The sequence below is a fragment of the Brienomyrus brachyistius genome, chromosome 11, assembly GCF_023856365.1.
Source record: "Brienomyrus brachyistius isolate T26 chromosome 11, BBRACH_0.4, whole genome shotgun sequence".
NCBI lineage: Eukaryota > Metazoa > Chordata > Actinopteri > Osteoglossiformes > Mormyridae > Brienomyrus > Brienomyrus brachyistius.
Window position 1 is genome coordinate 26,831,284 of NC_064543.1, and position 214,541 is coordinate 27,045,824.

General features: G+C 45.1%; 3 protein-coding genes across 9 annotated transcripts; 1 reads left to right on the forward strand and 2 right to left on the reverse strand.

The window, feature by feature from the left end:
* The first annotated feature begins 2,983 nt into the window (after positions 1-2,983).
* Positions 2,984-40,673, forward strand: LOC125751690 (ethanolamine kinase 1-like). 2 transcript variants are annotated; one of them, XM_049030848.1, is made up of 8 exons: positions 2,984-3,226; positions 8,932-9,191; positions 10,906-11,040; positions 21,222-21,364; positions 21,686-21,769; positions 24,017-24,177; positions 33,271-33,344; positions 38,743-40,673. In XM_049030848.1, exons 1-8 carry the CDS (start codon positions 3,086-3,088, stop codon positions 38,810-38,812), a joined length of 1,068 nt encoding a protein of 355 aa, XP_048886805.1. In that variant the 5' UTR covers positions 2,984-3,085; the 3' UTR covers positions 38,813-40,673. The 2 variants fall into 2 exon arrangements, with proteins under 2 accessions (XP_048886805.1, XP_048886806.1); XM_049030849.1 differs by having other exon boundaries at positions 9,049-9,191.
* Positions 40,674-45,681: 5,008 nt separating this feature from the next.
* On the reverse strand, positions 45,682-47,381 carry LOC125704135 (uncharacterized). Its single transcript, XM_048969473.1, has 3 exons — positions 47,316-47,381; positions 46,231-46,947; positions 45,682-46,110 (listed from the first exon to the last, which is right to left on the reverse strand). The coding sequence occupies exons 1-3, from the start codon at positions 47,379-47,381 to the stop codon at positions 45,682-45,684; spliced, it is 1,212 nt and encodes a 403-aa protein (XP_048825430.1).
* Positions 47,382-52,704: 5,323 nt separating this feature from the next.
* LOC125751683 (transcription factor SOX-6-like) lies at positions 52,705-198,833 on the reverse strand. Of its 6 annotated transcripts, XM_049030833.1 has the most exons (19): positions 197,542-198,121; positions 196,584-196,740; positions 194,780-194,956; positions 176,892-176,962; positions 156,698-156,821; positions 145,311-145,539; positions 142,228-142,438; positions 123,880-123,969; positions 112,458-112,630; positions 109,577-109,645; positions 95,091-95,211; positions 90,775-90,851; positions 81,277-81,426; positions 78,335-78,515; positions 77,375-77,556; positions 68,433-68,538; positions 60,683-60,856; positions 58,811-59,027; positions 52,705-57,530 (listed from the first exon to the last, which is right to left on the reverse strand). In XM_049030833.1, exons 5-19 carry the CDS (start codon positions 156,727-156,729, stop codon positions 57,227-57,229), a joined length of 2,316 nt encoding a protein of 771 aa, XP_048886790.1. In that variant the 5' UTR covers positions 156,730-156,821; positions 176,892-176,962; positions 194,780-194,956; positions 196,584-196,740; positions 197,542-198,121; the 3' UTR covers positions 52,705-57,226. The 6 variants fall into 6 exon arrangements, with proteins under 6 accessions (XP_048886790.1, XP_048886791.1, XP_048886794.1 ...); XM_049030834.1 differs by lacking the exons at positions 156,698-156,821; positions 197,542-198,121 and having other exon boundaries at positions 196,584-197,179; XM_049030837.1 differs by lacking the exons at positions 156,698-156,821; positions 194,780-194,956; positions 196,584-196,740; positions 197,542-198,121 and adding an exon at positions 198,496-198,833.
* Positions 198,834-214,541: the final 15,708 nt, after the last annotated feature.

The window sequence follows — 214,541 nt, forward strand, 5'->3', positions numbered from 1 at the left end:
AGGCTGAGCTAATTATATCTTCAGCAGTAAAACAGGGCTGACCCCACAAGCCCCATGCAATCACACATTGATTTTCTATACAGATGGGGAGTTTAATAAATCTCACTACAGTAACGGGACCAGGTGGTCAATCATTGTTCTGTTTTCAAAACCCTTGATGAGAACCACATAGTGTGAGGAGAAGAGATAGAGTATTGTTATGTTTAATTACAGCATGTCACAGAAAAGAACGTATTAGCATTTTAAACAAGCACTTCATCCGATCGAGGGACAATTGTTATAAATTTCATTAAATATGTACCGTGTGTGTGGCAGTGTTGCCAAAACCATTTTAAACTGAAGGAGACGGCAGAGCTCTCACTTAAAAAAAATCTAAACTATTACTTTCATGTTTTCCTTCGAGAGTTTCAAAAAGTCTTAAATTGTTGGACTTTTAATCAATGATTAATCTCATTTGTCTCTCAAGACCTGCTTCTCTTCTCTTTTTCATTCCTTATGAGGTACAGAAGGTGGACTGATAAAAATGAAGTGAAGGGAAAGAAAAAAAACGAATATGATATTTAAATCAAACGTGCACCCTAACATTTACGAGAGCCTTGTTTCCCGGTACTGGTTTAAGGCAGGCTCCGGTGCTTCCTGCATCGCTAAAAGACTCCTCTGTGTCTCCTTGTCTGCACTCTCGTTTATTTACCGATTGCTGACAGAGCGATTGTGCGCAAGTTCACTGCCGATGCGCAAGGCAGCGTTCCGTGTTTAATGACAATGTTCAGCTCTTCTTCGAAAGACAACAAATTTTGGTCCGCAGAGACCTTTTTATGACATATCAACAAAATCAATCTACAGCTGCTCTAAAACAAATACTCTTTTGAAAGTAAGAGCTGATATATGTAGTAAGTGCCTGACAGCACACCCTAGGAATAACCTAACACTCAAATATTTTTAAATGTTAAATACAAAAGGGTAGTAGCTATTATTAATTATTATTATAAAAACAGAATAATTTCATTGAATTGATCTTTTGTTGTTTTCTTGCTATGTTTGTATTGAATTTTGGAGCTCTTGCTCTGAGGCTAACTAACTAACTAACTCACTCCTAGCTAGCTTCTTGATCTGCCTTATTTGCATGTAGCATCTATAAATGTAAATATATGAAGCAGAACAACTATAAACATTCATTTTCTTTAAAAAATAGTCATTAAATACAATGGAAGATTGGGAAACATTGTTTGTAGTACATCATTTCTTTGAGTCAAATTGTTTGAATCATATACAATCAGACGTATTTATGACTTGAGGGAGAGCGGGAATGCCGGCTTGCTGAAAGGCCTCGCGTGTCACCATGGTCACCAAGCCGACTCAACACCCCAGAGACAGCGGGAATGAGGGAGAGCGGGAATGCCGGCTTGCGGGAATGCCGGCTTGCTGAAAGGCCTCGCATGTCACCATGGTCACCAAGCCGACTCAACATCCCAGGACAGCGGGAATGAGGGAGAGCGGGAATGCCGGCTTGCTGAAAGGCCCCGGGCGTCATGAAGGTCACCAAGCCGACTCAACACCCCAGAAACATCGGGAATGAGGGAAAGCAGGAATGTCGGCTTGCTTAGAGGCCCCGCGTGTCACCAAAGTCACCAAGCTAACCTGACAACCTGGAAACAGAGGGAATGAGGGAGTGCGGAAATGCTGGCTTGCTGAAAGGCCCCACGTGTCACCAAGGTCACGAAGCCGACTCAACACCCCAGAAACAGCGGGAATGAGGGAGAGCGGGAATTCCGGCTTCCTGAAAGGCCCCGTGCGTCATGAAGGTTATCAAGCCGACTCAACACCCCAGAGACAGCGGGAATAAGGGAGAGCAGGAATGCCGGCTCGCCAAGAGGCCCCGCGTGTCACCATGATGACCAAGCCGACTCTACACCCCAGAGACAGCGGGAATGAGGGAGAGCGGGAATGTTGGCTTGCTGAAAGGCTCCGGGCGTCATGAAGGTCACCAAGCCGACTCAACACCCCAGAGACAGCGGGAATGAGGGAGAGTGGGAATGTCAGCTTGCTGAAAAGCCCCGCGTGTCACCCAGGTCACCAAGCCGACTCAACACACCGGAAACAGAAGGAATGAGGGAGTGCAGGAATGTCGGCTCGCCTAGAAGCCCCGTGTGTCACCAAAGTCACCAAGCTATCCTGAAAACCCGGAAACAGAGGGAATGAGGGAGAGCGGGAATGTCGGCTCGTCTAAAGGGCCCACGTGTCACCAAAGTTACCAAGCTAACCTGACAGCCCGGAAGCAGACAGGCATTTTATTGCCACTCCTTGCCTCTCAAAGTGAATGCGGCTAAATGAATGCTGGGGCACAAATATGCTGATGAAATTGGCCACCACTGTTCCCCTTCAGACAGCAGCCAGCGCATAACACACCTGCGCTCTGCTTCTTCGCAGCGGGGTGGCTGCATGCCAGAGCGTCTTCCTGGAGATATGAGCTAAATAACACAGTCATTGATTTGTGATGTACCATAATAGGCCATTAGCGTTATTATGACCGAAGATACTTTGCGGGAGTGAAAATAAATCATTAAAAACACAAGGATTTACATATTCTCAGAAGTGTGTCCCATTAATGGTCTTAACACCTTGGAAATGCCTCATGGATATATTGTACTATAATATTTTATTACTCTGTATGTGTTACAATATAGGCCCTTCCAATCATGATTATGGTCTACAGAATGAATATGTGTGTTTATTGTCATGTGACAGAATTCCCTTTTTTCATTGAAACTGCTTGAGTGAGTTGGGTGTATAATTTTTTTCACACTTAGAACATTCAGTTAAAACCTGTCCTGTTTGTGCAATTCCAGCAGCTCTGGTCCAATATAAGGCCTATTTTAAGTCTACTTTACACTGCAGATTATTCCTTTTTTGGAGAGGCTAGTTAATATACAATCCCTCAACATAAAGTAAAGGGTGCCCAGGGGAACATTGCACTTTGGTAACACCGTGGGCAAACTCAGTTACTGGATAAAAAGTAAAGATGAGCCCTGGGTATGATCAGTAGCACTGTGACTACCTGGGACTGAGTGCAGGCTGGACACCGGCAATGGAAGGTGGAGCAGAAACCCCACGGAAGCCCCTTCCTCACCTTTGCATAGCTGTGGATGAGAATGACCCCAGGAGCGATGTCCTGGTGCTGCTGAAGGAGCTGCGGCCTGAATGGAAGCCAGAAGAGATTAAACTGAAGGCAAGTGTGGGAGCCTGCTAAGCAGCGCTAGCAGCATCGGTGAATACTGAGGCTTGCAGTCTGTATAGGCAGCATAGAGACCCCCGATGAGATCGTCTCACTTACTTAGTTCCAGGGACGTCGGCAGGACCTGAAGATATCCAGGGTTTAGATATTTATATATTCCACGTACTAAATGCATAGACACCTACTACGTCTAACGTTGGTATGGAAGTCAGCAGACTAGCTAGACAGAATTATTGAGCTGTAATCAAAGGTGGAAGTTAAGAATTTCTGATATTAGCCGGCCTGGGACCCTTTTCCGCTCTTTGATGTAGCTGTAGGTAATGCATTAAATTTAGTTAGTTTTCGTTAAATCTAGTTATCCTTAACTTTAGTTCGTTTTTTCTGTTTCTTTTTAACTACTAGCCAGCTAGTAGCAAGCTAACTAGTTCAGTAAAACGTACTAGCTCAGATATTTTTTTTATTATTTAACAGCATAAAGGGCAACCAAGGGCCATGACATCTCACAATAATAAATTATAATGTAAAAATGTTTATTAATGTCCATAAACTATTTACTCATTCAGAGCATCTGTACAGAGCCAATACCTACCAGTCCTCCAGCTATCCAAAAATTTGTGATTGTGATTAATGTTTTTTTCAGTTTCTTTTTAATCTAGCTTTCTGACATCTCTACTAATTCTTCCCTCTAGAGAATGGAGAATTAGGGCTGTCAATTAGATTCTTAAATTGCGATCAATTACACATTTTGAGGGTTAATTGCTTGATTATTCACATATATAATCATATTGCAATACTATCCAAAAAAGATTTTAGAGTCTGTATATTCAGCGCAGAAATGTATTTATTCTAAACACAAAGACAAAATGCATATATTAGCTTGCCCCATGAGACTCCGTTAGCTGAATTTTTTGATTTTAGCAATGAATACCAGAATTCTGTGCAGCATCACAACTGAACTGTCAGTTTGTTTGCAGCCAGGAAGCTCATACTATTCTCCCATTTGGGCATCAAAATTCTGCATGCATTAGTGCCAATCAAAGACGCAATAATGGTAACACTATGAAGGTAATGGGCTGTTGTGATGTATGGAATTCTCAAACTGAGAGGACAGTTGTTAAAACATATGAGCTAAACAAATCATTCGACGCTCAATCAGATTCAGTTGGTGCTGAGATACCCAAGCTTAGCAACATTCCCATTTAGTGCTTTTCAAATAAAGATCGAGATACCAACGAAAACGCAGACATTAATAATAAGAACTTGTATTGTGCTTTTGCAATATTAAAGTCTTCCATTTGGTGTAGTGTGGCCTGGAGTGAGAACATGGGAGACACGTGCCACACTGGGGGCATCCTCAAGGCCTTTACTTGCATTAACGGCTTTGACCCCGAGGAAGGGAACACGCATGGCTGTTTGCTTTGGGGGCAGCTCGCCATGCGCTGGGCTCCATCGCTACTGGGTGGTGCAAAGGTTAACTAGCTCACTTCTGCAAATTAAAATCTGCTTTCTTAAAAAAAAATAAGAAAACCTTTCGTCTGGGAAATATCAGAAACATTTTGAAATGTAACACACCTGAGTTTAGTCTGATTAAGACAAAGGGCCATTGACTATTTCATAGCAGGGGAAGGAAACTGATACTGAATCAGACCCAGATACGGGACTTTATGTCTATGTACTGTAGCCAGATATCAGTGACAGCTATCTTTTTTTTTGGGGGGGGTGACTATCTAAAATGACACAATGCTATGAAGCGAGTAAACACAAATCAACGTCCGAGCCCTTTCCCTGCCTATTCATTGCTACCCTGAAACATCCGCCGCCACATCTTTTAGCTTTTGTCCCTGGGGGGGGGCTTCGATTCTGAGGCCGGCAGCGGTGAGGGGGGACGCGGCGGTCCTCTGTGAATTTGCAGCTCTGAAGAGGAGACAGCTTTATTCATGTCAGCAAACAGTGTAGCAATCTCCCGGAGTAATAGGCGCTGTGCTCCCGGTGGTCCCAGCCCCAGATCCTACCATCTGAAACCCGGCCGTGGAACAGAAGGCACGGCAAAACAAGCACAGGCAATTCCCAGCATACCTGCCCCACAGCCACCTCCCACTTCAGACACTGTTTTCTTTGGGCAGAGAGAGGCCAGGCAATGAACTCGTGGTGGTGCTGGGGAAAAAAGGGAGAAATAAAAGGCAGAACTATGAAAAGTTAAAGTGATGCTCTGTGTATGCAGAAAAAAAGGAGCCCCTGTTCACTGAGGCTGCATGAAAGTCTTACTTCAGGAACAAAAAATTAGCATTAGCCTCAGACTGCCTGCGCATTGACTAATCCACGGTTCTCCAGGGGGGGTGTGGTAATGTTTCTGAACGGGGTCACAGCTGGCACGCGTTTAGCACATTCCATCACAGGGCCCCAGTGCCTGTGTGCGCTAACGCTGTTTCAGTCATGATCACATCAGCGCCTGATGACTGTATCTACACTCCCCTGGTTTCGCATTTTTACACTTAAATCCCACGGCCCACTTCGGATATCACTGTAAATCACAACGATGGTGTCTCTGAAATACCCACAGTCTTGCAGTTGCAGATCCGCATGGGTACATTGTCAGGTGGATATATATCTATTTGCGACTGAGCACAACACAGCACAGTTCGCTCTTCATGTGAGTCCCTCCAATTCCCTCTTGTCTATAAGTACAGTGCTGTAGATGATGAGCGCCAAAAAGGGCGGAAACATGTAATAAAAAAAAAAAAAGTTTGCAGAACACAGTGTTCAGGGCAACAAACCAGCCTGCACTGTAAACTGATAAGAATTATGCAGTAGACATGTATAATAGTGATACAGGGATCAAAGTGATGTAGTAAGTGAATAGGAGAGCAGGTGACTGAAGCCGTCCGTCTCCTGCTTTAGAGAGGACGCTGTTAGACGTTTGACTCTCCCGAGATGCGCGAGGAGCACGTGCTCCGTGAAGCCGCACTGGCTATGAGCTTCCTATTCAGCGTGGAAGCCTTGTGCGGCACTGAGGCGTTTCAGGAGCCCTCCGCCTGTCTGTGATAGCAGATCTGAGTGGCCTGCGTGCAAATAGCATACAAATGTGACTCGACGCCTTGAAAGCGACACGTTTCCAACTGCAGATACAGAGATTTAAGCACTGACACTGGTGCTGATCGCCAAGGGCCACTCGAGAGGAGCTTTCCTTTCAGACTGACACTAGCCCATTGAAGGTAATTAAATAAAACATTTTCATTTAGGAAAGGACTTTATAGTTCTTATTCATTGGCTTGAGGTTCTCCTAAGTCTGATCTTTCCTGTATTGCCTGTGAAACTATTTTCATGTTTTCATTTTGCTGCCCTGTGCTGAGAATGATGTGTTATTTAGTGCCCTCTGTGAGTCACATGGGAATGAACCATGCAGTAGACATAGAATTCATCCACCGGCTGCAGTTAATGGGTTACAGGCTTCTAACCTTCTCAGACTCTCAGATACCAATAATGTTCTGGAAATACAACTGAAATTCACATAATTTCTGTAACCGATCATCTGCTTGAATGGCTGGGTAATCATATCACCATTATACCCTTGAGCAAGGCCCTTAACCCCAACTGCTTCGGAGATGTTGGCTCACCATGCACTCTGACCTCAAACCTGTATATAGACATTTTTCTGTTGTGTAGGGCATAATAGATTGATATAATTTATTGAAATAGCCCCATTTTTGTCGTAAATTTACTACATGTACAGATTCAAAAATAATAAATGCGCAAAAATCATAACGTTTAAAATATCAGGCATTTTACCCGTATCAGTATGAGTCTGTTTTTTGCTTTAGGGGCTTTGAAGTCCCTTGAATGCTTAAAAAAGTCAGCTTCCCATTTGTATAAGAAAAATAACAATTTATTATAAGACGGTAAATCAGTTATGCCAGGATGCTGCAAACAAGCACCACTCTTCGTTCCTATAGCTGTTCTAAAGACACACAACATAGAAAAAGCATATTCGCCTGGAATTACTTAGCTAAACAGGCAAACTTCATTAAAGGCCACTTGTTCTCCCGCGTCAAAATGCCTGCTGTCCATATATAATTTCCCTGTTGAATTTATGTGAGCTAATTTTCAGTTGAATGGAGCAGTTGGCGTTCCAGTGTAATCTCGCCCGTCTGTGAAGTGCACTCGAGAAGCTGGTGACATTGAAACGTGGCATCCTGCATTACTTTAGCTTTCAGCTACACACTCAGCTAATGCCAAGATTCACTACAAAAAGGGCTGAAGTCTCCTCTTGCTTTGAATGACTCGTGTTATAGAAAAAAAAGTCAGCAGCTGATTGGTTGCCATAGCCTTGTGACCGGCCCAATAGAGCGGCCCCTGGGCCTCCCTGCATGCGTGCCTCAGATGTCCGGATGTGCAAATAATCTGTCACTCAGGCAGCACTGGTCTAAGGTTGCTAGTTGTGTGGAAATCCTGCTAGCTGGACCTTTAGCCTGCCCCATTCCATTGCCAGTGGACCTCTTATAATCGATCCATTCCTGTACCTGTGACCTGTACCTTTCTAACAGTCCCTATGACTGGCTAAACACCCTGCCAATCACACACATCCCTCCCAATCTCTATGCTCACTCCCTCTGAGTCACAGGCTCACAACATCTCCTGTCCCCCACTTCGCCCACAATAATCTCTTCATCTGTTTCACTGCCCTTTTACCCTCCTGGGTGCACAAGTAGCAGCGAGGGTGTCAGTCTATTCGGTACACAGCTGAGGGCCGTTTTTACCATACAATCTGATATTTACGTGCCAGTTCTCATATCTGCACTGTCTTTTCTTCTCCCACTTCTCGTATGTACAATCAATACCCGACACATCACGTGCTGCTAGGAAAAGGCCAAAAGATGTGTAAACTTTTGTTTTACACTCAGCATCTTTGGAAGAGACTTCAAATGGAAAAAGACTTCAAACACAGGCAGCCAGACTTCTTTGATCTTGGTCTGAATGCAATAGAGTTATGCCACACTGAAATATAAAAAAGAAAGAAAGAAAACTAGACTCAGGCCCTGGAAACGATGTGAGGAACATGCTGGTAGGTGTGCAGGTCTCTCTCTTTGACTACGTGAGGCAAGCTTTACTCCTTTAAAGTGGGACTTCAGAAGCCGAGTACAATCGGCAGAATTATTAAGCAGATCAGGTCACCTGCTCAAATAAACATGTGGAGGCACATGAAAAGATGGGGAAGTGAAGTGCTGCTGAAAGCATTTCGGCACTGGAGCTGAAAGTTGGTTATAAATGACTTTCTTCCCTTAAGATGTTAAGCACACGCAGCCGTTGGGAGCGGCGTTCCAGTTTAGCACGTGTGACTTTGCCATTATAGCTATCGATAGCTAACAGAACAAGAGAAATTCATTTGGAAAACAGGCAGCGTGAGCTTTGGTAGATAATGTTCAGAGAAAGATTCACTTGTAAATAGTACTGTGACTTTCAGTGCGTTAATAGCATGACCCACTGTGTGATAGCCATGCAAAGGTCAAGGTAATCTGCCAGAGGAGTCAAGGTAAACTGCCAGAACAGTCAAGGTAAACTGCCAGAACAGTCATGGTAAACTGCCAGAACAGTCAAGGTAAACTGCCAGAACAGTCAAGGTAAACTGCAAGAACAGTCATGGTAAACTGCCAGAACAGCTGTGACTGGTCCACATGAAATGTCCCCTTTTCACTCATGAGCAGTACTTCACCGAAGGCATCACCAACCAGCTGATAGGCTGCTACGTAGACTCTTTGCTGGGAGACGTGGTGCTGGTCCGTATCTACGGTAACAAGACCGAGCTCTTTGTGGACCGCCAGAGGGAGATGGAGAATTTCCGGGTCCTTCATCAACATGACTGCGCCCCGGAGCTCTACTGCAGCTTCCAGAACGGCATCTGCTATGAGTTTGTGCAGGGAGAGGTGATGGACGATAATCTGCTGAGACAGCCCGTCATATACAGGTAACCGCTGCCCTCAGACATGGACTCGCACGAACAGGCTGGCTCTCGGAGAGGCAGGAGGTCGGCAGAATGCTAACCATGCAGACAATGCCCTCGGGCTGGATCTCACACCAAGCCTTTGAGGTGCCTCCCTCTTCCCTGTATATCGACATGTTAAAGAAGCAGCATTGAAAGCCACAGCACCTCCCCCAACTCCTCTATCAATCTGATTCACCCCCAAAAGAGGCCTTCTCATGAATCAGATTTTAGCTCATCATGTAGTATGTTGTGCCCAGGCAGTTCTGTAACTCTGCCTCCTCATTTCTCCAGACTAGAGTGTCACCCAAAAGCTGACTGAGCTGTTATTCTCCAAATCTTCTCTCCCTCTATCCAACCTGCCATCCAGGACAGAAAATGAATATCTGAAAGACAATTCTGCAGTAACAATGTATTTCCAGGGCATCTGTGCCTTCATGCAGGTTGATTCAGATTCATATCAGCATCATAGTCATATAAGACTCCCTTTTGCCACTTATAAATGGTAGTAATTAGCTCATTAATCCCGCGACCGAGTAGGATAAGCTGTTTGGAACATGGATGGATGAATGGATAGCTCATTAATAATATGAAACAGTGTTGTAACTTGTTTCTAATTGTCTAATAACAATTTCCAAAGTGTTACAACCCAATTAATAACCTGATTATAAAGGATTTGTAAACCCTTCATAAGAGTGTGAAGTGGTACCCATATAGGCATCCAGTCAGCCACGGGGACATGTCCACCTGTTAATAAATGCTGGGATGGCACAAGTTCTCCTCCACTCGTCCTTTTTACAATAAATAAGCTCCATTACATCATAAGCCTCTTCTTTGACCAAGGCAAGATAGTAAAGAAGGGGGACCTAGAGCTGGTTTTCAGAATCATTCATGACGTTCCTGACCTGCTGATGAATTCAACAGTACAAACAATACAAAACAATACAAACAAAAATGGCTTGAATCAGTCACAGTTCCACAGGGCAATCAGATAGACTGAGATCTCATTATGAAGGTGCCTATGGGGTCTGTTTCAGGGCTTTGCCAATCTCTGGACCCATTGGCTTTGGATGGAGAGGCGGGATGTATATCGTAACATTGCAATGGCCACATCGTGAAAGGATGTGACTTGAGAAAGATTTAAAAATAATTTTAAAAGATAAAGATTTCATCATTAAAATGTAAGACTAACACTGCTTAGGGTGCAGTTTCACTACTAAACAAAGCCGCCTGTCCCCCCTATTGCCGAGACCTCTGTCTGGAGCTGATTTACACACAAGCACCGCAAACTCAGCATCCCCAGCATCCGCAGCATCATGGAAGGGATTCATCTGGTGGCTGAGCCAAGAGTTTCACTGAGGAATTTGAATTTTATTTAAGAGGTTATTTTAGAATGATGTTGGTTTAGGAATAGCTCTGTGTCAGGGGAAACTAAAAGTGAATACATTTCTAAATGAAATATGATTTAACAATATTTCACTGGGCAACTTCTTAAGCCAGAAATCTTACAAGTAACATTCATCAATCCATCTGAAAAAAAATGATTGCTTTACAATATTGTGCTTTCAGTCAGATTGAGTGATCATGCATCTTAAATAATGTGACATGAAAACAGTCCTGTCGGATTTTCAGTAGTCGTAAGGAAATATGAAAAAAAAAGGAATGAAAGAAAAGTGATTGTTCCTGTTTTTTTCTCGAGGCTGATCGCGAAGGAGATGGCGAGGATCCATTCGATCAAACCCAGAAAGGACTGCTCCTCCAGACCCATCCTGTGGAAGAAGCTCTCAGAGCTCCTGTGCCTGGTTAAGGCCGCTCACAGTGGGTCCCCCGGGTGGTGAGTCTGGACCGGCGCATTAACACCCTCTGCATGCGGGGAGCCACTGCCTTCTCACACCGCTCCCAGCTTCTACACCTCGGCCGGTAGCCGGCCCATGTCATAATTCAGGGGCTCCTGTGTCATCAGCCTCCACTTCACATGGACGGGGCCCCTGACGCGTTACGCTCACAAGTGACCCCGCCCCCCAAGCGCAGGGAAGGCCACCATCTGTCATGCAGTGCGGCAGTGATCAGCTGTAAGAAATCAAGCCCCTGCTTTAGATTCCCTCTCAACTGATTAAGATAAACTGTCTCTCAGCCACAGTCACCCCCCCAGCCCAATCAATTAAAACAATCAATTACAGCCTGCCAGCTGAGTCTTTAGTAAAGAAATGGTGAATAGCATGAGCCAGACACAGGGATGCTAACGGCCGCTTGGAAAAACACGCTTCAGAATCTGATTTCCAGCCATCAGAGGCAGAGCCCTAAAAATTAATAAAGAGATTCTTATCTTTTCTCTGCAGTTAGTGATGACTGCCTTGTGTTTTTTGTACAGTAGTGAACATGCCAGTTAAATATTAAGTCTGTGCCTCTGCCAGACTGCTCCTCCTGCTCACAGCCGTTATTAGAATTCGTTTGTATTATTAAATCTTCCCCTTAGCTAATGGCTATTCCAGTGTAAACATTTAGCCAAGGAACCTCTTCGTTCTGCTATAACTCAGAGGACCGCTGACCTTTAGAATAAATTATTATTTTGCTCTTAAAAATGATTATTGCTTGTTAAGAGGGGAATCATGGCATCGATTCCATGTAAAATACGTGCATGATTTATTTATATAACTTGACTTTCATCTTGTAATTACATTCGCCAGATTTTACAGTAGCAGGTAGCCTGAAGCGCATTTCTGTTAAAGGCACTCATCTGCTGTCCTTCAAGTGACCACAGCAAAGAGAGAAGCATTTTTTTTAGTCTTTTCAATAATTTATTTTAAAAAATAGGTTGAAAAACCACCAGCCATCATTAAGGCATAGTTTTAACATGAAGGACCAATTCATAGTTAAAAATATTTTCAGATGTCGAATATAACTAGTCTTGGTAAAACAATAAAAGAATACTCTCTTCCAACTGCAGTAGTTTTTTATTTTTTTATTGGAGTCTTTTCGGCATTTACAGCGAGGCTGTAACTGCTGCACTGCTGATATAGAGTGTGGTGACTCTGCACCATTTGGTTTGAGTTACTTTGCTTTTTGTTGTGTTTTTTGTGTTTTACGGGCAGAGGGTGTAAAAACATTAAAGAGAGGTCTTCTTCGTTACTGTCACACTTACAAAGGGCCTGCGAGGAGACTCCCTGATCATCAAGGAAACTGGGCAGACATTAAAGAAAGGAGCCGCAATAATGGGTTCTCGTTTAAACGATCATGACCCCTCGACAGGAGGTGAGGCCCTTTACATCCCTGAGCACAGCTTATCTTGTCCATTAAGATGCCGCTGTGGGCAGATCACGCGCACTGGGTGGACTGGGACCTGCAAAAAGCACTGAGCTTCGCCAATATGCTCACAACTGGTATTTTCTGAGCCCAAACATGACAGATTTTTATAACACTATACCAGCTGGGTAGCCTGAATGGAATATCGTACTGATTTTGTGCATACTTAAAATGAAACATACACATTTTTAAAAAGCGCGTCATTTCAGTGTCAGTTCAGTAATCTTGAAAAGATTAAACACATAATATTGCACTCAAAAAACAAATTTGAGGCCATTTCAGTGTTAGATAAGAGATGACCACTTCAGCAAGAGACTCTGCGCTAGCCCTTACATCAACAGGATGCTAGTAATGCATGGATGTTACTCAGGTCAGAGGTTAAAGGGGGGCAGACATGGCAAAGCATGAGGCTTCCCAGGTCTCCTCTGAAGGTCCGCTAGCTGCTCGCATGTAATGTGCGATTTCAGCGTTTTCAGATGCCCTGTGCCGAACAGGAAGAATAGGCAGACTGGTGTCGAATTTGCTGTATTTCACTAAACTCATTTCAGGAACACTTCCTTGTTTTCTTTTGTTTGGGGGCAAAGTAGTAATTACATTAACAACAGGCCATCTATTAAACGGGAAAAATGAGAGAGAAACATACAGATCACCCCTTACACCAGGGAGGCCGCGGCTTTTAATAACTGACAGCCAGCTATCGGCTCGTTCTCTTGTTCATTGTCAGCCTTACTGTTCATGAATTTAATTAAAAACCAGTCCTAGTTAAACCCCATGAGGTCAACGTTCACCATGTTCATGCACTTTTCTTTGACTTCTGCAAGCCAGAAAAATCCAGAATGATTGTGGACAAATTTTGTGTTTGGTCCTCAAAGAAAATTGAAATTGTTATAGTGCACAATATCAAACTGCAACAATAGAAATGTATGTCATTATTAAAGAATGGAAATATACTTTAAAAGTATAAATACAATGAAATGCATCAGGCAAACTACAGCCATCGGAAAACCCACAGAATTGTTTCACCTGGCATGGCAGAATCTTTCAGTACAGAGCTAACATCTTGCTTCATGCATCTCTTTCAAACCATGTTTGAATGGATTTAAATAATTCATTTACAAACTCGAATGATTTATAATAACAAACTAGGCAGAGTGCAGTAGATGTCCGGTCAAGGAAAAAGATCATTCAATATACAGAGGTTCTGATGCTTTTTTTCCTGTACACTAATCAAGGCCAAAGCATCAGTATGAACATACTGTGAACTAGACTGTATTCCATGAAGGCTTTATGCACTCCTGCATTCTCATTAATATGATTGTGAATACAGTAGCCTTCGGGCAGTGAGAATGCAGATTAACCCCCCCGCCCCCTGCCATGATGAGGCGGAGATGGAGGGTCCTGAAGTTTGTCGTCTTCTGTCGGTAGATCGTTTGACTTGTGCACCTTTGTGATTAAAATCCAGAACCAAACACCGATTGTATTATGTACAAGTTTCATTACAGAAAAGGCGTATTTCCATTATATACCAAGTAGCCTAAAAAGTAAAAAAAAAAAAAAAAAAAAAACGTTTTCCAGGTGTTAAAAAACTATTGTATTTGATGCTACCTTTTATTCAAAAGGCTACAAACCGCTTTCGACGTTTGATAACAGCTTTGCGGGTTTGCAACAAAAAACAAGAGAAAGAAGATCATGAAATGTATTAATTACGTCAAAACTACTATTCCACCACCGCTGGTTCCCAGGGTTGCCATCTCTCGCGCATCTGGTGTGACACTCGCGCTTTCAGATTCTCACGCTCGCGCAAGAAATCTCACGACAAATCTAGATTATTCCAATATAAACCTAAAATTAGCTACATCAAAAGCGTTGGGGCTCTTTGCAAACCCTACAGACTATTTACATGGTAAAAGAACTGTTACGTACATGTAAATGCGTGTGCAGACCTGTCTCAAATTGGAAATCTCAAGCCAGCCAGCCGACCAAAGGTGGCAACCCTAGTTCCTCCTCTTGTCGTTTTTGAATTCATCGGATGCGCTGTCGCTCCCTAAGACAAAACCAGGGCGCACTTTACTTTTTTCCTTCCATCCTCGTTCGTCCCCAAGACTATGGCGGCTTTTTCCCACTATATATGAAGATGTGCTTGAAATGCGCGCAATTAGCACATTGAAAACTGCAATGATAAGATTAAGGAACAGATCAGATTAAGGGAAGTTTAAACCCCGAAAAACAACTTATCAGTATTATAAGAAATTTAAAATATGTATTAACCCATAATAGCATACTTAAGTCGTAGTAAATAAAACCCAGGTAGAAAAAAAATTGCTATCAAATATATACAGGGTTTCCGAGTTTGCTCAGCTGGCTGGAGTGAGATTTTCAATTCGACACAAGTCTGCACATGTATTTACATGTATGTAACAGTTTTATTACCTTGTAAATAGTATCAAGGTTTTACAAACTACCCGAACGCTTTTGATGTAGCTAATTTTAGGTTTATAATGGAATAAAATATGTTTGCCGTGAGATTTCTTGAGTCTGAAAGCGGGAGTATCGTGGTAGATGGGTGAGATCTGGCAAACCAGAATATGTAAGGCACTTGTTTGAATATCGGTGCATTATATGAAGTGCTGTAGTTAGTCTGTACTATCAATAGGTGGCAGTAGATTGCGAGGCTTTCCGAAAATTGGAGCGAGGCGTGTGTTTTTTTTATATTACTGTGCCACCACGTTGAGTTTAGTAAACATTATATATAACGACTAAACATTACAAATTTAAAAATTATGTTTCATTATAATTTCAATCTGTCTATTATTACCTATTTATTTGGTCTGCATAAAACTGTGGTTATAATGTGCTTTACAAGATCGTTACAATCTTAAAAGTGTGTAGGTAGTATGAAATGTACTTTGACTCCCTTTAAACAGTATTTCCCTGTATATGGAGGACAGACTGGTGTGTATGGGTGACAGATCTGTGTATATGGGAGACAGATCAGTGTATATGGGTGACAGATCAGTGTGTATGGGTGACAGATCAGTGTATCGGTGTGTATGGTGGTATATCAGTGTATCAATGTGTATGGATGACAGATTAGTGTGTATGGGTGGCAGATCAGTGTATCTGTCTGTACGGGTGACAGATCAGTGTATGGGTGACAGATCAGTGTATCGGTGTGTATGGGTGGCAGATCAGTGTGTATGGGTGACAGATCAGTGTATCGGTGTGTATGGGTGACAGATCAGTGTATGGGTGACAGATCAGTCTCTCTGGGTGACAGATCAGTATATCGGTGTGTATGGGTGACAGATCAGTGTATATGGGTGACAGATCAGTGTGTATGGGTGACAGATCAGTGTATCGGTGTGTATGGTGGTATATCAGTGTATCACTGTGTATGGATGACAGATTAGTGTGTATGGATGGCAGATCAGTGTATCTGTCTGTACGGGTGACACATGTACAATTGCATGCTTTGGGTGAAAGGCAGGCCACACACCGAGCATCAGAGGCACCTGACACAGTCCCCTCCCCACTTCATAAGTTCAGGAGAGGTAGCACAACACCAGTGTAGGAAAGTTTGGGGGGGGGCTGGGGGGGGGGGGACGCAGTACAGCTGCATGGGTGGGACAGAGGCAGGCGCTGTTGCCCAGATCATGGCAGCGCCCTGTCATCAGACAACATCAATAACATCAGAAAATATCTAGTTAACATGGAATGCTGCATAATTACTAAGAAATTCTTGACTTACACATCCACTAAGAATTACACTTACTTAAAAGGGAAACTGAGACTGAGAAAGTTCAGTTTCTGCTGATCGAAAGAAACAGTCTTCTGCTTTGATCAAAAGGGACAAACAGGCGCTAGAGCCTGTTTGCAGAACACTAGTGTGGGGATTTTTCCAGTGCCCTGGACCGTGTCAAGGATAAGTGGTTGGAGGATGGACACATGGATGTAAGCTGGAAGGCTTGATTAGTCTGCTTGTTTGGCGTAAGAAGCACACATGGGCTTTGCCCAGCTGCCCGGGGCTGTTCCTTCAGACGCTCAGCTCGCTGGCTACCTGCATGCCGCGATGGAAAACGCAGATTACTGCTATTCGGACGTGGCAGTGACAATGCGGTCCCACGCTTTGTTTGCCAGCATTCAGAGGGTGCCCGCTATTTGATAATGTGCATGGAAACATTTAGGCGCACACAAGATGGGGGGAGGGCATGCGGAATAATGCTCCTCCCTCTCCCCGGGGCGGCCCGGCTGGGTGTGGGAACACGGCACGTGCACGCTGGTGCTCTGAGATAGCATTCACGGCCCCGTGAGGGCAGCCGGCTCCCATTCACTCCCCCGGGGGGGGGGGGGGGGGGGGGCTCCTATGGCACACAGCACATGCATGCACAATGTATGCTGTGTTTGGTGTCACCACAAAGGAGCACAGGTAGCTGTGGCTGTGAGGACCCGGAGGGAAGCATGTCTGCCTGGCCCCCTCCACCTCTGTGAGTGTGTGTCTTTGTGTGTCCGCATAAAGTAGCATTATTGTGGCCAATGGTTTGTGTACATTTTACCATGGCCGTGTTAATGGAATACAGCAGGGTTACCGCAAGCATTTCTTTTCCGTGCAAATGGCCTGCATGGCCAAATTCACTTTTGCCATCGCTTTTGAGTTTGGCCTGTGACACATGCAGCCTGCTCACTGGTACCTTGAATGAAGCAGATGAGTCTGAGACAAAGAGATTAGGAATCCTGAAAATCAGAAACAATGCCAGTGAGGAAACGCTAACATTGAACATCTATAAGGCAATCAGTTCATTACATTATGAAATCATCCACAACAAAATAATGTTGGTCTTGATTTTCCTCTTTGCTCCAAAAAATTGTGGGTGAATTTGATCAATAATATAAGCTACACATTTCTAGTTGATCTAGTTTGAATTTAAATATCTACATTTATTTTTGTTGATGAAAAAATTGTTTCATTCACAGCTATCAGAACCCAGAAACAAGCAAGTAGATATATGTTATATACGTAACCAATAAGCTGCAGGGTCACTCTTTTAATGCTGGTTACAAAACCGTGTCAGTCATCATGTCCAAATATGATGAGCCGATGTGTGTCTGTTGCCTTAGATGAAGCCATTATTCTATAGTGCAGGACAGTAAATGGTGATCCGCTGCTAACAGATTGGATTAAAAAGAAACAAGGTAATTCACAACCACTTTTCTCCATAATGTCATAATCACAATATACTGCTGGCAAAGTCCTCTTTGCATGACACTTTCTTTTACTGTGTACAGATTTGTCTGGGTACCTTTAAATAATACAGAGACAAATGCTATCTGTGCATCCATAGATGTAGGCGTACAAAGTTACGGAAGGAGGTTGCAATTACTTTTATCATTCACAGTAAAAGTTATATTGGATTACAGGGTCCCAGCTCCCAAAGTGGTTCCAAAAACAGCTTCAGATGAGTACTTCATATGAAAGACAAGCATACGTTAGTCCAGTGAAGTTGCAGTGTTTGTGTTTAGTGTGAGACATCTGATCACATCCATCCTCATCACTCACAAGCCGATGCTCTTGAATCTCCCCCCCCCCCCCCCCCCCACTCTGGAGGGCTCTCCTGGGCTGGAGATTTGCCAGGTTATTCCGGTTCCTCTAGCCCTCACCCCCACTGCCTGTTCACTGCAGCTCATGGGCCCCACAGAGGATGAACTTTGAAGAGCAGGAGACTAATTCAAAATTGATCATTAAGGGTTTTGTTTTTGAATTAGTCTCTTTCATTAATCATAATATGTTTTTATACAGTGCCGGAGTATCACTAATTGAATTTAACAAAAAATACAAAATGGGAAAGAATGTTTTCATATTTATGAGGGTGTGAGGAAATTAATCATGATATTGAGAGACAGAATGAGAGCTAGACATAGGCCTTTACAGCTGAAGGGTTCCTGGGTAAGTGTGACGCTATGCTATGTGTACAGCTGAGGGAAGTAATTAATTCATGGCTCTTTTTCTTAAAATCTTAGTAAATGCTTACTTGTATGAACCCAGACATAACTGGGAAAAACGAAAGACATTCATTGATGCAAAGCTGTGTTAAAGTTACTTTAAAGAGAAAAGGAGAATGAGTTCTGTGATGTAATAATGCTGCATGAAAACAAGTGTGATGATTGGTTGGAACACATCTGTTGCTCCCGTAAACAGGAAAGCCTGTCTCCTTAGTTTTATGGCCGACACACTACTCAATTATGTGGACAGCTGTGTGCAAAAACGTTCCGTTTGTCCCAGAGCATAAATAGGTATAACACTGTTTACAGGACAGTCCTGCGTAGACGCAGGAACAATGGTCTGCACAAGGTGCCTCCGCAGGGACCCTCCCTCGCTTGATTTATAATGACATTTCCGATGAGGAAAACAAACCAGGTACAGTGGAGCGGCTGAACCGCTTAGGACACGTGCCACGTAACACACGGCACTTGCTGTGTCTAACAGGGAGGAAATACTGAAGCATGGTTCACATAGGCTCCATGTAGACCTTCTGGAAAAAACATGTTGTCCTAAAGTAAAGCACAAACCTTAAGTCTGTCCTTGCCGCCATTGAGTTACAAAAAGGACATTCTTCACAAATGTCAGGGGAAACATCCTACCAGGCACTCGCTCTGAAAACAGATGAATGAATACCACGGTAAATATTTTTGCACATGTGCTTATAAGTCAGAGATGCTTAAACATATTTTTATTACTAAATACGACAATAAATTCCACAAAAACTTGTTGTGCGCTCAATTAACACAGATGCGTCTGAAATCCGAGGGAGCGCATCGATACAGCAACAGAGAAACGTGGCTGTTTCGGAACATCGTAAAAATTTCAGCCCAGAGCTGTCACATGACATCCCAGACTTTCAATTTATTTTGTGTTGACTGCATTAATTGATATGTCGGTGGGCAAGTTTTCCACAAACGGGCACCATCGCCACCACCCACAGCGACGCCACAGTGCATTGGCTAAATTAGTATTATGATTTTAACGGGTGCCGGCACATTCCACCTAATTAATCCCACAGATCACAGGAGAATGTGGCACCATGGGCCAGATATATCAAGGGTTAGACATCAAAGATACCAGCACTCTGATTTCTCCAAAGGGAAACGACATTCATTTTATTTTTTTATTTTTATGTAAGTTTTTTTTTTTAATGCGCCGATGGTCAATTTAGGAATTTAGCATTGGGGTTACTCCATTTCGTGTTCGGCTGTGAAGGACAGTTAACTTTAACGGCACCCCATGAAAACTATTTTGAGAAAAACCAGCCCTGTTTTTTCCTGTGGTATCTTGCCATTAATTAAATTTCTTTTTGTTTGTGTTTTGTGCATAAAAAGTATAAAATTCCCATAAAAATGACTACTATTTTGTCTGCATATTTTTATTGAGTTATACATCTCAATATATCGCAACATACCATTCAATATAACTGTATAGCTGTATAACTAACCCATACGTCCAGAAGAACGTTTTCAGTTCTGAGAGTTGAGGAAGGCCTGTACAGGATGTGGTTTCCCAGTAACAGGCAGCCATGGCAAGCAACACCATAAAAGCCTCCCCCGCCTCCTTCACCACCCCTCCGCTACCGCCCACTAAGTCCAAAGCTGTCGGGGGTCCCCCCCATCAAGGCAGGCCTGCACTGGAGCCCATGGTAGACGAGAGCTTACTCAGTACAAGGCCATGCTGATATTCTAGGGTGTGCAGGGAAGGGCACTAAGGGCGATTTTAAACAGTGATTCTCAGCCTGGTCCTCGGGGCCCCCTGACAGTCCACGTCTTCCACCCACCTTCTCTTCTGGGAGCAAAAATTGTCTGGGGGTCCCCTAGGATCAGATTGAGAATCACTGATTTTAAGACACTAGTTCACCAAATAGCATGGTCTTGAACAACAAGAGAAAACCCCAAGAACGTAGGGAGACATCCGAGTTCCCCATTCGTAGCTGGGAGTGACCCTCAAGCCCCAAATGCAGGAGGTGCGGGCATGTTGATCTCACTGGGCCCCTGTTACTGACCATCACCAGCATCAGATAGCAAGAGGCTAAGCTATTCCTGAGAATATTTGCCATTTATACTCCTTACATTGTATAGCACTGTACAGGCATAGCCATTTCTAATGTAAAATAGCATGTAATCATACAATGATAACATTGAGATAATTTGATATCGTTTTAATTTATGCTTTAAATTAGCAGAGTTAATATGGCACTTTCTAATCTCACACAACAGATTAGTTGAGAGTGTAAAACGAAAAAGAAAAAAAAATCCCAAAAATAAATGACACAAAATGCCAAGTTTTATTCTCCGTCACAGAAGGGATCGTCTGAGTGCTTCTGCCAAAGGTTAGAGCAGAAGCAGCGTGACCTTGTGTCCGCGCTTAGTGCAGCGAAAAATAAAGACCAGCGTTCCTTTGTTTTACCGAATTGGCTGCACGCTCCCCAGTAATGCCGCTGCTCCCCAAGTATACCGCATATTTACTGTTTACTGCGAGCTGCTGCACATGTGGTTTTCACATACGCTCCCTCCTCCCGCCCAGAGCGACCGGGGGCCCCTGGCTTTCTGCGGTTCTGCTGCTGAGAACTCAGTTATTTAATAAAAACAGGTCATGTGACACGGAGGGGCCCGTTTTGCCACTCATACGTCGCTGTGTGACCCATCTGCACGTCTGTCGCCCACTTCCAGGCCTGGCTCAGAGGTGCCCCGCTTTGAGGTGCTGGTGAGCGAGATCGAGGCTCTGAAGCAGCACCTATCCACTGTGGACTCATGCACCGTCCTGTGCCACAATGACCTCCTGATCAAGAACATCATCTACAACAAGGCTGAAGGCAAGCAGGTTTACAAAGAAACTTTGGAAGGGGGCTTCTGCCTCTCATGTGAATCTCATTAGCATTCAGTCTTCGCACATTGATATTTCAAACAAACAAAGAAGTTGCTCCTCTGTCTATGCAGAGAATATTTCCAGCTCCCTCTCTGGGCCCTTAAACTAGTTCTGTCTCAGCATTTCTCAGCAGGATTAACATATATTCCAAGAAATAAACCCTACAGACACTGTATATTACCTTTTAGCACATCCATAAATTGCAGTACTTTGATTAATCTACACGGAGCCCTGAAACATTAAGTTTAACTCTGTTTTTTCCTTTCAGGTTTTGTGCGATTCATTGACTTTGAGTATACTGACTTCAACTATCAGGCATATGACATCGGCAACCACTTCAATGAATTTGCAGGTGGGTTCGTTGCCCTAACCTTTGACTTGAAGGTGTCTGCAGCCGCCCCTTGCTGCAGTGGTGGTCCCAAACCCCGTGATCATAAGGTCACTTACTTGGATCCTGTGGCCGGCAAAGTGATCATGTAATCGTTCAGGCCCTTGACCAAGACCCTCAAATCAGAAAACTGCTCCAGGGGAGCTAGATGAACGGCTGACCCTGTGCTCCCACCCCAAGCTTCACTCTCACTTCTCTCACTTATATATGAGTGTGTCTCATAGAGGGGCATGATGGGATATGTGAAGAATTCCTATGTAGCTGTACTCGTGCTTTTACAATGGAGAATGAAGACCCTGCGAACAGGAGCAGACAGGGGCGAGACTGTGCTTTGGGGGGTAATTGCAGGGGATGCGAGGGGCCGGCTGGAATGTGTAAATGTTCCCCGGCTGAGGATAACGTCTGCGACTCGGACTTGGAGCAGAGCGGAGAGGAAAAGATTTCTGACATCGCCTGGGACTGCAGATAATTTATTTGCTTAACGGATGCTTAGATTCAGAGCACAGTTACAGTTTTACAGCTTTACCCCTTAAGGCTGCTGAATATTTACTGAGGCTCTTCTTCAGGCCAAGAGAACCGATCTCTAAGGTGCAACCACAGTCCTTTTCCTTGGATTTGAGCTACAACCTTTTCGATTACCTGGAACAGCTACTTCACCTGTCATGTAGTATCAGCTCCCTCATGCTGGACGGATACATTAATGTGCCCCACGGTGGAAGCACAAAAGGAGCCAGCGGGTCTCCAACCTGGAGGGTGAAGGACAGAATCTGGGGGATTCGGTCCTGAAAACCAGGTTGGGGGGGGCTGGGGAGGGTCAGAGACAGGAGGTTAATGAGGAGCAGACACGGCATCGGATGCATGGGCGCATGTTTCTGAGGGCTGATCCGTCATTTAGGAGCGACCGAGCCTCCTCATGTAACTGTAACCCGCAGGAAAACAGTGCAATTAACCTGCCAACCAAAGACAGATAATGCAGAAATCAAGAGCTGTTTACCTTAATCTGATTTCAACTGCAGTCAGCAGCAAAATTCCGCAACACAAAAGCATGTCTTGTTCACTTTGATTATTGGTATGAATGTTAAAGGAACTACTGAAGAAAACACTAGATGCAGAGGTAATACAATATGTGTGACTCAGAGGGGTATGGAAAACAAAATCGCAATTAACCAATTACAGCCTTAACCCAAAGAACTGAAAAATATACGCAAAGGTAAACATGACTGCAGAGATTTCTGGCTAAATTAAATCAATAAGAGAATGATTCCCTGAGGTTAAGATCAGTAGTACTATTGTTATGTGCTGTGATATTTCAGGGGGTGTCAGTCTGCCTTACCATGCCACTGGCTCACAGCTCGTGTCTTCGATTGCCTTCCAAAGCTCCATCCCCGGCTGAGTAGCCCATTTACTGCCTGACGCTTCCCTGAGGTTTCAAGTCAGGCTTCGAGATTTAGGGACAGCCTGGAATGAGGGCAGATGGCAGATGGGCATATGGGGGCGATTATGCAAGAAGGGCAGGATATCTCCTCATGCTCAATCAGTGAGCAGCGTGCAGCAAGTCCTGGCACATTTCCGCTGTGTCAGAATGGCCATGCAGATTTGATTTCCTCATATCCACCCTGGAGATGCTTGCTGTTATCCTGTGTGGGTGTGTGCACTTCACGTTTTAGACTGTGATTTAAAACATAATTAGAAAATCCTGGAAGTGTATTTGACATTTTGTCACTATTTCTCATTTTTCTAATTTATTCATCCATACTAATGCCAGAATGCCTTAAATTAACACTGGAAAAACACTACTATCTGACTTCAAAAATGTTGCCTACTTTCAATTTTGGTTCAGTTAATGGTCAAGCAGTTTTTAAACTAGACCAGTGGTTCTCAAAGTCGGTCCTCAGGCCCCACTGCCCTGCTTGTTTTCCAGTTATTCCTGCCCCACACACTGCTGATTACCTGGATCAGGTGTGTTCAGTCAGTCAGAAGCTGAAAGACGTCTGGGACTTGTGTGTGGGGCAGGGATAGCAGGAAAACAAGCAGGGCAGTGGGGCCCGAGGACCGGCTTTGAGAACCACAGAACTGGACAAAGCACAATAACTCTGATTGTAAGGTACATTTACAAAAGCTGCAGTGACACAATTGTAGTGATTGGCCACAGTTAGAAAGGCCTATTCAGCATACAGTATGCTTCATGTAAAGTCTCTTTTTGGCCCATAGGTGTGAATGATGTTGATTATAGCCTTTACCCCAGCCAAGAGCTGCAGAGGGACTGGCTCACCACATACCTAGAGAGCTACAAAGAGTACCAGGGCCAGAAGCCCACCGTCTCGGAACTGGAGGTGCAGAAGCTGTACGTTCAAGTCTGCAAATTCTCTCTGGTGAGTCAAAGGCAGCGTGAAGACGTATCAGAACCCTAAGGACGACACACTCAAGGCGGGGGGCAGAATGGGCCGAAAAGAGCTCAGGAAAAAAGAAAAAGGAAAGAAATCGTTAGAAAGAGATAAGTTGCTACTGTTCTGCTCAAGAAGTACTTGGGATCAGGGACAGATTACGGACCGGGCCAGCGGGGCCGCTGCCCAGGGGCCCTTGGGGTGCAGGGGGCCCGTGGGGCCCCTAGCCCAAAACAATTTGCGACGCTTATCAACAATGTATTTTCGTTTGTTTATTTTAGAGGGCCTACATTCTTTGATCCTCTGCCTACAAGGGCCCCTGACCCTATAGGGAGGGCGTTTGGCTGCCAAGGGCCCTTGAATTGTGGTGGTTGTGGTGGTGGTGGTGGTGGTGGTGGTGGGGGGGGGGGCCCTCGCGAACGTTTTGCCCAGGGGCCCACACAACCCATAATCCTTCCCTGCTTGGGATGCCTGTTTTACATTTACATTTATTTAGCAGATAGGTTTTTCCACACATGTGAGGCAAATGGCAGGCATACAGCTGTCAAGTGAGCTAAGCATAAGCGTGGCTAGACTGAGCTTCCAGTGAACACCCAGGTACGAGTGTAAGCAGTGCTGGAGCAAGAGGCTACACAACATGTTCTAAACAAAGCAAGAACCAAACAAGTGTATTCTACAATTTCTATCAACAGACAAAGTGCAAGTACGGACTTTCAGAGGAGATGCTGTAACGTGGTGTAGGACAACAGAGGTGTTCCCTGAGCAGAGGGGTCTTTTGAATTAATGTTCAAAATTCAGTTTTGCGAACATATTCTGTTTGGGTTTTTCCATAAATAAATGAGAATAAGTAAAGTTGGTTTAAAAATGATGGAGTCAGTGGGTAGCAGCTGTGAACGCCTGTCTAGGTAACCTTTGATACAGAGAGCCTGCGATGTGGTTCCTGCCCATTAACTGACACTTCATCCTTGTTTGCTGTCAGTAGTTCATCTTGTAAGCAGATTCACCAGAATTCAGATTAAAAACCCCTGCAGGAATCATGTCAGATTTTGATGCCTATAGACATCTCTAGTCCAGAAAAAGCTGATATTAAAAATGATGAAAGTATTACATATTAATGAGTGGAGTGAAGATGGTTCTGTATCCAACCCAGGGTGCCATTCCCCCCACCAAATAGAACCTTTAGAAACACAGCTTTCCTTCCTGCTGCCTACCCCTTGGGTAATCAGATATCAGGAGAAAATCAAGTAGAAATGAAGGGAAGGATATTTGACAGGGTGCAGATGTTCGGTGCAGCAGTGTGACGATCCGGTGGCGGTAGGTGACATAATGAATTTGGCACGTTATGACGACAGCAGGTAAAGTGACAGAAAGTTATATGGCCCCATTGGTGGGGGCTGTCCCTGGGCAGTTTGGGTAATTTACTCTAACTCCAAGGCAGGCCTCACTACAGGCCTGGGTCTCGGATGGCTTTCACCATCAGCAGCTCCATCTCAGGCGGCAGGACAGGCGTGTCCAAGTTTGAACATGCACCTATGACACCAGGGTTTGACTGGGATATGTTGGTCCTTCACTACAACGCGCCAATTTGAGACAGCAAAATCCTATTTACACGCCTGGGCTTCAGCAGACTACAGTTAATTGTGATTGAAAGGAGTCGATGGGTTACAAAGTTTGGCACTTATTCGAGAAGTCAGGAGGGAGCCACCACTAAACGTAAAGACAGAACTGCATCCAAATGGCACGTTTGCAAGCACAACTGATGTCCTGTGGTAGACCTTGCATCATGTAGCTAATTTTTAATAATCCAGACAAATTGAATAAGAAGTGTTTGCACTGTATTGCTGAAGTTTATTGAAGTATTGTTGTCCCCCCCCCCCCCCGTCCATCCAGATTGCATTGCTGTATACTGTTATACATTGTCATCTACCAAGGAGTATGGAGGTATAGGGTTATATTCATTTAGTTCCCCAAATGAGCCGTTATTTTGCAACTTTGCTGGGTGAGGTGTATATTTCTGTGAGGGTGTCAGCGGGGGCTCCGGTGCGCCGTTATTAAAGGTGAGGCGTAAATGACAGCTCGCTCCGGCGCGACAGCAGTTAGCCGCCGTCACGACATCGCCGGGGGGATCTCTTCTGACAGGATGCGATCACACCTCATCTTAAGAGCCGTTCTGCGCGTTATTTCCAACTAAATGACATTATTATGACTTCACTGTTGAATCCCAATTCACCTAATTATAACCCAGAGGTCTGTGATTTCTTTTTTTTTAATATATTTTTCATGCCTGCTGTTGGCCCTCTTCAGCTCTCATCGCGAGTCACATGATCTCATATATCTCATTAACATCAGTTCTTCCTCCCAACACGAAAAGCTAAGTGACTCACATATTAATGGCAAAAAATACTTAGGTGTACAGTATGACTTCCCTGTTAATTACTGTCTGATATTCTCAGCCTGAGTTGAGCATGAACCATGCTTCAGTATTGACATGTTGTCCCAGATCCCTGAAACAGGGCGGCCGCCTTTCCTGTAGGACACCATTAGGGCGTCTGGGCTTAGTGCTGCACCTCTGAGTAAAGGGGACAGACCCCCAGTACTCTACATGAAACACGAATACATGTTGATTCAATTATTTACATGTCACTCACAGTCAATTCTTTATTATTGCTCCAAAAAACACATTTAGCAGAGAAAATGAACTGCCTTTGACCGCAATGTTTTTCTTTGTTTAAATGTAATCTGTATCCATGCCTGAACACATAAACAGCAGGCTAAATTCTCCAGTGTGATTTCATTGCTTTACGTATCTATAATTGATTTTGTTATTGTAAGTCTTACTTAGAGCTTGGCTTGCCTCCCTGACGAAAGGGGCCTTCTTTTCCCAGACAGCATTTATTCTTAGGATAAATACCCCTTGTTCACCCGTCTCGCACCAGGATTTGGAAAGCATACAGTCTTAATAAAGAACAGGTGTTTAATAAATGACACATTTTCAATATATTTTATTACCTTCTCTGCAAATATATAAGTTCTGCGAGGGCGATGTTAAACTTCAACGTTAAACAGATTCTGTGTTTTTTTTTTTGTTTTTGTCATTATTTCTCAGCGGGGGGGGGGGGGGGGGGGGGGGGGGGGATGGTGGCCAGCATTTCAGTTCCACCCTGCACAGCTCTGTCTTGTAGACGGCCCTTGTGAGCAAGCAAGTCGACAGTAGGCAGTTTACAAAGATAGATGGGGATACTTTCCATTGCTTGAGTACAGAATGTGAGACACTGAAAATCACAAGGTGGTTTCAATTAAAAACAACAAAAAGTGTATTTAAGTAATAATCTGTGACAGCTGCAGTTAAAAAGCTCCTAGTAATTTCAGTTCTGTATTTTAAAAAGAGAGCACAGGAGACAACAGAGGCTCCCATCCTGAGTACATGATGAGTTATGACTCAGATGGCGCTTTAAGCTTCTGATCTGTCATCGGTGGGCTGTAGGGGGATCTGTGACTCCATACAGCCGCCATTGTTTCTTGGAGGATATCGCGGCACCTGTGGCTCCATCGGTGCCTCTGAAGCTGAATTCTCGAAGCAGGCGGCCCTCAGCTCGTGGGTCACGCTCACCAGATAGAGGGGGGAAAGGGGCCTTCCTCACACCTCTCCCTGTCAGTCACTAACAACACACCAAGGTATATGAGTACCAAGTGCGATAAGATGAGTTTGTAAAAAAGTGTGTCATGTTGCAGGACATTGTGAGATTTGGCAGCCCGTGAAAATCGACCCATCTCCCCCACATCCCCATCCATCCATCCATCCATCCATCCATCCATCCTTGCCAATCACTTTTTCCATCTGTCCCTCCATCCATCCATCCATCCCCCATCCATCCCTCTAAATCACTTTATCCATCCATCCCTCCATCCCCATCCATCCGTTCATCCATGCATCCCTGCCCCCCTCCCTCAGTCCCTCCCATCACTTTATCCATCCATCATCATGCCATCCATCCATTCATCCATCCACCCACCCATCCATCCATCCATCCATCCATCCATCCCTAAGCCCCATCCATCTTTCCCTAAGCTGAGAATCTTCTTGATCAGTCATCATCCATGGAGTGAAACTTGAAAGTAAAAGGTCCTCAGCCTCAGGACCCCAACAAGGCCTCTTTCAAACAAAACAAGGTCAAACATTTTCTAGCCAGGTGCTAGAAAGGTGCCGCCGGCAGGAATGCCTGTCCCGGTAGGGAACTTGGAGAGCAGCTGGGCCCCTGGGAACAGACCGGTGGCGCGGCACTGAACCTCGATGTGCCCTGAGCTTCAGTTATTTTTGCTAGAGCGGTTTGGCAGCAGTCAAGGAAATAAGCAATGGCTGCATGCAGTAAAACGGGAGGTGAAGGGAATCCGGCCGCACTATGGTAACGCATGTAAATTCAATCAGCCATCACAGCTGCTTTCCAGAGCAATGTAGAGCACAGTCTATCTGCATAGAAAGAATGGCAATGGGTAGGTGCCATGTGGTCACCTAGGCTCTGTTAATCCAATCGTCCATCTTCCAGAACAATTGTCCAATGGAGAGCTGGGGAAAGCCTGGATCCCATCCCAGGCAACATAGGGTACATGGCAGAGGGCACTGTCGACGGGACGAGGAATGCATTCCACACACCAAGGGGAGGCGCCAACACACTCACACAAACACAGCGAAAACATGCAGACTCATGCACAGAGTTACAGATATACTCCCAGTAAAGAAACTTCCGGAACAGCGGAGTTCCTCACCCTGCCAAAAATGGCCAGACGGAAAAAAAACACTTTACTGGCCTTATAAAGGAGCATTACATCACAAAGCTGTCGCCAGATTCGGCCTGTTCATCACAAAATGATGCTCTTAGTATCCTAAGGAAATTATATTACATGGACCATTAGCAGCAAACGTGGTGCTTTCCGATTGGCATTGAACATGTATGTAGCTGTGCAAATCCCAGTTTTCACATCAGCAACGTTAAAGGTTCATCCAGTCTGTTAAAAAAAATTCCATTTTCCTTGTTTTTTTTATTATTAATTGTTACTTCCCCTTAATTTGTGGCACACTAAAAATAAGAGTCTAAATGATGGCAAATGAGTCACTGGAAATGAGTCAACAAGTAAAGAGAGACTAATATTTGTTTTTACATGCTTACAAAACCAAAAAGCTTGCTACACTAATAACATACAAACACTCAGTCACACAGTGTTAGAGAACCCCCCCCCCCCCCCCCCCCCAAATTCCTTTTATTTTTTTCTCTGTACCCATGAAGAGTGTAACTCTGCAAATAGATGCTGGATAAATATGATGGAGTTCCGCTCCTCATGCAATGTTTGGGCTCTTCTCTGCGAAAGTTCCATCCCCTCAGCCAGACAGACGCATTACTTAATAACAAAAACCGGAGAAGCACTTAGCCATTTTGCTGCAGGTCATAACGAAATTTTTAAACTTCCAAATCTGAACAACTTTTCCAAAGCAAATGATAATAGAGAGGATTTAAATCTGTCAGAGTCTCCAGCTTGATCGAAGCTCCTGTGTCTCACAGTCAGATGTAGCGTTATCGAGACATGGGTATCTTTACAATCCTCATTGAAAGTCACAAGACATTTTGCTTTAGAATTAGACTGGAGGAAGGTAAATATTAATTCCACATACAATTTCAAGTAACACAAATAATTAAAATTACATTTTAATGCCATACTCGATCAGAAAAAAAAGTTGCTGTAAAAAAGTAAAGTTGCCTATTTATCATTTATCAAGTGCCGATTTATTAGCATGAAAATGTATGGAAAATGTAGCATTGGTCAACGTTAGATTACTAGTATGAACAAAATATATGGCAGTGGTAAAAACTCTTATATAAAACTCTCCACTCTGTCATGGAGCCCGTCTGGGCTGGGATTTGCAGCAGGAAGCTCGCGGCCTCTCCACCACAATGGCTGTTTTGTGTCCCCCTCCCTGCCCCCCACAAATGTCAGTCCTCTTCGCTAAATGCAGGTGCTGTTCTTCATTAGACAGATTTCGGCTGTTGTAATTAAAACAAATGACAGACGAATGTCGTCGTCATACATATAGCAGATGAAACCCATGGGCCGAAAAACAGCAGCAAAATTATTTATGTAAAATAATTGAATTTGGCCCTGACTGACAGCCCACAGGCTCGCTACATCAGCGGCCGTGCTTTTGGAGGGAAACTCTCAACTTGCCGTTGAGCAGCTACAATAGCGGCTCACAGTGGGCCCTGTTATTCTTGGACACCGGTGCGGTCGAGTGCTTCGAGTTACAGCTTCTTCGCCTCCAGCCTCACTGTGCATGGCTACAAGCCTTAATGGCCGGCGTACCACACGCGTGTCTGCTGGCAGAGAGCCCCCGCATCCAGCCTTTGACGTGTGGAGGTTTGTGGTTTAACTCAGATGCTCAGACCACCCCCCCCACCTTTTTGGTTTATATTTCCAAGGCAATTTTTTTTTAGACCATTTTCGGCGCCAGTACCTACAGGTCCCACTGGAGCAGTACAGCCTTTCTGTAGTGTACGGAAAATGGTACACCAGAGAGTCTTCACTGCACTATGAGCAATACATAAAATACATAATAACAATAAAAATATTTTAACAGACAAAAAGATCAGTTAATTATTCATACTATGCGGGAAATTTTAATTAAATTATCTCCGAATAAAAATATGGCAACACTGAGAACTTAAATAATATCAATGCATAGCGAATTGGTTTACAAGCTACAGATATTTTTGTTGAGATCAATACTCTGTGTACCAGGCAATGAAACACTTCCATTTAACATTTCGATTACCTTGTGGCTTTTGCAAGATTTTAATTTGTTTTAAGGAAGGAATTTTTGATGATGTCAATTTCAACTGCACAGAATACACAGAATGAATTGTTTGATCTATTGGTGTGTGTTGAGAATATCTTATGATGTACTTCTTTCTTTGGAAAACCTTCAAATGTGATTATTGTGGTATGCTTGTGATTATCCTCTCGTCATCTGCTTCACATTATTCAATTCAGAAGTTAAGACCAAGATGTAAAGAGTTTCAAATGGATATGCAATCATTCACAAGAAAGGTCGTCATGTAAATGACTGCATTCGGTGTTCAGGGACGGCCAGATTATAACTGCTTGCTGACACAAGGACCAAAGAAAAGTATTTCTGAAAACCTATTGTAAATCACATCTGTGAGGAGAAGGAATTAAGCACCGAAACATTTAATTTCTCATATTTTGATATTGTCTGTATCAAGATATTATTACAAAAAATATCCTTCTTATCATTATCATTTTAATATATCTGAATAAAAACCATACATTTTATATTTGTGGATTTGGGGGGGGGGGTTGTGGGCCTGGGGGTCTTATTTCAGGCACAATGCAGAGGTACACTATGAATGCCGAACAGACAGAAAGGCACACACACACACACACACACACACACACACACATATACAGTCACAGCTACCATTCTGCTCGTTAAGTAAAGCTTGGGTGACTTGGGTGATTCTGTCAGTAACATGGTGGTTCAAGGGCTGGGGACTCTGTGTGTGTGAAGTTTGCATGTTTTCCCCATGTTAGCTCAGATCTCCTCTGGGCACTCCTAGGTAGAGTGTTCTGAATACTTGCAGTGTGCATTTGTCCTACGATGGCCTGGTAATGTGTGTGCTTGTGCCCTGCTATGGCCTGGTAATGTGTGTGTATGTGTCCTGCGATGGCCTGGTAATGTGTGTGCATGTGTCCTGCGATGGCCTGGTAATGTGTGTGCATGTGTCCTGCAATGGCCTGGTAATGTGTGTGCATGTGCCCTGCTATGGCCTGGTAATGTGTGTGCATGTGCCCTGCGATGGCCTGGTAATGTGTGTGCATGTGTCCTGCGATGGCCTGGTAATGTGTGTGCATGTGTCCTGCAATGGGCTGGTAATGTGTGTGCATGTGTCCTGCGATGGCCTGGTAATATGTGTGTATGTGTCCTGCGATGGCCTGGTAATGTGTGTGCATGTGTCCTGCGATGGCCTGGTAATGTGTGTGCATGTGTCCTGCAATGGGCTGGTAATGTGTGTGCATGTGTCCTGCGATGGCCTGGTAATATGTGTGTATGTGTCCTGCGATGGCCTGGTAATGTGTGTGCATGTGTCCTGCGATGGCCTGGTAATGTGTGTGCATGTGTCCTGCGATGGCCTGGTAATGTGTGTGCACGTGCCCTGCGATGGCCTGGTAATGTGTGTGCATGTGTCCTGAAATGGCCTAGTAATGTGTGTGCATGTGCCCTGCAATGGGCTGGTAATGTGTGTGCATGTGCCCTGCTATGGCCTGGTAATGTGTGTGCATGTGCCCTGCTATGGCCTGGTAATGTGTGTGCATGTGCCCTGCTATGGCCTGGTAATGTGTGTGCATGTGCCCTGCTATGGCCTGGTAATGTGTGTGCATGTGCCCTGCGATGGCCTGGTAATGTGTGTGCATGTGCCCTGCTATGGCCTGGTAATGTGTGTGCTTGTGCCCTGCGATGGCCTGGTAATGTGTGTGCACGTGCCCTGCAATGGCCTGGTAATATGTGTGTATGTGTCCTGCGATGGCCTGGTAATGTGTGTGCATGTGTCCTGCGATGGCCTGGTAATGTGTGTGCACGTGCCCTGCGATGGCCTGGTAATGTGTGTGCACGTGCCCTACGATGGCCTGGTAATGTGTGTGCCTGGCACCCCGTCCTGCATGACCCCTTGCCTTGTGCCCTACGTTTCTTAGCATTGGCTTCAGGGACCCCCGTAATCTTGTGCTGGATTAGTGCTTGGACATTAATGAACAAACAATAATATCACCAGTCTTTTATGGGGAAAACTGAATAATAAAGGGCTAGACTTGAGCACCACTGAGCATAGCAGACTGCATATTTTCAGCCGCATACACCTCCTTAAATCAGCATGCGGCTGTGAAGTGGAGTCTCAGGCTGCCACAGTAACCCCTGCAGCAGGACTAATATCCCAATACCCATGCGGTCCGGTGTTGTGCGTTCCTGTGTATTAACAGGTATCCTTAATGCCTCTTCCTTATTTTCTCCCCAACCAGGCTGCACACTTTTCCTGGGGCCTCTGGGCTCTTCTCCAGGCCAGATACTCTGCCATTGACTTTGATTTCCTACGGTAAGTGATCTGCTACACCAGGCACCGGATAAAACCCGGCCTCACCTTGGCTTCTCCATTCCTGGTATCTCAAACGTTAATGCATGGTGAAGCAGCACGTCTGCAAAAAATATAAAAGGAAAAAAAAGCCCCGTCGATTTCGTTTTCCTCCCGGGGGATTCCAGTAACCCCCCCAGAGGCGATACATTTCCATTCGGCGACGGACATTATGCATGACTGAAGAAGGCCTGGCTGCTTGGGAGAGCTGCGGGATGCAGTCGGGGCCAGAGCGCTGGTGCCAGCCAGGTGAATCTAACTTTTAAAACAGCGCTGTGGCCCTTTAGTGGAAGCAGCGTGCTGAGTCGGTGAGCCTGCCTGTGCCACAGCCCGGAATCAGCCTTCGCCTCCCTCTCCAGCGCTAACACGCTAATTCAACACCGCTGGGGCACCCGTGCAATCTCGGGTCCAGCATTTACATTAATTGTTAATGACAAAAGCAACCTTGACTCGGTGTGGTTTCCTGCCCGTGTTTGGATTATTGACAGAACCTCCTTCTGTCCCCTGAGGGGCGCTGCGGGCCTAACGTGCACAAACAGTGCACATATTGTCGTTTGATTGGCCCTCGCTGTCGCTCATGCCCGGCCGGCACGTGTGCTGCGGGGTGTCGCTTCCACAACAGGAAAGAATAAAGCCAGACTCAAGCCATAGGAAATCCATCAAATATGCAGCTCGAGCTGCGCCTTTCAAAGTTTGCTTCCTTGCCATATGATCTCTATAAACCAAAGGAGTGCTGGCTCCTTCGCCGGCCGGGAGGCGCCCGGGGCAGTGCATAATGAAAGACAAACGCCAGTGACAATGGAAGGATTGCTGAGAAGAATGGAACCCTCCCCAACACACACAGACACACACCGCACCACCATAGTAGATATCTGTATTTATTATACATATTTTTCTAAGTGTTTCATGGGTTTGGCAAGTCGGTAATTATTTAACAATTTCGGGCTTGTGTGACAAAACCCATTATTTTGGAATAATTACATGGAAATGCCATCAGATGTCAAGTGCCAATTCTGCATTTTTCAAAAACAAACACTGCAAATGTGCACAACAGCTTTTATGGTTAAATGATATAATTGCTCAGACTGCGTTGCCAAGGTTTTTTTTGCAGCAGTTAAAAAAATATTCCGGAACTTTCAGTTACCTCAAAGAATGATGGAAAATCCCCTACCTTTAAAACCGTACCTTTAAATCACTGGCAAACTCATTTTTCGTTTGTAGTGTATGTGCAAAAAATGATGGTCTTCACCTTTTACTTTACTGACAATACAATACAAAATACTACTGTCTTATTTCTGAGGGATTAAATTGTCCTGGCAGAAAATGATATGCCTTTCAACATTTTTCAAAATAGTACCTTATAATACATGGTTTTAAAAAGTTTTCTTTAATATGTTTTCAAATCTGTTAGTGTGTAATTGTAGCCACACATTTGTGTGCAAGGACATTAAAGCCTCAAAACCCAAAACTTTGAGTTGTAGGGCAGAAAATACAAGAATAAAATATAATATAATGTAATAAGTAAAATTAAAAATTGACTGATCCAATTTTAAAAATGGGCTGTTCAAGTTCTCAAAAACTATTCCAATGTGAAGAATGAGAAACGCAACTATGATAAAAAAAAAAAAACCCAAAAAACTACTACTGTCCTGTGCAAAGAAGCCATAAACTAACTCTTTGTCTATATAAATTAGTTTCATTTTTCTCTGGGTAGATAATTTTTAATAGCAAACTGCAATTTGTAAATCAACCTTGAAAATACAAAAATATTAGGCCAAGTTTCTTCACTAGAAGAATGAAAGGAAACCGTCGTTGCATCTGTAATAAATTATGTTGCTGTAGACATATGGCAGTCATTCAGCATGGATGCTTCTGTGGGCCCTGGGCGGTCTGACCCTGTTTGTACACACTGGAAAAGCGTGGGGCCTTAACTTGGACGCAGCCAAGGATGGCTGACAGCGGTAATGGCAGTGAACTGAGAGGGCTTTTTCAGACCCGCAGACAATCCCTTATTTGTGTTTATCCATCCATTTATATATATGTGTGTCTACAACAACGCAAACTCGTCACAAAAAATAAAGTTCATGCATTTCCTTGCCAAATGCCGGAGTCAGAGACGCTGCATAAATAAGCGCTCAGCCGAATCCTCGCGTCTTCGTCTCCCACCAGGTCTGTCCTAGTTTGCTTAGATAAAAGGGAGAACCCTGGACACTCGGTGCCACGAGGCTTGTTAAAAGGTTTTAATTACTGTATGATTTACTGTGTGCTCCTTCTGTAGCCCCAAGGGTTCCTCATCGTGTGAGGGGCCCTGTTGGTTTTATTTCATGTTCAGCGTTAAACACAGAATATTTATTGAAAAAAAGAAAGATAAACAGGTTTTTCTTTCTGATTAAGAAAAGGACACCTCCCGTTTTATGAAAGAATACACAAAAATGCACTCACTAAGGGCTCATCTACACTATCAGCAGATTATGAAAAAGGTACCAAATGTTAAAAATCATTTTTGAGAAATTAAATCCATGCCCATGCAGGAAAAATACCTGTCTTATTATTTTTTGTAATGTTCGTCTTGAACAGCCCGGTTAATTGTGGTTCTAACTAAATTATTTCCCATTATATTTTCTTCAGCAATATACTGCTTATGCTACATAACATATGATCATTTGCTTATTACATGATGCTGAGGGAATGGTGCTGTTATGCAGAGCAATTCCAGGATAGGAGCATTTGACTTGATATGCTCTTCAGTGCTTTAATGGCTGGAATGAATAGAAGGAGACACATTTCTGTTTTTTTGGTACATGATGAATTGTGGTTGTAGAATTCCAACAGCCCTGGGCAACCCCATAATGTAGCATTTCATAATAATAATATCTAAGTGTAAAGAGAAGGACTGAAATTAAGAAGGACTGAAATCTTTTCTTTAATCTTAAATGACACGTATTAAGAATCACCCACATGTTACATGACACTGTAGAGGCCTCTTATGTGTTGGGTGAGATAAGGATGCTATGTACTGATAACATAAGAACATAAGAACTATACAAACGAGAGGAGGCCATTCGGCCCATCAAGCTCGCTTGGGAAGAACTTAACTAATAGCTCAGAGTTGTTAAAATCTTATCTAGCTCTGATTTAAAGGAACCCAAGGATTCAGCTTGCACTACGTTATCAGGAAGACTATTCCATACTCTGACTACGCGCTGTGTAAAGAAGTGCTTCCTTAAATCCAGCTTGAAATGTTCTCCCGCTAATTTCCACCTATGGCCACGAGTTCGTGTATTTGAACTAATGCTGAAGTAACTATTTGGTTGAACAGCATCCAAACCTGTTAGAATCTTATATACCTGGATCATGTCCCCCCTCAGTCTCCTTTGCTTGAGACTGAACAGATTTAGCTCAAGTAACCGTTCCTCGTATGACATTCCTCTAAGACCAGGAATCATTTTTGTGGCCCTACGCTGCACCTTTTCTAAGGCCACAATGTCCTTTTTAAGATATGGTGACCAAACCTGCACACAATATTCTAGGTGAGGTCTCACCAAGGAATTGTATAGTCTTAGCATTACCTCCCTTGACTTATACTCCACACACCTGGAGATATACCCCAACATCCTATTGGCCTTTTTTATTGCTTCCCCACACTGGTGAGAGTGGGACATGTAAGCATCAACATACACACCAAGGTCTTTTTCATGATCAGCTACCTTTATTTCAGTGGGACCCATAAAATACCTGTACCTTATATTTCTGCTCCCTACATGGAGTACCTTACATTTGTCTACATTAAATTTCATCTGCCAGGTATCAGCCCAGTCACTAATTAAATCAAGATCCCGCTGTAGCTGCTGAGCCGCTAATTCAGTATCTGCTACACCACCCACCTTGGTGTCATCTGCAAATTTCACCAGTTTATTGTATATATTGGTATCTATGTTAAGGTTGATTGAATGGTTCAGGGTCGTAAATACTGTACAGGAAACAGGCAGCCACAATAATTACCTTCAGAGAAATGTCCCTCCATATTTTTACGTTTTTAATTAGGTACCTTACGTTACTCTCCATTTCCTTTCTCATATAGGGCAAAATAATCTCCCGGTTATAGAAACAGAGAAATAAATCATAGAGTATTCTTTTGGTCAGATTTACAGCTTACATGATAATAGACCTTTGATGCGTGGTTCCTTAATTTTCTCATATTTTCTATAAAAATAAATGCAGTTAGAATAACTAATTTATATTAAAGGATTTCAGCCTTGATGTCATGCAGAGATTTCATTGAGACCGGCTGTTTGGGCTTATTGCTGTTACCTGCCTTCTTATTTACATTTGTGATGCATTTTCATCTTTATCTGATGTCTGCAATGGAATTCTATAATCACACATAGGTTAGATCTCTTTTTCCCTGCAACCATCTGTTTCCTGTAGGCTCTTCCTGTTTCTTATTTAATCACTCACTGCTTCACTTTTATCTCTCCGTTCATTACTGACATTTTGCCAAATTCCACCTTAATCTCGCACCTAATTGTCTTTTCCCCCCACCCCCCTGTATTAAAGTGTTACCCCCACCCTCTACTCCGAAGCCGGTTCCCTTTAAAGGAAACCGGGTGAATTAAAAATTGTAACATAATCATCTCCTTTTTGTGTCTGAGCGGAACTGCTTTCACACGACACAACTTAAACCAGCCCTTAATAATGCGCATTAGATGAATAATGCTTTAACCCCCCACTGAAAGCGAGTGTCATGGCAACATCCCACATAAATGTTAATGAATAACTTTTCAAATCAAAGTCTTACGCTGAGTTCACAGGCAAAGAAAATATTTAAAGGCACTCCTTCCGGAGCTTAAAAGTCCCTCCCCACCTATTCAGCCCACACAGCCCTTACCTCACTTGACGTGACATGACAGGCTCTGGTTCATGGCTGATCAATGGCGTGCTGCTGAATTTCAAATAACTCAGGTGTTGCACTTTTGTTCATCTCTGTGCATGGAAAAAAAAAATAACGTGACAAATAGCAAATGCAGTCCCTGGTTTCCTGGTGAATTGCACCATTAAGTCCTCCCTCCGCTGCATCTCAGTAACCTTTAAAAGACGGGTATGTTCTCTTCTTCACACTTACCTTTGGATTTTAAAATGAACTCAACCAGGGATAATGATCAGCTAGTAATATAGACATAGCAGTAAACATGCATGGAACATCCAATATGCTAAAGTCTGGATTGTGAATGTAAAAGCATTTGGAGCTGGAGTAAGAGCTGGGTTAGATCACTGCCCCGCTAGACGCTGCACAGAACTCATGTGCTCCTATGGATCCTACACAGTCTCAGGTGCCTGCTAACGCTGTGTGCTGTCTTTCCAGGTATGCTGCGGCCAGATTCGATTACTACTTCCAAAAGAAGGGGGAGTACATGGCCATGAAACTGCCTTGAGATGCAGAGGAAGAACAAAAATACAAAAATATACTAATGGAAATATCAAAGTGTTGGGTTTGAATCTGTTAACAGCATTTATTTTGAATCATATGCTTGATAATTCATTTGTAACTCAGTTTTTTCCATGTAACAGAACACATAAAGAATATATACATACATATACATACCGATCACCCATGACATGAAAACCACTGAAGGGTGAATGGCACCCTTAGCAATGCTACGCACGTGAACAATCAGTTGTTGTAGTTGATGTGTTGGAAGCAGGAAAACTGGGCAAGTGTAAGGATCTGAATGACTTTGACAAGTCAAATTGTGATGGTTAAAAGACTGGGTCAGCAGTGGATAGTACCTACTGAAAGTGGTCCAAGGAAGGATAACCGATGAACCAGCGAAGGGGTCATGGGTGCGTAAGGTTTGCTGATCCCCGTGGGGAGCAAAGCTATACCATCTGCTCCGATCCCTCAGGAGAGCTACGGTAGCACAAATTGCTGAAAAAGGTTAATGCTGACTATAATAGAAAGGTGTCAGAACACACAGCACACTGCGGCCTGCTGCATATGGGGCTGAGTAGCCACAGATCAGTTAGATTGCCCATGCTGACTCCTGTGCATCACCAAAAGCACCTGCAATGGCTATGTGAGCATCAGAACTGGACCATAGAGCAATGGAAGAAGGTGGCCTGGTCTGATGAGTCATTTTTTTCTGTTACATCATGTGTGTGGGGAAAAGGACACCATGATGCACTATGGGAAGCAGGCAAGCCAGCAGAAGCAGGGTGATGCTCTGGGCAATGTACTGCTTGGAAACTTTGGGTTCTGGCGTTCATGTGGATGTTAGTTTGACGAGAACCACCTACCTAAACATTGTTGCAGACCAAGTCTACCCCTATATGGTAGTGGCCTCTATTCAGCAGGATAATGCACCCTGCCACACTGCAAAAATTATTAATAAATTGTTTGGTGTTGACATGGCCTACAAATTCCCCAATTTCCCCAAGTGTCAAACTGATCAAGCATCTGTGGGATGTACTGGACAAGTAAGTCAGGTCCATGGAGGCCCATTTTCTGTAACTGCTTATACTATTGAGGGTCATGGGGCATGCAGATTGTGTTTCAGAGTACCTGGAGGAAACCCCATGATGGGAAGAACATGCAAACTCCACACACAGGACCCTGCTGGACAGTCAAACCCCAGTCCGACAGGTGTGAGGCAGGAGTACTAACCACTGCACCACCATGCCACCCAGCTCACAACTTACAGGATTTGAAGGATCTGCTGCTAATGTCTTGGTGCCTGATACCACAGGAAGATTTCAGAGGTCTTGTGGAGTCCATGCCTCGACACATCAGAGCTGTTTTGACGATGTGAGGGAGACCTACACAATATTAGGCCGGTGGTTTTAATGTTATGGCAGATCAATGTGTATATGTGTATATGTACACAAAGACTAAAAATTAACATCAAGAAAACATTCTTCACTGTGGTTTAAAAACCTCAGGAAAACACATAATAAATTTTAGCTCCAGTATGATTTTTTAACATCTTGGCTGTTATTCAGATATGTTTTTAGCCACAATGAAAATCAAGATAAAGCTAATTTGGCAAAGTGACATTCCTAGCAGTCAAACATATTTTAATTATTTCCTTATTGAACTGGGCAGCGTAAAATCACAATAATAAAGCTAAAATAGAAAAAACTTCATCTAAATGGAAAAAGGGAACCATAATTTGCATTTTCATGAAAACTGCCATGCACTATTCATAGCAGTAGCTGTAGACATTATTTGTTCTTTAAGAGGGAAAAATGTTCCTTGGCAACTTTAATGCAGCATAAATAAACCTATATTAACAGAAATGTGTGCTGATATTTTATAGCAATAACAGGTTTTTAATTGTGTCTTCATTCCTATCACACAATTTCTTTAGATGTCACATTAAAAAGCTAGAACATACATCTTAATGACAAATACTGTGCAAAATCCCACTCTACTGTGAAAATGTCTTGAAATATACATGTTTAATTGCTTTGTTTAAGCAATTTTTGAACAGTATGTAGACTGTAGGAAATGTAAGTGTATTTGAACCTCCCAAAAGGCTTTGGAAGATTAATTTTACATTAGGCATTTACATGTAAGTAACAGTTTTATTACCTATTGTAGCAAATAGTCTGTAGGGTTTGCAAACTATCCCAAAGCTTTTGATGTAGCTAATTTTATGTTTATAATGTAATAATATAGTTTTGACGTAAGATTTTTGCGTGAGAATCAGAAAGTGTGTCATGCCAGATGCGTGAGAGATGGCAATCCTGCTGTTAGCAAAGAGCAGCATGTTATAGTGAAGATGATGTAGTGTTGTTAGCAGAGAGCAGTGTGTTGCAATGTTGGTGATGCAGTTCTATTAACAAAGAGCAGCGTGTCGCAGTGATGGTCATGCAGTCATGTTGGTAGAGAGCAGCGTGTCATAGTGATAGTGATGCCAGGCTGCCTCTGACAGTAAGTGTTAAGTCCCATGGTTCTCTCACCCAAATGGCTTCAAGGTCCAGCAGCTGTCGTGGTGAGATGGATAGTACTGCCTATGAGGAACAGACATCCATCCGTCCATTTTCCAAACCACTTATCCTATTGGGTCGCGGGGGGTCCGGAGCCTATCCTGGAAGCAAGAGGCACGAGGCAGGGAACAACCCAGGATGGGGGACCAGCCCATTGCAGGGCACTCTCACACACCATTCACTCACACATGAACACCTACGGGCAATTTAACCACAGTTTTTGGACTGTGGGGGTAAGACAGTGGCACTGTTTGGTCACTGATAAATAATTTTTATTCTGTATATTACATGTGCTGTGATGTTACCTGAGATAGCAGGTCTGGATTTTTGATTAAACAATAGAGCCTCTTGTGAGCAGGGAGCCCAACTGAGAATAAACAATTCAGAACCATCCCAGTGGAAGCCGTCATAATCTAAACCATACCATTGTGCCATACAGGAGGAGTGAGACTGAATTACTTCAAACTGAAAGCGATTTAGTAGAATACGTCAAAACATATACTAACATCGTAATCCGAAAAACAGCGCTGTGTTTTAGTAGTGGCACATCTTCCAGGGGTGAAAATGACTTACTGAGTTTCTCACACCTTTCTTATCCCGTTTTGGCAGGTATAGAAGAAAGAAGTTCATTTTTTTTGACAAAATGACATAAAATCAGCAGATGAGTAGACCTTTAGACTCCAATCATTTGTGATTTTGTTCTTCCATGAATAAAAAAGAAACACCAATGACATCATACTTACAGGGGCCTTCACATGTATTCTGTAAAAACGTATAATAGAAGTTCCTGCTGGGTTTTATAAATGGGAAAAACACTTAACTTAGAAACCATTGAACTGGCAGGAGATTACTTTCATTATAATCTAATTTTTTATATATTTCAAGTTTCCAGACTTTAATTACATAGTCATAGTTCAAGAGCAACTATAATCTTATATGTGTTGTACACAATCATTCCTACTGCCTTTTACTGACATCCGAGGTTTTCTTTTTTCGTTTTCATTACTGTTTCATTGTTCGCTTCACTGTTGCCTATAACAAGTAATATATGGACTCGTTTGATCTTTTTAGCATCCAGGGCCCAATATGACCGCAGCAGATGATTAAAGCTGAGCCCCGGTAACCGCGGTGCCATTTCAGCCCTCCCCGTTAGACCTTGGTTTGCGTGTTCCCTATCTCCACACACTTCCTTCAGCTCATAAACAGATTACTGAGTTACGGTTATAAACAAGCAAATGCTGCCTATTGAATCTTCACTCAACAACTCTTTGTCTCAGTGAAACGAACACCTTGGTAATACAAATGGAGAATTTAATCAGTCAACCATCCTTAAGTTCAATACTTGAATAACTAATCCTGTATTAGTTGTAACAAATCACATTAAGAAGTTGTATTGACCTTAACAATGGCTCTGACTTTACCGTTTTATTATGACCCAGCCAATTTTTTTCAAAATTAGCCAACAAACAGGAATAAATATCACATTATACACATTAAAGGATTTTCTACAGTAGCCTTAAGATTGAAAAGTAGTGGCATTCCGGAATATAAGCTGGTTTACAAAAGGTGATTAAAGTTTTCTTTTGAGTTTTTATCCAAAAAATACCTTTAAAATCAAGGTTACATTATAAGAACATAAGAAATTTACAAACGAGAGGAGGCCATTCGACCCATCAAGCTTGTTTGGGGAGAACTTATCCAATAGCTCAGAGTTGTTAAAATGTTATCTAGCTCTGATTTAAAGGAACCCAGGGTTTTAGCTTGTGCTACACTAGTATTATTATTATCCAGCAACACGTGACTTGAAAAACATTTTAAACACACCAAATACTACAGTTCTTAAATATACATTAAAAACACAATATAACCCATACTAACATATGGCACTATTTACACAATTATCATAAGTGAGATTCAGATTCCTCTCCTGGAGCTGATACCTTATCGTGGTGGAAGGGTTTGTGTGTTCCAATGATCCCAGGAGCTAAGTTGCCCAGGGCTTTATGCCTCTGGTAGGGTCACCCAAGGCAAACAGGTCCTGGGTGAGGAGCCAGACGAAGTGCAGCTCACCAGACCCCTTATGATGAGTAAAAACATAGATCCACGTTTCCCCTCACCCGGACATGGGTCACTGAGGCCCCCCCCTGGAGCCAGGCCTGGGGGTGGGGCTCGATGGCGAGCGCCTGGTGGCCAGACCTGCACCCATGGGGCCTGGTCGGGCACAGCCCAAAGAAGACACATGGTTCCCCTCTCCAATGGGCTTACCACCTGTAGGACGGGCCAAAGGGGTTGGTTGCAGTGTGAGTTGGGCGGTAGCTGAAGGCGGGGACCTTGGCGGTCAAATCCTCCGCTGCAGAAGCTGGCTCTAGGGACATGGATGGATGAAGTTTCAGATGGACAAGCTAATATATATTTGTATAAGAAATATTTGCCCAACATTTTTTTGAATTTCAAGTCAATTTTTAACATCATTAATATTAAAAGACTTGAGTCAAATTAATAGCAGCTTCTTATAATTTTGAAGTTAAATACACTTGAAGGTAAATGGTGGCATACTGTAGGAGAGGTACGTCTGACCTAATTCACATTAATTAGGAGAAGCGTAAGTGTGATGATAATTACAAAGGCTCTTTTTACAATGTACATAGAATGACTTATTTTATAATTCTGATAATGAGCCCTTTTATCCTGTTCAAAATTCAAATTTATGAGGCCACAGCTTTGTAAACTAAACTATCCCAGGCATCTATTCATTACAGAGAACATTCATCATATTCGTCATATATCAACCAAATATATATAGTATCTGAAATATTAATGCAATTTTATTCATATACATTTTTATTATTAATTGTGAAAGTTGTTGATCATTAACATGATACAACATATCAACATGATGTAATGAGAGACACATTAATATCGATTTTAACAAGCTGAAAATGCAATTTAGGCAGCAAGGACTTGTAACCTGCCACTACAGTAGACCTTGGGATATCATTTTATAATACTTTTACTTATCTAAGTTTAATTTAGAAAATCACTGCAAAAACAGTAAAAACAGGACTGCTGCCTATTTTGCATCAATATCAAACTTCCCCTCCCCGGCTATAACAGTGTATCCTGTACTGCACCTTCAGCCTTCTCATGTACCTTCAAGATGACAAAGTTTCCTTCAGATCTGCGGCCCTGACAGCATGATCTCTTTCACAGGGACTCCCTGACATTTCTTCTGATAATATTCTGACATTGCACCTCCCTCTGAAGGTAACAAAGGGACTTTGTTCTTGCTATTAAACAACATGATTGTAGTTTATACAGGTATGTTAACAATAAGAACTTATCGCCGTTGCCTTTGACGTCTGAAAAGGCACAGCCTGTCATACGTCAATACAATGATTTGTAGTTTGGTAGTTAAAGATTATTATATTTTATTATATATATTATATATATATTTTGATAGCAAATAAAAAATATTTTCTTTTGAGATAAAATAATAATAATAATTTGTGTAGGGTGGGGGTCGTGTTTGGGTTCAAAAGTGAATCACCCAGCAGTAGGAAATGATTTTATAAGACAACGACTCCATCATCCATACTGTACAGGGTACAGAGCGTGAGATTTCAAAGTATCTCTAATTAACATCAGTCTTTTTGACTAGAATATGACAGAGAGATGGATAGAATGACACAGGTAAAGAGATGGTGGACAGTGGAAGAGGAGATGAATGTACCAAGCTTTCATTCTGCCTTCCACTACCGCCCCGAGCAAACCTCGTGCTTTAAGCAGATGTAACATTTTGGGTTAATAATAAAAAGCACTACATAAGATCTTATTTATATCCATTTCCTCATTTCATATTCCTGTCAAGCACAAATAGATCATGCTGATAAACAGTAAATGAATAGAAAAAGTGACAAGCAGATAAACTAAATGTATGCATGCACAAATCTGTTTATCATCACCTTGATTTTTTTTTTATCCAAATTATTAAAGTACTTGGATTTTTAAAAGAGTCTTTTATTCATGGCGGAATATTTTATTGTTTAACTAGAAGCAGCCATCACTTCTGGTGCTGAGCCAGGAGGTGATATACGCTACATGTCATCAGTTGGTTTCGTTTCCAGTGAGTATGGCAGCATGAGGCAAACCTGGCTGGAAACCCAGAAGAGGAGACACTGAAAAACGTTCTCAGCATGTGTGGGGAGCCGCTTTGCCAGTAACATCCTAATCAGATAAGCATGTTCAAACCGCACAGTAGGCCACCTACAGGCTTGAGAAAACACAGCGCCTCTGACGTGGGCGGTGGGCGGGTGGCTCACGGGCGGCTGGTAGACGGCTGGGCAGCGGACTGGTGGCTGGGCAGCGGGTGAGTGGCTGGCAGGCGGCTGGTAGGCAGCTGGGCAGCGGATGGCTGGCTGGCAGACGGCTGGGCAGCGAACTGGCGGCTGGGCAGCGGACTGGCGGCTGGTAGGCGGCTGGGCAGCGGACTGGTGGCTGGGCAGCGGATGGCTGGCTGGCAGGCGGCTGGGCAGCGGACTGGCGGCTGGTAGTCGGCTGGGCAGTGGATTGGTGGCTGGGCAGCGGGTGGCCGGCTGGCAGACGGGAGGCAGCGAGCGCCTAGGCAGCAGACCGTGGATGGGCAGCTTGAGGGTGGGCAGGTGACTGGGCAGTGGGTGTTGGATGGGTAGCTGGGTGGCCGGTGGATGGATGGCGGGTGGTTGGGCAGCGGGCGATGGATAGGCAGCTGGCGGTAGGAGGGCAATTAGGGGACGGCAGCTGGCAGAGGATGGGCAGCTGGGCAGTGGAAAGGCGGTTGGAGGTTGGGCAAGTGGCTGGACAGTGGGTGGGTGGCTGGGCAACGGACTGGCGGCTGGGCAGCGGACTGGCGGCTGGGCAGCGGGTGGGTGGCTGGACAGCGGGTGGGTGGCTGGTAGGTGGCTGGGCAGCGGGTGGGTGGCTGGGCAACGGACTGGGGGCTGGTAGGCGGCTGGGCAGCGGACTGGCGGCTGGGCAGCGGACTGGCGGCTGGGCAGTGGGTGGGTGGCTGGGCAGCGGGTGGGTGGCTGGTAGGTGGCTGGGCAGTGGGTGGGTGGCTGGGCTGCGGGTGGGTGGCTGGTAGGCGGCTGGGCAGTGGGTGTTGGATGGGTAGCTGGGCGGCCGGTGGATGGATGGCGGGTGGTTGCTCAGCGGGCGATGGATAGGCGGCTGGCAGTAGGAGGGCAACTATGGGGTGGCAGCTGGCAGAGGATGGGCAGCTGGGCAGTGGAAAGGCGGCTGGAGGTTGGGCAAGTGGCTGGACAGTGGGCAGTAGGCGGCTAAGCAGCAGACTGTGGATAGGCGGCTTGCGGGTGGGCAGATGGCTGGGCAGTGGGCGGCGGATGGCTGGCTGGGCGGCCAGTGGATGGCTGGTGGGTGGCTGGGCAGCGGGTGATGGATAGGTGGCTGGCGGCGGGAGGGCAGCTAGAGGGTGGGCAGCTGGCAGCAGACGGGTGGCTGGGCAGAGGAAGGGCGACTGGTGGTTGGACAGGCAGCTGGGCAGCGGGCGGGCAGCTGGTGACCAGGCCAACAGGTGGGTAGGCAACTAGGGATGATGGCAATGTTTGATTCCTTATACCAAGCCTTCATCAAGGGTCACAGGAGACCCAGTGCAAATACGTACCAGTCAGGATCAATCAGGTCAGAAACGTTAAATTATCTTGCTTTAACGCCCTAAGTCCAACTTTTCCTCTACAAATCATTGTGGATGATATCAGCGACACACTTATAACATTCTGCCGTTCGTTTAGCGACATCAGGTTCCCCAGCGGCCCAGCGGGCTGGTGCCTGTCAGGGGCTCCATAGTGTCACCCGTCTTCTCTGTGTGTTTCGGCACTAACTGGGAGCACAATTTCAACTCCAGGCAACGTCTACTGAGCAGCATTGAAACAAAGAAGGGCCCTAACTATGTACCGCGTTTCTGCAGCTGCCTTTTTCTTGTACTGCCCAGTTCTTCAGTGTGCTGTGCAGCTTGCGCATGTGCAGCACAGCTGTTGTAATGCGTGTCTCTCCTCACCATCGTCCCAGACATGCAGGCAGCATGCGCGACTGGCCACACTGCTAACCTCAGAATACCTCTGACTTTCTACATCCTTTATTTTGTTTTGTTTCCTTTAACTCACCCCCATCCCTTGAAAATGTGTGGCTCCCTCAGCCCCCACCCCGACAGACTCTCCATGGAGTACATTTCTGTTTACAGTAAAGCAGCCATTTACATAAATATATTCCGAAGGAAGAAAAAAGCAAAAAACGCGTGTCGGTGTGCAGGAGGTAGCCTGAGCGCATGCTAATCCCCCGCAAGGCGGCCTCCCTTCGTGCGTGTCTGCACCTCTGCTTTCATGTTAAATTCATGGCCCTGGAACGCGCCCCAGCCAACACCTCCTATCCTCTGCGGTGGACGTCTCTTGCCGTGCCACTGCCCCTGAATCACTTATGATTTAATAAGGGGAAAATTAAAAATCCATACACTTCCCCCTCCCTGCACACCCCTGATTAGGACCAGATAAAGAGTTTCACAGACCCACGGTAGATTTTACACCAAAAAACATACACATCTCCTACCACTCAGCTCAGAAGTCAGAAGCTCAAAACACATCTTTGGATTCCTTTAACTAAAAGACCTGATCTCACAGAAACATCACAGAACACAGGAGCTAAATAAGGCTGGGAAAAAACTGAGTCTATGGTTTGCCGGGACATGAAGAAGGACATGAAAATGTGATGGCCAGATGCAGTACAGTAACATTAACCAGTGTGGCCATGGAAGCCATTGATCTCAGAGAAACGTGAGCAGTGAGGTTCTCTGCAGCTCGCTGGTCCAGTCCATCCGCATACAGGCCTCAAGCACAGATTCCAGAATTGGCAGCATCATCAACAAAAACACAGCAATCATGGCCTAAACATGCCAAGAGTCTGAGAAGGACACATTGAGGATAAACATGCACGTCTCCTTCTATTGACTGAATATTTTTCTTGGTTTTTTAAGTATTATTACTTCGCTATTCCATTTTTTGCTTGATTAAAGATCTTCTGACCACATTGGATATGTCTCACATTTGTGAAAAATGCATGAATTACTAATTAATGAGATTTTCTGGCAGCATTTACATATTCATGGGGGTGTGGCTGAGTAATTGGGACATGCTTGAGAGGTTTGAGGTTTGAGAGGATGACACATCCCTAAAAGCCACCTTTTATTTTGTTAGTTGTTAGTTTAGTTTGATTCTTCAAAACATCCAAATAGTCAGGGTGTCCTTAAATGTCCATTACATACTCACTCATCCCAAGTGGAACGCAGCCAAATTCTGCGACAAATAAGTACATGACAGAAATCCAATGAAGTGAGACAATATATAAAATTACATTTTTAAAAATAATATCCTAAGTGCATTAGTTAAATATTTATTTTGCAATCCTGCAAACTCATTACTACTCACTAGTTCATAGACTGCAGAATTCTGTACATAAATTGGGAGCAAGTTTGGCATAACTAACAGGGAGACACACATACATTAAAATGTAAAAGCTTGATTATGAAACTTTGCAGCAAAGTACCCCAAGTTTCAAAGCAGTAGATGTGCTTGATGTGTTAACCAAGTTGTGCCTCATCGTTCAAGCCACTGAATGAAGAAAAAAATAAAACAGCCACATTTAGCAGAACTGTTTATTAGTTTCATTGAGACATTATTTCTCACAATTGGAAAATAAATGAATTAAGTGACTCCAATAACAACCAAACACAGTGTTTTGGAGACCAGGTTTGGACCTATGCATACGATACTAATTTAAAAATTTAATATTTTGAATATGACCTAAGAATTTCATTTAAATATCTGCATATAGATATAATAATAAAAAGTGAAAACACTTCTAAGTATACACAATTGTAATTATAAACTTAAGCACAACAGTTTATACAACAATATGTTCACTCACCAAAATACTTTTTTTAACATAGTTGCAAAATAAGCATCAACACTTACCAGACCTTTCAGAGAAATGTTTATGTAGAAATCAGCCAACTTGGCCTGCACTGCACTGCACTGCACTGCATGGATGTTTTAAAGCAAAAAAAGGCTTCATGATTCTCTAAACTCATTGATCATTTATTGAAAATTTCAAGAATTAGAGGGTGGCCATAATATCGCAATGGTTCTTTTTTCTTTTTTTAAAACGGCAATTTATTTCAGGGGAGAAGACAAATTAAATTAACACAAACAATAAATTGCCACTGAATTCATTCGGTCATGGTAAACAAGATAAGTTTTATTACAAAGAAATGTACTTTTAAAAAGCTGTAGGCAATTCCATGCAATGGGACATTTACACGGGACCTGAAATTAAAATATCAGATGTGTAGCATTAGTAGCCAAGGTACAGAAAGGTATGCTGGAAAAGAAAATTCAGCCCAACAGAAAAGCGGCCAGCACTTGGAATGAAGTTTTAATTTAACCTTGCGAGACTTTTTTGAAGGTACTTCCTCATCCCGGCAAATAGAGTTGGCAGAGGACCGGTGAGCCTGGGGGGGCCCACACATCTAAGAGATCTGATACTCTGCGCTAATCTGTTTTAAACCATCTGTGAAAGTAGCACGATTCCTTAAACCCTTCACCTCCACGGATTAAAATATTGCCCTGGGCCGAAGCCAGCTTTAATCGCGGACGCAGTACATGTTCAATATGCAAAGCTGCCACCGGTACACGATTGCGAGACTCAGGTTTCAGGAGAAATTAGCTCGACTTTGACATGACACCCTTTGATGTTTTGAACGTTGGCACATGCATCTCTTCCCTTTGAGTAAAGAAACAAAATTTTCCCTTGTATCTTAAATAACTTTAAATTGTGCTAATAGAAGCGATAAGAATTGTTATTTTCTGCCCATAATCATATATTTCAGAACGTTGATTGGATGCTCTGGAACACATTTTTTATTTAACATTCTTGCACCTTTATGAAATATTTCACTGTCCTGTTTCGGATAAGCAGTTGAAATATGAATGGACATTACATTTTTTTGGTCATTGAAAGTTAATATTTTATTGTTTAATCAACAGGTTATGTGTGTGCAGGTATGCATTTGTTGACTACGGCTGCTGTCGTTTAATTTATAGGTCTAATACTAGCAGAAAAATACAAATATGAGTAACTGAGAAGCGTTTCATTTTTGCTATACTTCGGAAACACCGTTCGGTTCTGTACAGAATCACTTCTTGACTGCCTGCCATAAATATCGCACAATAACCTAAAGTGCAATGAGGAAATCAGCAAAACTAGCATTATTTGATTCTGGCAGAGCCGTCGGGTCCTTATTTAGTGGAATCATGTCGCAGGTCATATTACACAATGTAGGTTATACAGAATACATCGCACAACACGATATGCATTTTAACTGAGCTCCGGCTCAAATACCGCGACATCACCAGGGTAAAAAGAGAAAAACAGAGTTCAGTTTTGCTGAATGCACACGGTGACGACACACGTGTTATTCTTCGCTCACATGCGCACCTTCGTCCGGCTACCCGGGCCGCGTAAACAAGCAGTAAACTCGGTAAACTTATCCACGCCTGCTCTTGATGATGCTGGGCTTTGTGAATTACAATAAGATTTATTGTGCAGCGGTACACGTCTAATTTTCCATCCACCACAGGGATCTTGCAGCTGGATGGAGCTAACATAGGCGCCTGTTATATATACCGCAGTTAAAATGTGGGTTTTTTTACGCGCTCTGGGGGGAAAGGGGCTTACAGAAAATCTTGGCAAAAGACGACAAATGATTAATGAAAATAGCAAAAGACGCGTTTAAATGGCTTTCCAGAATGGTTCGGGAATCCCTTTCCAGAAGAGCGACCCTCCCGCGTGTGCTAAACAAGCGGGCCGAGAGGAAAAGTCTGCCTTGTTTTTTTAGGGCTATTTTACTGACTTCAGACAGTTCAGCTATTTCCAGGATTATAGAACCAGAAAGTAATTAGGATCATGTACCGTCCAACAGAATGGAAGCTGTTCAAATGAGCTCTGTTCCACATAATTAAGATAGCGCTTTTCTTTTTACCCATCATCATTATTATTATTATTATTATTATTATTATTATTATTATTATTATTACATTGAAAAGAAATATTGACGCCCTCCAAAATGTATTATATATACGATAAATATATGGTGACTATTCTTTCTTGCATGCGTGTATACTACCAATAAATACAAAGCAACAACTAACACCTCTGTAGGCAAATACTGAGCATATACACGAATAAAGTATATCAGGAATAAATGTCCAAGACACTTCAACCGCATTTAGCGCGTCTAGAGGACTTAGCGGCTGTAGAAAAGTCTAACAGCCCTATCCCTGAATCACGTAACCCATAATGAAAGGCATATTAGAAATGCTGCTTACAAACACCCAACCGTGAGTTAACTGAAGTTGCGAGCTGTGCCGGTACAGGCGCAGGCAGAGAAGGCAGAGAAGGCAGGGGCACCGAACAAACGGGGTGTTTTCCAGGTGAGGGTACCAGGTGGTTCGAAGCAAGGCAAAGGAAAACGTTAAAAATACAGCTGGTAACTAATCAGATAAGGGGGACTTTTTACAGAAGTGATAGAACTATAAAATAATGCTAATGAGAATTTCCTAATAATAATAATGATAATAATAATAATAATAATAATGAAGTTGTTCATTGTAGGCCTACTGTATACTTTATTTCTCAAAAAGCATCAATTAACGATTTTTTTTAATTAATTTACAGGGAGACAGGTGTAATTTTCCCAGCCTTGCTTCATTTAAATTAATTTAAATGTGTTGTTAAATGCGGTGCTCTCTCCACTGGGGAAACGCCGCAGCCAGAGCCTGGGCTCTCGGTGTCTGGGAAATAAGTCACGGTGCATTTTCTCTGAGGCCCAGAGCGATATTTTAAAAGCCACTCATCAAACCGAAACAAACTGCACCCAAAAGACCAAAACAGGCGGATATCTATTTTTCACCTGCCCCCTTTACCACCATTCTGCCCAGCATTAAATTCCTTTACACCATGAGAAATAGCACATTTACATAATTTATTTAGCTGTTTTATATACATTTAGTTTATCTGTGTTTCAGATTTTTTTTAGTGTACTGGTAGCTGATAACCACTATACTGGTTTGGTGTGTTTTCTTGTCTGGAAAAATGCTGGTGGAGTTACTCGTACTGGAATAAGGTTGCGGTTATATGATTGATTGGCAGAACCTAATGCTAATCAAATGGGGTTCTGTAGGTAGCATTTCATGGACAGTTAAGGGTTCAAAGGACAAGACCACAGACTCACAGATTTTAAAACAAAATGTCTCTTTAATTTGTGTCAACAGCAGTACAAAAGATGGAGTGATGGTGATGTAAGACTTTTTCGTTGTATGTTTGCGTGTGTGTTTGTTTTTAGGAAAGGAGGAAACCTTTGAGGTAAATGAGTTTAAACAGGCAGTCACACGCCCTCCTACGCGCGATACTCCACATCGCTTAATGTCACATAAACATTAGGTATATAAAGGCGCTGTTACATAACAATATGTAAAAAACACACCCTGTGGGAGGGAAGAAGACCTACGAATCTGTACACATAGCTAAGGTGCCTATTGATGCCAGCATCAGTCGTAAACTGGCTTGGCATCTGCTGATGAATTAATACTGCAGATAGAGGAGACAGCTCTCTGTAGGTACCGATGTAGAGTAATTTCACCTTGAGTTTACCTCACGTCACATGGAAACGAATGACTGGCTGCGTTACATTTTCAAGCCAAGCAAAACACATTTTAGTACCATTTTCTGTTTAAAACAATAATCCTTAGCTGTCTTTTGCGGTATAAAGGAGAACGTGAAGGCAAATGTGACGGCAACCTGTATGAGTTCAATTAAAAACTTTACACTGGACTGTACAAGATATTTCCATAAACTATTTACATTTTTGACTTAAAACATTTTTTTTTTCAAAGCAGCAACATAGACCATTTCATCTCTAGTATCTCCAACAAAATCTGCCATTGGCCGGGGTACCTGCTGAGAAGGGGATTTAATTTTTTTTTTTTATTTAATTTTTATTACATAGAGAACTTGCTTATCCTAGAGAAGATTTTAGAGCCATACAGCTCAGCAACAGAAGGGCCACAACATTGCTAAAGGACGGGAAATTATAGATATAAAAAGTTAAGCTAAATACCACTGACAAAAAATAAACAAATAAATATTTGCACGCCTCTAATCTAACCTCATCAGAAATAAAAATGAACAATAAACCATGCATGCGCATCTGCATTTAAAACTGTCACATTTTTTTGTGTGTTTTTCTGTATTTATCCCCCTTTACAAAATTTGGCACAATCATCCAACCTCTGGTGGATTAATTTTTTTTAACTGCTGCTTGAAGTCGACAAGTACATAATGGGAAAACCTCAGTTTGAAATGTGTAAACTTAAGTGCTCAATGCGGGTACCAGCCAATGCTAAGGGATTCTGAACACTGTCCTCATGAAAGATGTGAAACAGGCTTTGCGTTGCTTTACGTGGGATTGCACTGAATTGCTCTGACGGATGCCGGTTACTTGAAATATTTTAGCATTTGTACAATTCTTACGTACCAGAATCTCACTTATTTTTTCTTCAGCAGAAGATCAACACATATAACCAACAGGTTACTTGAAACGCACAGAAGTGAGGTACCTCACAAACCCATGTTCAGCTTGAATACTGCTATCTTTCACGATGGTTTTTAATTCAGCATCTACATGAGGTACAGTGGCTTGTCAGCTTTTTAATGACATCGACTGACATACACTGATGTGTAAAAAAAGGATTAAAAGTCAAATACATAACTTACACTTCACTAATTATTCATGAATAAAAATATAATTCTATTTTCCTATATTTACAATTTAAAAATCTATGATGAGCTGGAAAATTAAAAAAAAAAACAAAACTTTGTTTTGAGCTCCAGTTCAATTATGAATTTAATTGTATTTTTTTCTGATTGTCTTGTTATATCATACAAATTGACAGCCAACACAGGCCAATACATCCAATGAAATGTCTATGTAGTAGACAGCGTATTGTAGGTCAGCTTCCAATGAACGAACATCTCTCCCAGATTCTCATTCCCATTTAGGAAACACTGGAGCCAAAACAAAGTCCTTATTTGTAAGACACACATTTGCATAAATAAATGGAACAAATAAAGTGGAAAAAAATGACTCAAATCCAGCAACTGTGAGGCACACTCACATGAGTCAGAACTGCTTTTTGTTATTTTTTTGTTTTTCTTTCTGTACAACAGTTTCACATTAGTCAGAACGGATTTAAAAAATCATCTATATCCAGTGCATCCTTATAACACTTATGAAATATTATCTCTGCATGACTTTATGATTTTTTCCCCCTATATTGTGTAAGTGTAATCAAGTTTCAACCCTAAGAACAGTCCTATATTCATTGATACCCTTCAGGATTTAAGTTATGACTGCGAGAAATGCAGAGTTCAGGTACAAAATAACTAGCAAACAGAACACAACCTAAAAATCCCTACCTAGGTCTCTTGGGGGGGGAGGCGGGGGGGGGGGGGGGGGCAAATTGAATTTTGACTGAGAGAACAGAAAAATGTCATTTTACTACATTAAAGCACTAAGAAAGGGTTAAACTGAACAACTTTAAATACCTTTAACCTAAATGTATATGTTCCTTAAAAAGGAGGAAATAAACAACTCAAGACTGTAGTGGTGGAGAAACAGGAAAAACCACGCAGGCCCTCTGAAGAAGCCCTGAAAGAAGGAGAGTGAGCAAGAATCGCAGCCATCAGAGGTACAGAGACCGGAATGTTTCCGTGAAATCGACTGTTTACTAATGAAGTCGACCGATTCAAGGGCATACGGAAACGAGCAGGACCTGAGCATTAATAATGCTACGTTTGAGATGAAACTGAGTCGTCAGTCATTTTAATAATCCCCCACAGCTTGATGTACCGGTTCCATCTGCTCGCCCACCGTCTTGTGGCCCGGCCGGGAGCTCCCTCGCTAGAGCCCATTGATAAATCGCACAATAAACAGCACGATGGATTTCCCCTTTGTCCTCCCCTTGCTGACGTTCCCTACCTCGCGGGGCCAGATGGCACCCCCCTTTTAGGGCGCCCCCCCCATATGGGAGTGGAAGCGCGATGGGCACAGGGAGCAGGAGCTGTGTCCACCTACCCTGCAGCAGGTGGAGGCAGCCACTGGGCCAGATGCGGACCGCTGGCCCTCACTCAGCCCAACAAACTAGGGGGGCGTCGAACTGCAAAAGTGACCCCATGACCTTGAGGGACGCAGCGTGGTCTGCATGCGCATTTTTCTATGGCTGCTTTAAAGTGTCAAGTACATGCAACCCTCTGCCCATCACTACTGATTACACACACCTTTAATTACTCTGCAGATCAGACCTATCGTTTCAACATCCTACACAAGTTACAGCTTACACAGAATTCTTAAGATAAATTAACTAAAAAAAAACAAACAAACATGACAAAGGTTACCTTCCAGCCTGCCCTTGAGAACTGTTTTTCCAGCTAAGTAGTGCTACTCTGTGCCACTCCAGTTCCACTGGAGGGACCCAACTGCCAGCATTTCCTTTAAGATTCAGAGCTGATGTCCCCCCACCCCAGGAGAGCTTAAGACTTGCGTCCATTAAGACTAACACGTAGGGGGGGCTGCCTGGCACCGAGACCGGAGTCTGATTGGAAGGGAGTTGGCCCCAAAGCAGGATGATCAGGAAATTAAGACGGAACAGAAAGACAGAAGAGATGTCATCCAGGGTGCCATCCTGTATAGCATCAGGTCTCATCAGGTGTAAGTAATGGATTTGGTGGGAAGGGAGGGGTCGGTCACTGTTTGGCCTTCCTGTATGACTGTCACCCCCGCTGCCATGACAGCAGTAGCGCCAAGCGCTCGGTGGAAACCACATACATAAGAGCATTCTGTCGCCAAGTTCCTGAGAACATCACTATGGTGGTTAAAAAAGAAAAAAAGAAATCACCAGTAGGTAAAGGTGTTTTACACCACTTCATAAAGAGGGCTAAGGATTGTCTAAGACTTGCAGTGTCTCCCTTAAGACTTTGAAAATTGAAGATATAAGTGATAAGTAAAATATTTCGGGGAAGGTTTGGCACGCTTGGGTTTGGACCTCAACATGACCTGTGCTAACAGCCTGATGGCGATTACACTAGCGATGATCAGAGAGCTTGCTGTTTCCTCCTCTGTGCTCGATGACACACCTGTGGGCTGGTTCTGCACTTGTCTCGATATGAAATCTACACATCTTCCACCTTTCTCATTAAATAGTTCAGTTTAAAAACACATTCACAAGCTGTTGGCTGGCACAGCATACCTGAGTGAGATAGATAACCCCAATCACAAACAGTAACTCAAGCTACTAAACAGCATTCCAAAAAAAAAAAACCCCAAAATAATAACGTAAAAGATATTTCCATATGACGAAGTAACACTGTGAGCTATGGATTTATATTAAATGTTAATTTTCAAGTCCTGACATCCAATATTTCATACGCAAGAACCTAACTTTGTAAAAACATCCATGGATAAAAGAAAAAATTAGAAACCATGAATAAAATAAAACAAACAAACAAAAAACAAACAGCTTCTGCTTCACACAAACAAAGAAACACTTAAAACAGATAATCTGTCCGGTAAGCGGGAGCCACACATGCATGCCGGCTCCTGAAGGTGTCCAGAGGTGAGCTCCACTTCTCCTGCTAAGCTTTCCCGGATCTCCTCCCAGGTTCACGCATGGGGTTTCCTGCTGGCTTGGCCATGAGGCCCCTCAGTTTGCGCTCACTGCCTCCTGTGTCTCATTGTCGCTGCTGTAGTCCGATTTGGGCTCCTCCTCAAAGTCTTCGTACATGTCCATCTCATCCTCGCCATTGATGGTCTCCCCGCCAAGTGTGACACCGGGCTCTGACTTCATGACGTAGGTGCTCTGAATGACTGGGATGGCAGGCTCGGGGCTGGCTGATGCGCTGGAGCAGTCCGACGTCATCTGCGGGGAGGGCGTGGTGGCTGCCAGGCCCATAGCCCCGGGATAGACCAGCCCTCCACTGGTGCTAATGGGGATCTGGGACCCCTGCCTGGGTAGCCACATGACACAAGGGTAGCAGAGTTAATACCATGGCCAAACATCACGGCCCCCTCATTAGCATACACTCCTTATATGGGCACACTATCACAGGACTAGAATACACACCTCAAAACTCTGGCAGCATGAAAATGGACTAGCTTCTGCTCAGCTATCTTGGATTTTATGGTTAAAAAAACAAGCCAAGTAGAGTATCATCACGGGTATACTAAACTCAGTTTTACACTTTACTGCACAGTTTTTTTAAAAATATGCTTTTATATTTAAAAGGACGACAGAAAAGAAACACGTATTATTAGTTATTTCACTGACAACTGCTCTTGTTTGTGTGCCACAGTCTGTATGTAAACAATTCCTCGGCCGGCTAAGTAACATTCTTCTTCATTGTGTAGTATATTTTATTATACCAAAACGCATCTCCCACACACACTTGCAGTCCTTGTTGGTAAAATCTTGGATAATCCTTACTGATAAAAATACATTATGGTGAAAAAATTCAGTTGTTTCCCTCTAAGCCATTTACGGTATCCACACTTGTGTTTTATATGCCACAATAATGTCTGTGTTCAATTTCACAGCTTCCAGGCTGCCTTTGTCATGATTCAGTAAATTACAAGGCCATGAAAATTGAATTATATTTGGGTGGAGAATTCATTTTAATGCCACAGAAGTCTTTTTTTAATTAAACTATCACAACTGTTTTTATCAGTACTTTCAAAATGCAGCAGCTTATGAGAGACGGTGATCGGTTATTAGGTAGCAGACTGTCGATTATGGGCTTGCGAGTGGGCAGGCATCATACCAGACATGGCTTAATGAGCTGCCATATTAACGAAGGCGAGGTCGTGCCCTAGTACAGGAGATGCCTACTGAGGCATAAGCATAACCCATACTGCACCATACGTTTGGCTGAGCTACATCAAACACTGCTTTGACAGCATGATAAAATAACGCGAACAGAACCAAAGGAATGAAAACGGATAAAAAACAAAAAAAAGTGAAGTCATTTAATAATTCAGATGGAACCATTGTTTTATGGTGTTAAACCTTCTTCATCCTCTTAGGTTAAGCAAATAATTCCCTTGTCCTCCACAGAAAGAAGGGCTTCATCGATCAAACTCAAACTGAACCAGATCATAAATTTTTGTCTCGACAGCGACAACCATCAATTAAATTTCAACAAACAGAACACAAATTAATGGTCCCTCGCCCCCTCAGCATCATTAGTTGTGCCTGGGTTCCTATGACTGCGCATGCCCCCCCCCCACATACCCCACAGTGAAGAACTGCCTCATCTCCTGTCTCCGCGAACGCATCAGCTGCTTGTACTCGCCGATGCGCAGCTTCTTGCCGTCGATGATGCAGGTGCGCTTGGGCCGTGGTTTGTACTTGTAGTTGGGATACTTCTCCAGGTGGATCTTGCTGAGCCGCGCCTGCTCCTCGTAGTACGGCTGCTTCTCCTGGTTGGTCATGGACTTCCAGCGTGAGCCTGTGAGGAGAGCATGTAGACATGCAGATGACTGCCCTGATTTTTCACAAACATGGTAACAGTCTCAATCAATCAATGCGCTCGCTCCATTTTTGTTAAGGAATAAAAGGTAAATAAATAAAATGGCACAGAAGTCATGGAAAAAAGATACAACAATAATTATAATATTATTTATTTGTTTATTTTCAGCAAATGTATTATATTGCTGTAGTGAAATGGGAATGAATATCTTGGAAGGGGGGGGGATAAGCTTAACATTGTTAAATCTGTCTCATTTTAATCTGGGCTAGGATACTGTACATACATAAATACATACACAAATCCATCTTCCAAGCACTTACCCCCAACCAGAAAGAGTGGCTGGGAGATGGACAGATGCATTATTGTAGTTAAATTATAACTGGCCAAAAATGTTAAATGGTGCTATTTAAATAGCTGTTATTAAAATTCCAAAAGTCAACCTTCTGCTGTATTAACTCAATATATGGGCATATTAATTTAGAAGTACGAAACTCTACCATGTTCTTCACAGAATCTGCTGACTTTTTGAGGGAATCTGCTGACTGTTATGCCTAAAGCTGGATAGTAATCCTGAGAGTAATCTGTGTAATGCTGCATTATAAATAATACTCAGAGAATGGGCAGTAAATCCATCAGAGTGTGACTGAGTCTGCCTGACGTAATCCACTGTAATACACTGTAATACACTGTATTCCAAGCAAAGTCTTAGCACCCGTTTATACACACAGAATACACAAAAATCCAAATCAGATAAAATTAATCCGATTTAAAGTAATTCAGACAACAAAGTAATACATTTTCTTGAATGCAGATACGCAGTTGATATGATTAACATTTTGTGCATTAATGCGCTACATTCTCTGTTAGTTTTTATGCGCAAAATGTCATTTAATGACATTTTTCGTGAGATTTTTTTTAAATTATAAATTAGATTTAATTTTTCTTGCTGGTACTTTAGTCTCCACCTCTGGTTAAAACAAGAATGTCACTTTTACTTAGGTTCCATTATTTTCATTTTTTATTTGAGTAAAATATTACACTTTATAATTTAAATGTCAGTGTCAATGTATAAGTTATGCATAAAAATAATAACATGAGCTAATGTTTACAAAACATATAAATGATAGATTTTAATAAATTATTTATTTAAAAAAATATATATTTATTTATTTACTACATATTACTAGTTGCTAAGGTAAAGCTTTTTGTTGTAGGTTTTTAATGCTGTTGTTGCCAAACATTGATCATATTTACTATATTTTCAGACTTCAGAATGGCTGAAAGTGTTTCTGTAATGAGTGCCATGATTGTTACGGCTCTCCATAGCTACTGGAAAACCTGTGTGTGATCACCGTCACCATTGCATTTCATCACCATCTTGGCTCTACTAGCTTTTCTGTCTGTCCATGCTAGCCTTATACAAACCTCAACGGAAGACTGTGGCTCTCATCTCACCAACTAGCTAGACTTTTGTGCATGAAAGGGTCAGCTGTTCTACACACAATAAAAGGAGGCTAAGAGGTAACAGAGAGACGGGGCATCATTAGCATAATACCCAGACCACACAGCTGCTCTTAGGTCATTCTGAGGCCCTGTTACCATCCTGCTGATGGGCGTAGGGAAGGCCATCTTACCCAGGATTTTGCTGATGTTGGAGTTGTGCATGTCCGGAAAGGCCTGGAGGATCTTCCTCCTCTCGTCCTTCGCCCAGACCATGAAGGCGTTCATGGGCCGCTTGATGTGGGGCTCGTTGTTGTTCCTGCCCCGGGTCTCCCTGTAGACCCGTGCCTCCGCTGTGCTGCTGCCTCCTGCCAGTCACCAACAGTACTGATATTAATCCACATAGTCTTTTAATTCTCTGAAACCACAGAGAGGGACCAGGAAAAAAAGGACCACAGAAGCCAATGAAACTAAAATCCTCCCCTAACTTATATCTTGTATAACCTGATTTTAGAACTTAAAACTTTTTGGTGAAAATAAATCATAGGAGTGAATTGGTTAAACCAATTGCTGTAGTTAAAATCACAAGGTTAACATTTAGCCTGCAGGTTTCGTTCTTAGATTTGAGTACAGAACAAGGTTGTATTGAGTGAGATTCAATGAGTTGCCTGCCAAGAACCTGAATTAAAGGAACACCTTGAGTAAGATCACTGGCATGTATAAGCAGCCATTCATATAGATTCTTGACTTTATACCATAAGGCACACAACACCCTTGGCCAAAATGGGAGAAATTGTGCTAAGGGCATTCATGCGTTTTAGAGAAAAAATTTGAAGGAATGAGAGCTGGCCAAAATTCCTTACACAACATTCTCCCTTTTAAGGAGAAACTGAACAGAGTTAGTAACTGGGAGCTGTGTAGCCCAGTATTTGTGCCCTGTGTCAATCAAGCCATTCATGGTCCAGATGTTGGTGCTGCTCGGATCATGAGCTGCAGGGGAAAATATGATTCATTTTTTTCTCGAAGATTTGCTTCATTTCATGTGCACATTTCCTTTAAGATGGATATTAATTACATAAATCAGTAAATGTGTCACAATATGTTCAGATAGCTTTTCAAGCAAAACATTTACTTTAATATGTTTTAGTCTCTGCCTTTGTTTTCACAAATTATATTGTGGTTTATATTTTTAAAAGCATCAAAAGCGATAGAATTGATTAATGTGCATGAATGCTCTGATATGATTTTATATGAAATTAGCATTATTTATGATGGATGCATTAAAGCATGATTACTTTGCGATCAATAGACACCCATTCAGTGTGTCCCCTACTCAGCACTTGATGGGCTTGGATTCAGATCCACTGCAACCTTGTAATGGAAAATAGATGGATGGATGGATGGATGGATGGATGAAGATGATAAAAACAGAACTGTCAGATTTAAACGGGATGTACTTGGGAAGTATGACTCTCTCACTTTCTTGGGTCCCTGAATTGGCCCTGGGTGGCTTGCAGGAGGTGAAGCAATAAGCCAGCTTTCATTCACTTCCTGTTCCACCTCCCTGCCTATGTTTATGACCCGTAAAGGAGGAGAGCGGTGCACTCTGTTTAGCCGTGGCATAATAGCACATCTGGCTGGGCTTCAGGGCCTTCACAGGCATCCGGGCGAAGCGAATGCCCTTCCTTTTGCACCTGCTGGTGGATGGACGGGACCACGGATGGCCCAGTGCAGCCTGTACACCTGCCCCATACTTACTAAGCTGGTAGTGAGATTATCCTACATTAACCCACTGGGTATCTGCCAGGGCACGGAATACATCATCACTAGACATATTATATCCATCAATGCAAACCAAATATGGCAGCAGGATGTCAGGGCTCTTCCCAGTCATTGATTCCGGGCAGTCAGGTCCCTGCAAACAAAAGAGACCCACCGATTTCCGGGGATAATACCCACCCACGCACCCCAATAGCCTTTCATTTCCTTTAACCTGCAGAGACTGTATAGAAGTGACAGTCATGTTTACCGCATGTCGGAACGGCAGTACGGGCCGATCCATTTCATGGCACGATAAACAGCCCCTGCCTGCTGCTGAGCATGGTTCTGAGTTATGGCACCCCAGCCAAGCAGCATCACTGACTGGGCTGTTTATGTACTGGCATCTTCCAGCTGGAGGTTCCCCCACCTCAGGCTCACTGGATAGTTAATGTCTCACTTGAGCTTCCAGGACTCTATCAGCTATCTGCTTCATGCTCATCTTAAGACATATATTTTGTATTATACTCCTCTACAGAGACAAAACTTGGGAGGGGGGGAGAACAGAAATATATATCAATGCTTTTATAATTGTACCCTGTCTACATACTCATGCATCCTCTCTGTTGTGGCAACTAAATGGATCCAGGCTCTGCGTTCAGTCAAACACTCGGATGAGCCACAAAGCAGGGCAGAACTGCCGTCGCCACGGGGACATGAGCACGAGCCAAGTACATGTGGCCATTGGCCACTCCCAAGGGTGGGTGGTCAAGCACTTAGCGTCCTGGCCAATGGGAAGGCCCCCCTGTGCCGCAAGGGCCCGCCTTATTCGAAACCATCCAAAGGGCTGTGAATTCAGATGGCAAGCACAACACTGTCCTGATGTGCCAGCATAAATGTCTGCCTTAGCTCTGCTTTCCTGGGCAAGACATTCTGATCACTAGTCCCTACTGAGTCCCTAGACGTTTTATTGTTAGGCATTCGATTACATAAAAAAGTTCAGATATTGACCAGACTTGGGCAAAAATGCTCCTGGGTTACGTTTGGGGTGAATTTGGGCCGGAGGCTCTTATATGGTATATTCTGATTTATGAGACCAGGAGAACAATTTGGCAGTGTGAAAGGGTAATCTCTAATTTCTACAACTCTGTGTTTCAGCAGGAAAGCAAAAGGGGTCTGGGGGAGGTCCAGAGAGACACCAAAGGCACGTCCTCACACAGGCTAATATATGTGACCCTGAAATCTCCGATTCATTCCAATTCCCCACGCATCTCAAATCCCTCTGTGCATAAAGATTGAATACACTATGACAGAGTTGTTTCGTTCTTTGTTTCATGTCAAGTTTCTTGTTTCATTCTCCTTTTGTCAGTCTTATAGCTAAACTTCAGCCAACAACTTTAATTAGAAAGATCATATTTAATAGCTGCTTACATTACATTACAAACCCCTTTTCCCCCTTTACCTTAAAACATAAACAACATATTGCAGCTCAGTTCAGTTTTGTCTGAAAAATTGTATCCTTTTAAACCATCGAACAGCTGGGATCCCATCCAGGGTGTACCACAACCTGGTGGCTTGTGATAGCCTGCCATCCCATCCAGGGTGTAACAGAGCCTTGTGGCCTGTGTTGCAGGGATGGGCCTTAGACCTCCACGACTCTGATCAGGATAAGTAATTGGATGTTGGGTGAAGTATAGAATACAGAACACAGTAAAAATATCCATCCAGCATATGAAAAGACAACAATTCGTTCACACGGACAAAGAAATAATAAAAAAAAAAATCTCATTCACACATTCTCCTAATCTAGCAACAGCCAGAAGGAATGAATGAAAGTGATGAGCCAATCTATTCCATTGCCCTCCCGTACATACAGTCCATTTGAATGATGCAGCCTGATCTATACTGGCTCTTTAAACTCCTTTGATACTGTTGCGGGCCTCGCTTGGGTCCTCGGAGCTGCCTGAGGCACCCTGTGTGCAGGACCCTGTTGGACGCCGGCACTTTAAATGAGCGCGTCCCAAGCGACGGGCGAGTTAGAGGCGGCCATATGTGAATGTACAAAGGACCCATGTTAAATCTTTTTGTGGTATCCGCTAATGTTTTTTATCTGAGCCTAAAGACCTAATGACTCTACAGTGGGGTGATGCATGTGGTTCGTGGCTTCAAGAAATGAAGGAAATTCTATCCGCTTCCATACCCAGATTGTATTTTCCAGTGCCCCCCACCTCCGTCACAGCATTGGCAGCTTGTTAATTCGGTTGCTTGCAACCCTTGCAAATATTAGTCTAAGAAACTGAAACGGCTCTGATGACAGGGTGACGTCCTGCTATCGGTCTCCGCAATGCCTTATTTCTGTTTAACTCTCCCTGAATCTGCACTGAAAAGTCTTCATTCATTAGCCGGCTGACAAAACACAGTTAAAAGTCTGAGCCCTACGTAGGCGTTTTACACAAATTTCCATTTAAAGTCTTCAATCTTGCTTACTGCTCACCTTGTGATTAAAGTAATGTTTTTAAGCATTTAAGCCTGGACAAGATCACATGTACGCACATGGATATATTGACAGTTTCATTTGGTAGATTTTTGGTTTATGTTTAATACAATTATTGATGATTACTACTGAGTAGTTATTTTAATTTATACTTATAGTATGCTTCATGATATGATGTATACTTTTTATTTTAATGGGCTGTATTTTAATTGATCCTTATATAATGCTTCAAATAGTGTTCCAGTGCTGTGTTATTTTGGAAGCTGAAACAATCTGGCTACAGAATCACTTTTCCTTTGGTGGAATTCCCAGGGATTATAGCCCTCGTAATTAATTTTACTGATGCCATCGTTGAAACTGGCATACGCCTGGGTGATGAAATGGGGACTGTGTTAATCAGCTGTTCCTGTCGCCTTGGCGCCCAGCCATACTCTATTCCATCACCCCCCTACGCCCCTACATAGGCCCAGTGCTAAGCCACAGCATGCTGTGAAACCTGTCTGAGGTCTGTCTGGCTCAATGTTGTCTTCATTGTTTAAAAAATGGGATGGGTTGCTGTCTCTGTTCCTGGTCACGTCTTCACACCATCCCACAGAAAAGGTGACCTGCAGCACATCTGTCCAGAGCCTTTGGTTGGATGCGAGAACCTCTAGTGAAACCTCAGCTGTAAAGCAGGGCCTTTAGTGGGAAGGTACAGCCTCTAGTAAAAAGGCAGAGCCTTCAGTAGGAAGGGAGAGCCTTTATAAGGAAGAGTGTTTAACGGGAAAGCAGAGCCTTTAGTGGGACTAAGCAGATTAGTTGACAAGATTCCAGTTCCAAACCCGCCATAAGGTACAGATCTTCAGTAAGATCCTTCAGTTCTATGGTTTTACATATCAGGATATAAAAGAAAAATCACCAGGTTCTAAAATTGCTTAAATCCAACCGCAGGTGTACACACAACAGAATCCACTGTGTCATTAATTATTTAACAAAAATGAAGCCAAAATGGAGATGCCATGTGTGAAAAACTAAGTACACCCCCTGATTCAATAGCTTTAAGAGCCACCTTCAGCAGCAATAACTTGAAGTAATCGTTTTTATGACTTTATCAGTCTCTCACAAGGTTGTGGCAGAATTTTGGCCACTGATCTTTACGGCGTTGCTTCGGTTCACAGAGGTTTGTGGGCACTCAGTTACGCACAGCTCACTTATGGTCGCACCAGAGCATTACAATCGGGTTGCAGTCTGGACTTTATTTGGCCCATGTAACACCTTGATTCTTTTCTCTTTCAGCCATTCTATTGTAGATTTGCTGGTGTACGTGGGGTCATTGTCCGGTTGCGTTACCTAATTTTGGCCAACCTCTGGCTGTGGAAAAGATGGCCTCATATTTAACTCTACAATACTTTGGTATACTGAGGAGTTCATGGTTAACTCAATGAGTGCAAGATGCCTAGGTTCTGTGACTGCAAAACAAGCCCAAAAAAATCACCCCTCCACCACTGTGCTTGACAGCTGGTATTTGTGTTAATATGCTGTGTTTGGTTTTCACCAAACATGCAAAAATAGTTGTACATTAGACCAAAGGACATTGTTCCAGAAGTCTTGTGATTTGTTCAGATGCAACTTTGCAAACCTAAGCCATGCTGTCATGTTATTTTTAGAGAGAAGAGGCTTTCTCCTGACAAGACTTCCAAACAAGTCACACTTGTTCAGTCTTTTTCTAACTGTACTGTAATGAACTTTAACATGCTAAGTCAGGCCTGTAGAGTCTGAGATGTAACTCTTGGGTTTTTTGCAATTTCTCTGAGCACTGTACAGTCCGACCTTGGCGTGAATTTGCTGGGACGTCCACTCCTGGGAAATTTGGCAACTGTCTTGAATGTTTCCCACTTGTGAATAATCTTTGTCACTGTAGAATGATGGACTTCAAATTGTTTGGAAATGGCCTTATAACTCATTACTAGACTGATGGGCAGGAACAATTGCTTCTCTAAGATAACTACTTCTCTAAGATGATTGCTGATGTCATTGCTGATTATTGCTGATGTCATTGCTGATTATTGCTGATGTCATTGTCAGTCACACACCTGACTGCTCCAGACCAGCAAACTGCCAAAACTTCTGCTTTTATAGAGGTGCTCACTCTTATTGATGATCAATTAATCAAGTGCATTTGACTAGCAGCACCTGGTTCTCAATTCCTATGGAAGCAACAAGGGTGCACTTCATTTATCCACACACTGCTTCTGCATTTTGGCTTAATGTATTGTTCTTCATCTGAGGTTTCATTTACCTAATTTTAAGACCTGCTAAAGACCAGGGGCCGCTTGCACAAAATATCTTAAATTACTCCCTTAAATATGACACAAAAGGTTTAATTTCTCCTTAGCTGAGGGATTTATTTATGGGTGTTGCACAGAATCCCTTAAAAAGTTTCCTTAGTTCTTAAGGGATTTAATGCTTTGAAAGATATTTTACAGCAGTAAAATTGTATAGTTTCCATGGAGACCATTTGTTTGCTTTCCCTCAAGCCTGCTTGTGATGCCTGCTATCACCTCCAGTGTTAATTTCGTTGACGAGAATATAGCCTGGCAAAGGTTTTTTCGCAGGATGATAATTAAAAGAAAAATATGATTTAAATATGCTTCAAATTACAATGACAAAATGAAACATATTATTCGTCTGACAAATATAAACAAAAATTTTAAAGCCAGATTTCCCCACTGCATCCTTATCTATTGAATATGTGGACAGTTCTCCCTGCTGTACTGTGTTCACTATGAGTAGGTACTTTTTGCTTGGCTAACAACAACAGATTGGAACATATAATGATTAGCTGATGACAAGCACCAACATCTTTAAGGGTTAATTGGTTCCTTAAGTATAATACAAAGGTAAGGGGAAAAATTTAAATACTTAAGTTAACATTTTAAGGAAATCTTAAGGAGAAGACTTAAGGGTGTTTTGTGTAACCGACTTTACTTTAAGGAAACTTTAACTCGGACTTCAAGCAAAAGTTGTTTTATGCAACTGGCACCAGACCATTTTTTAAGTCCTGATGTGTAAAACTTTAGACTTGAAAGGGGACACACTTTCGTTTTTACATGATTGTATGCTCTAATAACGTGCAAATGTAGGTAGCTGACTTTATTTTAAGGAAGAATGTTTTCAGAGTGTTTCTTTTTTCCTTTTATTGATTTAATTAATTTAATTGTAATTAAAAAATGCATAAAGGTTTACAAGAGAGTCTTGTTTCTCTTTAGCTCTGTTGTTTTATGGGGCCAGAAACAAACATTTACTCAGGTAAATAACTGACTTCCAGAAGCACCTATTTCCTTTATCTATGTGCCAGGCCCACAGAGATGAGATTTTGCTATGTGAGAGCGACTGGGACGGCCCTGATCTGCTCCGGAACCCCGAGGAGCAGCTCACTGTCGCATCTATCTCTATAACCGAACTAACTTTGTCTTGTGTCGCTACTCCAGCAGCCCAAGATCGGCGGCATCAGAAGCCTTCAAATGGTATATAGTCTAATGTGCATCTGAAGTTATAGACACAACTACAGAAAGTACAACTACCACAGAAACTACAGGAATTGCATCACCTCTGAAGCCTCAGCTCAGGCTACAGCTTACACTAGACGAGTACGCGTTTTCCACAAAACAGAGTCAAAGGCAATATGCATTTTCAGACATCTGAGACCTTACCGTCCAGATCTTCCGGCCGGGTTAGGTCAATGACCCGGCGGCCCATCTTCGCCTCATCACTCAGCTTGCCCAGGTGGTGCCCGAGACTCTCGTAGTGCGCTCTCTCCTGATGGACACAGGATGGTAACCAGTCACTCCCCCGTGCAGAAACCCACCCCCATCGCTCTGTAAAGATGCTCTCCCAGCCTCACCACTTGAGAGGGTGGGCACTATCGGCCCAATGTTTACCTGTTGCCCATGCTTGGGGCCGCGGTCTGTTTTGGGCATCATTAATTCAGGGTGTGCAGCCCTCAGTGGACCCCCCACCCCTTTTGATGCCAAGCTTTGTGCTCAGCTCAAACGGTGCATGGAAACTACAATGAAACCCCATCATCTGAGATTCAATATCAACACTGAATGTCGCATGTGAGCAACATCTACATGTAAAGGGCAGCTTGTTGGGAGGGGGGGGGTACATGCAACACATTACATTTAATGCATTATGTAGTAGATAAGTGTTGACTGCGGTCCACTCCGATGTTAAATGAACCAGGTCGGTTGCAAACGCACCCGGACTACAGGGGCTGTGGGGGGGGGGGGGGGGGGGCTCCAACTCCTACCAATGCAAACAATCTCCCCCCTTTGGATGTCGGCTGAGAGACTCTGACAGCAGACATGATTTGCCGCATTCCGGGTAGGAGTGTTTGCCTGGGTCCTGGGGTGAGGATCCAATCTCTGACAAAAGGTTCACTGGCCTTTTCTCTCTCCCCTCCCAACCTCTACCTTTAAGTGGGTCCATCTCACAGTGTGAATAAAACCCTCAGGTGGGCCCTCTTCAAAACACTATTAGCACCCCACCCCCGGGCAAGCACATACCCTCCGGTCCACACCAACTTGGTCACTGAATCAATTGGCCCCCTCTGGAAGAAGCCATTGCCTGGTCTACAGGTTGTTCTTCCCACTGTGGAGGTTTGCTTTTGGATCTTACATGCTGAAGGTTATTATTCTTCACTGTTCCATTAACGAAGATGACAAATTATTTTTAAAATAAAAGCTTTCAGCATTTTTTGCATAACACTGACTTTAAACCTGATGGGAAGAATGACTGCAAAAAAAACAAAACAAAAGGAAACTTTCTTCTTAAAAGAATCTCTATAGAAATATGCAAAGCACCTTGTTATCTCTTTATTCCCAGTTTTAGTAAAAAAAATATTCCACTGAGATATTTCTTCCATTTACTTATAACACTTCTTTCTCTAAAAAAAGAAAGGAATACTTTTTCCCCTTGTCTTCCAAATAAATCTTGATGCCCACCACCTGTCCAAGGGCATTAAAGGTAGCTTTTAAGATCCCCCCCCCCCCCCCCCCCCCCATGGAGCACAGTGCTTCCTATGCGGCATTTTGAGCCGCTGTGTCCGTCTCCTGCGACAGAGTGTGGTTAATGAAGGAAGCGCCTGGTGACACACAGGGTGGGGGAGCGTGGAGTCGGGTGGGAAAGCCTGTCCACCCAGTGCGCTGGGGAAGCCCCCCACCTGGGGATATCGCTCACAAATTAGCCATGCTCCTTTCCCCCTGAGGTGTCCAGTCTGTCCTGATCAATCAGCCCCATTTACAAACTTGCGATAATTACCCACCATGTTAGACTGGGAGGAGAGAGAGGTAATTGGCTTCATCATAACCCACTTCTCCTCTTTCCCTGCCACACATTGGAATCATCCCTTCAGTCAGCTGAGATCAATAGAAACACATTTAATTTCAGTCTTTCCAGTCTCCTGTTTTGCCTAAACGTGATAAAATATTAGCATTAGTGTGACGAACTGTAGGGAACAATGTTGATTTACTTGACCATTATTTTATATGTATTTTAAACTGTAGTTCTATGAAGATCAAGTGTGATTGAAACTTATTTTGGTCACATTATATACGGTCAATTTATCAGCTTATTTACGATATGTGGAATCATACTATATACTGTATCTAAATGGTGGAATCATACTATACACTGTATCTCAATGGTGGAATCATACTATACACTGTATCTTAATGGTGGAATCATACTATACACTGTATCTCAATGGTGGAAGGCAAATGGGAACACACAACTATCCTAGCAAGTGGTTTGGAGGCAACAATGGGTCTGACCCAGTTCTGTTTGCTATCTGGGTGAACCTAGCAAAATGGCGGCCGATTCAATTTTTTGGCTTGGAAATATTACTTAGCAGGCCCTGCCTCTAGACCTGCTATAAATGAATGGCACTTTTACTATTTCATGGCACCATCAAACTTTGAGCGATGACTTGGTCCCAGAGTGGAAAACACACACCACCTGGTTTTCCCGCAAGCTACAGTACAGGTCCTTAAAAACCACATTTATAATACGCATCATGGTGTTAGGGGCTTCTCAGCGCACTACCGCCGGGAGGGGCATGGGAAAATCCTGTGGGGGGGGGGGGGAGGGGTGGCTAGCTAAAAAGAGAATATTTAAGATGCAGTATTACTCACTGGCCATTTCCCTCAAAGAAATCCAGCAGGCACACCAGTGACATGCTCCAAATGTGGTGGTGGGGGGGTTTACCACTCCCTGCTCCTCATTGCCATGCCCCCTCACCACCCCCCCACCACACACATAAAATGTGTGCTTCCTCCTAACTATGAGGTTCAAATCAATGACATTTACATACAAAGTGACTCAGTGCATTAATATTACCCACTGAGAACTAATACAACGCAGTGTATTTTTATTTAATCCTGTGTCATTAAGTGACCAAGACTCGGGAGTGAGTCAAGTAATATGTGAAGGGTGTCATGGATTTGTCCCAGTGCGGTCGCCATGGAGACCTGGGACCGAGGGCCCGGGGAGCTGCAGCTGTGCTACCGCAGAAGGACCACAGTACTGGAGGGGGGATCACATGTGGCCCGGGGGCCTGTGGCAGGCTTCTGGGAGTTCACTCCCTGCCAAATATAGGCAAGGCAGAAAGCGCACTCCGCTCTCCACCCCCCCACTGTTATTTATATATCACCATATGCCCAGCTGCTGCAGTTCTGAGGGTTTGGCCATAAGCACATCCCATTGCTCAGCTCCCTTTTAACATGCCCTGCAGCATCCCCCACCCCCCACTGTGCAGCCATGAACGCACCAACCACACAGTTCACCCCCATGTCCACTATATCTGGGCCGTTGCGACTCCACTCGAGTGAAAGGCCATGTGCTCCCGACAGCTTACTTCAATTACGCTCTTAGAGCGTGCAAACACACTAGGTGTGTCATTTCTGGGCACACTGCCAGTCTGGTAGCTAGGCTGCTCACAGTATTATACACCATATAATAGCATATAATACACAGTGTATATTGTATTAACCAGACTCAAACAGACCAAATATTAAGTTACAGATGTATTATTCATTTGGAAAAAATCTAAACCAAATGAACATCTCAAAACAAAACAAATCTTATCTGATCTGTTCTAAAAAAGGCATTTTTGTGGTTACCTCTGCAGTTTGAGCTTGACTGTGGGGGCGTGTTCCTTCTGTGACTATGCTCTTTATGGGGGCAAGTTGTAAATGACCCCGAGCTGTTCACTGCGCCCCGCCAGGAACAGTTAAACATGACTGCCGTCTCCTCTGTGCTGATAATGCGGGGAGACGGGGGGACACAAGGCGCCTGGCTTTGCCTCGGAGTCTTGGGATGCTTGACGGAAGCAGGAAAACTTTCCCGGCCACTTCTGGGGATTCTATCATGGAAATTAAATGCTGCGGTTCTATCTCTCTCTCTCTCTCTCTCTCTCTCTCTCTCTCTCTCTCTCTCTCGCTCTCAATCTTTCTCACCCACACACACCCGCAAACACTCTCTTTTACATGCACACATGCAGACACATGTGCACAAACACTCAGCAGACATGCACACACGTGTAAACCCTACTGGACCAGCTCAGACCCACTGTGACCCATTCTGACCCACTGCACTGCTTCGCTAATTTGTGATTTTACACGCTGACAGCGGATAAATCCACAGCTCGTTCGGCCCACTCAACAGACCCAAGGATTAAACCTCAAAGATCACTGGCATCAATTTAGGGCCCCGGTCCAGGACATGGAATGCACACACACACATGTGCACACACCATGTAATATAAACATTATCCGTGCGCGCCTGCACACACAAACACACACACACACACAAGCACACGCATGCAGGAACCTCCCCGTACGGCTGCAGCGGCTATTTTTACGCCTTTGGCAAACGCAGACAATTGGAGAGGGATGAATGTAAGCGAGCTGAACAATGCCACTGGCTGGCTGTGGTGCGCTGTCTGAGAGCACACCATAATCATATTTGGACAGGCGGAGCACAACGCATGCCAGGATTTACGCTGTGGCTAAAGAGCGTAGCTTGGCCATTTCAAGCACAGCGGTACTGAAAGAGCAGATAATTGCTTTCAGGGCTAAAGACCAGACTAGATTATACCCAGGTTTTCATGAGGGTCTGGCGCGTACAGAGGCCCCCGCTCATGCACCGCAGGGGGAGGTGAGTCACCACCACATCCACAGCCATGGAAACCTGGTTTCCGTTATTTATTTTTTTCCTTTCTACGACTTCCCTAGAACGCCTGCCCGGTCCAAGCGGCTGATCGCATGGATGGGCCGTTAATAAGGTCAACACAGGGTTAAAGGGGGACAGATCGATAGGTTAATATTTAAGGCCTTTACCCTTTGATTCTGACTGGACAGACACCATGGGAGTAACAGTCAATCCAAGCAAAGCCTCCACCAGAATGTTCTGTACAAGCCAAGAGTGATCGCCAGACCAGCTGCAATGGATCTTATATTCATCTAAAGTTTATAGCAGTGATTATACTGCTGAATCCCCAGGCCGGAAGATCAGGGCTCGTAAAGAGACAGGAACAATACATAGTAAGTGATGATTCACATTGCTGCTTAAATAATCTATGGGAAATTACATCCATCCATCCATCCATCCATCCATCCATCCATCCATCTTCCAATCATCTAGTCAGGGCCAGAGGAATCCTGAAACTCACCCCAAGACAGGGGACACCCTGGACTATGGGTATCCTTCAGAATTTAATGGTACTGCTACTCTTACGGTTACTAGTTATCGATCCGGTACTTTGATCATACTTTTATGTGTACTTTATATTTAAGAGAAAAGAAACAAATTCAAGGGGCGGCATGGTGGTGCAGTGGTTAGCACTGTCGCCTCACACCTCTGGGACCCGGGTTCGAGTCTCCGCCTGGATCACATGTGTGCGGAGTTTGCATGTTCTCCCCGTGTCGTCGTGGGGTTTCCTCCGGGTACTCCGGTTTCCCCCCACGGTCCAAAAACATGCTGAGCCTAATTGGAGTTGCTGAATTGCCCGTAGGTGTGCATGTGTGAGTGAATGGTGTGTGAGTGTGCCCTGCGATGGGCTGGCCCCCCATCCTGGGTTGTTCCCTGCCTCGTGCCCATTGATTCCGGGATAGGCTCCAGACCCCCCGTGACCCAATAGGATAAGCGGTTTGGAAAATGGATGGATGGATGGAAACAAATTCAGAACAGAATTAATATTGCTTTATTTTCTCATACATCAACATTTTTGAGTTGCAAACTGCAGCAACATCGTTTTGAACAAGTCACTATTATAAATTATGATGTGATTAACTTACTCCACAAAGAGCAAGTTGAGGGAGGCGTAAAGATCATTTCCCTACAGGGGATCAATAAAGTATCAATAAAGTATCAATTATTATATAAAAGCAAAATAAATTTTTATAGCAAAAGAAACAGCAATGTTTTGAATAATCTGCCATTATAGACTACATTTGTGATAATGTAAATGTAAAACAAATGTAATAAGCAATGTTCACTTTTAAGGGAATAACTGAATGCAGGACTTTTTCCTTGATGGTAATTTTATGGTGTGGTAACCTTAGTTTGTCCAAATCACTAAATCCGTGATCTGAAACTGAAACGGTGAATTTCAGAATGATATATCATTTCAGACTGAATTTATGAACACACCATTATAACAATTAATGGAGATCTCTCTCTTCTGGATTAAGAATAGCAAAAATGCAAACAGAAACGAAGCTGGTGAGATGAAGTGTGCAAGAAAACTGTTATGCAGCAATAATAAATCGCTATATAATAAATAGTTCTTAATTACCACATGCAAGCTTATTGATACTATGGTCTTTAATATTTCCGCCCCTGGGCCCTGTTTAATACTGGGGCTTTGCTTCCCATCCCATCCCATCCCTGGACAGGATGTCAGTCCATCATAGGGCACGATCAATCTATCACACACTCCAGGATAGTAGGAGACACAAGTTCATCTGACTACACATCTTAAGCTGCTGGGAAGTAACTAAAATACCCAGAGGAAACCCATAAAACTCAGAGAGCAGATGAGAACTACACTGGGATTCATCCTCCCAGTCCTGGAGTACTATCTTCAGGAGACCTCATATGTACTAATATGTGTAATATCTATGTATAAAGGGCAAAGAGGGCATAAAACAGGGGCCTGTATCACAAAGCTGAATGTCTTGCTTAGTCGGATAATTGATTGGATTTAAGGTAGTTTGGGCTAAATGTAAGTGAACAAAGATATAGTCCATTTAAACTGGGGTACCTTAAATCCAGCATGTTATCTGACTAAGCAAGTAATCCTGCTTTGTTATGCAGGCCACAGGTGAAATAAACATATGACAGAGAATGTCAATGTACCTGAACATGAAACACAGAGACAAAAGACCTCAAACCACATAGTAATTCCAAACACCAATCAGTACATCCTTAAGCAGCACTTCAGCCCCTCTCTCCAAGTCAAATCAGTATTTAATTCTCTCACCAGTGGTCCATGCCAAATTGGATTAACCCCATATATGCTGCCTTTCCGGAATGCTCCGTGACCATTCATCGTGTCCATACACAGGGGTAGTTCGTGGTTCTGAAAGTTAGGACTTTGTGCATCAGTTTAAATACTGTGGTTGGCAGTATAATATCACAAGATATACCCAGTAACTTCGGACAAAAACATTTGCTAAATAAAAAAAAAATGTAAATGACAAAGGCTCCAAAACCACAACATGGTGTCAGTCTGTGGAAAGAATCCAGCAGGTGACGAGATTCCTGAAACATCCATATTGTAAAACTTTCTAAAGGAAGAGCTCTTATGGGAATGTAGTTCCAGTACATAAAAGAAGATATTTATCTAAAGCCGGGTTTGTCAAATTATCAATATACAACTGTAAAAAAGTAATTTATGCAATTCAACTTCGATATGAGTATCTTAAAAATAAATATACCATGACATTATGTTAAATCTGGCTACCTTCCTTAGCCACTGTGAAGCCTACTGGTCTCCTCTGAAATGTCTTTCACTAAAGCTGTCGCAGGCAGGTTTTGGTCTTACATAATAGTTCATCTACATGCCACAGTAATTGTGTGATTTTAGATCGTTTTCGTGCTTCGAAACAAAAAGGAAAGAAAAGTCTCCTGCGACACGAATCGCTTGACATGCAGTGAAAGGCTGGTGCTGCCTGCTCCATGGTAATGCAAACAGACAACAGAAACATGCACAGGCCGCCAAAGCGGGTCTTTGTCTCGAGCTTCCTGACATACCCGACATGTCCTGTCAAGCCAAGCTGACCATAGGCTCACCCAGCACAGTAACTTTTGGGTTCCAAACCCAGCAATGGCAGCTGCGAGTATGGGACAGTACTCAGCCACCCACAAATGTTTTAATTCCACTTGCCAAAACCATCCAGGCGGACAATTTCATTAACCAATCAAAGTACTCCAAAAATTGTCTCATGTTTGTTAAGTGTTGAAGTGATACAAAACTCCCAGATCTGCAGAAGTGCCCAATACTTTTTGGCTGCAGAAATCACTCTGAAGAAGGTTTAGCACTCGAAAGGTATAGAGTGAGGCATTTCGGAAGAACACTGAAAGCCTGATAGCAAATTAAAAACCAATCCAAAATAGTTGCTCCTGCAAATATTTGTGTATACACACACACACACAGGTTTGTAATTATGTCTTTGTGGGGACTCTCCATTAATTTCTATGGAGAAAAATCTAATCCCAACATGACGAACTTAACCTCCACTAACCATAACTATAAATAACCAAACAAAATATGAGACTTTTGGCATTTTTAGTTTTTTGATTGCATTCACAGATCTTTGTGTGGACCTGAAAAATACTACCCACTATAGTCAAAATAACAGGTTTTTATCACATTGTGGGCAAAATTTGGTCCCCACAATATAATATAAACATAATCCACACACACACACACACACACACACACACACACACACACGCACACACACACACACACACACACAGTATATGACCCACTTGAGTAAGCTAGTTAAAAGCATCAGGTGCTGAAATATTAATGCTCTGTTCTCTCGGCTCATGCCTGCTCCTCACAGCCAACTGGCCGAGTGGCACCATTCGGAAGGGTGATGAAATATATTTATTTATTCCACGATTGACTGATCAATTGAAGATATTTTTAAATGAACCCCCCATGAGCTTAAGAGCTGTGGGTACAAAGCGGACACATCCCGCACAGGGACCCCCCTGAAAAAAAGTTGTTTAATTAGGCAGGGCCGTCGCGAATCGACTTGCCCCATGCCATGATTCCTGGCCATGTCCTCTTCTCCCCCCCCCAGGTATCAATCAGAGTCACTTCATGGGCACTCAAAACACCCTTCCGGTGCTGGAAGAAAACTCAGTGGAGCTCGGGGGGTGTTTAATAAGAGCCCCTCACAATCACCAAACACGGTCTCTGAGAGAAAACAGGGCTGTGACAACAGTGTGAGTGAGTGTAAATGCAAGAGGCTGAACACCCTAAGGAGGAAGAGACCTTCTTTTAAATGCAGCATGAATAAATCAGCACTTCCACTGTGTCCCTGGAGAAATAACTGAGAGCCTGGCACAGGCAACGCACCTTGTCCCCCCTGCCATTGTTGAGTCCCATGCCAAGGCCCGAAAGCTTGCCCTCCATGACCTGGGGGTGCTGCAATTGCTCCCTCTGGATCTGCTCCCGGATCTTGCGGGCCTCTTGGATGGCCTTCATCACAGCATCCTGGTCCGCAAACAGTGCCGTGGAGTTCAGGCTGGACAGGATATCTGCGGGTGAGCAGACGGACTCGTGTTTTGATTCAGCCACTCCATCCGTTCGCCCTTTTTGGGGGAGTTTTTTTTTTGCAATATGTTTTTTTTTTTTTTTTTTGCTTAGCTATATGGTGCAATTTTTTATTGTTTAAAAAAATGATAACATGAAGAAACACGTCTGACACGTATTATCAGATCAGACAGAGGTGCAGCCAGGTGACAGATTAAAACAGGGAGATAAAATGAAATCCAACATGTTTCTCTTTCTGAAAGGCATGAAGAAATGCAGGAATGTAGACTAACTCACTCACTCTTTTTCTAGGCTAAGATATTGTCCCATAAACAGACCCTAGGGGCTGCATAAAATGCCTAAACGCAGCAGTAAAACACAGGGTGTCTTTAACTGCCATTATATGAATAAAACGTACACATAAATCACAGATGATGAAATCAACACAAAAGGTTTAATGATATAATAGGGGGGGACATGCAGGCTCCACATCGCAAATCTGTCATTAGGGCGCTGCGTGAGAGAGTGACTCACTGGACACCGCTAAGTCCCAGTAGAGCTTAAAGGTTTTCAGCGAATCATGGATGAGGGATCAGAGGGTGCTGAGTATCCTGAATTAGTTAGTGAAAAGGGCTACAGCTCCCAATAACTTACACAGTGCACGTGGAGGTGTCTGTGTGCATAGGTGTAAACATTTTGTGTGGCATTAAGAGCGGATCTGATTAATACACCCTATGTGCATCAATGAGTCTGTGTGTTTCTATGTGTGAGGCAGACTCTTACCCAGGGAGGAACCCCGGCTCAGAGTCCCCCCAATGGGGCTGGGGATGCCGCTCTTAGCCGAGAGGCTGGTGGGGCTGCCTTTGCTGCCTGCAAACAGGTGGTGCGTTGGGGACATCGGTGACTTGATTGACTCGGCTGTCTTGGGCCTGGAGGAGAGGTTTAGGGGCTGCGTTCCCTCGTCCTGCAGGGATTGGAGGGCAGACATGAATGAAGGCAATTAACATGACAGCCTGCCTCCCGTTGCAGTGGTCCCACACCTTCCAGGCCACACAATGTGGCCTGCAGACAGCACTCAGCAGGCTAATTACACTCTCACAGCGCGGCTGCGTGCTCACCTACACCAGCATGCTGCGCGCAGCACAAAAATACAATCGTTTCTTTGTTTAAAACAGATGCCACTTTATTTATCTCCCCGATTATGTGACAATGTGTTTTTAACAAGTCAATGTAATACAATATAAACAAACCCATCTAATTACTTGTTCATCGCTAATTAAAAATATTAACCTATCACTTAAATTACTTTCTAGTCGGTAAACATAGTTAGTTTCGCAGCATTTTATAGGTTTAAAATATATGTATATTGCAGGATGGTGGATATTCTGCAGAAAAGAATAGAAAACAAAAGAAAAACATGGAATTGCAAGAATTCTGTTTCAACATAGATGTTATTATAAGTGATTTCAGTTGGAATGACACGTCTGGCATGAGGAGAGACCTTTTGGTCATTCAGCAGTGTGTGTATGAGGTGTGTTTACACTTGACCGGTTTGGTCTTCTCATCAGAACTGGGCAAGTGCAGTGCAGCAAGGCGTTATTAATCCTGATGGTATATGAAGTGTGTGTCCCTCAAGGCCCCACACTGGGAACTGTGAGGATGGGGAAGAGGGCGGGATTCTCTGTCTAGAGGAACTAAAAAGGAGGCAACTTATGAATTGCAATGAATTACACTGCTGACGGGATGCTGGAGTCGGCTTAACAAGAACTTCTTCCAATCGAGTGCCTCTGGTCTGGAGTGACCATGAGCGCAGCGGATAAAAAAAAAAAAAAGAGATACCCGTTTATCGTATATCAGGGGGGCGACCAGAGTACATAATTGAATAAAACCATGAAGAAGAAATTTATACAACGTAATGTACTCAAAAAAACATATCAACCGTAAGTGGTTTGTTGATATCTTCACGTATTTTGCGGTCTTTCTTTTCAGAAAGCGCGTGATTCTCCCTCGAGGTATGTAAGCCGGTTACATTACTGTACCTGCTTTACCGGGCAATCCTCAAATTTCAGTAAAATTCACATGCAATAATTAATACACACATTATGTCTCTTGCTGCATTTTATATTTTGTGTATACTTTGAAGTTTATTGTCATAATAGGCTTCTGAACAACTCTTTCATTCTTAATCGGTGTTCGTTACAGTGCCTTTAAACACACATAAATTTAAAACACACATAAGAGTACATAAGCATAATCGTAACTTATGCCTTTCTATTTCGATCTGTTTTCACAGAAGTAGCTGCTTGAAAATCGCGAATTGCTGGTCTAACTGAATCTGAGAGAGACTAACAGTTACACTGATATGGCTGATCAATGCCGTAAGCTCTCACATAATTTATACTCTTGTGGGCAGCTAATGGTACCCAATAGTCTACATGTAAAATGTAAAATGCTCCTCAGATTAGGGCTGGAAACCTCAATTGCTTTCAACTATTTAATATAATATACATAATTTTATAATTGTGTTTAGACCAAATATGAATCATTTTCAGAATAAAGCTTGTTATGGGATGAGGTGTGTGCCTCATCATTTATATATCAGCATGCCTCAGTATGTTTCAGGAAATTGGAGTTTATTGAGTTTTAATACCCCTTTGTCAGCTATTTTTAAAAAACATTTTCATGTTTGATTCGCTATCAAAAGGTCATATTAAAAGCACCCAGCCCACCGTGCATGTGGAAAACGCAAATGTGCTGTGCAAGCGTGAGACAGTGTGCCAACAACCAATCATTAAGCAATATTGTTTGGCCCATATGTGAAATTATTATACTTACAATTATTTTTAGTCATATTCAGTAGCTGGTTAAATGAAATTTTTTGCCCCCTGTACATAGCAGCATGGGGGCGGCATGGTGGTGCAGTGGTTAGCACTGTCGCCTCACACCTCTGGGACCCGGGTTCGAGTCTCCGCCTGGGTCACATGTGTGCGGAGTTTGCATGTTCTCCCCGTGTCGTCGTGGGGTTTCCTCCGGGTACTCCGGTTTCCCCCCACAGTCCAAAGACATGCTGAGGCTAATTGGAGTTGCTGAATTGCCCGTAGGTGTGCATGTGTGAGTGAATGGTGTGTGAGTGTGCCCTGCGATGGGCTGGCCCCCCATCCTGGGTTGTTCCCTGCCTCGTGCCCATTGATTCCGGGATAGGCTCCGGACCCCCCGTGACCCAATAGGATAAGCGGTTTGGAAAATGGATGGATGGATGGACATAGCAGCATTACAAACAATACTAAAGAGTGTCAGATTCACCCCCAGCCCCCTTAGCAAATTATGTGGCCCACCCAACATTTCAGTGCTGGTGCTGGGCATGTTTAAAATGTGGCCAGTATCATGCAGTATGAAGGGATTACTGTATATTACAGACAATGGGGCCCCATCACAGGGGCCACGGGGACATACCAGCAGTGAGAATAACTTCCCGCTACTGGTTATTGACCCTTTTTATTTTCCGTTATTTTACGTTCACATGACTATCTATAAACGCATATCACAGTATCAAGACCTAAAGAAACAATTAGCATTGTTAGGGAGACTAGTTCTATACCATGGTAAAGGTCTTGAATGGATTTAAAGGCTTTTACCTTAATAAAAAATTTACAGGGATAGAATAGTTAGAGCATAACTGCATGTGGAATGGAGTGAGCTTTCCTGATATGGTGTTATTAACATACCTTGACTTGTGTTATAGGAGTGGAGGACCTTTTCTCACTTTTCAGGCCAGTGGGCGAGACAGGCCCCGATGAGTTGGGAGGCTGTGGGAGCGATGGCATCTTGGCTCCTGGGGAGACCTGCATGTTGGCCAACTGGGCAGCGTACAACTGCTGTAAGTAAGAAAAACAATGAAGAGTTAGCATCAAGGCCTTGCTAGTTTGCTATGTCACTAAAAAGCACAAATAGGAGATCATCAATATGGACAACTGAAGACATAGTATTTAACATTTACATAAAAGCTGAAAGTGTATATTAAGTAATTTATCCTCAGAATTATTACTTTAGTTACAAGACAGTGTTGCTGTGAAAAGAGTCTAGACAGCAGTAATCAAGCTGCAGTGAAGGCAACACATAAAGACCTGGAACATAAACGAGGGGAAGCAGAATGTTCTGCTCATCTCAAGCGTTTAATTTACAAATTGCAAGGGGGTTAGCACTGTTGCCTCACACCTCTGGGACCCAGGTTCGAGTCTCCGCTTGGGTTACATGTGTGTGGAGTTTGCATGTTCTCCCCATGTCGTCGTGGGGTTTCCTCTGGGTACTCCGGTTTCCCCCCACAGTCCAAAAACATGCTGAGGCTAATTGGACTTGACCGTAGGAGTCCATGTGTACATGAATGGTGTGTGAGTGTGCCCTGCGATGGGCTGGCCCCCAATCCTGGGTTGTTCCCGGCCTCGTGCCCATTGCTTCCGGGATAGGCTCTGGACCCCCCGCGACCCAGTAGGATAAGCGGTATGGAAACTGGATGGATGGATGGATGGAAATGGCTAGGCATAAGCACACCTGAACAACAGAGTCAAGCAATATTCTTTTGTACAGGAGATAAAAAGCCTACAGTACTGTTACCCCCCCATAACTTACTTATCAGTACTAGTTGTTTTGATTGCTCTGCACAATGTTACCCGGGGTGGTGAATTTTCAAGGTGGCTTACAAAAAAGTACGATGATGTTTTGCTTTTTTCTGCCACCTCTGGGAGGGAGAAGGGTCCCATAGACTGGCTGTACTTCTTTAAGCTTTTGGTGGTTATTTATTGGTAAGCTAAAAAGTGGTTAAGAAGGATATTCCACCTACTTGAGAAGCAGCAGGCATTAGAATCTGCGAGCTGCCATTCATGTCATTTTCTGTGAGCAGGCTCCGAATGCTGCTTTTATAAAAAGTGATGTCTGCAGAATATGCCCGTTGTCTGCTTAGTGAGTGTTCTCTCTACTTAACTACTTGTAGTAGGTTAGTTAGTTGGACAGAGCAGTTATTTTTAGTAGGAATCTCAGATAATGTGGACAGCCAGGCAAATCCTGTAAACGAATTAGAGTTTTTTCAGTGAGGTTTTTATTATCTTTTCTGTCAGGGTAATGCGGGCTGCAATTGTATAAGATCTATATTTATCCTGACTTGTTATTTCTGCTTTTGGAATATATAACTCAATTCGATACATTTTTAATGCAACAACGCAAGATGTCATCCTTATCGTGGCAGAGGTAGGGAGGGAAGAATCAGCAGACCACACTTTGCTGTCCCCGAGATGGTGTTTTGTGAATAGCAGTCCCGTGATGTAAACATGCATTTCTGCACTGTGAAACTTTATCTCCCTCCCATTAGCACTGCACAAAAGCACCATTCTTGTGAGAGACCTGGAGCGACCTAAGGGCCATCAGCAGTGGAAACAACAGGCCGATTAGGTTCCCACAGCGATAACTGAGGGCCTCTGAGATCATACAGATGCCCATTTGTTATGGGACGAGCAGGCAAAAATAAGGCGGAATTACTTGTAGAGATCTGGAAGGTACAGAAATCGTTTGTGAATGTAGAAAAGGGAAATATTTGAGGGTTACTTGTGAGCATGCAAAAACATCCTTACGTTCCTCCAAGCTACTTGTGAGGGATAGTCTGTTGGACAGATGTTTGTTGAAGTCACTATGGATGGGTGAGAAGGCTGACCTCGTGTGGGGAGAACTTTATTGTTCCGGAAGAACTGAATAAATGAGCTTCGGTCCAAATTAGAGACTATGAGCCAGTCTGTTGTGAAGAATAGTTAATGGGTCACAGCTTAGGAAGAATCACTTAGCCTCAGTGGCTCATTACAGCCAGCCGCAAAAAAGGAAAGAGTGTTATTATGCACACAGAGTTCCTTACTGTTCTGCCACACAGTGTTCCTTACACTCCCATTATACGGTGTTCCTTACACTCCCATTATACGGTGTTCCTTACACTCCCATTGTACGGTGCTCCTTACACTCCCGTTATACGGTATTCCTTACACTCCCATTGTACGGTGTTCCTTACACTCCCGTTATACGGTGTTCCTTATACTCCCATTGTACGGTGTTCCTTACACTCCCATTATACGGTGTTCCTTATACTCCCATTGTACGGTGTTCCTTACACTCCCGTTATACGGTGTTCCTTATACTCCCATTGTACGGTGTTCCTTACACTCCCGTTATACGGTGTTCCTTATACTCCCGTTTTACGGTGTTCCTTACACTCCCGTTATACGGTGTTCCTTATACTCCCATTGTACGGTGTTCCTTACACTCCCGTTATACGGTGTTCCTTATACTCCCATTGTACGGTGTTCCTTACACTCCCATTATACGGTGTTCCTTACACTCCCGTTTTACGGTGTTCCTTACACTCCCGTTATACGGTGTTCCTTACACTCCCATTATACGGTGTTCCTTATACTCCCATTGTACGGTGTTCCTTACACTCCCATTATACGGTGTTCCTTATACTCCCATTGTACGGTGCTCCTTACACTCCCGTTATACGGTATTCCTTACACTCCCATTATACGGTGTTCCTTACACTCCCGTTTTACGGTGTTCCTTACACTCCCGTTTTACGGTGTTCCTTACACTCCCGTTATACGGTGTTCCTTACACTCCCATTGTACGGTGCTCCTTACACTCCCATTATACGGTGTTCCTTACACTCCCGTTATACGGTGTTCCTTATACTCCCATTGTACGGTGCTCCTTACACTCCCGTTATACGGTGTTCCTTACACTCCCATTGTACGGTGTTCCTTACTGTCCCATCATGCAGTTTTATCTCAGCATCCAACATTCCTTACTGTCCAGCCATGCGATGTTCCTTACTCTAGCGTCATCCAATGTTCATTACTGTCCCAAGCAGAGATGCAGCAATGCAAAGGCTGTTGCTATGGCACCGCAGCTACAATTCAGTTGTGCTGCCAGAGCTCAGCTGGGGGAGGTGACCACAGAGGAACTATACACTAATGGTCATAATGAATAAGTTTAAGTCTCTGAGCCTCGGAATACCTGTAGATCCTTACTGGATGATGTCTGCCAGCTTCACAGCAGCTGTACCCTGCCCCCCCACAGACCATCAACCCACCTCTGAAGGAACCCCACTCTGTGCTCCACCATTGTTTAAGGCCTCTGCAAATAGAGGTAACAAAGGTAATCACGGTAATGCTGAAGGTGAGCTAGCTAAATGAGAACAAGGACGAGCTGAGCTCCGTGTCTCCTGTCCAAAAGGCCTCTCCCTCTCTTCCGTGTCTGACAGCCTGAAATTCAACCAATTTGAAGAAGGACACGTTACAGGGGTTCTGCACGAAGCTCAAAGGAGTTCAAAGAAGAACAGAACTAAAATGAGACCTGAAACCTGAAAGGAGAGGCTTTCCCAGTGAATGCATATGTGTGTGTTTTCTAGTCTGAAGAACCACATAAACATCAGAATTGCACCCTTTTAACTACAGGCTATGATTTAACTAGCCATTTTTTTCTGAAATAAATCATCTGAGAAAGCAAAAAGTCACCTTCCATTTTGACCTGCTTCACTTGACTCAATGAAATCACAAAATGACCTACCCCCCCCCCCACCGGATCCCTGGGGACTGGGCTCTTTCAGCCGGATCACAGGGTCACCAACCGAAAGCTATCACAGGACAGACACAGTGATTCCGACACAGTTAAAGCTAAACCTCACTCAACACACACGGGCGCAGACACACATACAAACACCTAGACACAGACACACAAATCACACAAAGCACACGTAGCTACTCTACAACTCAGCCTCCTCCCTCACTACTCGTATGCATGCAGTGCTGGGGCCCTATAGACCCTCCCCAGAAGAATGGGTCACTTCTCTAATCCCTTTCTGTTTTAGGCACAAAAATCAGGTGCAGTGGTAACACCACTGTCTACTTGAGCACTAAGTGACTTGCTGTGACAGTGCTCAGCTAGGCAGAAAAAGAGAGGTGTTCTCTTGTCATATCTGCAGCAGACCCCCACCCTCAACACAAACACACACACACACACACACACATACACACACACGAGTTTGTATTTATGTCTCTCTATTTATTTCTATGGGGAAAACTCTAATCCCAACATGACGACCTTAACCCCTACCCAGCTCTAACCTTAACAATAAGTAAGCACTTTAGGCATTTTTTTGTTTTTTGATTGCATTCACAGATTTTTGTGGGGACCTGGAAAATGTTCCCCACAATGTCAAAATATTTTTTTTATTACATTGTGGGGGACATTTGGTCCCCACAACATAATATAAACATAATCCACACACAGAAACCAGTACCCATAAGGGAAAAAAACGGGTATTTATCACGTTATGGGGACATTGTGTCCTCATAAGGATAGGTATACTCACTCACTCACACACACACACACAAACACACACACACAGACCATTATCTATCACGGTGAACCCAGCCCCTCCATCCTGCTCCTAGCTATGTGATCACCGCAGGCTTCATAACAGCAGGGCTTGGTCTCAGGTCAGCCCGTTAGCCTCTGCTAATTAAAAGCAACCCCTCTGGAGGCAGCAAAGGTAAAACCAGAAAGTTCAGTATTCTGTCTCTGATGACGTTCTTCCGGAATTACGCCCTCCAGTCACAACATGCTCACGGGACACTTCGCTCAATGAGACAGGCAGCACACGACGCGCCGAAAACAGCAAATTTTCATGTGCAATTTTTCCAAACATATTGTTGCTGGGGTAAACACCATACAGTCAGTGCTGTAAAATAAATGCAGAAGCCCTCAGGAAGACGGCCTCTTGGGGAGTGTTTTTTTTCATCGCATTTTGTTCAAAGGGCGCCTCACTGTTATGTGGTCTCACAGATGTTTAGCTGGCAACTCAGGGGGAAGTCCATGTGCGTTGAAAGCGGGCTGTCTCCGGGAGCCCCTAACCATTCGTCACATGGCAGTGGAGATGGCTCTGCTCTCTGTGTCAGGCTGGCAGGAAAACCAAACATCAAATTCTCCAAGAAAAAGGAGTGATTCCAGCATCTTATTTGTTCATCGAAGGGTGAGAGGACAGATGTTGCAAAATACAACAACAGATTTGGTAGAGCATATGGACAGTCTTTCTGCTTCCAGCCATAACAGCACCCCCCCCCCCCCCCCCCCACCGCCATCCTCAATGGAAACTAGAGTCTCAACCTTATTGATTGTCCTGCTGGGTCCGGTTAGCACCAGACCCAAACAAGACAGGGTCTAACCTGGTGATGGAAGAGTTCAGAGCCCCCCCCCCCCCCCCCCCCCCGCCTCCAAGGTCACCACCACCTCAAAGATGCTGACATTAACTTTTCTTTTGTTTGGCTTGTTCAGTGGAGCCATCCTGCTCGTGCCACAGGCAGGCCCAGATGCCAGGAGAGGCATGCTTATACATCAAGCTCATTATCCTGGTACTGCCCAGCTCAGTCTCGTCTGCTTCATCTGCTGGCGCCTTCCCGTGCACCAAAACCCTTTTCCCCCGGACAGCGTGCTCTCCTGCCAGCCGCTCACTGCTCAGGACAGATGGATTCTGGGTCATCAGAGGGGGGATAGGTACCGCACCCCCTGAAAGACATCTGGGCTGAGCACTCCACCCGGGCCAGTCGTCCTGGCTCGACCCGGTGGCCGAGCCATACTTCACTGCCGTGCCAGACAGCACGCGTGTGGCGTGAGGCCTCCCCTTCCCGTGTACCTGGGCCTCCGTCCATCTGTCCCTCAGCTCGCTCCACGCACAGACCATCCGTACAGCTGCCTGCCTAAATACCCATCTGTCCGCTTCATTATTTGCTGTAAATGATCTGCCGGCGGAGCTGGGGGCGGCTCGTACCGCCGCCTGGCTGCAGAGAAGCCGAAACCTGCCGCTTCCTCTTGCGCTGCCCAGCATTGCAAACATCTGCTCTGCCGCTTTTCATCTCTTTATAGCTCAGAAGTCATGGTACTGAATTTGCCAGTAAAAGTGGAAACCCCAAACGCCCACGTATCCGGGGTTTAAAGAAAGAAAATAAAACAGAAATGGCAGACAATGACAACGTAAGGTCACCTTGGGTCCCTGTCTGAGGCAGAGGACTTCCTCTCACTGAAGCTCCTCTCTCCCTCCTCCTCTTCCTCCTCAATCATACAGAAGCATTTTTCGGAGAGTCCCTCCAGAGGGTCTGCCAGTGCCCACGTCACCTGTTTATCACGCTGAAGCTGGACGAGCTTAATCGCGACCTCTGAGAGTCGCCATTGGTAGAATGATGGGCAGTAATTGCGACCTGGCAATTCGGTCAAGCAATTTCGCCGAGAGTAAGCAGCCGGCGGGTCTCAATGTGCTTCTGCTTGGCATGTTACTGCTGGGGCGGCGGGGGGGCACAGATGTTCTGGTTTATTCAATGACTCTTACTTAAAAAAACGTCCGTCTGATTATTAAAAGCAGACATTTCTCAAAGTTTTGTTTACGTTTCGTATAGCGCTCGAGTGCCTAACGGGCCAGCCATCCACGAGGACCACAGTGATGCCGAAAGAAGATGGGTCACATGATCGAAGTACATACACCGCCTCGTAAAATACTTTTATTTAATTACTGTAAACGGACTGCGCCGTTGCTTTACTCTTATTAGATTAAATGATTCACAATGTGTCATTCCCAATCTGGGACATAATGCTTGGTGTCACTGGGTACAGCAGCCAGGCCAATTTTCCCGACAGTTTGGCCATGGCTGCGCAGTCCGATGGAGATGGAGTGGTTTCAGATGACGATATCGTCTCCCGCCCGGGTTGGCTTATCCCAGCCTGGCGTGAGAGCTAATGAAGAGAGGCATTCTGGTCTTTTTTTTTTTTTTTTTTTGCTCATGGCTCGGGGGCTGGGAACAATTTGTCAGGGAGACGCTGAGTGGAATTACTCTCAGCGCGGAACTGCCAGCAAAAGCCGGCAAGAACCACCAAGGACCCACAATGACGGGCAAATTACACTCAGCTCCAACACACTGCCTGTCCAGCGTCACTTCAAGCAGTCAGGTCAGAATCTTTTATCACTTTTTTTTCCAAGGTACAAGTGAAAATATTGTGCATCTATTCCAGATTATCATGGAAACAAGAAAAGCATTGTGGGTAATCAATCCATCTTCCAATCACTTATCCTAGGCACACCGTCATATAACACAGGCAGAGAGGCCATGCCTTCAGACTGTTGAAGGTAACCCATGTGACACAGGGATAACATACTAACTCCACAAACTAGGAGCACAAGTGGTTTTCAAAACCCAAATCTAGACAACGTGAGACACCCATACACAAAACAAGTGTAGCTATTATCCTATGAAGGCCTGCTATCAAAGGGCAGTATAACTGACTGACGCAGTTTCCTCTTGAACTAAACTGTAGAATCTTGCAGAATTATGACAGGAGAGGCCAAATTTCCTTTGAAACATTTGCAGGGAACTGCATGATGTAAAAGAATTCATATATAATATATATACACATATATATGTGGCTTCAGAGTGGAAAAGATATGTTTTTCTTTCTGGTAAGAGATGAAATGAAGGCACAGGCAGATGTGATATAAACCCTGGCACAGGACTCACAAAAGGGTGACGTCTGTCAGCAAACATCAGAATTTTCACACGTAGTCATCAATCACCGGTCTTCACTTTCACTTAAGCTCTTTTTCACCTTTTTCCCATATTTCTTTCTGACTTTTCTGACACACGTCAGGAAACAATGGCAGACATTATTATTTTATTATTGATGTTCCCAACAAGGTGAACATATCCATCACCCATCTCCATAACCCAGCTAAGGCTTGCACTGCACCTGCAGCCAAATCAAACAAGGACTCATCCTGCTTCTGAGGGCTGCGGAGCAAATACTGAGTGGGCTTTTAAACCCCCTCCTCCCACCTAGTCTCCACAGGGACAAAAACCAAACCCCTTAACCTACGTCAAGTTTTTCGGGAGCCTTCCTACTTCGTGACTCCGGCGGCAAGATTTCCATTCCTCCACGGACACGCAGGGACACGTCGCGTCCCTCCCATGCCTTCGCATGGCCGCACAGTAATGGAGACCCTCCTGGCATCAGCCATGGGCACTGCTTGGACTTGCCAAGACTCATTAATGCCGATGGCGATAAGCTCTGCAGGACAAATTGTGCAAATGTATTGGTGAGGAGAAAAACGCAGAAGTCTAGCATTCCGTTGCCAGCACTCAGCTTTGTTTAGCAACAATTGCAGCTATCAGAGAGTTTGCTATCGACGACTCGTCGCTGCTGTTGACAAAACAGGCCCCTCCACTGAAAGAGGGCCCGCCCAGATATTTTCCCCCTCACTCATCTTCTACCCTCTTTTGTTTCAAAAGGAGGGAGAGTCAAGGGTCCGATGGCTCGCATTTGGAATTCTTCTTCAAGTAGTTTCCAAGAAGCTTAAATATTTATGATTGGGCAGTTTCAAAAGACACTATCCATCTTCCGGCTATGCAGGACCCGCAGGCCACATTGATAATTTCCCAGGCAGGCGGGCGGGCAGGAGTAATAACATTAGTGTAATTGCACAGAGGCTTTAGCCTCCCGTTCCCGTTTTGCATATTTGTTATGTAAATACAACTTGATGACAGTAACTGGGGAATGCTTATCGCCTATTTCTGAACAAAGACCGGGCAAATGCTTGCAGAGAGCTTAATAACAGCCATAATTATGATGATAACAAGATGGGTGGGGGAAGAAATGTAGATAATCAGTTTTATTAGATATTTCCACTTGAAGTTCATGATGTACCCAGTACTGATTTCTGGCTGGCAAAGTTTTGTCTCTGAATAAGCGCTCAAACACATTTAAAATCTGCCTACATATATCTTCATGCTCCCTTCATATCCTGCTTATCACCATCAATATCCCAATGAGTGGAAAAATGATCTCAGGTGTCCAGATAACTTCCCTAAGCTTAAACCAAACAAAAACACCATAGATAAGGAAGCTGACAGGTGATTTAATCCCTATAACTTAATAAACAGCAGTGTTTAGAGGGGTTGCTAACATTACATTATAAATTGTTACAGTTGTCATTATTTTGAATTACTGTGTTGCAGGATAATTTAGTTGAATTCTAGAGGCATACTGTGTTTTACGGGCATTATGGCTATTAGAAAAGGTTTTAAAGGGGAAGTTAGCTTGGCGCGCAGTTATCAGCTGGAGGTTAACGGTGTCCTGGGTCCCGCTCATACCTGCAGCTGGAGTGGGTTCAGTCCAGATGCAGCGGCTGCCATCGATGACGGGATGAACTGCACAGGGTAGTTCTCACCTGTGGGGGTGGGAAGGGGGGGGGGGGTGCGAGAACAATGCACACAGGTTGAGACAATGAGCAGCCCAACAGGCATGCAGGCGAGTGCAAACATGGGACGCCAGTCTGCCCCCAAAATGCCTGCCCAGCTCAGCTTGCAGCTTGCACTTTTGCGCTTGTGGAGGGGTGCAGCCTGGATCTCCTTCACTGATCTGTTCCCCAGAATCTGGCATTCAATGCTCTCAACCACCGAGCCCCATCTTATCTTTCTGAACTGTTTCTCTCCTACTAGCCTCCCCGCAGTCTTAGATCCTGCCCTTCTGGGGCTCTGCTCATCCCCTCTTCCGATCTCCATAGCTATGGTGACCGCGCATTTTCCCACTTTGGAACTTCCTCCCCTGTGATATTTGTCTGTCAGTCTCTGTCTCAGATTTCAAACGGAAGTTAAAAACATTTTTGTTTACTCAAGCCTATGACATTCCCTATCCATAACATGCTCTGTTGTTTTGTTATCTGTTTACTTTCTTCCTTGCAATCACCTTTGAGATTCTGAAAAGTGCTATATAAATAAAATGTATTATTATTATTATTATTATTATTATTATTATTATTATTATTATTATTATTATTATTATTATTATGTACACAGACCAAGCAGGAGGTGTTGACTAACGTTAAACACCTCCTGACCAATTTACCAGTGTTGATGGACTATAGTATGAGAGCTTGTTATGGGGGGGGGGCAAGCTAGAGTCCACACTTTACAAGATGGATAATGTATATCCCGTGATACTGAGTGACATGTTCTCTCTGTGTTAAGTGGCATTTATATGGGAGTGTGCATCCCTGTCTGCCACTAAGAATACAGGTGGATATCTGGGGTGGAGTGCGTGAAAAGCTGCCTCCTCTGCCTGTTTAATAAAGGTAACCTCAACCAACTGGAAGGCTGCACTGCAGTGACAAGACATTTGTAATGTCACTGCTCCATGAGGTGGAATGACTGAATCCCAAGATCTGGTGATCCGGGAGGCCGGTCAGTGTTTACAGAGATCTTGTGGTGTATCTTAGCTGAATGAACCTAGACAATAAAGCCATGGCATCCACTTTGCAACCCCCTGCCTTATAATTTCAAGTGTTGCATGTCAAAACATGAATACTTTTCTTAGTTAAAGACTAAGCTCAACAAGAAAGAGTGTGGCTTTAAAAATCATCAAATACAGTTTCTCCTGCACCTTCATAAAAGCACAGAAAAAAGGCACAGAAAATAAAACCACAAGGGCTACCCTCCTGTTAAGGGCAGAAAACAAATGTCCCCTAACCAGGGTAGGTGTCTCTGTGAGCAGGGTGAGGAGCTTCTGTCACTGACAAGCCTCTTCATCTGTCCAGGACATCACAGCATCCCTAACTCAGGGTGGGAAACTGCTACAACTGAACCTCAAAAAAATCACTGCAGACAAAGAAGTTTTGTGCTAAATCATCCATTTAGCAATTATTTAATCAGTTTTTCAACTTATTTATCATTTACTGATTTAGTTGTTTTTTTATCAGATGATCCAACTCCAAACCCAGTTGACGTTGTAAAGTTCCCCAACAGAGATGCTACAATCATGGCTAAGTATGAAAATGCTGCAGTGTAGCTTTCAGCCTAGTAGGAGGTCTATGACAATCTGGTCATCGGGGGGGCATGACAATGGGGCAAAGGGTCGTTTTATAGCCGTTGGGACCATGGCAGCCCCATCGAGCCATCATCTCCGGGCATGTGTTTGTTTGCACTACAGCAGGCAGACCATTGGGCACAGCATGGGCAGGGGCGAACAGCCTCGTCTCAGCACTATGGGGGTGCGTGGCCTGATGGCGCAGGAGCAGATGCCTGGCCGCTCTTCAGCACGTGTCACCAGGAGGCGCCATTTCATACATAGGCTAGCTGAAGTGGGGGGGGCACACAAAATAAGGAGTGTGAAAGTGCCGCAGTGAAGGCCATGAATTGCTTAAGGCAGGGCTCCCCCTCTCTGACTTCCCTCTCCCCGCGAGCTCATGAATAATGCATGCTCTCCTCGCTGGGGGGTTCATAAAAGCCCTCTTATTTGTATTAGGCATATGACTTACAGAAGGATCGCCGTGTTCCGGGCCCTCACTCCAACGCACTCATCCAAACGGCCGCGTCCTCCCTCGCATTCATTCGTTAGCTTAGCTGCCACTCAGTTCCACCCTATGTGGCCATGGCTCCTGGCCCCACCCCTTTTTGACTTCTCCCATGCCTTCCTTCTAGCTTCCTGTGAGCTTCTCAAAGCACTAAGACTAAAGACTTGGTACATGCCTGGTATTTCCTCTAATTTAGACATCATCACATCCCTGTTCTTTAACAAGGTATCACCTGTGTGGGCATTGTTTTGGTGAACAAACTCCAGAATGGGAGGGGGGAATACTTTATTCCGCTTTTTCTGATGAGCGCTCTGGGGCGGGAATCTGCTATGATTTTTAATTACAGAAAGCTAAGCGGGACACCTCTCTAATTCCTCTCAAGAATAAGGGATCTTGATCAAGGCTTTGGGCTGTGGGCCTGGCAGGGAGTCAATAAGCATGTTATAGCAATTATTTATTTTTTTTTCTCTCAGATTTGTTCGCTTGCGTGAGGAGCCTGTCTGCTCATACCGGCACGGAGGCCAGCAGCGTGCTGTGACAGGCGCAGTGAGGTGGGTGGGCAGCGAGGGGGCAGGCGGCCCACGTAGCCAGGCTGCCACACGCCGCATACGACACCCATACCCGTGCATCCGTAGCCGTGGATCATGGCACCAAACAGAAACAATTTGGACCGATTCTGAAAACATTACCATATATTTCCATACTCAAATATCCCTTTGGACTGAAAATATCTGTCTGACTCGGAAATCATAGAGCATGATTCCTTTCTCGCGGAGATCTCTAGGGGGCGGGAATTGTTGTGTTCAAATGGCTTGTCAGAGCAGCTGGTTTAATATATAATATACACTGCCTGACCAAAAAAAAAGTCGCACAGTTTCATATTTTGTTGGGCCGCCATTAACTCTGATCTTTTCGTTGATGCATCGTTTCCATGTGCTTATCCAGCATCTCAATATTCATATTTGCATTAATTTCTCTTCAAGATCTTGTTATTGACGACAGGTGAGTTGAGCTGCTCCGTAAAGGCTTCTCCAGCACATCTCAAAGACTTTCAATGGGGTGAAGGTCACCACTCTGTGCCGCCCAATTTACGTGCGAAAACAATTCCTCACGCTCCCTAAACTACTCTTTGACTGTATGAGCCCAAGGAATCTTGGCATTATCATCCCGGAATATGCCCATGTTTTTGGGTAAAAAAAATCCATTGATGGGATAACCTGGCATTCAGTAGATTCAGGTATTCAGCTGACTTCACCTTATTGCTGCATAACGTTGCTAAGCTTTAATAAAGATGCTATCATTGGCTTTTAAGTACCAGCTGTATGTAACATATGTAATATATGTAACAGCACGAAAAAAATAAAAAAACAGGAGCACACAGACCAAGTGGACACCATTCTGGGAAAAACGCAAGCCATCAGAAGACAGGGAAGCCTGTAATCCTGTGTGCCTTGTGCTCTTGCTCTGTGTTGCGTACACGGTGACATGATGGCACAACCAGCCCAGGATTTCTCAGCTTTAATTGCTGAATTCATAGGAAAGAAAAGAAACTCCGCCAGTGAGTGAATCAGCTCCTCTGATGGGGGGGAGGTGCAAAGGAGGCCGAGGAGAGCGCAACACGAAAAGTTAAAGGTTCCCAGTGCGGGAACCTATCCATGTCACACCCCCTGCCCTCTACCACTATTCCTCAGATCCACAGAAATGGGAAGCTTAGAGAAACACATTTAACCCTGTTACACCTGCATGCTGTCACCAGTAGCCATATTAATGCATCAGGTCTCCTGAGATTAGCTGAGACCGGCCTGAAGTTTAGTGTAGCTTAGTCAGCCTGGCTGGAGCTGCCCTCCGGCTCAAACCCAGACAGGGATTCTGAAAGCTCCCCTGACACCACGACATGGAGATCTGCTGAAGGAAGGGATGCTGGGGCAGGGAGAGAATCAAAACGCTGCAAGTTCAGGCTCTATACTTTAGGCAAAAGTGCTTAATATACGTCCAGCGTCATGAGACAACAGGGTGTAAAGAGACAGTGTGGCAGCTATTCAGCATGAAACCAAACCCTGAAGCATGATGTAATGATAAGGTGACAGAGATAAAGAAGAGAGGAAAGTTAGAGGCTACCTGGCTTATAGGTGATTCCAGGAGGGAAAAGGAATCCTTGCTGGGCTGCTGCCGCCGCAGCCAGGGTGCGCTGATCGTGCGGGAAAAAGGGGATCATGAGTGGAGGCATGTGACCCTGGACCTGCCAATGACAAGAGAGTAGATATTAAAGACGGGCCAAATGCATGCATCCCAGCCCGCTCCATCCCAAACTCCCCGATGATCCTGTATCATCACATCAAAGAGGGCGTCCATCGTTGCTTATCCACTGCGCCTGAAGGCAGCAGCAGTCACACCCTGAGCAAAAGATCTGGTGACATCAGTGGACCTTAAAAGTCTGAGGAACGGCCCAGGTCTCTGAAGGCCAGCAGAGCAAACAACATTTTCTGAAGTAAATGGAGCTCTCGTCCTCTCTGATGTTCTTTGCGAGAAGGTAGCAACCCGGAGATGACGATGACACTAAACTGGTCTAAAAGCGCGGACATGGTGGACCGTGAGCGGCAGTTAAACCAAAAAATTCTCCAGATGCTTGTGCTCTCAGGAACCTGAAGGAGGGTGTTGCTGTTAATCAAAATGAATAATCACTGGCATACAAACACATTGTTGTACCACCCACCTAGAAAACAAATTCAGCCAATGGGGCCGCACTGTTCCGATTCTCTGTCCTGAAACCGAGAATAAATTCACACAGCTTCCTATGACAATACGGGGGCCGAACCTGGGTGACATACGGACTGAGTGATGACGTGGCGCGGGAGGGGGGGGTCCGGATGGAGTAGGGAGTTTAGAAGGACGTCTGTAATGCCGACTGACAGATATAGGCCGGTTTAGAATTCAGATCTCTGTTTAATATTTTTCGAAGATCATTTATGAAGATAATAAAAAGGCAGGCCAGCCAGTGATTTACAGCACCTGTTTCCAGCAGAGCGAAAACTGGAAGGAACCCAGAGGACCTCGTCCATTTCAGATATTTCATTTTAACATCCTCTGCCATACCACACAGACGGCGCCCCATATATTAGCCCTAAAACTGTCTCTGCGTTACCCGGCTGGCATGCTTAACCTTCAGCTTAAAGCTGCTTCTGCTGTTCTAGTGCAGTGTTACGAGAACCTTCAGCATTAAGACCAGCTCACCAGACGGAAAAGACATCTCACTATATTTTTGTGTGACATACGTGCCAGTTAGGCGGTGGGGGGGGGGGGGGGGGGGGGGGACTCGAAAAGGGTACCAACTGAATCTGAGCCCTGGCTTACTCACGAGTTAAAGCAGGTCCCAGCTCAGTTAAAACATTGTTTGACAGGGTCCAGAAATGCTGCCATGTAATCTGTTCACCAGCTGGGGGGCAGGGGGGGGGGGGGGTTCTGCTCAGAAAAAGGGTTAATAAAGGTCATTTTCAAAAATAAACACTTTACAGTACGTACCTTCATTCATTCCTTGGTGACACAGAGCCTATGCAATTATTACTGCGGCATCGGGGCATGAAATCAAGTCCGTCTCACTCCCCATTATAGCTGAGGTAAGCCAGCTCATAATATCTGTCTTCTGCCCCCCCACTTCACACAGGCAGAACAGCTCGACCGGTCTAATCCCCCTCTGCATACAAACCCCAAAGACCACTCTATTGACTAGTCCAGAGGTGAACTCCAGGGAAACACCTACTTCTCCTCTCGATTTTTCACCCTCCAAGCTTTTAAAGACACAGACAGCTATTTTGTAACCGAAGCCTGGTAGCTTCCGTGACGTTTCTGCTAAGATCTGAGCGGATGGCGGGAAGCGTTTGGGACTCGGTAGCACTGTGCTGTGATCTGTCCTGGGCAATCGATCACAGAATATTATAAAAATTATGAAAGAAATAAAACTAGCCCAGGAGCGCATTTTTAGATAATTTGAAAATTGTCTTCTAAATAAATTCATTAAATCTGAGCAAGAACTGAAAAGGTGCCAGCAATGACAGTCACTCTATTGAATGTGCAAGGAGAAGAAATAAATAAATATATTTTTTGACTAAGAAGCGCTGCAGTGTGCGTTGTGAGGAAATGAACAGCATTCACGCCGCACGCCTGAGATTTGCAGTAATGAACCCTCCACATTAAACTTTAATCGACGCCACTAATGTCAGTGAAAGGGAAATCAAATGCACAGATGCTTCAAAGCACTAGCTAACAGTCAGAGTTAGGATCCTGGGCTCTCCTTCCAGCAGCCAATGAAATGTGAGTGAGCCTGTGGCCTCCGGGGAAGCAGCAGAAAGTCAGACGACGACTCGGGATAAAGAGGCGTTCTGTCAGCACCCATGCATGTGAAAGGAGGATCTCATTCTGGACAAAAAGCGACCCGAGCAACCTCACCCCACCCCCCTCGCTGCCACCCCCCCCTCCTCAGCCCGTCTCTCGGTGCCCAGCCCGTGTGCCAACCAGCTGGGTGCCCGGAATATTTTAACAGGCAGGATGATCTTCAGGAGTCAGTGGAGGGAGCTGAGAGTAGCAGATGTGAGCACGACCCCCATGCCTCCCCCCCCCGACTCCGGTGTAACTGTGGCCGCATTGTTGCGCAGCCCCACCTCCCCTTTGTCTTAGCACCACTCCTCACCATCTGCCCCCGTGCTTCATTAAAAATACATGAAGAGGCTAACTGGCCTGCTAACTTACGAGAAACAGGTGCCATCGCTCATCCCATAAGACCTGCGTCCAGGATCCGGCTCCCCACACTCGAGATGGAGCATCTGCAGCAATCAGTCAAAGTGAAACCCTGCATGGCGGGGTGGGGCAGGGGGGTGACGAAGCAGGCCCTTCATGTACCGCTCACCCCCCACTCTGAAATATATCAGCCATGCATCCGACCTGGGTGTCCTCTGCCTTCCCCTGCATATACGCGGAACATGTTGTGGATAGTTTTTTTTTGGTTATAACACCAGGAAACATACTTTCAGTTGTCATGATAGAGGGTTTTCTCAAAAAAAGAAGGAAAAAAAGGGGATTTTTTTTTTTTTTTAAATATAGTACTTAATGTCTTATGAGTTCACATTAGCAGTAATGGCCTGTAATATGAGCAGTAAAGGGATAAACATGGCAGGTGGTAACATTGAGGACTGGATTCTGGCAGAAGAGAGAGAGGCTGCCATGACGATTCCACTGCATCACTGTACCTGGGCCCTGTCAGCACCCATGCAGCCCAGGGTGCACCCCCCCCCCCCCCCCCATTTAACATTTATCTGCAAATTAAGTTTGGTCTGCCTTGTCACACTATTTTTCTTTCCATAAGCATTGGGAATTGTTTAAACATGTCCGATTAACACACAGCCTCATCCGAACTGAACATCTGTTGATTCAGGACCAATATGCATGATTGGCTGGTGTGCGGTGCGGGAAGATGGTTTCAGAAGAATAAAACAGCCAGTCGGCCAGCGATGCACGTGTGCAATCAGAAGACAGAACTTTCTTAAGATAGTGGTCTGTCTGTACACCTTGCTTTGCCCACATTTCTGAGAATAGAAGCTGGGTGGATCTAATTTTACACAGGGGATTGGCAGCGACAGCTCGACTGCAGAGAAGCACTCTGGGAGATCGATACTCGGCATACGCACTCTGCAACAGCTGGCACAGTCGATCCATAAGGACGGAAAATAAGCTTAAAATCAGACGGGTGCGCCAATTAAACAACCGCTGCTGTGTTGCATGCATGGAACATTCCAGAAAAAAGCACTGAATGAGATGGTCCTCTGAGCCCTGCAGTCTTTGCACTGCATGGATGATTCATAAAACAGCCTGTCCCACAGGACATGTTAATTGTGTATTGCGAGTCATTTGCAGGTTAACCGCACTCCTCCGTGTTGAAACCGCGAGGAAGCGGTTATCCTACCCAGCAGGCTGCTGTGGTGCTGCCATCAAAGCCCGGAATATTCCACCTGCCTCAGTGTGGCCTCAGGCTGCGATCAATACATCCCTTACAGTACATGACCTGTACCTGAATTCCATCCTCTCTACCCCTCAGTTACCATTGTTCTTGCAAAAGGACAGCAGGGAATAGCCAGCGGTGGGGGTCGATCATCCTTAGTACACCAGGTGCCCAACAAAGGCTCTTTGTCTAGTCGTAGCTTTGACAAAACCAGCATTTTGCCAGTCCCATCCAGGCCATCCCTCCTCCCCCACCGACACGCTACCTCCTGGGTTTATTGGTTTCAGGAAATAGCTGTTTTAACTGACAGGTGAGAGATTAACATCTGCGGCCCTAGGAACACAATCTCCATTATGTCAGATAGGTGTTTGTGCAGCGAGTCCTGGCACTCACATCACTTGTAAACGCTGCATCTAAGACCTTTGACTAAAGGGACTATCTGAAATAGACATGTGGCACAAACCTATTTAATGTGCGTGGGCCAGGAAATCAGACCTACCTGAGAATCTAAGCTCCTCGAAAAGAAATAGCTAACAGACGGCTTCTTCTTTTGCTAATTTATCACATGGTAAAGCCAGTTGTTTTGCAGGACAGCCATTGCAATGTGTTTATATTAGATGTCTAAAGATCTGAAGACTGCCTCCTGTCCCTCAACTGAGAAGGAGCTACTGAATGTGCATACAGCACATTATACCCCCAAATGTCACTCAGGGAACTTCCAACACCATTGCACCTTGTAGGTTGTGCTGTGAAACCTATTACAGGAGCAAGTATGAGACGGCAGGGCTACAGGGATGACTTCTGTATCATCAAAGACCAATGAGTGGACAAGAAGTGAACAAATGCTGCTGGTTTGCAGAAAATTATTAAATCTATAGTAAAAATGGAAGGATGACAACCATCTCCCACTGAACAGAAATCAGCTATATCGGTGAAGAAGTTAGGGATGACTGTGGTTCAGTCACAAACACACAAAGTGTTATTTAAGTTAGCAAATATCTGAAGCGATTAGGTTTCTGGAAACTCTGAAATATCAAAGTTAAGCCTCAGGCTCTTCTCTCTTTGAGCATTTTATTTACATGATCCATATCTTTTCCTTTAGGTCCTACTACAATCAATCCTGCACTTTCTCTGATTACTGTTCTTTCCTTTTGAGCTTGACCAATGCTGCTTTGATTATTATCAGAATTTTGAGTGTTATATTTGCTGGAATTATAGCAAAGGGTTAGCACAGGAGTTGCTGTTTGGGAGAATTTCTTAAAAATCACAGGCAGGCAAAGCCTGGTCATAAAATTAAAATGGTTTGCAGTAAACTGGTGAAATCTACTGGGACTATCTCAAACAGCATTGGTAATGAGGGGGGGGGGAGAAGAGACATAAACAAACCCAGAAGAGAGTTGGGGACCAGCATCGTTAATGCGAGATATATGCCCCTGCTGGATGGAGGTGCAATGAGCCTCCAGTCCACAGGACAGGGAAGGGGTGATGGACACATGGTGAGGGGGGAAGGGCCTCTACTATAAAGTGCTGCCCATGTCTTATGGTTTAAATTGACCTCGTGGAACTGCTTTAGTGTGTGTGTGTGTGTGTGTGTGTGTGTGTGTGTGTGTGTGTGTGTGTGTGTGTGTGTGTGTGTGTTCTAATTGACCTAGAATATTCATGAATGTTAGCTAAAATAATGTATCCATCTATCCATTTTTGAAATGTTTAACCTGCTCAGAATCAGCCTACATCAATATGAGCTGTTTCTGTTTATTTTATTGATTTAATCTGGCTTGAAAGTACTGCACTGTAAGAAAAGAATTAGAGCTGACCGGAAGCTTAACCGGTTTGAGCCCAGGCCTTGGCAGAATAGTCACATGTCCGTGAGCTCTTGAGCGAGGCCCTTAACCCCCCTGCACCAGGGGTGGCTGAACCTGCGCTGTGACCCCAAGCTTCCTCTCATGCAGAGCAAGGTGGGGTAGGTATAAGGAGAATGAGAATGAATGAAACCTGGGAAAGCAGCTGTTGTATGTACACAAAAAGACTGTTTGTAAAAGTCCCCAAAATGTTTATGGGGACCTTGTGCGTCAGCAATGTAATGGGATGATGGGATGATGGCATGTTCTGCCCAGCGCGCTTGAGGATCCAGGCCAGTCGGCTGTGATTGCCTCCCGGCTGCAGGGCCCTGACAGAACAACACAGCCCACTCTGTTTGTCCAGCAGAGTGGGGTGGGGTGTTTACTGCGGGCACATGAGTGCATTGGGACTCCAAAACGCACTCAGATGTCATGTGCACACCCGGTGACGAGCAAGAATAATTATGGAAGGAAAGAGTAAAAAGAAAAACAGAAAATGCTGTCTTTGAAAAAAGGCGCAGGACAAAACGGCCCTTTCTTTGTGTTCCACGGGGAATGCCCAGGTTTCCCTTCGGCCGCTCGAACAAAAAGCTCCTTTTATTCTTTTCCGGTGGCGATCGGGGGCCCTGCGTCATGGGTTGAATGCTTTACTTTGCCACCCGAGCCCTAAGAAAACACAGGCCCCCTCCGTGAGCGGCTGGCCAGTGGCCTTCGAGTCGGCACTGCAGTGTCACCCCCGTATGGAGGCCAGGGAAGAGGCCAGGGAGGAGGCGGGGAAAACAAGGAGCTGCCCCACTGCAGGGGGGGCTGCCCATTCCTATTCGCTGACCCCTCTGACATGACAGGATCTGAGCTGGGCCTCCTTGCTTTGATCTGAGCCCCCCCCAAGGCCTTGTATAATGTGCTGGGTCGGGACCTAAGGGTGAGCTCTTAATTAAGATCTCTCACCATAACTATATTACATTCTTCTATCGCATTGTGACCATCCCCGCAACATGGATGGACTGTCAGTCAGACGTATCAAGCTTCACGTGCAGATATCTCCACCTTGTACGTGCGCGTGCAGCTGCTCCGGAGTGCCTCTAGGGGGGCGTGCCCTGAAGCAGTGTACCCCAGTTGTCTTACACGAGGCTGCCACCTCCAACACTGCAGAGGTCTCACTGTTGGCTGAACTGTGAAAGTGTTTGCTTTGATTAAAATTGCAAGCAAATGAACAATTCGTTCGATGAAGTAAAACACTCCCGTTCCCCGTAAACTCAGAACACTGCATCATTTGTACATCCAAAGGGGTCCACTGAAAATATCGCTAGCAGCACTCCCTACAGTCTGAGACAGGCTACGGCACAAATCCACACTCATGGCCCCGCTGTTTGCCTTTGTAATTCAAGAATTAGTTTCAATCAAGCCGGCTGCACCGACAGCTTCCCATTCATCCACTTAGTTTAATTTCAAAACCATCACTCCCATCTCCGAGGTTGTACCTATTAAGCCTTTTTTTTTTTTTTTGCATCATTAACTTTTAGATGGGGGGTAGCTTTACTGTTCACACCGACTTTACTTAATGTCAGCAGTTCTTCTGGCTCCTGACAAGAACTCGCATTTCATAACTAATTAAATTGACTAACCCCCCCTCCACAAAAAAACTACTAACCAGAATGACTTGCACCCTGAGTGTCGATATATTAAATCAAAGGGGGGAAGATTCCCTGTGTTCTTTCCAACTTGGGTCTCTCCTGGCTGGGCGTCTGGGCTGGTTCTGGTTCTGGTTCTGCCAGTGCTGCCTGGTAAAGGTCACCCTCGGTGCCATGGGTGAACACACGAGTCCCTCTCACTTCCCTCATTCCCATCGCTATTTAAACACAAGTGATAATTGGCTGCCTGCATCTCGTCATTAACAGGCTCTATTTTCGGCCTTACTGTGGTATATTAAAATCTTGCATTTAAAGACAATTTGCAGGTATAAAAGCCATGGGAGCCTCCGGCAAAACACAAAAGAAGCGCAACCATTCTTTAGTCAGCCACCACAATTCACGTGCATCACGCTAATTATTTAATCATTCACCATAAGGCTGCTGTTGTGTGCGCATACACCCATCCTGTGCCGTACAGCAACAAACAAAGCAGAGGATTTAATTACAGCCGAGGTGATTAAAACGGCACGGGCAGCCGGCGGCGGAGCCGGGGCCAGGCCTGAGCCGCCAGCCGTGCCCTCGCTTTTCCGCCTCATAATTGCGTAATAAATTGTTGTAAGTAATGAGGAAATCAATTAGGGTGGGAGACTGGAGGATGGGGGGGGGGAGGGGGGGTCTTCGAATGCCCACCGGGACGGGGGCCGTGAAGGTCAGGCGGGGACACAGTATGACAGCAAACAAGCCCCCCCCTTTCAGGGATGTGTCAGATGATAGAAAGTGGAACCAAGATTCTGTGTCAGTCATGGTAGACGCCTTTGAGATCTGCCGCTAGTTTAATATATTAACACAAGTAGGAAGGGCTGTTACTCTCCTATAAAAGTAAATATGTCTGTAAAAAAAGCATCTGTACTTAATTTGCGTGGGGGTAAAGGCACACAAAGTTCTGTTTGTCATAACGTGTCAATTCCATCGCTGTTTGGCAATACGGATGCAGACAAACAGATCTGAAAGGCCTAGTGCCAATAACATGGTCACTACTGACTGTTAAAACTCAGCAAGACTCGTAAACGGATCTGTGTTAAGGTGCTGATATTTTTACAAGGCTGCACCAAATACAGCAGCTGACATGTCATCATATGCCACATATATATATTTCCACCATGAAACTGAATGACACATCTTTTAATATTCATTATTCATGGTAGTAGCTACTTATTTAACTTATTCCATTAATTTTGTTCAGTTATCCACATTTTGAATCCACTGCAGTGTAATGCATAGTACTCAAAAATGCTGACTATTACAGATTTGATCTGCATTTTTTTTAAATAACCTGCCAAGCTCTCCTGTGTCACCTATGTCAGGCTTCTGTGGGAATACTTAAGGACACAGACCCTGAGATGAGGTGGTTAAGCATTCCTTTTAGCATAGTGGCAGTCCAGGTACATCCAGCACTGGGACTGTGGAACCAGCAGTCTGTATGGGGCTTGGAAAGAATAATGAGATTCCTGCGGAGCACAGCCAGTGGAGGCTTCTTCTCCAGGCACGACTGTGTCCCAGAGACAGCCAGGCTTCATTAACAGGAGTCACATGTGCTAATTTGTTTACAGGTCTCAATACCTGCGATGCTGCATTAACCCTAAATTAATTAACTCCTTAAGTACTTTGTTAAGAAGGAAATGTTCCTTTTCATTCCAGCCTTCGCCCCATCCTTCAGCCACTGAAAGCACGCGATGTAGCATCTGCATGTGCTGTGTGATACTCAGTCCCTGTATAAATCATGCCTTTAATCTGACAATTGTCAGCAGGAATCACATAAGAGCGAGACGCCCCCTTTACTGTCCCTGGGAGCCATTACTAACCACAGCAATCTCACTGTGCACTGTGCACTGACAGTATTTCCATCTTGTTTAAATTAAGTTGCACCACATATAAATAGCGGTTATATAATATAGCAGTGAGTGTGTATATATGGTATAATATAGGTTTATATACACACGCATGCACGCACATATGTCTGGTATTACATTTCTGTACGTGTCTGTGTATCCATGTGATGCTGATTAAGTGCAGGCTTCCCTCCTTAAACGCAGAACAATTCTAGCCCCTCGCAGTCACTCACTTAACCCTGCAGAAGAAATTTACTTCCGAAAGTCCAGGTTAATCATTGCTCCCGGCTGACCTTGCATAGGAAAAACAGAACAACAGAACCCTCTGTGGTTCCCCTCCCACCAGTTCAGTGCTGCCTAGGACAGAGACTACAGATCTTCCCCCCTGAGGGGCCAAATGTGATGAGTGGCGGCTGAGCCTATGCCCCCATGTTTCTGCCGGAGATATGGGGCAGGCTGCAGAGGCACGCAGGGCCCTGTCTGGCACACAAGGCAGAAGAAAAGCAGATCTGGGCTTGATAAGTAGAACCAGACCTGTCCAGTGGGTATTTTACGCCACTCAGTTAAAATAAAACACAAACAGCCAACCAGCCAGTGGCTCCACGTCCATCAACAGTCAATCAAAAGGCAGCTTTTACCATTTGGAAGAGTTTATCACTAATATAAATCTTTCTGCCCTGATCATTTTAACTTGGTAAAAGGGTGCATAAGCTGTGTCTTAAATCAGTACATTCCAGCAATCCCAGAATCTGTAAACCTCAAACTATAGGATATCTATGGAGAAAAGATATTTAACCTGACAAAGAATACAGGGAAGGTGACTATCAGTACTGAGGACTCCAGTCTTGACACGGTAACGTAAGACGTAGAGCAGCAGCAAGAGGCCTCGATCCCACAGAAAGCGCATTCTTGCGATGCGAGCCGCTATCTCCTTTCTCCGGTGTCATCAGGCATGCATCCCGGGAATGATGGGATGTCTCTGGATTCACTTGACTTTCCAGCTGCTGCGGAGGTCTCAGAGGCCTGTAGGGGGCACTATGCCTTCTGAATGAGAGCACCGCCTTGGTTCCCCTCAGCTCAAGATGACGCTTCAATATATGCATGCCGTTGGCCTGCCGTAAACTGATCCTGAATTACAAACAGCATCGACAAACCACTCTATAAAGATCTGACACGCAAGATACATCTTTACTCCCGTGAAATGTAAATTCCTTGATGGCTTGAAGCCGCACTGCAGTGATGGAAGCAGCAGGCAGGCAGTGAGTTCACTGCACCAGTAACCTGTGAACCGGGGACCAGCTTCGTTAGGCTAATTTCCATTTATCTCTCTCACAGTCGCTGCTGCCAAAGTACAACGGTGTTGAAATATCACTCTCCGAAACACATGGGCTAACATTTGGCTAACAGCACAGGATCGTTTTATTAACTTACAGTTCATTTCATAGACTGCTGCTCATGTTGCTAACATATGCTGTCCTACCATTTACTCCTCTATAATTAGAAGAGCCATATGAAAGGGTCAGCTTCCAGGCAAATGCTAAAATAATCCTGATTTGCAGGGTCGGGGGAGAGACTAGGGGGGAAACAAGGGGCGCCGTCATTCAGGGTAAGGATATGACTTAAAGGGGCAGAGGGGAGTGATTAGTTGTCATTGTTGACACACCATGTCACAACAACAAAATGAGTCCTCTGCATTTAACCTGTACAGGACAGGCTAATTCAGAACAGGGGGCAGCTAATTCAACACCTGGGCTGGCAGTACCTTACTTAGTGTACCTCAGTGGTACTTTGCTAGTCAGGGATTCAAACCAGCAATCTTTCAATTACAATTAGCTGAGCTGAATCTCTTCAGCCTCGAGCAAAGGAGATTAAGGGGGGACATGATCCAGGTGTATAAGATTCTAACAGGTCTGGATGCTGTTCAGCCAAATGGTTATTTCAATATTAGTTTAAATACTGGAACTCGAGGCTATGACTGGTAATTAGCGGGAGAACATTTTAAAACAAATTTGAGGAATCGCCTCTTTACACAGCGTGTAGTTAGAGTATGGAATAGTCTTCCTGCTAGTGTAGCACAAGCTAAAACCCTGGGTTCCTTTAAATCAGAGCTAGATAAGATTTTAACAACTCTGAGCTATAAGTTAAGTTCTCCCCAAACAAGCTTGATGGGCCGAATGGCCACCTCTCGTTTGAAAATTTGTTATGTTCTTAAATGCATATCCCTAACCATTATGCCACCACTGCCAGTGTCCCTAACCCTTACGCCACCACTGCCACTGTCCCTAACCATTACCCCACCACTAACACTGTACCTAACCATTACGCCACCACTGCCACTGTCCCTAACCATTACACAACCATTGCCACTGTCCCTAACCATTATGCCACCACTGCCACTGTACCTAACCATTACACCACCATTGCCACTGTCCCTAACCATTACACCGCCACTGCAACTGTCCCTAACCATTACACCACCATTGCCACTGTCCCTAACCATTACGCCACCACTGCCAGTGTCCCTAGCCATTATGCCACCACTGCCACTGTCCCTAACCATTATGCCACCACTGTCACTGTCCCTAATCATTACGCCACCACTGCCACTGTCCCTAACCATTACACCACCACTGCCACTGTCCCTAACCATTACACCACCACTGCCACTGTCCCTAACTATTACCCCACCACTGCTACTGTCCCTAACCATTATGCCACCACTGCCACTGTCCATAACTATTAGGCCACCACTGTTTAAACAGTGCAGTCTATGTGGTTGGGGCTGCGTTGTTCCAACCAGCAGTAAAAGCACAGACCTGGAGTTTGTATTATGAAGCCGGATTCCTTGCTTAGCCAGATAACTTGTCAGAGTTCAGTTACCCCAATTTTAATTTAAATAGCCTTTATCTTCATTCATGTACATTTAGGCCAGACTGCCTTAAATCTGACAAGTTATCCGGCTAAGCAAGAAATTCATGATACTGGCTCTAGATCTGCTCTTCTGAACATGCCCTGCTTTAGCCTGAGTGGGACATGTCCTTCCTGATTAAATATTTATTTATTGGTCTGGTTCAGACATTCCCCGCTTACTTTTTTATTTAAGTCCTCTGCAGCCGACATGAGACGTGGGCTCTGTAGACCCACACTGAATCGTACAATAGTGATCTTCTCCCCAAACGGGATCAGCCAGATACAGTGTGAACGTCAACAAGAAGCAGCGGCAGACAAAGATAGAAAGAGACCTTGATTTTAAACTCCAGATAAATCCCGACTCGGCCATCAACACATCTGGTGTCTTAAAAAAACCACATCATTGTAATCCCAAAAGAAGGAAGATTCGATCTCCCTGTCCCCACACTGCATAAATCAGCCGGGATGAAAAGAGTGCCTTTAAATTTGGTGATGATGTGTCTCAGATCCTTCTAGTGTTTTCAGACCCTGCCCCCCCGCCTTCTCTTATTCTCTTATAGAAGAACTAAAAGCATGTAGCTCAGCAGGGGGTGTGGTCAGTCTGTCCTGGTTATAGAAGAAATGGATGTGATCAGTTAAAGCACAACAGGACGAGTGGGAGTGTGGATCGCACCTCAAACTGAAGGAGAAGGATTTTAGCACCTTTTCTGGGGTTGCTGTCAAGAACACAACCTGGCAACCCAGTTCTGACATTAATGGATGAATGGATGGATGGATGGATGGATGGATGGATGGATGGATATTAATGCGGTGCTGTGTATTAGAACAGCTGCAGGTCACAATAAATCAAATTGGGCAAAACAAATAAAGGACTAACACAGGAATTTTATGTATCCTGTTTTTGAGAATTAACTGAAAGTGAAGATGTAAAACTAGGTCATAACTAAAGAATAAGTCATGAAAACAGGAAGTTGACTTCTTCTTGACGTGGGCTTCTGTTGGCTAGTTAGTGTCAGTCCCTGGGGGCCGTACTGAAAAACATGGGGTGGCTGATGAAAACGAGATATATCAAATCAAAAGCAGCAGATGGAGGGAACATGTTTTGTTTTCTCTTTGATCGTAAGGGTTTCATTCTTATAACTAGGCAGAGTATCAGTGTGAATCAGGCACAGCAGCTTTGACTGGAAGCTGGTTTGCTCCCCTGCTGAGATCGAAAGAGCCACAGGTCAACAGGCCTAAAAGAAGAAAGGGGCGAATCTGATTTGAATGACCGTCACAACTGACATGGAAGTCAGTCAGACATGTTTTACTTCCTGTCACATGACTATGGGGAAAGAGATGGAGGCAGATTTGGTACCTGCCTCCTCCAGGCAGCTTAGGAGGGAGGAGGCTCCGAGCCTCTTCTGCTCATCATTCTGTGCAGCAGCTCTGGCAGCGGGGACCGGCGCGCTGGGTGGTCTCAGGCCAACACCCCCCCTCGGAGCCGCACATGCCAGCTTTCACCAAAAACGTTCCGAAAGCAGCTGTCTTCTCACAGCACTCACCCGGTTTTAGAGATCTCCATTTGCTTTTATAATTTCAAAATTACTTGAAGGCCAGAGCCCCACACTGAAAGTTTTCAACAGGCCTACGTGTGTCAACAGTCGCTGCACGTTTTGTTTCTCAGATTAGAATAAAGAGACATTTCATAAGCTTGGGAAAACAACAATATCCATTTTAACAGCCTGGGACATAATAAATATTTGTAAGTCATCATATTTATTTAATTTATGTATGTCTCCAGACTACGGTCTGTTGATTGGAACCATTGAGCCCTATTACATTTTTTCAGAAGCTACTTGAAAAGCAGATCATTGTCATTCAGCTGGGACGCCATCATTTCAGGGACATTACTGTCTCCAGATATTTTTACACAAAAATGCAAATATGACTGGCTAAGTGTCATTTTGTGAGTGTTTTTTTACATTAATTAGAATGTGCTAATTATTCTCATCAATTTTTCTCCTGCCGTTTACAAATAGCCAATTACAAAGCAACGCGAACGACACCCGACAAGACGAGAGAGCATTTAAATTTTTGGAATTTTGAGTATCACAAGAAGGAATTTCAAAAGCAATTGATTAAAATGCCGGATAACCGCATATCAGCATGTTGAAACGTATCACTGAAAAAGTGCCTAGTATTCTAACAGAAGTATTTACTCCCCTTAAGTAAACAGATGCAATTTGAGGTGATAAAACAACATTGCAGATTGCCTGTGGTCACAGTGCGGCGCAGAGTGGGCACAGCCAGAACTGCCCAGGTACTATGGGGGTTAATGAGGGCTCTGGGTCTCCACTGTACTGACCTGGATCTGCTGCTGGAGGAGGTTGATTTTGTGCTGCTGCTGTAGAAGTTGCTGCTGTTGTCTTGCAATCTGCAGATGGCACAGAGGGAGGGTGTGAGACACTCCATCAGACACAGGAAGCTCAGGTCGGCTGCCGCTAACAGCCCACGTCCTCACCTGCCCCAGATCCATAGCCGTCAACCTGCCGCGTGGGTCCACGTGGCGGTAATTAGCCACTAAGTAGAATGGCCTCATTTGAGCCTTTTAATCAATGTGTTAGGCTGGTCACGGGCTGCAATGGTACATGCTTACCACGGCGTGATTAGTGCGCGAGGCGGGCGTGCGGAGCCAGAGCCACCAATCACAGAGACGTTACAGGAGAAAAAGACAGGGCAGGAGGCAAATCTAACAGCAATACAGACAGAGGATAAAATGGGACAAAACCCACATTAATTAACACCCAGAGGAGACATCTTTACCTACTGAAGGATGCCGCCTGCACTTTATCTGTGCTCATCTTCACTTATGGCATATTTGGGAGAAACACACACCTCCTCATCTATAGGAGAAACACAAACCTACTCGTCTAGGACAAATGCACACCTAACCCTTTATAATTGAAACACACCTCCTCCTTGAGAGGAGAAACACACACCTCCTCATCTATAGGAGAACACACACCTACTCATCTAGGAGAAACGCACACCACCTTTATAATTGAAACACACCTCCTCCTTGAGAGGAGAAACATACACCTCCTCATCTAGGGGAAATGCACACCTCCACCTTAATAAGAGACACACACCTCCTCCTTGAGGGGAAAAACACACACCCCCTCATCTATAAGAGAAACACACACCTCCTCATCTAGGGGAAACACACACCTCCGCCTTTATAAGAGAAACACACCTCCTCCTTGAGGGGAGAAACACACACCTCCTCATCTATAGGAGAAACACACAGCTCCTCATCCATAAGAGAAACAGACACCTCCTCATCTAGGGGAAATGGAAGCTAGAAGGCCAGAGTGTCTCTACAAAGCAAAGCCCTGGGGGGCATCAGTCAGTGGTGAATCCCTGAGGAGGAACAAGGGGAGCAATAGTCAACGGTGAATTCTCAAGGGGGGTCAGTGGGGCATTAGTCAGCAATGAATCCCTGAGAGGGGGGGGGGGGCAGGAGGGCACTAGTCAGTGGCAAATCTGTGAGGGGGGGTCAGGCGGGCATCAGTTTGTGCCGAATCTTCAAGGGGGGGCCTGAGAGGCATCAGTCAGCTTTGAATCTGGGGGGCATGAGTCAGTGGCATATCTCCAAAGGGTGCTGGGGGATATTAGTCAGCAGTGAGGCGGACGGGGGAGAGAGTCGCTCAGTGGCGAATCCCTGAGGGGGGGCCAGGAGGGCATTAACTAGTGGTGAATCCCCTATGGGGGGGGGGGGGGGTGGGAGGGGCACCAATCAGTAGCTAATGTCCAAATGGGGGGCAGGGGGACATCAGTCAGTGGGAAATCCCTAAGGGGGCTGGACATCGGTCAGTGGTGAATCCCCGAGGGGGGCAGAGGTGCATCAGTCAGTGGTGAATCGTCAACGGCGGGGGTATCAGTCAACGGTGAATTCCTAGGGGGAGGGCAGGGGGGCATCAGTTAGTGGAAGGGGGGGGTGGCAGGGCAGCATCAGCCAGCGGAGAATCCCTAAGGGGGGGGGGGGGGGCAGAGGGGCATCTGTCAGTGGTCGGTGAATCCCTGAGGGGGGAGCAATGCTCTATCACTCCAACACCCCAAACCATGAACCCACTTCACCGAGCATGACAACCTAGTTCTAAGTGTCAATTCATTTTCATTTTCAAATATAATTACAAAGTGTTCACTGTGAGGTATCACTCATCCGCAAATGTGTCAGGATTAATTTGAGCTGCCTTCTTCACGAGTGCCAACAGTTAATTACTGTGTCGTGTCGATCGTTAAACTGACATCCTGACTTGAAGCTGCATTGTGTGTCTGTGTGTGTGTGTGTGTGTGTGTGCATTTCCACATTATCCTCTCTCCACTCTGATTAAGACTTAAAACTATAAACTCAGACATACATGTGGGTAAACATTAAAGCATGTTAAATGTGTGGCATTATAAAAATAACATTATGCGCTCTTTAAATTTTCCATTAAAAATGTACAAATTAGGCTTTCAAATGTCAAAAACTATGCTTTAACTGCATGCATGTTATCTATTTTTTAGGATCTATAGGATAGATATATTTGCTACTCTTCCATCCTTTCATCCACCATCCATCCATCCATCCATCAGATCCTCTTCCAGCCGCTTCACCTGCACGTCATCATTCTTTTTAGTGAAAAATGTGACTTTTACCCTCCATTGACTATCTTTTTCAAACAATAATGATTTGCTTCTTTCCTTGTTACAGTTGGAGATTTGGCACATTGGAGATCTGCAGTAGCAAAGAATCAGCCGCTAACTGTTGCTGGGGTGAGTGACATAAATGAAAGTATGTGTGTATGGGGGGCGAGGTGGCAGGCATTTGTCAGACAAGAAGATTAAATGAAAGGCTAGTGTGGAGGCCGCAGTCATAGAAGGATGGAGGATTTAAGCAGTTTTGGCTTATAGATGGACAGACAGATGGACAGATAGACAGGCAGGTGGATGGTTGGGCAGACGGACAAGCAGGTACATGGTTTGACAGACAGATGGGCAGACGGACAGGCAGGTGGGCAGACAGACAGGCGGGTGGACAGAGAGGTGGGCAAACAGACAGGCGGGTGGACAGGCAGGTGGGCAGACAGACAGGTGGTGGACAGGCAGGTGGGCAGACAGACAGGTGGTGGACATACAGGTGGGCAGACAGACAGGCGGGTGGACGGGTGGGCTGATGGGCGGGTAGACAGACAGGCCCTCACCTGCTCCTGCTGCTGCCTGGCCAGCTCCATCTGCTGCCGCTGCTTGTCCATTTGTGAGGCAGCCAGCCTCTTCTGCTCATCATGGGCGGTCAGGAGCTGCTCCCGCAGGCCTATCAGCTGGGTGATCATGGTGGAGAGCTGCCGCTCCTTCTCTGCCAGGCTCTCGGGGGTACCTGTGGGGGAAGGGCGGGGTCAAAGGTCATGGTATGAGGGTGCAGGTGGGCGCAGGGTGGGAGGGTCTGACGGCCGCAGTGAGGCATTTACATGAGACTGAGCTTAAAGATCTGATAAAATATATTTTATTAGCATCAGTTACCCTGTAATAACCTTATTAATGTTACAATAGATGCCCACTAATCTTTGAAAAGTGGGGATGCCTCTGTATGTAAGTGTGTCTTGGCGGGATCTGCAGGTCAGCCAACATCTCGCTTTCGCCTCCTTTCACTCTTAATATAACCAGAAAAATCATTATTATTATAATCATCATGCTGGGTCACTGGATATAGCAAAGGCCAGCCCAGGATGTGCTTGGCTACCCTGCCTCATGGTCAGAGGCACTGGGGGAAGCAGGCGAGCGTGCAGCAGTGACTGCCCGAGAAGCGTGCCCCGATCCCTGTACTCCTCAGGCTGCGCTATGCCTCTGATGCCTGGATAGCGCACAGTGTCCCCCACGGCCATCAGGATGGCGCAACACATGCAGCTGGCACTGCCTGCGCGCCGCCTTCATTAGCAGTGTGAAGGTTGCAGCCTCGCCACTCGCCACATCAGATTTTATCTTCCTTGGTTATTCTCACAGCTTTTCTACAGAAGCGGGGGATTGTTCCCACTAAACAGAGGAACTCTGAGAGGTGGCAGATTGCTGATATATATATATATATATGTTATACAGTGGGGCTTTTTTGACGATCATCACACCTGCTAACTTCATCGGGCTGTGGCACCTGCTGTAATGACAGCTCAGCATCTCATTAAGGGGGCGAGAGACACAGACGTCTGTGGTAACCCCCCCCCCCCCACACACACACACCCGCTGTCCCACCACCCCGGCAGGGGGTCAGGGCGCAGTGTGCCCAAGGAACACAATAGATCACATCACTGATCACTGCCAACATGACTGCGCTGTGGATGACAAAGCAAAAGCAAAATGCAACCTGAGTAGGGATAACTGGAAAAATAATAAACATAAAAAAATATCAAAATAACTATAAAAATGATCATTTTAATGTTCATTTTATCTGTAAATACCCAATAACAAACCATAAGGAATAAAAAAGACATAAGTAAAGAAGGTGGCGTACAATGAGGCAGAGCAGCACATTGACGACGCCCCTGTGTGAACGGCCCGCGAGCGAGGGGGGGGCAGCTCTGAGCCACAGTGGGCGGCTCCCTTTCAGATCAGCTGCTGCAGAAGCCGCGGGGCAGCCTACCCTGGGGGGGTCCTTTGTGCACACCTGCACAGACATACAGCATGCCATGCCCTCTCACCTGCGACCAGCCGTGCTCCATCCGGCTGCTGCGGGCGTCTTTCTGCACCCCCTCCCCCACCCATCCAGGCACATCTGTCCCCCCCCTACCCGGGGCCTGCTCCACTCAGACCGCTCTAATTTGACTAAACAACTGATTCATGTTATCTCTGCGACGAGGATGGCAGTTTGTCTTAATAGGGCCTGTCAACCTCCAGCCCCATTCAGGCAATTTACTGGCAGCCCCATCACCGCAGCGATGGAAGAGAGCTGCAATTCTCCATTTATCCTCCCAAGAAAAAGAAAGAAAAAAAAATCACCTGAAAGCTTCCTTTCACTTTGGCCTCATGTGGTTCCCTGAGGCCTGAAATGACTCCTTATTCATGGGGCTCCGCCTGCCTTGAATAGCTTATCTGTAACAGCGATACACTCCATGGCGATTTTATTAACCTTTAGCCCGCCCGTGGACAGCCGCCACTCACGAGGTTCCAGCTAGCTGTGCTCACTGACACGGCGGGGCTAGCATGTGCGCTGTCCTCCCGGTTGTAGGCGGTGGAGAGCAGGGGGAGGACGAAGTGGGCGGGACTTTGGGACACTGAGTCTTGAGCCCCTCCCAAACAGGAAAGGTAACAGCAGAAGGGAAACATTAAGCCTACCTGTCCCTCAGCAATGTTTAAGACAGAAGAGAACTGTCCCCAGAACGTCAGAACGTAACAGCCCACTGTGAGAGTGACATGGAACCCAAGGCATTCGGGGGGGGGGGGGGGGGGGGGGGGGGTTTTGGCAGCTGTGTGCTGGAGGGTTTGGTGAGGACCAGGCATCAACCTGGTGGAATATTAACAGAGGCCTCATTGTCCTGGGGTGGGTGGCATTTCAGGGCAGCGAGAAGGACAGAGAAAGCCACCCACCCTCAGTCGCCAGCCCCCACTCTAGCTGGGACCCATACGCCAACGCTAGCTATACGGCTCGCTCAATTTATGGCATGGTGGGGGTGGGGGGGGGTAGGTACGCGAGGATACGACTCACGTTAAAGTGATGTATGCTTCTGACACCTTAGAAAGTTATTGAATATACTCTGACTGAGCATATATTCACTGTCTCCCAGCCAATTCGAGCCACATCAAATAAATTCAGACAGTATACAATAAACGCATTAAAGTACAGACAGGATGGGCTGTTTCTTTAGTTCTGACATAGAATGCACACAAAATGGTGAACGAGGTCGTAGCTGCTTTGCTATGTCAAATCGAGGATCTACTCGCAGGAAGAAGAGTCTGGGTACGGAAAGGAATCTCATAGAGCGGCAATGAGCCACAAAAGGACAGATTTATGGACAGCCAAGGCAGGGAAAGGACTTGATGACAGAAAAACGTAACAGATTTGGTTCACAAAAGGCAACCTCCAAATGAGTGAGTCAGGAAGCAAACATAGTGGTTTTGGATCTCAGAGCAATTGAAAAACTGGGACCCACCTCACTGGTGGGGACAGTGAACAGAACAAACGCCAGCACAACAAAGCTAAGATGGCAGCCCCCCGCCCCCCTACAAGCAGGTCAAATTACGAAATATGCACAAGGGAGGAGAGACACACGTTCCCTCCAACCCAAAGGCTGACCCCAGGAGGGGGCCCTGAGGTACACCTTTGGAGGTACACCCTAGGTAACTTTGGATGGTCCAAGTCTTCTGGCAGACCAACAAAACTAGATTGTCTGGCACCCCTTACAGCCCTCCTACCCCATCCTCTATCTCGATCACCAGGGCAGCTGTTTGAACATGAAGGCACAGGAAGGGATAAGCCAGAACCAGCACCTCTGGGATTCTGCGAGTGCAGAAGATGTTCCTGTGCTCTGTGCTCATCAGGAAAACATGGGTGACATGGAAAAGCAAAACAGGCCTGTGCAGGATAGAAGGTGCCTTGTGGGGGTGTTATTTGTTTGGTTCAATCAAACCCCCACCCCCTACCCCCCCCCCCCCCCACCATGCCCATTCCCCTAATCAAGCAGCGTCTAATTCGATTCCAAGTCCAGCACAGGAGGAGAGATGGCAGCTTGTTACTTTGAAGAGTCCCAAGTGAATAACGCAGATAAAAGATTCAGCACAAAAAAGGAAGGGGGGGGGGGGGGGGGGGTGGTAAAAGGAGAGAATCACAAAGCGGCCCATTCTCTTCCTGCCTTTGGCAAAGACAGCTGAACCATTATAGACGAGATCTGAATGACTTTTTTAACACTGGGACACTGGAATGTCTTTGTGTCTGCATCAGCCGGCCATTGTGCACAAGGCTGTGTGCGCTGCCATGCCCCCCCCCCCCCCCTAAGTAAATTAAGAGCTCTCTAAATGTGGCGATTGTGTGAGGGGCCCTTTGTATGGACACGCCCACCCCAGACCCCGAGCTCGACTTCCTCACGTCGACAAGGTGACCACGGTGGCCTTCAACTCCAGGCATCTTTCTCTGGCTCATCCACCCTGTGTGTTCAGTGCTCACTGCTCTCCTATTCAGCCTTTGTTCATCCATACATACATCCATCGTCAGACTGTGTCACCAGTACAGGATCACAAGGATACCTGAGCCAATCTCAGGTAGCACTGGGCACGAAGCTGGGGAAAAAGCTGGACATCACAGGGCACACACACATGTCTGTATTCATATCTTTAGGATACCGTCCATTCATTTCTATGGGGAAAACCCTAATCCCAACATGACGACCTTAACCCCTACCCAGTCCTAACCTTAACAATAACTAACAAAATACATGACTTTTGCCATTTTTAGTTTTTTGATTGCAGTCACAGATTTTTTTTAAACTAAGTTTCCCCTCGTGGGGACCAAAAAAATGGTCCCCACAACATAAAAATAAGAGGTTTATCAGAGACGCCAATTAAAACAACTGCGTGTTTTTGGATTGTAGGAGGGAAACTAAGCACCGAAATAAAACTACCTACACACAGTGCAGGGGTGGGATTCAAACCCACAACCCTGAGCCACCATGCCGCTCTGTATTCAAGTCCAGCCCACCAAACACTGGAGTGGAACAGTTGTTTTGGCAACTATCATCCAATATCCAGTGAAATTATGCCCATCTACATGGAAATCACCAGGATTTATTTCTCTACTCATTACAACATGTAGTAAAGAACCTTTAAAAAGCCACATTCCTGTCCAAGCAAGATTCTGCCACCTCTGTGCCAAAAGAATGGAAAATTCATGCCTGTGACCAGTGTTGAGCTTGCAGAGAAACACAAAGTGGAAAGCAGGAATTCAAGGACACTAAGAAGGGCTTCCAAAACACAGTGTTCTCATGGCATTGGCTGGATAGCCTGCTAGATTCCTAGGCATTCTGTGCAAAGCAGTAGGCATTTTATTAATTATTACATTAAAAAGAAAAAAAGCAAACTGACAAACAAAACTTGAACTGTTTCCGTAAGCGCTAATTCACCCATTGAAATGGCATTTGTTTTGCCCCTTGAGGGCCACCGTAGTGCCCTGGCCCCGTTGCCATGACAATATGAACAACAGCTGCTTCACCTGGCCCTTTCCTGGCATAAGCCCTGTTAATCCTGCCAATCAGACGCATTAACAAACACGGACACGGTCCCCACAGAAAGACAGCTATCACTGCTACAAGTGCTGTGTCAGAAACAGCAATGGGAAGTAAATACCTCCCTTCAAGCAGCGCCTTGCTAAATGGTAAATGGATTGCATTTAAATTACGCTTTTCGACTCCTACGAGTACTCAAAGCACGTTACATTTTTTTATGCCTCACATTCACCCATCCACATTCATGCACCGGAGGCTGCCATACAAGGCGCCAACCTGCTCACCAGGAGCAATTTGGGGTTCAGTGTCTTGCTCAAGGACACTTCGATGGGGTCAGGAGGAACCAGGGCTCGAACCTGCAACCCTCCGGTTGCCAAACGATAGCACCACCTCCGGCGCCACCATCTTCCTTTGGGAAATGTTATCTCCTCTACGTTTCTCGGCAGAGGGCATGCAGATGGGAGCAGAAGTGAAAATGGGAGGTATTTAACAATGGGGCGCTGTGTGCCAAAAACAGCAGTGATGTTGTCTTCATGTAAACCAAACCGCCATTGCTACCTCCTGGCAATCCTGCCCCAAGACACGAATACCCCCAGGTACGACTGGTAAGCCATCACCCCCTGCACATGCTGAGGAAAACCTTAACAACAGCTCAAAGAAGCTACACGTTTCCAAACAAACCTTTTGAAACCGACACCTGTCAGCAAGAAATTTAAACTTATTATCAAATCCTGTGACATACTAATATGTGATTCTTTTTCTAAGGAAGAGAAACACCAAACAGATACCGGCAAATTAAAATGGCCCTTTGAGAGTGAAAGGAGATGGCTGCCATGAAGGAAGGTGGTCAACTCAATCCACACTGGAGAGTCACTGAGCTCATATTGTGAATATTTTTCTCCAGAAACCGACAGATGGATTCCACTATAATGTATAATTAAGGCACAAGATAAACACTATATATTTGTGTGTGTGTGTGTGTGTGTGTGTGTGGCTTTAGCCATGCATTCATTTTGGAAATTGGTGAAATGTTTTTTTTTTGTACAACATACAAAAGTAGGCGGTGAGGAGCACCCCAGTAAAAGGCGTAATGAGTGCGCCATGTCGGCCTGGTAACATATCGGTGTGGAGGCAGAGTGTCCGCAATGTCGGCCTGGTTACATATCGTTGTGGAGGCAGAGAGTCCGGCATGTCGGCCTGGTTACATATCGGTGTGGAGGCAGAGTGTCCGCCATGTCGGCCTGGTTACATATCGGTGTGGAGGCAGAGTGTCCGGCATGTCGGCCTGGTTACATATCGGTGTGGAGGCAGAGTGTCCGCCCTGTCGGCCTGGTTACATATCGGTGTGGAGGCAGAGTGTCCGCCCTGTCGGCCTGGTTACATATCGGTGTGGAGGCAGAGTGTCCGGCATGTCGGCCTGGTTACATATCGGTGTGGAGGCAGAGTGTCCGCCATGTCGGCCTGGTTACATATCGGTGTGGAGGCAGAGTGTCCGGCATGTCGGCCTGGTTACATATCGGTGTGGAGGCAGAGTGTCCGCCCTGTCGGCCTGGTTACATATCGGTGTGGAGGCAGAGTGTCCGGCATGTCGGCCTGGTTACATATCGGTGTGGAGGCAGAGTGTCCGGCATGTCGGCCTGGTTACATATCGGTGTGGAGGCAGAGTGTTCGCAATGTCGGCCTGGTTACATATCGGTGTGGAGGCAGAGTGTCCGCCATGTCGGCCTGGTCACATATCGGTTTGGAGGCAGAGTGTCCGCCATGTCGGCCTGGTTACATATCGGTGTGGAGGCAGAGTGTCCGGCATGTCGGCCTGGTTACATATCGGTGTGGAGGCAGAGTGTTCGCAATGTCGGCCTGGTTACATATCGGTGTGGAGGCAGAGTGTCCGGCATGTCGGCCTGGTTACATATCGGTGTGGAGGCAGAGTGTCCGCCATGTCGGCCTGGTCACATATCGGTTTGGAGGCAGAGTGTCCGCCATGTCGGCCTGGTTACATATCGGTGTGGAGGCAGAGTGTCCGGCATGTCGGCCTGGTCACATATCGGTGTGGAGGCAGAGTGTCCGCCATGTCGGCCTGGTTACATATCGGTGTGGAGGCAGAGTGTCCGGCATGTCGGCCTGGTTACATATCGGTGTGGAGGCAGAGTGTCCGGCATGTCGGCCTGGTTACGTATCGGTGTGGAGGCAGAGTGTTCGCAATGTCGGCCAGGTTACATATCGGTGTGGAGGCAGAGTGTTCGCAATGTCGGCCTGGTTACATATCGGTGTGGAGGCAGAGTGTCCGGCATGTCGGCCTGGTTACATATCGGTGTGGAGGCAGAGTGTCCGGCATGTCGGCCTGGTTACATATCGGTGTGGAGGCAGAGTGTCCGGCATGTCGGCCTGGTTACATATCGGTGTGGAGGCAGAGTGTCCGGCATGTCGGCCTGGTTACATATCGGTGTGGAGGCAGAGTGTCCGGCATGTCGGCCTGGTTACATATCGGTGTGGAGGCTGAGTGTCCGGCATGTCGGCCTGGTCACATATCGGTTTGGAGGCAGAGTGTCCGGCATGTCGGCCTGGTAACATATCGGTGTGGAGGCAGAGTGTCCGGCATGTCGGCCTGGTAACATATCGGTGTGGAGGCAGAGTGTCTGGCATGTCGGCCTGGTAACATATCGGTGTGGAGGCAGAGTGTCCGCCATGTCGGCCTGGTTACATATCGGTGTGGAGGCAGAGTGTCCGCCCTGTCGGCCTGGTTACATATCGGTGTGGAGGCAGAGTGTCCGCCCTGTCGGCCTGGTTACATATCGGTGTGGAGGCAGAGTGTCCGCCCTGTCGGCCTGGTTACATATCGGTGTGGAGGCAGAGTGTCCGGCATGTCGGCCTGGTTACATATCGGTGTGGAGGCAGAGTGTCCGGCATGTCGGCCTGGTTACATATCGGTGTGGAGGCAGAGTGTCCGGCATGTCGGCCTGGTCACATATCGGTTTGGAGGCAGAGTGTCCGGCTTGTCGGCCTGGTCACATATCGGTTTGGAGGCAGAGTGTCCGCCATGTCGGCCTGGTTACATATCGGTGTGGAGGCAGAGTGTCCGGCATGTCGGCCTGGTTACATATCGGTGTGGAGGCAGAGTGTCCGGCATGTCGGCCTGGTTACATATCGGTGTGGAGGCAGAGTGTCCGGCATGTCGGCCTGGTCACATATCGGTTTGGAGGCAGAGTGTCCGCCATGTCGGCCTGGTTACATATCGGTGTGGAGGCAGAGTGTCCGGCTTGTCGGCCTGGTTACATATCGGTGTGGAGGCAGAGTGTCCGCCATGTCGGCCTGGTTACATATCGGTGTGAAGGCAGAGTGTCCGCCATGTCGGCCTGGTTACATATCGGTGTGGAGGCAGAGTGTCCGCCATGTCGGCCTGGTTACATATCGGTGTGAAGGCAGAGTGTCCGCCATGTCGGCCTGGTTACATATCGGTGTGGAGGCAGAGTGTCCGCCATGTCGGCCTGGTTACATATCGGTGTGGAGGCAGAGTGTCCGCCATGTTGGCCTGGTCACATATCGGTGTGGAGGCAGAGTGTCCGGCATGTCGGCCTGGTTACATATCGGTGTGGCTGCATAATGTGTCCGATGTCGGCCTGGTTACATATCGGTGTGGCTGCATAATGTGTCCGATGTCGGTTGGGTTACATCTCGATGCGGCTGCTATATGAGCGCTATTTCGGCTGGGTTACATTTTGATGTGGCTGCATAATGTACGAGATGTCGGTCGGGTTACATTTCGATGTGGCTGCATAATGTGTCCGATGTCGGCCTGGTTACATCTCGATGTGGCTGTGTAATGTGTGCAATGTCGGCCTGGTTACATCTCGATGTGGGTGCTAAGTGAGATGCCGCTGTGCTCTCTGTGCTGTCCTGGTGGGTTAGTGACAAAGGGGCCTTAAACACACACCATGCTGGCACTGCCTCCTGCTCATTCTCTGATTTCACTGAGCAGATCCCTCCCTTCAGGCCAGGCCTGCAGACTGACAGCCAAACGCAGGTCTGGACAGACACACTCACCTGTGCGATTGTCACGTGATGATCCACCAGCTATCCAGTAACTCTACCTTATCTGTACTACTGATTTCATGTTTAAATTTAATAAATTTAAATGTAATTTCATCATTGTATGTGTAGTATCAAGTTTAATATTCAAATCAATTATGATCACACATGTCCACATCCCAGCTCTTTCTACAAATAAAAAATGTTTCAAATATTATGATGAATTAATGTAAAGTTCATGACGTTAATGTAAAAAAAAAAAAAAAAAACATCAGTACATTTCTATAGTAATGTACTGAAGCCACCTTTGGTCTGTGGTTAATGTGAAAAACATAACCTGGTTACTGTATACCACCAGCAAGAAAGCTGCACAGGGGGAAAAATATGCTTCACTTGTTGCCACAGGGTGATTTTTAGATTTCACTTATGAGCCAATATGAAAAGCTGTCCTTTGTAGCTGCTAGAGAGAGAAGCACCACAGGTAGGACGTTACAATGCCGCCGGATTCACATTCAATGCGTTCAGTCTTCAAAACAGCCGGCAAGGCCAGATCGCCGGTGGGCCTGCTTTTTTTATCAAGATGTCAGCCTTTATCTGCTACTTCATCCCATTCATTTAAACCCAAAGGCACGCCTGGCTTTTGTATTGATTTTAACCCAACAATTAAGGCAGCCTCTGATTTATCATAACACTTTAGATCTTAATCATACGCTGCTCCCAGCGTGGTGCCTTTGTTTGCGTTTTAATTAAGGCGACCTTGGGCTCCTCCAACTCCGAGCTTCTTTTTAATTGCCGGTATTTACGTGTGGCCGACATCAAACACGGAGAGAGGCGTTTGTGCAGGGGGAGCACAAAGGGGCCCTTTGAGGCGTCTACCGTCACATGTAACGGCGTGCTAATTAAAATCCTCACCGTGACTCACCGTCTGATATGAACAATATTTATATGTGTGACTTCCTGGGGAATCAGTCTAGGGAGGCAAGTGAATCCCGGTCATTTATGGACCTACCTGGCTCAGCGTCCTCGCCACAACGAATCGTGGGAGCTGACACCCTGCCTTTGAAAGCCCCCTTTCACATGAGCTTGTGACGAGAAGCCCTAAATTAATGTTAAGTACAATAAACTCATTTCCCAAGTCCTGACAATAATAAATAATACTGTTATACCATCCATCTGTCCACAACTGCTTTTCCATTCAGGGTGACTGTCATATTAATATCCCAAATATTATTTTATTAGATCATGGAAAAACATCATACAAAGAGAGATTCCATTCACTGTAATACTTAAAGGTGTTTGCTGTCATGTAACTAATCTGTAAATAGCTTCTTAAGTAATAATTAATTAACTGATATATCTAAGAATCTGTGAAATGCACCTATATAAATATTAATGTGACAGTGGTATATGGCTCCTTCTTCTCCCTGGTTTCTCCCAGTGGACCATCCAGCTGGGCCTTGGGTTTGACTCGCAGCCCAGGTCAGGGAGGGTGGGGCTTATGGGTCATGGGCCCTCCTCCCTGCTAGTGATATAGACCAGTCCTCAAGGAGACCCCGGTTGCGCTCTGATAGACACAGACCATAAAGGGGGTAGCTCTGTAACCATGCTCAGAAGGTCATTGGTTCAAATCCCACATTCAGTAGAATGATTTCACCATGGGGCCCTTATGCAATGCTTCTAATGACTCCAGCCTTTTCATTTGTACCATCGCTTTGAATAAAAGCATCTGCTAAGTCAGTGTTTCCCAAATCAGTACTCAGGGCACACTGGACAAATCCATATTTTTGTTTTATTCATATTCCCAGAACACCTGACCCAAGCATTCAGGAGCTTTAAATCCCTTATAGGTGTACTGAGAGCTGGGAAAAAACCAAACCGTGGATGCATTTAATGTGCCCTGAGGACTGGTTTGGGAAACACCATGCTAAATAAATAACATGAAAAATGAGCAGAGGCGGGGCGGCATGGTGGTGCAGTGGTTAGCACTGTTGCCTCACACCTCTGGGACCCGGGTTCGAGTCTCTGCCTGGGTCCCACGTGTGTGGAGTTTGCATGTTCTCCCCATGTCGTCGTGGGGTTTCCTCCGGGTACTCCGGTTTCCCCCCACAGTCCAAAAACATGCTGAGGCTAATTGGAGTTTCTAAATTGCCTGTAGGTGTGCATGTGTGAGTGAATGGTGTGTGAGTGTGCCCTGCGATGGGCTGGCCCCCCATCCCGGGTTGTTCCCTGCCTCGTGCCCATTGCTTCCGGGATAGGCTCCAGACCCCCCGCGACCCAGTAGGATAAGCGGTTTGGAAAATGGACGGATGGATGAGCAGAGGCTTTAAAGAGCAATCCAGCGATGTAACAGATTCCTCTGCCACACAGTGGTCTTTCAGACTGCGTCACGCAAGCTGACCTTTGACATCTCCTAGGAGCTCAGTCGTGTTGAATCTTTCCATTTTTTCCTTCCAGTCTTTTGAGAGTAGCTTCTCCATGCAAGAGGACTCTGTGAGAAAAAAGAAACAGAAGAAGGCAACAGGGTAAGTACACTGACGTACCACATTCTTAATGCCACTCATCACTGCCAACAACAGACACTGCCAACTGCATTACAGATAAAACTGATTTCATGCAGAACCACATCGCAAACTGAATTGAAAAAGTTTGTTGTAAATCTCAATATAGTTTGGTTTTTAGCATGAAATGGACTGTTGGTTTTGTTCCTGTCTGATTACTGAAAGCTCAAACTCAAGACCAAAAGGCCTCCTGCATGTTTGAGACACGTCCTGCTCAGATAATAAAACCTGTGCTGCTTTTACCACTTTTTGCTAATGGTGACAAAGTAAGACGATCCCTTACCAAACCAGGATGATTCCTTATCCTGACTTGCATGCAGAGGGAGCCCCTTTAAGAAGGACCAGGCTAATATGCAGACAATGCCATTTATTTTCCCTCTTCCTGTTTCCCTGACAAGGGGTCAAATAATCAAACTATTTTCCAAGCCACGAAGGACGATTTGCTTCCCAAGAAGGTCATTGTAAGCATGTAAATAATAATTAATTAAACAACCCCCCCCCCAAATGCAGGACAGAGACCCGAGAGCAGAACCACAGTATGGCAGAGGAGCGGGGGTGGGTGGATGCTAGAAGGGGAGCAGTGGGGGCTATGGCTGTGACGGGAGTACGCTTAACATTAGTGTAGCACACAATGAATCAGGGCAGGAATGGCTGGAATCCGCCATGCTGTCGCGGGGCTTACTGATGGAGAACACACTGCTCCGAGCCCCCCCACACATACAGACACGTGAAGGTCAGCCTGTTTCCATCGAGAGTTCCCCCCGCCCCCGCCCCCAAACAGCCATCCTGGACAGTGTATGACCTTCACCCTCGGTGGTTCTGAGGCAGCAGACGGCGTCGCGTGACCCCAATGACAGCTGCCCTGTTAGTCTTCACGTTTCGGCACACTCAGAGAACGGCCGCCTGTCCCGGTGCCGTTCCGGAAAATTCTTTACGCCGCACAACTCCTTCAGTGCCGCTAAAACACACCCTGCCTGACAGATACCTCACTTTCAGGAATCCACGGCCTCTATTGTGAGCTCCGTAACAATATAGCCGTTTATTAAAATGACTGCAGCCGTCCTTGTCTTGTGAAGATTAAGTCAAATTTGTTAAGAAAAAGACGAACTATAGTCATCCCTGCCCTTAACAAAAGGCCTTCAGGCATTATGGGTAAATGGTTAAATCGCTCTCCAGAGTGAGTCATTTAAGACCACTCTGCTAACAAAGGAGTTCTCAAATTCATATTCACTTAAGTACTGGACATGGCTGAAAGCTTTACACACATACATCATAACAGACATGGTGTATTAACAGCCATTCAAAGCATTTAAGAAACACTACATGAGTACTTCGCTTGTAGAAGAGCACCATATCAAACGTGTTACTCAAAATAAATTTAATGTAAATAAATAACTTTAAATAAACTTTAAACTAAATCAGGGATTGTGTCTGTGTGCATCCTTGAAAATGGCCCAGGGGGCCCAGATTTGGGCCAGAGCACATAATGTGCATGTAACCTAAATAAGCCAGTGACTGGACTTCCTGCACCAGGGTGAAGACGTCGGTACACACTGGAGCGAGGTCACTGTAAAACGGAATTAGCAGCAAGATTTACTGCATCCACTCAAGGAAAAAAAGGCGATCCGTTACTCTCTACTTTGTTCTACCGGGAGTATTATATCCCAAGACTGATAAACAAAACTGACAGGGCGGGGGTGGAGGGGGGGGCAAAGTCAGGGACGAGGCAGAGAGTTTGGGGGCATCTCACCCCACGAGCCGGCCGCCATCCCTGCAGAAACTCCCACTTTGAAGATTTAAGTACCCTTTCGGAAAAAAAATGTTTCTTTAAACTTGACCTCTACATCCACACCTTGCTGTCCAACAAAACAAATTCCGCACCTGAAAAATGGTGATCGGCCTCCGAAACGCGGCACGGGGGAGTATCGCTGCTCCCAGGAATGTCTTATGAAAACATCAGGGAGGACTGGCATTTTGTTTCTCTTCAGCTTCCTCCATCGGGCCGATGAGGTTTCTCCCATTTGGCTTGCTGTAACATTATTTCTGCCTTTATGCTTCTGCTTTTAACATAAAAACATGCAGTTTTTCCCCCATAACCCTACAAGAGCAGTAACTGTGCATTGAGTCCCTGCGACTTTCACAGTGATGACAGCCACGTCCCTGGTGTCAGCCCACCATGGGGACACCACACATGACACAGACATTCCTGCATCGGGATGGCCAATGCACACTGCGGTCCGCTGGGGGGCACAGCCATGGCTGCTGGGATCGCACACTGCGGTCCGCTGGGGGGGCACAGCCATGGCTGCTGGGATCGCACACTGCGGTCCGCTGGGGGGGCACAGCCATGGCTGGTGGGATCGCACACTGCGGACCACTGGGGGGCACGGCCATGGATGCTGGGATCGCACACTGCGGACCACTGGGGGGCACGGCCATGGATGCTGGGATCGCACACTGCGGTCCACTGGGGGGCACGGCCATGGATGCTGGGATCGCACACTGCGGACCACTGGGGGGCACGGCCATGGATGCTGGGATCGCACACTGCGGTCCACTGGGGGGCACGGCCATGGATGCTGGGATCGCACACTGCGGTCCACTGGGGGGCACGGCCATGGATGCTGGGATCGCACACTGCGGTCCACTGGGGGGCACGGCCATGGATGCTGGGATCGCACACTGCGGTCCACTGGGGGGCACGGCCATGGATGCTGGGATCGCACACTGCGGCCCACTGGGGGGCACGGCCATGGATGCTGGGATCGCACACTGCGGCCCACTGGGGGGCACGGCCATGGATGCTGGGATCGCACACTGCGGTCCACTGGGGGGCACGGCCATGGCTGGTGGGATCGCACACTGCGGACCACTGGGGGGCACGGCCATGGATGCTGGGATCGCACACTGCGGTCCACTGGGGGGCACGGCCATGGATGCTGGGATCGCACACTGCGGACCACTGGGGGGCACGGCCATGGATGCTGGGATCGCACACTGCGGTCCACTGGGGGGCACGGCCATGGATGCTGGGATCGCACACTGCGGTCCACTGGGGGGCACGGCCATGGATGCTGGGATCGCACACTGCGGTCCACTGGGGGGCACGGCCATGGATGCTGGGATCGCACACTGCGGTCCACTGGGGGGCACGGCCATGGATGCTGGGATCGCACACTGCGGTCCACTGGGGGGCACGGCCATGGATGCTGGGATCGCACACTGCGGTCCACTGGGGGGCACGGCCATGGATGCTGGGATCGCACACTGCGGTCCACTGGGGGGCACGGCCATGGATGCTGGGATCGCACACTGCGGCCCACTGGGGGGCACGGCCATGGATGCTGGGATCGCACACTGCGGCCCACTGGGGGGCACGGCCATGGATGCTGGGATCGCACACTGCGGCCCACTGGGGGGCACGGCCATGGATGCTGCTCCCACCGCTGATTATTAAGGAATGTGCCAGCTGTTGGACATAATGAGGTGCTACCTCCCCTCCTCTCCATGCTGGGAGGGGCATCTCTGCTGCCACACCTCCCTCCTCCCTTGCTCCTTCTCTCCATCAGTGGGCTAGAATTCCTCCAGATCATCACTCTGACCTCAGGGCGTACCGATGGGAACATGGCTGGAATGTGAGGAGGAAGGTCTGACTGGGCAGGACCTCTGTGTACCTGGAAAAGCTTGTGTGTGTGTGTGTGTGTGTGTGGGGGGGGGGGTCACTTGATGTGCCAGGCTACATTTAGTGGGCGCCTCTTAGCATCACTTTGGTAACACTTTTCTTGAGGGGACACAAATACTTTGTAGTAACTCACCACTGAAGAACAAATGTAGTTATTACTTAAGGTGAAAGATGCGTCATGTTTCATAAATAATGAGCATACATGAGATCAGTATTTCACTTGTGTTATTCATTACTTGATTCTTCAATAGTTCCTTAGTAATTCCTTCAGTAGCTGACAAAGGTTTATGAAATTAACAGGTAAGATACAGGGTAAAAGCTTTGGATAAATGATGCGTCACAATTCATTAATGATGAACAAGTATAAGATCAGCATTTTATATGTGTTATTCATTATTTGTTCCTACATTACTTCCTTCAGTGGTTCCTTAAGTGTTTCATAAAGGTTTGCAGAATTAACAGATACAGCAACAAATATAGTACTTGCTTGAGATAAAAGATGATGACAATTCGTTAATGATGAACAAACATGACATCCCTTTGTAACTAACACGAAGTTTGTGGTTAATTAATACATAAGTAATAGCATAATACTAAATTTTTGTGCCCCCTCAAATGCTACCATCATTTCCCACATCTCACTTACAGCTTCAGTCTGTCATTAAGAGAAAATTGCAGCTACATACTGAAGAACTGTCCAACACAGCATTCTGTGGTCCACAAAATTAATGTAGTCTAGCCAAAACTTCCAATACTCAGACATGAATAATTTAAAATAGTACCTCATATAAAAACGTTTTAAAAGTCTGAGCAATAAGAGAAAGTGAATTTATTTTCTTTATGTTTGTGACTCCCAGCTTTCTGCAGCAAACCAGATGTATGCGGATCCCATTGAATTTATTGCCGGATGCGACTCAGAGAGGCGGTCGTCTCAGTTCCTTTCCCAGAGATAAAGCAGGGGCTTTATCGTGTAACCTCACATTCACGCTGGAAAAGAATGGAATGAAAACACTAGCCTGTCTCTCCCTCTTATTTACATTTTCCCAAGGCCCTTGCCATGGAGAGAGTGAGCAGGCGGGCGAGCTGGGTCTCCGGGAGAGGAGAGCAGCGGAGCATCGGGGAAGGAGCCTAGCACTCCTAGAGCCGACCCAGAATACACAGCCCTAGAGATCCTTGGAGCACCAGGATCTGGGTCCACTTTCGTAGAGCGCCCATCTAGCAAAGCCCCATTAAAAGGAGTGGGGAGTTTCCTTCTGCAGGAAGTGGGGAGATATGCAGAAAGAGCAGCACCAAAAATCAAATGGATGCATCATTTCCAGAAACGAAGGAGGGCGCTTTCCACAGCATGCCTTAATGGGGGGACAGGTCACGTGACGCGTCAGTGCTCCCGCGGTATCAGATCTCAAGGTCAAGGGGAAACCAGCGGTCAGTGTGGCTCCGGACATACAAACAGAATCCTGAGACAGTCACGGTTCTGCCACAAACTGTTTATCTAACCTGGCTGAGCTTATGCCAAAACCAAATGCTCATCAAAAACCAGAAACGTAAAACATGGAAAAATACTGACAGCCTTATCTGATACACCTACATCGAAGATAAAACTATTTTATCTCAGGTCGGGAAATTTTAATACCACAACAGTGCGGTAGGGGGTAGTGTGTAAATCAAATGTCAGTGTGGACACATTTGTGCTGACAGGAGTTTGAAACACCTCAGCAGCTCGTGTCAGCCTGCAGTGGGAGGCTTGTTCCTGACTAACAGCCGACGTGTGGAATCAAGGAGCATCATTAGACTGCTAAACGCTACTTTACGTTTATAAATCCTACTCACTGCATGCATACACTTCTTGGCCTGTTCATTCAACTGTCCAGTATCGTCTAGGATCCTACAGGCGTGGATTCATCAAGATTTGCCTTAAGGATTTCCTGGTGGCTTTAACGAACCTGGCCTTTTCCCTGCCTTACTTCATGGTGAATTCCCCTACACTGACCACATCCTTTGTGTTTATTGCATCAATCTCTGTGATCTGGTGAATATCCCACGGCACTGACCATTCCTGGGATGCTAGATCCACCATGTCTGGCACCAACAGTCATACGTTTACAATCACACGTCAGGTGTTTTGCACACTCTAACAATGTGTCCAACATTAGCCCAATCTCTCGACCCTCTCTGAGTGTTTTATTTCTTGAGATGCAGCCTCATGGTTCTCTGTTTGTAGGAACACGTGTTTGAATTTTAGCCGCGATGTCCCACAATCCACTGTGGGACAGCGTTACACTAATATCCACTGTGATATGGTTAGGGCTACGGTTACATTTATCCTTATAAAAGTTGTGCGTCTTGCCAGAGGTCCTGCACGTTAACAGATGAGAGCTGACATTGGGTGACCTCACTCCTGCCCTAAATGATCCTTTTCAGCTCCTTTCTGAACCTCTCTCACAGGCCTCTCTCACAGGCTGCTCTCACAGGGCTCTATCACAGGCCTCTCTCACAGGTCTCTCTCACAGGCCGCTCTCACAGGCTGCTCTCACAGGTCTCTCTCACAGGCCGCTCTCACAGGCTGCTCTCACAGGCCTCTCTCACAGGCCGCTTTCACAGGCTTCTCTCACAGGCCTCTCTCACAGACTGCTCTCACAGGCCGCTCTCACAGGCCTCTCTCACAGACTGCTCTCACAGGCCTCTCTCACAGGCTGCTCTTACAGGCCCCAGGAAGCCATGCCCAGTGGCCTGGGGCCAGCACATCTGCTGGCGGACTCAGCCCCGCACCCACTGTAATCATCTCCTAAACAGGAAGCAGCTCACCCCGACAAGAGTCGACAAGGCTGCCACAGATTCAGTGTGATTTACCCATCATGAAACCCTCATAAAGAGAGTGTAGCTGCGCAATTCTAAAACCGCAGTGAAGGTTAAAAAGCTCAGTAAGTCCATCCACATGATCTAATACAGGGAGGCTATCCCAGGTAATGCAGAGCAAGGGAATCACAGGGCAGGCATTCTCTTACAGGGAGACCTTAATACTTAACTGCATGTCTTTTGACTGTGGGAGGAAACTAGAGTTCGTGAAAAAAAACAACAGAGAAATATGCAAACTCTCAACATACAAGGAGGGGAGGGACTGAACCCCCCAAACCCAGAGGTGTGAGGCAACATTGGTACCCACTGAATGTCTGTGGCACCATGGCAGCTAAGCAACCCTGTCCATAAACAAAAACCCATCCATCCATCCATCCATCCATCCATCCATCCGCTTATCCTGGGCAGGATCATAGGAAAGTCCAACAATAAAAATGCAAAATCGAAGATCAACTGGACATTTCCTGGCTCCCATCAAAAATCTCAAAGAGGCAAAAACCTTCTCTGTTCACCTCTGTGCTCAGCTTCAACCCCTAGGAGGGAAACTCCTTCAGGATTTGCCAAGGTGATAATGTCTGGAGCCCCCTCCGGTCCACAGTGTCTCCCTGTGAAAACCCCCAGCGACATCGCATGAAATGGTCCCCCCTTCCGGCCCCAAACCAGCCTCCCAAAGGAACCCAAATGGGGTCTTAATCACCACAGCACTAAAACAAGACGTCGCGCAAAATAAAACCACGTAATTATGAGAACTGCACCAAACGGGGCGTGGGGGGAGGGGGGCGTGTTTTGTCATTGTGGGACGTGGCGACTGGGCCACCATAATCACTGCAGTATTGATGGCGGCACAGAAAGGGCACTAATTGCACAGGAGCGATGGAGACATAATAGGTGATACACCTGGGCGCGGCAGCACAATGCACCCGCCAAAAACAACATTTCCCGCATGCTACGGAACACCATCGCTCATTTTCAGGCAATTACCGTCTGTCTTTGTCAACAGTTTTAATAACCTCCATCATTTCCAGAAGACTTTAGCCTCGGTTAAATAATTTGGGCTCTTTAATATGCAAATGCGCAGCTCACATGCGCGGGTGAAGTGGTGCCGCTCCTTTCAGCGCGTCGGTGCATTGTCGAGCACCTGCATCTCAGCGAAGGATCGCTCTAATTGACACCTAATGCCATTCATTATTCCACTTAGTGAGCAAAGCCTATCAGTCACCTGTAGACACTCCTCCAGGTCGGGGCCCAACTTGGCCACATCAGGCCCCGCAGCAGGCAGGAATGGGGCAGGGGGCTAGAGCAAATGTTCACTGGGTGGGGGAGGGGTGGGGGCACATCATCATATTGGCCGCTGTGTTGGGAAGGGGTCTCACAGTTCTGTATACCTAGCTGACGTTAACACTAATGATACTGGTAACGCCACTGAACTGAGGTAGCAGGAACTTCAAAATGTGAAGGATTCAGCCCCCAGTGATACAAATGACAGCAACCATAACATGTTTGTCTGCAAAACGAAGTGCATAGCTATGAGCTCCACTGTGTGCTCCTATCAACCGATGCGTTGCCACAGATAAAGGTCTGCTGGACATCATATCTTTGTAAATGTCCCATCCAAGATCAATCTCACCCTTTGAGAGCCCTGAATCAACCAGTTAGCGTACAGTGGCTGTATGTGACTCCATGTGCTACTAATGCTGGTAAAATAGCACAGGGCTGTGAAATTCTTAGAAAAACTTACTAGAAGCTTGTAGCACATAAAAGATTAAGAATGACAGTTTGGCGATTGGTGGGGGGGAGTGGGGCTGGATCTCCATTGTAAGGGAATTCTCCTGTCCTCTGTGATTAGCCAGTGACTGGAGGAGGGGCTACGGGGTCCCCCCGCCCCCACCCCCGACAGCCCCCCCCCCCCCCAGTATCAGGGCTTATGAAACAGCAGCATGCAGCGATGGCACTAAATTATAAATCTGAACAAGTATGGAAGCGGCCAGCAGACGCTCAGGGACAGGCCCAGGTGTGGGGGGCGTAACCTGGAGGAGGAAGAGAAAAAATAAATAATAATAATAATAAATAAATGAATGAATGGTTAAAGTTGACCCAAACGTACCAAGGAGTGATGAGGAGCCAAGACTAGCCCTCTCTGAGAGCCCCCAAATCTGCGATCTCCTCCGAGCCGGAGACGGGCAGCTGGCGGAACAGCTGGTCACGGGATTAATGTCAGAAGAATGAAATTAAAGGGAACATATGTCCGAGGCCGAGGTGGCGGGCGGCACTGTGCAGCGCCTGTGCCCAGCAGATGCCACGTGTGCAGCTGGAGGGGGCGGGACCTGCAGCAGCCGCCTTGCGCAACGCTGACCATCGACCGCAAAAGATCACGTCTGGCTTAATGCTCGGACATCCAAACGAATCGGGAGGCGCGAGAAAGTCAACAAGCCAAGGAAGAGGAAGATGGATGACAGTCGCAAAAAACATGAACTTGAGGGGGAAGGAAAAATAAAGATCGGCACGCAGCTAAACACGCACCTCCTTCCGATCAGCCAGGAAGGCTGGGGCTCAGGATCGGCCATGATCCGACACTCTGAAGCGAAGGCGTCCTTCAGAACTATAAGGGGAATTAATTAAATGTGCGATGGTGGGGAGGGAGGCTGGAAGGGAGGACGCTGCCTTGGCTGCTGCTGGAGGGGGCCGCAGCGTGCAGGCGAGCGACACAGGTGACACACGGACTCACTCTCATTTACGATTCCCCTCTGATGTCAGTAATCATTAGGGCCCTGCGCTGTAATGAAGCACCATCATTTCACACAAGAATTAAATTACTAGATACCTTGCAGTAGAAGCTTTTTTTGGTAACCCTGCAATCTAACTGTCAGACGTGAGCTCTTCTGCTAATCATCACTCCAAAACATTTGAATTTATTCATCTATGTTAAATTAATAGACGGGCGCAGATCACACAGCGAGCAGGGGGGCAGCCGCTTGGAGAGATTTACTAAAATTATCAGGTGTCTGGGACTGGGGGCGATGATGCCTAGGGGGACCGATACTGCTCATGAACAGATCAAAACATCCACCGGGGGTGGGACAGGGCAGGGCTGGGTAGGGGGGTGTCCAGCTCTCCGTGTCCCACGTGAGACCGCTCCGCGATGGATGGGTACTGTAATAATGATAATTTACACGTATTGCAAATCAGTCTCATTAAACTTCATACATGGTAATAAAGGGATCATGACTATGTCAGTGTGAAGAAAACTTAAAGAACCGACGCCATCAGCACAGATATTTCAATATAAAAGTTGTTCCTTCAGTCTGCTAACTAAGCATTATGACCTTATCAAAGATTTGAGTGTATAAAAACATTATAACTGGTGTTATGCTTGTTATTCTTCAAGGAAATCAGAGAATTACCATCCATAGGGTTTACATAGCTACACAAACTCAAAAACAAACATAAATGTTCTTTTGTGACACAGTATCTTTGACCTTGTCAATTCTTATTGATAAAATTCTGTACAGAACAGTATGTTAGAACAGACAAATCATATCATAACTGCTGCGGAGTGTAAATATCAACACATGGCATAAAGGTGGTTTGGCATAATCTGTTACTTATTTGTGATGATTGCACGATAATATAAACGTTAAAGAGGTATAAAAATAAAAGCCTGTGCTATTAGTGCTGACTTAGGAAGCCCTTCATCAGATATTCACCCCCTAAGGCAGAATATCATTCTGTAAGGATGCAGTCATCAGGCGTCACATGCAGGCTGGGCAGCTCCTCCTCTAACCATCGAGGAGGGCCGCTTCGCCTCGCCTCGTCAGGCATGGTCCACCGGGGGCACCAAGATGGCGGCCGTGACTGAAGTCAGCAAGGTGAGTCAAGCTCACCAACGTTATGGAAACACGAGGCAGCTCGTCTCCCGCACCGGCCCAAATAATGATTAGCAGCACCGTGGTAAGTGCTGCTAGACTTATGGAGAGCGTCTGGGGCACAGCACGTCCGTCCTGACCATTCATTAACATCCAGGCTCATACATTTAAGCACCCATTGGAAGATGGCAGCGCATAATGGATAGGGAGAGTCTTACAGCGTTATTAACCACCTGACCCCTGCAGACATACAGAGGCCCCTCCCAAGGAGAGATGCTGCACGCTCAGGCTTTGTAGATTAATAAAACATGTCCCTCCTGACACCTGCATTTAATCCTTTGGTGACTCCAAGCGCGATATTGAATAAGCGAGATGTTCATTTCATCGAAGGGTGACTAGACACCTTTCATTAGACAACGTCTCTGCATGTGATCCCCAAATCAAAGTCACCTGTCAAAGTCAGCAGGGAGACAATGAGGACACAGAGCATGCTTATGTGTTGGGATCAGAGGTCTCTGGCCTGGCAGGGGGGGGCAGTTGGAGTTTCTTGGGTCCGGCATGTAGCCCTAAAATCATTAGCAAAGTCTGCAGGCTGGTGTTGCTTACGGTGACGCTATTTTGATCATCACCAGATGACACCCCCTCACCCTTGTTTGCCCATGTGTATGTGAAGAATGCCTGAGAACCAACTCCCCCCCTCCCCAGAGAAAGTCCGCGACAGTTGCAGCCATGACAACGAAAATGCCCCCCACTGTGATTCAGTGCCCCCCTCACACCTGACCCTTCACAGACCAGATCTTGGTGGTCGAGGAAGATTCTCTCAACATCTGTTCTGGTATCGTCTTAATTTTCATTCTCTCAAAACAAAAAAAATAAGAAGGAGCTCGGCTATTTTCAGTCACGGCTCCGTAGCACAATGACAGATTTAGGGCCCATAATGCAGCTCTGCTTTCTTGAGCATCAGCGTTTCGGCTGCGCCACCCTAACTGGATACTGGGGTCACAGAATACAGCAGCTCCAATAAAACTGCCGCAAATGTAATCCCACACTCCCCCTTGGCACCTTCCCTCCCCCACAAAAACACCCCCCCTCCCAAAATGCCTCCCAAAAAGTCTTTCACAAACTCCAAATGCACATGCACATCCCGCAGCTTTCTGAGCATCACATGTGAACGCAGCAGCGGATTCGAAAGTGGTCCATGAGTTCTGGCAGCAGCCAATGAGGGTGCAGCGACACCACGCCGCGGTTTGCGGCACAATCGGGCTTCTGTTTGTTATTTATGTATTTATCCCGGGCCCGGCCCGGTGGGTCTGGCGGGTTCACCCCCGCGGTTCCCCCTCCGGTCCGAGGGGTTCCGGCACAGCACGGCAAAGCGAGAGGGCTACACAATGCCGGTATTGTTCCCCTGGACCGATGCGGGGGGGGGACAGAGGCAACAGCTGAGCCCGTTCGGGGTCGGGGGGGTTTCTGGAACACTTTGCAGCAGTTGCTACCGTTGGCCGCTCAGAATGTGAGAAGCTGGAAGGTGATACGGCGGAGCTGGAGAATGGGACATTGACAGAGCAGCTGCCTCCTGTGAGCACGTCGAGAGGTCAGGAGCCCCCCCCCCCTACTGCCTGTGCTCCCTCCTCCCCCCAACCTAGCCGGCCCTCTCCCTGTATTGTTTACTCTTCATACTAAATAAATAATTCACCCTCTCCTGGCAGAGCCACAGCGCGGTGAGAGTGAGGAGCCCCACCGCTACTCCTGTGCCTTTTTTCCTGGGGTTTATTTGTTTGGGGTATTTTTAGTCACCCGCCCCAATCTGAGGGGATGCGAAGGATTCCAGCCACAGCAAACGAGGCAGAGAGGAAGGCCTTGAATCTTTTGTAAGGTTCACGTGTGGGACTGGCAGCGAGCCCATGGCATTCAACCAAATCATCTGCATAACAGGGGGGTCTGAGTGGCAGAGAGCGGCTTTTGATCGCACATCCTCACAAGCTGTTCCAGCTCGCCCCCCCTCCAGCCCACCGCTGCACTGTTACCTGTCCAAAAAGTGGCAGACCAGGGCCGGCTTCCGCGGCGGTCGCATGCACTCATACACGCATGCACACCATGACGCCAGTACAGCATGTCGCTCCCCACTTTCCACCATGGTCAGAATCAAAGGTAAGGTAGAATGTTGTGAACGAAGGTAAACATAAGGGACAGGGAGGAAAAGGAAAACAGACCTGAGTGATCTTTGGCCGGTATGTACCGCCTGAGGGATGAGAAGGTGAGCTCTGTGTTTAAAACACGCCTCTGAGTGTAAGTTTATGGTCGGCCACCAGCCAAGAAATTAAAAAGGCTAATGGGTCTCCAACTTAATTGCATATGCATCGAGTCAAGGGCTTATGCCACAGATCATTATAACAAAGATCCCTATTAATTAGCCAGGATAAAACGGAGCTGGTGGATTGCACAGCCTGCAAAGCCTCGCGCACTATGATATTTCCACTGTTCGCATTTTCACTCCCGTGATAAAATTCTTACAAAAACCCAATAGAGTCTGGGTTTAAATGTGAGGACCTTTCTCCCCCAAAATTCCAGATTGCACGGAACAAAGTGGGGCTTATGCGGCAGTGGGCTGGCTCACTTCAAACCTGATCCTGTTCTCCAGCAGAGCCTTGACATCCCATTACACACCCCGCTATGACGGAGATAATGGGGCTCCCACACTTCGGGCAGGGGTGCGGTGTGGGGGGCTGGGGGGTGATGGATTCAGCAAAGCGCTGATGAGATATGAGCTATAGGGCCAAAAGAGAAGGTGCAGTCTGAGAGTTCATGCATTCTGAGCTGTACGGTTTTCTCTGCCACTTTTCGGCATGGTATCTGGGGACTGTCACTCCCACATGGTGCCAAGATGTCCGCCGGGCTCCCAGACACAGCAGAGCGAGGAGGCCGCAGGAGCAGATTGCAGGCCGTCACATATGCCTCTTTGATGTTGCTCTCCCTCCGCTTGCAAAACAATCAGCTGCAATTCTATTTCTAGGCCTTGCCAGGCTCCAGCTGCTCATTTGCCAGGACGATCCATCTCCGAGGAGATGGAGGGATGCAGTGGAGACCCAGTAGTGCTCTCAGGGAGGCTGACCCACCTGAGCTTACAGAGCTCGACTCACTGTGACCGAGAAAAAAAGTCCTGTCTCATCTTCACATTAGCACTGTGTCGATGTACTTCACTGTGTCGATGTACTTCACTGTGTCGATGTACTTCACTGTGTCGATGTACTTCACTGTGTCGATGTACTTCACTGTGTCGATGTACTTCACTGTGTCGATGTACTTCACTGTGTCGATGTACTTTATTTCAGACAAGAGGTTCAGGCTCAGAAGATCACACTCGAAACTGCAGATGGCAGCTGAGGTTTAACCCAATATCTCATGTTTACCAAAACCAAAGTAATATATATACTACCAGCACTTATTTTATGGCCAAGTTCAGTGTGTACAATGTGGATTTCGCCAGAATGATGCAGCTATATGAATCGGTAAAACTTAAAAGCAGAAAATGATTAGTTTCTGCAATAACCATCTACACAAAATATTTGATATTCATCAAACCAAGCAGGGGTGCATCTGATGTTCTTTGCTTGTGATAATTTCCAGGTATGTGAAGGAGTGACAACAGAGTCCAGCAGGATACACAAGTTGTGCCCCCCCCCCCTCACGCAGGCCCCCGCACGGCGCCCTCCCCCCCCCCCCTCACGCTGGCCCCCGCACGACGCCCCCCCCCCCCTCACGCTGGCCCCCACACGACGCCCTCCCCCCCCCCCCATGCTGGCCCCCGCATATGGCTGTAAGGCGCCTTTTCTGCCACGTTTTTGGCCAAGACGTGTAATTCGGTAATTCATACTAGTCAGAGCCTAAGAGTGGATTAGAAGTTTTTAACCATTAGCCAGAACTACCCCTGGCAATACAAATGCTGACTAACTTGGTAGTGCGAGTTCCACCGACTGGGTGCCCTCATTAGGATAAGCCACACTGGGCCGTGTCACTCCTAGCAACCAATGACGAAATTAGAACTTTGAAAGAGAAGGTGATCATCTGAGTATAATATATACACTATGAGCAGGTGCAGTGTGCTATACATGGTAAACAACAGCTTAACATCCCAGTAACTCAGACACAAGGATAAATCCACAAAGTCTTGCAAACAAGGAAGACAGGAAAAATAAACGGGCGAAATTTGCATAAATGACAGTCTCCTTAAAATTTCTTATTCATTTCTGGCAAGGAAAAAAAATAACTTTGGTCAACAACAGTATATTAACATCTATTTCATTCCAGCTATAAAGCAACCCAAATTGTTTGTTATCAAATGAATTCCCCTTGAGTTTTTATACCGTATTTTCACTTAGTACCGGTATAAAATACAATCTGGATGATACTGGGTGTGTAATACGTTTACAATATGTAATAAATAAAGAGGGGAGAGAATCGTTAGCCGTCCTCACAGCTGGGCAAAACACAACTTTTACAGCTAAGGTGACTGCTTAGCTTAATGCATCCCTCAGTGTCGAGAGGACATTTTCATTCATTAGCACAGTTACGAGCACTTAGTGCACTTTAAGAACCCGTTACAGAACAGCGGACCACAGCCAGCCACGGCAAATGTGCTCACTTCAAAGGAGAGGCGGCTGGACATGAGTGCAGGCAAACTCACAGCCCACCTCAAACGGACTTCATCTACCTCTGCCACAATGCTCGTCTCCATAAAACACACATTTAATTAACAATATCACCAGGAACAGGAAGCTGTAAAGACAGCATGAGGAGCCCATGCTGACATCGTTTACGGACTCCTGTTTCATCATGCAGCAATTAGGGGAAAGCAATCAAACGGCTGCTAATTTACCACTTGAGCTGATCAGTAATGCTTCAAACAATAAGAAAATACAAGATTTTATTTACTTCTTGCTTCTAAATGGCAAGTTTTCTCCACAAAACATTTCCATAGTTGCAAACTGTCAGTGAACTAAACATGCATCTGAATATACATGTGAAATGTCACCATCTGGTGAGGGCCCTCGCAAGCAAACTGCATTATTAGCATGAGAGTTTCCCCAAACAGGCCCGAGTTGCAGGCCGATGTGAAGAAATAGGTGTAATGAGAGAATCTGATGAGCAGCAGAGTGATCCGGAGCCCATCCAGGTTAGAACAGGGCACCCCCAGGACGGAGAGCATGTCCACAACATCTACAGATTTATAGGCTAAGCGGAATTCAGAGCCTTCAGGTATCTTTAGACCATAAGAGAAAAACTAGAGTTTCTAGAATAAACCAATGCCAACATGTGGGGAACAGAATATGTAAAATGTTTTTTTTTTTTTTTAAATGACTGAGGTGTTAAATATCTGTCTCTGTATTCAATTGCAGATGTACAGTACATGAAGCTATTACAGTCGGCATATTTTTACAGATATATGTGCCTAACTAGGGAGAGCAGATGGTAAGACTTAATTCTGGAAAGTACACTGATCCAACATCAAAGTATGCAGGATTAGGGACAACTGTTTCTCCCTGATTCTTAGACGTCCGCGCTGTTCAGACAACAGCTTTGAAAAGCTCTTGATCTAACCCTACTGTAACAGGTTAATCCCAGCACTGACATGCCCTAAGAGCCCCAAAGCGACTGAAAAAAAAGGGGGATCGATCTTAAAATTAAATAAAACAGCGCAGCATATCTACAAAGTGATTCCGCAGGCAAAAGGCCTCATCACACTACAATAGTGAGACACTCGAACTTCCAGTTCGCTCCTCATCATCCCACCGTTTATGTTCAGAAAACGAGGGTTTTACTCGCAGGAGGATCAGCCAAGTGAGAACAACACTGGCCTTTGTGAGGCAGGCCGGAGAAGCACAGATGTGCCGGGCCCTGTAGCGCCCCCTTCCACAACGCCTGGCGCTGCATCGCAGGTGACACTTCACCATTAACATTACCTCAACTGGGATTTATTACCTCAGCAGCTACCCCCACGCCCAGCCCCCCCAGCCACTCAACGAGACAGGCTGTACTGCATAAACCACATGAAGAACGAAAGGAACCCAGCTAGACGACAGTCTCGCAGGTACAGACTTGATGGAGCGATTTGCGCAGACATGCCCACATGCACCAAAGTAACGGGTGGAAAGACAGACTGTTAGAAGCCATATTATTGGTTTGTAGGCAAAAACACTGACAGAAGAACAGCAGCCTCATTTATGATGCACGCTCTCAGGTAAACATTAACCCTGTCGTAGCTGCTTCAGTACCACGATTTACAGTGCAACTATGGAAATGGAGAAAAGCTAAAGCTCTGATTAACAATGAATTTTCAATTGTTATGCTTTCGGAATCAGCGCCACTACGTCTGCATGTGAATCTCAGGCTTACAGGGACAGTGGGATGCACTGTGATTGAGTGATGGGGTCTGAGATAGACCATGTTCTTTAACAGAAGGGAGATTATTGGCCTGTCTGCACAGAAGCAATTTCCCTCCTCTTTCGATTCATCTCACCTATTGACTCAAAAACATATACATTTTAAGGGAGTTTAAGGTTACAGGAGCACAACACATAACAAATATTTACAAACGAGTGCATTTAAAGGAAAAGTTTTCCTATAAGCCAAATCTGAAAGGAAATGAGGAATTCAGGTGGTATAAATGGGAAATAAATACTAATAACGAATAAAGAAAAAGACACATTTTTCCATTCATCCATCCATTTTCTGCAACCACTTATCCTGTTCAGGGTCATGGGGGGTCCGGAGCCTATCCCAGAGGCTATGGGCAGAAGGCAGGGAGCAACCCAGGATGGGGCACCAACCCATCGCAGAAGACACATATTTAACAAGGGGAATTCCGTAATTTAATTGTTCAAAATATATAAGGAGCCTTTGAAAAACTAATTATAAATGATTCTGGAGTTTTATGAAAAAAAAGCAATTTTTTTTAAAAAGGAAAACGTCCTTTTTTTGCATGGATGCTATTTTTTGCATATATGTTTCTGTAGTATTTTATGTACAGTAGTACTGGAAAGACTTTTACCCTACAGTCATAAACAACTGAGTTTAACTTACTTCTCTAAGGCAGCATTTTACTGTATTTATTGCTCACCAGTTAGATTACATGAATGACATCGGCTGAATGGGGGAGGTTTAGCTTGATATTTTGCTTTGGGTACACTCAGCCAGCGCACTTAAGCTGGAGCGCCTAGCCGCCCACTCTCTGTCACAAAGAATCGTGTTCAGACCAAACTATAAAGAGGTTTGTCTAGGCCAAGCTGCGACGCAAGTGCTTTCTGCGAGAGAAGTCTGCGGTGTCTGTGAGCTAAAGCGTCTCTGACTGGCCACAAAACATCTCCAAGAGTGAAGGGCCTTTACTTTAAAAGAATGGAACTCGTCATTCCCAAATTATCCAACAGTGAGAAACGTCAGACTGAGAGAAAGAACCTTAACTGTGAAATTTGTCAGCCTTAGAAACCTTTACCTAACTTTTCTAAGAAAAACCTCCAGGTGAAATCATTCCACGTTAGGAGCGTCTACCTAGCATTTATTTTCACGCCCTACCAAGGCTTCTAAAAGTGTGAAACACTGGCTTCTGCAGTACACTAGGGAACGATGAGCAAAATAGCTTTGCAGTGTAGTGCGAGCCACATCCAAGCTACTGCCAGGAGCTCCTTCCATGTGTTAGTCACAGCCACACACCAGCAGGGGGCAGCGTTTCGGACGCAGCACTATATCCTCTCCTGTGGCCACGAGTAACGGGGGAGCAGCGACAGATGACGTACCATCCTGCTCGCTCTTCGTCATCTCCTCCAGCTTCTTCTGCTTCAGCGTATCCACCACGTCGGCCAGGCTTCCCTTGCGACGCTCAGGCGTGCCGAAGGCGGAGCCCCCTAGGAGCTCGCCGCGTTCCCGGACCCCCTCCTCAGGCTTGTGCGGTGAGGTAGAGTTATTCCGGAGCGAGTAGAGGGAACAGACTTTATTGCTGTCGGATTCCTGCAAGAGAAGGCAAGCCAGGAGTGGGGGGGGGGGGGGGGGGAGACGGATTTACCGTTTGTCAGTCTTATTCCATATTCAGCTACGTCGCCCCCTCATTGCAGGTCACTGGACCTGAATTAATGGTCCAGTTGCCACGGTGCAATTCAATCAGTATTCTTTGGCACAGAGAGACTGAGATTAAACCATCGCATCCTGGCAACCATGCGATTTCATTTCAATGCCAAACCAAATGTCCTGGCAAATTAGGTATGGTATGAAAGCAGGAGGGGCTGTAACAACATGATTGTGATCGGGGGGGCTGTTTTGTGTGCACCCTACTTCATGCTGCAAGTATGAAGCATGACACAAAATGAAGCATATACACAGAAACAATGGCTGGCCTGCAGAACGGTGATTCCTGTAACGGCTGGTTCCCATCTAACACTGAGTGCAGAATAAAGGTCTAACCCAACCTGTCCGGGCAATCCCAGTTTTCCTGACTCTGTCCCATGTTTGTGCGGGTCATTGTTTACTTTGGAAGGTGCCCTCACCGTGGACCCTGTTCCACAACTGGCAGCCAACCCTGATCCACAACCAGAAATCAGTCCCAGGCCTGAAACAAGCCAGTCATTTAGCGAGATGCAGAGAGGGTACATTTTCGCTATGGAAACAAAGGTCCGCCTGATTGGCTGGAGAAGTGACCCAAGATGCACAACTTCATGCAAGTCAACTGAACTCAAAGTGCTGCAGTTGATGCTGATTTTTTTACTGGATCTGGGCTAATTGGCATCAACACATGAGGAGACACAATCGGCCCCCTAAAGTGCCACCTTCTGATAGGCAGCCACTTGGCAAGCAGCCGAATTCACTTAGTGTCGCAGGGAGGTGGGGACAAAACTCTCCTAGACCACCAAATGGGCTTCAACCAGCAGTGGCTGTACATCCCATAAGTTATGAAGGAGATACATGCATCACCAATGAGCTGATCCATGACCTGCTAATCCCCATGATGGTCAGAAAGGTGGTCAGGGATGTCCAGCTCTGGCTCAGCCCGTGTGCTCAGGCCCTAACGATGTTGTCGTGCTGGGAGTGGCTGCTGGGCTCTGGCACACGCACCGCAAAAACAGTCAATGCGGCTACGGGGCCGCGGCCTATTTCTGATGCACCATCTGCACATACGTCCATCAAAGAGCCTCTGTACCAGCTGACCCTGCCTGGACACCTTCTCAGATGACATTGCTTAGACATCTATTCTGTCTTCTGGTGACTCCAGCAGTCAAACCTTCCCCAGGCCGACACTCGATCCGCAGCCCCTTGACAAACCCTGTCTCTCTACTCATTAGCTGTGTGGTACTTTATTTCTCATTTTCACTTTGTCCTTTGTTGGAAAGTGCAGGCAAGCCGTAAGTATCAGTCAATTACATTCTGAATGAATAGAACAACATTCCAGCAGCTCTCCATCGGGTGAAGTCTCCATAGACTCACCCATATAAAAGCTTAACGTACGAGATGCAACGAAGGTATCAGACTGCTCATACTGTGTGTACCAGCAGAAGGACAAGGAAGAGAACATATCTTCCATCTTCAAAGCACTTATTCCAGTCTGAGTCATGGGGGGGCTGGAGCCTATGCATGGCAGCACAGGGCACAAGGCTGGGGCTCATCGTGGCAGGGAGGCCAGCTCACCATAGAGCACATACAGTATATGCACAGACACTCGTGCACTATTGGAGATACCAGTGAGACACCCAGCCGCATGTTTTTGGACTGTAGGATAAAAGCTGCACATTCCAGGAAGATCCTGCAAAGGCTACATGGAAAAAGTACAGAGCTGAGTTTAACACGAATGGGTAAATGGAGAAATCGAATCACAGTGCAGAAATATAAGCCGTTCAGATAATGCCATTCCACTAAATTCAGCAGCTGTACCAATACTGATTCTTCTACATTCACATTTTAAGATGTCTTTAAATTCCAGCTGGGCAAAGAGGGCGGAGCATTGGCTTCCTGCACCTAGGTGGCTCTCTCTCATTGGTACTTTGTTCACTGGTATCTGCACTGTGGGCCTTTACATGCATCCACGTGATCAGCCTAGATGCCGCTATGCATGCTGGGCTTCAGACTGTATGCGACGCGTATCATAGGCCTCCTGGCTCCGCCTCATCTAGCTCAGCTAATCCCTGGCGTTCCCAAGGCGCGCCGAGAACTTTACACATGCCCAGGGGCAGCTCCCGATCATACCGGGCTGTACCATGATGCCATTCCCATGCTCCCGATGCTGGGGGGGGGGGGGGGGGGGGGTCGGGGTGTTCGCTCTCAGCTGTTTATAGAAAGAGCTCAGCAGTTGGACGCGCCGCAGTCTGGCTGCACAGAGAGGGTCACCGGACAAGAGGTTTTCTGGAATATTCCTTGAATCTGTGCTCAACAATGACCTGCTATGGTTGAGCCTCAGCTTACTGCCCTCTGGCCTATAGAAACCTCCTGGAGGGGTGGGGGGTGAGTGAGGGAAAATGTTAGTGTGTGTGTGTGTGTGTGTGGGGGGGGAGGATTATGTTTATATTACATTGTGGGGACCAAATTTCCCCCACAATGTGATAAAAACCTGTTACTTTGACATTGTGGGGACCGTTTTTCGGCTCCTCAAAAACGCAATGTGAATGCAATAAAAAAATGTTAAATGCCAAAATTATGGTTATGGTTAAGGGTGGGTAGGGGTTAAGGTCGTCATGTGATTAGAGTTTTCCCCCATAGAAGTGAAAGCACAGTCCCCGCAAATATATAATTACAAACCTCTGTGTGTGTGTGTGTGTGTGTGTGAGAGAGAGAGAGAGAGAGAGAGAGAGAGAGAGATCTATCTTTGCTGCACATGCAGGTCCCCTTGCCCCCTCACCATGCGCTGCTGGGCTGCCATCATGCTGTTCCAGTCGCACTCGGGGGGTACGCTGCTGATGGCCGGCTGCTCCTCGGGGTGGCCCTTGACATGCAGGCTGTGCAGCGGCATCCGGGGGGTGCTATGGGGCTCTGCGCTCTCCTCCCTGTCCCAGAGCAGACGCTCCTGGCTCCTGGCGTCCTCTCCGTCGACAAACGGAGAGGTGGCTTGCTTGGAAGACATTACTTTGCTGCAAGGGAGGACACCGCATTCAGTGGCTGCACCACGCATGTGTTCATGGTCAAGGAAGCACATTAAACCTTGAATCGGCGCTCAACCTAAATGGCACAGCTCGCAATCCTAGGGGCTGTGCTTCAATTTATTTTGCAAAAAAATAAACACTGAATTCCTTCAATTCAGTGTCCAGCCATATATTTTACTAAAAGTTTAATACAGTTTAAATCTGTGTCTTCAGAAAAGTCTACTGGGGTTCAGGCTAATGGGAATAAGGTCGAAGGCACGGTGTCCGTCTTGCTGCAAAGCTGTGCTGTGATTGGGTCTGCAAATGCCCGAAAGATTCACAGCCCATATTCACTCATGAGGTAATGTGAAGCACCGTCTCCTTTAAATACACAGCCCACAGATAACTGAGTCAGTTTAATATGAGATTTAGATGTTGCAATACACCATTTCGGCTGATAATGAAAAATTCCATAGGATTATTAAGCAGATTATTAAGAAGATTCCCTCATGGTATGAATTTCAAAACCATTCCCTGGAAGTTAATCATAGATATTTTGTTCTTGCCTCACGCAGTAATTTCTTAAACCAAAATATGGTGAAAATCTATCAACTCCCACACAGTGTAGCACCATAAATTATAGCAGAGTCACTCCAAATGCCACATTCTGCAACTGATCATGAGAGATACGACACAAAGAGCTCTAGAGTCCGCAAGCAGCATTACGGGATCAATCTTTTGTCTCACTGTGGCGCACAGTAGATCGTACTTGCTGTGTCAGGTGGAATAGCATCAAGTTTCAACTTACACTTCCTAAATTTCACTTGAAATGGTGCTTTTATGTTTGCACAGGATTTATAGCTAATTCTCCTAATTCCCCTTCTTCTTGGACTTAATAAGGATGTTCCTGGGTCATGTCCTGCAGTGAACGGAATTAATATAAAGTCAACTAATCTAATTAGGTACTCAGGATAATAAGCATATTATGCTGCTTTGCAAAAACTCTGCCTAATGTCCTTTTTGTGTCTTGGTTCTGCGATTTTCTTTAATCTGTGTCATTTAACAATAAAAATGTTACAAGTGACCCTGGACCACAGCCAAGCGGATCTTCCATTGCTTTGGATCAAGTTTCCACCGAGAGGATCCCTCAGAGCCTTTGCGAGTCGGCGGGGCATTTTCTGGGGGGCAGATCAGACGAGGCTGGTCATACTCCGTGGCACGATGTCGCCTCTGCCCAGCCATCTTGGGCGGGGGGAGCTGGGTAATGGAACAGACCCAAGACACTCCAAACTTTTCCAAGCCTGACGTGCTGCCAGGTTTGCGTTGTGAGGTTCACCAGAGGGTGAAGACAAATTTGACACTAAGAGAGATTATTTTAGCACCAAACCATGAGCTAATCTGTTCACGCGTGTGCGGGGCAACCTACGTCCCCTCAGCCTGGAGGAAATGACGGCAAGACGAGCCCCCCAAACCCCCAGGACGAGCCAAGCCATCTGAAGTCCTGGTACGTGTCTGTGCAGCCAGCTTTACTCTCACATAGGGCATACAGCGCTGTGACCTACTAAAGCGCTGAGACCTACTAAAGCGCTGTGACAGCCACACGTTTTGTCCAGGTTTGATGCTGCCACTCTTTGCAGCAGAGTGACGCACTTCGGCCCTCGGCCACGCCGGGCACAGCCCTGTGCCGTTACGCAGCCCTGTGCCGTTACGCAGCCCTGTGCCGCTATGCAGCCCTGTGACGTTACGCAGCCCTCTGCCGTTACGCAGCCCTCTGCCGTTACGCAGCCCTGTGCCGTTACGCAGCCCTCTGCCGTTACGCAGCCCTGTGACGTTACGCAGCCCTCTGCCGTTACGCAGCCCTGTGACGTTACGCAGCCCTCTGCCGTTACGCAGCCCTGTGCCGTTACGCAGCCCAGTGCCGTTACGCAGCCCAGTGCCGTTACGCAGCCCTCTGCCGTTACGCAGCCCTCTGCCGTTACGCAGCCCTGTGACGTTACGCAGCCCTCTGCCGTTACGCAGCCCTGTGACGTTACGCAGTCCTCTGCCGTTACGCAGCCCTCTGCCGTTACGCAGCCCTGTGTCGTTAAGCATTGGGATTTTTGCCATGGTTCAAACAAATGGACAATGGCAACATATGTTAATGTCAGAGGCAAGTACAGCTGTGCAAACAGCTCCAGCCTGTCAGTACGCAGAAGCCGGGGACACACAGCCATTCCTGCATGCGTGGCTGTTTTGTTAAGCGAGACAGAGCCCTCAATTTTAATCAGCCAATAAATCGCTTCCTGTAATTACATTAAACAGAAAATGATCTGGAAATCGAGCGCTAATTGAAAAATCAAAATTCAGGGTGAAGCTGGGGGCTCCTCAGGCCAAGCGCAACCACGACAGGAGGAGGGTAAATGAAGAGGCACTATTTTAGCATGAAAAATCCTCCATCATCGGTGTGAGTTGATGTGTATTTGCAGAGGCGGGGGGTCCAAAGGGGAATGACAGGGAGGGGCAGCAGACCCCAAAAACAGCAGCAATTAAGGGAGATTCAACAGATATTTGTTAGTCAGTAATTTACCAAAATGCTGGGACAAGAGATGTGGGGGTGGGGCACTGGTTGGGCACACGGATGAAAAGTGAGCATGGCCCCCCCACACACACACACACACACACACACACACACACACCATAAAGATGAAGTCCTGTGCTTGAACAAGAGACCCCCCAAGTCACAAGATTACCTGCTTCACTGCATTGATTCAAGCGACACACGTCAAGCTAAACAACTGATGCCAACTGTAGGCGTGGGCAATAACTCACACCTACTGACCCGCCGTGTCGGACAGTCAGTGACGTGAGAAATGCGGCTGTGGCATCAGATACACTAGGTGCCATTGTTTTTCCACAGCATTTCATACATGTTAAACTTTTAGTCAGACTGGGAGGAGAAGCCTCATTAATAATTACGTCTGTTTTTCTGGGTATGGAGTCTACAAGGAAAATGTGTGTTTGTTGGGCAGATGCTGGGGTAGGAGTCTGCAAAGCCTCACCTGAATCCTAGATGAGCTGCTAAGGATAACGGTTTGTTATATGATGATGACGTGTGGGTGACAGACCGAGCTGATCGCTAACATTCGTAGAGAGAAGGCCGCAGTCACACCAGGAGGCAGAGAAAACAGTGGGCTGACCGTGTGGTCGCTTCTGTATTTTTAGGGCTTGGGACTGAAGATCTTTAAGGGCGCAGTCATATGGCCTGGAATGCTTTGACCCGTGATTTGCTGCTGATAAAGTTTCATCATGCAACAACTTCTGTTTAATTGGAGAGCATTAGAGGGCCCAGTGCTGGTCCTCCTGAAGGTCCCATGACTGGGGCCATGTGTACGGGGCTATCCTGTTTCCCCCCCCCCCCCCCACCCCGCCACTAGACCCGTAACAAGGTCTGACTTTCAGCCCGCTGTCTCACGCTGTTGACCTTTTATAGACAATGGTGATGAGTAACCCCACACCAACTGCCCCTCCCCCCCCGCACACAGCCCATGTTCTGACCACTGCCCCCCACCCCCCAACACCATCTAAATTGCAGGTCATTTCAGGAGAAAAATATCTGCCCCCTCAGCCCTCAACACTAACTAAAAAGAAAGGAGTAATGAAAGAAAACACAAAGGAAGACAGAATAATCTGAGAAGCAGAGAAAGCTGAAGGTTACTTCAGGACACAGAACTTTGTGTTTTCAGAATAAAGGACAGACACACAAAAAGGCTACGGAAGAAAGACACGCAGGCACAATAAAGCAGAGAAATCAAGCAAAATAAGGAATCACAGATGCAAGGATGTCTCTCTCGCTGCGGAAAATGTCACAGGGATGAGAGAACCTTTAATAAATGATTTTAAAACACTCCAGGACACAACATCAATGCAGAAAGCAGAAAAGGCTGTAAAAGTAAATGTAGCTCAGTGTTGTGCAAGGCTACACTTTCCAGCAGTAAAGGAAACTAAATTACAGTATCTTGTCCATCTGTTTTAATTGTATTTTTACTTAAAAAGTTCACCGGCACTTAAAGCCAGCGAAATAGCGCCATATCATACAAATCTGAGGTTTAAGGATTTGACATGCAGCAAATATTCCACAGTCATCCCTTAAGTGCGTCACAGATTTACGAGTATTTATCAGACACACAGCTACTTGTCAGAGGAGGAGTTATTTGGCTTGTGCCGAAATGCAGGTTCCTGTACGCGTTCGCACAGGGTGCTTCTCAAACGGAGTGGCTGGGTGCTGTGATCGCTGCCCAGGAAAGTCGACTGGGAGTGCAGCGAGAGAATCGCCACTATTCACATTTCACACAACTGAGTGGCTCCCAGCTGCTCCTGGCCAAGCAAATAAAACCAATTGTCAACCCAGTCGGCAAGCCCTCAAACTAAAGTTTAAAACACAGTGTTTTCAGCACTGCGACTTTAACAGTGATTTTAACAGTCTGTATCCAAAAGACATTCAAAATGTGATAAAACGATTCATTTATTATGGCATGAACTTTATAGATTTTTGTTTAGAAGTTTTCAATATTATTTAAATAATTTAGATGTCACCAAACATGTATAAAAGTATATATTTTGATAATATGCAACCTAAAAAACATTGTAAAAAAACAATGTTTGACGAGGTTTGGATATGGAAACCCAGTTAAGAATATCCTATTAGGATTAATAACATATATCTTATCTTTAAATCATTTAAGATTTATTTTTTAATTTTAAGGACTAGAGGGGTTCTCTAGCAACTCTAATGAAGTCCCTCTACCCGACAGCAGAAGGACAGACACACAGCCAAAGGGGACTGTGCTGCACCAGGCCTGTGAGCTTATTAACTCAAAGTCATGCCACTGCATTCTGCCTCTGTGATATGGTCACTGCAAAGCTTTGAGGAACAGTGACACAGAAAACCACAGAGGACACAAGATCCTCCAGGTTTTCAATCTTAAAGAGTTTGTCGCCTCAAACATCAGTACAGGCCAATGAAAGGGCAGCTTTTCAGTTACTGTAAAGTTTAGCGGATAAAAAAGTGACAAAGTAACCTTAGCAGCCGCAAACTGAATTAAAAATAAGACTTTTGCAAGCGGTACATTTCAAATTTGTTAAAATACTTTTCATATCTCTATGGCTGTTACAGCTTCAGTGTCCAAACAAACAAGTGATCATATTGCTAATGTAAAAATTTAGCACACTGCATCAGACTGCACTACTGGACAGCAGTACAAAAATACCACACTAATTCTGAACATTTCGAAACACCAAAAGCGACACGAGATAGCTATGCTCTTAAAAGCTCGCTGGAAGCTGCCCTTTCAAAGTGCTGAAACTGTCGCCTCCATAATGACTCCCACAGCCGCACAACTTGGAGGCCATATGCATCTGAGCTCCGCGTGCCACCGGGGGGACGTGCTCCCATGTGGGAGAGCCCCGCATATGCAGGGCAGAGCGGTGTGACCGAGACCAGCAAGAGAGCACAGCGCAGCCGAGGACGTGGCATGCAAGGCGGGACGGAGAGGAACGCGTCGTTAGTGATTACCTCACACTGTCCGTTACTCAGAGCGGCGTCCTCATGGCCATCTAACTGTACCTGCAGGTGCTGCGCATCGATCCCACCTCCGGCGGCATTTAGAAAACAATTACATGATGACATTACAGAATCCCGCTCAAACACACCCCGGGAACTCGATAACAGTGATATAACACTTAATAATAACGATAGTTGTAGTAGCCGGAGAAACTGTTGCAGTAGTAGTTGCAGTTCTCCTGGTCTATCCCACCGCAGCACGATTAGGTTAATAAACTGTCACACTGCTGGCTTCCTTCATCTGTCCCCCCCCCCCCCCCCCCCCCAACTGTCCCTGACAGGAGCCCATAAGGAGAGCGGGGGCGTCCTGCCTGGCAGCGCCGAAGTAATTGGCACTCACGCGCAGAGCCCGGCTCGCCCCTCCGCGAAGATCCCTCCTCGGTGTGTGAACACTGCCGATCCAGAGCTGGATGGCATACCACCCCCACACACACGCCCCCCCCCCCCCCCACAACCCCCCGCCCCAGGGTACAAAGGGGGTGTCGGACGTCGCTCAGTGAAGGGTCGGCGCTCCCAGCCACTGCCCCCCTGAGAAGCAGGAGAGGGGCAGATCAGGCTGTCGGATGAAGGGAAAGCGGCAGGTCGCTCGCTCGGGTAACGTCTGCTCGCCCCTGTCTGTGTGTATGCCTGTCATTTTTTTCTTCTCCCATTTTAAGCACACGGCTGACTCTGCCTTCTGGGGGGGGGGGGATGCCGTTCCTAGTGTGCCTCCTGTCTCTACCACTACACTTTAGCAAACTTAACAGCCATCAACCAGCACTGCTGATTTGCTGAGCAACAGTAGAGCTTTGTGGCACGGCCTCCCAGCTGACAGTAAGTTATGAGCCCTTTGTGAGCACAAGGGGAAGGAAAACAGAGATCGGAATTTGGCTGGAAAATATAATACAGAATTCTCCTGTCTGTGGAACCTGAATTTTTTTCACGGAAACAATCAAGTATTGTTGAGGGAAAGAAAAGCAAACCTGACAGATGAAATATAGCGGGGGGCCCCTTTTAGGAAAACAGTAAACAAAGCTCCATTCAGCCTCTGCCTTTCTGCCATTTATAAAGATGGTTTCTTCCAGGCAATATGGGGACTTTACAGCAAAAGGGTACAGATCCAACAAATCAAGTGTAAAAATCTCTCACAGTCCACACTGCGGCGAGATGCAGAAGAGGACGGGGGGGGGGGGGGGATCACGAGTCTCTGTGTTTCCGAGGGAGATACAATGAGTGATAGGAGATGGGGGCAGGGAGAGAAAAAGAGAAGAAAAGGACAGGAAGAAAAGGGAGCCCAGAAAAAAACTGCAAAGGACTCGCCAAAAAAGTAGGAACAATGTCTAATTATGGGGGAGCAATTTTGCCTGGCACAGGAAAGGAGAGGGACACTGAAGACACTTAGTGTGGCATGAAAGGGGGGGCTATTCTCCACAGCCGCCGGGAACTGAGCTCCTCAGTGCTCAGCCCGGACCTTCTGAGCTCATCATTGGCAGCCAGTGGCCAGAAAACTTGGGCTGGTACCACTGCCGTTAGGACATCTGGAATGTCGGCACACAGTGGCCTGCTTTCTCCGAATGTACCCCGCTTCCTTTCTCCTCCGAAAATAGGAAGCTTGGCCAGCGGCAGTTACCCCAATTGGAAAATTCGCAGGGCATAATAAGCAGAAAAGCGCCATTGTTCCCTTTCACTCTCATCTCATAAATTCATTTCTCAAGGAGGGGGGGGCTGGCTAGCATGAAGGAAATTACCTTCTATGATACTTTGATTGAGCAGCTCTTTTCTAGGGCTTGATTGGGCAGCAGCTCATTAGCTGCACGTGGCCCCACCCCCAAAGCCTCACATGCACTGTGACCAGCCTCCACCAGCTGAAAGCACCGGGCATTAGAAAGGTGCCAGTGTTTCTCCTCTCTGCACTTTCACTCTTTGTTTTTCCTGAACAGGGGTGGAAGAACTGAAGCTTGGAGGAAAATGACTGCGTCTTAATTAACTATGACTATGTCCAAATTACATGTGGCATATGAGGAAGGTGTGTGTGTGTGTGTGTGTGGTCCATGTATGCCTCGCCTTGTGGGGACCAAATGTCCCCACAACGTGATGAATACCCATTTTTTTACCTTATGGGGACCAGGAAATATGGGAAAACTATTTTATAAAAACCTGTGACTGCAATGAAAAACCTAAAAATGCAAAAACTTATGGTTACTTATGGTTATGGTTAGGGCTGGGTAGGGGTTAAGATTGTCATAGCATTAGCATTTTCCCATAGAAATGAATGAGCAGTCCCCATAATGATAGGTATACCCCACGTGTGTGTGTGTGTTTGTGTGCATTTGTCCCATAGAAATGAATGAGCGGCCCCCATAAGGATATGACAGAAGGTTGGCCAAGCCCCGTGTCAGAGATTTATAATCAAAGCTCATTATCGCAGGAAACTGACACTGATTGCCAGTTTGAACCACTGAGACCAAGGATGCTGGGCAGAAAAGCAGCCTTATTATTACCTGGGCTCCGAGCTGGGGGCTTACGAGTCACCGCAGAGACCGGCAGCTGATAATTCAAATGAGGGAGGAAGAAGCAGCTACATCCAAACAAAATCTGCAGAATCTGTGCTAGTAATCTAACACGCCCCCGTTCGTCACCAGAATGAAAGGGCTCACTGGCCATGGCGAATATTTCACAAAAAAAAAGCAGGAAGGCATGGAGAGTGAGCATAATGCGAGATGAGCGATGGAGGCGTCCTCAGGTGCAGAAATGTGAAAAGCAGTCTTTACGAGGAAAACCATCAAAGCCAGACCCTTAAGTGTGTTGTCATGCTCACTAACATACTCACTCCCCGGTGAACATTTTTTGGGGTTTTCACCTTCTTCCCTACCATTACTATACAGTTTTATTCTAAACTAAATGTAGCAATTTAGATTATGAACTAAATCTGATTCTGTTACCATGAGGTTGCTGGTTCATATCCCAGAGACAGCAGAGTGACTTCACCATCAGGTCCCTGAACCGGGCCTTTAACCCTATTAGCTCCAGTGACTGGCTGAGCCTGCTTAATGAACTGCATTTCGCTTTGAATAAAAGCGTTCGGTAAATGTAAATGACTTCCTCAGACATCACAAACAAACTGGGTGGTTTACAGCCTGGGTCTATTTTTAGCATTTTTAAAAATCTTTCAAAAATATCCCATCACTTAAGGTTTTGTCACCGACCTCAATCACAGACTTTTCTGCCTGTTTCCTTTCCTAACACTTCTGATTTTGAAACCACATCATTATTTATTTTCAAGCAATTTACAACGCACAAAATACATAAAAACACTTGTTATGAATGCTAAGCAGAATTTAAACATAAATAGGATATAGGCCCCATAAACATAAAAGAGCTGCAAATACAGCTTATGAAGCCATGAAGGCAGAGGTGAAAAGCGGCAGGCAGAGCTGAGTGGTGGACCGAGCCTGGGCCGGATCTGTAGCAATCCTCAGCCTCTCTGACCGAAATCATCTTAGGCAACCGAAACAAACAACTCGCAAAAGACACACTAATATTTGCGAAGGAACTAATACTGGTTTGTGTGTGTGGCTGCAAATCACCAACGAGCCCCTCCCCATCCCCCTCCACACACACACGCAGACATTCAGACATATGCACACACAGAGATACACAGACAGACACACATGCCCATACACACGCACGCACAGGCACACACACACGCATGCACGCAGACAGACACACATCTGCAGATACACACACACACACACACACACACACACTAGCAGACACGCAGACAGAGGCACACCCCAATCCCTCTGAGCCACAGGTAGCAGATGGGTCACTCAAAGCCCACAGACTCTGCAGCCAATCTGCACAGAACGGCTGAGGCCTGACAAAGGTAATCTGTTGTGCACAATGCCAGTTATCGAGGCTGCGGAGGGGACAACCGAGAGGTCAGTGGAATCCCCAGCCCAGACCGGCCCAGGGTCTCCCAGGGGATATGGTACGAGCCACCCTCCTTCATTATTATTATTATTATTATTATTATTATTATTATTATTATTATTATTACTGTTATTATTATTGTTATTAGTAGTAGGGAAAGTAGTAGTAGTATTATTATTATTATTATTATTATTAATAATAATAATAATATCTCCCCCTGCATTGGACTAGCATTCCATTTAGGGCATGACCGGTGCCCCATAGACCCCATAGGATTCAAGCCCCATAGGGTATAGGGCAGGGATCTCGAAACCCAACCCCAGTCCTGCACACTTTTCGATTTCCACTCACTTAACACACCTAATTACCACTAATTTATTCAGCTGAACCAGGTGTGGTGGATCTCTGCAGAACTGGGAATCTCCAGAACTGGAGCTGGAGCCCCTCGGTATAGGATACAGGCCCCACAGAGTATAAGATATAGGGTATAACATATAAACCCCTTTGGGTATCAGATACAGAGTCTGTAGGACTAATAATACATAGACCCCATAAGATATAGAACATAAGCCCCATAGGATAAAGGCCTCATCAGGTATAGGCCCTGTAGGGTATAGGATATAGACCCCACAGAGTATAATATATAGGGTATAATATAGAACCCCCCTAGGGTATCAGATACAGGGTCCGTAGGACTAATAGGACATAGGCCCCATAAGATATAGGACATAAACCCCGTAAGATAAAGGCCTCATCAGGTATAGGCCCTGTAGGGTATAGGATACTGGCCCCATAGGATAATAGATACAGACCCTACAAACTAGATTAGTATAAGTAGTTGCAAGATGATCAAGGATTGACAGAGGGCAGATGGATTCTAATATTATGAATAGCATTATTGCTGTTATTATTATCAGTACTAGTAGTAGTAATAGCAGTGGCATTAGTAGAAATATTCAATTTCTTAACAGAGCAGAGTAACTTACATGGGGGGCAGTTTATAATTTCCACTGTGCCACCCACAGAGCCGAGTTCATGTGTTACACAAGCACAAGGCCCCTTGCTCCCTTAACCCAACAGGCAGTGTGAGGCAATGTGGGTGTGTTTTTGTAGCGATGTTCATGGAGCGACAGGGTACGAAAAAGCCGTCTGCCTAATGCAAGAGCACTGCCCTGGAAGCTGGTGTGAAACTCAATCATACCACATAACCATACGCAATGCCTGCCAAAATGTCACACAATGGTGCATGCAAGTCACTGATTCTACTTTCTATCAAAATAAAACAAAGCATCCATCTATACCACTTATGCAGTACTGGGCCACAGTGACACGAAATAAGTTTCAAATAAAAACAAAGACTATCTTCTGTATCATTAGATGTTTTAAGGCAGAGGGCCTGAAGCAGAGCTTTCCCATTTGAATACCTGCTAACAGTAAATCAGAGTAACATTGATCCCAGCGGATTATTAACACAGATCACACAGAGTGAGTGCTTTGGACACTTCACACCAAATACTGCTGTGGGACGGCTTTACTCTGCAAAGATGAAACTCTGACAAGGTGACAGCTGTTTGTTTAAGGAGTGCTCCGAGATGAACGTCATCGTAATTCCTTTACAGAGGTCATGTTAGATGATCAGAAAACAGCAGAAAATACCTCCAAACCCTGATCCTCTGTGAGAGGTCCATTCCCCACTCCTTCACTGCCTTAGATTAAAGCCGGCCTGTTTTTCTTCTGCGGTTCTCACTGGGTGACGTAACATCCACTTGATCTGTACCCTCTCCAGCAAAACAAGCATATAAATATGACTCGACCTGACATCCTTGCAGCTTTTATCAACAAATGTATTATTGAATATAAAGGTAAATGTTCAAATGAAAACAAAGGACACATTGAGCTGCAATAATATGGAATCATAGTGACTCCTGAAATTCCCTCCATTAATTCATTCATTGTTTCAACATCATAAAACAGAGACTGATATAATGTAAATATTTTGCTTAAGGCCCTTAAGGTTGACACAATGTAGGCAAGGAAAATCCTCACATTGCATTACACTCTGGCCCAGCACTGCAAGAGTATGAATGTCTATTCTATTTTTTTATGGCTTCCACTGATACAACATTATTTTTACAATTAAAGTTTTATAGTGTATTTTCTTTTACTTCAATAGATGCTTTTATTCAAAGAATTTCTCACCCTCATAACTTTTGGATGGTTATAAAAACAATTCATGTCAAATATGTAGCTCAAAAGTAAAACAGGGCTAGTGAATTTAACATAGTGAATTGAGGCATTAACATGTTCTGGGATGGGGGTCAAATCCCGCCACTGCTCCATGGTCTCGCTGTTTGGTGTGGGTCTTCCTCTAGGTATTCTACTTCCCCCAAGCTGTCCAACAGCATAGAGGTGACGTAAATCAGTGTCTCTAAATGGCCTGTGTTTATGTGAGAAGGCAAGAACCTGTGTGTGTGTGTTTGTGTGTGTGTGTGTGTATGTGGTCCAGGTATACATTACATTGTGGGGACCAGCCCATCACACGCGTAGTCGCTTTCTGCGAGTGCTAAGCATCACTCTGTGGCAAGGTACTCCTGACGGCCTCTATGCCAACGCAGCCCAGCAATTTATGCAAAAACTCATGGCAGGTTGTGACGAGTCTGCGTGATTATTAATTTAGCTCACGGTAAGCAGCTCCTATTATCTACAGCCAGCGGTACAAGCCAGCCTTTCACTACCAAATTTGCAGGCTTATCCCACCGCTGTACCCTGCAGTCCTGTCACATGACCCCGCATGCCTGCTGGCTTGAATATTCGGCAAATGTCCATCATGGGCACCACTGATCAGATTCCGCTCGGATCGCGGGAATCAGAGCCAACCCGATTACTGGGGGCTGAAGCCTTATTGGCAAAGCTAATATTATGGCTGCCTCTAAGTGAGGTCTAAGTGAAATGGCATGGAGAGCAGAATGTCAGAATGGAGGTGAACACAGGCTAGGAGAGGGAGAGAGGATTCCCTGACTGGGTTCTTTGTGAGTTTGGGCAACCAGGGCACTGCTTGCGTTTGTCGGGGGCAAGCCTGCGAGATGTGCCGAGTACTGCTCAACACGTCACACTCTGCACACCAGAGTGCTGAGAATCTGTGTGTGTTAAAGCCCGGCTAGTCACCTGGGCCATTTAAACCCCTCAACACAGACTCTGCCCTGAGCTGTGACCTCGTCATTCAACCTGGACGTCATTTAAGTCTCCAGAACAGTGCCAAAAGAAATACTTTGACTGTTGCCTTTGACCTTTTCGTCTTAAAAGCTCCTTCCCACGTGGCCGCTTGTTCTCCACATCCTCGGAAAGTGTGTGTCCGTGAGTCACCCTGGTGACACAGGTGCATAATGCACTCCCGCAGGTTCACCTGAGAACAATTAAGGAACATGGGGAAAAGCGCTTCGCCAATACCTATTGACAATTTAATATATATGGTTCCATCTATAAGAAACACAGATCTCTCATTAAGTAATGCCTGTTCTTTACTACTGGAAAACAGAGCATGTTTTCATTTCCTTAATCCAAGCCCAAGGGCCACTCGCTATCTGACACTTTCTGTTGGAATGTAATCATATTAACAATCTTTAAGTGAGAACCCAAAGAACTGAGATACACAACGATCAGTAATTTCGTATACTAAAAAGTTGTCCCAAAATATTTCCCTCCCCCCAAATACAAGAATGCGGCTCTAGTAAGACAATATATAGCAAAGGGACTAGGCAGCATTAATACTGCCCTTCAGAGCATTAATACTGCCCTGCACAGCATTAATACTTCGCTTCACAGCACTAATACTGCCTTTCACAGCATTAATACTGTCCTTCACCCTCCCAGCCTCCTCTGGCCTCCATCCGTTCTGTCAGGCACCCGATTAATATGTGCCTCTCAATAGCAGTTAATTAGTACTGCCAATTCATTAACCTGTGCTGCTCCCCCCTTGTGGCCCCCACCATAAATGATCGTAATGTTGTGGACATATTCCAGTTCTAACAAAGCGACAAAGAACATAAGGAGGGAAATGTATTGAGCTGTAGACCGTGGGTCATAACAATCTGTAGAGCTATAGACGGTCAGCCCTCGCAGAAACTTAATTCTTTAATTAACCAAAATCGTCTTCTATTTTTTAAATTAATTATGTTAACCGATAACATATACAAAAGAATCTCCCAGCAACAGAGGCCGGAGAAAAACAGCGGATGCCAAGTGTGTCCCCGGATGCGGATGGTGATGCTTTCCTGTCTCGCCTGTCGTGCCCTGTGATCTGTGCTCTGGGTCAGCAGAAACACACAAACACAGCAGCTACCTGTGCTCAACTGCCTGTGTCGCATGAGCAGCCTGTGCAAAATCACTGCACCTAACACTGAACTGACCTCTTTTTTTGGCAGAACTATTATTTTCTCCAAATCCCTGCAATAAATAAACTTTTTTTCTCTTTCTAAGACAAACTGAGTTTGGGGCCGTTTACCTCTGTTTAGCAGCTTGTTTCCTGCTTGTCTTTCTGCCCCCACGCTGCCCCCCCCAGCCAGCTCTGCATGCTTCAGACAGCTGAGCTGCAGGTATTCAGCCCGGCCACCAGCTTGACTGTGGGGGACAACTGGAAGCGCAAAACAAGCTGCTATTGTAGACGTGCACGACAACCTTCCCCGTCCTTGGATTATGGGCCGACATTTCATCTCGGCTATCCCCCAGCGGCCTGGCCTAACAGCTCACACCACAGCCTATTAGGCCAGCATTCCACTTTGTTGTTAAAAAGGGTCCTGTACTTTCAGAAAATTCTCTCCCCTCTCTCTCTTTCTATTTTTTAAGCCAAGGTGGTGGAAGAACACAAGTCCATTGTTCCCTTGCTGATGGAAGTTGGAGTTACTACGGCAACAGCTTTAATCCTTCTTTTTACCACCTTTCTTTATATTATTAGCCTATCAAGTGCCACCTTTTAACTCATAAGTAAGAAGGCTGGCAGTGGAGCACCCTCAGATTAATTAGCTATGATTTTTTTTTCCATACAGCCAACACGATAAGCTAATAAAAAATGTATAAAATAATGGCGTAGCGACAGCAGCTATTCCTATTCCAAAGGCCCATTCCAAGAATAACCCTAAAGAAAAGCATTATCAGGGAGCGGACATTAAAATTCTGCCCTACCACCAAAAACAGAGGGAGCAATTGTTCTGGTGTTGACCACACAATCAACAACCTATTGTCGCCGACTTGAAAAATAAAGAAGGCAAGGGCAGGCACCATAATGATTGGTCTGTGCTGTCACACAGGCCCATGGTGGATTGTCTGCAGGGAAAGTCCTTGATAGACTGCTGATTTGTTGAAAGGGGTGCAGATGAAGACAACTGTCTGGTTCTTTTAAAAAAATGCCCTTTCTTCTCCTTTTTTTCATCCGCCTCTCACCGCTCAAATAACCACCAAGCCGCATTAGGCAGAAGCCATTCAGACGGTGAGAAGTTTGTGCTATAGAAGAACGACGTTCGGACTGCGAGAGGCCCCAGCCGCCAGCTCTGTATGGATCAGGTTAAAAATGGCCTTTTAAATCAACGCTCGGCAATCAGTACAGATCAAACAAAAGCTCTTGAAACATCTGATAGTAAACAAAAAAGTATCCAAGCACATAAATCCACATGGCAAAACTTCAATGAAATGTCAATGAGAAAGACGAATGGACAGCAAACAGCAGATGCCGTATAACTCAGCAGGTATGAAATCATTCCCCGCGGTAAAACAAAGAAAGCCTTAAATTACCAAATATATATTTGGCTTTTAAACACATCCATCAGCTGTGAGCCGGTGACAGGCATCCTGGTTACAGGCTTCCGTGGTTCGCGTTTTAACAGCCGACAGAAGCGTGTCACTCAGCGTGAGCGAGGCTGAGCGGGAATCACCAAACGGGGAGCCGGGGCAGGTGATGGGGCTCCGCACCCCATCAACTCACTACACGCTCCATTTACCTTCATCTAACAGGGCAACGATAATTAACAGTCTTCGGTTTATACACCTTCTCAACATCAAAAAACAGCACAGGACATGGGGGGGCAGGTCCTCCAGTGAGTGTACGGCAGGAGGGGAGGCGCTGACATGCCTGTGATAAGCTCCCCCTGTATATTCACCCACACCAGCACAGCACCAAGTTGTGCAATTTCATTCAAAGGAAAACAAAAAAGGAGCAAAGCCTATGGTGGAAGCCCACTTATATTATTTATGGTACAATGGCGGCGTATTGAAGTATTTTAAAGTGCTTTTATTTCCTTTTCTTTGAACATGGCTTGGTTTCTGTTACCGTCCACAAATTGAGTATCATCATACAGAAAGTGAAAGTGCTAAATGGGCCGAGTCGGCTGGCAGAGACTTGTGCTCGTCCAGATCCAGACCAGTGAGTGAGGAACAGGGCCAAAACAAAACAGAAATCTTTACTGCTTCTTGAGGGGGGTGATGGCGCTTTGATGGGTAAATCCCTTCGCACAGTGCAAATTGGACGCATGGAGCCCTCAAAAACTGAGGCTTTGTTAATGAAACCAGTTTGATGGTAAAGCAAGATGATGACATGCTGAACAGACATTCACACAAGTCACAATGTCCTCAGCACATTCATTGCCTCTCATTTCCTCGTTACTCCCAAGTCCAGCTTTGGCCAAGCAGAGAGGCCAGCACCCACGTGACAGGCTGCTTGGGTCTTCCTCCCTCCTCCAATCCCCGGGGCCCGTCAGTGCTCCCCCTGCCCTCGCTTCCCATTTAATTAAAAAAGTCATTGACAGAGGCATGTGGATTAGTACTGTAATGATGTATTTAGTTAGATTAATAGCAGTCTTCTCATTGAGTAATGACTCCAGCCAAGAACAAAGAGAAATTGTTATGAAACAGCCTTTTATAGCAGTTAAAGGTCAGTGTATTTTTACAATGTTTGCCCAAGTGTGTTTTTAAGATGTGGGACAGTGAGAGTCTTTCAGTGGATTTACGACATTTCGCCTTCACTCGTCTCTCCCCCAACACCTTCTCCTGAGTCAGTTATCTCCAAATAGACGGAGCCAGCGGTACCGGGCCTGTCCTCTCCCCACAGGTGGATACAGTCAAAGGAGATACTCACTCAGAGGAAGCACACGGCAGAAAGAACGCACTGAGAATAATACAGTGGGGGTTCGTAAATTCACCCTCCAGCCCAGGGTAAAACTTCATTTAAAGCATCTTAAAAATCTAATATCACATAGTTCTGTTTTTTTTTCCCCTCAAATTTGTTTGACATTTTCATATTTAAAGTCTTGGAGTATTTTGTTTTGCATTTTGCATATCCTTGAAGTCATAGGGGATGTAATTAGAGAAGATCATATAAACATCACAAAAGTTTTGAACAGAGATGATCGTGCTCCTTTTCAAATGTGGGAGAGGAAAAAAGTGAAGGACATGTCTTTCTTGTAGCAGTGTGTTTGGACCTGAAATGAATTTTGTTTTTACCCCCTCCAAGACAACAGAGGCTGGTTCAGTGTCTCAACCAGCCGATTCATGGCCACGAAGATCTGCCTCCTGCTCTGATCTTGGTCTTATTCTTCTGAGTTTCAGTAACAGAATAAATCCAAAATCAAAACATTCCACTTTCCATTGAGAATTCGCAATAATACATCAAATGCTGCAGTCTCAGTGTTACAGCCCTGCTGCTGGAATACACGTGTTCGCCTCGAAGCATCTTTACTTCTTCTGAAGTCCGCCAGACTCTGCTCATGCGGCCCTACGAGGCGTTTGAAGTGGAGGTTGAAGGAGCACTAAGCTGGAAGCTCCTCTACCGTGTCATCGGGCAGCGTGAAGGACGGGACGTTTCCCCGCCCCGCCTGGAGCATGCGAGCTCGTGCCAGGACCCGCAGCTGACAGCTTCAATGGGCTAAGCTTTATAGATAAGAAAAACAGATATGGCACTCCGCATTCATAAAGATGAACCGCAAACTGCTTCATATTTCATGTTTATATCTGCTGTCTGGGCATGTTCTGTTTATCATAACCTGCAGCTTTTTATGCTACTACTGTAAACATAAGTACTTTGTCTTGTTCACATAAGACAGGGAAGGGAGTGAGTGCCACATCAGACACTGTATCTGCTCGCTACATACAGGTCAGGCACAGTTTCGCAGTCGCATCAATGACATTACTAATCAGATGGGCTTCTCGTCAAATCGCTGCATCCCCTTTCTATTCCTCGACTCAGACTCCGTCTCTGAAAAGAGCAGATTTCAGTAACTCACCCTACATGTTTTCTTGCTCCAGCATAAAATGACTAATTCTGATCATTTTGGCGAAACTGCAAGCTGTCTCTTAAGATACTGCTGCATGCAAGACAAACACAAGAAAACCCAAAGTGTTACTATTCATTTGAAAAATGCATCACACCACACCACTAAAGACAAGAGCTGATATTATTTGTATATTATGTAACTGTGTAGGTTCTAGCTGTATAAGTCATCATAAGATATTTCTGCATACTGTAACTATTAAATGGTATATATTATGCAGAACCCAACAGTAGTATATTATAATATAATGTAGAGTGGAAAACTTAAAGGTGTTTCAGTCTGACAAGATTCTCATAGAAGATGTCATGGAACCAGCCCATTCTGGCTGTCAAGCGGACAGATTTATTTGTAACCTAAAATTTACTTTTACACCTAATCTGCCACTTAAGGGGTTCTGCACCTTGTGTACAGAGAACCTTTTGCCGAAAACTATACACCCACAGTTACCTTTAATTCACTGTCACCTATATGTATTTAGGTGAAAGTGGCAAGTAGTTAGTGGGTAGACAGTGGGGATGGTGATGCATCGTTTACAGGTACAAGTCAGTGACAGAATCCATGCTGCCGGAACCCTGAGCAAGATACTTAATTGCTGTTGTTCTAATGAAATTCCAATCTGTGTAAGTAGTTAAGCAGCTTGGTCAAACTGCTTAAAAACAGTGCCTGTAAAGGAAATAAAGAGATGCAATAAAAGTGTAATTTGCTATGGAGACACCTGCCAGCTAAACAGATATATTTACTAAGTAACACAACTTATTTAGCGAAGTGATTCTGCCATGTTACCCCACGAACTGTGGCAGCACTGAGCTGACTTATCTTCAGGGTAACTTACAGCTTAGGTTTGTTAAGTTTTAAAACTACTAAGCAGTTGTACTTTTAAGCAGCTTTATAACCTCTTAGTCTAACAGGATTTATTGTAAATAGTAATGTCTTCACAGTTGCACATCCACAGGTACATCGGAGAATGTAGGTGCTAAGTATTTAAGACTAGAAGTTTACATCTTGTTCACAAACAGCTGCTGGCTTGAACTGGCCCTTCCGGTTAGTTCACACTGTGAAATGTCAACCGCTGTTTAGAGATACTTTACAGTGAGACAAAGGCACGGCGAGCTGAAATGTGAAGCAAAGCCACGCACGGAGCATAATAATTCCCACTTTCTCCAATCGGTTCTGACAGAAGCTGCTAATGTAGAACGACACGCATCCCGCTTAACAAACATGGCGTCATAAAAGATGATCCATTAAGCTGAATGAAAAGTGCCACTGAGTGGCTTAAACACCAGCTATCCCGATTCAGCCTGGCGGGAAAATGTTTAGGATGAAAACCATGATGGGCATTTCTACTTGCTGGGAGGCCACCCAGGCTCGATTACTGATTAAGATTCCTAATTAGATCACGTACAACCACAAAACGGCACACTGCTCCTGCCAAGACCTCTAAATGTACATGCATGGATTGGCTTGTCAACTTCAGGTAGCTACTCCTGGATTCTGGAGGCAGACGAGAGTCAGGACAGGCAGAAGCAGCAGCTGCTGAATCGTGTGGCAGCACAATGGGTAAGTCAGGTTCCCCATGAAGGCCACAGGTGCTTAGGAGAGTCCTGACTATGCTGGATCCTGGAGAAGGACCCCCCAAGACCTGAGAGGTAGGCTGGCGTTTGACAGGACTGTACAGAGGCCTGTGTACAGACTGCAATAAGCACTGCAGAACACCACCTGTCAGTTACTGAGCAGAAGTTATTAAGGGATGTGTATCATAATTAATTTGCAAAGGGAAAAAAGACATCAGGGCAGGCTGTCAACTGTTTTTCATTTTCATCATTATCTTTTCCATTGTCTCATCAAGGCATAATAACATTAAATAATGTACGAACGTGCTCCGTGGACAACAGAATTAGACTTCAAATCGCTTTTATTCACAATAAAAATCACAATTAACATGCCAGGTAAGACTAAGCTCCTGAGAAATGAAACAGTAGCTCATTATTTCATAGACATATTAATAGTCCTTGCCCTTTTGTTAAGGACAGAGATGCACAGAAATTCATTTTTATGTGTCACTGTAAATATTACTGCCTAGCGGATGAAATTTTTGCAAGGTGTCCAAAAATATACTGAAAGAGGATTTCAGACTGTAAATAAAGCAGATTGCCTTAATGAACTGTGTTAAAAGATGGTGAAATTTAGCTCTAAGCTGCTTCAGCCGTGTAACGCTCCCCCAGACAGACTCTCTGCGCCTGTCTGCGTTTAACGCGAGTCAGGCTGAGGTCCCAGCACCTCCCCGGCTGGCCAGCACTTAGCGGCTGCCCCGGAGACGACCCTTTTCACACTGCGAGTGGGGGAGGGGGAGGAGCAGCAGGAGCTCTCTACATATGTGGGAGGGGAGGCATCGTCACGGCGACGACGTGGGAAAACAGCAGCGAAACAGAGCAGGCTCGGTCAAGTGTGTCTCCGCACCGCTCCGGGGGAAAGCGAGAAAAAGCCAGGTGACCTCTGCTCTCTCACAAACACACACACACACACACACACATGCATAAACTCACACACACATGTACAAATTCTTACACACATGCACACATGTATGTACGCACAGACAGAACACACACATATGTGGGCACACACACGTGCACACACTCACACACACACATGCAGGTTTGTAATTATATCATTGTGTGGACTCTCTTAATTTCTATGGACAAATCTCTAATCCCAACAAGACAACTTTAACCCCGATCTAGCCCTAAACTTAACCATAAGTAACCAGACAAAATACAAGACTTTTGGCATTTCTATTTTTTTGATTGCATTCACAGATCTTTGTGGGGACCTGAGAAATGGTCCCCGGATTGTCAATTAACAACATTTTATCACATTGTGTGGCCATTTGGTCCCCCACAATGTAATATAAACGTAATCCATATGCACATATGCGCACACACACACATACACAAACACACACAAACAAAAACACACACACACACAGACCACATATTCATATCTTTGTGGGCACTCTCATTCATCTCTATGTGAAAAACCCTAATTCCAACTATGAAAACCTTAACCCCTATCCAGCCCTAACCTTAACCATAAGTAACCAAACAAAAAGCAAGATTTTGGGATTTTTAGTTTTTTGATCGCAGTTACAGATTTTTATAAACTTGACGTTATTCTTGTGGAAACGGAAAAAGTTACAGGTTTTAATAACACTGTGTGAAAATCTGCCCCCCACAATGTAATAATTCTAAAAAAAAACACACAGACACACACACAGAGATCACAGAGCTTATCAGAGTACCTAGCCAGCCAAATGCTGAACAAACTCCATATGGGCAGAGCATGAGAAGCCGGCTGTCCAACAGAGGAAACAATCTGATGGTGCAAAAAAAAACCAAAACAAAATAAAATAAAAAATAAACACCAGATCGCAGAAATAATCACCAGCTCGGCAGGAGGCGAGCGGACAGGGACGCCTGGAGAGATCTCCTAGGCCGGCGTGGGGCCAGGCGAGCGAATAGGGACGACGAGGGGGTGGGGATGCTCTCCAACGTGTAAGGCGGCCCCACTCACATCCACCTGAGGATGGGTACTTGGGACGGGGCTCTGTGGGTTTGGCAGTACACCCTCATGCGGCGGTGTGACCGACCCATTGATACCGCTGCGGCCAGATGAGAGCCAGGTGTGTTTCAGAGGCAGGAGGAGCAGGCAAAGGGTGACTCAGACACATGGACTCCGCCCCCCATACTGACCCCACCCTCATACGTCGATCCCGCCCCCACCTCGCAGACACTGCCCTCGCCACATCCAATACCCACCACCACATCAACCACATCCCATCACGTCAGCCCTGCCCCCACCACATTAATCCCACCCCCACCAGATCAACATCACCCTCACCAAAGTATGACTGAGGGAGCTGAAAGACTTCAAGGGCAGCAGGAGTGGTGTAAAAAAGAACGGGGGGGGGGGGGGGGGGGGGGCTTTGGCACGGACAGCAGTGCAGCCCGTTCAGCGGGCCTTCGTAGGTCCGCTGCCTGCCAGAAGCGGCCCGTGCGAGCCAGCCCCGCTCCACCATCTGCAGCAAATGTGCTCTGTTAAATGGATAGCATATGGAAAGGGGCTCACTGCTAACACAGCTTCCGCAGACGGCCCTAACATAGTGCAGACCTCCAAACTCGCCGGTCAAACTGACTGTTGAATTAATTTCACACTACAGCCATTTACGCCTTGGCACGGCTTAAAGTCGCCCCCCCCCCGCCTCTGCCGCCCCCCACATGGCTACCATGCAGCAGGGTCCATGCAGGCCGAAGCCGTGTTTGTGATGGACGCTACCATGTGGCCAGCAGGAGCTGTGGGGGAGACAGCAGCCCGCCCAGGGCCTCTTTCTCATACACACACCCGCAATACACAGGCTGGCTCATCTGGAGCAGAACATAATGGGAGACGGGGTGGAGAGCAGGTCCTGGTACATTTCAAGAGTTCAGCAGAAAGTCTGCGATAAAGTCAAGATTTAGTAAGATGACAGCCCCTCTCTATTAACTTAATTTCAAATATTGGTTATTAATATAGTATGTTCTAGCATGAACCCTGTCATTTGACAAATAACTATCATACAATTATATATTCTATTATATAATACAGATGAAATCATTTTCTGTGCAACTCCACAGAGATTGAATTAATTTCATTAAAAAGCATGTAATGCAGACAGTTAGGCATGAGACAGATTAAGCATATTTGCACTATAACCAAAGGTATTCATTTAATAAATTCATTATTTTGCAAACAGCTTCTTGAATACAAACTTTGTCATTACAACTGTTTGCAAACCGAATAATGAATGACAGCTGACAAGTATGTGGGAGAAAACATGAAACATCCTTATGTCATGATTAAAATGCTTCCTAAGCTTCAATGAAGCTCTCATCTATAATGCACTATAGATACCTTCATAATGCATTATAATGGTCAGTATAAGAATTAAGGATGGTTTGTACTGTATCATGAATTATATTATGTAGTGTTTTATAGATGAGAGCTTCATAGAGCATCCATAATGCATACATGTAGTATGCTTTTTTATAAATATTTATAGGTATTTTCATAATGCTTCATTAATGCATTATAATGTGTTATACTGTGAATGCATTCATAGATTTTTGTAGATGTAATATTCATAGAATGTGTTACTGAAAACATTTTAAAAAGCCAGGTTTTATGTCTTTAAAAAGTTTAACATCAGCACATTACACCTGATTGAAACTGCTGCCTGCTATCTGACAGTAAGCTCACAAGCACTACACAGCAGCAAACATAAACCAGTATAATACTTAGTCATTTTGCCTCTTCTCTTTACTGAACATTTACACGATTCACCTCGGAATGCTAGTGTCCCTTTTGGTAGGAATGCGGTGCCCATTGGAGCTGAGCTCCTGCTTGTAGAGAGGGACCCGAACCTCAGTCTGATCCTGAGACACAGTCTTCCATTGGGAAACAGCATCCTCTCTTGCCTTCTAAGGGCAATAAAGCAATACAGTATGAAACTGTAGTGGGAGGAGATGGCGGTATATTCACCAAGAAAGCATCTCCCAGCCAGACCTCCAAAGGACAAAGTGGGACTTATGGGGGGGGGGGAACAAACGTCAAGCCGTCGGCATGCCTCAGCCTGCTATATACTGTGTCCTAATTATGGTCCAGAATGTTAAAAATACGACACCTAATTCTGAGGTAAACAAAAATAATCGAGATGCAGGAATGGAGTGATCAGAGAAGATGAAATAACTGACTGTCAGACAGGAGGAGGGATCCTGTTCACATTCACATCCATGGGGAGTCACCGGCTACACAGAGGGGCCCAGCAGAACATAACCGTGCCCCCAAAAGGTTAACGCCTCTCTCTCTACCTAGCAATCACTTGAACCCCCCCCCCCCCCCCCCAACGCCGACCCACCCACGCCGACCCATGCCGAGCCGGCAGTCAGGCGCAGAATTAATTTGTGCGAAGTGCACTGACGTGAGGACGGTGTGTTAAAAGGTGTCTGCTCGTGTTTCAAATTAAACGCGGTGCTGGTCAGCATTAGCACCTCTCCCCCACCCCACCCCCCCAAATGGCACGCCTGGCGGGGCTGGCGGGGGGGGCGATTTGCCGTTCACACTGGAATAATTAGAACACGTCAGAAGGAATTAATTTCCTCATTTTTCAAAAGGGTACACAGGAATTACCATGTTATTATATGACAGGGTCCCTGGGAGGACTGCATTAAATTTAATTTCCAGTGCAGCCCACACAACAAATTAAACCCATAAATAAGATGGGCGGAGGTGCGGCACGGAGCATATGTTTACGGCGACGAGTGAAGCCAGGGGACCAGAAACAACTGTCTTCATTTCATTTTATTTAAATCAGGCCGACACCGTGTGTCTGAATGACAGGACTTGCTAATGGAATGAAGATTAAGGGCTCTTCCCTATTAGTGGGGAGGAGCTGCCCCCTCTTCAGGTGAGCCTTGGCAATGGGCTAATGGACCAACCACGAGGAACACGGGTTTGTGAAGCAGGTAGACGGCCACTTGGTAATCCAGGAAGTGCCTCAATCAGGCCGAAACCTAACCAGCTGAAAACCCAAAGGCTTATTTTTACATTAATATTTATTCATTTAGCAAAGCGACATACAATTGAGGCACCTCCGACATTATTTTAAACAGTTGTGAGACGGGCACCATTTGGTTGCGTGTGACTAATGTGAGCATTAACCTCTGGCAACAAAACACAAAGTATAAAATGATTCAAAATGGCTCAATAATAACGATTTTTTTTTTATTATTCTGTAGCCAAACACTGAAGATTAATCGTGTGTTTCATCCAGCACAAAATGTTTTAACAGCAAAGTGTTGTATTTTTCCAGAACACTCATAATACAACCAAAAATGCTGACATATTACTAAAGCCACACCACAAAAATAATATTACAATTTAATTTCTTAATGTTTTGAAAGAAGCCTGGACAAAAGCATAATTATTCTTCTTCTAAAAGGCTGTCTGGCCATTTTTTCCCAAAAATATACAAAGCGGAAAGGTAAATTCAAAACTAAGGAAAAACAACTTTAGAAATGACTCACTGCGGAATAGACTTTTTTAGTTTTGTTCTGGCAAATCCAATTGGCGTTATCTTGCTTAATGGTCTGCTGCTGCGAAAGCGCTCAGGCAGCACCACCGCGAACGCATTCCAGCAATGTGCAGAGCCTCTGTTTAATGCAGACAGACCACAATGTGCCTTTGAAAGACCAAAACTACCTACAAAATACGCCTTTGGAAGGGGAATAGAAGTGCGGGTGCGTTTGGCTGGTAGAACTTGCTTCCAAGGCCACCGTTTAATATTTTCTTTCTGTCGAACATGCAGTCGGGAGAGCAGCCGCAGATGCTCTTCCGGGGGGGACGACCAAAGCTCTGCTCTTCTCATCTTACCTTTAACCGGCACCAAGATCAACAGATCGCTTTAAAAATAAAAAAAATGCAGCCGACGAAGTTTCCAGCTCCAATTTAGAAGCCCGGAGAATTCTCCACGGCAACATTGGCAGTGAGATGTTCCTCTCGTTAGCTCTCCGTGGGACGCAGCCTGAGTCTCCACTTGCTCAATGTATTGATTTCACAAATACACTCAACACTACTTAATGCCCCCCACCCAAACAAAAACACTGCTCTGTTACATAATTGCTGTGCTTGTTGCACTCTTCTTACAACTGACTTGTGACATGGGTAGGTGGCGCTGATGACGCCGTTGCTGTGTTTCTGGATCGAGGGGGACGCCCCCCCTCGGGACACGCTGGAGGATGTTATTAATTAAGGAAAGAGTCTCGCCACTTTTCCCCCCACCCATTACAGTATAATGGCATTTCATTCCATACATCCCTTTCAGACCCATTCACTCCTCACAATTACTGAGAACAAATTGCTTTCCAGACATATTCCTACCAATTGTTATTAATAACGCGAGAGGGACAGGATGATCTTAAGCATACCGGAGGGCCATCACCAGCGAGAACGGGCCGATAAATTAAGCCGAGAAGAGTTATAACTGTTAATGATAGTTTGTGGCATAATGAGGGTTAATCATTTTGTTCATCCGAGCCAACGACCTGACTTGAAGTTTTACACTCATTTCCACCCACTAAGTAAAACTACATTAATTGCAACCATTCAATCAATGATGCCTCAAAAAACGGAATTATGGTGAACAGAAAAAAACAGAATGACAAAATCATTACGTTTATCGCAGATTGTTATTGACGAGCCTGGCTACAATAAGAGGTTATTTCCTGCTTAATTTAGAAGGGCGGACCATTTGTCTGATTACTTAACCAAATACAGCTGACGGTGCTTTGTCTGTTTTATGTACTTGGAAACACCATCCAAGTATCTGTTTCATCCAGAGCAGAACAACAACGCCAACCTATAATCCAGTGGAGCCTTCATATGCACTGCTTCATCCAGAGCAGATACCCTCCCCTCTGTCAGTCTCAGCAAAGGAGTCTGACCTCAAGAGGCTGGAGGGGGCTGACATCCCCCCTGCTACTGGCATTTGATTATGCTTGTTAGCTTATTACAATCTGAGGCTGGCTAGAAGGAAAGAAATGGCTGCCATTGGGGTCCAAGCCCCCCCGGATTCCACAAACTTCTTTTAATTGTTAAATCAATTAACTGGTGACTCCCAGCGTACCTGGGATTTACCCCCCCAGCTGGAGCATCATCAGCAGGACAGCTTTCTCAGCTGTGGAGCCCTCATTAGTTTTACAGGACTTTTAGTTCCATGTTACATGCCTGGAGGAGGGGGGCACTGAGGGGATTAATGAGGTACCACCCGGCCCTGTCCTCCGCAGCCCCTGCCGCCACCCCGCCTTGAAACAACAGAAGCCAAACAGTTTCCCTGAAATCTGACCACCAGAAAAGCCATGAATTCACCAAAGCAGTGCAGAGCCTGTGGGCACTGGACACAGCAGGTTCATCAGCTGGTGACCAAACCATTACAGACACACACAAAGCTGCCATTTTGGAAATAGCAAACAGATCAATACAACATGGGCGTTTCTGACATTTTAATGACATGCAACTGTATGATACTTCACCCAATGATACCTGTCACAGGCGGAGCAGGTCACCTCATGAGTACTGAGGGAAAAAAAACATTTTTAGGCCTTAAAATGCATCCAGAAACCAGTACTACTAGTTATTATTAGTTTGTAGTTTTACCAGTCATACTGTAGGAATTCAGAGCACTGACCTTTCAGACCATTTTTCTCCTGGCCTTCACTTTCTCCCAAAGCTTCTAGTGAACCAACAGCTATATGTTTGACATGTTAATATGATGAGAGCTGTATTATATAAGGTGATCTCTCTCTGTGCTTGTAATCAGAAGGTTGCCGGTTCAAACCCCATGCCTGCTGGTGTAATATCATCTTTGGGACACTGGCTCTGCTCTCTACTCATCACTGTTAAGTCCTTTGGACCAAAGTGTCTGCAAAATGATATTCTGTAAATACAGCTTCTTTCTGTAGGAAAAGTTGTTAGACACCCAGTCCCGCTAAATATCTGGATAAAACATTGTGCTCCACTCAAACTAAAGTGAGAATGAAGCCGTAATAACCCTCCTACAAGGACCTGCTTTTCATCGCAAGTCCAGTATTTGGACCACTACAGTACCAGCTGGCCCAGTAATAGCGGACCGATTCTGTGAGATTTCGGAAAACAGCCAAGTGTGCCAAAACATAATAGGCACTGTTGTCTGGCTTCTGGTCATTCTCCTTTAGTTTGTCACAAATTAATGATACAGCAATGAAATCTCAATTTACACTGCATAACATTACCTAATTGACTGACAGATGCAAATACCCGTATTCTAATCGTTATTTATTCAGATGAATAAATCCTCAGAGACTTGATATTTTTACATCTCATTCAGTCAGGCAACAGACTCAGAAGCTCCACATCCATTGTGACAGAAATATAAATATGGTATTTAATGTTTTGTACAATTAAATACTAGACAGATTTAACGATGGTCCCAAATTAAATCTAAGACTTTAAAAAAGGGGGCAGAAATTTGGAAAAAGTAATCTTTTAAAGAATCTCATTTTCAAATCATTTTGTCTAATCACGATGGAAGGATTTCATAATGTAGTATCAATAAATAAAGCCGCCTGCACTCAATTAATAATTGGGGGAAAATATCAATTGCAATGATATTTAATTCAGATGCAAGTCAGAACAAATTGTACTTAACAAAAAAAGACACTAGGGAGCCCGTTTGTTGATATCTGCACAATAACTCGCAAAATGCTTTATTAGTCGCCCGCGTCTTCAGGTGCTTCCCGAATGCGATTCACACAGGAATGATTAAATGCACCTGATAACAAGCCAAACACCGCAGAAATTATTTGCTCCCTCGTTCTCTAATTAATTTAGCGCGCAGATTACAGTTGCAAAAGAATTGAGATTAATGAGCAAGTTTCACTGATATACGTACCCGGGGAATTGAGGGCTCTTCAAAGCTTGATAAACACATGTTGTAAAACGAATGAGACAAGGATGCATTTTGAATCGCAGCCATGGGGCCCTTAGGAGAGCCTGAGTGCTCTTTTTTAACCAGCTCTGACAGCCCTCCTATAGTATCCAGTGTGTGGACACCCCACCGTGGTACAGTCACTGGCACAGTCCCAGTATACGGCAGAATTCTGCCTCCGCCATAAATTATGACAAAACTCACACCCACCCCACCATACCTGATATCAATCGGCAACAGCTGCTTTGAATAATTACTGCTCCTATTGTTATTGTAATGAGAGAGATCTTAATTGTGGAGAATCATCTGCCAGCACTTGCTTACAGCTGCAAACACTACAAAGAGAACAGCAATGTGAGAGCCTGGAAAGGTAAAGAGATTTGAGCGGCAGACACGATGACTCTCCAAGATCATCACAGAAAGGCATGGGCAAGCTGGCACCTTCAAAGGCTCCTTTTTGCTTTAGTCATTTTTCTTATGGGTAAAATTCATTACACATATAATAGTAGACAGTCAATGTGTAACTCGAATATTAGTTGTACTTATGTGAAAAATATCTAAGTCTACTTCTAGTGGAAAACATAATTTCTAAATAAATTAAATTACAAGTTCACGTTTTTGTGTAAGGAACTTTTCAGTGTCCTTTTAATGTGTACCCACTTAACACGGGCAGCACTGGAAACCGTCACAGAGAACACCAAGGCTTTCACCTACCATGAGGATGCATGGTGCTGTTGACATTAGTGGCCCATGCAGTAATTTCACTTTTTAAAGTCAAATAATGACTGCCTTGTTCCAAAAATAGTTTAACCTGCAGCTGGTGAATGATCCCTTTTGACCAAGTTAACAGCAATGAAAGGCCTCTGTTTGAAATGACTAGAGTATGGATGCTCATCGGTCAGTTCGTGCAAGTTTCTGGAAATTGGGGACGAAATGTAATTGATGAGTTTTTCTTTTTGTTTTCCTACAATAAAACTGCAGTGAAAATGTGTTGTTTCCTGACAACAAAAAAGTAAAAATACACCTGTTGCCTACAGATTTCTGATGGCACAGAAGAAAAAAACTCTAAAATCTATTTTAACTTTAACCTTTTCAGTAAAAGTTTTGACATTGTGTTAGAGCACAATGATTTATTACCGATCAGGCCTGAACAGCCAAACAGTATCACTCCTGTTTTCATCCTCACAATGTCAACAACCAGCTTTGTTATTCTAACCAATTTGTCAGTCGAGTAAAACCAGATGATTTGCTTTCCCTTGTGGCTCTGAGGCTATGGAATACATCAGACAGTAAGCAGGGAGGTAGAACTTAAATGCAAGGACAACTAATTGTCATAATTATCTTAATACTTTGTCATAATTATCGATGTGAAAGTGTGTCATATAATTCATCCGGCAAGAAATATTTTTTCTTCCCAGGTCTCCACTATCCTGTTTTTCATGACAAACAATATGTAACCTTCTCTAAAAATAATAATATTTGCACCCGGTCCCTAAAAAGCCAACATTTGTCCAGATAGGATCTTCATTAACTGCAGAGGACACTATTAAGGACATATTGTGGCCCTATACTGGAGGCCGTCTCAAGCGCTGCCTGTGTTGCACTCAAAGGGCTCTTTCTTTGGGACTCTGAACGCCGCCGCTAATGCGGTACATCACCTGAAACAGTTTGGGACACAACAGTGTATTAACAATTGAGAGCCAATCAAAAGTGCTCTATGCTCTCCAATGACAGTACACTGGGGGGACTCCTTTCATGAATCAAAACAATGGATGGAACTTTGATTCTCTGTCTGGTTCTTTTGAAACATTACAATTTGGCGAAAGTGAGAATCAAGGTCACTACTTTGGCGAGTGACAGTTAAATTTAATAGCCACTGATTACACTTCAAAATTCAAAAGTACAGAAATCCCCTTGTCTTGGACAGAAAATATAATTCTCCAAGAAACTGCATTTCATCTAAACACATCTGACTTCAAGTTTTCAAAGAGCATTTAAATCATATCAGATGCATCATTAGCAAAGTAATCTACTTATAATTACCTGCACAATTGCTTGTAAGATATCTGCTCTTGCAGGACGCATTAGAGTCCATAACTAAACTCAGAAGTTTTAGTGTAAGAATCGATTTCATGTTCAGTCTCATTTCTCATTTCATTTATTGATGTATCATGTTGCTCACGTTTCCCCTCCCCCATCTCCCTACGAAACTGAGCCTCGTAGCTTAGGAGTAGTTGTAGGAGTAGTAGAAGGTTCTGTGTATGACCTTATTGACCTCAACAGCTTTGGGGTCAACAAGGTCATACTCAGAACCTTCTACTACTCCTCATTGAGAGTGTCCTCTGTAACATCCCACCAGCCTACAGCAGAGGACCCGCCTGCACAACGCAGTGAAAATCTGCTCTGAGATCATCGGTCTCCCGGTCAGAGCACTTTCATCCCTGAGTGAGCAGCAAGCTCTGAGAACAGCGTGTAGGATTGTGCAGGACCCTCCCATGCTCTGTTCCCAGAGTTTGAGTGGCTCCCCTCAGGATGACGGCTCCGCTGTCCCGGCTGCAGGACACAGAGGAGGAGAGCGACCTTTGTTCCCAGGGCCGTTCAACTCCTCAATTCACAGACTTCTCTTCCCCCCCCCCCGCCTCCCTGCACTGGAACCCGTCAGTCCTTCTGCACTTGCCCCCCCCCCCCCCCCCCCATGCCCACTAACAATCCCTCCCTTTACATATCTATCAGCTCTTATCTACCTGATTGACTGTAATTTTGCATAGCATCTTTAAAACACTATTTTGCACATAACGTCATTGTGTCCTGTCCTTGTTCAACTGGCCCTCGGGGACAATTGAATTGAATTGAATTGAATTAAGCATAACAACAACTGCCCAAATGAAACAGACGTATCTGATACGGCGGTTCGGAGAGGACACCTTTAGCTTGTGAAGCTTAACAGACATAATCTGAGTATGAAGGGGAAGACAGTACTTACAGGAGCAGAAAGATTTCAGCCTCGACACCCTGTGGTCACTGGTGAGCAGGTTTTGAATTCATGAAAGTGATCTGTAACGAAAAGGGAGACACAAAGAAACACTGTGATGTGAGCATCTCAGGAAAGTGCAGTTAGCTTGATAAAATGGGTGAAACTGTGTGACACCAAGAATGTCTCCATTAATTTGTGTCAAGGTCATTTGCGGAAAAAGTGCAGCATTAAATATTCATTCAGTTATTTCTTCAATTGTGTTTATGCTCATTTAAGATATACATTTGTTTAGGTCCCTAACATTAACGTATGTGTTACACTGATGTTGGTAGAAACATTATCTGAAAAGAAACAGATGAAGAATGACAAAGCCATGCAGACTCTGAGTCATGACCGTTTTATTCTGTGAAATACAGCCCAAACGATGTTTAAAATCAACTTTTCCCAGATCCCATTTATTTATTGTTTGGCTGTAGCTTCCTGTGGATGAGTTTTGTTTAAAAGAAAAGTTGTTTTTATTTGTTCTATTCTGTGAGACTCATGAATTCTTCTGATTCATCAAGTTAGTGCATTTTCCTGAAACAGTCTGCTAGTGTCCTCAGCCATGCAAATACTTACAGCCTAATCATTCTCAAATCTGGTGCCATTGCTTTATAACTAATTAAGCTGAAACTTATGTAAATATGTTGCATATAGATTAACAAAAAGAGAGAGTTCACAGCAGGAAGGTCACAACCCAAGATCATATACCAACATCTTTTCTGCTCAATGATTTTCTGTTATCACTGTTCTTATTTGTTTGTTTATTTACAGTGTTTTAGCCAATGAGCTGAGATGTCATTAAGTGCTGATTAAAGCAATTGACTTGCTTCAGCACCAGCAATAAAAAGGGACAGAGGTTTTTAAGGTCATAGTTAATTGATGCGCCAGCCATTCGCTTCACCTTGGTCTTCCCTGCCATGATGTGGAGAACCAAAGGCAGAAGATAAGCAGCTTCCTGCTCTGACCCTGTGGTAGACTGGGCGAGGGTAAGGTGGCATACACTGCAGCACTGGTAATGGGCAATAGGTAATGCGCAGTGCAGGGGGGGGCAAGCGAAGAACTCAGCCGATGGGGCTGTGAAGGTTTTGGTTCTGTTTTCATCAGTAGATCAGTGGCTGCCAGTGGCCACAAACAGGCTGCACTCACAGGCACCATGGCAGGTGCATAGCCAACACACACACGCACGCGCACACACACACACACACATCTCCCTCATCTCACATGTAGGGTATACCTATCCTTATGGGGCCTGCTCATTCACTTTTATGGGGAAAATGCTAACGCTAACTATGACAACCTTAACCCCCACCCTGCCCTAACCATAACCATAAGTAACCAAGCAAAATTCAAGAGTTTGTGTATTTTTAGTTTTTCATAGCAGTCACTGATTTTTATTAAATTGAGTTTTCCCTCATGGGAACCAGGAAAAAAAATGGGTATTCATCAAGTTGTGGAGACAGCGTGTCCCCATAAGGTAAGGTATACCCACTCACACACACACACACACACACACACAGCTTGGTGTCTACACACTCATCATTAGAGCCAAACCTGTAAATGGTCTTCCCTTAATCGCATTCTAGAAAATGTAACTAATCATTACTGTGGATTAATTATTGAGGGCTGTTTTAATTGCAGGGGACAGAAATTAACAACCTTTCTGAACCACTGACTTGATGCTAATTGAGAATAATGACAATGTAAAATTATATATATATATATATATATAAATTATATATTTTTCTTTTGAGATTAGTATTTGTGTGACTAAATACTATTACACAGCCAACAAATAACAAAAGATGCCACATTACATTTTTAATGATAAAACAAATTATACATTACAGCCATCATAAAATACAAAAAGGTAGTATATTACAATGACTTTTCTTCTGAGCAGTAGCTAATTTCTATAGGAGAGCAAGCAGGCTAGCTGAGAGAGGCACAGTAGCAGGACTACCCTTAGATACGCCTCCTCTGTCCCTAATTAGGCAATCATCCTCTCATTAAAGAGAAATCCGCTCAATTTCAGGCTCATTTTATTAGATTCCCCACAGCTTCTCCACCACAACAACTGTGCTCACCATTAACACCAGAGATGTGTTTTTACTGACGGACTATATTCAGCCGGCACAGAGGATGGGTGTGGTGAGAAATGACAAGCTGTGCCTCTGGGGAAGCGTTCGCGTTCACAAACACACACACACACACGCACACAAACACACACGCACACACACACACACACAGAAGCATGTACTTCAGAAACACAGCTATTCCATCAGTTTGGTGGTATGACCTGATGCATGTTGAGCTAAAGAGTACTGGCCATATGTAGGTTTACCCAGTAATAACGAGCTCATAAAGAGCACAGAGACCAACTGCGACCACCATTTAATGAGGAGGCGGAGCATACTGACTTTGAGTGATGTCACACATACAACAGTAATGTGCTATTAATTATTTAAACACGTAATAATGCAATATTTTCTATGAACACCAGTTAGCTATTTAAAACTGAAAGACAGACCTATCCTATTTGATGAGGTTAATGGGCTAGAAAGTGAACTTGGGGTGGTTTATCCATTTCAAATCAAATGTCAGATAAGCGAAACACACCAATTTCAGTAGATGTATGTAAAAAGACACCATACAACAAACATATATTGTTTTAGTTCAATTTGTATTTATTCCAAAGTTTAACTCCATTCTAATCATAGTTATATTGGGTGTAGTGTGGCAGAGCGCAGACTGTTCCAAGTCTGGGACTAATTAAGCACTGATTATATATGATAAAGCCGGATTCCTACTTTAAGCACTGGGCTTAACTGTACTGGCCATATTAACCACACACTTAAAGCACAAGTGTGCACTACAAGTGCTGGAGTGTGTGTCTGAGTCTGACAGTCTGTGCCCCCCCCCCCCCCAGAGGTAAACAGCAGACCATGACTCTATTAAAGATAGATGTCAATACACACACCACTGACCTCATAAACTGCAGACTGTCATACTTAGGGTGATGTGGCCATGTGTTACATATCGAAACAAAACTAGTACAGCAAATTATGTTCCCGTCTTATTCAAACAGCAGAGTGCCCAAGGAGGGGCATGTGAAATGAGCTCTGAAATCAAATGAACCTTCAAATTCTAAGCATATGTGCATCTGCAGTGTGCTGGGGGGGGGGATTCACAGCTTGATTCGATTACTTCAGCGCAAATGCAGAACTTTGCGTCTTTGTCAGATGACTTTGGCTTCGGATCGGCTGCCGGGCTGCAGTGTAATCTCAGCCCCCAGCCACCGCGCAGCTACAGCTAATCCTAGAAGCGGACAGGAGGAACATTCGCTGACGAAGTCTGGTCATCGCTAACTAAGGCAAAAACAGAGACCGCTAGAGAATGTCTGATCACATGGAGGGACAGGAAATCTCACGCTGTGTCATAGGTCTGTATATGGTAGCCAATGGAGTTTTGCTGTACGGTGAAGAAAATAAAATCGGGAAACAACCCATTTATAGTTTCCTTGTTTTGATGATCCTTCTAAAGCTCTGCTCAGCACGCGACCCCTGCACATTCCTCTCTGAAAAGCCACATCTTGTCCCAAAATGTGCATAAATCCAATGCAATATCAGCACATGATCCTCCGTTTCTGTGTTTTTCAACAATACAAACTCCATACTGATGCAGAGACACATTGTCCAGCCCCCCATTAGACTGTGAGCCAGTACTACAGGTATGCAGTAAGAATTTCCAGGTTATAACAAAACTGTCAACGGACCCCACGTCTATACAGATATTTTATTTCCCAATTTTCATTTATAATCATACTAAAGAAAATCAGATAACTGGTCCGTTTTTTCCCGTTTTCCGATCTTATCAAAAACAAAAAGTGGGTCATTTTGTGTCTTCTACTATATGATGAAAATCCATTGGCCATCCTGCACGGACCGTCATACCCCCTCTCCTTCTTTCCTTCTTCTTTTACTGCCGCTGCATCACTTTTTAGTCCAAAAACTGATTTGCAAAGCTCTTTTTCTTGTAGAGAGTCTCTCCAGTCCAAACATGTCAAAGGCAGGATTTTGTTATCTTAACTAAGAAGCTAATCCTATTCATCAGCAGCCTGTCTTTACCAACCTGGGAATGGAACGGCAGGAGAGGGAGCCGGGCTGTGCGTTTTAGAGGGGAGGGATGCAAAAGGCCCAGCATGTCCTGGGGGTGGGTGGCGGGGGGGTGGGGTTGTCATACTCAGACGCATGTATTACATGCTACTGCTGTCAGACCTGACATCATCAACTTGTACCACACGTCACCCCAAATCAAGTGCAGCAAGTCAGATAAATGATTCGCTGCTTAGACAGATCTGATACAACAGCAATGAAGAGCCATTAGCGAGCATCCATGGAATGGGAGATACCTGGTTTCAGGGAAAGGAGAGACAGGGGGGCTGTGCACGTGTGAACAGGCTGGTGAGATTCCAGAGAGCTGCACACGACTTCCCCGTCACCCCACGTGAAAAATGATTTCACAATGTAAACTCCCTAGAATTCTATATATGCAACTAAGAAGAGGTTCAGTTGTCCCCTTAAAGGACAACAGAATGGGATGCTGCACAGTCAGCACAGCTGTCGGGGTACCAGTGAATTCTGCTTACAAGTGAACAATTTTATTCCTCATTATCTAATCATATAAAGATATTATTAACATTTTTAGTAGGCTATTGACTTTTATTTCCTATCATTTCTTACTGTCTAAAAAAGTTAAAGTTATGAACAAACATTTTTAATTATCTTAGGAAAATGTGAAACACAGTAAGTATGTAATATATATTCTTTCAGATATATCTGAAGTTAAGAAAAATAAATCTTAACCTGGATAAATGTCTGAGATGTTTTTCTCAAAATAAAACAGATCTATCAGACTTCTGTATAAATGATGTGTTTTTCAGATAGCTAACATCACAATCCGATAAAATAGTTACAATAAAATACCATTATGGCATCTGTGTGTTTTACTAGGACTCGTTGAACAAGCAACTTGAGTTGACACAGATAATAACCCACATCAGTGTGTTTCACGGGGTTTGACGCCCTCAGTATTTCAGCACGCTTGTGTGCACTGGCCACAGTGAAATCCAGCATGTTTCACTGTGGTAAAATATGTCATTCATGGCCGGACAAACGGAATCGTAAGGATCCCGGCGGAGAGACAGGCCTGCTAATGTGTGCATTGACCACAGAGTCCTTCATGCTCCCTCTTTTGGGGGCCATGAGGATGGAAAAGATATCACATTCTTGAACAATATACCCCCCCCCCCCCCGTTCCAGACCACGGAGACTCGTCTGCAGCGACTCGGCTCCCGAACACATATCCGTGGAACTGCCTGCTTCTTGACTCAGAATGTGAATCAGACAAGTTCTCTAGCTGCTCGCCAAGAGAAAAAGGAAAACCCCCCTTGACCCTGTACTGAATACGTGCAAGACAGATGGACAGAAGGCTAAAATGTTTTACATGGGAAATAAGCGAAAGATCACCAGAAGGCTGGACGATGAGCCGGAAGAACTGCAAAGTACGGCAGTGTAACTAGAAGGAGTCACAGTGTACCCTGTTTTGTCAAAATTCACCCTTTAGTGTAATGAGAGTTAGGGAGCACGAAGAGATTAGAGTGCTCTGGGACTGTGCCATCTGGCTTCTCCCCCACGAAGAGCACTACAAAGGGCCATTTTCTCACTCCTGGTGGGGATTTCTCCTATGCAGCTGGCTATGAAAACAAGTGTCCCAGGTATCGTGCTCCTGCCCCCGATCCCCAGTCTCCTACTTCTTTCCCTTTATGGACTCAGAGCATTTCTCCATTTTATCACCAGACAATAGGGGGCACTTTGGCCGCTGAAATCCTGTTTACCGCGTTCCCGCTTCAGAACCCGTGAACGGCGCCGAGCCGCAGCCTCAAGACCATGTTTTATCCGGGGAGGGGGGCAAATGGACGTTTTTAACACCTTGGAGAACCTTTTCCCTTTGAGTAACCTTACCAAACGCTGACAGGGTTTTCAGGGGAAGAGGGATTGAGTGCAGCAGGACAAAGAGCCTGTATCACAAAATCAGCAAGCGCGGCATGCTGCCACAGAACTGCGTGCACACACACATGTGCACACACACAGACACACACATGTGCGCACACGCACACACACACACGTGCACACACACAGACACACACATGTGCACACACGCACACACACACATGTGCACACGCACACACACACATGTGCGCACACACAGACACACACATGTGTGCACACGCACACACACACATGTGCACACACACAGACACACACATGTGCACACACGCACACACACACATGTGCACACACACAGACACACACATGTGCGCACACACAGACACACACATGTGTGCACACGCACACACACACATGTGCACACACACAGACACACACATGTGCGCACACGCACACACACACACACACATGTGCGCACACGCACACACACACGGACACACACATGCACAGAGAAGTAGGAACTCAAACTCAAAGACCCACTAAAAATAAAGAACAAAAAACAACTCAGAACCAAAATCAGCAAAACAGCCCCAAACACAAACACGGCCCCAACATGCTAAAGCACTAAACACTTCAGTTTCGCATGAAATCCTGAGCAGGACATAAAGTAACGTCAGACACCACGAAAAGAGGACAGGGCCACTACAGGCATGTGGAAATAAAACAAGAATGCAGCCATTCTGCTTACCAATTCAAATTACAGCACTCTAAAGCAATTGTACTCTAATCAGAGCTCCTTTTGCAACTCTTCCATCTTTCTATCAAGCTAGCTATCAGGCCTAAAAGCCACGTTTAAACACTTAAGATAGATGCACACAACAAGCATTCAAATGCAAATACCCTCAGGTGCATAAAGCGTTTGGAAATTTTGGTCCGCAGCATCATAATCAACGTGCAATTGTCTCCTGACTTTTAGCCGCTGAAAGGTGCTCTCTCATCTAGCTGCATCTGTATTCAAATGGCTACACTATTTTAGTCACAGCTCCTATGTAAATATGTTCCAGAAATTCTGAGCTGTGAGTCAATTATATGCTAAATTAAACAAGAATAGGATGAATTGATCCATAAATGATCATGTTACAAAAAGGCATCAGGCCCCGCAAATGATTTGCCTTGTTCTTGTTCAAACATTGGCCATATGGTCCCTATTCCAGTGGTTTATTCCACAAATTACGCCTGCAAACGAGCTGAAGCATTTCACAGCTCACCTCCTCAATAAAAAATTAAAATAAAAAAGGTTTAAATGAGACGGTTGGAAGTGACAGGTTGGTTAACGCCAAGAGGGATGACAACGCTTTGTGAAGAGTCTGTCGTTGTTCGCCTGTAAGAGAGACGCTACGCCTGGCAAAGGTACAAGCTGTCAAAAGTCATTTCTGAACACTTCCTGTCTTAATATTGAGTTTCTGGAAAAATACAAAGGGACGTTTTCACCCTGGGTCACACAATACGACTACATGCCTCATTCTGGGGAAAAAGAGGCAAAAAACCTTACGAAAACACACACGTCGTACTTTCGAGTTTCTTAAACTACTTCAAACAAAACCAGTCCTTCCCTTCTATGTTCCCGAGACTGGAACAAAAAACTATATTCAGAGAAAATAAATATAGATTTTCTTCTTTTTTATTCTAACTATCAACAAATACACTGCAGTCAGAAAGAGCCTGGTACCATACTCTCATAGAGGTCACATGTTCCTCAAAGTAGGAGCAATTGTGCCTTTAGACAATATAAAGGACACATAGTATTGAATATTTTTTTAAACTGTGAAAAAGGAAGGATAAAAAGCAAAGGGAATCAGACTCTCAGATGGTGTCTAGCAGCACACAGGGCACAGTGGCAGCCCAGATACCCAGTGAAGGCTGCTGCGCATCACAAGGCCACATCCATACCCCTGTAGGTGTAATTAAGACTGTGATCTCCTGTATTTAGAGTCGCACTCTGAGGGATCCTTTCTCTGTCTTGCAGCTATGAACTGATCGCAGCACTTATAAAGCAAAATGTATCATCGACGGGAGAAGGTAAATAATTGGTTTGGTCATATTTCTGAGTCCTTAATCTTCTGAGGGAGGGTGTGGTTGCAGGGTGGAGAAGGAGAGAATATGTGAAGAGGGAAAAGGGCTATGATTGTATGGGCTGTATTGAGGACTATAAGGTGGAGAAAATGAGTGTAATGCTATGACACTTGCCTAATGGAATGGGGGGGGGGGCGGTTGGAGCTGATCCCACGCAGCAGAGGGTAGAGGGCAGGGGACGCCCTGGATGGGATGCCCGTCCATCACAGGGCACACATGCACAAACTCACACATAAATACACAAAAACACTGTGCAACTTAGAGACGCAAATTTTTCTGTGCAAGTCTTTCGACTTCAGGAGGGATCCAGTGCTGCACTGGAAGAAGACAAATCGAAAAGAGATCAAGGACCCCCAACCCTGGAGGTGTGAAGCAACAGTGTTACCTCCAAACACCTTCTGTGAGAAAAAAAGCAGTTTATCAGCACATGCCTCTAGTTCCCACAGGCGAATTCCAGTGTTCCGCTCCACTGGTATATGAAGCCCATGAGTCCATAGAGGAACCGTGTCCCCTTCAAAACTGCTGTGCTGGAAGTAGCCACATGGTCTCCATGTCATCAACGGGCTGAAAATGACTGAGAAGCATTTCAGACGGGTTCCGGCTCAGCAGTGTCACGTGACGCTGCTGGGGAGGCGTGGCACAGACGTGCGGCAGGTGCGATGGAAGGGAGGTGAGTGAGACCGTTAATCACGACTGCCAAAGTGAAATCTAGCAGAACAAGCATGAGTAATTTGAGATAATAGAATGCCATCAGTGAAAATCAAAGCTGCTTTTATTACTAAATAATTAGCCTTCCTCCTAACGGTGTTAAATAATTCTTAACATAAACATAATCTCACACGACATCTGGAATTAGCAGTAAAGCATTCCACAAGCTCCACTTCACAGGTCTCTGCAGTCTGCTGTCCCACACAAAGGAGGTTCCCTCTCTTTCTTCTCCACCGTTCAGCAGCCTTGTGGCCCCGAGGCACAGGACCCTTTGTGAGAAAGCCCACGTGCCACAGGGAGCAGGCTGTTGTGCCCTGAAACGCACGAGGTGGCCTCACTATTATCCCTGTGCAGCACTGAGAAACAATGTCCTCTTTATGACATAATCCGCCTTTCTCAGTCGGTTTTTGGAAAATAATCGAAATTTTCCTATCCTGCACATCCAGTAATAACAATTTACATCACAGCCCATAATATATTGCTTATTTTATAAGGTCCGTTTTAAGCCTTGGGAAAAACAGGAGGGGGGTAAGAATAATAGGGATGCAGTGAGCACCCTGCCTTCATGCCTGAGGACGGCGTCACAACGTTATGTAGGACCTGAGACAATTCGGGAAAACCTCCTTAGCAAGTAGCTTTAGATGGCAGGGCAACGTGCAACACAGGCATCCCTGTGAGGAACAGAGGAAGGTTCTGACTCCTGTGATCTGTATGTTGTTTCATTCTCCATCACCAGCGTCACCTACAGTCAGGCTTCCTCCACGACGCTACCACTCATGAGTCCCTCCCGCTAAGCCGGGCCTCCCTGGACCCAACCCCGGCCACCTCTGCTGGGGGACGTTAGCTTAAAGTTAGCATTATCTGTGCTGAAAGCGCAACAGGTGGGTGACATGGAAGGTCGCTCATTTTCTTCACAGGGCCAGACACATGGTTTCCATTAAAGCAGAGAGACGGCCAGGAAAAACATGGACCTGCTACCAGAGACACTAGCCAGCCTGTCGGGCCCTTTGCCTCTTCCACTGCATGTGAACATTTATTTCCAGAGAGAGCATGCTAATCCGACACACGTAGACAGGTAAACAAATATAAATGAAAAGCTGGACGACCAAAAGGGAATGTTTGGCTGGAATTAAACCGTTTCCTACAATCCATGGAAGACAGTCCATGGGTCTTGAATGGTTGTGCTCGACTGCATGTAACACGAACATTTGTGCTTCCCAGGAAGGGACCTTGTTATGGAAACACACAGGGGCTCAGTGATCGTGTCGGCACGATTAATCACGACACTCGTCGCTCGCTTTTACTAGATTACATTACATTTAAAACTGATTCCCCTGGAGGCTAAATGGCACAGCATTGTGTAGCTAAGCTGGGAGTTGGGTGGGTCTCAGGCAATAAACATTACAGCTCAAAAGTTCCCCTTCTCATAGATTGTCAGTGTTTCTTACCTGAAGGTATGTCAGTCCACCATTATCATTATCAAAGGGACAGCAAAGGGGCCACAAAATAAGCTATATACGGTGTGTTTAAGTTAAATTTGTTTGTGTGGTGATGCCCAACTATGACTGAGTCATTGTGAGTTTGGGTCAGAAAACAGAATAGCATTTCATAAGCTTCAATGACAATGTTAACTAAATCCAAATCAATAGCCTGGTGCTTTTCCTTAAAGAAGAAAAGAAAAGAAAAGAAAAGAAAAGAAAAGAAAAGAAAAGAAAAGAAAAGAAAATGCACTTTTCTCTTTCAAGTGGCTCTGTAATTACCTTTTTTGGCAAAAAGATTGGAGACTTTTTTGGGGGAAACGGGATCTACTTAAGTAAAAGGGTTTAAGAAACTTGTCAGCCTCCAGCTACGTCCCACTGAAGCCGAGAGTGAAAGTGTAAAATAGAGGAGGTTTCACACACGTCCTAAGGGAGGTTTCAGGGCGTGAATGGGGAGCTAAGACTTTTAAGACTTCATGGGAAAAATCCTTATTGTAAGGGACTTCATGTCCTTCCGTACACCGTGCATAGTCTGAAGCCAACGTGAACATGCGACAGCCCGCAGCTTTACACCCAGACCGAGCCGTGCTAGCCATGGTTTCAGGCCGCCACACAATCCCAGCATTATCGGCCCGGTTTCATAGGAAAACGAGCCCCACGTTTGTGCCATACCTCCACTCTCACATGTGTAGCTTTAAAATACGGGGTTTAAAACAGGGGTTTGGAGCAGTGCCGGGTCCAACCCGCCAGAGAAACGCAAAAAAGAATTAACATGCTGAATTGGAGTCGAAAGGCTGGGATGAAATCCGCCGAAGAGATTATTATCGGCCGGTGTGGTTACACAGCAGCCCGGCACAACCCGCATGTATTTCTGCTCATCTTCTTTTCTTGGCTACCAACTTTGCCAGATAATGCGTACACATCCGTGTTTTTTTCCATGCGCACAAAACTCTCCTCATCAGAGTCATTTCCCCCTTTGACGGCAAAGCTATAATTAAGTTTTAATACAGGGTTTCACTGTTTTCTCCGAAAGGCGGGCCTCTTACTCGATTACCGTACCATGCAATGGCGAATTAGCCGCCCTACATTACAGATCACTGTACGGATGCCATTGACTGGAGTGACTGAGCATAACTGTCTTCCATCGTTTTAAAATCTCTCAAGTCCAGTATGGAAATGGTGTTCCTCAAATTATTTATTAAAATCAATTAAAGGCAGACATTTGAGGGAAACAAAAGTTTTTCTCCCAACCCTTCTGAGGTACAATAATTGTTTAAACTTGAGTTAAAATGGCAGAATGCCCTGTCACTGTGTGCCAAAGAGAAGAATGAAAGAGGCGTGGTGCTTTTTTGCTGTGGCTCTGTTTCTAAGGCAGCCGAGCGGCGGGTTCAAGGGCAGCTCCGTATTGCCTTCAGAAGGCCGAGCTTTCAGGACCAGCACTGACCGCAAGTCGCCGACCGCGTTTAATTAGAAGCTCCGCTTTGCACTGGCGGCATGCGCAAACCACCCCCCCAACCCCCCTCCATCCAGCAGATGGCGACTTTAGGGAGAGGAACATCAACCCATCCCCGCCTGACCTCGGCCTGACCCCCCCCGCCACCACCATCAGGGACAGCCCCCCTACAGTGTGACCCTGACTGATGACACAGCCCTGATGGGCCTCCCATTCCCCTCACGCAGCGATTCCGGCATGTTCTCCCTCCTGACTTGCCTGCTCGCTCTTGCCCGCCCCCCGCCCCCCCACCACCGACTCCCAAAATGCAACAAATGCTGCATTTTATTTCAGTGGGGAAATCACAGATATAAACAAAATATTTACTGCTTAGGCCAGGAAACAGCTTGGAATGAAAAGTGACGTACGCACAACCCCCGCTTCTGCTGGGGGTGGGATTTCACACACGTCAGAAGCCTCCTAAATGTGTGGTTATATGTGACTGCTTCTAGGTATAGACCTTTCATTTACATACCAACACGGCCGGGAGTTTCGCTTTAACTGCCTTGTTCGTTTGTTTCTTGGTAAAGTTTGTTTTCCTTTTCAACAGCCTGCCAGAGGGAAACCGCCACAGGCTTGTGGGACAATGCCGGTGGCTGACACCCCACCGGCGGGGGCTGTGCGCGCTTCTGAGGGACCCCGGGGCATCTGGCCTGTGTTACCACATGAGCCGCACCAGGGCAAGTGACATGTGCCACCCGGGCTTTTCCTGCAGGCAGACATAGGCTCAGGGCTTTGCCATGGACAGGGAATGATGCATCGGTCTTCTCTACTGTTTCAGCTCTCAAACACATCATATATCATCATGGTCTCAGGGCTCCTCGGGGTATGAAGAGCTCCAGGCTGCTAAGGGCTGGGCGTTTCTGTCTGCTCCTAAGAAAAGCAACTGATCACTTTATCAACGTAAGGGCTTAATTTTTTACCATGGTAACGTTTCAAGTCTCAGACGCACCTCGAAGTTCCCACATCATTTAAAAACTCATATTTTTTGTTTGATAACATGACACTGCATGACAGCAAACACTGTCGGTTATTCATGTTTAATTTGCATAGGCTGGTTTTAGTCGGACACACGTGGAACAATGTCACCCAAACTGCCAAATGCGAAAACTATCTGGGCAAATACTACATCTGGAATAATGGGAAAGATGGAACACACACTGCGTTCTGGATGACAAAGCCATCCCTGCTTTTAATGCTGAAAGATTAAGAGCTTACTTCTCATAGGTCGACTGGAGATTTTTTAAAACATTCCTTTAAGACCATCAATTACGACAGATGATGAGTTTGGGTTTCATTAAAATTTGTTTCCCATTTGTTTTCCAAAGAGCAGTGCTCACATTTTCCTACTTTCCCCCACACAGCATTTGTTCTCCTGTGGCTGATGTGTGCTGGCATGGAGCAGGAGAAACATTTTTCTGGCTCTTCAATGGCAGCATGCTGGCCAGACAGTAGCAGTCTGTCACAGGGAGCGCGTTCATTTGGGGAGGGACCCGGCCCCTCAATAACAGGGCGGAAACCCACAGCTGGCTGCCCCAAGCGAGCAGCACCACCTCTTTCCGCCGTGTCAGCGCTGGGACACACACACACACACACACACACATAGCCGGCACCCATTTGTCACCAGCCGAAGGTCTAATGATTTAAAGACAGGGCATGGGGAGCTTCCCTGCCCCCCGCTCTCTGGGGGATGCCTTGGGAGGTCCACACTCCCAGCAGGGTAACCCCACGTCCCGATGAGGTCAGCGTTTCTACCAATAGACCCTGTACTCAGACACAGTGTTCTCAGATCTGGAGTCACCCCCCATGGCCCACGTTGCTTTTTTCATTTTCTTTATGCCTTCCCAGTCTGCCGTCTCCCAGTGCTGCTTTAACTTCGATGCTCCCAGCTACTCCACAGGAATCTCAGAGCACAGTATCTGCTGCAGCCACGTGTGAGCAGATGTGTGACACTGTCATCGACCCTGTCCTTCACCAGACCAGCTCGGGGTTCGGGCTGGGGGGTGGGTACATCCGGTCACTCTGACAGCCTCAATGGCCACTCAACTCAACAAAGGAGCTTACGCAGAAACATGAGTTCAAATAAAGCGTGAGAGAACAAAAGACAAGCGTTGTATAGATTATTTTTACTGTCAAACTGAAATTATTTTAAAAAGTATTGCGATAAACATATGATGAAACGAGCCCAGCGAGCCAACCTCAGCTATTACAAGATCTGCTCGTCCTCTGCTATTAATACTCTGCCAGACATGAGTTAATGCTCCTCTCGGGTGAAAAATTGGTGCAAAGACAGCGGAGCACTACTGAGGGGTGGCAGCTTCATGACGCCTTGGGTGGAGGCATAAGAAAGCGAGTGGAAAGCAGACAAGCTGCCCTCTTCCCACGCGCCGAAATGCATGAGGAGTCTGCTGGAGAGCAGCAAGCGGGATTTACTCTCGCCTGACAGCAGGGGAGTCATTTGAGTCAAAATGTCAGTCACTAGGATGCTTCTTTATTGTCACAGATCCAAAAGTAATTACTTAGTAGGCAGAGGAATAAACGGAGAGGCAGGATTCAGCAAATAGCCTTGAACTTGCAGGACCTTACATTCTGAAAAAGATATTAAAAGATTTCTGTTAAGTGATATCTGGAACATCTGCCGGAATTAAACCTCCGTGGAAGGAGCACACATGTGCAAAGTTATGGAGACCTGGTTATGGAGAAGTGCATTTTTCTCCCTACTATATTATTATGTATTCCTTCTCCCATTTCCGAAAGGATTCTCTTTGTGCCTCCTACTCTGTGCTTGGCCATTGGATGCATCTGGAAATCCTTCCGCTCTTTCTCCACTCACTGCTGCCCAGACAAAATCCGGCAGACGCCAGCAACGCCAACCTGCACCCGACCTCATGCCTCTGATTCCCTCCACGTTGCCACGTTAGCGGCTAACGGGGCTGCATGCTGGCTGCCGGGTCCCAGTGAGTCCAGGACGAATGGGAGGGAGTCGCTTCACTGCCAGTCCCCAGTACGGCTTATTAATCCACCGGCACATCTGAGGTCTCCACGCGTCGGGCACAGTAATGGGGAAATCTGTGTCACTAATATGGGTCAATAGGTTTTCACAATATTCAACAGATCACTTTTTTTTTAAGTTGTTCAGTAAAAGATTTTGCAAGTGGCTGCATAGCGCCTGCCACACAGAGGAGGCCGAATCCAGGACGCTGGTGAGAGCTTGTAAATCTCGGTGCCAAATCAGGTCACATCAATTAGTGACCCATCAGTTGCTTCAACATGCAATAAAGTTTGCGATCTATCATTCGCTGACAGTTTTGGAGTGGGTGAAGACGGGGATGATGAAGAGGGTACAGCAGTCCCCCCCCCCCCCAATCGAAACAAAATGAGAGGCCATGTGTCAGTGGCTCCTGGTATGAGCCATGGTGCAGTGCGCCCAAGGCCACATCTCACATGCGACCACTCGGGCAGATAGCGAGCTGCCTGTCAGTCCCGCTAACCAGTCTCTCTCATCTCTGCTGCATTCTGTGACCCCCCCCAGCCTGAAATGTGTGACGCACATCCCAGGAGGATAAATAACACTCAGAGGTGTAGAATCATCCAGGCGCTTAATGGCGAAACACCACGCCTGCCTCACTTCTGCCTCCCCAGATGGTTCCTTCCGTCTCCACGACTCGGAGAAGATGCTTAAACATGAGCTGTCAGAGATGCAAGAGCTACTGCATCACAGTAATAGAGAAAGCCGTATTATTTTATAATAACTGAAATACTTCCCAGCCAATACTTTCCAAACATTTTACATTAAATGCGAAAAGGAAAATCAGCGTTGCAATAGTCTCACATAGAAACTTCCCGACTCATTTTGAAAAATTATATCCTGTCAGGAGTATGCTAAGTTGTTACTTTACTCTGTTCTTCCCCATGGGTTAAGGCCACTGACTGTGTGCATGACAATAATCCTTTGTGCTCTGTGGCGTCTGCACGCTGCTCCAGTTCACATTAGCGAGCGTAAGTGTGGACCGGCACTTGGAGAAATTCTCTATGGCCCTGTTCAAATGGCAAAGTGCTTGCCAGCGGCATCAGTGGCCGGCTCTGGGTCTGTTGGCTTTCCCGCGCAAAGCCCTCGAACGACCGCCAGCCCAGGGGAAATGCAGTCCCCATCACACGGAGAAGAGTCCCACTGAGGGTTTTTGTTCTTCGAGGGCCACGGGGACCCCGGTTACAGTAATTGCATTTCCTGTTCTGCCACAAGATCAGAAGGAGCATTCTGGGAGGTCGGTAACGATTCCACAAGAGCTAATGTGAGTCTGGGAGGAAGGAGCAACCCCCTTTTTCTGAGTCTCAGAAAGGTTTATTGCAAAAATACTGTATTAAAAATGATGCGCAGGGCTGAGCCAAGACCCTGACTTTCTCTTTCCTGCCAATTCTGCTAGAACTTTCACAGAAAATAAGGCCTGGAGTCAAGCACAGGCGACACAAGCTGCGATCTGGTGACTCGATAAGGTCCTGGAAATGGCTGAATTCTATAACTGATATGATTACAGATTCAATTAATAAAAATATATATATTTTGTTTTGCTTTAACAGAAAACAAGGAACAAAAAAAGAAAAAAAAACTTGTAGATAAAATACCTTAAGGAGAGGCCAGATTATGAAAACCAAATCTATCTTGAAAGAGTTTTGGCCCGTGGACAGGCTTTCCACAGAGCAGCGCGGACTGGCACCAACGTTTGTACAAAATTATATGTATATCTGCAGAAGCACGCGGGAGACGGTCGCCCGCCCGCATATACCTCGCAAGCCGCCACCGCAGCCCAGCAAACCGCTGCATTTTAATTACCACCAGGCTGCACGCGGAGCCGCTTTGATATGGTAATACAGCCCATCATCTTCATATGAAAATCTTCATCCGATTCATAAGAAACAAGGAGCAATGCTAATAGGTACTAGCTCTGCTGACTGCAGCCTCCTAATGAGATATATTACAGATCATAGTGAAAATACGAACAGACACTACAGATTAGCTTTACATTTACTGGTTTTCACCGTGTTATTAAAATACATGTGCAAAAATAATGCCAAAATTGTTGATGAAGGGGAAAAAACTGCAACTGAACTGTCAAGAATTGAACAGATGTGTTCATTCATAATTGCAATATTACATAGGCTATATAAATATTTCCCAACATTTCTCGTAACCCACATAAGAACCACACTAAAATCTGGGAAAATGTAATATTCAATGTTTTGCATCAATGTGTAAATCTGATGTCTAAACACTATTATGCCTTCTGAATATTGTTACATATAATGATCACATTGAGATCTGAGGCTCTCTGGATCATGACCAAAAATGAGGAAATCTGGCTCCAAGGTTATAGAGATGCCACAGCAAATACCATCCAAAAGACACAATCAGTCACCATTTCACCAAGGTTAAACGCCACAAGCCATTAGAGGAGTATGGTTTCCCGTCCGTTGTGTAAGAAAATAAAGAGATTTCATCTAATCATCAGTGACGTTCATACACTGCAGGTCAATGAAATCAAACACCTGACTGACTTTGGGATGACTAAATTTTCGTTTCCACAAAGCTGTATGATCTTACTCATTATGCAAGATGGGCACCATGAAAACACTGTTATACAACTAGGTTATAATCAATTGCTCCTACATTTGTTTGTGGACGTAAGGGTCAGAGGGCAGATCGGGAGCTGAAATGCACAGCAGCATTCCGACACGTTTTCCAGATGGGACACGGGATGACCAGTAACACCATCACGGCACCAGGCAATTAAAATAAACGGAGCCTGCTGCCTGTTATGAAATCGCTATGCCGTAAAGAAGTACTGCGACATGTCTCTGAAATCTAAAATTTATTAGGCATATATTTGAAAAAATAAACCTTTTCGGTTCCCCACGCAGGAAGTACTGCTTAATGAACACGTTGCCATCAGTTTTGATCGCGGCTGAAACATTCCGCTGCAAATTAGCCGACAGTAATCAGGACAGATGTCCCGACATGTGCTCCCACGTTTATTCACCCACCTGTCCTCCCTCGCTTCTGCTGCTCCATCTCTCTTCTACCAGAGCCGCTGTTGTTTATCTCCTCTCATCTTGTTTATCATTAGCGGCCTGCCTGTTTGGGAATTACACCTCTGCCGCAGCCCTTTCTTCGTCCGACCACGTTTATTTTCCACATCTGCTGTAGTATAAGCTAGAAGTCTAAACCCAGATGGAATAAAGGTGTAATACTGTTCATTACTTGAAGACGTGACAATAAATTATGACACGATTTAAATCACAGCAGAATCTGAATGCAGAGATTGCTTCTGTACCTCTAAAAATGTCACAATTTAATCAAAGTTTTTACCTGTTGTACATTCACATATGCATCCGTTCTGAGATTACACCCTGGGCCAGTTACTGGGAGAGCGCGTGTGGTGCTCGTCTCAGTGTCAGCAATAAATGCATGCCAAATATCACACGTTTAGCATTCAGCAGAATCGTTTAAGCATTTTACAACTTAAGCCAAGTCATGCATCTCGAATATTTTTACTTAAGAAATATGTGCAGTCGAATGCGTAGTATACAGCTGTTAAACTCAATAAAAATCTTAGTTCATACTAGTAGGAAAGGGTCTTTTAACGACTTGGGAAAAAACGCCAGTACAATGAAATAAAACAGCAAGCAGTTTGCTTAAAAACAACTATAGCAACATCAATAATAATAATAATAATAATAATAATAATAATAATAATAGCAATAAGAATACTACCACTACTAATAATAAAAGTGCTAACTTTGAATTTCACCATGTGCCTCGTTCGTCAGAAAAATGTAAAGATAGAAAATGAGTTGAACGGGCTTAAATCTTCATCAGAATTTGACAATCAATGTTGATTAAATAGACTCTGTGTAACCTAATCATAAACTTAATGACATTGACCTAGGCCTATGTTTAACACAGTGCGGGTTCACAGTAGTTGCTTCCATAATAACTTTTCTTTCAGTTCGTTGTTATGAGATCTTATCTTCATGCTTTCAGACTGTTTCGCAGTATTAAAATATACGAGCTGCTGGTGATAGGGTTAAGGCACCGATTACATTTTAACAAATTAGTTTAGGAGCATAACTGCAACTTTGAAACCAAGCGGTTACAATATTCCGCAGAATAGATCCATATCTTTTAACTTAAGTCTACTGGCAACAGGCGAGTCAGCTAGGGCAAGGCGCGGTATCTTCTATACCGCGGACAGGTTAGGAAATGTGCTAGTCGCGCAAAACCACACGTCTTTTCGCTGATCCACGTGTATAGATAATGCGGATCAGTCTGGATATTTAGAATATAAGCAAAGTATACACATACCGTAACAGTACACCGATTAAATTTTCCATGTATGGAACGTGTACTTAAAATACTTTAAATGAAAATAAAATTAAAGAGCAAGCGAAAATTAAACAAAGTAACGACCTTTTCTGGAGAAAAAAAACATACAATATAATTATTAAAATATTATTCCGACCTGCTTATTCCTAGTACTGCGCGTGTATTGAGTTGTGTGCTTAACTCCGGCGAAATCATTATCCACCTGGAGATACAATTTCATCTCAAAAAAACAAATGATAATATTATTTAATAATATTTTTGTATTAATTTAAAAAGTTAAGCACAATAATATAAAACGAATTGTTTTACATTCACTGCACTCGTGTTCAATCTGTGTGAATAAGACAGAAATCCCAGACAGAGCACCCTATCCCCGTACAGTCGCCGGGAGAATATGCTGAATGGGCAGTCTAATTATAAATATGTAATTCGGATTTACTTTGGGTTCCAGTGCCATCTTACCTTATGGGGGAACTTTCTCTCACAGCTAACAGCAACTGTTGAAAATGCCATTAGAGATTCCAGCTCACTCTTGCAGATGAGTTTTCAAACACCTCCTCGCGCTTTATAAGACGTCGGTCTATTATTAAGCCGAATATAACTCAGGCGAATGGTACAACTGTTGAGATACATACAATTAAAGCGTCAAAATCCACCTGTGCACAGGGGGTTTGTTTCAACGACTACGTAACCACAATCATATAAATAGTATCCATAAATGCAATCTAATAATATATAGTAATAAATACATACAAGAGACTAACGTAACAATTTTGTAAGCCTCGTGTGCTTGCAATGTGCAGCGAATTTCCACTTCTCTATTTCTTATTTTGTAGTTTACAAAATGTCCCTTGTTAAATGTTATCACTACATGTACAGCAGTCTTGCATAAAGTTTATCTGAAATAGCGAAAGTGCGTAATTTCGGGTAACGCCCTTAAATGATGCGCTATCTACTTTAGCCAGGCTCCGCAGACTTATTTTACTCGTGCTTTTTGTCCTCTTTTTAGACTTAAATGCCATTTTGAGTTTTTCCACTGCTTCAGCGTCTCCTCTTGATAATCCACGATTACACCGCAAAAAAATTCAAATACACGTGTAAATTGAAAGCATCTCGCGACTGGTTTTTGCTGTAACATTTGAGATATTGGTCATTTATAAAGTAAAGTCCTCAAAGAGGCAGTTTTGAAGGTCTAATATTAATTTGATTTATTGATCCTGACGCTACCGGCATTATTCTAATCTTAATCTAGTTTCGAAAAACTACACAAGAACTATTTGTATTTTTATAATTAATAGCACACAAAAACTTTATGTTTTGCGTGCATCGTGTATTGATTATTTCTCACTAACATTTATAAAATTTATTTTTTTTAAATACCGCGAGCTATGAACATTTTGTGACATTTCAGCAGACTTACTGTGTCCAGCCCGTATCTCCTAGCGGCCGATCTCCCGAAGGAAGCCCGATTTCTCCACGTTCCGCATTGTCTTTTAGCGGATTACACTTGCGATGCGGAGTTTGTTTTCATTAATTGCTTATGCTTTCCTGCAAGGTCAATTTACCTGAACCCAACTGAAAGTTAAGTAACATCCAAACTTTATTATGAGGATAATAGGCCAATTTAAGGAATCAATAAAGCCGTACCTTACAAATAAAACAGTAGTGAATAAACAACAACAAATCCAGAACTCTAAATTAACTTTCATAACGTACGTAGAGTTACACTTGGAGTCGGATATCCAGCGTTAGCCAAGACATTGTCAACGAATAGTACCGCTTTGTGGACAGAAGTGAAATTGCTCCGTACAGAAAGGGACGTCACGCTTTACCCCGGGACTCCCCGAAAACGGCGTTAGAAAGTAGTTTAAAAATTACACAGAAGTCCGACCTGGATTAAGTATAATGAACGATGAGAACATAACACAGATTATCAGTGTAACCGCTGCTTAACATAACCGGCGTAGGTTTACTTAAAAATGACGATAAGAAATATCTCGAAACACATGCTTCTATTTACTTTATAGACGCGAAGCGAGCACATGGACTAAACTTCAGAATACACTTCTTACATAACACTACCAGGGAACGAAATGCAGAGTCAGAAGTTAGCGATTATAAATCCGCATGTCAGCCAAACTCTGCCCAGCATTTAAAACAAAGGCTCACAAAACCGGTCCTTGAAAAAAATAATAAACGCAGCCGACTGTATCTCTGATTAGTAAAACTAATTAAATTACCAAGCAGTACCGTAACATTGCAATAAGCGAATGCAACTAAAAGTGACACACTGACCGCGAGTACTGCCAGGAACATTACGGAGAAAACAAACAAAAAACAAACGAACGAAAAGAATGAAAACACACACCGTTACCTTGATGCAGAAGTCTGGAAAAAACAACCTTAGGTCCGCTGGCAATTCCGCTTTGATGTGTTTAATCTAAAAGGATTATCACTGCTTTATATTGAGATAAAGGCTAAAGGTTGTTAATGGTTCCATGGGCCATAAAGATGGAATTCCGTTCTTTTACACAAGTTAAGCTGTCAAAGCTGCGATGAGCTTTTTTTATATCTAACTTATTTATTTCCTTCTCTTGCTCAAGTGAAGGCGAAGGCTAGTGCTGTCAATCTTGGCAATCAATGTGAGCGGCCATGTCGCAAGTATTCAAAGCATTTCCCGTCGTGCAACATCAGAAAGTGAGTGGCCAGGGCATTGATCTGGGGAAGGCAAAGAGGCAGGGCTCCCCCTCCCAGACACAAGAGATGCAAGAAAGAGAGAGTGAGCGAAAGAGTGTGTGTGAGAGAGAGAAAGAGAGAGAGAGAGAGAGAGAGAGAGAGAGAGATAAAGTCAGAGAGCGTCGAGGCGATTTTGCGCAAAAGAAGGAATGGCAGTTTGAGGATTAGGAACCATACTTTGGATAACAGTTTAAATGCCTATATTACAATGTTAAACCTTTATTTTAAATCAATGTAACAAACCCGGCAATAAGAATAAAAAACGAATAGCGAAATAAATAGAAAAGCGACAACCAACTTAAATTTTTATACCAACAGCTACAGTAATTCTTGTTTGTTAATGGAATGGTACTAAATATCTAAACAGATACTTAGTTACTAGTCTTAAATTGAAAAATAGATCAATGATAGATAATTGGTATCAGCAGAATGTACTCTACTGATTAAAATGATAAAATGTTACATTTTGTTGTTCTATTAAATAGCTGAATAAACGCTCATTTTAACTGGTTTATGAAAAGTGATTTTGAATTGCTCAATTCTCCTATATTACTTAGTAGAAGTGGCAGTATAGTTCGAATTATACTCAGCAGTAAAGTAAACCGCAACTGCCAAAGAAAGGCATCATAAAGTTGCATAGCAATGCCTGTGTAAGCGTGTGTGCAAAGCAAAAAGAAATGACAAATATTTGATTGACGTAGATTTAACTACCAAAAATCCATTTTATTGTTTATACAATACTGCCAGTATTCTGAGCTGGGCTGTAATAATGAAACGTTTGTTGCATTTAATTTGGATTATAAATGTATAAAGTTGCTACGTTACGTGACGTTAAAAGTAACTGTATTTCAAAATGAAATTCTACATAATATGGTTGCTACGTATAAGTGATTTATCAATAAGAGGAATCATTCGGCTGCCGCCCTCAAGCGGAAACTGAAATCTTGCTTCAATGACTAATGTATTTAGGCACAGAAAGTACAATTTTGCCTCCTTTTAAAAATTGCTGTATAGATAACTCAAATAATTATTAGCTGCGGTGAATTTTACAGATAGTATTCGGCATATAAATGTAATATTGCATATATTTACAGTATATGTATATTCTCATTATGAATTTAAAGCGGTGAGTGCAAAGCATGTACTTTAAAATTCAAAGGTATATGAAATTCACTTATTTGTCTGCGGAGCTAGTAAAATGGGGAAAAATCATATACAATCATTTAATTAAAAACTTAATCCCGCCATTGATATATATTGTCTGTTTTTTTTTTTTTTTTTTTTTTTTTTTTGCAGGTCAATGTGCAACAGGCTTTTATTTGCACGATTTACGTTATTTTGCATACTTTAAAAATTAAATTTTCATAAATGTTTTCTTCCCTTGACGGATACTTGACAGATTGTTGATGGCTGAAAACATGGAAGAATCCATAACGTGACTTCACATTTGACCCCATCGATCAATTCAACGTCCCATGCTTTCTCAATTTATTTTTCTCAATGTACATTTTTCTAGAGTTGAACCGATAAACCCATTTATATGCATTTCGTCCTTACACACAAAGTGACAGCCTGTCGGTCACACAGACGGTCACAGTTTGCAGCAAATTCCAATGCATGTAACTGATAAAGTATGACATCTTCTTTAATATAAAACGTCTTTGCAAATCCCAAAAATACAACGGAGGGGAATATGTAAATGGAACACAATAACAGTTTAAGTAATTACTTGAATCACAGAGTAATATACAGGGGTAAACACCACTGACTATGTGAAATGTTGAAATAAAACTTTTTTTAACGAAAAATAATGTTGTTTATAATGAAATTTGTATAATGTAATCTGTTTAAAAAAAAAGAAAAAGAAAAGAAAACCTCACAGGTAACAAATGAAAACGATCGATTCACTGAAACCCTGGCTAAAATGGAATATTGTACTTACAATGACAGGAAAAGCTGCCGCAGGAAACGCTGTTTAACTGAAGAGTTAGACAGGACTAGGGCGAGAGAGAGAGAGAGTGAGAGAGAGAGAGAGAGAGAGGGCGAGAGAAAGAGAGAGAGAGAGAATAGACAGCGCCTTCACGACATCTCGGCGCATCTGCTCGGCTCTCGTCTTTCATTTTAACATTCCCTTTGTTTCTGTGGAAATCATGTCCACATCCTCATTCCCAAATTCTGCCTGCACCAAAGAGAACCTAAATAATTTAAACAAAGCCAATAAACTAAAGGAACTTAAAGTTTATTTTTTTCTCTTTGGTATTTTAGGGTGATTATTTGAATATTAAAATAAATGTCCAAAAGTCACTTACAAGTGGAACGCAGTGGAACAGAACTATTCTGTCATGTAATGACCGCTGCAGAGTTGCATTTCTAGGCAAAGACACAGTTCTGAAATTAAAATATTTATTTAGCGTACGGAAGTATGATCAGCATAACGTGTTATTTAAAGGCTGGTTAAAACACATCTTAAATGTTGACTGGGGCTGCCTTTATCTAATTTGTTAAACTGTTTTTCCTTCATAACTCCGAAGAAACAGATTCAAGCCACTCTGTGATATTTTTTTCAAATAGTTGCGTTAGGCTAATGCACGAGAGCTGAAATCTATACGACAGAGATCCAGCCTAATGTGAAAACATAAAAAACGTACCCGGGGGAAAGTGCTCTTTGTACGGTAAGTTACATACATAGCCTACATAAGCTACGTATGCTGTTTTGCTCTATTTTAAGGAGCAAACATTTCCAGACTATTCTTGTATGGTCTGAACATTGATTATAACCGATTTATACATATAACGCAAACGAGCGTGCAATTTTCCCTCTTACAAGAACGTTTAAAACGGTAAAGCATTTTTGTGGACTCTGAAAAGTTAACTTTATCTGTCAGAGAGTATATACATAGAATACACTGTATACGACAGTCAAACAAGCAGGCTTATATTGTAAGCACTAACTTAAACGCTGAATAGAGATGACTGACATACACGGGAAGCGTTTTCAGATGAATCCATTAGATCCCCCAATATGGACAGGTATCGTATGGTTAACGGGAACTTAATCTGTAAACTACGTGCCTCACACGCCACCCTTCGATGTTTATGTGAATTGCCGTTTAAGATCGTCCGTGTAACCCAGTAATCTGCCTTCCTAAATATTACAAATTCGACAGTTTAATTATATTTCAGACTTATGTTCGAGAATCGAAATGTTATCGTAAGACACAATGTGCAGAGAAATCGGAGTACAATCTTCATGCAACGAGGATAATCGTGTCCAGACGAAGCAACTGTTTGAAAACGTATAACATAGGGAAATTTATTATATTTAAATTAAAGTATTTGCCGTAGAAATATGTAGGCCGCTAGCTAAAACAATTTCTTTTCATACATACCCTTCCTTCTATCTTAAGAAAAATATAGGCTGTCAGTTTGTTTGGGTACTTTGATAGCACAGTTCTTAAGTAGATAATATTTTATTTGAATAACACTTTCTTGCAAAAGGTTTTTTTTTTTCATTTGGAATAACATGCTCGTATGTAGAGCCCAAAATATGTAAGGTAAGACATCAATAGCATTTTTGAAATCTCCAATACGACGCTTGTACAGGATGTTTCAAATGTCTTTCTTTTAAACAGCGTTTCACTATTTTCTCAAATACTCCTTTGACTACTAAAACACATGGTTCTATCCAACCAACGTATTTAAATGGAATTTAAAATGTATTCCTGACTTTCGTGAATCGTACCAAATCATTTGGTTTCACGTTGGGTTTTACAGTATAAAATATCTTAAGTTTAAAGAAAAGTGGCTTTATGAGTAACGCGTGAAGGTTACAGTGATAATTAAAATAAATAATTAATTTAATTAAAAATGAATCTCATAATAATTTGCACATTCAACATTTGTAAGTACAGTGAATATGTAGACCTAAACCTGGGATGTTACTGTAACAATGATTGTGTCACTGTACGCATCAGGCAAAATTGTACAGTATCCAAGTGAGCTACATTTGGAAACTATGTATTAAAATTAATTTAATTCACAAAAAAACAGCTGACATAGACTTATGTTATTCAGTCTTTCTCCATGTAAATGTATTACATAAACTGTAGGCCACGTCGAATGTGCTATTTTGTGCGATAGCAATAAAGCACAAAACAAATATGTACAATCCCAAAATTAAATTAAATTAAAAATACCTAAGTATGAATTGGCTATAGTTTAACTGGATGGTTGTTGTTCATACAAACAAGGCGGTCTGTAAATAGCAGCCGAGATTACGCCGCGGCAGCAGTGAGCATCCTCCCTCACTGCGGCATTTATTATAAATGTAATTGTGGCTTATATGCCAGCATTTTAAAAGTCGAGTAGTTTTAGTTGACGTAGAATCTAAAATATTGGATATCTGTGATCCAATTGTGGTGAAGTAAATATGTTTTCTATCATATTATTTAGTACTAGCTGTTTAACTTTATCCTTTTTTATTTAATCATCATTATTGCAATCGTACTTAATTATTTGTGCATTATTCGTATAGGAGCAATATTTTTATGTTCTAATAGTCTGACCAGCTGAATGTCTAGAGCATCATTTTGGTTAATCTAGCTTAATTACTTTTACGATAATTAAGTACATCCGTCGAGTTGGACTTTAAATGTTCAGGTTAAAGTTTTAACAATGACGTAACACTTTTTAAAACCAAAGAACATCGTTTTTATTTTCAATTAGCGTATAATATTCGTCCAAACTGCCTTACTTAGTGTATACTTTATACCCTCTGTTGAGTTTTTACTGCAACCTTAGCCTTGAACTCACGAAGATGGCTACTAATTTAAATCCCTCAAACATTTGTTGGACCCAATAACAAGATTCTGCTACAGCATTACGTGGATCCAACAGAAGCCGAACTTCATAGTCACAGGATTTTGTCTATAATATGAATCCTTTCAACGGTGTCTAACAGTGCTAATCCAAACTTGGTTCCTACGAAGTAAAGCTTAACCATTACACTTCCACTTTTTCGCCATTTTTAACTTTCTCCAATTTTTGTTATATGCGTCTTATTTTTTTCCTCTTCAGATCTAAATATTAAAACATTCTAATAATGTAGTGACAATTGAAAGCTTATACAATAAATCGAATTACTCTTCGGCGAAACTTAATTTTGTGAAATAATATTTTATTGTAGATTGACTTATTTTTAATAGCGTATTTTGCAAATGCTCGATTCTCAAGGTTTCCTCTCAAGTGCCTTTAAACATTGAAACAAAAACTTGTAAACAGAGAACCTGACAAACTGCAAGTCATTATGTGGTACGAAAATGATGGGGAGATCATTTTAACCAGCAATGGCAGGGGAACCAGTTCCTTATGGCATTTTCTGTCACGTTCGGGGCTTTTAAACATTTAATTAGAGATAATTGCTTCAAGAGCAGGGACATCTGTGCGGCACTGTTAATCTTTAAAATAGAATTATGATCGGAAAAACAATTGCCTGTTTTCGAGTGTCTCAGCCCAGCCGTAAAAGCTCCTGTTTCTCATTACACCGCTTGAGAGACTTAAACTGACGCTCGCGGATCAGTCCACCCCGAAATGTGGCTTTATGCTTTTACATGCATAGTAAGAGAAATGCGTAACCATTGTGTTTCCTTTACAATGATGAAATGTTACTGCACTTGAAGTTCTACAGAAGGTCTAATGAGGATGTAGTGCATTCAGTAATTGAGGCAGTATATGAAGGCATTGAGAGTCAACGAAAGGCATAGAATCAATGATACGTTACTGGTATTTTACGGGTCAATAGCATGTATATTTTAATACATTGTAGGCTCACCAGAATCTTTAAGAAGGCGTAAGCTTCAATGTAGGAAAGAATATATTTTATGGCTGTATGGTGAAAGAAATTTTATCACTGTAGATAAGTTTAAGATGATTTTATATAATGATTTTGCTGTTTGTATGTATGGTAACCACAGACGATCTTTTTCCACAGATGTGAATTTATGTAGTTACAGGACCAGTATTCAATGAGTGTTAAATTATTCACGTATGTGGCTCATTGAAATCATTATTTCAAACTATATTTTCTTGATGGTGTACTCCAGATCTATGCACATAAATTAAAAATAACTTTTGGAAATAATGTTTTAAAAAAATGACAATGCAAGGCAAATTAAATAGGAATAAGTCTGAAATGACTATCCTTCCAGGATATAAATTTCAGTTCAAATGCAGAATTAGTGGTCACATTGTCAAACACAATGCTTATAAAATGTGTTTTCATCAAACCCCATATAACCTCTGCATTGGCCATCTGAAGGGGATTCTGCACTTATTAAGGACATTAAGAACTACTGTTTTTAACGTGAAATTATTAAGGGCTGACCCACTCTTCTCAGATACTGTTCCTTAACATTATTGGCTATGTGATCAAACAGATCCAAGATCTGTAATTTGTAAATACTGTACATAAAATTTAAATTCATCCAGATGGCCGAGTGACGAGCTGCTTTTCAATGTGTTTATGATTTTATCTCCCACGTTCATAGTTCACTCCCTTGCAGCCCTGGTTTTAAATACGATCATATTCCACTGCAGACCAGGGTCAATTTCACCCAACCTTGTGTTTTATCATGCCAACACCACCAAGAAACTGGATGAGGCACAGACACCCCACCAGCTTCTCCTACAGTACTGCAAGTACACACAGTTCTAGCTCATAATAAGGTCAGGTTGGGGAGCATGCGCTGGTGCATCGCACTGCCGCACCCACCACACAGCGAAACTCCTCGGGATCCCGGCCGGTGATCCCCCAGGCAGATACACGGTCCAGTCCCACCCTCCAGAAATGGCCATCCATCTGCACCAGCCATGTGTTACATGGGCGTCCCCTCGGCCTGGTTCAGCCACATGGCTCCTCAGCAATGAGGATCCTGCAAGCCGGATCATCCTCAGAGAAACACTCCACATGGCCGTAATGCCATAACTGATGCTCCCTCACAATGTAATGTGCCTCATTCGGGCTCCTCTAGCAACTGCTCATTCGACATAAAGTAAAGCCAATGGTACCCAAAGATTCTCCAAAGAGACACAGTACTGAAGGAGTCCAGTCTTCCTCCCAGCTCACTGGATAGCGTCCATGTCTCACAGCCATATAGCAAGACAGGGAGTACCAGGACTCTAAAGACTTGGACCTTCGTCCTCTTGCAAAGATATCAGGAGCGCCACACACCCCTTTCTAGCAACCTCAGGACCCCCCATGCTCTTGCAGTCTGTTTGCTGACTTCATTGCAGGAGTCACCAGAGACATGAATGTTGCTGCCGATGTTAGTAAATCTCTCGACAAGGTCGACATTCTCCCCGCAGACAGACACACTACTGAGGACTGTGCCTAAGAAGTCATTAAATGCCTGGATCTTGGTCTTTATCCAGGACATCCACAATGCTGGATATTCAGACTCCTCGCTCAGTCTCTCAAGAGCCCCACTCAGAGCTTCAACTGACTCTGCCAAGATCACGGCATCATCGGCAAAGTCATGATCAGTAAATCTTTCTTCATCAATGGACGCCCCACAGCCACTGGACCCCACAACCCTGCCCAATACCCAGTCCATATAATCATTGAACAGAGTAGGAGCAAAACATACCCCTGGCGAACCCCAGAATCAATTGGGAAAAACGCAGAGGTTCTCCCTCCACTCTGCACAGCACTCACAGTACCAGTGTACAGGCTAGTCATGACCTCCAGCAACTTCAGGGAGATCCTGTGAAGTCTCAGCATGTCCTACATTGCAACTCGATCAACTGAGTCAAACGTTTAACAAAAATTGACAAAGTCTGCAAAGAACCTCTGCAGAAATTCACGCTTCTGCTCGATGAGAACCCTCAGTGCAAGGATACAGTCAATGGTAGACTTCTTAGGCGTAAAACCAGACTGCTCTGGTCGCTGACAGACAGGCAAGTGATCATGGATCATGTTGAGGATAACCCGAGCAAGGACCTTACCTGGCACTGAAAGCAGTGTTATCCCCCTATAGTTTCAGGCGATCACCCTTCCCTTTCCAGGTAGGGACTACAGGTCCCATTTTCCAGTCAGTTGGGATGACGCCTGACTCGCAAATGGAAGCAAAGATTCCCTGCAATGCCAGGAGACCAACCTTACCACCAACCTGGAGAAGTTCACCCCGGATACCACAGATCCCTGTGGCCTTCCCTATCCTCAGCTGATTCACCGTCCATGCAATCTTAGTGAGACTGGGTGATTCACAGCTGATTGGAGGATCAGCTTCGAGAACCGTGGACCCTGAGATGTTCAGCATCCTAGCTGGAGAGTCAGCTTTAAATAACTGCTCAAAGCAGCTGTTCAGTGTCAAGGGTAAGGACTGTCCGACCCCCAATTGCAAGTCTCCTAGGAACATATTCAGATGTGTGCAATGCTTTGATTCTTCTGCAAGCAGGACGCTGGTCACTAGACCATAGATGGTATGTCACCTGCTTACAAATTTGTCTAACAATCGCCTCTTTATCTGCCCTCAGAACCTGTGTGCTGCGACTCCTCTCGATAATTTGCAGGGTGCCCTGCGAGATGAAACACCTCTTTCTGGGAACACTGGCAACACCAACACAGCCCTCGACAACCTTCAGGGTCGTATTATGGAAGGTCTCCCACATCACATTAGAGTCAAACTCATCAGAAACAGCTTGATCTTGGAGTCTGGCTAAGTCCAGCCTTATTCTCCTTAGTAGGTGGTAGCATAATGGATCTAAGCTGAATCTTCCAAGTAGCAACAACAAGTCTGTGGTCTGAATGCACAAACTGGGCACTTCTGTAGACTCTGCAGTTCTGCAGTGGCCTCCAGTGATTGCCCACGAGGATGTGATTGACCTCCTTCGCCACACCACCAGTATTGGAGGATCAAGTCCAACGATGCGAACCAGGATCCAGCGACCTGCAGCCCCTGATCTTTCGCAAAATCATGGAACATGGTGCCATTTTCATGCCGGTCTGTAGACGCATGGGAACCGACACAATCCCCATAGCCAGCCCTGTCAGTGCCAGTGGTTGCATTGAAGTCCCCCATGACCAGAGGAGTGCCACCTTGTGGCCACCCTTCAACCACAGAGCGAAATTGTGAGTAAAATGTCTCTCTCAACAAGAAATCACTCACTGCGGTCAAAGCATTCACTGAGACAACACACAAGACACCCAAGGAGTGCCTTAGCCCAAGTCTCATGATATGCTCATTGAAAGAAGTGACATCAGACACCATCGGATGGAGCCAATCCGCTACAGCAACAGCTACTCCTTAAGCAAGGCAGCCGTCAAATCGACTCAACTAAAAGTAGGTACTGTATACCCACCTACAGAGATCTGGCCACTCCCTGGTCTGCGTACCTCAGAGAGTACTGCCACCGAAATGGGGAGTTTACAAAGCTCCCCCGACAGCATATGAAGATGGGCATCTTGCTGGAGAGCAGAATAGTATCGTGCTTGTTTTAATCGATCTGTTGTGAGTTGTTTTACGCTGTCTGGAGTAGCAATCCCGCCATCAACCCCCACAAAATTTCCTGCAAGTTGGAGGGCCACTTGCAGGACCAGATGCAGTTTAATATCATACCTCAGATTAGTTTCAACCATAAACTTATTGACATTTAGTTCACCCATGAAAACCCAGTTTCAAGGTAAGTTTTTTAAACTGAGTAGCCATTATTATCCCATATACAGCTTTTCTGTCAAAAATCCTTAATCGCACCCTGAACTTGTGCAAAATAAGAATGATGAGTGCTTATTTTTAATATCACTTTATTTATCTGCAAAGTGGCTACATGTAGCCAGATTTTTGTTGCTCTTTCATTAATACAAACCAGCACAATAGTGGAAAAACATACATACAACAACAATAACAGTGTGTTAATGGGTTTAGTACACTGGTAATACATGTAAGATATTCCTTAATAGACTGTTTTCGTCTTTGTAACCAGGGAAAGTTATCACTGCCAATTCCTTCTGTGTTTAATGTGTGTTGGACTGTTGGAGAACCTTCACAGATTTAAACAGGCCTGTTTAATAAACAAACACCCACATGTGCCTTATAAACAACTGTGTATTGATGATGAAATAAGCCTACAATGTGGTTCAGAGAATTTTTATGTGGATCCCAGTGAAGACACAGATTACCTGAAATTACCAAAAGGAAACAAGGCTTTCACTGAATTTCACCAACTTTCTGACGAATGACTACGAAGAATGTCACTTTATTTAAGCAATTATTTACCACAATTACCTGCAGGTGATTCCACCCCTATACAGTAGAAATTCAGTCACAACAAATTAATAGATAAGGCTGCATTAATTAAATTATTTCACTCAATTTCTGCATGGTAACTGAGTCAGCTCTTGTAAACATGATTGCAAAGCTTTCAAATACAGATGCTCCTCTACTTACGAACTTTCAACTTACAAACTTTCAGACATACGAATGTAGAGGACTGTAAGTCCAAATTGTGTTCATTGGGCTCCCGTTTCCTGTCCGCAACATAATTTTTTTTCTGCACGCCAATTGTGCCTAGTATGACTTCTGGCCGCTACTCCCGCCGCACAGTAGGGGAAGCATCATCAGAAGCATCTTTACTCTTCGTAAGTAAATGTACTATAATAATAATAGGATATTTGTAACGTGTAATATGTCTTATTTTCCCTTATTTTGTCTAATATATTGGGTAATACGAGTGTAATTGTCATGACCTGCCGGTACGATCCTCTTGTGTGCCATGCCTCCTTATTAATCATGTATGCAACCCCGATTGCGACCAGCTGTTTTCTGTCAGTTTGATTCGTCTGGTGTATTTAAGTCAACGTCAGAGTCTGTAACCCCAGGTCTGTCATTGACATTTTGATGTTACATGGTCCTGTGTCCTGCATTTGGAGTGATTCCAAATAAACCCTTCGATCCTGATTCCCCATATCCCTGTTCCTGCTTCTGTGTCCAGCAATCATAACAGTAATGGTGACTAAAGGGTGTTATTTCATGTCTAATAATGTTAAAAAAAAAACATATTTAGAAGGTCATAAACAGGTTTTCTATGCCCTAACTATGAAAATATTCGATTTATAAATAAAGAATCCTACTTCTTGGAAATTCACTTATCGCGGTCGAGTCTGGAACGGATTAACCGTGATAAATGAGGGCCGATTGTACCCTTAAGATGATGTTCAATAACCACTTACGAACATTTCAAGTTATGAAGGGCCATTCAGAACGTATCTCGTTCGTAAGTAGAGGAGCGTCCTTTGCTACAGTGTGTTATTTCTTCTGGATGGAATTAATGATGGAAATTATTACCCGGAGCAATAGATCTCTTGGATTCAGGCCTTGATTTCTGAAGCATTCCAGGCTGTGTCAGTGATGTCCCTTTCTCTATTCAGGCACATCCATCCATCCATCCATCCATCCATCATCTTCCGCTTAATCCGGGGTTGGGTTGTGGGGGCAGCAGTCTGAGCAAGGAGGCCCAGACTTCCCTCTCCCCGGCCACTTCATCCAGCTCCTCTGGGGTATCCCGAGGCATTCCCAGACCAGCCGAGAGACATAGTCTCTCCAGTGTGTCCTGGGTCTTCCCCGGGGTCTCCTCCCAGTGGGACATGCCCGGAACACCTCCCCAGGGAGGCGTCCCGGAGGCATCCTAATCAAATGCCTGAGCCACCTCATCTGGCTCCTCTCGATGCGGAGGAGCAGCGGCTCTACTCTGAGTCCCGAATGACTGAGCTCCTCACCCTATCTCTAAGGGAGAGCCCAGCCACCCTGCGGAGGAAACTCATTTCGGCCGCTTGCACCCGCGATCTTGTTCTTTCGGTCACTACCCATAGCTCATGACTATACAGTAGGTGAGGGTAGGAACGTAGATCGACTGGTAAATCGAGAGCTTCGCCTTTTGACTCAGCTCTCTCTTCACCATGACAGACCGATGCAGCGCCCACATGACTGCTGACGCCGCACCGATCCGCCTGTCTATCTCCCGTTCCATCGTTCCCCCACTCGTGAACAAGACCCCGAGATACTTAAACTCCTCCACTTGGGAGAGGACCCCATCCCCAACCCGGAGAGAGCATTCTACCCTTTTCCGGGAGAGAATCATGGTCTCGGATTTGGAGGTGCTGATTCTCATCCTAGCCGCTTCACACTCAGCTGCGAACTGCTCCAGTGAGAGCTGAAGGTCACGGTCCAATGAGGCCAACAGAACCACATCATCTGCAAAAAGCAGAGACCTAATCCTGAGGTCACCGAACCGGACACCCTCAACGCCCTTGCTGCGCCTATAAATTCTGTCCATAAAAGCTATGAACAGAATCGGTGACAAAGGGCAGCCCTGATGGAGTCCAACCCTCACCGGAAACGAGTCCGACTTATTGCCGCCCATGCGGACCAAACTCTGGCACCGGTCATACATGGATCGAACCGCCCTTAAAAGGAAGCCCGGTACCCCATACTCCCGGAGCACTCCCCACAGGACTCCCCGAGGGACACGGTCGAATGCCTTCTGCAAGTCCACAAAACACATGTAGACTGGTTGGGCAAACTCCCATGAACCCTCCAAAACCCTGTTGAGAGTATAGAGCTGGTCCACTGTTCCATGGCCAGGGCGAAAACCACACTGCTCCTCCTGAATCCGAGGTTCGACAATCCGACGGACCCTCCTCTCCAGGACCCCCGAATAGACCTTGCCAGGGAGGCTGAGGAGTGTGATCCCCCTGTAGTTGGAGCACACCCTCTGGTCCCCCTTCTTAAAGAGGGGGACCACCACCCCGGTCTGCCAGTCCAGAGGCACTGCCCCCGATGTCCAAGCGATGCCGCAGATGCGTGTCAACCAGGACAGCCCCACAGCATCCAGAGCCTTGAGGAACTCCGGCGAATCTCATCCACCCCCGGGGCCCGGCCACCGAGGAGCTTTTTGACCACCTCAGTGACCTCCGCCCCAGAAATAGGCAAGTCCACCCCCAAGTCCCCCCACTCTGCTTCCATATCGGAAGGCGTGTCGGTGGGATTGAGGAGGTCTTCGAAGTATTCCTTCCACCGACCCAAAACGTCCCGAGTTGAGGTCAGCAGCGCACCATCCCCACCATAAATAGTGTTGATGCTGTATCGCTTTCCCGCCCTGAGCCGCCGGATGGTGGACCAGAATCTCCTCGAAGCCGTCCGGAAGTTGTTCTCCATGGCCTCGCCAAACTCTTCCCACACCAGAGTTTTTGCCTCAGCAACCGCCAAAGCCGCATCCCGCTTGGCCTGCCGGTAGCTGTCAGCTGCGTCTGGAGTCCCACAGGCTAAAAAGGCTTGATAGGACTCCTTCTTCAGCTTGACGGCATCCTTTACCACCGGTGTCCACCAGCAGGTTCGGGGATTGCCGCCACGACTGGCCCCGACCACCTTACAGCCGCAGCTCCGGTCAGCCGCCTCCACAATGGAGGCACGGAACATGGCCCATTCGGACTCAATGTCCCCCGCCTCCCCCCGGGAGTTCTGCCAGAGGTAGGAGTTGAGACTCTCCCTGACAGGGGATTCCGCCAGACGTTCCCAGCAGACCCTCACTATACGCTTGGGCCTGCCAGGCCTGGCCAGCTTCCTCCCCCACCAGCGGAGCCAACCCACCACCAGGTAGTGATCGGTTGACAGCTCCACCCCTCTCCTCACCCGAGTGTCCAAGACATGCGGCCGCAAGTCCGATGACACGACTACAAAGTAGATCATTGAACTGCGGCCTAGGGTGTCCTGGTGCCAAGTGCACATATGGACACCCTTTTGCTTGAACATGGTGTTCATTATGGACAATCCGTGACGAGCACAGAAGTCCAATAACAAATCACCGCTCGGGTTCAGATCGGGGGGGCTGTTCCTCCCAATCATGCCCCTCCAGGTCTCACTGTCATTGCCCACGTGAGCATTGAAGTCCCCCAGCAGAAAAAGAGAGTCCCCAGGAGGAGCGCTCTTCAACACCCCTTCCAAAGACTCCAAAAAGGGTGGGTATTCTGAACTGCCGTTTGGCGCATAAGCGCAAACAACAGTCAGGACCCGTCCCCCCACCCGAAGGAGAAGGGAGGCTACCTTCTCGTCTCCTGCGGTAAACCCCAATGTACAGGCACCCAGCCTGGGGGCAATAAGTATGCCCACGCCCGCTAGGCACCTCTCCCCGTGGGCAACTCCAGAGTGGAAAAGGGTCCAACCCCCCACAAGGAGACCAGAGCCCAAGCCGTGCGTCGAGGTGAGTCTGACTATATCTAGCCGGAACTTCACAACCTCGCACACCAGCTCAGGCTCCTTCCCCATCAGAGAGGTGACATTCCATGTTCCTAGAGCTAGCTTCTGCAGCCGAGAATCGGACCGCCAAGGTCCCTGCCTTTGGCTGCTGCTCAGATCACATCACACCCGACCCCTATGGCCCCTCCCATGGGTGGTGAGCCCATTGGAGGGGGGACCCACGTGCCTCGTTCGGGCTGTTCCCAACCAGGCCTCATGGGTGTAGGCCTGGCCACCAGGCATTCGCCATCGAGCCCCACCCCCGGGCCTGGCTCCAGGGGGGGGGGCCTGGTGACCTGCATCCAGGCAAGGGAAGCCGTGAGTCCAAAATTGTATTCTTCATGAGGGGTCTTCTGAGCCGCACTTCGTCTGGTTATTCAGGCACATAATTGAGAAACTTACCTCTCATATCTTGGGATAACATAGCAGTTTCCTGCTGTGACCTGGTGGCCACCTGCTGCATTCGTATCTGGTTCTACAAAGCATCTCACTTCCATTGTCTGAAAGAGGTACCCTTGACTCTTCCAGTGGAAATTCATATTCTTCTCCTTCATTTGCTTTATCTTTAATGTCCCAATAGCACTTAAACTTGACTGCTGGGAAGTACATATTCACTCCTGAATACTAGCTCCAGTATCCACTACTCCATTTTCAGCCATAGCTTCTCTGTTATCTTTGCTGAACTAGAAGGTTCTCTTGACTTTCACAGAAGGTTCAGAGGTAGTCAAAGTCAAATTTCAGTCTTTGTTGGTGCATTTCAGAAGACTCTCTCTGACTTTGATTTCTATTATACATTAAAACTCAAAAAATGTTAGAGTTGCCCAGAAGTTTTGAAACTCACCAGAAGTAGGTAAAGTTCTATCAATGCCAGGCTGTGGAATAATACACCATCTAAAATATATAGCATGTTTTGATATCAGCCTTGGGTTTTATAGTGAATTTCAGTAACGTTCTGTTAGCCACATAACACTGAATCAATGAAGAAGTACCACCCAGCATGGGGAACTGTCACAAAGCACTTCAATAAATCACGTCTGTGTGAGTTCAGGATCACCTTTCATTTTTATTGCTGTCTTCCCTGTCATAGCTGATGCTGGGACTAACCAGTTCCTTATTAATCAGCAATCAGGTCAGGAACACAGAGTCAGGGGCATTTTTGGAAAGTACGGGACTCTTTTGGGTGTTTTAAATAATTAATTATTTTTCCCCCTTACACCCACCATAAGGAGAGCTAATTTCAAGTGAAGCTATTCTGAGCAGAGTGTGCAGAAGCTGCTCCAAAGGCAAAGAAAATCCAAAGAAATCAAAGCAGGACAGGTCCTAACAAAAATATAAGGTACATCAAAAAGGAGGCAAGTATGGAGGCAAGAAGGAAGCAGCTCTTCACTTCTTCCTGACT

Bases quoted from the DNA above. Each gene is read 5' to 3' on its own strand.
- LOC125704135 (XM_048969473.1), bottom strand. From the start codon at position 47,381: ATGCGCAAGCTGCACAGCACACTGAAGAACTGGGCAGTACAAGAAAAA. The intron at 46,948-47,315 runs GTACATAGTTAG...CATCATCCCTAG, and splicing joins AAGGCAGCTGCAGAAACGCG to TTGCCTACCCACCTGTTGGC. The intron at 46,111-46,230 runs GTCCGTTGCCCA...TCCTACCGCCAG, and splicing joins AGTCCGCTGCCCAGCCGCCA to CTGCCTATCCATCGCCCGCT.
- LOC125751683 (XM_049030833.1), bottom strand. From the start codon at position 156,729: ATGGACCTCTCACAGAGGATCAGGGTTTGGAG. The intron at 68,539-77,374 runs GTGCGTTGCCTG...TGTGTCCATCAG, and splicing joins ACAATGGCAGGGGGGACAAG to GAGAGAGCGCACTACGAGAG. The intron at 59,028-60,682 runs GTAAGATGGCCT...CTCTCCTCACAG, and splicing joins CAACATCAGCAAAATCCTGG to GCTCACGCTGGAAGTCCATG.
- LOC125751690 (XM_049030848.1), top strand. From the start codon at position 3,086: ATGGAAGGTGGAGCAGAAACCCCACGGAAGCCCCTTCCTCACCTTTGC. The intron at 3,227-8,931 runs GCAAGTGTGGGA...ACTCATGAGCAG, and splicing joins CAGAAGAGATTAAACTGAAG to TACTTCACCGAAGGCATCAC. The intron at 11,041-21,221 runs GTGAGTCTGGAC...GCCCACTTCCAG, and splicing joins CACAGTGGGTCCCCCGGGTG to GCCTGGCTCAGAGGTGCCCC.